The sequence below is a fragment of the Macaca thibetana genome, chromosome 19, assembly GCF_024542745.1.
Source record: "Macaca thibetana thibetana isolate TM-01 chromosome 19, ASM2454274v1, whole genome shotgun sequence".
Taxonomy (NCBI): Eukaryota; Metazoa; Chordata; class Mammalia; order Primates; family Cercopithecidae; genus Macaca; species Macaca thibetana.
In genome coordinates, this window is record NC_065596.1 from 49,482,198 (window position 1) to 49,768,825 (window position 286,628).

Genomic DNA, 286,628 nt, shown 5'->3' on the forward strand with positions numbered 1-286,628 from the left:
CTGCAGGGAGGATGTGGGGGCCTGCACTGCCTCAGGCCTGCTCGTGGCTCCAAGTGGTGAAGCCCCATCACTGGTAAAGAGGAGTGGGACGGGCTCAACCGCTCTCACCTGATCAGCCAGAGGCAGGCCCGGGGCTTGGGGGAATTTCCTGGGCAGGGAGGAAACTGACAAACAGCTGAGTTACACACACACAGCAGTTCCTGTTTGAGCTGCCTGACTTGGGTTTTAAATATAGCCTATTAAAGCAATTAGAGAATTGGTTCCAAAGTTTACCTCCTCTGATTCCCAAAGATAAAAGAAGGCATAATTTATTTTATCTTTAGGTAAAAAGTGTAGATGATTTGGGACTATCTGGTTTTAAAAAAATAATCTGACCTAGACACAAATGAACAAAAACAGTTTTGGAGAGAAATTGGTCTGCCTCACCCTCCCCTTTTTGTGTGGCGTATCTAAGCTTCATGGCTAAAACAAAACCAAAAAAAAGGTGTTTAATAATTACCTTTATTGACCTCTGTACCTTCTGGACTTCCTTCACTCCTGGGCACAAGACATGGCCATTCCTAGGGTTGGACCGTGCAGGCACGGGCGGTCAGCTGGGCCGCAGCTTCTCCGGCTCTGCAGGGTCACGGAGGAAGGTAAGGTCCGTGGGTGATAGAAAGGCTCATGGCTCTCCTGGCCGGGGCCTGGACAGAGAATTTATTTAGAGAGAGGGTACAGTGGTGCATGGTTACCTCCTAATTCAGTCTGGAACTGGGTTTCCTCGGCAATGTTTTCATTCCTTTCATCACTTAATGAAAAAGTACCTGGCCAGGCGCGGTGGCTCACCCCTGAAATCCCAGCCCTTTGGGAAGCCAAGGTGGAAGGACTGCCTGGGCAAATAGCGAGACTCACGTCTTTACAAAAAAAAATTGTAAAAATTTAAAAAGTACAAAGAAAAAGTACCTGTATTGTATTGTGGCTCTGTGATGTAGGGGAGTGTCTTTAATCTTGGGAAGGAATTATAAGACACACACTCCTTACCTGGACTTGATTCTGATAAATACATTCCACAATATTTTCATTTTTAAATTTTTTATATTTTATTTTTTTGAAACGGAGTCTCGCTCTGTGGCCCAGGCTGGAGTGCAGTGGCACGATCTTGGCTCACTGCAACCCCCACCTCCCAGGTTCAAGTGATTCTCCTGCCTCAGCCTCCTGAGTAGCTGGGATTACAGGCACCCGCCACCATGCCCAGCTAATTTTTTTTTTTTTTTCATTTTGAGTGGAGACGGGGTTTCGCCATGTTGGCCAGGCTGGTCTCAAACTCTTGGGCTCAAGTGATCCGCCCACCTTGGCCTCCCAAAGTGCTGGGATTACAGGCCTGAGCCATTGTGCCCAGCCCAGGATGTTGTTAAATATTTCTTTTAACTTTTGAAAAAAAAAAATGAAGTTGGACCAGGGAGGTAGAATAACTTTCAAGGCACAGGCACGTGGGCCAGAAGGCTCCCGGGGCCTGTCTGGGAGAAAGCTAAGCAAGCAGCTGAGCTTTGGAGAACAGCGGGGAGCTGTGTTCCCCTGCCTGGACAGTGTTAATGACTGACTTTGACTCTGGGGCCCAGCGCATGAGCCCTGCAGGACTGGCAGCGGCCCCCGCCTGTCGCAGTAACCAACACTGTGCTTTTGGAGCCAGCTCCCCTAGTCCAGGCCGAGCTTGCACTTGCATCTTGTTTGCTGCTGCTGAACCAAGATTCAGCTGTGCGCCTTCCTTGCAGTCTCCTGGAACCAGCAGGAGGAAACATGGGGGATACTGGCCTGAGAAAGCGGAGAGAGGATGAGAAGTCGATCCAGAGCCAAGAGCCCAAGACCACCAATCTCCAAAAAGAGGTAAGGCGGTCTCTGGCGGGGCGGGCCCTTTGCAGGTTAGGCAAGGGCGTCTGAACGAGGGGCGCAGGCAGTGAAATCCGGGCCGATCCCTAGTGACACGGCAGAAGATGTGCTCTTTGATTTGTGAATTACATCTTTAAAGGGACAATCTCTGGACCTACTTCTTTCCCTCTTTCCCTCTCACCAGGGAACTCTGTATATTCTTTTTTTTTTTTTTTTTTTTTTTTAGATGGAGTGTTGCTCTGTCGCCCAGGCTGGAGTGCAGTGACGCCATCTCGGCTCACTGCAACCTCCACCTCCCCGGTTCAAGGGATTCTCCTGCCTCAGGCTCCTGAGTAGTGGGGATTATAGGCGCCCGCCACCATACCCGGCTAATTTTTGTATTTTTAGTAGAGATGGGGTTTCGCCATGTTGGCCAGGCTGGTCTCGAACTCCTGACCTCAGGTGATCCTCATACCTCGGCCTCCCAAAGTGCTGGGGTTACAGGTGTGTGCCACTGCACCCGGCTGCATTTTTTTTTTTTTTTTGAGACAGAGTGTTGCTATGTCGCCCAGGCTGGAGTGCAGTGGCTTGATCTCAGCTCACTGCAACCTCTGCTTCCTGGGTTCAAACAGTTCTCCTGCCTAAGTCTCCTGAGTAGCTGGGACTACAGGCATGTGCCACTATGCCTGGCTAATTTTTGTATTTTTAGTAGAGACAGGGTTTCACCATGTTGGCCAGGCTGGCCTCCAATTCCTGGCCTCAAGAGATCTGCCCACCTTGGCTTCCCAAGTGTTGGGATTACAGGCGTGAGCCAACTTGCCCGGCCCACATATTATTTTAAGTTCATACCTGGGTGCTTTTGTGTGTTGGGCAAATGTCTAGAGGGGCCAGTAGTTTTGTTCAAACTAATGACCTTTCCAGGAATGGTCAGAAAGGGCCTCTTTTCAAAAAATTAAAAAAAAAAAAAAAATTTAGAGACAAGGTCTTGCTCTGTCACCCAGGCTGGAGTGCAGTGGTACAATCATGGCTCACTGCAGCCTCGACCTCCTGGGCTCAAGTGATCCTCCTGCCTCAGCCTCCGGAGTAGCTGGGACTACAGGGGTGTACCACAATACCCTGCCAAATTTTTAACTTTTCAAAAAATTTTTTTCTGTAGAGGCAGGGTCTTGCTGTGTTGCCCAGGCTGGTCTGGAACTCCTGGGCTCAAGCCATCCTCCCACCTCGGGCTCCCAAAGTGCTGGGATTATAGGCGTGAGTCACTGTGCCCAGCCAGAGAGGGTGTTCTGATGGTTGAGTCCCCTCTAAATGCCTGTCCCTCTTATGTCTGAATGGCTGTAGTAAGGGGAAGTACTGCCCCCAGCATAGCCTGTTCTGTCTTAGAGGCGTCTACCAGGGACGGCCGCTCTGAGTTGGGGTGCAGTGAGCAGCTGGGGCTGGCCCTGGGCCTGGAGGGGAAGGGAGCTTGGGGCTGTGGGAAGGCAGAAAGGAGCTCCACACGGGTCACCGCGGCAGGCCCAGGCAGTTGGGAGCAGCAGGTGCTGAGCATGGAGGAGTGGGGAGGGCTTCAGGCTCCGAGGAGGAGGAAAGGCAGCCCTAGGCAAGCTCGGGATGGTTTCCGCTTCCAGGGCAGTGGTGTGGGTGGGGCCTCCGAGAGCTCCCATGCCTGGCAGCAGAGGGGATGGAGGAGGGACCGCACCAAGGCTTTAGGACTTGACCAGGGGGCTGGCAATGGCCTGAATGGCTTGGCCTGGGACTGGGGTCCCCAGGAGGTAGACGATGGGCTGCAGCCCTCTCCCTCTCGGCCAGTCTCAGGCCTGATCTCAGCAAGGGCCTCTTGGAACCCTGTTGGGCCCAGTGGCCACAGAGCACAGCTGAGAAATCCCCAGATGTGTCTTCTGAGCTGGGGACAGGTGTGGCGGCACACGCCTGTAACCTTAGCACTTTGGGAGGCTGAGGAGGGAGGATCGCTTGAGCCCAGGAAATCGAGGTTGCAGTGAGTCATGATCGTGCCATTGCACTCCAAGCCTGGGTGACAGAGCAAGACCCTGACTCTAAAAACTGAAAATCTGAGCTGGGTCTACCCCTCAGTCAGGCAGCTTCAGGGTGAATGCAGGCCTCACCCACATCAGAACCCAGGCAGTCCCTCAGCAGGAGGGAGGACTCTGGAGCCAAACAGGGCTGAGATGAGGAGGAGAGCTGAGCCCTGTCCTGGAAGTGCGTCCTGGCCCTGAAAGCTGACGCTGCTCCCCAGGGATCCCGCTGGTGTGCGGAGAGTCCCCAGGGTGGCAGCCTGCAGCTGGGAGCCCTTCATCCCCTGCGATCTGACTCCAAGCCCAGCCTCTTCCCAGACAGGTGAACACGGGCGCTGGAAACTTCAGGCTCTGGAGATCTGGCTGGGGGCTGCTTCTGAGGACAGGTGTTATGAGTAGAGCTTGAGTTGGACTTTTTTTTTCATCCTTCATTGGTGTGTAATTTACATACAGTGAAATGTGCAGGTTTTTTTTTTTTTTTTGGAGACAGAGTCTCACTGTCACCCAGGCTGGAGTGCAGTGGCTCACTGCAACCTCTGCCTCGCGGGGTTCAAGAGATTCTCCTGCCTCAGCCTCCTGAGTAGCTAGGAACAGGCGTGCACCAGAATGCCTGACTGATTTTTGTATTTTTTAGTAGAGACAGGGTTTCTCCGTGTTGGCCAGGCTGGTCTCGAACTTGCGACCTCAGGTGATCCGCCTGCCTTGGCCTCCCAAAGTGCTGGTATTACAGGCATGAACCACCGCACCTGGCTGAAATGTACAGATCTTTAGTGCTGAGTTTGGTGAGTTTTGACAGATGTACCACCCCAGAAAGCTCCCTCCTGCCCCTTTCTGGACAGGGTCCCAGCCTTGCATTCCTGTCGCCGTGGATTCGTTTCACTTGTTCTTTTTTTTTTTTTTTTTTTTTTTTTTTTTTTTTTTTTTTGAGACGGAGTCTCGCTCTGTCGCCCAGGCTGGAGTGCAGTGGCCGGATCTCAGCTCACTGCAAGCTCCGCCTCCCGGGTTCACGCCATTCTCCGGCCTCAGCCTCCCGAGTAGCTGGGACTACAGGCGCCCGCCACCTCGCCCGGCTAGTTTTTTTTTTTGTATTTCTTAATAGAGACGGGATTTCACCGTGTTAGCCAGGATGGTTTCGATCTCCTGACCTCGTGATCCGCCCGTCTCGGCCTCCCAAAGTGCTGGGATTACAGGCTTGAGCCACCGCGCCCGGCCTCGTTTCACTTGTTCTTGAGCTTCACAGGCATGGAACCATCCGGTGTCTCTTTGAGCTGGGTTCTGTTCTGAGAAAGCTCACATCCTAGCAAATGGCACTGGGCCAGGCATGGTGGCTTACGCCTGCAATCCCAGCACTTTGGGAGGTTGAGTTGGGAGGATTGTTTGAGGCCAGCAGTTTGAGGCTGCAGTGAGCTATTATCTCACTGCTGTGCTCCAGCCTGGGTGACAGATCTGACTCTAAATAAATAAGTAAATAAAAATAAGATAAAAGAAAATGGCACCCAGAAAGTTCACAGTCCCTGAATGTTTCTGTTTCTGGGAGGCCTCCGTTGCTCACCCTGCATGGAGCCTCTGGCCAGGACTCTAGGCCCTGACTTCCCTCTGCTTTGGTGGTGCACTCCTTTCTCCTCTGCCCAGCTCAGAGGCGTATCCCGAGGGCCCTTCTCATTGGCAAGCTGTCGCCAAGTCAGTCTTTTCATTGAGGGCACAGGATCATGGTTAGGCGCACGGAACCTGGGCCAGCGTCCTCCTCTGTACCTTGGCGGTGGTACAGTGTGGCCAGCTCACGGGGCTGTCACGAGAATTAATCACGTTAACATAAGCGAAACTCCGGGAGCCGTGCCCCGGTGTTGCCAGGGCAGCCACTCGGGGTGGAAGCGCTTGGAGCATGGGCTTTGGCTGGGGCTGCCCTGGCCGTACCAAGGCAGGGTGGCACCTGGTCTTCTGGGCTGGGTCCAGGCGTGGCACTAACACGCTCTTCCTTCTTCCACACCTAGCTGGGCCTCATCAGTGGCATCTGCATCATCGTGGGCACCATCATCGGCTCTGGGATCTTCATTTCCCCCAAGTCTGTGCTCAGCAACACGGAAGCTGTGGGGCCCTGCCTCATCATATGGGCGGTTTGCGGGGTCCTCGCAATGCTGGGTAAAGAGACTTGGCTCCCTGATGCAGCCCCCAAAGCATGCAGGGACACGCTAGGCAGGCGCTACCTATTCAGCCCTCACCCTGCCAGTGTCCCTCTTGGCACATGTGTGGCAAACAGGTGTAAATCAGGCTGGACTGAATGTCCAACAGCTGGAGCTCAGGGCCGCCCAGTGAGGGCAGACCACGGTGGGCCCCTCCATACGCGCGCAGCCCCCCGCGGGAGGAAAGCTCCCTGGGGCCAGAGCAGTGCCTCACAAGGGGCCTATGGGCCCTTCCTCTCTGCATTCCAGGCGCCCTGTGCTTTGCAGAACTTGGCACGATGATCACCAAGTCGGGGGGGGAGTATCCCTACCTGATGGAGGCCTACGGGCCCATCCCCGCCTACCTCTTCTCCTGGGTCAGCCTGATGGTCATGAAGCCCTCGTCCTTCGCCATCATCTGCCTCAGCTTCTCCGAGTACGTGTGCACGCCCTTCTACGTGGGCTGCAAACCTCCTGTAATTGTTGTGAAATGCCTGGCCGCTGCCGCCATCTGTGAGTACCCGAGCCCAGGGTGGGGTCAGAAAAGACCAGGCACAGAGGGTGTCCGGGGACCCCGCCCTCCGCTCCTTCCCAGTGAACTAGAGTCTCTGGCGAGGGGCCAGGCAGGGCCTGGTGTCAGCCTTTGCGGTACCTGTGGGTGCCGCACGCTGGGGATCCCCAGGCCCGTGGGGGCTGCAGGGAGGGGTACCGCTGGCTGTCCTGCAGGGCAGGGCCGTCGCTCGGGGCCCAGCCTCTTCTCCCGGCATGGTGGCACGTACCTGTAATCCCAGCTACTCCGGACGCTGCTTACCATGCCCTGATAATTTTTCGCCATCTGAGGCAGCCCGGCTAAATTTCAAAGGTCATCTCCAGGTTCATTTAAAAGGTCCTTAAACTCCCAGGTTGGGATCTGCCCTCTTGGAATTTGGGAGATAATGTGGTGGCTGATGGGGGAGCTGGGGTGGGCAGCAGGCATGCTGCCCGTTTCTACTAAAATACAAAAATTAGCATGCTTGGAATCTCACCACTTTGGGAGGCTGAGGTGGGAGGATCGCTTGAGGCCAAGAGTTTGAGATTAGCCCTGTCAACACAGTGAGACCCTTGCCTCTACAAAAAATAAAAACATTAGCTGCGTGTGGTGGCATGCACCTGGAGTCCCAGCTACTTGGGAGGCTGAGGAGGGGGGCTCACTTGAGCCTTGGCCCTGTCTCAAAAAATAAAATAAAAGAGGCTGGGTGTGGTGGCCCACGCCTGTAATCCTAGCACTTTGGGAGGCCAAGGCGGGTGCATTACTTGAGGTCACGAGTTTGAGACCAGCCTGGCCAACGTGGCAAAATCCCATTTCTACTAAAATACAAAAATCAGCAGGGTGGGGTGGGGGGGCTGGGGGGCTGGTGGGGTAGCATGTGCCTATAATCCCAGCTACTGGGGAGGCTGAGGCAGGAGAATTGCTTGAACCCGGGAGGTGGAGGTTGCAGTGAGCCGAGACTGTGCCTTTGCACTCCGGCCTAGAGGACAGAGTGAGACTCCACCTCAAATAAATACATAAATAAAAATAAAATTAGAAAAACTGGATGTGAGGGCAATCTGGCAGGGACATTTGTCGCCCCTCTGATCGCCAGGGTTGATTCAGGTGATCTGGCTGGCTAGGCTGGTGTCCCCTTCCTCCCTCACTGCTCCACGTGCATCCCTCCTGAAGCTGTGTGCTTGGTCAAAGAGGATGACCATCCCCAATAGAGGAGGACTGGTCTTCGGTCAAGGGTATATGAGTAGCCGCGCTCCCCCTCTAGAACCTCCAGACAAGCTCTCTACTAAAAATACAAAAATTAGCCAGTCATGGTGGTATGCACCTGTCGTCCTAGCTACTCAAGCGTCTGAGGCAGGAGAATTGCTTGAACCGGGGAGGCAGAGATTGCTGAGATCATGAGCTGAGATCATGCCACTGCTCTCCAGCCTGGGTGACACAGTGAGACTCCATCTCAAAAAAAGAAAATAAAAAATAAAAAATTAAAAAATATATAAAAGAAAGGAGACTCTCTCCAGGGCTTTGTTGAAAACCATAAATGCAGAAACTGCCCCCACCCTTCCAGTGTTCATCACGACGGTGAACTCACTGAGCGTGCGGCTTGGAAGCTACGTCCAGAACATCTTCACCGCGGCCAAGCTGGTGATCGTAGCCATCATCATCATCAGCGGGCTCGTGCTCCTGGCCCAAGGTGACCCACGCGAGGGCGGGCCCTGCACGGGCACACACCAAACCCCCTTCCACTGGGAGTGGAGCAGCCTTGCCCCACGAGCCCATCGCCAAGGAAGCGTGGCGGGAACTCAGTGGGAGGGATCCTTAGTTGCAGGGCGTGTTTAATAAGCTGGGGTCACAATCATGCCCGTCTTTCCCGTGGAGATGCACTCAAGATCTGGCCGGCTGACACCTGCCGTTCACTGTCTGGCTTCATTACAGGAAACACAAAGAATTTTGATAATTCTTTCGAGGGCGCCCAGCTGTCTGTGGGAGCCATCAGCCTGGCGTTTTACAATGGACTCTGGGCCTACGATGGATGGTGAGGCGTCCTGAGATGTCCCGAGCCTGGGGGTGGGTGGGGTTCTCCAGGCGACTTTAACTCCACCTGTCATGGAAAGCAATGAGTTCCCCTCTCTGGGGTTTGGTGTGACCTTGACATTCACCCTCCCATTTCCTTTTTGGGAAGCATGCGACAACCTCTACCCTTTATTCCCGGAGACTCGGGCTCAGTCAGCCAGAGCGCTCTGTGCAGAACCCACCGGGCCAACAGAGGCTCAGGCCAATTAGACGCAGCCAGGCCCCAAGCTCGGGTTTTCTCTTTTGTTTCGGTTTCTTTTTTTTTTTTTTTTTTTAGAGACAGGATCTCACTTGGTCACCCAGGCTGGAGTGCAATGGCAGAATCATAGCTCACTGTAGCCTCAAACTCCTGGGCTCCAGCCAGCTTCCCGCCTCAGCCTCCTGAGCAGCTGGGACTACAGATAAGAGCTACCATGCCCGGGTAATTTTTTATTTTTATCCTTTGTAGAGACAGAGTCTCTCTATGTTGCCCAAGCTGGTCTCAAACTCCTGCACTCAGGCAGTTCTCTCTCCTCAGCCTCCCAAAGTGCTGGGATTACAGGCGTGAGCCACCGTGTCCCGCCTCAAGCTCTTGATTAAACAAAGAATACTCAATAGCTCTTCTATTTAACCTTGAAAATCATTAGGATTGGGAGCCTCTTTGAACCTATTATGGTTTGGAGGCTGCCCTACAAAAATAAATAATATCATATACATTTTATGTATTTATCAGGTTTAGTGGATGAGACTTTGTTTTTGTCATTTTTTTTTTTTTTTTTTTTGAGATGGAGTCTCCTTCTATCACCCAGGCTGGAGTGCAGTGGCGCAATCTCGGCTCACTGCAATTGCTTGAACCCCTCAGGTTCAAGCAATTCTCCTGCCCCAGCCTTCCGACTAGCTGGGATTACAGGCACCTGCCACCACGTACGCCTAATTTTTGTATTTTTAGTAGAGATGAGGTTTTACCATGTTGACCAGGCTGGTCTTGGACTTCTGACTTCAAGTGATCCGCCCACCTCAGCCTCCCAAACTGCTGGGATTACAGACGTGAGCCACTATGCCTGGCCCGTTTTTGTCCTTTAAGGAAGAAGCGTGACCATCTATAACGCTGGTTCTTCTCTCCTGCAAAGCATTTATAGATTTCATTCCCTTTTCAGACAAAGGAATATTCCATTTTTTCAAAGCCCCCTGGGGACTCACTACTCCTGATTATTCTTCAAAATCCACGTGATTCCCAAGGAGGGCAAAGACTCAACCAGCTGACAGATGTGTAGGTCTGGGTAGGAGCCCAGGCCCCACCACTAGCAGGGCCATTAACCTGGAAAGAAATTCACCTGGAATTTCTGCAGAATTTTTTTCTCTGGTAGAGAATCTTAAATGAAGCCAAAATTTATTATTGTGGGTTTCATATTGGAAAAAGAAAGTCAAGGTGTGATGCTTGTTACTTTCCTTTTTCCAGGAATCAACTCAATTATATCACAGAAGAACTTAGAAACCCTTACAGGTAACAGCTCAATCAGTGTAGGGGACAGTAGCCGGGCAGGCTGATTTCTCTTCTCCTGGTGAAGACTGGAGCTGTTTCCCTGGTTATTCCATGATGCCATGATGCCCTTCCCGACAGTGATTTTTTTTTTTTTTTTTTTTGAGACGGAGTCTTGCTCTGTCGCCTAGACTGGAGATCTCAGCTCCCTAAATTTTGTATTTTTTTAGTAGAGATGGGATTTTTTAGTAGAGATGGGATTTTGCCATATTGGCCAGGCTGGTCTTGAACTCCTGACCTCAAGAGATTCGCCCACCTCGGCCTCCCAAAGTGCTGGGATTACAGGTGTGAGCCACCGCGCCCGGCCAGTGAATGGTTTCTTATGAGCTCACTATGCACGTTTAGAGCTTGGTTTGGTTTGGGGCAGAGCAGTGGCTACTAAGGGAGGGAGGAGCTTGGTCTTCCTTTACCTCTGGCTTATTCTGCTTTATAAACAGTTCCATGTGAACTGCTCTGGAGTCTGAGAGGCGGCATTCCCATTTGAAAATGTCTCATGTTCCTGCTGGGGCTCTGCTACCTGCGAATCTTCGCCCTGGAAGGGCCTCAGGGAGGGCGTCCATCTCCCACAGGAGGCTGTGGTCTGAACGTGGGTCTCCGTGTCATTGCCCCTCCCAGAAACCTGCCTTTGGCCATTATCATCGGGATCCCCCTGGTGACGGTGTGCTACATCCTCATAAATGTGTCCTACTTCACCGTGATGACTGCCACCGAACTCCTGCAGTCCCAGGCCGTGGCCGTGGTGAGTGCTCGGGCATCGCTGCTGGCGGGCTGTGGCTTGTGGGAAGGGGGTAAGGCAGGTGTCAGCACTGAAGGTGAGCTTCCTCCCAGGGAAGGAGGGCGATATTCACGGACGGGGGCACGGACTGGGCATGCACGGCATGGAGTCGGAGGCAGGGCTGGGCTAGCCAGGGTGAGGGTTTGACAGGCAAGCATGAAGCAGAGGCAGAAAGTGCCAGGGAGTCGGGGGAGGTCATTATATTAGGCTGGTGCAAAAGTAATTGCCATTCCTTTCAATGGCAAAATTGGCAATTACTTTTGCACCACCCTAAATAATAATGAATCATAGAAGCTGAGAGGTGAGAGGCATTGGGGCCAGTGAAGAGGTGGCTGGGGGCCTCCTGCAGTTGCAAACAGACAACCAAGTGTTGGGGATTCAGAAGGTGGAGGAGACACAGTTTGGATAAGCATTGAGGTCACTGACCACGAGACTGGGGGCTGCTAAGGTGGGAGGGAGAATTCAGCCATTCCAGTTGGAGTGGGGGTTCGGGGAAGTGAGGGGTGAAGGTGTCAGGATATTGAAATGACCAAGAATTATGCAGCTGGGTGTGGTGGTGACTGCCTGTAGTCTCAGCTACTTGGAAGACTGAGGCCAAGGATCGCATGAACCCAGGAGGCTGAGGCTACAGTGAGACATGATCACGCCACTGCACTCCAGCCTGGGTAACAGAGCAAGATCCTGTCTCCAAAAAAATCAAATTAAAAAATAAAGATTTGGCCGGACATGTTGGCTCATGCCTGTAATCCCAGCACTTTGGAAGGCCGAGGTGGGCGGATCACAAGGTCAGGAGTTCAAGACCAGCCTGGCCAACATGGTGAAATCCCGTCTCTACTAAAAATATAAAAATTAGGTCGGTGTGGTGGCATGTGCCTGTAATCCCAGCTACTTGGGAGGCGGAGGCATGAGAATTGCTTGACCCCAGGAGACAGAGGTTGCAGTGAGCTGAGTCCGCACCATTGCACTCCAGCCTGAGCAACAGGAGCGAAACTCTGTCTGATTGATTGACTGATAGATAGATAGATAGATTGATTTATGCCAGGGAGTAGTGCATAAGAGATTTCTCTTGCCATCACAATATCTGGAGGTAGGTGAGTGGCGTTCTCCTCTCTCCTCTGCAGTGGAGAAGTCAGAGGCTGTGCCCTGAGGCGAGGTGGGTCCCTGGGTCCCCTGGGAGGCCAGAATAGCTTTTGGGGGCCGGCCGCTCTAGGAGGCCGAGAAGACCCTCAGGACTCATCTTGCTTCTCTCACAGACGTTTGGTGACCGTGTTCTCTATCCAGCGTCTTGGGTCGTTCCACTTTTTGTGGCATTTTCAACCATCGGTGCTGCTAACGGGAGCTGCTTCACAGCGGGCAGGTAGGGGACCCCCGGCCGTCACTCCCAGGGTGGGCAGGGGCGGCGAAACCAATGTCACCCCTGAGGAAGACACACAGCTCAAATCCTCAGGGCTCTGCCAGGCGAAACCCATGGCAGCACAAGTAGGAGACCCAAATCCAGGGGAGGGATGTGGCTTGAACCCACGCCGCAAACTGGCCAGGAAGGCATGGATGGGCCTGCACACGGGAACTGATCAAGGCTGCCTGGAATCTCAGCCTTTCCACTCCAGGGCCCTAGTTCCAAACATGGCGGGGAAGCTGTCCACGCTGAGGTGAAGGGAAGTATCACAGTTGTCCAGTGTTCCGGATGGATATATTTCCAAGTGAAATTGACAAAGTCTACATATGTTAAAAAATGAAGTACCATAAAATAATTCTTCTAAAGCCAAACCAAAACACACACCTCCAACTTCGTTCTTTGTCAAAAGCATTTTGGCTACATCCTTTGTATTTCTTTATAAATGTTTAAATTTTAATTTTAATTAACTAATTAATTTTGAGGCAGGCCTCTCGCTCTGTTGTCCAGACTGGAGCACAGTGGCATGATCTTGGCTCACTGTAGCTGCCACCTCCTCGGCTCAAGCAATCCTCCCTCCTCAGCCTCTGGAGTAGCTGGGACCACCGGCACATGCCACCACACCTAGCTAACTTTTGTATTTTTAGTTGAGACGGGGTTTCACCATGTTGCCCAGGCTGGTTTCGAACTCCTGGCTCAAGTGATCCTCCTGCCTCAGCCTCCCAAAGTCCTGGAATTATAGGCACGAACTATCGTGCCCAGCCTTATTTTATTTTTAATTGACAAATAATAATTGTTTATATGGGCTGAGGCAGGAGGATCCCTTGAGGCCAGGAGTTCGAGACTAGTCTGGGCCACATGGTGAGACTCCGTCTCTACAAAAAGAAATTTAAAAATTAGCTGGGTGTGGTGGCCCATGCTTGTAGTCCCAGCTACTTGGGAGGCTGAGGTGGGAGGATTATGTAAGCCCAGGAGTTCCAGGCTGCATTGAGCCATGATCACACCACTGCACTCCAGCCCGAGTAACAGAACAAGACCCTGTCTCTAAAAAATAATAACAATAATTGCGTATATGTATGTGGTAGAGTGTGATGTTTCAATACATGTAAACATTGTGGAATGAGCAAATCAGGCTAATTAACATGTATCACCTCACATACTTATTTCTTTGCAATGAGAACATTTAAAATCCGCTAGCCATTTTGAAATATACACTGTTATTAACAACAGTCACCTTGCTGTGCATTAAATCACCAGAGCTTATTCCTCCCATCATACTGAAACTCTGTAGCCTTTGACCAACATTGCTGCTTTTGCCATCCCAGGCCCCTCTTCCTTCAGCCTCTGGTAACCAGCATTCTACTCTCTATTGCTATGTTTCAATTTTTAGATTTCTCGTATGTCGCCGGTCATTACAACTATCTGGGCTGGTGGCACAGGGATAAGAATTTACCAAGACAGCTGTAGGTCAGGGAAGGCCAATTTATTAGAGTAAGCAGGAAAATACATTGTAAGGGTGCAATGGGCAGGTCAGCGAGAGAGGAGCTGACTGCAAAGAGACAAAGGCTTGCTGAGGATTTTGTAGGATGGTGCTTGTGCTGTGTGCTGGACAGGGGTATGTGCAGTACCGATAATGCCAAGGTTGCAGTGAGCTAACTTGCATTTTTCTATTAGCTGAGGGTCTGGCGATCACTGGGCACAGGAAGATTGTGTTATTTGTGCAGGGGGCTATGTGTCCTGGGCCATGAAGAAAGGCAGGCTTGTAGCTTACCTGCTTTATCTCTTTTGGCTTTCCCTTGGTCCCACCAGCCTGACTCATTTTCCCTAATTAGGACTCCATAATATATAAGGGAGGTCATGGGATATTTGTCTTTCTATGTCTGGCTTATTTCACGTAGCATAATGTTCTCTAGAGTCATCTTTGTTGTCAAAAACTGGCAGAATTCCATTCTCTTTAGAGTCTGAATAGTATTCCATTGTGTATCTATAACATTATTTTTATTCATTGATCTGTTGATGGACACTTAGGTTGTGTCCGTGTCTTGGCTGTGGTGAATAACGTTGTAATGAACATGGGAGTGCAGACACCTGACATGTGGATTTCAATTCATTCAAATATATACCCAGAGGTACATGGGAGTGTAGGTATCTGACATACGATTTCAATTCATTCAAATATATACCCAAGGCCAGGTGCAGTGGCTCACGCCTATAATCCCAGAACTTTGGGAGGCCGAGGTGGGTGGATCACTTGAGGTCAGGAGTTCGAGACCAATCTGGCCAACACGGTGAAACCCTATCTCTACTAAAAATACAAAAATTAGCGGGGCATGGTGGCAGATGCCTGTAATCCCAGCTATTCAGGAGGCTGAGGTAGGAGAATCGCTTGAACTCGGCAGGCGGAAGGTGCAGTGAGCTGAGATTGTACCAGTGCACTCCAGCCTGGGCAACAGAGTGAGATTCCATCTCAAAAGAAAAAAAAACCTCATTGTCCAGACCAATGTCACAGAGCTGCCCCGTTTACTCCTAGGAATTCTACAGTTTCAAGTCTTACATCCATTTTGAGTAGATTTCTTGTCTAAGGGGTGAGATAAGGGTCCAATTTCATTCCGCCAGCTTTCCCACTTGCATATGAATATAAAATCCGCTTGCCAGTTTCTACAGTAAAGCTTTGGGATTTTGATCAGGACTGTGTTGAATCTATAGATCAACCGGGGGAAGACTCTGCTGTCTTAAAAGTACTAAGTCTTCCAGCATGGGTACAGTGGCTCAACCTGAAATCAAAGCACTTTGGGAGGCCGAGGGGCAGTACTGCTTGAGCCCAAGAGTTAGAGACCAGTCTAGGCAACATAGTGAGACCCCATCTCTACAAAAAATACAATAAACTTTGCCAGGCATAGTGGTACATGCCTGTGGTCCCAGCTACTCAGGAGACTGAGGTGGGAGGATCACGTGAGCCCAGGAGGGCGAGGCTGCAGTGAGCTGAGATTGCACCACTGCACTCCAGCCTGGGAGACAGAGTGAGACCTTGTCTCCAAAAAAAAAAAAAAAAAAAAAAAAAAAATGCCGAGTCTTCCAATCTATGGGTGGACTGTTTATTTAGGTCTTTAATATTTTTTTAAACAACTTTTTGTTTGTGTGGTGGTGTTTTTTTGTTGTTGTTTGTTTTTAGATGGAGTCTCGCTCTTCGCTCTGTCATCCAGGGTGGAACGCAGTGGCACAATCTCAGCTCACTGCAAGGTCCATCCCCCGGGTTCACGCCATTCTCCTGCCTCAGCCTCCCGAGTAGCTGGGACTACAGGCGCCCGCCACCATGCAGGCTGATTTTTTGTATTTTTAGTAGAGATGGGGTTTCACTGCATTAGCCAGGATGGTCTCGATCTCCTGACCTCGTGATCTGCCCGCCTCAGCCTCCCAAAGTGCTGGGATTACAGGCTTGAGCCACCGCGCCCGGCCTTTTTTTTTTTTTAGACAGGATCTTGCTTTGTCACCCAGGCTGGAGTGCAGTGACACGATCCCGGCTCACTGCAACTTCTGCCTCCCAGTTTCAAGCGATCCTCATGCCTCAGCCTTCCAAGTAGCTGGAAGTACAGGCATACACCATCACACCTGGCTAATTTTTGTATTTTTGGTAGAGATGGGGTTTCACCATGTTGCCCAGGCTGGTCTCGAACTCAAACTCCTGGCCTCAAGTGATCCACCTGCCTTGGTCTCCCAGTGTTGGGATTACAGGTGTGAGCCACTGTGCCTGGCTTAATTTTTTGTAAAAAAGTGTTTTTTGAGTAGTTTTTGGTATATAGTTCTTGCACATCTTTTGTCAAATTTATTCCAAAGAATTTTATTTTTCATACTATTCTAAATGGTATTGTTAAAAAAAAAAGTTGCTTAATTTTCAGTTTCTGATGGCTTATTGCTAGTATACACAAACACAATTTTAACAGTTCCAATTAAGGCACAAATATCATAAAACTCACCCTTTGTAATTGTACAACTCAATTATTTTCATAAATTTATAAGGCCGTGCAAAACATCACAATCCAATTCTAGATCATTTCCATCACCCCAAAAAGGTTGCTCACTGCCTAATTAATCCCTGCTTTCACCCACAGCCCCAGGCAACCACTAAGCTGCTTCTGTCTCTATAATCTTGCTTTTTCTTGACATTTCATCTAAATAGAATGACACAGGTCAGGCATGGTGGCTCACATCTGTAATCCCAGCACTTTGGATGGCCAAAGTGGGTGGATCACTTGAAGTCAGGAATTCAAGAATTTATGAAACTGTCTTATAAAGTACAAAAATTAGCCGGATGTGGTGGGGGGCGCCTATAATCCCAGCTACTTGGGAGACTGAGGCAGGAGAATCACTTGAACCCCGTGGGGCAGAGGTTGCAGTGAGCCAAGATTGCACCATTGCACTCCAGCCTGGGCAACAGAGTGAGACCCCGTCTCTCAAAAAAAAAAAAAAAAAAAAAAAAAAAAAAAAGGGTTTATAGCTTTGGTCATGTAAAATCTGGCAGGACTAGCGCTCCCATGTCAGACTTCTCCTTGCCGGTTTAGCATTCCCTATGCACTTACAATGATTTTGTCCAAAAGTTCCAAAAGTCCTGCTTGCGTTCTGATTGCATGGAATTTGTATATTAATTTCTGGAGGACTGACAAAAATCTTTGACAGTATTCACCCTGAGTCTAAATCCCCCTTTTATCAACTCCCATCCTCCCGGTTTCACTTGTTTTGGGAATTAATATCAAGTTCATATCAATTCAAAGTTAAGCTATGTAGTTGTAAATAGATGGGTCTTTGTGGCATTTGTGTTGACTTCCGATTTTTTTGCGCTGTAGTTAAGAGTATGTGACCTTTATGATATCAAGTCTTGGTTTAGGGTTTTTGTTGGTTGTTGTCGTTTGGAGACAGGGTCTCACTGTCGCCCAGGCTGGAGTGTGGTGGCGCAATTATGGCCCACTGCAGCCTCAGACTCCTGTGCTTAAGTGATCCTCCCACCTAAACCTCTCAAGTAGCTGGGACCACAGGCACGTGCCACCATGCGTGGCTAATATTAAGTTTTTCGTAGATGTACTTACTATGCTGGCCAAGCTGGTCTCAAACTCCCGGCCTCAAGCAATCCTCCCACTTCAACCTCCCAAAGTGCTGGGATTATAGGTGTAAGCCACAGTGGCTGGCCTGATATCAATTCTTTTTATTTATTTATCTTTTTGAGAGAGTCTCGCTCTGTTGTCCAGGCTAGAGTGCAGTGGCATGATCTCGGCTCACTGCAACCTTCACTTCCTGGGTTCAAGCGATTCTCCTGCCTCAGCCTCCCAAGTAGCTGGGATTACAGGCGCCTGCCACCACACCCAATTTTTGTATTTTTAGTAGAGACAGGGTTTCACCATGTTGGCCAGGCTGGTCTTGAACTCCTGACCTCAAGTGATCCACCCGCCTTGGCCTCCCGAAGTCTTGGGATTACAGGCGTGAGCCACTGTGCCTGGCCTCAATTCTTTAGAAGTTTGAAAATGCCCTTCGTGGCTCGCTGCTATTTTTGTGTTTCCTATGGTCTTGAAGACAATGTGTATTCCACAATTATATCTAGATTTTTATGTGATCATCAAGATTGTAACTTGTAATGTTCAAATCTTTTGCTCAAATTGGATTTGCCAATTTTTGTCTGCTATGTTTCAAGGGCTCCTGGGGTTTTTGTTTTGTTTTGTTTGTTTGAGACAGAGTCTCATTCTGTTGCCCAGGCTGGAGTCTGGAGTGCAATGGTGCGATCTCGGCTCACTGCAACCTCTGCTTCCCAGGTTCAAGTGATTCTCCTGCCTCAGCCTATGGAGTAGCTGGGGTTACAGGTGCCCGCCACCACACCCAGCTAATTTTTGTATTTTTAGTAAGGACGGGGTTTCACCATGATGGCCAGGTTGGTCTCGAACTTCTAACCTCGTGATTTGCCTGCCTCAGCCTCCCAAAGTGCTGGGATTAAGGCGTGAGTCATTACACCTGGCCTTTTTTTTTTTTTTTTTTTTTGAGATGGAGTCTCACTTTGTCGTCCAGGCTGGAGTCTGGAGTGCAGTGGTGCAATCTTAGCTGCAATGGTGCGATCTCAGCTTACCACAACCTCTGCCTCCCAGGTTCCAGCGATTCTACTGCCTCAGCCTCCTGAGTAGCTGGGACTACAGGTGTGCACCACCATGCCCAGCTAATTTTTTGTATTTTTAGTAGAGACAAGGTTTCACCAGGCCAGGCTGGTCTTGAACTCCTGACCTCAGGTGATTCCCCCCCCCCCCCCCCCCCCCGCCACAGTCTCCCAAAGTGCTGGGATTACAGAAGTGAGCCACCGTGCCTGGCCCAAATTTTTAATTATGGTAACTTTTTCAAGAAATTCTGGTTAGCCAGAGGATACCAGAGGCTAAAAAAGGTAGGGGGAAGGGGAGATAGGGAGAGCCTTGCTGAAGGATACAAAATTACAGCTAGACAGGAGGAATAGATTCTAGTGTTCTACACGCTGCAGGGTGGCCAGAGCTCACATTAATATTAATATGTAGCTTCGGATAGCTAGGGGAGGATTTTGAATGTTCCCAACACAAAGAAACGGTAAATTGAAAAACTTTTTAAAGTTATTTGTAGAGATGGGATCTCACTATGTTGCCAGGCTGGTCTCCAACTCCTGGGCTCAAGTGAGCCTCCCGCCTTGGCCTCCCAAGATGTTGGGATTAGAGGCATGAGCCACTACACCTAGTCTCTCAGTGTGTTTAACCTCCTCACTCACTCTGCCAAAACCCACTCCTCTCCCAAAGACAGACCCTCATCTGAAGCCCAGGTCCCTGCTCAGCTCCCTTCATGAACCTTCCGAGGGCTCCTTAGTGGACCCCGGAACACACGTCCTCGGTGGCCCTGGACAGATTGTCTGCACTCTGGTCAGTGGATTCCCATGTCGTTATTTTCCAGACTCATTTATGTGGCGGGCCGGGAGGGCCACATGCTCAAAGTGCTTTCTTACATCAGCGTCAAGCGCCTCACTCCAGCCCCCGCCATCATCTTCCATGTGAGTACGAATCCCGCTAACAGCCTATCTTCAAGGCGGGGACACTCCATCCACAGGGTGCTAAGCCCGGTGGCTTCCAAATGACCCAGATGCCCTTATTCCTTGCCATGAAATAGATATAGAAAGAATCCCAAGATATGTCAAACAATGTACCCAATGTCTGCTCCTTTGTCTGAATTTATCCGCGAAAGACAGTGTGTGCCCTCAATGCTTCTGTGTGCATTCTGCTGTGCTGGGTTGCTGGTAACAAACTATATAAAAGCCTACTAGCTTACAGGGAAGGAGGGTAAGACATTTTCCCAGGTGGTTACTGACAGCAGCCTCTCATTATGCTCTAATGATTGAGAAGTCACTGGATCCTTATGCAGTAAATGCCCTTTGACTGTTTTTTTTTGTTGTTGTTGTTGTTGTTGTTTTTTTTGAGACAGAGTCTTGCTCTGTCACTTAGGCTGGAGTGCAGTGGCATGATCTTGGCTCACTGCAGCCTCCGTCTCCCAGGTGCAAACAATTCTCCTGCCTCAGCCTCCCAAGTAGCTGGGATTAAAGGGGCCTGCCATCATGCCCGGCTTGTTTTTGTATTTTTGGTAGAGATGGGGTTTCACCATGCTGGCCAGGCTGGTTTCGAACTCCTGGCCTCAAGTGATCGGCCCACCTCAGCCTCCCAAACTGCTGGGATTATAGGCATGAGCCACCATGCCTGACCACCCCTTTGACATCTTCTGATGGGAGCTTCTCTGTGGTGCATGGTCCTTGTTTTGTGCAACTGTTCTGAGCACTGATAAACCATCCACATTTCTACCCCAGGGCTGGTCTACACCTGTTCCCCCAGAGGAGAGGCACTGCTCTCTATCATTCTGAAAACACACCCAGGAAATACTAGTCCAGGGCCACGCAACTAACACAGGCCAAGACTAGACCTGAGCTTCTAATTCAGGGCCCCGGCTCGCATTAGAAAACTCTCTTTGAGGAAAATTTGTAATTATGAAGCTGGTATAACATTCACACATATTAGGTTGGTGCAAAAGTAATTGCAGTTTTTGCCATTAAAAACTGCAATTACTGGCCAGGCATGGTGGCTCACGCCTATAATCCCAGTACTTTGGGAGGCCGAGGCAGGTGGATCACCTGAGGTCAGGAGTTCGAGAACAGCCTGGTCAACATGGCGAAACCCCATCTCACTAAAACTACAAAAATTGGCCGGGTGTGGTGGTGCCTGCCTATAATCCCAGCTACTCAGGAGGCTGAGGCAGGAGAATCTCTTGAACCCGGGAGGTGGAAGGTGCAGTGAGCCGAGATTGCGCCACTGCACTCAAGCCTGGGTGACAGAGTGAGACTCCGTCTCAAAAGACAAAACAAAAAAACCGTAATTACTTTTGCACCAACCTAATGCTTTATTTCTCCCTTGCTTAAAATCGCAACTTCAAAGATTCAGAAATTTCCCAGGTCTTTTCTGCAGGCTTCGTGGAGAAGAGCTATCATAGCCAAAGTCAGGTTTAACCCGAACTATCACGGAATGCCTGGGAAGTTCCTTTCATGCTAAAGTGTTTTTTCCACAAGAAAAACTGTTTCTTCGGTCTTCTGTGACGGGAGAACAGTGTTTTGTTGTAGTAATGACGTATGAATCCATTCTTCTTTCTATTAGGGTATCATAGCAACGATTTATATCATCCCTGGTGACATAAACTCGTTAGTTAATTATTTCAGCTTTGCCGCATGGCTCTTTTATGGCCTGACGATTCTAGGACTCATCGTGATGAGATTTACAAGGAAAGAGCTGGAAAGGCCTATCAAGGTAAGCTTGCAGCCCCAGAGTCACAAGTGGCTTTGGATTTTTTAATGAATTAGAGGTAACTCTTTCAAATGCTAGGGGCATGGGTTCTAGTTCTAATCTGACTTGACTCTTTTAAAATATCATATTTTAGAGTGGAGTTTACTCTTCATAGCATAGTTTATGATCCAGTTAGCCACCTTATTATTCATTTTATTAAGTCATCATGAATACCTGTGGCCTGTCTCTGTAACCAAAGAGGTCCACCTCTCTGGTTTTTTTTTTTTTTTTTTTTTTTTTTTTTTTTTTTTTGAGACAGTCTCACTCTGTCGCCTGGGGTGGAGCGCAGTGGCACATTCTTGGCTAACTGCAGCCTCCACCTCCCAGGTTCAAGCGACTCTCCTGCTTCAGCTTCCCAAGTTGCTGGGATTACAGGCATCTGCCACCACGCCCGGCTAATTTTTGTATTTTTAGTAGAGACAGGGTTTTTACCATGTTGGCCAGGCTGGTCTCTAACTCCTGACCTCAAGTGATCTGCCTCCCCTAGCCTCCCAAAGTGCTGGGATTACAGGTGTCAGCTATTGCACCCAGCCCAGTTCTGATATCTCTTACACATATATTTTCATAGATTTTTCTTGTTTTATTATTTTCTTTAGAGACAGGGTCTCACTGTGTTGCCTAGGCTGGTTGCAAACTCCTGGGCTCAAGCGATCCTCCCACATCGGCTTCCCAAACTCCTGGGGTTACAGGTGTGAGCCACCACGCCTGGCCTCCTTTCATAGACTGATGGGAACTTCTGAACTCTAGCCCCAGACCCCTTGCTGTGCAAGCAACCACTCAGAGTCTATTTCTACCATCTGTTTTGGGCTCCCCCCTACTCCCTACATGGCTGGCATGGATCTATATACCAATAAGGATGAAGTCGAATTTTACTGTTGTTACGTTAAGGGGCTTTAAAAAAAAAAAAAAACAACTGCTATTTAATTCTTATGATAACAGACATAAGAAAAAGGTAAGCTGAGGGCTTAAGTAGCTAGGACGAGAACAAGGACAATGTCTTTAGCTTTAGGACTTTGTTTTCAGAGATACGTCCAGTGGTCTTTCTGGCCCTGTGTCTTGACTATGGACAAGTGTCTGCCATCAGCTGAGCCACGGCACAGCCTGCCTGGAGCCTGGCAGATCCACCTTGGTTAAGTCATTGCAGGCAAAATCATGACGGTAGCATAGACTTGTAATCTGCACAAAATCCCTCATAGAAACAGACAGAGCCTCTAGGATACCAAAGGAAAAACCCTTCAGCCAACATTGTCAACACAAATCAAGGAAATGAGGTCTCATCACCAACTCCAGACTCTTAATGCCCCACTCGCCTCCAGCTACTCTTCCCAGGAGAGAGGGCACACCTGGAGAGAGGTTCTCAGTGGGAAGATCAGAGGACCCCTAGGGGAGGTGGCGGAGCAGGGCTGCAGTGGCTGAAGCCCTTGAGGATCCCAGAAACTCCCCACAAAAACTCCTTTCCAGAAGGGTAAGGATCACTGAAGACAACAGCAAGAGAAACAACTGCTGGGAGAGAAAGGACACGGAACGTGGCAAGCATATCAGGGTCAGGGAGCTGGAGCCTGTGGATACAAATCTCTCAACTGGGAAGGGGCTCCACAGAGAGGCCATGTCCCATTAGCACTTCAAAACATCATTTTAAGGGGAAAAAATCATTTCCGAAATAAAGACTGGGCAAGAAGGAAAAGAAAGAACACAGAGGCTGAGTGTGGTGGCTCACACCTGTAATCCCAGTACTTTGGGAGGCCAAGGGAGGAAGATCACTAGAGCCCAGGAGTTCAAGACCAGCTTGGGCAACAGCAAGACCCTGTCTCTACAAAAAATAGCTGGGTGTGGTGGTGCATGCCTATAGTCCCAGCTATTTGGGAGGCTGAGATGGGAGGACTGCTTGAGCCCAGGAGGTCAAGGCTTCAGTGAGCCAAGATCGAGCCACTGCACTCCAGCCTGGGCAATAGAGAGGGACCCTGTCTCAAAGAAAAAAAGAAAAATAAGAGCAAACAAACATGCTAGGAAACTGAGGGCCAAAAGGAAGAAAACAAATATCAGACAGAAATAGAAAAGGTTTGAGAGAAAACAAGGGGACAGTAAAAAACTAGGGGTGGGGCAGGTGGGGAATGTAACACATGCATAATTGGAGTCTCTGAAGAAGAAAATGCCAAGTAACAGATTCCCAAAATCTATAATTCAAGAAATGTTTCCTGGGGTGGGAGGAAGACTGGAGGGTGGATCTTGAACCAACATATTGAAAGGCATACAATGTAACTGGAAAATTTGAGCTAAAATTGGCAGCAAAAATATATGCTGATAAAATTACAGAGCTTTAAAAAAATGCTTTGGGCATCCACTCCCCTTTTCCTGTTCCCACCTGCATCTGCAATTCACTTATAAAGGAAAGCAAATAATTCTGGCCTCAAACTTTTCATCACCAACACTTCATGCCACAAGAGAGTGGAGCAACATATTTAAACTACTCAAAGGAGGAAAATGTAAGCCAAAATTTTTTTTTTTTTTTTGAGATGGAGTCTCGCTCTGTTGCCCAGGCTGGAGTGCAGTGGCGCAATCTCAGCTCACTGCAAGCTCCGCCTCCCAGGTTTACGCCATTCTCCTGCCTCAGCCTCCTGAGTAGCTGGGACTACAGGCGCCCGCCACCTCACCTGGCTAGTTTTTTGTATATTTTAGTAGAGACGGGGTTTCACCATGTTAGCCAGGATGGTCTTGATCTCCTGACCTCGTGATCTGCCCGTCTCGGCCTCCCAAAGTGCTGGGATTACAGGCTTGAGCCACCGCGCCTGGCCAAGCCAAATTTTTATACCCAGCCAAACTGATCTTGCAGAATAAAGTCTACAGTCACCAGTATGAAAGAACTCAAGGCAAATATCCTTACACAAGACTTTTTTTTTTTTTGAGATGGAGTCTTGCTCTGTCGCCCGGGCTGGAGTGCAGTGGCCGCCAGTGGCCGGATCTCAGCTCACTGCAAGCTCCGCCTCCTGGGTTTACGCCATTCTCCTGCCTCAGCCTCCCGAGTAGCTGGGACTACAGGCGCCCGCCACCTCGCCCAGCTAGTTTTTTGTATTTTTTAGTAGAGACGGGGTTTCACCGTGTTAGCCAGGATGGTCTCAATCTCCTGACCTCGTGATCCGCCCGTCTCGGCCTCCCAAAGTGCTGGGATGACAGGCTTGAGCCACCGCGCCAGGCCTTTTTTTTTTTTAAAAAGACAGAGTCTCACTCTGTCATCCAGGCTGGAGTGCAGTGGCGCAAACTTGGCTCACTGTAACCTCTGCCTCCTGGGTTCAAGCGATTCTCCTGCGTCAGCCTCCTAAGTAGCTGAGATTATAGGCATGTGCCACCACGCCTGGCTAATTTTTATATTTTTAGTAGAGATGGGGTTTCACCATGTTGGTCAGGCTTGTCTCAAACTCCTGACTTTGTGATCCACCCACCTAAGCCTTCCAAAGTGCTGGGATTACAGGCGTGAGCCACCGCACCCGGCCAATTACATGAGACCTTGAGGAATCACCCAGAGAATGAGCTTCAGAAACCAAAATGTCACTGGCAAAGGTGAATATATCAAATTGTAGAACAAAGATTAATGATGAGAGATAAAGGAGACAGAAGTGTATGCCACTATTATGCACTGGCAATATCGTACAAAAACATGGATGAGAGAAAGCACATGGAAAAGTATATGCCAACTGAGGAAAGTATGCCAGACAAGCTGCCAGTAAGGAAGCCACTTTAAATTAGATGCTGGGAGGAAGAGAACGCCTAGCTAACTTCATTACTGCTTATTATACATAATGTCTAAAAAAGAAACTAAGGGTATTATAGGCTCAGTTAATATAATTCATATCTTTAAAAGGGGACTAAGGGTATTATATATAATATATACATATATGTGTACTATATATGTGTATAATGTAAAATATAGGTAATATGTGTATATGTATATATTATGTGTATATGTATGTGCATATATGTATATGTGTATAATTACATGTCTGTTATACATATAAATTATATATATATATATATATATATTTTTTTTTTTTTTTTTTTTTTTTTTGAGACGGAGTCTTGCTCTGTCGCCCAGGCTGGGGTGCAGTGGCCGGATCTCAGCTCACTGCAAGCTCCGCCTCCCGGGTTTACGCCATTCTCCTGCCTCAGCCTCCCGAGTAGCTGGGACTACAGGCGCCCGCCACCTCGCCCGGCTAGTTTTTTGTATTTTTTAGTAGAGATGGGGTTTCACCGTGTTAGCCAGGATGGTCTCGATCTCCTGACCTCGTGATCCACCCGTCTCGGCCTCCCAAAGTGCTGGGATTACAGGCTTGAGCCACCGCGCCCGGCCATAAATTATATATATAAGTACATATATACATACAATATCTTTAAAAGTGGACTAAGGGTATTATATAAGGATATATTATATATTATATATGTATATGTTATATATGTATATCTTATAGGCATAAATACATATATGTATTTGTACACATATATGTATATATACATAATATATAACATATACAACACATAATACATAGCATTAAATATATGTATATATTATGCCTGTTATATATGTATAGATTGTGCCTATTATATATATTCTTATATAATATACACATATATTATACAGAATATATCCTTATATAATACCCTTAGTCCCCTTTAAAATATATTATTAGTTATGATATGTTTGCTATAATAGTTATAGTAACTCTCAGAACAAAAACATATCTTTCATACCTACCAAAAGACACATTAGAAAAGAGGAGGTGTGCTTAGAATACATGAAATAATTAAAATTTAACATTTAACATTTAAACAAAGGAGGGGGAACAAAGCAGACCATACTGTAAAAGACCCTATCTATAAAGCCTTGTACAGGAGGACCCCTCAGAGTATCTTCCTGGTTGATGTTTTCTTGTAGACTGCTTATTAGGATTTTTTGTCATTGCTAGTTTTTGCTTATTAGCTTTTGACACCCTAAACTATAGAATCTATGAATCTCTAAATGCTGTCATTTCCAGCTGATATTTATATGGAAAAATTAGTATTTGAATCCCCAAAATGTAGTATAAACTTTTAATAAAATGTATGATAAAAGTTTCAAGTTACATTCCAAATTCAACACACGTCAAAATCATGTGTAGGCGTACTGACAGTCACGTGCAGGCGCACTGACAGTGTGAGGTGTGAGTGTCTCACGTCTTGTGAGACCATGTTATTGCATTAAAGGCAGTCATTGGTCAACAGCCATGTTAACTGTTTGGTCACCAAAAATTATTTTAAATGCAGTTTACCATCTAATGTAATCTGTGTTGGGTAACATGTTATTTATATGTGCATTTACTGTGTTTTGGTTGGGAATTTGAGGTTTCTTTTGTTTCTGTATTTTTTTTTTTTTTTTGAGGTGGAGTCTCGTCTGTCGCCTAGGCTGGAGTGCAGTGGTGTGATTACAACTCACTGCAACCGTGCCTCCCAGGCTCAAGCGATCCTCCCACCTCAGCCTCCCAAATAGCTGGGACCACAGGTGCATGCCACCACACCTGACTAATTTTTGTATTTTTTGTGGAGATGGGGTTTCGCCACGTGGGCCAGGCTGCTCTTGAATTCCTGGGCTTAAGTTATCCGCCTGCCTTGGCCTCCCAAAGTACTGGGATTACAAATGTGAGCCACCGCACCTGGCAGGAAATTTGAGGTTTCCTATGGTGAATTTAAAAGAAGGGACACAGGCCTGGGGAGTTTTCCCACAGAACATCACTCTTCAAGGACACAAGACTGACAGTGAGTAGAGGATGCTTGTATACAGAAAGATAAAACAACACAAGAGAATGGAGACCAGACTTATCATTATATGAATAAACGGGCTTACTCAGTTTAAACTGGACTTACATCAGCCATTGAGAGTAAAAGATTTTTCAGGTGGCTCTTCAAAGCTGTGAAAAATTAAAAGGATAGGCAGAGAAGTATCAAGCAAATGAATACACAGAAAAACAGGGGCTGTGATCTTATCAGACAAGTGCTCAGGCCCAAAGTATTACTTAAGACAAAGACAGGCCATGCTAAATGCTAAAATCCCACAATGAAGAGAGAAGTTTTGAAAACCTATTCACCAAACCATATAGCAACCATCTTTATGAAGCAGAAACTGCAGGAAATCCAGGGAGGGAGAAACACGTTAATGACAGGTGACTGGAAAACACTTCCTTCAAGCCAAGACAGATCTGGACACAGCACTGGTAAAAGTGACTGGAGGTCTAAAATATAGCAAGATAGATCTTAGAGGATTTTATCAAGCCCTGAACCCCAACAACAGCGAGTATCTTTTTCAGGTGCAAATGGGACCTGTCTGAAAACTGACAGCTTTTACTGCCATGAAGAAAACCTTGCTATTTCAAAAAGAAAACCCCAGAAATCAAAACAAACAAAAAGCAAATAACATTCTCTGTCTATAATGAAACAAAACAGGAAATTGATAAAAGAAAAAAGTTAAACTTTTGGGTTCAAGAGGAAATATTAATAGAACATAAAGGTACATAAATTCTGGCCGGGCACGGTGGCTCACGCCTGTAATCCCAGTACTTTGGGAGGCTGAGGCAGGCGGGATCAGGAGTTGAGGTCAGGAGTTTGAGATCAGCCTAGCCAACATGGTGAAACCCCATCCCTACTAAAATTATCAATTACAAAATTTACAAAATTACCTCCCTACAAAATTTACAAAAATTACAAACCCCATCCCTACTAAAATTACGAAAATTACAAAAATTAGGCCGGGCGCGGGTGGCTCACGCCTGTCATCCCAGCACTCTGGGAGGCCGAGGCGGGCGGATCACGAGGTCAGGAGATTGAGACCATCCTGGTTAACACGGTGAAACCCCATCTCTACTAAAATACAAAAAATCAGCCAGGCGTTGTGGCGGGTACCTGTAGTTCCATCTACTTGGGAGGCTGAGGCTGGAGAATCACTTGAACCTGGGAGGCAGAGGCTGCAGTGAGCCGAGATCATGCCACTGAACTCCAGCCTGGGTGACAAAGTGAGACGCACAAAAGTACATAAATTCCTAGAAATAGCAGTAATGATGACAGGACATATAATCTATGAACACAGCTTAAATAGTGCTTTGAGGAAGTTCCATTACATTAAATATATCAATAAAAATGAAAACAAATTAAATAGACAACTTCAAAAGCAAGATAAAGAACAACAGAAAACCAAAAGAGAATAGAAGGAACTAATAAGCAGAAAAAAACTTAAGGTGTTAGAAAAAGCAGAAATGAATGAATGAGTGAATAATAATCAGACTTTTTGAAAGTTTTTCTCCTTTTTCAATGCACTGGAATGAATTAAGCAATACTGGAATTGTCCGATTTTTAGAATTTCCCCGTGATTCTAATGCAAGTAAGATCAGTTTTAGGAAATTACATTTTCCTAGAAAATTGTCCATTTCTTCTAGGTATTCAAATTTATCTGCATATAGTTGTACAAAATAGTCTTATAATTTAATCTTTAGAACATAACTTATGTTGTAAAGATTAATTGTCCATTTTTATTTTTTATTTGTGTTTGTGCTTTCTCCTTTTTAAGGTTAGCTATTGATTTTATTGATTTTTCAAATTATTTTTAGACTATAACATTGACACCAAACCTTACAAAGGTAACATACAAAAAAAGGGAAATACACTGACCAATCTCACTTAGGAATAACGATATAAAAAATCTAAAATAAAATATTAACAAACAGAACCCAGTTACGCTAAAAAGATCATATATCATGACTAGGTCCAGCCTATGCAAAGGTAGCTGAAGACTAGAAAATCCATTAATTAAAAGTTTAATTCAGGGGCTGGGTGTGGTTGGCTCATGCCTGTAATCCCAGAGCTTTGGGAGGCCAAGGCAGGCAGATCATTTGAGGTCTGGAGTTCAAGACCAGCCTGGCCAACGTGGTGAAACCGTGTCTCTACTAAAAATACAAAAATTAGCTGGGCTTGTTGGCACACGCCTGTAATCCCAGCTAATTGGGGGCTGAGGCAGAAGAATTGTTTGAACCCAAGAGGCAGAGGTTGCAGTGAGCCAAGATCACGCCACCGCACTCCAGCCTGGGGTACAGAGTGAGACTCTGTCTTGGGGAAAAAAAAACAGAACAAAACAAACAAAAAAACACAGTCAAAGGAAAAATGCAATGACACTTAAAAATGAAAACAAAACAGTCCCAGCAAACTGAACTTTGCTCCTAATAAGAGAATACCAGAATTAACCTCTGTCCTTGTAAACGGGTAATGAGTACTCCAGTCACCCACATTATGGTATTTATTCATTCATTCATTCATTCATTCATTATTTTTAGAGTCTCACACTCTGTCGCCTGGGCTGGAGTGCAGTGGCACACTACAGCCTCCGCCTCCCGGGTTCAAGCGACTTTCCTGCTTCAGCTTCCCAAGTTGCTGGGATTACAGGCATCTGCCACCATGCCCAGCTAATTTTTGTATTTTTAGTAGAGACGAGGGTTTCACCATGTTGGCCAGGCTGGTCTCGAACTCCTAGACTCAAGTGATCTGCCTGCCTCGGCCTCCCAAAGTGCTGGGATTACAGGAGTGAGCCACTGCACCCAGCCTCTAGGTTATAGTCTTTAAATGCCATTTCCTGCTAAAAGGAACAAAGCTGTCTGGAGAAATGGATGAAAACCCAGGTCTGCCTCTGGAGAGATGAATGAAAACCCAGGTCTGGCACTTCTTGTCACCTAGAAAACAAAGAGGCTTTTTTTTTTTTTTTTGAGACGGAGTCTCGCTCTGTCGCCCAGGCTGGAGTGCAGTGGCCGGATCTCAGCTCACTGCAAGCTCCGCCTCCTGGGTTTACGCCATTCTCTTGCCTCAGCCTCCCAAGTAGCTGGGACTACAGGTGCCCGCCACCTCGCCCGGCTAGTTTTTTGTGTTTTTTATAGTAGAGATGGGGTTTCACCGTGTTAGCCAGGATGGTCTTGACCTCCAGACCTCGTGATCCGCCCGTCTTGGCCTCCCAAAGTGCTGGGATTACAGGCTTCAGCCACCGCGCCCGGCCACAGAGAGGCTTTTGAAGAACACTGGCATCCCAGGCCCAGGGCAGTGTGAAGGGCTCCTGCTGCCCCGCACAGGACCTTCTGAACAACATGAACAATGACTACAGTGGATTGATATTCACCACGTATAGAGAGTTGCCTTCGGAGGTCTCAGGGGCCCAACTTGTCATTCTGAAAACATATAGAACAGAGCACTGATTCTGCCGTTCCTGTATGAACTGCAATTCAGAATAACCAGAAAGTTGAAGTATTTCATATAGCATTTCAGATAACTGAGGAAGAAATGACAAATTAGAAAAATCACCATTTTGCAAACCCTGATGAAATAACGAAGGCAACGATCATCAGTGGATGCTAAAACATTAAACAGTTTATCTTTTTCTTTTTTGAGATGGAGTTTTCCTCCTGTGGCCCAGGCTAGAGTGCAATGGCGCGATCTCGGCTCACTGCAGCCTCCACCTCCTGGGGTCAAGCGTTTCTCTTGCCTCAGCATCCTGAGTAGCTGGGATTACAGGCACCTGCCACCATGCCCGGCTAATTTTTGTGTTTTTGGTAAAGACGGGGTTTCATCATGTTAGCAAGGCTGGTCTTGAACTCCTGACCTCAAGGGACCCACCAGCCTCGGCCTCCCAAAGCGCTGGGATTACAGGTGTGAGCAACTACGCCCAGCCAAAAAATTTTTTAAAAAGTGAAATTTTTTAAAAGGTATGGATGAAATAAGATTGGCAAAATTACATTAAAATTACTGAAATTGGAGGAGGGGGTACATAGAGTTCACACTCTTTTTATAAAAATTGGTTTTTTTAATAATGAAAATTTTCAAAAAGAAATTGAGTACCCATGGCCACACTGTGACCCATTTTTCACCTCCAGGTGCCCATAGTCATCCCTGTCTTGGTGACATTCATCTCCGTGTTTTTGATTCTGGCTCCAATCATCAGCAAGCCTGCATGGGAGTACCTCTACTGTGTGCTGTTTATATTAAGCGGCCTTATATTTTACTTCCTGTTTGTCCACTACAAGTTTGGATGGGCTCAGAAAATATCAAGTAAGTACCAACAGAAGGGCCGCCTGGCTTCTGTGAGGTGCAGGCAGGCACAGCGTCCTCACCTATCCTGACTCCAAGACCTCTGTCACAGTGTCTTACCCTGTTGGCAGATCTCCCTCGTCCCAGGAGGACACATGCCCACGCCCTCACTGGACACCTCTGGGTCCACCCTTGGTTATTTTCTTCCCGTCAATTACTATAATAAGTAGGAAGGGAAAGCACCATTTTCTTTTCTTTTTGGAGACACAGTCTTGCTCTGTTGCCCAGGCTAAAGTGCAGTGGCGTGGTCATAGCTCTCTGTAGCCTTGAACTCCCAGGCTCAAGTCATCTTCCCACCTGGGCCTCCCAAGTAGCCTGGACCACAGGCACACACTACACCTGGCTACTGTTTTTATTTTTTGTACATAAGGGGTCTTGCTAGGTGGCCCAGACTGGTCTTGAACTCCTCGGCTCAAACGATCCTCCCACCTTGGCTTTCCAAAGTGCTGGGACTACCGGCCTAAGCCACTGTACCTGGCCGTTTTTCTTTTTTTGAGACAGTCTCATTCTGTTGCCCAGGCTGGAATGCAGTGGTGCAGTCTCGGCTCACTGCAGTCTCCACCTCCTGGGTTCAAGTGATTCTCGTGCCTCAGCCTCCTGAGTAGCCACGCACGGCTAATTTTTGTATTTTTAGTAGAGATGAGGTTTCGTCGTGTTGGCCAGGCTGGTCTCGAACTCCTGACCTCAGGTGATCCACTCGCCTCGGCCTCCCAAAGTGCTGGGATTACAGATGTGAGCCACTGCGCCCACCCATTTTCTTTGAGACAGAGTTTCGCTCTTGTCCAGGCTGGAGTGCACTGGCACGATCTTGGCTCACTGCAACCTCTGCCTCCCAGGTTCAAGAGATTCTCCTGCCTCAGCTTCCTGAGTAGCTGGGATTACAGGCACCTGCCACCATGCCTGGCTAATTTTGTTGTTGTTTTGTGTTTTTAGTAGAGTCAGGGTTTCATCATGTTGGTCAGGCTGGTCTTGGACTCCTGACCTCAGGTGATCCACCCACTTCAGCCTCCCAAAGTGCAGGGATTACAGGCATGAGCCACTGCACCCGGCCCCATTTTCTTTTTAATTGCAAAAGACACACAAACGTTACTATCTCAGCCACTTCTCAGTGCAAGGTTCAGTAGTGTTAGGCATATTCCCACCATCGTGCGCCTCATCCCGAAACACCATTCTCCTTTGCCTGACATGCAGACATCATCTAAGAGGTCTAGCAGCATCACAAAGACACCCAAAAAGTCATGGCCTTGGCCTGGGGAACTGGGCGGGGGCCCAAGCCTTCTACTGCCAAGGGCACAGGGCTCCCTCTTTCAGCGGTCCTGACCCTTATCAATTTCAGGACAGTTGTTGTTTAAAAGTTTAGCTACATTAGCCACTTTCGCTTCTGAAAAGAAAGCACTTGTGTCAAAATACATCAAAAGAGACTGAATTACACCTTTAAAAAAGTTCATATAGGGCCAGGCGCAGTGGCTCACACCTGTAATAAGATGGAAACCATCCTGGCTAACATGGTGAAACCCCGTCTCCACTAAAAATACAAAAAAATTAGCTGGGTGTGGTGGCGGTCGCCTGTAGTCCCAGCTACTCGGGAGGCTGAGGCAGGAGAATGGCGTGAACCCAGGAGGCGGAGCTTGCAGTGAGCCGAGATTGCGCCACTGCACTCCAGCCTGGCCGACAGAGGGAGACTCCGTCTCAAAACAAAAACAAAAACAAAAAGTCTGTATTATATTCACAATGTTTTATCCTACACAACAGATTCAACTGCAGGAAACTCCATTTCTAAAAGCCTTTAAGACTTTCTGGGCATCCTCATGGGGCGGTGAGGCGATCCGTTTCCTGGTCTTCCTGTCCCTGCCCCTCTGCCTCTCCCAGGAGCTCCGTGACGAGAGGAATTGGGCTGTGTGCAGTTTAACTCTGGCTGCAGCAGCCTGTAACAGCCAGTTAAGATTTATTAAGTGAATGTGATTAAAAGCCTGCCTGTTTCTCCTGTTCAGCTTGTCTCAACTGGACAGTGCAGTCGCCCCTCCAGACAGTCCTAGGAGGTTTTTCTTTCTATTCCTGCAATTTTGGGAGAAGACACAAACCAGGAAAGTGTGAAAATCCAACCAGAAGGCAGGAAAGCTGGCCAAACCCCGAGCACAGGCTCTAGGTGACACATCACCAAAGACTGAGAACAACGTCACCCTCACCCACAACTCCAGTGGAGCTTCTGAATTTCAGTCTAACTGCACTCATTTTTGACTCTTATTTCAGAGCCGATTACCATGCACCTTCAGATGCTAATGGAAGTGGTCCCACCGGAGGAAGACCCTGAGTAACAAGCTCCATCTCTTGTAGCCAAGTCAAAGCTGAATTTATTTTCTTAAGCAATATTTGTGGTTATTTCTTCCTGATATTTTTCTTATGAATAAAATATACTCAGATGTTTAAAATATTGTTATTTTTAGATATTCTTAGTTCTCTGGGTGGGGGTTCCAGAAAGGAGAAGTGGCAAGTGTTTGCTAAAGTTGCTGTCAGGTGAGATGTCACCTAACAGAAGGCAGATGCTTAGGGAAGGGCTGAATAAAAGCCACTATCACAGTGGCAACTATTTAACAAAGGGCATATCACACTTAAATGAAAGGCATTCTTTAAACTCAATGTCAATAAGGGCTCTTTTGTATAAAATGGATGACATTTTTGCTTTGATTTAGATTTAAACAACAGTAAATTACTGGCCAGGTGCGGTGGCTCACGCCTATAGTCTCAGCACTTTGGGAGGCCAAGGTGGATAGATCACTTGAGTCCAGGAGTTCAAGACCAGCCTGGGCAACATGGCAAAATCATGTCTCTACAAAAAACATTAAAAAATTAGCCAGGCATGGTGGTGTACTCCTGTAGTTTCAGCTACTCAAGAGAATGAGGTGGGAGGATGACCTGAGCCTGGGAGTTGAGGGTGTAGTGAGCCATCATCATGCCACTGCACTCCAGCCTGGATGACAGAGACCCCAACTCTAAATAAATATGTAAAAATATTAAAGTATAAATGTTTATCACCCACTCTCCCCTACCCTAAAAGTACTGGCACCCCTGTGCTGAACCCGTGATGTGCGTGGCATGTATCTACCAGGATAAATGGCAAGAGCTGAGCCTCCGTCCAGAACTCTCCACAGCTGATGTGCTCATCACGAGGGTCGCCTGTGTTGCCGCTGGGTCAGCATTGCTGGCTCCCCAGCAGCCTTCACAGGCGTTTTAGTCAAACCAGAAAGTGTGGTGAGTAAAGTTTTATTTTGTGTTTGGCATTCAGGGAAAGTACTGTTTAACGTATGTAAAAAGCAACATTTCTGTGAAAACACTGAAATTTTATTGATGATATGCTGCAAAAGGCAGCCATACCACAACTAAGTATGAGCGATTTTAGAAGCATAGAGACAAAGGCACTTTCACCTTGCATTTTAGGTATTTGCCCAAAACTTGAAATCAGACATATTCATAGCAGTACAGAAAACCAATTACGAATTGTTCACATAATCAGCATCCGATATCCTATAAAATGTTAAGAGATTCAGGTATTAGAACGTTTGAATGTCTGAAAAAAAAAAACAGATCTAAGTACGCAGTTGTCCTCCCTGCATTTTCACACGTGCACAGGAAACACAATGTCACTAGCTATTATCATTTGCTATGTTGTACTAAAGAGACTCGGCGCACCCGGGTGTAAACAGCAGGCAGCTGGTGCGCACGGGAGCCACCGGACGGTGGCCTGGTCTCTGCCCCCAGACCTCCACCAACAGGGCAGCAGCCACATGCAGAGAAATGGACACTGACATGGGTGTTAGAAGAGCTCCACAGTCAAAACCTTTGCCAGCAAAACCACCAGAACTATTTCCCAAGAGCCTGCCCAATTTAGCTACAAAAAAGGAAAATCACCATCTTACTTTATGGGCCGATTTGATACCTGCCAGTCACCCTGCGAAGTTCACAGCAGTGACCTGGGCACACTTCCAGCAGCTGTCCTGGCTGCACAGCGTGTCCTCCCAGGGGAGGCCAGGGCTCTGAGCCCCCATCACGGAGCCACTAGGCAGAAAGACTGCCCCACCCGGCAGCACTTGGCGGGCGCTCCCTGAGACAAGGCCAGGCCACACAATGAGGGGCTGTCTCATTTTACAGATGAGAAAACTGAGCCAGAGTGTGATCCAGACCTGCTCACAGGACAGCTTGATGACAAAGTCCGCCTCTAGTTCAAGCAGTGGCTTCTGCTGGGACATATGTAAGCCTGGGCAACGGCGCTTTCTGAAGCAAAAAAAACCAATAATGATCTTGGGGCCGCCACACAACACTCATGTTCTATCCGAATTCTCTTCCATTCCGAGGCGAAGTTGAGAAACAGACACTGAGTGCGCGGGACTTTTAACTTCCCAACAGCTCACATTTCTCACGTTTCACTCAACAAACCCAAAGCACAAAAGCCAGCCAGCCTCTGGGTGTGGCGATGACTAAATACACTCCTCCCCTAAACCTGGTGACCCTGGGTGCTGCAGCCACACACAGATGGGGTGGCGAATGTCTGCAGGGCTCACAACATGTAGGTGTTCAGAGGTCACCTCCAGGCACCCCATAGACCCTTGTGAGTTTCCACTAAAAAGCAACTTTTGTGCCATTTGCTCAGGACCCTGCAGGTCCAAGGGATTGTTTAGAAACAGCAGCTTCACCCCGGAAAGCCCCGGGTCTTACTGAGCAATCCGATTTCTATCCTTGGACTCTCTCTTCATCAGAAGTCAACTCATTCTGAGGAGCTGTCACACTATCCAAGAACGCCAACACTATCAATTCACACAGATGGTTATGTTAAATCCCAGTATCTCATGGTTGAAAGGGCTGGTTCAATGTTGCTGAGTGTAAGTGTGAAACCTCAATTTATATTAGAAACCTCAATTTATATGTATAAGATCAGGTTTGTAGCAATGCATCAAACAGAGGTCTAGGTGAAAAAAAAATGAATGGACTGACTCCAGACAGTGCATTTCACCACCCAGATGCACGTCTGCTCTGCCAGGGTGAGTGGCGAGAGGCGCGGACAGGACAGACAAGCCAGCAGGATCAGACTACATGTGCCGTTTCTCTGTGTCCACCCTCCTTTGATGGTCTTGTCATCAGTCTATTTTTAAGTCAATGAAGAATTTCTCACCATTACCAAGTCCAGCACCACAAGATGACAGTAATCATTTATCCTTGAGGTAAAGAAAGATTTGGTGGGCCGGGTGTGATGGCTCATGCCTGTAATCCCAGCACTTTAGGAGGCTGAGGTGGGAGGATTACCTGAGATCAGGAGTTCAAGAACAGCCTGTCCAACATGGTGAAACCCTGTCTCTACTAAAAATACAAAAATTAGCCAGGCACGGTGTCACATGCCTGTAATCCCAGCTACTCGGGAGGCTGAGGCAGGAGAATTGCTTGAGCCTGTGAGGCGGAGGTTGCAGTGAGCCAGGATCGTGCCACTGCACTCCAGCCTGGCCGTCAGAACAAGACTGTCTCAAAAAAAAAAAAAAGAAAGAAAGAAAGATTTGGTTATGACTGACTGTTTTCTTCACTTTGAAGTCACATGGCAATATCCGTTTTTGTTCGACACCTTCCAGCCGCTCTTGAGGACATCATTCACTCTCACTGTCGTCATCCTCTGAGGTGCTGCGGCTACTGTCTCCAACCACCTCTGCCACTGTGCGCGGCAGGCTTTTAGAATTCACTACTGAAGGAATAAGATATTATAACACATAAGTTAAGTGTAGACTAAACAGCAAATCTTTATTTCCCCCCATTATTTGGGTCAATGCAGAAAAAAATGCCTTGGATTCCAGCTCTATGTATCTTATTTTATATTTTCATTATTTTAGGTAAGAAATGAGCAGGTCAAATTGGTCTGCTTACAAATAATTTATTCTTCTGGGAAGAATATCTGTAGTGTGTTATTAAAAGGTGTGTTTATCACCAAGGGTTGAAAAGTACTCAAACCAGAACATTTAGCACCAAGATCAACAAAGAGAAAACTAATTTCTCAGGGCTTCATGTGAACGGCCCACTTCCACCAAGGCTGAATTCCTAAGTGGGTGATGGTGTCCCTCACTACCCTCAGGACCTACAACCCCTCCGAGAGTGGGCGCTCCACGCCTTACCCTTGGGGAACTGGCTGTCCTCTTCACAGTCTTCCCAGTGATCAAAATCAAAAGCCACGTTGGGGTTCTGCTCAAGAGAACAGCTGACAGTGAGTGGGTGAGTATGACACACTCAGGGTAAAGACCACCCTCTGAGCGCATTCCAACTCACCCTCTGTCTGAGTAGGTGACACCATGCCTCCCTTCTCTCTTTGGCCAGAGTGATCACAGGCTCCTCGTTTCTAATTACACATTTGCACTCATCTTTCCTTATGTTGCCCCGCAGCTCCAGATCAGCCAGGTAAAATCTGTCTCCCACCCAAGCACTGGGTTTATAAAAAGAAAGTCAGCCTTTTAAAATGCTAGAAATTATTTCTATTTTACTTTATATGACTATACATAAACCTACCTGAAAACGACTCTATCCCTGAAATACTGACACTTGCAGTCCTTTACATTCCTTATTCTTATCTTTAAGATGACGACATCTTCTTTTTGGAACCATTTTATTTGTGGGTGGAAGCTAGAAGAAGAGAGAAAGACCTACACATTCATTGATCTTATTTACTGGGTAAGGGATGCCGACTCCTCCATGCCGAGTGGACATACCTTTTCAGAGGCGGCTGTGCAGTTCTGCTAATGGAGGCACCTTCAGTGTTTCCAGATGAAGTTTCTGCACAAAATCAATGTCAGATTTTCCTACAGGTTATTTATATGTAACTCCATCATGTACACACATATATATACTTTTTTGTACCTTATGCAACTTCTAGATGAGAATCACGTAAGAGTGTAAATTAAGTAACCCTAGTATCTAGCTGCAAAGAACAGTTAGAAAAAATTAAAACCGTCACATAGGTAAACAAAATTTAAAATTTTTTATTTTATTTTTGAGACAGAGTTTTGTTCTTGGTGCCCAGGCAGAAGTGCAATGGTGCAATCTTGACTCACTGCAACCTCCGCCTTTGGGTTCAAGTGATTCTCCTGCCTCAGCCTACCAAGTAGCTGGGATTATAAGCATGCACCACCACACTCGGCTAATATTGTATTTTTAGTAGAGACGGGGTTTCACCATGTTGGTCAGGCTGGTCTCGAACTCCTGACCTCAGGTGATCCACCCACCTTGGCCTCCCAAAGTGTTGGGATTACAGGCTTAAGCCACTGTGCCTGGCGTAAAATTTTATTTTAAAATAAAAACAGCCTTTGACAAGTATTAAAATTAAATGACCAGGAAGTAAAGTCACTCATTTGAAAAAGAACCTCATTGCAGTGGCTGGCCTTGCATACAAACATGCAGACTTCTCTGGGGCTGTCTTGACCTGCCAGGATGCCCTAAGGACAACTTCGAGGATAGAGGCCAGCACATACAAGGAGCCAGTGCTGGACATGACATATCCTCAAACAACGCAGTGTGAACTTCTCAATCTCCAGCAGACAAGGCTTCCATCCAAACACCAGAGCAAGAATGTTCACAGCTGCTGGAATCACGGTAGCCTGAGATGGAAAGCAGATCCACCCTCTGTGGTTTACTCGTGGTATACAATACAACGGCAAAGAAACAGACAGACTCCCGCTGGGAAAGCGCCATGCTCCGTGTCACGTGCAGCCTGCCATGGAGTGGCCTCCGGAAATGAGTGCACTGACCCAGTGACCTCAAGAACCTTGGAGAGCACAATCCCCAAGCCCTTCTGGGAGAGACGAGCAGAGGAAACCCAGGGTGGCCTGGCCTGATCACAGAAGCTGAGACTAATCCTAAACACAGAGCTGTGAAGCTGGGGTGCGAAGGAGGCGGTCCTGCCACCAAACAAGGACAAGACACCGCTTCTGGGAGCAAGCGGCCAGGTTCCTCCTTGGAGCCATAAACCAAAGAGGGACTTAGGGAGTCTCCGCTGACTCGAGGTTGATTTATCCAAGGTTGAGGATGCGCCCCGGGAAACACAAATCACAGGAGTGCCATGGCCTCTGCTTTTCCAAAGGGGCTTCCTAAACGTCGGTGTCTAAAGGGGAAAGCAAGCTGGAGGGAGAAAGGGCGATGGGGGGCGGGGCAGGACAAAGACGATAGCTCAGGAAAGCGACGTTTTACACAACATAAAGTAACATGTGACAGCAGACATATAGGACACGGGGCTACGACCCAGGGCTGTGAAGTGACAGCTGTCTGCTTGGGAGCAAAAGGCAGGCAGCCTTAGACCCAGGTCCAGTGTGTAACTTCCTCTTTGGCAGAGGGAGTTTAGGGTCCCAAGATTGTGTTTTGCTGGCACAGAGCACAGCTACAGCTGGGAGGAAAAGAGCACGCAGCAGCCCCTGAGCCGGGCTACATGCAACACAAACAACCCCACACCCACGTCCTACAGAAGCCCTGCCTGGCACAGTGGCGTGTGGGTGGCGCGTCTGCAGAGGAGGGCACGGGGTCCACCTGAGACCGACCACCTGCCGCAGGGCTGGCAGACACTGCGGAGGAATGCCGCCCTAACTGTGATGAGCCTCTGAAGCTCAGGCCTTGCCCCTCACCAGCGTGTGGCGGCACAATGGATGCATCATACTTTTCTAGCCACAGGGAGACACTGAGTATCCAAAACCAGAAACCCTGCAGGAAGCCAAGGCAAGAAGAACCATGAAGAAAGTGCATGACATTTTCCTTCACCTGCCTGAACCTGAGCAGGAGCCCAGAGACGAAGTCTCTTCCAGCTGAGACAGTCGGGGTGGGGGGTTCCCCTTTACGGTGGCTCTTCCAGGAAGGCGGCCAAGTGCCTGGTGGCTGCAGTGGACATCTAACAGCCAGAGCTTCCCAGTAGAGCTCAGTAAACAACTGCATGTCCTCCAAGAGCTATGGTTTGGGGGACGCACCTGGCTGCCCTGACGTCCCCCTTGGGCCCCACAGCAGGCTCTATGCAAAGGGCAAATCAGCCAGTAGCAGGGCCTGCGCCAGTGCAGACCCACTTCAGCCCCACCTCTGCAGTCTACTGGATCCCGGTCTGCTACTGTGGAATAAACACTGCTCTGGGAAAATCCTCTTAATGACAACTGTTGTCTCAATGACCCTGTTCCTCTGACCAGCTGGCTTTGCAAATTCTCTCTTTCCCAGAACTCTTCAGAACCCTTTTCCAGTGGATCCCACACAATGAAACCAGCTGCCCCGCACTGTAGTCGAATCCAGGGGCAAACTTTATGAAGAGAAGGTGTATGTGCATTTTAACAGCTACATCCAGTCCCCCACATACCACTCGGCTCCGGAAGACCCTTTCTCCTCACCTGCACCTCTCACCTCACCAGCCACAGTCACTGCCAGCAAGAGCAGCACATGGGACTGTGATGAAGAACCTGGGTTTGGACCGCAGCAACAGTGAAATGCATCTAAACTCATCCTTCCAGAGGACCCCCATCCTTCACAACAATCACCCCCAACCGACCCCCCCCCACCCCGCCAAAAAAAACGCTGTGTGGAGAAATGGCTGGAAGAACTTCCTTAGGAAACAACTTCCAAAACATATCCAGAGATGCATGGGAATCACACAGGCAGTGGGCAAGACCGCCTTCGTCACAGGAGCCACCTCTGCGGCTCCTCCTCCCGCACTCTCCATCCTCAGTGAGGAATGAACCTGTCAGGGAGCAAACCATCTTCTGGGGCTCTCAGCACCTCAGCTGTGTTATCTGTGGGTTTCACTGTCTCGGGATGCATATCAAAGGAAGCAGAGCCGTGCAGGGTCCACCCTCCCAGGATCTTAGCCCGCCCTCCTGGGAAGCGGAATGAGGGACCACAGCAGGGGCGCAGAACATCGGTGGTGTGGAAAGCTGGAGCTCCCAGCACTGGAGTGTTGGAGACTTTGTCTAGTCATGGGATGAGTTTTTCAATATATGTTGTCTAGTCATGGGATGAGTTTATCTGGAGACTTTGTCTAGTCATGGGATGAGTTTATCAATATATGTTGTCTAGGCAATTTCTACGATTTGTCAAGACAAGGAGCAATGACCTAACCCCATTTCATAAAGACAATGAATATCAAAATTAAAAGGCCACACGAAGGTAAATTCCAGTGACGGCAAATGGTCTCCTCACCTCTCCTTTCCTTCTCCCTCACTGACTTCCCCTTCCACAAGGGGCTTGGCTTTTGTCCCATTTATCTTTTCTTTTCTTTTTTTTTTTTGAGATGGAGTCTTGCTCCGTCCCCAGGCTGGAGTGCAGTGGCGCCATCTCGGCTCACTGCAAGCTCTGCCTCCCGGGTTCACACCATTCTCCTGCCTCAGCCTCCCGAGTAGTTGGGACTACAGGTGCCTGCTACCACGCCCAGCTAATTTTTTGTATTTTTAGTAGAGACAGGGTTTCACCGTGTTAGCCAGGATTGTCTCGACCTCCTGACCTCATGATCCGCCCACCTCGGCCTCCCAAAGTGCTGGGATTACAGGCTTGAGCTACTGCGCCTGCCCGCATTCATCTTTTCTTTCTTTTTCTTTTTTTTTTTTTTTTTGAGATGGAGTCTCATTCTGTTGCCCAGGCAAGAGTGCAGTGGTGTGATCTTGGCTCACTGCAACCTCCGCCTCCCGGGTTCAAGAGGTTCTATTGCCTCAGCCTCCCGAGTAGCTGGGACTACAGGCATGTGCCACCACAGCTGACTAATTTTTTTGTGTTTTTAGTAGAGACGGGGTTCCAACATGTTGACCAGGCTGGTCTCAAACTCCTGAGCTCAAGTGATTCACCCGCCTCGGGCCCCACGAAGTGCTGGGATTACTGGCCTGAGCCACCGCGCCCAACTAGTTTTTTTTGTTTGTTTTGTTTTTTGATAGTCTCGCTCCGTCGTCCAGGCTGGAGTGCACTGGTGCGATCTTGGCTCACTGCAACCTCTGCCACCCGGGTTCAACTGATCCTCCTACCTTAGCCTCTTGAGTAGCTGGAATTACAGGTGCCCACCACCACACCCAGCTGATTATCTTTTTTCTTTATGGCACCTAACTCAGTGCCAAATTCATACACATCAGAAATGTCTGCTAAGTCTGTGCAATTAGCCTGGCCAAGGTCAGCCAACTCTGTTCAAATGCCAGCTCCTCCTCTTTGCTGAGGTGCGGTGCAATAAAAGTGAGCCTAGATGTAAAGTCTGGAGAGAGCCATGCAATATGCAAATACTTTCCAAGATTAAGAAAAAATGCCACCACTTGCAATAATACAGATTAATTTCACAGACAATGTTGATTGAAGGAAGTCACAAGAACATATACTATAGGCTGGGCAAAGTGGCTCATGCCTATAATCCTAACACTTTTAGAGGCCAAGGAAGAAGGATCACTTGAGGCCAGGAGTTCAAAATCAGCCTGGGGAACACAGTGAGACTCCATCTCTATTTAAAATAAAAGAATGTATTCTATATGCTTCCAAGTCAGCAAAACTAACGGCATCAGAAATCAGAATGGTCAGTGGGGAGGGTTCCGGCCAGGAGACTGCTGGGGTCCTGGAAATGTTCAACAGTTCAGTCTGGGTGCTGACACACACACACACACACACACACACACTGCTGAGCTGTTCACTTAACATCTGTGCACATCACTGGATGGATGGTAGACCTCAAACTACAAAAACAAAACAATGGGGGCTGACCTGCCAAAAATAAGAACAGTTAGGTGATATCAGTTTATGTCATCTTCTCTACATTTCATCTCAAAGTGGAAAGTCTACATATTAGCAATTTTCCAGACATTAGCGATTTGAACTTAACCATCTTTTGAAGAGCAAGTACTCACCAGGCTTCTGGTTTTCTGAGCTCATCTTGGACTCAGCCCCTCCTTCTGCACCTGTGTCCTCAGGCTGGGGGCTCTGCAGGCGAGTGGCATCTTCTGCTGTAGGAGGCATCCTAGACGGGAGAGGCGGGGCTAACACCTGGCTCTCTAAAGGAACTGCCCAAGTGGCAGAGGAAGGCAGGCAATAAATGACTGTGAAGTGCCTGTGGCCCTGGAGTCAGACCCACACAGAGCTTATGACTCATTTAAGATGCCCCAGGCAGCCCGTCAACTTGGTTCCTTCCGATGAGGATGATGGGCAAGCACACAGGACCAGGGAGGCCTTCACTCTTTACCAAGGTGGTTTCCCTTCCATACTCACTGCTGCACACTTCAAACAGGACCAAAGGACAGAAAGTGACAAGCCAGTTTCCTGCCTCCCCTGACCCAGGCTCTGCGGCCATCTTCCCAGAGACCACCCCTGATACCAGTTTGGGCCTACTTCTAGAAATATTCTTCACATAAAAAAGAAATTATTGCCTTCTATACCTCTCTATCTAAAACACACGGACAGACACATGCATTTAAACATACGGGAACCTACTAAATTCAACGTGCTGCCCCATATTTTATCCTGCTTAGTAACTAACTAGATTACTTATTTTAAAATTTTAAATTGTGTTATTCTTTTGGTTCTTTGAACAGGTAACCACATTCATGTGGTTCAGTATTTTAAAAGAAGTCAAATTTGGCTGTACACTGAAAAGCTCCTCTCATCCCTACTCCGCAGCCAGCCAGCTCCCTTCCTCGTGGGTGACAGTGTGACTCGGATTTTATACATCCTTGAAGAGACAATTCAGGCCTAAATGAGCAAACCTACACACACACACGCACGCGCGCGCACACACACACATATGCACATACATGCACACACATAAGGAGGAGTGTGCTGTCTTCTGACAGCCACACACACACACCTGTGAGAAGGAGGGGTGTGCCTGTCTTCTGATGGGCCCAGAAGAAGCCTCTGGTGCAGCACTTTCCAGATTCAGGCAGCAAGCGTCCCCAGCCACTGCCCCTCCCCAGGCTCTGTGCAGTCGCCCACCCTCTTCTCCTTCTCTAGATCCTCCCCTGCTAGGTTGGTTCCTTCCTCCTCATACTCACTGAGCTTTGACTCTCCTCAAACAGCAGCAAACCAAGAGCCTTCCCCAGCTGCTTTCCTGAGCCCTAGGTTTAGACTTTCAATAACCTTAAAAACTGGCACCTCCATAGCCCACCTCAGCCTCTCCTCCTCTGCCATGGGCTGTGCCTGGGAACCACGTGTCACTGTCCACCACACCAGCATCCCCCAGGCACCAGGGCTCAGACACACAGACCCACACTCCCTAACAACTGCCAACCGCTAAGTCCTGTGGCTTTCAGATCTGCTGGTCACAGTATGAAATATTCTCGCCATTCCTCTCTACCTGTCAGGATCCCCCATTCTCCAGGAGCTGTCTGAGATGGGGTCTCTCCTAGCAGGCTCCCTATGAAACCTCACAGTGCTCATACTGCTGCATGCTCTGTGTTCATGACGACGGGTATGTTAAGCTCTCTTAACTACAAAGCTACAGTGCGAAAGGGGCTGTGGGAGCCTTTACACAGATCTGGGGCTCAAAGTCGGTGCTTCCCATATGCCACCAAACCTCATTTTGGTTACATCTACTAAACTTTAATGACATCTTCATTTCTAAAACAGTATCTCAGAAGTATGGGAAAATTTTTCTTTTTTCTTGAAAGTGGATGGAAACTACCCTGTATCCTAATCCTATATGTATCCATTTTTATTAAGGTAAAAAACTAAAAAACTTTAGACCATACTATGTTCATCTTTGTCTTTTTTTTTTTTTTTTTTTGAGATAAGGTCTTGCTGTCACCCAGGCTGGAGTGCAGTGGCACAATCACGGCTCGCTGCAGCCTAAACCTCCCGGACTCAACCAATCTTCCCACCTCAGTCTCCAAGTAGCTAGAACTACAGGTGTGTACCATCATATCCAGCTAGTTTTTGTATTTTTAGTAGAGACTGGGTCTTGCTATGTTGCCCAGGCTGGTCTCAAACTCCTGAGCTCAAGCAATTCTCCTGCCTCGGCCTCCCAAAGTGCTGGGATTACAGGCATGAGCCAGCACACCCGGTCCACATTATTTTAAATCCTCCTACTTTCAGCTGCAACTCAGGAATCTTTCAAGGTCACCAACCACCAAGAGCCCAGCAGGCCACTAGCCTAGCAAGTCACTAGCCCAGCAGGCCACTAGCCCAGCAGGCCACTAACCCAGCAAGTCACTAGCCCAGCAGGCCACTAGCCCAGCAAGTCACCAGCCCAGCAGGCCACTAGCCCAGCAGGCCACTAACCCAGCAAGTCACCAGCCCAGCAGGCCACTAGCCCAGCAGGCCACTAACCCAGCAAGTCACCAGCCCAGTAGGCCACTAGCCCGGCAGGCCACTAAACCAGGAAGTCACTAACTCAACAGGTCTCTAGCCCGGCAGGCCACTAGCCCAGCAGGCAGGCCACTAGCCCAGCTGTACATCTTGGTCCTCACTCACTGGGTCTGCAGCTGCACCTGAGCTAGCTCATCACTCCTGTCCGGGACATGCATCCCTCACCCACCTGCCTCTCCAGGCTTCCCTCCACCTGCTGGCTACAACGTCCCCACCCTTCTCCACGCTCCCCAGCGGAGACACCAGGGCTCACCCCCAGACCCCTCCTCTCACACCTCTGGGGCTCCCAGGCCCTGCCACAAGGGCTGTGCTCTTGCCACAGATGCAGACTGGCTGGAGCCCCGTCAGCTCCAGCAGAACACACTGAGAAACCAGCGGCTTCTCAGCCTCCACAAAGCCACCTGGTCCAAGCCTCCATCCTCCTGTCCGAAGCTCCTGGCACAGTCTTTGTCCCCTACCCTCCCTTGAGTCTGTTCTCAACACAGCAGCCACGAACCATCTTCTGTTCAAGTCACCCCTCTGCTCAAAATCCGCTCATGGCTCCAGCCTCTGTGGAGAAAGAGCCCATTCCCTGCAGTGGCCACAGGCCCCGCAAGACCTAGCCCGGCACCTCTGGGTCCCTGTATGCTGCTCTGCTCCGGGCACCTTCATCCCTGCTCCTGGAACTCACCACCAAGTCCTTCCCTCAGCTCGTGGGGATCCTCCCAGGCATCCGTGTGGACCGTCCCTCACTGGCTCCCCTTCACACATGGCCCCCTGTCTGGCGTTCTGGGAGGAAGCTCTGTGGTGTTCTTACTCACCCCTGCCCCTCCTGCTCCTTGGATGGACGATCCTGGTCTTGAGCAGGCCTGGTCCCTGTCACCCTCGGCCTGGAGGAAGCAGAGCAGACTTCATTTGCAAATAATCATGTGCGTCTGTGGAGCCTGTCTGGGGACAGTGCAGGGGTAAAAGCACTTTTTACTTATTTATTTATTTATTTATTGAGATAGAGGCCTGCTTCTAAAGCTACCAGGCCCTACAGACCCCAGATGCCTGGGTAGGCCGGGCCGGAGGAGACGTGGAGAGCGAGAGACTGGGGAATTAGGATGTTTAAAAGCATTCGTGTTTATGGGCCATTTAGAATAGCACAAGCGCACAGAGGCATGCCTGGAAGAGCCCCGAAGAGACCTGGAGTTTGCACCTCGGGCAGGGTCAAGGAGAGGACATGGAGAACTGCAGGCCTCGGATGTGGCTGGTGGAACAGGCAATGGCTGGTGGAACAGGCAATGGGGCAGAAGCTGCAGGAACTGGATGGAGGGTCCCCAAAAATCATGCACAGGATACCCACAGGGCCCAGCAGCTCCACTTCTGAGTAGCAACCCCAGAGAAGTGAAGGCAGGGGCTCAAACAGGTATGTGTACACCTGTGTACACAGGAGCACATCCACCACAGTCAAGAGGGGCAGCAGCCCAGGTGTGCACAGGCAGATGAATGGAGAAGCGAAACGTGGTGATCCATGCCATGGAGGACGAGTTTCAAAGGGAAGGAAATCTGACCCGGGCTGCAACACGGGTGGACCTTGAGGACATTCCACTGAGATGAGCCAGACACAAAAGGGCAAACAGTGGACGGTTCCACTGAAAGTGCCCAGGATTGGCAGATTCTTAGAGACAAAGGAGAGTAGGGGGCCTGCGGGGGCAGACTCTGGAATTATTATTTAAGGAGTATGGAGTTTCTGTCCAGAAGATGAGCAAGTTCTGGAGATGGAGAGTGATGATGGTTACACAGCACTGAGAATGTCCTAAATGCCACTGAACTGTACACTTAAAAAGAATTTAAATGGCAGCTGTTGTCATGTGTATTTTGCCACAATAAAACACATGCAATTGAAGGAATCGCTGGGAGTCTTTTTAGCTGTGCTAACAGTGCTCTCGTTAAGTTTTGGGAAAACCTGCCGCTCTCATCCCTGCCCACACGTGGTGCATGTTTTCCTTCCTTCTCTCGTTCCCCTCTCTGGTGGGCTAGGCATGCTGTGGTGTTACTCCCTGGGCTTTTAGGAGTTCCAGCACCTTCTCATATGGTAATTAGGCATCCTGAAGTTGCTGCTCATGTCTTTTGCCAACTTTCTTAACAGATGCCTGCTGTTTTCCTCCTAACTGGAAGGAAGTCTTGATACAGATCCTTCCCCCTCTGGAGCTGCCAGGATCCCTCCTCAGAGTGACTGTCACAGTCTCCCTGATACCCTCCATGGGAGGAGACGCTGGTGCAGCCAGTTTGGAACACTATTGGGTAGTAACTCTAACTACGACTCAGTAATCCCATTCCATCAGAAATTTATTTCTAAGTGTATATATTTGTAAAAGACACGTATGGTAATGTTTAAAGCACCATTACTTGAAGTACCCCAAACTGGAAATCTCCCCAGTCAACAGTAGAATGGGTAAACAAATAATGGTATATTCATACAAAGGAACATTATGTAACTGAGAATTTAGAGAATTTATGCCTCCTTTGAGCCTAGCTTCTGTAACTCACCATGGTGAGGGGGCATACTGTCTAATTCCATTCAAAGTACAAAACTGGGGAAAACCATCCCTGCTTTTCCACATCAGGAGAATGGCTCCTGTTGGGGAGGGGGAGTAGCTAGAGGGAGGGGAGGCTCTGAGCCAGGCTCTGTTTCTTGATCTGGGCTGGTTACACAGGTATACTCAGGAAACACATCACGTCTGATGTGCGCACTTTTCTGTATGTGTGCTATTTGTCAATAAAAAGTTAACGATCCTTTCTGTAAGAGATGCAGGTGAAATACTATATTTGAGATCGCTTTATAATACGCCAACAAAAGCAAGTGTGGGCTGTGGTAGAGATAAAACTAGATTTTCAAAATCTTGGTCATTATTACAACTGAGTGATGGGTACATGGAGACTCGTTAAAAACTCTTCTACTTTTTTTTTTTTTTTTTTTTTTTGAGATGTAGTCTCACTCTGTCACCAGACTGGACTGTAGTGGCGTGATCTCGGCTCACTGCAACCTCTGCCTCCCGGGTTCAAGCGATTCTCCTGCCTCAGCCTCCTGAGTAGCTGGGATTACAGGCTTGCACCACCACACCCAGCTAATTTTTGTGTTTTTAGTACAGACGGGGTTTCACCATGTTGGCCAGGATGGTCTTGATTTCCTGACCTCGTGATCCGCCCACCTCAGCCTCCCAAAGTGCTGGGATTACAGGCATGAGCCACCACTCCCAGCCAACTCTTCTACTTTCATAAAACATGTCCTTAACACTTGTGAGTTGTATTTCCAAAAAACAGCTCTTCCAAAAGGGAGACAGAAATTCACTTACGGGGTCTGGCTTAGGCTTTCTTCAAAAGCTGGTATCTTTGCGTCTTCACGTAATTTTTTCAGTTGTTCTATATGTTCTGGATTATCAATGCCCATTCCCATGGACAAAATTTCAGCTCGAACATTATAATCAATGACAGAGGTTTTTAAATTGGAAAGGTTTGTAATGTGCACCTTGAATCAATGAAAAAAATTGAACATTAGCAGGAGTCACTCTGAATTTTAACTGAAGCACAGACACTCTCACAGGGCCTCTCTGGTTCATCCTGCCACGTCGGCTGCACTTCGGCGCTTGCCACGATATGCAGGGCTTCCCATGGCAGCATCTGGGTTGCTTCATACCTGAGGCTCCATCTGAATTGTCCAGGCCTTGCCCCATGCCACAGAAATATGGGCAGGTGGTGGGGGGGGTGGCAAGAGCAAATCTGGGATAAACCCCTAGTCATGACCAACTTGCAAATCTGGGATAAACCCCTAGTCAGATGCATAATTCTTACATCTTTCTCATTCTTTCTCAACTCTTTTTACCTCCTGAGGCTCAGCATCTGCCTGGGAAGGGCCTAAGCCAAGAACCTGAATCCTGTTCTGGCCCATTTCTTCTGTTCGTCTTTTCTGCAACCAAAACATCCTCATCCATTTCCATTTATACAAAATTAAGTAAAACACAAAAATCTCTAACAACCTGGCCCTGTTGGTGGTGGTGTGGGTATAGGAGGGGCCGTCCCTTCCATGGTGAGGGTGGAGGGTGCTCCAGGCCTGCCTTGCCTGGGGCCTCTTCCCAGGAATGTGTGCCCACCGGGGAATGTGTGGAGGAGCCTCTCTCTGCTCAAACTGGGTGGGAGCAGGAGCAGGTGGAGACGGTGAGGGCAGGTCTGTTTCCCTCTGGCTGCCGTGAGCACTGCCACACGCACTGCAGTGTGGACACATCCACCTGGTGGTTTTTTTTCTTTACTTCAATCTCTTTTAAATCTCCACTTAATAAAATTTCTGCTTTTCTCCCCCCAGCAAAAAACAAACACAATAATATCACAGCATCAACTAAGACGCCCAAATCTCCTCATTTACCTGCATTTGTAATCCATATTTTCTCTTCTGAAAACCATTTTCTGCTTAGTCTTAAACCTTACATCCAAATTCCCCTTTTAACATGTTAAAACTTTTCCAACCTCATAAAAATAACTTTCAGCAAAAGTTTTTATAAACTCTGTTAAATCTTGTAAGTATTCATAATAAGATTTAAGTCTAACACAGCAGAACTGTGAGTGGAGGAGTGGAGCTCTTGGGGAACAAGCAGGGAGGGTGGTGTCAGCAGCCGTGGAGAGACACAGAGGCCGGTTGAGGGGCTGCTCTGCAGGATGGGGGCTTCGTGTGCTTTGCTCCCAGAGGGAACCCAGTGCCCAGCACTGCTCCTGGCACGTGGCAGGTGCTCAGTAAGTGCGTGGGGAATGGGCAAGTTAGAAACTGTCAGCATCAGAGAATGTCACATGGAGTCCTCACAAAGCTTTGTTGAGCTGCATGTGTGTGTGTCCATGTGCCTCACATACGCAATGCACATGTGTGCTGGGGTTACAATGTAAAATGTTCCCCTGAACAAAAACTAAACCCACAACCCAATTCATGACCCAAATAACATGAAAAACACCTCTCCCTAACAGAGCCCCAAATAAGTCACCGTTTCTGTGCAGCAGTCATTCAAGTGACAGCTTAGAATAATCTGGATAATTTTAGTGGCCCATTCAAACAGATTTATTTTTAAGAAAAATGCATACTTACCATTGGATCAATCCAAACTGTATTTCCCAAAGCCAGGATCACTTTTGCAACATGCAATTTTCCAACAATTTTATGATGGATGTACCTAGTAACCTGAAAAAAGCACTTAACATTATTTTAGGTGAGGCTTCAACAAAATACCTTATTTTGTATACACCATACAGTTTGCAAAATATTCCATGTATTTCATTTGAGCCTCACAGTAACGCTATGAGGTCACAGAGGTCACCACCCCCTTTCGTCCACAAGGCTAATAGCAGAGTTTAGTGAGGCAGATGTGGAAAGGAACTCGCCCATGGTCTCTTACTAGTGAGTTCCCAGAGCTCAAGGCAGGGTCTGTGCCTTTGGGACCCAACACTGTACATTTCCCTCTGTGGTCATGCGTGCCCCATCTCCTCCATCACCTGCCAGTCTGTCTTTAAAGCACAGATGCCTGTTTCTTTGAAAGCTCAATGAAAGTGAAGTGAAAGTTGTTCCTCCTGCTCTGAGGCTGTCACTGCAATGGAGCGGCCTTGCAGCCAGTGACACTGGAGCTGAGGGCCTGGTCTTTTGTGTACCCCTCCCTGAGTAAATGGCTGTTGTTTTCTTTCCTTCTTTTCTTTGACACAGGATCTCTCTCCACCACCCAGGCTGGAGTGCAGTGGCATAATCATAGCTCGCTGCAGCCTTGAGGGCCCCAGCAATCCTCCTTCTTCAGCCTCCCCAGTAGCTGAGACCACAGACACGCACCACCACACTTGGTTAATTTTTAATTTTTTTTTTTTTTAGAGATGGGGTCTCACAACGTTGTCCAGGCTGGTCTTGAACTCCTAGGCTCGAGCAATCCTCCCATCTTGGGCTCCCAAGGATTACAGGTGTGAGTCACCACGCCTGGCCATGGCCGTTTCCTCTCAAGGAGGAACACAACAGGCAGGACCTGTCTAAGCAACCTCTCATGCACATTTTCACATGAACAAAGCAGGGCGAAAGGGACCTGCCCATTTCCGCCCCCCTTGCACTTGGTGAATTAATTCGGAAGAACGGACACAGGAGAAGCTTTCTCCATTCCCACAGAAGGCTGCTCCTTCGAGGGAGACTTTCGGTCAGTCATCTTCACAGGTCAGGTGTTTCTTGGGGAAAGGACTGTGACTTTCTTGCTGATGACTACATCCCCAGAACCCAGGAGGGCACCTGGTACACAGGAGACGGTCATTACAAAGAAGGAACACCACTGCCTTGTGATAAAGGCTCCTTTAACTAAACTTAGAAGAGTAAGGTTGTGTGTTTATCCTGCATCATGGGATACAATAAAAGTGAATGCAATAAACATGCATTCACTTGTTTATTTCCTGGATAACGTTTAACTTTGTTTATAACCCAAACTGTTTTTATTTTGCCAATTGCAATGACTTATTTCATGTCCCATTTGTCGAATTATGCAAAATGTAACCTTTCCTTGGAGAATCGGAGCACTTAGCAACACAACTCATGCTCCAGTGATGGGCAGGACTGGCTGCAGGTCTCTCCCTGGCCACAAGGGCTGGGCCTTCCCACTCCACTTGGACGGCCACGTGAGCCCAGACGGGGTCCCCTTCTGTGCCTGTGCCTCAGCACGAGTGGTTCTCTTTGCTTTCAACGCCCATCTGTTCTACTTGGTGACATCCTAGTTATCCCACGAAGCCCAGAGGAAACAACCCTTCCTTTGGCAGCTTTTCTGGCCTCCATCTCTCCTTCCTGGCCCATCGTCCCTGCCCCAGTGGAATCACCTGGCCTCTCCTGAGACCACCCACTGTGCCCCCTCTTTGGCTGGAGGGTCCACTTTTTCACTTTTTTTCTGTTTTTTGATTTGTTTTCTTTAAGAGACAGGGTCTCGCTCTGTCACCTAGGCTGGAATGTAGTGACACGATCATAGATCATTACAGCCTCAACTTCCTGGGCTCAAGGGATCCTCATCCCTTGGTTTCCCAAACTCTTGAGATTATAGGCCACAGGGCCCAGCCTGGAATTTTGTAGGTGCTTCCCCTGCTTAGGCTGATGGGCAATTTATTTTACCGACATCCCTACTTTATACCGATTCTGTGAGCGTAAGCACAAGGTTAGTGGCAGTGGCAGTGTTGCGGCTGCCCAGCACCTCTCTGAGGGCTCAGCTGGGATGTTCACACACTGTGGGGATCTGAGCAGACCGCGCTTTCCCTGCCCAAATGTGACACTCTAAATCCAGACAGGCCTCAATTCTGTGTATATTCTGGGTTAAATACATTCTAAAAGTCAACACTAGATAAAAAGCCAAAATAACCCACCTTCGGATTCCATTCCATTTCATTGTCTGCAGGTTTCACCCTACAGACAATAAACTCCACAGCCTGCGGGGGAAGCACGTGGAAATGTTCTGGGAGATATAGCAGCTGGTCTCTTGTGACAAGTCCTGTCCTGCCTTCGTCAATGAACTCTACGAGGATGTCATCCAGGGCCCAGGCATCTTCTTTTTGGCTCACTTCCAACACCTGAACCCTGGAGAGCAACATGGCATTGGTTCAACACAGAGATTCCAGAAAGGACTGTCTTTGCCTCAAATCACCATGAAATGGAAAACATATGAAAAGACTCCGAAACGCCATGATTTTACTCTATACTAGAAATAAAAACTAAGGCCTTCAGTAATTCAAGTGGTGGATTTGTTAAAGTATACATAGGTATAAAAACATGTACTTTTGAATAAGAGTAAATCCTTTTATCTAACAACATAATAAAAATTAACATAGCAAATTAAAGTCACAAAGTTTTTTTCTTTTTGTCTTTTTTGTTTGTTTGTTTTTTGTAGAGACAAGGTCTTGCTCTGTGGCCCAGACTGGAGTGCAGTGGCATGATCATAGCTCAGTGCAGCCTCGACCTCCTGGGCTTAAGCAAACCATTCACCTCAGCCTCCCACAGTGCTGGGATTACAGGCATGAGCGACGTCACCTGTCAAGTTTCAAAGTTTCTGAATTCAAGGTTATCACCAGGTGGCGCCAGGTGTCGATTTAAGGGAAGTGGGTGCAAACAAGCATGTGATTCAGACTGACCAGGTTGGAACGAACTATGCCAGGTATTGAGTTGACCTGACACCACGTTCGTAACATTGCCAAGGCTGTTTTCTTATCTGTAGAAAGGGAATGATGCACACTTGATAGGAACTTGGCAAGAATTAAGTGAGTTAAAGATGTATGTGTATGTTGCACACAGTGATGGCTCAACGGGTCACGGTGTCACCACGCTCAGGAGCCTGGGGAAGAGTTTCCCACGAAGAACTGGAGCAGATCTGGGGGTAAAACCCCGCTGTCACCAGGCTCACATACACACTCAAATGGACAGAGGTGAAAATAGGAACTCAATACCATTTAGTTATCGCATGCTTCAAAACTTTACAGGTGAAATAAACAGACATGTTACCTGTGAAAAAGCGTTTTTTCTGCTAATCCATACAATCCAAACTTCTCCACCTTTTCCACAGTTGTTTTATTAGAATCCTTAAAATACTCATTCATTTCAGCATTGAGAGTTGCATAAAGATCCATGTGTTTATCAATTATACGGCCAAAGAAATTTGTTGCATTCAAAATGTAAAAAGGTATTATCTGAAACATATATAGTAAACATGACCAGGAAACAAACTTAGTCTAAACTGGAGGTGTACACACTCCCTGTATCTGCAGAAATCAGTACCCAACCTAAGAAACCAAAGCTTAGCAACGTGGATTTAGAAATAAACTAGGAAGCTAGCCAAAAAGGCAAGGCAAAACCAATACCTCACATAGTCACAAAGAATTAGAGTTTCACTTTAAATCTAATGGAAGATTTTTTTATTTTGCAAATTTCATTATTTTAAATCTTCATTATTAGGTATAAGTGTTCCTTTGTTTACCTTCTAACTGCACTTTTATAGAAATTCTTCTTAAAATAGCATTGCTGTCTCTTGAGACCTTCCAATCTTTTTTCAGGTAACAAGACACATCTTATTACGAGCATACTGTTTACCAGCTTCCAGGGTTGCAGGGATGAAACTGTGTCCTACAGGGACCCTCGGCAATCCAGAAGTGGACAGAGAGGCCACAGCTTGCGTGTGCTGGAGAAGACAGCCCTTCACAGGTTCGAGTAGGCACGGGGACCAGCGTGTGAGAAAGAAGTTAGTGTGCAGAGGGCAGAGACACTCTGCATGAAGGCAGGGAGCCCTAGCTGCCCAGAGCAGATGCCAGGAGTGAGAAGTAGGCACTCGGCAGGATGGGGGAGAGGGCCGGGCTGGCGACACCCACAGGCACCAGTGTCTGTGCCTGTGCGGGAGGAAACAGAGGGAAGCAACAGACCTGAGAACAGAGAGCTCTAGAAGAGGCAAGAGGCCCTCCCTGGAAACAGGCTCAGCCAGTGTGATAAGCGAGCCTGGAAGGCTTCACCTGCCTCCACAGTGGGTGAAGGCTGGAGCCCCTGCAAAATCTCTACACTGTCCCTCCAGGGACAAGAGGGATGAAAGAAGAGAAAACCAGGTAAGAGTTCAGGAGGGGAACAGGGCCAGGGAATCTCAGAAATCTTAGACACTACATCACCATATTCATTTTATACAGTACATAAACAACAGAAATGGGAACTCTGTGAAATCAGAAAAGTTACCCTGACCCACACCTCCTCCAAAATGTCAAGAAAACAAATTCTATCCAAAAACGAGCAGCAGCAAAGTAACAAGGTTAAAGCAGATATGAAGTCATCATAAAATAACAAAATGTATAATAATATATAAAAATAAAATAATTAAAAAGAGAATAAAGAGCAGAAGAACCATCCCTACAGACAATGAAACCTGTTAGAAAGATACATCCAGCCGGGCACGGTGGCTCAAGCCTGCAATCCTAGCACTTTGGGAGGCCGAGACGGGCGGATCACGAGGTCAGGAGATCAAGACCATCCTGGCTAACACGGTGAAACCCCGTCTCTACTAAAAAAAAAAAAAATACAAAAAACTAGCCGGGCGAGGTGGTGGGCGCCTGTAGTCCCAGCTAATGTAGTCCCAGCTACTCGGGAGGCTGAGGCAGGAGAATGGCGTAAACCCAGGAGGCGGAGCTTGCAGTGAGCACTCCAGCCTGGGCAACAGAGCAAGACTCCGTCTCAAAAAAAAAAAAAAAAAAAAAAAAAAAAGAAAGATACATCCACAAACAGATTAAAACTATAACCTTCAAGAAACACTGCATTTAGTTTGTTAACTAAGAAAACAATACATGTATAAAAGAGTAACAGATCAGAATTACAACAACTTAGAAATGAGGTGACAGAACGCAGGAAAGAGTTAGAAATTTTTTTTTAAAAATTCAATAATGAAAACTGTAGTGGGTTGGATGGTGACTCTCCCAAAAGAGGTATGTCCATGTCCTAACCCCCAAGGTCACTGTGACTTTGGACCTGACTTGAAAACAGGGTCTTTGCACAGGTAGTGAAATCTGCAGACCAGGAAATGGCTCTGGGTTATCCAGGTGGGCCCTCCCTCCAATGAAACATGCTTTATAAGGGGCACAGAGAAAAGGAGGTCATGTGAAGATGCAGGTAGAGAGAGAGCTACAGTGGCTGCCAGCTGAGACACAAGGACGCTGGGCGAGCCACAGGCCAGGTCACCTTCTGGAGGCTGTAGAGGGGCACAGCCCTGCTGACACCCTGATGTTGGACTCTGGCATCCAGGAACATGACAGAAGAAATGTGTGTGGCTTTAAGTCACTAACTCGGTGGTAATCTTTTACAGCAGCCTAGGAAATTAACACAAAAGATACTGCCCTAAGGGAAACAGGTGAAAGGGAGAGAAACTGCATGCTCAAAAAGAAATGAAGAAATTAATAAAAAGGGATTTGAAAGAAAATAAAAAAAATCCTTAACTTGGCAATTCTCTGCATCTTATTACAGAATTTTCCTCAAAGAAATTATCACGAATGTCTTGAAAAGATTCATGTAATCACTGTATTATTATTATTATTATTTTTAAAATTTGTTTGTAGAGACAAGGTCTCGCTATGTTGCCCAGGCTGGTCTTGAACTCCTGGCCTCAAGTGATCTGCCTGCCTCAGTCTCCCAAAATGATGAGATTACAGGTGGGAGCCACTGTGTCCAGTCACTGCATTATTTTTAATGGCCCCCAAATAGAAACATTTTCTGAAAATATAATTGAAAAAAAAATCCTTAAACTGTCATCCATTACTGAATTTGATCTTGGCTTATAAATAAGCTGGGGCCCTGAAATAAGGCGTCTTGTAAGGACGCATGCCTCTGGTTGGATTAATGGTGGTATGTTAATACTGATCACTGGAAGACATCATTACATCTACTAAGATCCTGCTTAACAAATAAAACACGTTTATTAACATGACCATTCGTCAGAGGACACAAGGATCTTTAACTGAACCTACTTTAATGTATCCAAATGAAGGTAGGGCTTGGCTGGACAGTTTCCTGGGCATGTCCGTTTCTGGATTAATACGGTGTCGGTCAGGACAGATCCTCTTGTCTCTGAAAATGAAATGACTAGATTTACCATAAATAAGTAATAATTGTTAATGTGAATTTTAATGCTTTCTTCAGAAAATTAATCTGCAACCTAAATCAGAGAACTTTTATTCCAAACACCCTAAAAATTGAATAACCACATTAAATATTTCAGATGACATTAATAATATATAAATAAGTACAAATGGATTTTACATTTTAATTAACACTGAATAAACTCAGTAAGTTACTTCATTATTTCTCCAGCAAACTTTTTTTATTTTTTTTTAAGAGTTTGGTCTCACTCTGCTGCCCAGGCTGGAGTGCAGTGGCAAGATCATGTCTCACCACAGCGTCTTAACTCCTGGGCTCAAGAGATCTCCTCCCACCCTATTTCTCTAGACATTCTAAAATGCATTATGTAAATGGACAAAATATATTTTCAAAATAAAGACTGAATTACAAATACATTGCCATAATACACAACAAAGGCCAATCGACCTCTAACCCAGAAGCCATTCCTTAACTACAATGCTGCTTCCACACTGAGAAAAAGTTGAAATTGTCGTTTTAAAAGTCAATATTTGAGGCTGAGCACTGTGGTTTGTGCCTGTAATCCCAGCACTTTGGGAGGCCAAGACAGGCAAATCACCTGAGGTCAGGAGCTCGAGACCAGCCTGGTCAACATGGTGAAACCCTAACTCTACTAAAAATACAAAAATTAGCTGGGCATCATGGCGGGCGCCTACTTACAGTCCCAGCTACTCAGGAGGTTGATGCAGGAGAATCGCTTGAACCCAGGAGGCAGAGGTTGCAGTGAGCCAAGATGGTGCCACTGTACCCCAGCCTGGGTGACAGAGCAAGACTCCATCTCTAAATAAATAAATAAACAAATAAAGTCAATATTTGGCTGGGGATGGTGGATCATGCCTGTAATCCCAACACTTTGGGAGGCTGAGGTGGGCGGATCACTTGAGGTGAGGGATTTGAGACCAGCTTGGCCAATATGGCAAACCCCATCTCTACTAAAAATACAAAAATTAGCCAGGTGTGGTGGTGCACACCTGTGATCCCAGCTACTCAGGAGGCTGAGGCACAAGAACTGCTTGAACCCGGAAGGCGGTTTCAGCGAGCTGAGATCATGTCATTGCACTCCAGCCTGACTGACAGAGCCAGAGGCTGTCTTAGAGGGAAAAAAAAAAAAAAAGTCGGTCTTCTTTAAGCATAAATAGAAGTGCTGCTAGTAACACATTTAATGTACCATAATTCAAAAACGTTAATGTCAACAGTTATCTTTAAATTTAATCCAGCAGCTACGTATCAGACACCCATGTCCCAGCCTCAGCTGTCTGTGTATCAAGCAGTGGTGGTGTGTCTGGATCAGGCAGAGAAGCCCCATGACTGTCAAGGTACCCATGCTCTCCAAGCTGATCAACACAATCAATGCAGTCCCTAGCAAAATTCCACAAGGTTTCTGAAGAAACTAATAGGCTCATTCTAAAATATACACGGAGGCCAGGTGGGGTGGCTCAAACCTGTAATCCCAGCACTTTGGGAGGCTGAGGCAGGTGGATCAGCTGAGGTCAGGAGTTTGAGATTAGCCTGGCCAACATGGTGAAACCCTGTCTCTACTGAAAATACAAAAATTAACTGGGCATGGTGGCACATGCCTGTAGTCCCAGCTACTCAGGAAGCTGAGGCAGGAGAACTGTTTGAACCCAGAAGGCGGAGGCTGCAGTGAGCCGAGATTGCGCCACTGCACTCCAGCCTGGGTGACAGAGCGATACTCCATCTCAAAAAGAAAAAAAAAGATACAAAAAATAAAATGTATGTGGAGGTGCAATGGATTTAAAATAGTCAAACAACCTTGGTGAGGACCAAAGCTGGAGGACTCGTACACCAGCTCCTAAGACTTGCTATGAGAAAGTGTAGTACTGGTATAAAGTTAGACCAATAGGCCAATGTAACAGAAGAGAGTCCAAAAATGGACCACATATACCATCACCTGGCTTATGGCAAATGCATTAACACAGTGAGAACCAAATGATATTTTAAATAAACGATGCTGGAGCAAACCATTATTTATATGGAAAAAATCAAACCTTGCCCCAGATTTCACATTACACATATAATTTTTTTTCTTTTTTCTTTTTTTTGGACATAGGGTCTCATTCTATCGCCCAGGCTGAAGTGCAGTGGCACAATCACAGCTCACTGAATCCTTGACTTCCCAGGCTCAAGTGATCCTCCTACCCCAGGCTCCTGAGTAGCTGGGACTACAGGCATGTGCCACCACAGCTGGCGTGTATGTGTGTGTGTGTATAAATATATATACACACATATATGTACACACATAAATATACACACATACATATACACATATATACACACACACACATATACGTGTGTATATATACACACACACACATACATATATATATATATATTATTATTATTATTATTTTTTAAAGATACCAGGTCTCTGTGTGTTGCCCAGGCTGGTCTTGGAACTCCTGAGCTCAAGTGATCCTCCCACTTCAGCCTCCCAAAGCACTGGGACTATAGGTGCGAGCCACCATACGTGGTCATACATACAAACTAATTTAATATGAATTATAAGTGTAGCTGTGAAAGCTAAAACTACAAAGCTTCTAGAAATACAGGAGAGTGCCTTCATGACCTTGAAATAGACAATTTTTTTTTTTTTTGAGATGGAATCTCACTCGTGGTCCAGGCTAGAATGCAGCGGCACAATCTCTCACTCTGTCACCCAGTCTGGAGTGCAGTGGTGTGAACTTGGCTCACTGCAACCTCCGCTTCCCAGGTTCAAGTGATTCTCCTGCCTCAGCCTCCGATGTAGCTGATTACAGGTGTGTGCCACCACACCCAGCTATTTTTTTTTTTTTTTTTTGAGACAGAATTTTGCTCTGTCTCCAGGCTGGAGTGCAATGGCGTGATCTTGGCTCACTGCAACCTCTGCCTCCAGGGTTCAAGTGATTCTCCTGCCTCAGCCTCCTGAGTAGCTGGGACTAGAGGTACACACCACCACACCCAGCTAATTTTTGTACTTTTTTAGTAGAGAAGGGGTTTCACCATGTTGACCAGGATGGTCTCCATCTCTTGACCTCATGATCTGCCTGTCTCAGCCTCCCAAAGTGCTGGGATTACAGGCATGAGCCACTGCACCTGGCCGAGATAGGTAAATATTTCCTATAAGCACACAAAAAAGTAACCTGAAAATACTTCATCAGGCTGGGCACGGTGGCTCACGCCTATAATCCCAGCACTTTGGGAGGTCAAGGCAGGCAGATCACGAGGTCAGGAGATCAAAACCATCCTGGCTAACATGGTGAAACCCCGTTTCTATTAAAAATACAAAAAAATTAGCCAACTTGGGAGGTTGAAGCAGGAGGATGGCGTGAACCTGGGAGGCAGAGCTTGCAGTAAGCCAAGATGGCGCCACTGCACTCCAGCCTGGGCGACAGAGTGAAATGCCATCTCAAAAAACAAAAAACAAAAACCAAAAAACTTCAACAAAATTTAAAATGCCTGTTCATCATCAGCAGAGTATTAAAAGAGTGAAAATGCAAGCCACAACTTGGAGGAGACATTCTCAGTGCACATATCACACAAAGTACTTACGTTGGGTATATATAAGCTACTCCCCCCACAAACCAAGAGAAAAAAGATAAACACTCCCTGTAAAAACCGGTCAAAAGACCTCAACAGGCACTTCACAAAAAGAGGATGGCCAACTGTCCCACAAGCCTATGAAAAGATATTCAACTTCATTAATCATTAGGGAAATGCAAATTAACATCACAATGGTTTACCACTCCACCTCTACCAACATTAAGTGCTGGTGAGGGTAGGGGACAACTCAGGCTCTCTCAGACAGTACTGACCAGACCAGAAAATGGCCAGATGCTTTGGAAGAGTTAAACGCATGCCTACCCCATGACCTGCCACTTGTACTCCAGAGCACCCAAGAGAAATGGGTGCACATTTCTACAAAAGACATGGCCAAGAGTGCTCCTAACAGCTTCAAACATCTTAGCCTGATAGTGGAAACCACCCACAGGCCCATGAACAGGAGAATGGATACACACACTGTGATACAGTCATACAACAGAACACTGAGCTACAAAACAAACCACAGATACACACAACAACACAGACGAAAGTCACAGACACGAGGCTGAGAGAAAGAAGCCAGACACGAAACAGAACATACCACGATGCCATTTCTATGGAGTTCAAAACCAAGCAAAATTAATCAACACTGACAATCCTGCAGAGGGGAGGGCACGTGGGGAAGAGTGCGAGGGAACCCCCGGGCTGCTCCCTCAGAGTGGGTGGTGGCTTCTACAGATACATGACAATTCACCACATTGCACCAGTTGTGCACTTTACTGCAGGTTATACATCAGTTTAGTTAGAAACAAATCACTGGCTTACTTGCAAAAACCAAAAGCCTTCAGATACGGACAAAGAAGTCTTCCGGCTTTCTTATCCTCTTTGGCTTCCAGAACTCCTGCGGTGAACTCGTACAGCTCTGCGGGGACCTTGGCGTCCGCTCGCTCCAAGTAGCGCAGGATGCCCACTGCGTGGCTCGCATCTTTCTCCGTCAGCAGCAAGACAGATTTGGCTTTCTTATCTCCCTGTTCTGCAGGAGAACCCTGAAAATTGGGGGTGAATAAACCCTGAAAATTGGGGGTGGATCATCTATATCCCAGTCTGACTGAGGAAACCTTGTGGACTCTGAGCTTATCATGACACAGAAGATGCCAGTAGAATATGGAAGAGAATAAAAATTCACCAAACCTGTTCTGCGTGAAAATGATCAGACATGCAATACAGGCGTCCACCAAACACTTTCGGTGAGGCAGGGAAGCTGAAGTGAATTACACACGTGGCATCGGTGATGGCCAAGAGTGGGACGCAGTCGTCCGTGAGGGCTGCAGAGAGAGAGTCTGACAATGTCACATGCGCTGGAGTTACCACACATACTTTAACCAGCAGTTCCCGCAGCCACACTGCGGTAGATTTCCGTATCACATTTTACTTTTTTGGATGCAAAGAAACTTCTTCCCCATTTTTTCCCCAAAATGCCACAGCCCAGTGCTTAAATTCCAGAGAAAAGTAGTCTCCTTTTTAGCCTGAAAAATGTCTCTTATCACAAATCCAAGTGGCCCATATATTTTTCACTTATTCTATACATGTTGACTTTTATATTTTTAATATTAAATTTAGCAATCATGCATGACTCTCTCTCTCTCTCTCTATATATATATATATATATAGCTTGAGGCTCACTATCATAATATATATGATCATATATATTATACAATGGTGGCTGCCCACTGACGTGAGAAATTTACCTCAACATCAAAATCTTAGTGGAGGTTAATTTTTCATTTTGAAATTAACATCCTGGCTAACACGGTGAAACCCAGTTAACACTGCTAATAAACTCTTAGTAAACCTGGGGAATAATGAGAAATCTGGAGACGAGATACATAAATGAATGAAAGATAGGATTCCTAGCTCAGCCTTCACAAAATAGAAATAGAAATTAAAACACTTACCTAATATAATTTGAGAGCCAGAACTTAACTTCTTCTTCCACTGTTCTAAAACATTTTGTAAGTTAAAAATCATCTCTTTATGCATCTTCAAGCAAAATATTGAATTGCTTTCTACTACCTAAAGATGAAACGAAAGAGGCCAGGCCACAGTCAGGATATAGGCTGGAAGCCAACTGTTCCATCAATAATTGTCAATGTAAAGCACTTTAAATGATTTCTGAGGGCACTACCTCACTGATCCCACAATTCTTAAGAATGAGATGACTATAAACTGAAATATATTTCCAAAATTCAGTTGTTTTTGTCTAAACTCTTGCTCAAGTGAAACAAGGAATCTTTTGCTAAAACTATTTTGCTTCCTTTTAAAATAACACAGCTATACTTGTATACACACACACATACACACAGACACAACAGATAGAAAGTCCTTGTTGACCACAGTATCATGTAACTATACTTCTAGCTCACTGTTGCAGAAAGGTAGATGTACTATTAACTATTTGGTAGTTGGCTTCATTTCTACGTTTTACCACTAATATGTACAAAATAAAACTGAGTAAATCTTTAGCCAATTTATTTGTTTTTTGGCTATACGATATCTTTTACTGTTATCTTCTCAATCTTCTTCTTTTTTTTTTTTTGAGACAGGGTCTCACTATGTTGCCCAGGCTGGTCTTGAACTCCTGGCTTCAAGCCATCTTCCTACCTCGGCCTCTCAAAGGGCTAGGATTCAGGCATGAGCCACCTCAATCTTCATAAACAGAGGGTACAGAAGATGTTGTCATGTCTGTAAATTGACACTTTTAATACTCCACCAAGACAAAACTGCCCTGCCCTGAGGAATGCTGCTGCAGGGGAAAGGCCCTGCCCACCCACCTGGTTCCTCCCCAGCACCAGGCCTCAGCCTCCATGTTCTGTGAGCAGACCCCACCTCCTCTTCTGATTGTTGTTAAACTTGTAAAACTGTACTTCCCTGCCACACAGTCGACTACCCCAGTAATTTTGTGATGACTTGAGATTCAACCAGTTGAAACAAACGGAACATTTTTTATATGGAGATGCGCTCACCTTACACACTACTTCCGTTTCAGCTACAGAGCAGGTGAAGATCAAGGTCTTTTGTGCCTGACTTGGAATGAAATCAAGAGCTTGGAGTAAAGTAGAAGTCTTTTCACATTCTAGGCAAAGATGTACTACCTGGTAATGAAGCACAGAAACAATGTGACTTTTTAATATGCTAGATGCTCCAGATCCACTTTCCATAGGTGTTGGGATTTTAATAGAAAAGAATGTATAGGAGATCAATATATATTTAAATATTCAACTACAATTGTATTTCACTCATAATTTATATATGAAATCAAAGTTGTAACTGTTTAATAGTAAGCCATGAAGTAAAAGTTACTTGCTTATGTTCATCAGCCCCCCACCAACACACACACACACACATACACACACACACACACACACACACAGAATTACCTGTTGGACATTGCCATAGAGAGCAGCCTCTTCCATGGCTGTGATCACAATGTAGGGATCATTCATGAACTCTTTGATGAGATGTTCTATATGTTTGTTCCAATGAACTCCAACTGCAACAATCTGATGTGGTGCAGATTCCCTTTCTTCAACTTCAATATTTTTTTTAAAGTTATCTAATATAGCAAAGATCTGAAAAATTAGTATAATTAATTTCATTTTTATTTCAAAAGAGTAGGAACTAGTGTGACAGAACATAAAACGTTAGGGATCGTATATTTTCTGTTCTCAGAGTGGGGAAAGTCTTTCAAAAATAAAAGGAAAAGGCTGGGTGTGGTGGCTCACACCTGTAATCCCAGCACTTTGGGAGGCTGAGGCAGGTGGATCATGAGGTCAGGAGTTCGAGACCAGCTTGGCCAACACGGTAAAACCTCGTCTCTACTAAAGATACAAAAAATTAGCTGGGCATGGTGGTAGGCACCTGTAATCCCAGCTACTTGGAAGGCTGAGGCACAAGAATTGCCTGAACCCGGGAGGAGGAGGTTGCAGTGAACCGAGATTGCACCATTGCACTCCAGTGGGTGGGACTCAGTCTTAGAAAAAAAAAAGGCAAAAACTAGGAGAAAATGTCAAGTTTAAAGTCAACAAATATCCTACAATCTCCATTATAAACAAAACTGAAGCACAAGCAACATCTTGGTAAACATGCATAACAAACTAATAAGAGATTAATGTTCTTGCATAAAAACTTCTAAAAACTGATTAGCAAAAGATGATCCTACCAACAGAAAATAAGAAAAGGAAATGAACAAGCAACTCAGAGTGAATACAAATGATCAATACAAATTAATGTTCAACCTAAAAAGTAATCAAGGAAATATAAATTAGGCTGACAAGATCCCACTGTTGGCCAGTTAGACTGGAAGAGAAAGCTGGGCCAAGCCTGCTCTGGCAGTGGTGTGGATAGCCTGGCACATGGCTGACAGGAGTGCACATCAGGTCATGCTTTCAGAAAGGACGCTGCACAGAGCAGTATGCCTAGATACCTGTTTTACAAAAATCAGAACCTGAGACTTCAGAGGAGTTCGGGAACCCTGCACAGCCCCATCATCAGTAACAAAGCCTGAACTGGAAACTGAGGCCATCATTACTTCCAAGTGCATGCCCTTGATGATCATGTGACACTGCTTCCAAGAAAAGCCTTACAAGAGCTCAAAGCCTATGACCCATGAAACCCCTCTTAGGAATTCATCCTAAAGGAAACAGGTGCAAAAAACATGCATGTTCTGTAGCCACACACATATACAAATTATGTTGAATGTCCAAAATTAAGACAGTTTTAAAACAAATTCTGTGATGTCCAAAGAACTGCATACTGTATGGCCAGTAACCACCAGGCTGTGGAACAGGAGGCAGTGTCCCTTACGCTGCCATGCCCTGCACAATGCAGGCTACAAAATGGCCTGTAAAACAAGCCCCTGATGTTATTAACTATATGTATCAACAAACACAAGAATTCAAAGAAAAAGCAGCAAATACTCCAAAATAGTAAGAGGGATTCCTTCTGAGACTATGGCTCTGGGGGCTGCGTTTTTCAAGTGCTCTTCTCCATGTCTTAAATTTTCTAAAATAAAAATCATTACTTCCGTAATCAGAAAAATTTTAACTATCTTAGGAAATCTCTGGGAAAGAATGTTTGCACTTCAGAAGGAACTCTAACATTGGGAAGGAAATTTCAGAAAACAATTCTTTCTTCTTAATTATAGAAGTTAAAGCATAAAATTTGTTTAGATTAACCAATGTATTCCCCAACCAGACACTTTTCCTCCTTCCTGCTGTCAGTTAGCATGTTAATCACACCTCTCTTCTGAGTGGTGAAGACCTTAAGCCACGCTCACCTGTTCATTAGCTTCCAAGAAGAGCACCTCCACCTCATCCAGGATCAGGTGGCAGAGCCTGAGGAACAGCAGGCTCTGACAGGCGAGAAGCCTCAGCAGGCTGTATGGGGTCGTAACAATCACATCACCTGCATTTAAAGGAAAAAGTGAACATTTTCAATTTTCCACAGGTTTTTCTAAGATTTCCTCTGCTAAGAGTCCACATACTTTTTAGAAATGCCTTCTAATGAAGTGAAACACTGCTTCTGTCCTAGTCAATCCCATATGCCCAGCATCTAACAGTTTAAGTGTTGAGTGAAAAAGTGATAAATGAATGAAATGACATAGTTTTCTCAGTGAAGCAGATGTAAGTCAAGATCAAGCCTTTGTAATCCATACCATTGGGAGCTGCGAAGTAGGTCTGGACTAGTGACTGTGAGTGTGTTGTCACACAAGCCGTGTCACTGCGGACCCAGGCCCGCCTGGCCAGGCTCTACTGTCTTCTGTAGGGAAGACAGTGAAAAGGATACTTTCACTTTTATAGCTGTTTGAAAAGGATACTTACAGCCCCTTGGAAGCTTCGTATTTTTGGCTTCCTCTTTATGGAGCCCGATTGTTAATAGCACAGGATGAAGAGGCCTGGAGGACATACTATATTCTCCCAATAATTCAAAAATAAATTGGGCCTTCTTCCACCCAGGGCACACAATGACTGCAAGAGGCTGCGAAGACAGACAAATTCAAATGACTCCAGACAGTAGTTAGGAATTCAGCATCCACATGTGAAACATCAAGAACATATCCTTGCACAGAAGCAGCACCCTGTAAGTTTCTGCTATAATCATCACACAGGTCGGAAAAGTGATGATATAATTCATTAAAACAGATTTAGACACATTGAATCATATTTTCTGAGAGTCTCAACGAAGCACTTCACAAGTATTCATTCATTTGGCTCTTAAGATGCTCTTATGCGGCAGAGGCTATCACTGCTTCATTTCATAGGTGAGGAATTTGAGGCACAGAGAGGTGAAGTCAGTCACCCAAGGCTGCATGGCTAATACATGGTAGCAATAGGATTTGAACCCAGGCAGTCTGGCTCCAGATCCCCTGCACGGATCCTAAGCACTAGAATGAACTAAATACCTCTTGAAAGGGGCCTTAAAAAAGACGAACCCTGGCTGGGTGTAGTGGCTCACGCCTGTAATCCCAGCAGTTTGGGAGACTGAGGTGGGTGGATCACCTGAGGTCAGGAGTTCGAGACCAGCCCGACCAATATGGTGAAATCCCATCTCTACTAAAAATACAAAAATTAGCCGGGCTTGGTAGTGTGTGCCTGTAGTCCCAGCTACTCAGGAGGCTGAGACAGGAGAATTGCTGGAACTGAGGAGGCAGAGGTTGCAGTGAGCTGAGATGGCGCCACTACACTCCAGCCTGGGTGACAGAGTAAGACTCTATCTCAAAAAAAAAAAAAGACGACTAACCCCTCTTCCTTAGGAGACTATCTTCTGAAACCTGCCCTCTGCAAGCCCACAGGTAACTCCTGAAGCTGCACTGCCTGCCAGACACCTTCCTGGACACACACCCTCCAGTAACCGAAGACAAGCTGAGGATCCTCTTTCATTCACACAGATCCAGGTGGGCCCAGCTTCCAGGCACAGGCCTGAAAGCAGGCTGACCACGGAGGTGTGGAGAAAGCTGGGGGCCACAGGGACGAGACCTGGACATCCCTTTCTGCCCTGAGCCAGGGTTCGGCCTCAACATAAGCGACTTCTTCATCAGTTGCTTTTCATTAGTCTACTGCTAAGTAAATTGGGAGACAGAAACATATCCATTAATTTGATTAAATCAATTCAAAATAACAGATAAAACATTTTTTTTTTTTTTTTTTTTTTGAGATGGAGTTTCGCTCTTCTTGCCCAGGCTGGAGTGCAATGGCGCGATCTTGGCTCACTGCAACCTCCACCTCCTGGGTTCAAGCGACTCTCCTGCCTCAGCCTCTCAAGTAGCTGTAACTACAGGCATGCGCCACCACATCCAGCTAATTTTTGTATTTTTAGTAGAGACGGGGTTTCATCATGTTGGCCAGGATAGTCTCAATCTCAACCTTTGTGATCCACCTGCCTCGGCCTCCCAAAGATTACAGGCGTGAGCCACCGCGCCCGGCCAACAGATGCAACTTTCTAAAGGGAAATCATAAAACTGCATGGCATGGTTAGAAAAATGAGCTAGTATCTTTTCTAACTGCAACCCTATGTCTCCTTACTGCTGTTTTTCACTGGTGGAGCCCTATCTGGAGCATCCTCAGTGCCAGGCCCCGAGATGCAGGTTCCACACCCATCAGGCTCCTAACAGCCGCGACCCAGCAGCACAGGGCCATGCCCCACATCGTTTACCTTTACGCCGCTCCTCTCTTTCCCATCACCTCTTTCTCGGTGATACGGTTTAGCTCTGCATCCCCACCCAAATCTCATGTTAAATGTAATCCCCAGTATTGGAGGTGGGGGCTGGTGGGGAGTGATTGGATCATGGGGGCAGTGTCTCACGAATGGGTTAGCACTGTCCTCTTGTTGCTGTTCTTCTGAGATCTAGTGTTTAAAGGTATGTGGCACCTCCATCTCTCCTGCTCCTGCTCCAGCCATGTGTCACACCTGCTCCCCCTTAGACTTCTGCCACGATTGTGAGTTTCCTGAAGCTTCCGCAGAAGCCGAGCAGATGCCAGCATCATGCTTCCACTCCAGCCTGCAGAACCATGAGCCAGTTAAGCCTCTCTTCTTTATAAATTACTCAGCCTCAGATATTTATAGCAATGCTAGAACATACTTAATAGTCATTCTGAGGTTTTCCCACATGGGAAAAGTTAAGGAGGATTATGAAGCAGGGTGGGGAGCTAGGAAATGACTGACAGAGCACGGGACAAGGCAGCGGAAGCTCAGACTTCAACCCCACTCCTAGCCCTGTTAGGGGGAAATTTACCGCAGTAACTCTTCCTGAGCCTCATTTTCTCCTCCGTGAAATGGTGAGAACAATGCATGGCCTGCCCATCTCATGCTGCTGCTGTGATGGTTAGATAGACTCAGGTCCGTGACAGCGTTTTAGACACTTGATATCCATTTCTTTTTTTTTTTTTTTTTTTTTTTCTGAGAGAGTTTCGCTCTTGTTGTCCAGACTGGAGTACAATGGTACAATCTCAGCTCACTGCAACTTCCACCTCCCAGGTTCAAGTGATTCTCCTGCCTCAGCCTCCAAAGTAGCTGGGATTACAGACACGCCACCATACCCACCTAATTTTTATGTTTTTAGTAGAGATGGGTTTCACCACGTCAGCCAGGCTGGTCTCGAACTCCTGACCTTAGGCGATCCACCCACCTTAGCCTCTCAAAGTACTGCGATTACAGGCGTGAGCCACCGTGCCTGGCCTCAACATCCATTTCTAAGAGCTTCAGCCAATGGCCCACAACTAGAGGCTCCAGGTGAGAATCAGTGTGAGAGCATCAGTAACTGGAATGGGGAAAGGACACTCTCCCATAGGACAGTTTCTGGCCTGGAAGTTTGAAAACCAAACTGAGTAACGGATGACCTTCCCCAAAGGTGAGGTGTATAATTTTAAAATAAATATTTAACCCATTTGGTTGTGAGGCAAAACTGTCTTTGACTTACTCCATTTCTACTTGGTAATGACTTGTAGCAGGCCCCTGTTTGCAAAATTGTCAATACTGGTAGGAGGTAGAGCAAAGGGTTGCTTTCACAGTGAGAAATGACAACCACATCACAGCCACGTGCTATGGGAGGCCAAGAGTAAGACTCAGTGTGGCTGGGGCCCGGAAACTTATTTCTTTGAAGAGCCTACAAAACAGAAACAATCAAAAACCAAAATAAGGTAGAGAAAACTAACAAAAACTCCATTGCATGGCTCATTTCACTCCAAAAAGCACTATACATTGCCAAACCCAGTATTTTCCAAGCCCTAACTTGTTAAGTTTCCCCAAATCTTTTCTCAGTACCAACCTCCTGTTAAAAGACTCTTGCTTTTTCTCCTATTAAGACTTCCATTAAAAGATTCTTGCTAGGCCTGGCGTGGTGGCTCATGCCTGTTATCCCAGCACTTTGGGAGGCTGAGGCAGGTGAATCATCTGTAGTCAGGAGTTCTGAGACCAGCCTGGCCAACATGGTGAAACCCCATTTCTACCAAAAATATAAAAATTAGCTGCGTGTGGTGGTGCACGCCTATTATCCCAGCTACTCCAGAGGCTGAGACAGGAGAATCACTTGAACACAGGAGGGAGAGGACGCCATGAGCAGAGATTGCGCCACTGCACTCCAGCCTGGGTGACAGAGCGAGACTCCATCTCAAAAAAAAAAAAGAAAAAAAAAAAAAGGCTGGGCACGGTGGCTCACGTTGTAATCCCTGCACTTTAGGAGACCAAGGCGAGCGGATCACCTGAGGTTGGGGGTTCAAGACCAGCCCGACCAACATGGAGAAACCCTGTCTCTACTAAAAATAGAAAATTAGCTGGGTGTGGTGGCAGGCACCTGTAATCCTAGCTACACAGGAGGCTGAGGCAGGAGAATGACTTGAACTCAGGAGGAAGAGGCTGCGGTGAGCTGAGCCACGCCATTGCACTCCAGCCTGGGGAACAAGAGTGAAACTCCATCTCAAAAAAAAAAAAAAAAAAAAAAATATTCTTGCTTTAATTTTCTAAATTAAAAGTATCCAACAGACGGCCCATTGACAAGAACTTAAAGTTCACTGGATCAAAGATGCGGCTTTTCCTCCTCATTATCCTAATAAGCTGCCAGTCCATCAGCTTCACTTATAAAGCTTTTTTAAAAGATAGACTTTTATTTGCTTATTTTTCTATGTAACTGTCACTGAAACCCAAATGTTCCAACAGAGTTCTCCACCCACATGGAAAGGATCTTCCAAATGGCGGAGCTCATCGGCACCATGAGCTCTGTGAGGTCCTCTCGAGTCCTGAGCCCTAGCTGCAGTCAGGACCGACCATGCTCTACACCTGGTATTCAGCAACTATCCTGGGATCATCCTTCACCATCACCCTTTGTCTGCAAACTCATGTGGTCATCTTTCTCGGGTTACTTCTTTGTTTTGGTAGAGAACATATTTTAATATCTTCTTGACAAAGGGTAGAAGGGAAGTACATTTTTTTAAGACTGTGTGTGTCTGCAAATGTCTTCATTCTACCCTCATACTCCATCCACAGTTTGAGTATGGACCTCTGGTTCCAAAGAGCTTTCCATCAGAATAATAATAATAATAATTGTTGTTATTATTATTATTATTTTTGGAGAGAGAGTCTCATTCTGTGCCCAGGCTTGTGTGCAGTGGCACGATCTTGGCTCACTGCAACCTCTGCGTCCCAGGTTCAAGAGATTCTCATGTCTCAGCCTCCCAAGCAACTGGGACTACAGGCACGCACCACCACACCCAGCTAATTTTTTGTATTTTAGTAGAGACAGGATTTCACCATGTTGCCCAGGCTGGTCTCGAACTCCTGAGCTCAGGCAATCAGCGCCTCTGCCTCCCAAAGTGATAGGATTAAAGGCATGAGCCACCGCGCCCGACCTCATCAGAATTTTGACATCAGTGCTCATCTGGTGCATTCTGGAGACATCTGAAGCCATTCTGATTCCTGGTCCAGTGTGTAGGACCGGTTTCATCTCTCTTGAAGCCTTCATAATCTTTAGATTCCCTTAACTTATATGCTTCAGAAGAACATTTCTAATCTCTTTCTTCAGCAGGTGTTCTGGGCCTATGATGGGTAGGACCTCCTAATCTGGAAATTCTTGTCCATTAGTTCCAGAAAATGTTCCTATGTTAATCTTCAGAAAATTTCCTACCATCTTCCTTCATTCTTCCTAGAAATCCCATTTTCAGATACTGGACCTCAAACTGACCCTCAAAAATTTTTCCTCCTATTTCCATTTGTTTGCCTTTTTTCTCTACTTTCTGATAGTTAGCTTCTCCTTTATATGTCAAACATACTAGTGATTTTTACATTTTTCTATATTTTGAATTTCCAAGAACCTTTTTCTCTGCCTGTTCCTTTTTAAAATATCCTATTTTAAATATCCCCAGAGAGAAGACATTGCACCCCTTTAACAGTAAGCTGTTATGGATGCAACATCTTCTCTCTGGGTATATTTATTCTCTCTGGGGATATTTATTCTCTAACATTTTCTGTTACTCAACTGCACTGTTTGTTTCCTTGAGGGTTTGTTTTGTTTTGTTTTGTTTTTTTGAGACAGAGTCTCGCTCTGTTGCCCAGGCTGGAGTTTAGTGGTACAATCTTGGCGCATTGCAACCTCTGCCTCCTGGGTTCAGGCGATTCTCCTGCCTCAGCCTCCCAAGTAGCTGGGACTACAGGCATGTACTACCACACCTGGCTAATTTTTGTATTTTTAGTAGAGACGGGGTTTCACCATGTTGGCCAGGCTGGTCTCAAACTCCTGACCTTAGATGATATGCCTGCCTTGGCCTCCCAAAGTGCTGGGATTACAGGTGTGAGCCAGTGCACCCAGCCTGGTCTTTTTTTTTTTTTTTCAAGGTGAAGGTTTTTTTTTTAAGGTGAAATTTCCATGATCCCTGATGTCTGTTCATGGTGGAGAGCAAGACACTAATGCCCAACTGGAGGCTCTGGGGACTCTTGTCATCACAAGTGTCACCTCACTGCAGGAAGACACAGCAGCAAGCAGGTCCTGTTCGTGGGAGAATTACAAATAGCATCATCTGAAGGTCATTTCTCTAGGGCCATTTAAGTTTCTCCAAAAAGAGCCTCCAACCTTGCTGCTGAGAACAATACAAGCTGGCTGTGGGTGCTCAGGAGACAGAGCTGGCGGTTCATGCTCCCCTTGCAAAGTGCTCCTTCCCTGCAGAGGCAGCCACACTCAGTCTCCTGCTTTCATCTTCTAAGACTGTGGAATCTGCCCACTTCTCTCTCACACCATTTGTCCCGGTCGTTTTATCTTCCTATCTTAAAAAAAGTTTTTTTAAACTTTTTTAAATCAGGAAAAAGGTAGATAAACATGTATGATCAATTTTCTAAATGAAACCAGAGGTGTGTGAGACAATTTTGAGAAGAACGGTTGGGGAGTGCATTACAACTGCCCTGGTGGCCTGCTGCTCCTCCCACAGCCCTGTCCACGGGCATCCTGAAAACCTGACTGCAGAAGGGGCTCACGGTTACACAGCAGCTGCCTCACAAAACACTCACTCACTCACTTCTAAGAAGCTAACCTGGATTTAAGAATAAATGAGAGATTAGGCCAGGTGTGGTGGCTCATGCCTGTAATCTCAAATGAAAAGATAATTTCAAAAGCAAAGAAATTACACAATGCAACCTTAGAACCATTTGTTTCAAAATCCTTCTCTATTAGAAAAAAGCTGGCATTCTTGATAAATTCAGTTTTAGAGTACTTTTACCTTCTTCAGGTCTGCTGACAGCGGCGACGAGTCAATGGTTAAGCAGGGCTCAATCTTGTTTCGGAGCACTGCCACAGGAGGCCGCAGGCCCTTCAGCTTCTGCAACTGAGAGAACGTGTGCATCAGACAACCAGGCTCTGCCCTGAGGCATGAGCAACTTCATGGAAATGAAGAAAATACAGATTTCAATGTAAACACCTGGGTATATATGCTTACTTAAACAAACAAACAAAAAAACCAAAAACCACCACTACTAAAAGGGAGACTGTTTATTATCCAAAAAACAAGGAACAATTTCTCAGAAGCAACAATCCATTCGATTGTTTCTAAAAGGATGTCTTCAGGTAAAGTCCCCCATCTAAGGAGTTTCTCTTCTAATCTCAGTTCTGGAGGGAGGAAGGAGAAGGATTTAAAGAATAAACAGTTTTTTCTCTCTTTTTATTTTACTTTTTTAAGGGCCTGTAATACCTGCTGGAGATCAGAGATTCCGTCAGCTCTCAGAGGATCAGGATTTAAAAACTGCAGTAATCTGTAAGATAGTTAAAAGAAGAATGTGAAGAAAAAGGTATTTCTGTTTCCTCAGTTGAGCTATTCTTTTAGTTCTTCCTTGATAAGAGAGAGCAGGGACTGCACAGCCCAAGCTCAGCTGTACAACCGCTGCCTGTTCTGTTCTGCTTGGTTTATGAGGCATGAGGGCTTTGGTACCTGTGCTGCCACAACCTTGCCACCCAGGTCCCCGTGAGAGTATCTGAGGGGCCCCAGCCGAGCTCAGGAGCCACTAGTGTACTTTACTATCTTTATTTTATGGATGAGAAAACAAGACCAGATAGGACTTGTCCACAATCACCTCTGTTGAGAGGAGAAGAAATCTGAAACTGCTTTCCTCTAGATCCAGCCCAACCCCAATGTGGGTAAGGTCAGTGGCAGTCACAGAGAAGTCACAAGCCACAGATGTCCGGGGACTCCAGGATAAAGATGGTGGGTTACACACATGGCAAACTGCACTCCTTCCTAAAGCCCCATTCCTGTAAATGTATTTTTCTTTTCTTTTCTTTTCTTTTTTTTTTTTTTTGAGATGGAGTTTCGCTCTTGTTACTCAGGCTGGAGTACAGTGGCACAATCTCAGCTCACTGCAACCTCCACCTCCCAGGTTCAAGAGATTCTCCTGCCTCAGCCTCCTGAGTAGCTGGGATTACAGGCATCCACCACCACACCCAGCTAATTTCTGTATTTTTAGTAGAGACAGGGTTTCACCATGTTGGCCAGGCTAGTCTTGAACTCCTGACCTCAGGTGACCCATCCGCCTTGGCTTCCCAAAGTGTTGGGATTACAGGTGTGAGCCACTGCGCCTGGCCATGTAAATGGATTTTTAAATGCAAAAGCCACAAGACTCAACTGTCATCAGCTGATGAATGGGTACATGAAATGTACTCCATGCACGCGATGGAATATAAATCGGCCATGAAAAGGCATGCTGTGCTCATTTATGATATGGCAGAGGTGAGCCTTGGAAACACTGTGTGCAGTGAAACCAGCATCACCAAGGCCCACACACCATATGATCCCATCCATATGAAATGTCCTGAACAGGCAAACCCAGAGAGACTGAAAGCAGACTGCTGGCTGCCAAAGGATGTGGAGGGAGGAAAATGGAGAGTGAACGCTAATGGATATGGACTTGTGTGGTTGCAAACTCTGTGAATACACTAAAAATCACTGAATTGTACGCTTGAAAAAAGGGTACATGAATCATATCTCAAAAAAGCTATGTTTTAGAGACAATATTCCAGAACAGAATGTTAGAAGCTAAAAAACAGATGGACAAACTGGTAACAGCCCCAAGATAGTTGAATCTGAGCCAGCCACGGGAGGCCTGACCCTATCTGCAGAGAACAACCTTCAGAAAGCTGAGGAATTAGGGGCAGGCTCCCTGGCTGCAGCAGTGTGGCAGAGGGGGGAGCCTCTGCATCACCTTACACTGCTCCACACCAGACTGCCACTCACCCCAAACCCTAGGAAGCCCAGGGGCTGATTCTCTGGAGAGGATGAAGCAGAGCTTTCAGGACTGGGGGCTGTAGGCCTAGCTGCAAACCAAGGTACTGAACTGAAAAGAGGGAGGCTAAGCACACACAGGACAGTAAGACCCAGCCTGTGCCTTCCACTGAGCTCCCAGGACACAGGCAGGTCTTCAGCCCCGGGGGCCAGAGACAGGAGAAGCCTTCCCTTGGGCATCTGGACGGAATTCAGAGGTCCCTGCACTCACAGCAGCTCGCTCCCCTGTGAGACCCACAGCTCACAGGCTTGGTACACTCAGAGACCCTCACCAGCTCAACGGGCCTCTACGTTGAAATATGGGCAGACAATCGAGGACCGCATGACGTCTAAGGAAAGCCTCCAACCTTAAAAACCGAGTAATGCACCCTGCAAGAAAAAGAAACAGTGTAGGGAGAAGAAAACTCCCCCACCAAAATCATTAGTCTCCTTAGAGAAATTATCATATATGTGAAACAAAGACAGGACATGATCAGAAAGAGGAAAGAGAACAAAAGGTAAACCCTTGCAAATTAAAAATGTGCTATTAGAAATAAAAAACTCAACAAAATGAGTAGAGGACAAAATTGTAAAAACATTCCAAAAAGCAAAGCAGGCTGGATGCAGTGGCTCACACCTATAATCCCAGCCTTTTGGGAGGCTGAGGGAGGCAGATCACTTGAGGTCAGGAGTTTGAGACCAGCCTAGCCAATATAATGAAACCCTGTCTCTACTAAAAACATAAAAATTAGTCGGGTGTGGTGGTGGGCACCTGTAATCCCCAACTGAGGCAGGAGAATCACTTGAACCCAAGAGACAGAAGTTGCAGTGAGCTGACATCGCACCACTGCACGCCAGCCTGGGCGACAGTGCGAGACTCCGTTTCAGAGAAAAAAAAACAGAAAAAAAAGTAAAAGAGATTTAAAAAAGAACAGGCACTTCCAAGATGGCCAAATAGGAACAGCTCCAGGCTACAGCTCTCAGCGAGATCGATGCAGAAGACGGGTGATTTCTGCATTTCCAACTGAGGTACCTGGTTCATCTCACTGGGACTGGTTGGACAGTGGGTGCAGCCCATGAAGGGTGAGCCAAAGCAGGGTGGGGTGTCACCCCACCCGGGAAGCACAAGGGGTTGGGGGATTTCCCTTTCCTAGCCAAGGGAAGCCATGAGTGACTGTACCTGGAGGAGCAGTACACTCCTGCCCAAATACTGTGCTTTTCCCACAATCTTCACAGCCAGCAGACAAGGAGATTCCCTCCTGTGCCTGCAGCGCCCATGGAGCCTTGCTCGCTGCTAGCACAGCAGTCTGTGATCGACCTGGGACAAGGGAGCTTGGTCCGGGGAGGGGCATCCATCATTGCTAAGGCTGAGTAGGCAGTTCTGTGCTCACAATGTCAACAAAGCAGCAGGGAAGCTCGAACTGGGCGGAGCCCACCGCAGCTCAGCAAGGCCTACTGCCTCTCTAGATTCCACCTGTGGGGGCAGGGCATATCTGACCCAAAGGCAGCAGACAGCTTCTCCAGACTTAAACGTCCCGGCCTGACAGCTCCAAAGAGAGCAGTGGTTCTCCCAGCACAGCACTTGAGCTCTGATAATGGACAGACTGCCTCCTCAAGTGGGTCCCTGACCTATGTGTAGCCTGACTGGGAGACATCTCCCAGTAGGGACCAACAGACACTTCATACACGTGGGTGTCTCTCTGGGATGAAGCTTCCAGAGGAAGGATCGGGCAGCAATATTTGCTGTTCTGCAGCCTCCGCTGGTGATACCCAGGCAAACAGGGTATGGGGTGGACCTCCAGCAAACTCCAACAGACCTGCAGCTGAGGGGCCTGTCTGTTAGAAGGAAAACTAACAAACAGAAAGGAATAGCATCAGCATCAATAAAAAGGACATCTACGCCAAAACCTTATCCATAGCTCACCAACATCAAAGACCAAAGGAGGATAAAACCACAAAGATGGGGAGAAACAAGAGCAGAAAGGCTGAAAATTCCAAAAACCAGAACGCCTCTTCTCCTCCAAAGGAACACAACTCCTCGCAGGCAAGGGAACAAAACTGGACAGAGAATGAGTTTGATGAGTTGACAGAAGCAAGCTTCAGAAGGTCGTTAATAATAAACTTCTCCAAGTTAAATGAGCATGTTCTAACCTATCGTAAGGAAGCTAAAAACCTTGAAAAAAGCTTAGACGAATGGCTAACTAGAATAACCAATGTAGAGAAGAGCTTAAATGACCTGATGGAGCTGAAAACCACAATACGAGAACTTCGTGATGCATGCACAAGCTTCAACAGCCAATTTGATCAAGTGGAAGAAAGTAAAAATTAATGAAATAAAGTGAGAAGACAAGATTAGAGAAAAAAAGAGTAAAAAGAAACAAACAAAGCCTCCAAGAAATATGGGACTATGGGAAAAGACCAAATCTACGTTTGACTGGTGTACCTGAAAGTGACGGGGAGAATGGTACCAAGGTGGAAAACACTTTTCAGGATATTATCCAGGAGAACTTCCCCAACCTAGCAAGGCAGGCCAACATTCAAATTCAGGAAATACAGAGAACATCACAAAGACACTCTTTGAGAAGAGCAACCCCAAGACACATAATTGTCAGATTCACCAAGGTTGAAATGAAGGAAAAAATGTTAAGGGCAGCCAGAGAGAAAGGCTGGGTTACCCACAAAGGGAAGCCCATCAGACTACCAGTGCATCTCTCTGCAGAAATAGCCAGAAGAGAGTGGGGACCAATATTCGACATTCTTAAAGAAAAGAATTTTCAACCCAGAATTTCATATCCAGCCAAATTAAGCTTCAAAGATTAAATTTCATATCCAGAAATTAAGCTTCATAAGTGAAGGAGAAATAAAATCCTTTACAGACAAGCAAATGCTGAGAGATTCTGTCACCACCAGGCCTGCCTTCCAAGAGCTCCTGAAGGAAGCACTAAACATGGAAAGGAACAACTGGTACCAGCCACTGCAAAAACAGGCCAAATTGTAAAGACTGACACTATGAAGAAACTGCATCAATTAATGGGCAAAATAACCAGCTAGCATCAAATTCATACATAACGATATTAACCTTAAATGTAAATGGGCTAAATGCCCCAATTAAAAGACACAGACTGGCAAATTGGATAGACAGTCAAGGACCCATCAGTGTGCTGTATTCAGGAGACCCATCTCACGTGCAGAGACACACATAGGCCCAAAATAAAGGCGGGGGAAAGATCTACCAAGCAAATGGAAAGCAAAAAAAAAAAAAAAAAAAAAAAAAAAGCAGGAGTTGCAATCCTGGCCTCTGATAAAACAGACTTTAAACCAACAAAGATCAAAAGAGACAAAGAAGACCATTACATAATAGTAAAGGGATCAATTCAACAAGAAGAGCTGACTATCCTAAATATATATGCACCCAATACAGGAGCACCCACATTCATAAAGCAAGTTCTTAAGAGCCCTACAAAGAGATTTAGACTCCTACACAATAATAAATGGGAGACTTTAACACCCCTCCATCAGTATTAGATCAACGAGACAGAAAATTAACAAGGATATCCAGGACCTGAACTCATCTCTGCACCAAGCGGACCTAATAGACATCTACAGAACTCTCTGCCCCAAATCAACAGAATATATATTCTTCTCAGCACCACATCACACTTATTCTAAAATTGACCACATAATTGGAAGTAAAACACTCCTCAGCAAATGTAAAAGAACAGAAACAAACTGTCTCTCAGACCACAGTGCAATCAAATTAGAACTCAGGATTAAGAATCCCACTCAAAACCACACAACTACATGGAAACTGAACAACCTGCTCCTGAATGACTACTGGGTAAATAACAAAATGAAGGCAGAAATAAAGATGTTCTTTGAAACCAATGAGAACACAGACACAATGCATCAGAATCTCTGGGACACATTTAAAGCAGTGTATAGAGGGAAATTTATAGCACTAAATGCCCACAAGATAAAGCAGGAGAGACCTAAAATTGACACCCTAACATCACAGTTAAAAGAACTAGAGAAGCAAGAGCAAACAAATTCAAAAGCTGGTAGAAGGCAAGAAATCACTAAGATCAGAGCAGAACTGAAGGAGATAAAGACACAGAAAACCCTTCAAAAAAATCAATGAATCCAGGAGCTGGTTTTTTGAAAAGATCAACAAAATAGATAAACCACTAGCAAGACTAATAAAGAAGAAAAGAGAGAAGAATCAAATAGACACAATAAAAAATGATAAAGGGGATATCACCACTGATCCCACAGAAATACAAACTACCATCAGAGAATACTATAAACACCCCTGCACAAATAAACTAGAAAATCTAGAAGAAATGGATAAATTCCTGGACTCATACACCCTCCCAAGACTAAACCAGGAAGAAGTTGAATCCCTGAATAGACCAGTAACAGGTTCTGAAATTGAGGCAATAAGTAATAGCCTACCAACAAAAAAAAGAGTCCAGGACCAGACCGATTCACAGCCAAATTCTACCAGAGGTAGAAAGAGGAGCTGGTACCATTCCTTCTGAAAATATTCCAATTAACAGAAAAAGATGGAATCCTCCCTAACTCATTGTATGAGGCCAACATCATCCTGATACCAAAGCCTGCCACAACAACAAAAAGCTGGAGTCGCAACAAAAAAAGAGAATTTTAGGCCAATATCCCTGATGAACATCGATGCAAAATTCCTCAATAAAATACTGGCAAACAGAATCCAGCAGCATATCAAAAAGCTTATCCACCATAATCGAGTTGGCTTCATCCCTGGGATGCAAGGCTGGTTCAACATACGCAAATCAATAAATGTAATCCAGCATATAAACAGAACCAACAACAAAAACCACATGATTATCTCAATAGATGCAGAAAAGGCCTTCGATAAAATTCACCACCCCTTCCTGCTAAAAACTCTCAATAAACTAGGTATCGACGGAATGTATCTCAACATAGTAAGAGCTATTTATGACAAACCCACAGCCAATATCACACTGAATGGGTAAAAACTGGAAGCATTCCCTTTGAAAACCGGCACGAGACAAGGATGCCCTCTCCCACCACTCCTATTCAACATAGTATTAGAAAGGCAAGGCAATTAGGCAAGAGAAAGGGCAGTATCTGGCCAGGGCAATCAGGCAAGAGAAAGCAAGAAAGGTATTAAAATAGGAAGACAGGAAGTCAAATTGTCTCTGTTTGCAGATGACATGATTATATATTTAGAAAACCCCATCATCTCAGCCCAAAATCTCCTTAAGCTGATGAGCAACTTCAGCAGTCTTAGGATACAAAATGAATGTGCAAAAATCAGAAGTATTCCTATACACCAATAACAGACAAACAGAGAGCTCAATCATGAGTGAACTCCCATTCACAATTCCTACTAAGAGAATAAAATACCCAGGAATCCAACTTACAAGGGATGTGAAGGACCTCTTCAAAGAGAACTACAAACCACTGCTCAAGAAAATAAGAGAGGACACAAACAAATGGAAAAACATTTCATGCTCATGGATAGGAAGAATCAATATCGTGAAAATGGTCTTACTGCCCAAAGTTATTTATATATTCATTGCTATCCCCATCAAGCTACCACTGATTTTCTTCACAGAATTGGAAAAAACTAAACTTCATATGGAACCAAAACTGAGCCCACATAGCCAAGACAATCCCGGGGAAGAAGAACAAAGCTGGAGGCATCACACTACCTGACTTCAAACTTTACTACAAGGCTACAGTAACCAAAACAGCATGGTACTAGTACCAAAATAGATACATAGACCAATGCAACAGAACACGGGCCTCAGAAATAACACCACACATCCACCGCCATCTGATCTTTGACAAACCTGACACACACAAGCAATGGGGAAAAGATTCCCTATTTAATAAATGGTGTTGGGAAAACTGACCAGCCATACGCAGAAAACTGAAATTGGACCCCTTCCTTACACCTTATACAAAAATAAACTCAAGATGGATCAAAGACTTAAACATAAGACCTAGGACCATAAAAATCATAGAAGAAAACCTGGGCAATACCATTCAGGACACAGGCATGGCCAAAGACTTGATGTCTAAAACACCAAAAGCAATGGCAACAGAAGTCAAAATTGACAAACGGGATCTAATTAAACTAAAGAGCTTCTGCACAGCAAAAGAAACTATCATCAGAGTGAACAGGCAACCTACAGAATGGGGGAAAATTTTTGCAATCTATTCATCTGACAAAGGCTAACATCCAGAACCTACAAAGAACTTAAACAAATTTACAGGACAAAAGCTAACAACCCCATTAAAAGGTGGGCAAGGACATGAACAGACACTTCTCAGAAGAAGACATTTATACAGCCAACAGACATATGAAAAAATGCTCATCATCACTGGTCATTAGAGAAATGAAAATCAAAACCACAATGAGACACCATCTCATGCCAGTTAGAATGGCGATCATTAAAAAGTCAGGAAATAACAGATGCTGGAGAGGTTGTGGAAAAATAGGAACACTTTTACACTGTTGGTGGGACTGTAAACTAGTTCAACCATCATGGAAGACAGGGTGGTGATTCCTCAAGGATCTAGAACCAGAAATATCATTTGACCCAGCAATCTCATTACTGGGCATATACCCAAAGGATTATAAATCATTCTACAATAAAGATACATGCACATGTATGTTTATTGTGCACTAATCACAATAGCAAAGACTTGGAACCAACCCAAATCCCCATCAATGACAGACTGGATTACGAAAATGTGGCACATATACACCATGGAATACTATGCAGTCATAAAAAAGGATGAGTTCATGTCCTTTGCAGGGACAGGGATGAAGCTGGGAACCATCATTCTCAGCAAACTATCACAAAATCAGAAAACCAAACACTGCATGTTATCACTCATAAGTGGGAGATGAACAATGAGAACACATGGACACAGGGAGGGGAACATCACACACCAGGACCTGTGGGGGGTCAGGGGCTAGGGGAGGTATAACCTTAGGAGAAATACCTAATGTAGGTGACAGGTTGATGGGTGCAGCAAACCACCATGGCACATGTACACCTATGTAACAAAACTGCACGTTCTGCACATGTAACCCAGAACTTAAAGTATAATAAAAAAAAAAAAAAAGAAGAAAAATATATTTTATAAAATTACGCAACCAATTCAGGAGGTTCAACATACGAGTCACAGAGGTTCTTAAAAGAAGACAGAGAACATGGAGCACAAGAGAACAACGAAAAAGTCAAGAGAATTTCCCAGGGGTAAGGGACACGAAGCTACACATTGGAAGGGTCCACTGAATGACAAGCATAATAATAGAACCATGCCAAGGCACAACATCAGGAAACTTCCAAACACTGGCAACAAAGGAAGATCCTATAAGCTTCCAGAGAGACAAAGAGAGAAAAGGAAAGGAGTCATATATAAAGAATAAGAAATCAGAATAGAGTGGACGTCTCCACACTAGAAACTAGAAGTAGAAATGTCTTCAAAATTTATAGACAAACTATTGATCAAGTGTGAAGATAGTCTAAAAGCATTTATGCAAAGTCTCTAAAAAATTTATGTTTTGTGCCTTCCTTCCTAGAGAGCTACTAAAGGATGCTCTCCACCAAAACAAGGGAGTAAACCAAGTAAGAATAAGATGGATGATCTGGAAAAGAGGAGATTCAATTCAAGAAAGATGCAGAGAATCTCAGGATGTTGGTGACAATGAATGTGGGACGCATCAGGCACAGACCAAAGCAGGCAGAAAGCATCTGGAGAGATCTCCAAAGAGACACAAGTGAGAACCTGAGTTTAGACAACAGACAAGAATTCTGGAGATGAATCTTTAAGATAGATGAAAAACTTAGGAAAGTGAGCCAGGCATAGTGGCACACAGTAGTCCCAGCTACTCGGGAGGTTAAAGCAGGAGGTCTGGCTTGATGCCAGAAGTTTGAGACCAGCATAGGCAACACTGTGAGACCCCATTTAAAAAAAAAAAAAAAACCCAAGGAAAGAAAAAAACAGATAATTATTAACTTCAGGTAAACCAAAAGGCTATGTGAGAAGAGAAAAGCAGCCGTGCTCTGTGACTGCAGAGCTCCACAGCACTCACCTGCTCACAGCCCAGGGACAATAGATACTCATCTCACTGGAACCATGATGCAGGGAGAGTGGGGTCATGGGAAGAACAGAAGTGTGGGTGTGATTTCAAGAGGGAGAAGGAAGGGTTATACAACAGAGCCGCGTCCTCAACGCTCACTGTGTTCTTTGGCAGAGGGCTTGGGTCTGGCAGGCCAGTGTCCGACCCTGGACTCAGCAGCCTGTATGAAGGGCATTTCAGTCCAGGCTTCGACATGCACTGCTGTTCAGACTGACACTGAAACAGTATCACAAAGAATGTGCATATTTGGGTCAGGCGCAGTGGCTCACACCTGTAATCCCAGCACTTTGGGAAGCTAATGGCAGGCAGATCACCTGAGGTCAGGAGTTCGAGACCAGCCTGGCTATCACGGCGAAACCCTATCTCTACTAAAAATACAAAAAAGTTAGCTGGGCATGGTGGCGTGCGCCTGTAAACCCAGTTGCTCGGGAGGCTGAGGCAGGAGAATCACTTGAATCCGAGAGGCGGAGGTTGCAGTGAGCTGAGATTATACCACTGCACTCCAGCCTGGGCTACAGAGCGAGACTTTATCTCAAAAAAAAAAAAAAAAAAAAAAAAAAAAAAGGAAGAAAGAAAGAAAGAAAAAAAGAATGGGTGTTATTCGGAGAATTTTCCTTCTTCAATCAGTGGGCAGTACAAAGTAGGCTGATGTTAAAATGTTCAAAGGAAGACAACAGAAGAACAAAGAATGAATATCACAGTAGGCTTGAGGGACATAGAAGATGGAAAGACAAAGAACTGCAGAGAGAGCTCCAGGGTACACTAAATATCAGATTTGATGTGAGTGGCAAGCAGGCACCACTTCACCCTCCTATGCCCAGGACGTCTTAACCAGTCATGAAAGTACTCCCCGCAGCACATATGGCTGCACTGTCAAAGTCCAAAATCCTCCTGAAAATAATTCTGCGAGAGTCACCACACAGAGTTGAGACTCACCCACCACCCAGCATATTTCCACGGGCTGGGCAGAAGCTGGCACCAGCTTGGAAACACGGTATGAGCCCAATCCACGCTGCCTCGCCACCCCAAGAAGCCCTTAGCAGAACACAGCAGTTTCTCTTGGACACCTAAAGATTAAGAGAGAATTTCGCTAGGGGAGCCCTTAAACCTGGGTGTGGGCCCCACCACTCCCTCTGCTACCCAAGTATCCAGGATTCCCAAGGGTATGGTGGTATGTGATCCTGGAATGGGGCAGACTGACTCTGGGGTGACCTCTTCCAGAATGTACTGTAACTGGGGGGTTTCCAAATGAGTTATATGAAGGAACAGGCCCAAGGAGAAAGAAACGCAACTGCTTGCTGGTACTTACAGGCTTGAGCAATTCCATCAGCGAGACAAAAAGACAGGAAAAGAAAACCACAGGTGTCACACAGAGGAGGCTAGTGGGACACCTGGCCTCTGGCAATGAGCCAAGGTCCCTGTGCCCCTCTGTCCACATCATGACAGTTGTTATCATGGTTTGGGGATGCGGCAATGCGGGTCCCTGACTGGCCATCCTTAAGGAAAGGGTCTCTTTCCTCCAGGCTGCCTTCGCTATCTAGCCAGAAATGACAGCACGGGGTTCCCCGGGCTTTGGACGCAGTGCAGCCAATGCAGGACCTCTGCTCAGTCAAGGGGGCGGGTCCCAGGATCACCAGGTCATCCCCATGTCCCTAAGGAACTCAAAGCCTTCTTTGCTGTTTAATCTTGAACTACCTCAAAATTCCCTGAAATCCACAGGAGACTGACAGGATAACTGATGTTTAATCAGTGGGTTATAAGTAAAGGGCATTTTAGCAGAACAGGAGACAACAGAGAACTTTTTAATATGAAAATAAAAGGGAACAGAATATTTCAGGGTCATCTAGGTGCAGTGGTTCATGCCTGTAATCCTAGCACTTTGAGAGGCCAAGGCAGGCAGATCACCTGAGGTCATGAGTTCGAGACCAGCCTGGCCAACATGGCAAAACCCCATCTCTACTAAAAATAAAAAAATTAGCTGGACATGGTGGCAGATGCCTGTAATTCCAGCTACTTAGGAGGCTGAGGCAACAAAATCACTTGAACCCAGGAGGTGGAGGTTGCAGTGAGCCAAGATTGCATCATTGCACTCTCACCTAGGTGACAAAGCAAGATTCCGTCTCCAATTAAAAAAATAAAATAAATAAATAAATAATGAAAAAAAGAATATTCCAGGGTTAATTTGCCTGGTTATAATTTAAAATAATAAAAGAAAGAAATAAGCTGCATGGATAATGCAAGGTCTTCTGTTCCAAGGAAAATAACCACTGTGACAGCAAAACCTTTGGGTATTAGGGCTGAGGTTGCCCTGGGAGGGGGGTGTCAGTCAGGTGCATCAACAGCCATCCCCAACTCTGTGGGCTCATGGAAGCTTTCAAAGCCTCACCCTTGAAATACTGGGTGGTGTCCTGCGGGGTAAGAAGCCCTGGCAGGCCATCAGCATGGCCTCTGGGAAGCTGGGAAGCCCACATGGCAGCAGAGTCCACACCCTGGCTCCAACCCCCAGGCCAACCAGCGGAAACAGCAGGACCTCCCCACCTCTGACCTGTCTCACACTCTGTCACTCTGGGAGTTCCAGGGCAGCTACAGTTACTTGGAATGTAAAATTAGGCCAATATGGTAAAAAGTATAAAAATGGCATGAGGCTGGGAGCTGTGGTCACGCCTGCAATCCCAGCACTTTGAAAGGCGGAGGCGGGAGAATTATTTGAGACCAGGAGTTTGAGACCAGCCTGGGTAACATAGCGAGAACCCTGTCCTACCAAAAATATATATATGCCAGGTACGGTAGTGCATGCCTGTGGTCGCAGCTACTTGGGAGGCTGAGGTTGGAGGATCACTTGAGCCCAGGAGGTCGAAGCTGCAGTGAGCTGTGACTGCACCACTGCACTCCAGCCTGAATAACAGAGGAAGACCTTGTCTCAAAACAAAAATTGGTATGTAAATATTTTGTAGATTACACAAGTATAAAATCAAGGCAAACTGCTCAGTTTCTCTGGTAGTGTTGCCTCAGAGAACTGGGAAGAAAGCAAAGACCAACCCACAGAATATCAACAGACCCAAAAGATCAACTGTATCTAATTCCATTTGTGACTCTGTTCACTTTACCAAGAGAATCCAGAAGGCGAGGTAGAAAATGACTACTTACACTGGAACAAAGCTTTAAACAGAAAAATGTGCCCAAGTGGATGGAAAAGAAAAAAACTAACTTCAGACCCTACAGGAGATGTACTGTACATTTATTTTTTGATGGGAATGCAGGTTTGAAATTAGTAATAAAATGTGTAGATTTCTCGTTTATAATTTTATTATAATTATTTCAATACACAATTCAGGCCAAGGAAAAAATTCTTACTTCACACAGCTATTCTTCTCATCATATTCTTTCTTCTCAGCCAATCTAAGAGGTTTCTCATTTGGCTTCTGACTTAAAGCACTAGAAATGAAAAAAAAAAAATTCATTAAAATTTGTGAACAGCAGCCTGGGCAACATAGTGAGTCCCCATTTCTACAAAAATAAAAAAATAAAAAACGCCGGGAACGGTGGTATGCGCCTACGGCACCAACAACTCGAGAGGCCAAGGTGGGAGGATTGCTTAAGTTTAAGAGTTGAACGCTGCAGTGCGCTGTGATTGTGCCACTGCACTCCAGCCTGCGCAACAAGAGCAAGACCCTGTCTCCTAAAAAAATGAAAAATTGGCCAGGCGCAGTGGCTCACGCCTGTAATCCCAGCACTTTGGGAGGCCGAGGCAGGAGGATTGTGAGGTCAGAAGATCGAGACCATCCTGGCTAACATGGTGAAACCCCTTCTCTACTAAAAATACAAAAAATTAGCCGGTATGGTGGCGGGCACCTGTAGTCCCAGCTACTCGGGAGGCTGACACAGGAGAATGGTGTGAACCCAGAAGGCGGAGGGTGCAGTGAGCCAAGATCACTCCACTGCACTCCAGCCTGGGTGACGGAGTGAGACTCCGTCTCAAAAAAAAAAAAAAAAAAAAGAAAAAAGAAAAAAGAAAAATTGTGAACTCCTTTACCCCAATCCTGAAAATATCTTTATTTTCTGGATTACAAATTTAAGAAGCACCACTTAGGAATTGGTTTATCTACATAAGCACATTTCTGTGAGAACCAGAGCTTAGTTCTTTAAGTATAAAAGTCACTTCTGACACTTCTGGTGCTGGTGCTGGACAAGATGGAGTAGGCCTGCCACAACCTTTCTCTCCTGCTGATCACAACTAGAGATTCTCGATGAGGCCCCAACAGCAGGGGAGAGAAGTCAAACACCTGAAAAACACAGTCACCAGGACTTTCTTCGTTTTTCTTCTCTCTGTGTCTCTCTGTGTTGACCTCAGGATGACTATGTGGCAGATGCAGACACAAGAACCTCCAGGAGAGACCCGCCTCTTTCAAGCCAGGGAAGTGGGAAGAGGCGCCCTTTAAACCAGAAAGTGTGGGGAATCCCCATTGTTTTTCTTTTCTTTCCTCGCCGGGTCCCAAGGCCAGCTCTGATCTTGGAGCTGCACTCAGCAACAGCAACAGCAGTGTGGTGACCTTGAGCCCTGAGAGAAAACCCGCACCTGAAGCCAGAAGAACTGGGAGATGGGAGCTGTGGTCCAAAGACTGTGTGAGGAAAATTTCCATCTTTTTTCTCCCTTATTTGTTTTATTCTCAAGGTATCCCAATCCCACATTACTGCACACCAATGTCTCCAAGAGAAACTATCTGGCTAGAGGAACACGGGGAAGGAGCCCCTAGAAACTGGTTAACTGTGAGGGAAATTCTGAAAAGAAAGAGAGCTGGTTCATGACCCAACACAAGCCCCTGACTCGCCCCAAGCTATGCAGATGCAGAACAGTCCCCAAGCAGCATCGAGGGCCCAGAGCCAGAGATCACATGGCCACCACCATCCACAGATAACAAGGCAGAACATGAGGGCCTGACCTCATGGAAGTACCGACCTCCTGTGAAGACAAATGACACCAACCAACGCTCTCTAAAGAATGTGAACAGAAACCAGAGTCTCACAACATAACACTCAAAATATCCAGAGTAAGTCCAAAGTTACTCAGCACACACGGGCCCAGGAAAACGGATCGACTGCCAAGGGAAACGACAATCAGCAGGCGCCAACCCACGGTGGCTCGGGGTGGCAATCATCAGACACTCACTCCACAAGAAGAAAAGGTCAGCACTTCCGAGTGGAAACACACAAGTTCTCAGCAAAGAAATATAAACTTTTGAAAAAAAAAACAAGGAACATTTTAGAAATAAGAAATATAGGCCAGGTACAGTGGCTCACACCTGTAATCCTAATATTTTGGTAGGCCAAGGCGGGAGCATCACTTGGTCTCAGGAGTTGGAGACCAGCCAGGGCAGCATAGCGAGACCGCCACCTCTACAAAAAATTAAAATGTTAGCCAGCTGTGGTTATGTATGCCTGTAGTCCCAGCTACTTGGGAGGCTGGGGCAGGAGGATCGCTTAAACCCAGGAGTTTAAGGCTATAGTGAGCTATGATTGCTCCACTGCACTTGAAAGCCTAGGTGACAGAGCAAGACCCTGTCTCAAAAAAATATAGATATAATAAACAGAATACTCATAGGACGGGCTCAAGAGCAGAATGTGGATGGCAGAAGAGAATGAATGTACAGACAGATCAGGAGAATCATTAATCTGCAGAGTAGCAAGATTGAAAGGCTGAAAAAATGAACAGAGCCTCAGGGACTTTCTGGACAATATCAAAGTATCTGACATTTATTTCATCAGTCTCTAAAACGAGAGGAAAAAGAGAAGGGTACAGAAAAAGTATTTGTAGACATAATGACTATTTGATGTAAGAAAGGTACAAAAGAAGAACATTAACAAACCCCAAACATAAGAAATATGGTAGCAACGACGGCAAGGTATATCACAATTTTTTTTTTTTTTTTTTTTTTTTGAGACGAGTCTTGCTCTGTCATTCAGGCTGGAGTGCAGTGGTGTGATCTCAGCACACTACAAACCCCACCTCCTGGGTTCAAGCGATCATCACGCCTCTGCCTCCTGAGTAGCTGGGATTACAGGCACCCACCACCAACCCCAGCTAACTTGTTTGTATTTTTAGTAGAGACGGGGTTTCACCATGTTGGTCAGGCTGGTCTTGAACTCCTGACCTCAGGTGATCTGCCCACCTTGGCCTCCCAAAGTGCTAGGAATACAGGCGTGAGCCACCATGCCTGGCCGGTGTATCATAAGTAAATTGCTAAAACCAGTAATCAAGAGAAAATCTGAAAAGCAGTCAGAGGAAACGGCAGAGGAACAAAGGTACCAGTGACAGCAGAGGCGGTGCTGGGAACAACGCAAGAGAGAAGACAGTGGGGCAACATCTTTACATAAAGTGCTGTCGACCTAGAATTCTACACCTAGCAAAGGTATCCTTTTCAAAATGAACCTAAAATGAATACTTAAAAAAAAAAAGCTGAAAGAGTTCATCAACAGCAGACCCGCAATGCAAGAAATATTAAAGGAAGCCCTTTAGGTAGAAGGAAAATAATACCAGATGGAAATATGGATCTACACCACAGTAAAAAATACCAATGCAACCACGTAGGTAAAGAGAGAACATATTTTTGTTAGTTAACTCTCTCTAGAATATAATTGACTATTTAAATAAAAGTGAGATAGAGTCTAGCATTTATGATATATGTAAAAGTATAACATATGACAACCACAGCATAAAGTCCATGAGGGGAAGTGTGAAAGTCTACTATTTTGAGTTCTTAGACCATTCATGAGGTGGTACAATATTATATCCTTTCTGCAATTTCATTAATGTCACTGACATGTATCTTGAAGAGGACAAACTAAAGACCCAGCCTCTGATACTCATGAAACCGTCTTTCTCTTTCCGCCCCGGGTAACCACCCACCCTGTGCTGCCATCTGGCCACGTGAGGCCATCCCTCCCATCAGGACCACTCAGTGCCAATCTTCAGACCTGCCTTACCGAGACAACTCTGTCCAACAAGGCAAAGAAGAGACACACTCTAGGGCCACTACCAGTTTTCAGTCAACTTTGCTGTCAACCAGGTGTCACATTTTTCCTTTAAATTAATATGTTTAACCAAAATTTCCTGGGCCACTCTTTGAAAATGAACTATTTTCCCATCGGATTTTGTAGAACACTGTATAAGACAATATCACCCTAAGTCTCTTGTCAATTACACCGATTATTATTATTTTAGAGATACAGTTTCACTGTCACCCAGGCTGGAGTGCAGTAGTACAATCACAGCTCACTGAAGCCTGAACCTCCTGGGCTTAAGCGATTCCCCCAGCTCAGCCTCCTCAACAGCTGGGACTATAGGCAAGCACCATCACACCCAGTTTGAATTTTCAAATCATACCTTCCTTCTGGTACATCTGGATCAGCATATATGGTTATGCCTCTTTTTGTTGGCCAGTATGCTGAAGATTCAACACACTGTAAAAGAAAAACTTCTTTCAGAAAGAATGTATATGCTAGCAACATAATATACATTCTTTTAGAACCAAAATTCCATGGGAGTTATTCTCATGAACAATCATCCCAGACAGCTTTCATGCACACACAGACATGGAGAGACAAAAAACTGGAAAGTTGGGTGATTATGCCATTGCTATACTACATTAAACATCCAAATGGCAGGGCATTCCAGATCATCAGTATTTAAAATGCCCTGCAATCACTTTCACCTGTCTTGTCAAAGGGACGGAGAGCAGATTAGACTTGCACTTCACTATGACAGTGCCCTGGAATCCCAGATTTTCACACCTTCGTTAAAAGGAGGATGATTATCCAATTTTGTAGAAAAGAAACTAGGCTGAGAACAAGAGCTTGACATGAATAAGTTGGAGCTACTTTCTCCTTTCAAAATAAGCAAACTATAGGAAACTATCATGGCCAACGATTTTTTAATAGAAAATATATTTTTGGTTTCAGATAGATTTCGAAAGAGAAAATTTGAAAATTAACGCTATATGAACTCTGTATTGAAAGAACATTTTTAAAATACAACCTTATTTGTATCTTTTAAAGAGATGCAATGGTGTTTCTTTTCAGATTTGTTTTTAGGTGAATCTCTCAATGAATCCATATTACATTTTACAGCTTTGTCTGCAAAATAAAAATGGTAATAAGAAAGCTACACCAAAAAGTGATATTAATAGAAGACAGGATAAAAAGGAATATAATAAAAGCAAATACCATTATAAAATCTTAATATGTGAAATTTTTATGGAATATGAATTTGTAGTAAACCTTATTTGAGGGGATTAAATTTTAAAATCTTGTCTCAACCTTTATGTAAAAACAATTAAAATGTTCTAAAATTCCCATACCAGCTGACTAATAATGGAACACAACAGTATTTTCCCAATTTTTCAGATGACATTTCCCTCAGAAGACCATGGCAACATCTCCCAACACACAGGCTCTTCTCACAACGTGACTCTGCCTCCTGCCAAGAGGTGGGCTCTGTGTTCCTTTCCTGTGAACCTTGGTGAGCTCATAACCAACATGGAAGTGGTGCTGTGTGACTTCTAAAGCGATGTTACCAAAAGGCCGCATACTTGGGATCTGCTGTCTTGGACACTCACCTTTGAGGCCCAGCCATGACGCTCTGGGAAAGCGGCCACATAGAAAGGCTGCCGGCGTATTTCGGATGACAGCCCCAGCTGAGGACCCAGCCAAAAGCCAGCATCAACTGCCAGAACTTGCCTGAGTCCTCGGATCACTGCCCCTGCTTAGTTACCGCCAGCCCTCACGTCTCCCTGTCTGAGGCCCTGGACAGTGTGGAACAAAGGCAAACCCTCCTGCCATGCCCGTTCTGAATTCCTGACCACAGAACCCATGAGCATTATAAAATGGCTGTTGTTTTACCCAGCAATCATGTATTAGGGAAATACAGAGGCATTCTAGAAAAGTGTCCTACTATTAATAAAAGAAACACAAATTGAAATGACAAGAGACACCTTTCACCTATTAGTCACTGAAATAAGCAGCAGCACTAGAAATGTGAAATGATATTATAAACTGCCCTCACCCTTCCTTAAAGTAATTTGGAACCCAAGTCTGCATGTCATGTGGTCTTCCGGTTTGGAATTACATTATCAGGGTACAATCTTTTAGCCAAAAAGATAAACTCTGGAACCAGGAATGGAGGCGGTAGTTAAAATTCACCAAGAGAGAAACGTTCATACAAGACAAGCTCTCAAACAAAAATCACTAAGTCCACAAAGTAGTTCAACGCTATCATAAAGAGTTTAAAAAAAAAAAAAGGAGATTGGGAAAGAAATATTCACATCTGACGATATGAAGATAAAACATCTGTCTGAAAAGGACTTTTCAAATCAACTTAATTAAAATATCCAAGAAATAAAAGAAGTATTCATGAAACCAAAGAGGCCAAGTGCAGTGGCATGCCTATAATCCCAGCACTTTGGGAGGCCGAGGTAGGTGATCACTTGAGCTCAGGAGTTCAAGACTAGCCTGTTGAACATGGTGAAACGCTGTCTCTGCTAAAAATATGAAAGTTATCCAGGCGTGGTGACGCACACCTGTAGTCCCAGCAACTTGGGAGACTGAGGCAGGAGAATCACTTGAACCTGGGAAGCAGAGGCTGCAGTGAACTCAGACTGCACCACTGCACTCCAACCTGGGTGACAGAGTGAGACTCCATCTCAAAAAATATAAATAAATAAATAAATAAATAAATAGCCTAGCACTCCTTCCCCTTTCTCTCTTCCTCTCTTGCAGGTGACATGCAGCTCCTGTTCCCCTTCTGCCATGATTGGAAGCTTCCTGAGGCCTCACCATGAGCAGATGCCAGCTCTATGCTTCTTACACAGCTTGCACAACTGTGAGCCAAATAAACCTCTTTTCTTGCTAAATTATTCAGTCTCAGGTATTCCTTTACAGCAACGTGAACAAAGACACTCCCCTACTAGAAGAACTACAAAGTATATACTTGGGGAAGGAGAAAAATAAATCAGTAGTACAATAATATTAATTATATAATCAACATCTACTTAGTATTTATATCGAGAACTAATCTAAATGCTTTATATGAATTGATTCAATTCTATGTGATAGGTACCATGTACTTTATTGAATTCCATGTGATTTCTCGATGGGCACAATTATTTCCCCCTTTTCAGATTAGGAAAAGCAAGCACAGAAACGTGAAATAACGTGCCCATGTTTATTCAGCTAGTAAATAACAGATCTGGGATTCGAACCCAAGCAATTCCACTCCAAAGAACTTAAAGAAAAACTGACTGCAAAATGTATTTACAAAAGAACAAGTTAAATTAAAATTCTAGAAATTAGAACAGAAATGAAAAGAGGAGTTTAGAAAAGAAAAGGTGACGTTATTGATGTGAGGACAGACAATGATTACCTTGAAACTCCATTAGAAAGTATAAGTACAGGCCGGGCGCGGTGGCTCAAGCCTGTAATCCCAGCACTTTGGGAGGCCGAGACGGGCGGATCACGAGGTCAGGAGATCAAGACCATCCTGGCTAACACGGTGAAACCCCGTCTCCACTAAAAAATACAAAAAACTAGCCGGGCGAGGTGGCGGGTGCCTGTAGTCCCAGCTACTCGGGAGGCTGAGGCAGGAGAATGGTGTAAACTCGGGCGGCGGAGCTTGCAGTGAGCTGAGATCCGGCCACTGCACTCCAGCTTGGGCGACAGAGCGAGACTCTGTCTCAAAAAAAAAAAAAAAAAAAAAAAAAAAAAGTATAAGTACATATAAAATTTAAGACTAAGAGAAATGAAATGCAATATCTCTAAGAGTAAAAAGGAAGAGGGGGGAAAATGGTCAATTCAAGAGGAGGCAGAAAATAACAAAGAAAATAGAAAGAAAAATTATGGTCAACAGAAAACACAAAATGAGGCCAGGTGTGGTGGCTCACGCTTGTAATTCCTACACTTTGGGAGCCCAAGGCAGGTAGATCACTTGAGGTCAGGAGTTCAAGACTAGCCTGGCCAACATGGTGAAACCCTGTCTCTACTAAAAATACAAAAATTAGCTAGGCAAGGTGTGCGTGCCTTTAATCCCAGCTACTTGGGAGATTGAGGTGGGAGAATCGCTTGAAGCTGGGAGGCAGAGGCTGCAGTCAGCCATGATCTCACTGCCCGCAGTGAGCCACTGCACTCCAGCCTGGGTGACAGAGTGAGACTCTGTCTAAAAAAACAAAACAAAACAAAACAAAAAAACAAAAAAAAAAAAAACAAAAAAAAAAACCCAAAAAAAAACCCACAAAATGAGACAATGAAAAGACGTCCAAATATACATTAAATCACAATAAGGCTGGGCACAGTGGCTCACGCCTGTAATCTCAGCACTTTGGGAGGCTGAGGCAGGTGGATCACTTGAGGTCGGGAGTTCGAGACCAGCCTGACCGGCAACATGCAGAAACCCCGTCTCTACTAAAAATACAAAATTATCCAGGCATGGTGGCACACGCCTGTAATGCCAGCTACTTGGGAGGCTGAGGCAGAAGAATCACTTGGATCCGGGAGGCGGAGGTTGCTGTATGCCAAGATCAGGCCACAGCATTCTAGCCTGGGCAAAGAAAGCAAAACTCTGTCTGAAAAAAAAAAAAAAATCACAATAAATGTATGTGACTTGTCAAAGAATCATAAGTGGCTCTCATAATAAGGGAAATGCAAATGGAAACTCATCTAAGATACTATTTCTCACTGCAAACTGAAAAAGATCCAAAAACTTGAAACTCTCTGCTGGTGAGGTGTGGGCAAACAGGCAGTCTCCTAGATTCCCATGAGACTCCCAGATGATACAGTACCCACAGCATCTGGCAACAGAGATAAAACCATTCTTTGGCCAGAAACCCCTCTGCCAGGAATCTACCTTGAAGATGTAGCTCCACAAATACAAAATAATACATACTGGAAAAACTGGATGCCCACATGGAAAAAACAAAACCAAATCCTGACCCTTACCTCACATCGCTAACCTGAAATGGATCCTAGAATTAAATGTAAAAGCCAAAAGTAGAAAACATAGAGAAAGCAAAGTTTTCTTAAATAGGACATAAAATCCTAAAACAAAAAGAAGTGATTAGCTAGACTTCATCAAAAATCAAAAACTTCTCCTCTGAAAAATACCATTAAGAAAATGAAAAGCCACAGACTAGCAGGAAATTTATTTATAATACAAACGACATCTCCAGAATATATTTTAAAAACTCAGCCAGGCACAGTGGCTTGCACCTATAATCCCAGCACTTTGGGAGGCCGAGGCAGGAGGACTGCTTGAGGCCAGGAGTTTGAGACCAGCCTGGCCAGCATAGGGAAACTCTGTCTCAATAAAAAATAAAATAAAGAACAATAACTCTCAAAATTTATTATAAGAAAACCTAAGTTTTAAAACATGTAAACAGGAATTTCACAAAGAGCAGACAAATTGCCAACAGGAACATGAAAACATGTGCAGTGTCATAAGTAATGAGGAAAGTGATCTGCAATCCAGAAGGCCACCCCTGCCATTCCAATGAGAGTAACAGGTCTCAAGAGCTGAGAAACAGCACCCACATACCCTGCCCTTAGGGTATGGATGTGCTCCATCCAAGCAAAGTAAGCCAAAGAAAGGCCTCAATGCGCAGTGGCTCACGCCTGTAATCCCAGCACTTTGGAAGGCTGAGGCAGGCCGATTACCTGAGGTCAGGAGTTTGAGACCAGCTTGACCAACATGATGAAAACCTGTCTCTAAATAAATTTTGAAAATTAGCCAGGCATGGTGGTGTGTGCCTAGTCCCTACAACTGGGGAGGCTGAGGTGTTTGAGGATGCAGTGAGCCATGATCACACCACTGCACTCCAGCTTGGGCAACAGTGCAACATCCTGTCTCTGAAAAAAAAAAAAAAAAAAAGAATAAAGACCACCAAAAATGATAAATATGAAGGTAAATATAAAAATATATATTCTTATCTTAAAAATCTCTTTAAAATAGAATTAAAATTTAAAGGGACACACAAAATCTGTGGTCTCTGTGCTGGGGAGTGTGGCAGGGTCTGTTAGTTATCCTGGAATATCATTCAGTCCTTGGCTCCAGATCAGGGTCAGCAAACTCCTTCTGCAAAGCGCCAGCTGGTAAATACTGTGGGCTTTGTGGGACAGGTGGCGTGGGGCGCGACCACTCAACTCAGCTGCAACAGCGCAAAGGCAGCTGTATAAAATATGTAAGCAAATGAGTCCGGCTATGTTCGGTAAAACTTTATTTATAACTACTGAGATTACAATTTCATATAATTTTAATGCATCACAAAATATTCTTTCTCTTTTGATTTTTTCAACTATTTAAAAATGGAAAAATCATTTTTAGCTTACAGGTTGTACAAAAATAGGCGGCAGGCCAGATATGGCCCATGCCTGCAGTTTTCTAATTCTGAGGTAACAGAACCCCTGATTTTTAGTGGGAGCCTGGCAATCCAAAAGGACACCCTCTCCCAGAGCTTCATCCCCCACTAAGCGTGGCTGCCCAAGAACATTCTGGCCAAAGAAATGAGAGAGGAAGCACCATGTGCAACCTCTGAGTTGTGCCCTTCACCTCTTCCCCCTGCCCCCCAGCTGGCTGGAAGGGAGACACAGTGATAACTCATTTTGGAATAGGAGGATAGAGGCAAAACCTTCAGGATGGCAAGGCCAACAAGACAGAAAGAGCACAGACTCTGATAACCTGCCTGCATGCTTATGACATGTTAGAGAATTCAACTTCTTTCTTCTTTCAAAAAAAGAGAGAAAGAATTGACTACTTAATAAAAAATGATGAGGTACTGTGGGGTTTCTAATAAATGTAGAATTAAAATGCATGACAACAGGCTGGGTGCAGTGGCTCATGCCTGTAATCCCAGCACTTTGGGAGGCTGAGGCAGGTGTATCATCTGAAGTCAGGAGTTCCAGACCAGCCTGATCAACGTGGTGAAACCCCATCTCTACTAAAAATACAAAAATTAGCCAGGCGTAGTGGTGTGCACCTGTAGTCCCAGCTACTCAGGAGGCTGGGGCAGGAGAATCGCTTGAACGCAGGAGGTGGAGGCTGCAGTGAGCTGAGATGGCGCCACTGCACTACAGCCTGGGTGACAGGAGCAAAACTCTGTCTCAAAAATACATAAATAAATAAATAAATAAATAAATAAATAAATAAATAAAATGCATGATAACTGCATAATGGCCAGGAGGGAGGAAATGGAAGGAGGCTACTGCTAAGTTCCTCATGCTATCCATGAAGTGCCTAATACTGCTTGAAGGTAGGCTATGAGAAGTAAAGATGTTTACTCTAAACCCTAAAGCAACCACTAAACATACAAAACAAAAAACTATAGCTGACCAGGCATGGTGGCTCGTTCCTGTAATCCCAGCACTTTGGGAAGCTGAGGCCAGTGGATCACTTAAGGTCAGGAGTTCGAGACCAGCCTGGTCAACATGGTGAAACCCCATCTCTACTAAAAACATAAAAACTAGCCAGGCATGGTGGCACATGCTTGTAGTCCCAGCTACTCAGGAGGCTAAGGCAGCAGAATCGCCAGAACCCAGTGAGCCAAGATTATGCCACTGCACTCCAGCCTGGACGACAGAGTGAGACTCCATCTCAAAAAAAAAAAAGTTATAGCTAATAAGCTAACAAAGGAGTTAAAATGGAACATAAAAGGCACTTAATCCAAAAGAAAGCAAAAAGTAGGGTAAAGGGAACAAAAACCAGATGAGACAAACAGAAAACTAACAGCAAGATGCTAGATTAAGAGCCAACAACATCATACATTATATCAAATTAGAAAGCATAAGACCGACTATTTGATAGCACAACAGGGTGATTATAAGTCTTAAATAACTTAAATATATAACTGGATTGTTTATAATGCAAAGGATAAAGCTTCAGAGAATGAATACCCCATTCTCCATGATGTGCTTATTTCACACTGCATACCTGTATCAAAATATTCCATGTACCCCATAAATATATATACCTACCAAGTGCCCACAATAATTTTAAATGATAAAAAATTTTAAATAAATTGCATTAAATAGAAATGACTTAAATATTCCAATTAAAAGACAGAGATTGACAGATTGGACACAACTATATGCTCCCTACAAGAACTCCCCCTTAAATATAAAGGCACCAATAGGTTAAAACTAAAAGGACATGAAAAGATATATGTTAATATTAATCAAAATGGATCTAGAGCAGCTATATTAATATTAAGGTAGATTTCAGAGCAAAGAATACTATCTGGGATAAAGAGAGCCATTTAACAATGACTGAGTAAGCAATTCATCATGGGGACATAAAAATTCTAAGTCTTCATGCACCTAAATAACAGACCTTCAAAATACATGGAGGAAAAACTGACAGAACTGGAAAGAGAAAACAAAACAATTATAGTTGGCTATTTCAAAACCTCTTTCTCAATAATTGCCAGAACAGTTCATGGAAAATCAATAAAGATAAAGAAGATTTGAACAATGCTATCAACCAGTATGACCTAATTAAGATTTCTGTAACATTCTACCCAACAACAGCAAAGCACATATACTTCTAAGGTGTACACAGAATATTTTCCAAGAGAGATCATAGCTGAATCATAACAGGAGTCTCTATAGATATTCAAATCATACAGATATAGGGTTCCATAAATGAGAATCTGGAACAACTTAAGGAGTCTATAAAGATGGACAATATAGCCGGGCATGGTGGCTCACGCCTGTAATCCCAGCACTTTAGGAGGCTGAGGTGGGCAGATCACAAAGTCAGGAGATCAGACCATCTGGCTAACACGGTGAAACTCCATCTCTAATAAAAATATTAAAAATTAGCCAGGCGTGGTGGTGGGCACCTGTAGTCCCAGCTACTCGGGAGGCTGAGGCAGGCGAATGGTATGAACCTGGGGGGAGGAGCTTGCAGTGAGTCCATTGCAGATGGACAATATAAAGTAAAAAAAGAAAAGCAATTAGAATCTCCAAGGCTTGTCAATCTTACACTTTAAAATTTAGTATAATTTCCACTTTCCAGTCAAGCATGTAAAAAGCTTGATGGTTATCACTCTATCCTAACAACAAGTAAAAAGCTGAACACACTGAAAAATCAGGAACTCTTCCTAGGTCCATTAAAGTGAGGTCACAGGGCAAACTGCCAACCCAGCACTGGAGAGAATGACAGGTGGACAGAAACTCAGAATGGACAGGGGCAGAAACCCAGAAGAAACTTCTATGGGACCAGGAGTGAGGTGGGAAACCTGAACTGTAACTGACAATTTGCTGGAGGGTCAGTGTGGACACCTCTGTTAGTTAAAACTCCAGGGTGGGGGGCTGCGTGCCACACTTCTGTGAGTTCTACCTCCTGGAGCTCCAGCAGGTTCTCACAGTGAATACCACAGGAAAATCACCTTGTGCTTCAACAGGAAGAGGGGAAAAGTAACTAGTTGGAAATATAAAGGGCGTGCTGTTCCTTCCTAAAGGACGTGACCTCAGGAGAAAGTATTGAACCAGAGCCGAAACTACTGGAGTTTATCAGAACCTATCTAACCTAGAGGAAGGGAAATACAGTTTGATTTAGCCTTCTGGTGGGGGAGGAAAATAACACAACTTAGCCCCTTCCAGCCATTCTGTCCCACATAAGGTGGGAGGTGAGGGACGCGGTGGGGCACCTGAGAAGCGTGCAGCCCAAGGGTACAGGCTCCCTAGAAGACTGAGTCTATTCACAGGGCTCTAGACATTTCCCTCTCTCTACCCCTCCTACCACATCATTAAAGGCCCATTTATATGGTATCAAAATAACCAATTAAAACCACAAGTGGTAGAAGAAGAGTAGAAGTCAAAAGATGAACAAAAAAACAAGGGCAATAAATCAAAGACGGTAATAGGCTTGGCAGACAGTAATCCAACTCCAGTCACGTGCCACATGCCAACCTTCCATCAGCGATAGACCACGTATACGATGGTGGTCTCAAAAGATTTTAATGAAGATGAAAAACTCCTATTGCCTAGCAACATCATACCATAATCACTACCTTTTCTATGTTTAAATTGATTTAGATAACACAAATAGTTACCATTGTGTTACAGCTGCCTACGGCATTCAATACAGTAACATGCTGTACAGGTTTGTGGCCTAGGAGCCATAGGCTATACCATATCACCTATATGTGTAGTAGGCCGCACCACGTAGGTTGCTGTAAGTACACCCTATTATGTTTGCACACCGCTATCACCTAATGATGTATTTCTCAGAACACATTCCATCAGTAAGCAACACACGACTGTATATAAACAATCACTTTAAACCCAACAGTCCTGTGAAGGTTAATCATACAAACTAGGTCATTCTTTCATCTCCAACTAAATCAGAGTCGAGAGGCCAGAGGAAAAGTACTCGAGGCACAGAGCACCTTCTTGGCCCCTCTGTTGAGGTGCACTGCCAGAATCCCAACACCAGTTTTACCTGGTAGCTGCTGAAATAACCTGCCACGACTTTAAGATTAGTTTTACCTACTGCCATCACCTACCAATCAGAGCTTGCCAGCTCCCAAAAGCTTCTCTAGTGTCAATGAGCTTCCTTTCAAAACAGTATGTAAGATTTCTCTAATAAAACACAACCTTCTCTTTTCAACAAATGGTGCTGGAACCATCCACATGCAGAAAAATGACTCTGGACACAGACCTTATACCCTTCACAAAAATCAACTCAAATGGATCTAAATGAAAAATGCAAAATACAAAACTCCTAGAAAATAACACAGGAGAAAACCTAGATGACCCTGAGTATGGCGACGGCTTTTTTTTTTTTTTTGAGATGGAGTCTCGCTCTGTCGCCCAGGCTGGAGTGCAGTGGCCGGATCTCAGCTCACTGCAAGCTCCGCCTCCCGGGTTTATGCCATTCTCCTGCCTCAGCCTCCCAAGTAGCTGGGACTACAGGCCCCCGCCACCTCGCCCGGCTAGTTTCTTGTATTTTTTTTTTTTTTTTTTAGTAGAGACGGGGTTTCACCGTGTTCGCCAGGATGGTCTCGATCTCCTGACCTCGTGATCCGCCCGTCTCGGCCTCCCAAAGTGCTGGGATTACAGGCTTGAGCCACTGCGCCCAGCCGGCGATGGCTTTTTACAGACAACACCAAAGGCACAATCCATGAAAGAAGCAACTGATCAGCTGGACTTCATTAAAACTGAACATTTCTGCTCTGTGAAAGATATTGTCAAGAGAATGAGAGACAAGTCACACACTGGGAGGAAATGTTTGCAAAGGACACATGTAAAAAAAGGATTGTTATCCAAAATATGCAAAGGACTCCTAAAACTCAACAATAAGAGGACAAATAAGTCAATTTAAAATAGGCAAATTTTTGCCAGGCACGGTGCGTGGCTCATGCCTGTAATCCCAGCACTTTGGGAGGCCAAGGCAGGCGGATCATTTGAGGTAGGTGGATCACTTGAGCTCAGGAGTTCGAGACCAGCCTGGCCAACATGGTAAAACCCTGTCTCTACTGAAAATATACAAACTAGCCAGGCATGGTGGTGGGCACCTTAATCCCAGCTACTCGGGGGGCTGAGGCAGGAGGCTTGAACCTGGGAGGCAGAGGTTGCCATGAGCTGAGATCACACCACTGCACTCCAGCCTGGCTGACAGCGCATGACTCCATCTCTAAATTAATAAATGAATAAGGAAATCCTGAAGAGACATCTCATCTGAGAAGATACATCAACAGTAAATAAGCATATGAAAAGATGCTCACGTCATATGTCATTAGAGAAATGCAAATTGAAATAATGATATTCCACTACACCCCTATTAGAATGACCAAAATCCAGAACACATTCTGCAAAATAACATGTCTGTAATCTTCCAAAGAGCAAGGTCATGAAAATCAAGGAGACCCAGGAAATGTCCCAGAGGAAAGACTAAAGAAACGTGTTCTCTAAATGAAACAAGTGATGCTGAACGACGTCTCTTTGCTATAAAGGGAGTATTAGGATAATCAGCAAAATCTGAATGGTACCTGGGAGTTACATGATCACAATATTCAATGTTAATCTTCACACTCTGATCATTGTATTGTGGATATTTTTGAGAATGTCCTCCTTTCTAGGAAAAACTCAAGTATTGCGGAATCAGATTAGTAACTTATTCTCAAATGGTTTGGGGAAAAAGTAATTTGTAATACTCTCCAACTTTTCTGTAAGTTTGTAATTATTGTAAAATAAAAAATGTACTGAGAAGATGGATGTAAACTCTATGGAAGCAGAGACTTTGTTTCCCTCCTAAGAATCCCTAGAAAAGCACCTGACAGTGAGGGCTTCATAAATAACTGATGAATGAATGAATATGGGTTAGGGGCATGAGAGCGAACTTGCCCTAGAAATCAAGACAATGTCTAAAGTTAACAAGCCTAGTAACAGTAAAATATACATAATTATTTTAAAATCTGGAGATAACTACCAAAATAAATAACTTTAAAAAGTGAGTTTATCTCTAGGGGACATTCTGGGGTAAGAAGAGTTTGCAAATAAAAAAAATTATTTTTCACTGTAGCCCTTCTGTAATATGTGATTGTTTGATCAAGTATTAGCAAATCAAGTATTAGCAAAGTATTATACTTTGATTCTTAAAAATATTAGGCAACTTCAAAGAGAAACACCAAAAACTAACTGAAATATAACTGAAGTACCTTCTCACAATAATTAAAGGAAAGGGAAATCTATACTTAGAAAAGTAACATCTAATAATTCTGTTTTTTACATGCCAATTCAAGTCACACCTCACATTATCTTTTTTTTTTTTGTTTTTGTTCACCATAACCTTTTCCTTTTCAAAGATAAGCATAGTTCATTCTATTACTGACTGTAATAAGCAGGAAACAATTACTGCCCAGCAAGCTGGGACTCCTGAAAGTAATTTTGACGTATCACGCAATGGAAAGCCACGCGATAATTAAACACAATGATGTAGTGCCTGGTATTTTTATTCCTCCAATGGAAAAAGAACATAAACGGAAAGAATACACTCCCATCAACAACAGGTTCTACCTTCTGCTGTAATTCTCACCTGAGGATCCCCTACAAGAGGCATATGAGAATCTGGGGCAGAGGCCACATGTGCTGCTGCTGCCACAGGTCAGGCGCTGAGCCAAGCACACTGCACGATGGCCCAGTTCAGCAACTCCCAGGGGGATGGGAACGACACCTCTCCATGTCCCAGAGAAGGAAGCGGCCTGATACCCTGACAGTCTCACATCAGAGTCTATGTCCTTAAACACATTCTACCGGATATATTTGACCTACAAAGGGGTTCAGCCATATACTAAGTAAAATACACTACAAAGAGGTATGTATAGTAGGACCCCATTTCTGTGAAATAAAAATTATACAAATACCCTCTGGAAAACTTCGGAAAGAAAGGTATTTTATTTTATTTTATTTTATTTATTTTATTTTATTTTATTTTTTATTTTTGAGCCAGAGTCTCACTCTGTCGCCCAAGTTGGAGTGCAGTGGCACAATCTTGGTTCACTGCAACCTTTGCCTCCTGGGTTCAAGTGATTCTCCTGCTGCAGCCTCCTTTGAGGCCAGGAGGTTGAGGCTGCGGTGAGCTGTGATCACACTACTGCAATCAAGCCTGGGCAACAGAGCGAGACCCTGTCTCAAAAAAAAAAAAAAATTCCCAACGGAGACATGCTAGAACTCCAGGAGCCTTCTAGTCTTCCCCTACCTCCCACTCCATGTACAGATGGGCAGATGCAGGCTCTTGGAAGGTCAAGGCTCCCATCAAGCCAGTGGTGGACTCAGGATTAGAACACATATCTCCTGGCTTCTAGCCCCAAGCTTGTTCTCTCCACACTGTGTTGCCACCCTTACCTTCAATGCAAAAGAGTCTACAGGGTTCACTCCTCCTTTTTACATTCTAGTTTCTCATTTCATCATGTAGCAAATAAGGTCTTGAGTAGCTGGGACTACAGGCACACGCCACCATGACTGGCTAATTTTTGTATTTTTAGCAGAGACGGGGTTTCACCATGTTGGCCAGGCTGGTCTCAAACTGCTAACCTCAGGTGATCCACCTGTGTCGGTCTCCCAAAGTGCTGGGATTACAGGCATGAGTCACCGTGCCTGGCCTTTTATTTTATTTTATTTTATTTTATTTTATTTGTTTTCTGAGACAGAGTCTTACTCTGTCACCCAGGCTGGAGTGCAATGACACAATCTTGGCTCACTGCAACCTCCACCTCCCAGTTCAAGCCATTCTCCAGCCTCAGTCTCCGGAGTAGCTGGGACTACAGGCATGCACAACCACACCCGGCTAATTTTTGTAGTTTTAGTAGAGATGGGGTTTCACCATATTGGCCAGGCTGCTCTTGAAATGCCAGCCTCAAGTGATCTGCCAGCCTTGACCTCCCAAAGTGCTGGGATTACAGGTGTGAGCCACTGCACCTAGTCCCGACTCTACAATTTTAAAAAGTAGGCAGTGAGATGACAGGTTTTTACAATTTGGGCTATTGATAGCAGCAAAAGGCAGTCAAATGCCTAGGGAGATAGGGGTGGGTCCCTGATGAAACCCAATTTTCAAGCAGAAACCAGTTTAAAGCTCAGCTACAAGTCTCAGGTAATATACACACTGGATTGAGAAACTGTCTTCCTGTTTGGCATTTTTTCCTCTGATTGATCTCTGCCTCCTACTTATTTCATATACACCTACCCTCTCCTAGTTGGTTTTCTACACTGTCATACCCACCTTTCAGTGGTGTGTTTGGTTTAACCTTTTTTGCATATTCACTAACCAATCAGCATACACTCTCCATTCTGAGTCCATAAAAAGTTCCAGCCTGGCCACACTGAGACAGAAATCACCTGTCCAAGAAGAATGAGGTTACACTGAGAGCTGTTCCATCACTCCATAAAATTCTCCTCTGCCCATCCTCACTCTTCTAACTGGCAGCATAACCTTATTCTTCTTGGACACAGGACAAGAGCTTGGGAACCGCCAAATGCAGATACAATCTATAGCACAGGTGGGCCGAGTGGGTAGGGAGCCTCCAGCGGCCAGGCCCAGGGCTGAGCAAGGCCCAGGTCGGGGACAGGGTGGGCACTGCCAGCCATGAAGGACTCTCTGGTTGGCACAGTGGCTGAGAAAAATCCTTTGCATCCTTCCTTCTCTATGATGAGCAACATTAACAAAGTAATTGAAAATAATTTGAAGTACAGGGAATGTTTTAGTTGGCTAAAGCTTTAATGTAGTTGTGGTTTACTACAGATGCACATGAAATATTACACCCACAGGTATCAGTAAGTCCTTACTTGACTCATCAATAGGTTCTTGGAAACCATGGATTTAAGGGAAACAAAGTACAGTAGGCCCTCAAATTAAGTTGCTTTGCTTAAGGTTGCTTCGTTTCACTTTGTTTCACTGAAGTCAGTTTCCAAGAACCTATCCAAGACATGAAGTGAGGCCTTCCTAGACACACATCCAGCATAAGAGTGAAATGGTGGAGGAACCACCACAGAGGGTGAGCCAGGCATCAACGGGGCTGACACATTTCACCCTCACCCAGCAATTCCAATTCATAAAATATCTTGAAGACTGGAATTAAAAACTATGTATTTCTGCCCTCATAAGCATGTCTTCCCTATTTTTACGCATCCTGTTGCCTAAGTGAAAAATCAATCATAAATACATATGTACACTCTGAGGACAGATAATGATTACTGGTCAATGGCTAGGCTGGAAAAAAATCAGTCCTGCACATGAACAGGTGCCTGTTATGTTATTTACATGACAGTAAAATTTCTAAGTATGAAATGCAGGACACGTGATCTCTTTCAGTATCTACATCACAGATTGGTTACACTAAATTAAGAAAAGAGAGAGAATTACCATAGCCCTTCTAGACAACCTTTCTAATCTTTAAAAAGCTAAGAATACTTTTTTCATGCTGCCTATGAAATAAACCACATTAGCAGAACTCACCCGGTGCTGTGGCTGTTGGCCTGAGGTCACCGACAATACCCCTGCGCCATGTATGCTGCAGAGATTGTGCCAGAAAATTTAAACCATGTGAATCTGATAGAAAGAATAAATTTCAGAATTAAAGCATGAAATAAAAACCCAAATAAAAATGTGAACTTGTTAGTACACTACTTCTGCTCTTGCTTTTGCTCTGAGGTTACAGGACACCTGACTAAGGGACACAAGGCGAGGGGACTAAAAATCAGGTGTGGACAGAAATGTCAGAAATTGTTTCCACAGTCCGTGACTAGCTCTTATATTTTCATGCTAAGGGTTATTTGTGATAAATAGCTCTTTTTAAAAGTATCTAAAAGTCTAAATACTCAAAATCTTGTTTTGTTAGTATCTCTAAATTACAAACATTTGGACTTCTAACAACATAACTCAATGTTAATAAGAAATTGAGGGCAGTTTTTTTCCTGGTCTAATAAACACAAACTGTGGCACTTTAGGACCTCAAAATCTGTCACAGCCTCATCAGGATTAAACTTTAAATATTAAACAGAGTCCAAGTCTTTGTCTCCATGTGGGGAAAAGTCTGTACAACTTATATCTATACACTAAGATTACTAATAAAACAATGTAAGGGAAATTGATATGATGAGAATCTACTCACCTTCCATTCCTTGAACGTCTTTTCCTTGCAAAAACATTGGCCAGAGTGTAAGTGCTGGATTGAGTTTATTGAAGGAGGGTGCTGATTTTATATTCAATCTTGGTTTTTCTAAATATTGAAGGTTTTTATTCTTCGTAGGTGATATATAACAAGCATAGTTCTTTGCAACAAGATCATCATTAACACAAACCTGTAAAATTTTAAACATTTCGTGAATAAGACAAATACAGTCAAGCAATTTTAAAGGAAATATTCCAAACTTAACCCCAAAGTTCTATCTTCAGAGAAATTATTTTATAGAACATAATCTGATAGAAACAGATTTGACTCCTGCTCTGGTAAACCAATTACTTCCCACCAATCCTGAGGAAGAAAAACAGAAGCACCTGTGAGAAACACAAGAGGCGTTTTCTCGGACATAAGCACTGTAGTGCTAAAACTACCTGGCCAGGCAAAAACCTGGTGGGAGGACAGAGACAAAACACGAACCATAAAAGGAAAACCTGTTATACTGGATTTGCTCAGAATTTTAAATTTCTGCTCTTCAAGAGAATAAAGAGATGAGGCAAAATTATTTTAAAATCAAGTATCCAGATGACATGTATCCAGAATATATAAGGAACTCAAAAAACTCAATAAAACGAAAACACCACAATTAAAATATGTGCAAACAATCTGAATGTCTGCTTCATCAAATTCTGAAGATTGCAAATAAGCATATAAAACCATCATTAGTCATTAGGGAAATGCAAATTTAAACCACAATGAGGTGCTACTGCACACTTGGCAGAATGTTTACACAAGTGACATGGAGGAACTGGAACTCTCATTGCTGAGGCGAAGGTAAAATAGTCTACCACTTTGGAAAACAATATGGCAGTTTCTTAACACCTACAATATGATCCAAAAGTTTGACTCCTAGGTAATGTTCGAGAGAAATGAAAGCACAGGTCCACAGGAAGACTTGTACATGGATATCTATAAGGGCCCTATGGCCACAACCCAAATATCCATCAACGAGTTAATGGGTAAATACACTATAGTATATCCACACAATGGAAGAGGACTTGGCAACAAAAGGAACAAATATGGATGCATCTTAAAATAATTTTGCCAAATGAAAGAAGCCAGACCAAAAAACAAAACACCCTGGGACATACCCTGGTGCCACCTTTGGGAGCTGGTAAAGGATTGCTGGCCTACACGCTTTTCCTCTGGCAGTTATGATCTCATGCATCCACTATAAGCTCTCTCGGCTAAGCACGAACCTCCCTGCCTGCTGCACTTTAAAGTAAGACCAACATGGAGAAACCCCATCTCTACTAAAAATACAAAATTATCCGGGCGTGGTGGCACATGCCTGTAATCCCGGCTACTTGGGAAGGCTGAGGCTGGAGAACTGCTTGAACCCAGGAGGCAGAGGTTACGGTGAGCTGAGATCACGCCATTGCACTCCAGCCTGGGCCACCAGAGCAAAATTCCGTCTCCAAAAAAAAAAAAAAAAAAAAAAAAAAAAAAAGATAGAGTCATTATCAGCATACAACCTACATGGTTAGAAAGAGACCTACTTTTGAAAAGCAAGAAGAAAGCAAGTTTATACAGAATTTATTTTAAAAAAGATGTCTTATAAGACTGGTCCTTACAGGATAGGTCTCTTAAGTATGAAATTTTTTTAAAAAAATGATTGGTTCTGTAGCCAATATTTTGGTGGGGTTTTTTTTGTTTGTTTTTGAGACAGGGTCTTACTCTGTCACACAGACTGGAATGCAGTGCTGTCATCTTGGCTCACTGCATTCTCCGCCTCCCAGGCGCAAGCAATCCTCCCACTTCAGCCTTCCAAGTAGCTAGGACTACAGGTGCAAGCCATCACACCTAGCTAATTTTTGTATTTTTTGTAGAGACAAGGTTTCACCATGTTGCCCAGGATGGTCTCAAACTCCAGAGCTCAAGCAAGCCACCCACATCAGCCTCCCAAAGTGCTGGGATTAAACAGGTGTAAGCCAAACCTTTGGGCGATTTTGGTATTTTTACTAAGTTACAAAATAAGTAATGAAAACTCATAGGTAAAATGAACCAGGATGTGGGGAATCCAAAATGCAATATAAGCAGTAACAAATGAACCCCATTACAAAAGAATAACATAATCACACTGAAGAAGATGCGAAAGAGAAAAAACAACCTAAGTAACTTTGGCAGACAGTATTTTGGCTGCATAATGTGAAGGCTGAATACAAATTTTGTTTTCACAGGAGTGTGGGTTAGCAATCCTGAAATTACTTAATGTAAATACATGGATGAGTCAAATACGTAGACTGTAGCCAAATAGAGTAGGTTTCTCACTGTTGGAGAAGGGGGTTAAGAATAAGGGGTCAGGCATGGTGGTGTGTGCTTATAGTCCCACCTACTTGAGAGGGTGTGGCTGGAGGATCACTTGAGCCCAGGAATTCCAGGCCAGCCTGAACAACATAGCAAGACCCTGTCTCAAAAAAATAAATGAATAAATAAGGAAAGGAGAGAGTTAGAATGAACCCTATGGTACTGGATTCAAATCAGAAGTATCAAAGCTCTTAATATGTGTACAGATGGATATAGAAATATAGATTTGTGTGTGCATGGGAATAAGTACATACATACATTTCATAATATTTTCTGCTGAGAGGACCTATGATCATGACACTCCAGTTGGAACAAGCACACCAAGGCGGGCGGATCACAAGGTCAGGAGATTGAGACCATCCTGGCTAACACAGTGAAACCCTATCTCTACTAAATATACAAAAAATTAGCCAGGCGTGGTGGCAGGCGCCTGTAGTCCTAGCTACTCAGGAGGCTGAGGCAGGAGAATGGCATGAACCCAGTAGGCGGAGCTTGCAGTGAGCAGAGATCACGCCAGTACACTCCAGCCTGAGTGATTCCATCTCAAAAAAAAAAAAAAAAAAAAAAAAAAAAAAAAAGAAGTGGCTGATTCTAGGGCTAGGGCTGGCAAATAACAAAATGATAAACATTGTGGCACAGAGAGTAAAGAGGGTTCAAGTAATGATGGGGCACACTGAAAGTATACAAAAGCCCCTTTGAAGGAGCATCTAATGGCCAGAATCCAATGCAATGTGAGCAAGGCAATAATGATAGTCATAGATTAGAACTCCCCAAATAAAATACATTTCCAAAAGTCCATATTAATGCAAATTATCGAATAATTAATATACGGGGGAGGAGGGAGGGTTCTTTGGTATAAAATTCCAATTAAAAATGCAGAAGGGGGCCAGGCATGGTGGCTCACACCTGTAATCCCAGCACTTTGGGAGGCCGAGGCGGGTGCATCACCTAAGGTCAAGAGTTCGAGACCAGCCTGGCCAACATAGTAAAACCCCATCTCTACTAAAAATACAAAAAATTAGCCGGGTGTGGTGGTGGGCACCTGTTATCCCAGCTACTCTGGAGGTTGAGGTAGGAGAATTGCTTGAACCTGGGAGGCGGAGGCGGCAGAGAGCCAAGATTGCACCATTGCACTCCAGCCTGGGCAACAAGAACGAAACTCTGTTTAAAAAAAAAAAATGCAGAAGGGGGCCAGGCGTGATGGCTAACGCCTGTAATCCCAGCACTTTGAGAGGCTGAGGCGGGCAGATCACTTGAGGTCAGGAGTCTGAGACCAGCCTGGCCAACTTGGTAAAACCCCGTCTCTACTTAAAACATAAAAATTAGCTGTGCGTGGTGGCGTGTGCCTGTAATCCCAGCTACTCAGGAGACTGAGGCAGGAGAATCACTTGAACCCGGGAAGTAGAGGTTGCAGTGAGCTGAGATTGCACCACTGCACTCCAGCCTGGGCGACAGAGCAAGACTCCATCTCAAAAACAATAAATAAATAAATAATAAAAATTAAAAATGCAGAAGGGGCTGGGCGTGGTGGCTCACACCTGTGATCCCAGCACTTTGGGAGGATAAGGCGAGAAGACTGCCTGTTGAGACCAGCCTGAGCAACATAATGAAATCCCGTCTCCACAAAAAATTACATGGGCGTGGTGGTGCACACCTGTAGTCTCAACTACTTGTGAAGTTGAGGAAGGAGGATCCCTTGGGCCCAGGAGGTTGAGGCTGCAGCAAGCTACAATTGTGCTACTGTACTCCAACCTAGGAGACAGAGAGAGACAGACAGGAGGGGAGGGGAGAGGAGAAAAATGTAGAGGGAAAGATGAAACACGTATACACCACAGTGATATCTTTCACAGCCAAGAATCATTGATGGAATGGTTATCTGCAGCCTCAAAGTAGGCCCCCACAAGATACTTACTAATTTCAAAAGGACAAAATAACACCTCTATACAGGAAAAACCTGGCAAACACCACAGTAACCAGGTGATCAACATCCACATCACAAAATGTGGTACATATACACCACGGAATACTATGCAGCCATAAAAGGGAACAAGATTGTGCCCTTTGCAAGGACATGGATGGAGCTAGAAGCCATTATCCTCAGTAAACTAATGCAGGAACAGAAAAACAAACACTGCATGTTCTCACTTATAAGTGGGAGCTGAATGATGAGAACACATAGACACTGGGGGGAACAACACCCACTGGGGCCTGTCAGGGGGTGGGGAGGGGGGAGGGAGAGCATCAGGGAAGAATAGCTAATGGATGTTGGGCTTAATACCTAGGTCACGGGATGATCTGTGCAGCAAACCACCATGGAACACATTTACCTATGTAACAAACTTGCACGTCCTGCACATGTACCCCGAACTTAAAAGTTGAAGGGAAAAAACCATTCACATCACTAGTAATTAGACATACTGACGTCATAAACCCCTGCTGGGATGCACTGAGAAGGGCACAGTACCACTTCTGTGGTCTTCTTGCCAAAAATGCACAGCCTTAATACAATGATGAAAAATATCAGGCAAACCAAATTGAGGAACATTCTACAAAACCACTGGCCACTGCTCTTCCAAAGCAGTCAATGCCATGAGAGGCATGGAAGTACTGAGGAGCTGTCACAGGCCAGAAGAGGGGAAGGAGACATGACAAACAGGTGCGGTGGCGGGGGGGCGCGCAGTGCTGGAGCAGATCCTAGATCAGAGAAAGGAAATCAGCGGGGAAACTGGCAACATTCATCTGTCTGCAGGTTTTCAGTGGTATTTTATCAATGTTACTTTTCTGGTTTTAAAAACTGTACTGTGGTTTTGTGCTATGTTAACATCAGGACAACCTGGGCAAAGCATTTCCCAAAATGTCTGCACTATTTCTGCATCTCTTCTGTAAGTCTAAAACTATTTCAAAATACAATTTTTAAAAAATCCATGGTTAAGGTACCCTCCAGGGGCTCTGAGCAGTCCTGGATGTGCCCCTTCTATCCACTTCTGCCCAGTGCTGAGCTATGCCCTGAGCCATCCTTCAGAGAGGGCAGAGGCCAAAATGCTAGCAGCTGGCACCTGGCAGAGGTAGGGGCTGCTCACATGTGATGTCCACTTTCTTTCTGCTTGTGATCTTAATTCTTTACAGTAAGCACATGTTACATACAGTGAGAATGTCTAGGGGGAAAGGCAGTGAACTAATGCTACAGCAAATTAGCATATTTATAAAAATCATGTTCCCTCAGAAGAATACAACATTTCATGCTCATCACTATAGGAACAATTTCTTGGCCATTTTAAAATAAAATGCCAAAGTCATTTTTTAAAGTAATCAAAAGAAGAAAATACAGACCTAGCTAACTTCAGGTCTAAGGTAGACCTTAAGAGATTAAGACAATTTCTATGCTGTATGAACTATAGTGTTTTTCTTGGCATTTATTCTGTTTTATTAAAGTAAAATTTACAATCATGATGAAATATTTTAAAAATACAATTCTTTCACTTACCTTTTCATCTTTTATAGTTACATAAAGGTAAACCTCAAATGTATCTTCTTCCACAGCACATAATCTGGCTTCCACCTGGGTAGTTGCTAAACAGCATAAATGAAAACACAAATTAGCTGATGTTAAAAGTATATTTGAAACAATCATGACTATTTCTCACCTAGTAACCTCTGCTAACCACTTAAGAGTGCCCAAATGGCTTCCTCGGGCAGGACCAGGGGGAGCATGTTAGGAAAAAGCACTCCTGATTGCGGAGTGGATCAGGAGTCCTGTCCCTGTCAACAGGTTCCTGTGCCACCCTGTGAATACCTCCTCAAGCATAGCTCCTGGTATTCTCTTCTCCTCCACTCCTCCCAAACCCAGATTTCCAGTGCCAGGCCTTCATCTGAGGTCCGTTCTACCCTGCAAAGCCCCACGGAGTGCAGCACCCAGCTACTCCCTTAGAGACTCAAAACCCCACAGCAGCAGCATCGCTGCCACCTACCGGGCGCTGTGCTAAGTCCTTTAGAAACCTTCTTTCGCTGAGTTCTTACCACTACCTTCAAGGTAAGTACAGTGGTCACATCACAGGTGAGGAGACCAGGCTCAGAGGCTAAGTCACTTGCCTGAGCCACTGAGGACTAGATGGCCGGCCTCCTCCAGACTCGCATTCTCATCTCCCAGCAGCCCCCGTGGCTCACAGGGCCAAAACTCCAGTCCCAGTGACCTCCCAGCCTCCCCCTGCTCCCAGGTCAAAGGATCTGGCTCCTCCTCTACCCAGACAACGGCACAGCACAGGAGAGGGGCCAGGACCCAACGAGGTACCAGGCAGCACCCCAGGCATTTCCCACCCACCAACCCTCTCACTGAAACCAGGTATCTGACTGCCAGGGGTCACGACAGATCCCACAAAATACACTGTTTATAGTCACTGATATAAAATAAAAAGAACAGCTGAAGACATTTTATTCATCTTAAATTAGCAGTAATGAATATTACACAATAAATATCCATTTACTATCTCTTGCTCACTAAAAATGCTAGATTTTTCATCAATTACTGGTCCAATAAAATCCATATGAATTTATTTTGCAGCGCCGCAGCTTTTATGCAAACAAAGAGGCAAGCCTTATTACTGTGTAAGGGTTCCCTTGTACAAACAGCCCCCTGCTGATCTTAGCTGTCAATTACTGACATCCACAACCACTAGGGGTGCAGAGTTACTGTGGCACTTGAGCTGGAAGAAGCCCCAGGTAGCTTAGGGAACTCCTCTGAGGAGGGCTGTTTGGCCAACAGGGGCATCTCCAACCCCCTCCAGCAGCAGAACCTGGGCCTCTGTGGGTGTCACTTCCAGGCAGGCTGCAGTGATCAGGCACTGGCTTACCTTTGAGAAGGTTCTGAAAGTACTGAATAGCTGCACTGTCCCACTTCTTGGCAGGTCTGGAACAGCGAACAGATGCAACTTCATTACATAAAAATCTGAGGCTAGCACACCAACAGCATTCTGTAAACCATACACTGGACGTTCCTCACACTACATATGGAACATGTGATGCAGATGATGGGGCGCCTGGCGCTGGCCCTGCTCTGAGGGTGAGGATCCCACCGTATCCTGCAACACGCTCTTCTCAACACTGTCAGCTGCACTGGTGCAGACTCAAAGCACAGAGGTGCCACTGAGAATGACCTGTGCTCACCACCGCACTGTCTGTCACGACACCACCATCCCTAGACAAATCAGTCTCCCCAGCCAGAACACAAGCTCCTGGGACAGGGATCCTAAGTGTGCAGCGTCTAGCACAGTCTGGCACAGAGAGGGCACAACACATGCTGGTACACCAACACCCTCACAGGCAGTCGTGGGACAGCCAGATACTATCTTTGTTTCATTTTCATTTTTTTGAGACAGGGTCTCTCTCTGTTACCCAGGTTGGAGTGCAGTGGCATGAACACAGCTCACTGCAGCCTTGAACTCCTGGGTTCAAGGGATCCTCTCATCTCAGCCTCCCGAGTAGCGAGGACTACAGGTGTGCCACACCACACCCAGCGATTAAAAAAAAAAATTTTTATAGAGAGAGGGTCTAGCTATGTTGCCCAGGCTGGTCTCAAACTCCTGGGCTCAAGCGATCCTCCTGCCTTGGCCTCCCAAAGTGCTGGGATTACAGGCATGAGCTAATGCAGTGGGTCTCAGCTACTATAAAACTACTGTTCCTCACTCTGCTGACCCTAGCGCCCTCTCACTGGCTCCCATCTTACCCTATCATCTTGTCCTTTCTACATCTTTCTTAGGCTTTGCAAAGAAAATTGTAGGAAAAGCTGTAGAAAGTGGGGAAAGAGGAGAAACTTGGAAGCAAGGAAAAAAATAAAATGTAAAGTCAGAATGACGTTTTATGTTTCTTCTGATTTTATGTACCAGAGATGCCACCACCATCCTCCAAGAACTGTTTTAAAGATCAAATGAGATAATGTACATAGAACACTTAGCCCAGTGCCTGGATATAATCATTACTCAAAAATGTTGGTTATCTTTATTCTTATAAGAAAGATATTAAGCAATTCAAGGAATTACAAAGGATTTATAAAAGGCAGTAAAGGCAGTGGTCCTAAAACCTTGTTACACACAAAGAATTACCTAATAATTAGCTTTTTTAAAAAAGCAAAATGTAGTAGATTAGTAATAATGACAAGGCAAACAACCCAAGAGAAAACCCAATCTAACACATGAACAGGCAAATCAGCCAGTCTCTCCCTCTCACACACACACAGAATAACCACATCAGCCAGTCTCTCCCCCTCTCTCACACACACACACACACACACACACACACACACACACACACACAGAATAACCCCATCAGCCAGTCTCTCCCACACACACACACACACACACACACACACACACACACACACACACACAATAACCCCCCATCAGCCAGTCTCTCCCTCACACACACACACACACACACACACACACACACACACACAGAATAACCCCATCAGCCAGTCTCTCCCTCTCACACACACACACACAGAATAACCCCATCAGCCAGTCTCTCTCCCTCTCACACACACACACACACACACACACACACACACACAGAATAACCCCATCAGCTAGTCTCTCCCTCTCCCTCTCTCACACACACACAATAATCACATGAAGACATAACCAGCTTTGCAAGTCAGAAAAATACAAATTAAATCAAAATACCATTTTCACTGAGCAAACAAGCAGAAATTAGAAAGCCTAATGATATTCAATATTGTGTGGGAGTAACAGTGCTTTCGTACCCCAATGATGACAGTATAAATTGCTAGTCTTTTTGAAGGGGAATTTGACAAAATCTGTAAAACTGCAATACACATGTTAAAAGGGTGTTCTGGATAAAGCACAAACACAAAGGTATCAGATGTCAAAGAAGGTCACCAAACCCAGTAGGCCCTTCCCTGAGGGCATCCTAGGGTGGGTGGGGAAGGGCCCAGAAGCCCACATTTGTTCCCAGAAGGGCCCATGCAGAGCGGCAAGAAAGAGAGGACCGACTGCCTCTGAGGGGAGCTGGGCTGCACACACAGGGGCCCAATCATGCCTGGAGGGTGGGCAGTGGGCCGCTCTGAAAGACAGCAGTACAGGGGGCAGGGGCTGCTGAGTGCAGGAAATCCCACTCCCAGAGCCTTTTGTGAGCAGTGGGGTGGACTGGCTGGAGGGCGGCGTGGTAGGGCGCACTGGCCTCAGCAGGGACTTATCCTCACATCAGTGTAGACGCCACACCAGCCACAAGAGTGATGCACTCACCACCACCAGGAAACTGTGGGTGCTGGGGGCTGGGGTGAGTGGAGAATGGGAAGGTCACCAAACAGCCCATGAAGGCAGTTTCTGAGTTCAGAGTACACAGTGCAACGTGGCATGCCAGTGGAGTCGGAACTGGGCTGTTCCCTGTGGCTTTTCCTGTCATAATGCCGTCGTCCCGGAAGCGGATGAGAAGAGGAGCACCGGGTGGAAGGATGGGGCTGACGTCTCTACAGACCACAGGAGGCAGGAGTCAGGCTACTCGGTAGTGCTCATTCAAGACAGCAGACATGGTGCCTGCACCTGAGAGGGAAGTGCCCAGGGCAGGGATCTGTCCTGTACAAACACTAGCAATGCAGTCAAACTCTAGAAAAAGGGAGCAAAGATGGGGTGCGAGGCACACGTATATATACGTCTCTCGGTCTGTGTATTTTATACGGATTTATCTGTATTCTTTTTTCTTTGAGACCGAGTCTCACTCTGTCACCCAGGCTGGAGTACAGTGGTGCGATCTTGAATCACTGCAACCTCTGCCTCCTGGGTTCAAGCGATTCTCCTGCCTCGGTCTCCCGAGCAGCTGGGATTACAGGCGCGCACCACTGCGCCTGGCTAATTTTTGTATTTTTAGTAGAGATGGGTTTCACCATGTTGGCCAGGCTGGTCTCGAACTCCTGACCTCAAGTGATCCGCCCGCCTCAGCCTCCCCAAAGTGCTGGGATTACAGGCATGAGCCACCAGTCCCAGCCAGATTCATCCATATTCTTATGGGACTGTACTGTGCAAATGGTTTGGAAACAACCTAGTGGCTATCCAGATGGGAATCATTAAATACAGAAAGTATGTCAACCACATCCACCCAGGAAAAAGACTAAAAGTAGAAAGAAGAGATATGTGTGTTGATAAAGAGTTTCAACATACTTTTTTTTTTTGAGATGGAGTTTCACTCCTGTTGCCTAGGCTGGAGTGCAGTGGTGTGATTTTGGCTCACTGCAACCTTCACCTCCTGGGTTCAAGCAATTCTCCTGCCTCAGCCTCCTGAGAAGCTGGGATTACAGATGCCCACCACCACGCCAGGCTAATTTTGTATTTTTAGTAGAGACGGGGTTTTGCCATGTTGGTCAGGCTGGTCTTGAACTCCTGACCTCAGGTGATTCCCATGCCTTGGCCTCCCAAAGTGCTGGAATTACAGGTGTAAGCCACCGCAACTGGCCTCAACATACATTCTTAATTCTGCAAATAAGACAGTATGTTCTAATTTTTGTTAAAAGCTCCACACAGGGTAAGTGTGTGTAAAAGCACTGACAAAGGCCCACAAGTTCAGAGCTGGAAAAGATCACAGAGGCCTCCCAGGAGGAAGGATGTGGGCCTGGAGAAAACTGCAATGGACTCTTTTATAACGCTCCATGGGCCCAGCACAGTGGTTCGTGCCTGGAATCCCAGCACTTTGGGAGGCCAAGGTGGGAGGATCACTTAAGCCCAGAAGTTTGAAACCAGCCTGGGCAAGATAGTGAGACCCTATCTCAAAAAAAGAAAGCAAGAAGGGAGGGAGGTAGAAGAGGGGAGGGGAGGGGGAAAGAGGAGAGGGGAGTTAGCTGGGTATGGTGGTGTGTGCCTGTAGTCCCAGCTATTTGGGAGGCTGAGGTGGGAGGATTGCTGGAACCCAGGAGGGTGAAGCTGCAATGAGCCATGATCATGCAACTGCACTACAGCCCAGGCAACAGGTTGAGACCCTGTCTCAAAAAGTGTGTGTATGTGTGTGTGTGTGTGTGTGTGTGTGTATGTGTGTGTATACACATATGTATAATGCTCCATGATCCTATGTTTTATGAATATTTTTCTTGACAGTTAATTTATTACTTTTTATAAGTTTGAAACAAAGGCAAGAAGCACAGAGCTCAGGCCCTGCTCCAAACCCTCTCAACCACAGCCAGGTCAGACAAACACTGACTCAGAAGCCCCTCCTAAAGAACAGAGACCTCCTGCTCAGCACTTCTACAGAGGAACTGGCTTCATAGAAACATCGTGCACTTGATAGAAGGCTTTTACTAATGATTCGAAGGACTTAAGAAGCTGTACTTACACAATGTCAGTACTGTCTCGGCAGAGGTCAATGTGTAATGTGACAGGCTTTGTGCAGTACAGGCTGAATTTTTTTGCTCTATAGGGAAGCTGCATAAACGATTCTACTACAACTCGGATGCTAAAAAGTGAAACAGAAACAGCTCCATTACATAGAAAATTACATAAAACATATTCCATTACAGTGCACCTATTTTATTAATATACTTAATGTAAAACAAAACACATAAACAACAATTCTTTCTGTTTCTAATATAGCCACCAACAGTGCTTGGAGACATTTGGTCGAGAGGGAAAAACTGTTTCTTGGGAGATTGAAAAAAAATCATACTCTTTTGATACATAAAGCATGGATATGGTACATAGATAGTGTATCAGTGAAACTGACATTTCATGATCTAGGAGTAAGAGTTTAGGAAAAAAATGTCTTAAGAAAGCTCCTGGCCAGGCACGGTGGCTCATGCCTGTAATCCCAGCCCTTTGGCAGGCTGAGTTGGGCAGATCACCTAAGGTCAGGAGTTCAAGATCAGCCTGGCCAACATGGTGAAACCCCGTCTCTACCAAAACTACAAAAAATTAGGCGGGCATGGTGGTGTGCTCCTATAATCCCAGCTACTCAAGAGGCTGGGGCAGGAGAACCACTTGAACCTGGGAGGCAGAGTTTGCAGTGAGCTGAGATCGTGCCATTGCACTCCAGCTTGGGCAACAAAAGTGAAACTCTGTCTCAAACAAACAAGGTCTAATAAGGCTCCTTAGGTGGACAAATACTAGATACTAATGAACATACCTGTAAAGCAAATTCTATTCAAGATTTTCTAAATATCAATCTCAATATATGACCAAAATTACCTTAAAAGTTTCTGTAAATGAACAGATGTTTTAATAATTAGTATTTGCCAACTTTGCACTAAAGAGCTGCAGGACTGAGATTTTTAAATAGTAAGTTCGGCAATTTAATTTCCATTTTTCTTCAGCAAACGACAGAGCATTTTATTTTTACATTTTTTTTCTTTGTAGAGTCCGGGTCTCACTATGCTGCCAAGGCTGGTCTTGAACTCTTGGCCTCAAGTGATCCTCCTGCCTTGGCCTTCCAAAGTGCTGGGATTACAGGTATGAGCCACCACTCCTGGCCAAAAAACCACTTCAACATACTATTTCCACATGAACTGGCCTTCTTTCCAGGGTTCCTATTATGTCTTGTCTGGGCAGCCTGGCCATCTTGTGTCTCAGACAGGTTAGGGAAAGGTAGCTGCATCCATGGCCCCCTGAAGTCTCCTCAAGCTCTATTCAACCATACGATTTTCTCACCCAGAACAAACTAAATGTAAAACACCAAATGCAAAAAGAAAAGCTCCCCAAACAGTTAAACACAATAATTGTTTTTGCAGTGATTATGGTCGTATGAGATGCAGGATCATAAGCTCGAATGGTACCTACTCTTACATTAAGTACTGTAAATTCCCAATGTCTGACAAGCATGTCTGCCATGAAATTCTTCTATTCAATAGACACCTCCTGGCTGGGCGCAGTGGCTTACGCCTGTAATCCCAGCATTTTGGGAGGATGAGGCAGGTGGATAACCTGAGGTTAGGAGTTCAAGACCAGCCTGGCCAACATGGCAAAACCCCGTCTCTACTAAAAATACAAAAATTAGCTGGACGTGGTGGCACGCGTCTGTAGTCCCAGCTACTTGGGAGACTGAGGCAGGAGAATCACTTGAACTGGGAGGCAGATTGCAGTGAGCCGAGATCACACCAATGCACTCCAGCCTGGGGGACAGAGTGAAACTCTGTCTCAAAAAAACAGAACAAAAAAAAACAGACACCTCTTATCGCAATCAAGTCTATTTGGTATTGTTCTTTCTCAGTGAAATCAGAATTCTCATATTTATTAAACTGACATCCTCTTACTCTGGGATGGGAAACTATGGAAAAATCATCAGAAAACACCAAGACTGACTTGTTGCTGGTGTTTTCTAATGAACTATGAAGTGTGGTCCCAGAAGCAGTGAAGGCTGCACAGCGCCATCTAGGCACCAGCTCATTCTGAGCCATTTCCCAACCTCACTGATGGTCACACCCTCCCTCTCTTAAGCAGGACAACCAGGAACACCTACGTGAGTACAAGCTCTGCTCTCTGCAACCCTGAGACTATGCCAGCAACACCTCTTCTGTGGAGAGAGGCATTTCTCTCTACCTCCCGGAAATGTCTTTCTTGCAGCCAAGCCTCCCTAAAGGGCATAAGGAAACTGAATACAGGCAGGAAAGCAGCCAGCAAGCAGCACCCAGGAAATGCAGAGAGCAGCCAAGACATGCAGAGAGCACCCAGGAGATGCAGACAGTATCCCAGGGGGTGCAGAGAGAACCCAGGAGGTGCAGAGAGAACCCCAGGAGGTGCAGAGAGCACCCAGGAGACGCAGAGAGCACCCAGGAGACGCAGAGAGCACCCAGGAGATGCAGAGAGCAGCCAGGAGACGCAGAGAGCACCCAGGAGACGCAGAGAGCACCCAGGAGATGCAGAGAGAAGCCAGGAGATGCAGAGAGCAGCCAGGAGATGCAGAGGGTACCCAGGAGATGCAGAGAGAACCCCAGGAAATGCAGAGAGCAGCCAGGAGATGCAGAAAGAACCCCCAGGAGATGCAGGGAGAACCCCAGGAAATGCAGAGAGCACCCAGGAGATGCAGAGAGCAGCCAGGAGATGCGGAGAGCAGCCAGGAGATGCAGAGAGCAGCCAGGAGATGCAGAGGGCAGCAAGGAGATGCAGAGAGCAGCCAGGAGATGCAGAGAACATCACCTGAACCTGCCTGCCCTGCCAGGACAGACAGTGGCAGAGGGCCAGAGCCACCTGAGCCTTCATCCTGCCCACCTGCTTTGCCAGTGAGTGGGTGCAGACCTGAAACCCACAAAGCTCCCCTTCTTGAAGTTAAAGAACTCCAGTTTTGTCTTTTCTCAATGGTAGTGACCTCTAGCCCCATACTTTAAAATGGACATTCTCCTTTGAAACTGATATTTGTCTCTGAAAAGAGTGTAAGGTATACATACTTTTTGGATTTCACTGGAATGTTCTTGGCAAAGTCCACAAGGAAACATTCTGCCAGGTACTGGTCTGCAGAAGACATAATTGATTTGACAATGGCCCTGCACCAGCACTTTAGTTCCTCACAATAGACCACACACACCTGCAAAATAAACAGTTATTTTTATTTATTTATTTTTTTGAGACAGAGTATCACTCTGTCACCCAGGCTGGAGTGCAGTGGCACAATCTCAGCTCACTGCCACCTCCACCTCCCAGGTTCAAGCAATTCTCTTGCCTCAGCCTCCCAAGTAGCTGGGATTACAGGCGCCCACCACCATGCCTGGCTAATTTTTGTATTTTAGTAGAGACAGGGTTTCACCATGTTGGATAGGCTGGTCTCAAACTCCTGACCTCGTGATCCGCCCGCCTCAGCCTCCCAAAGTGCTGGGATTACAGGCGTGAGCCACCGCGCCCAGCCAACAGAAAGGTTTTTTCAGATCAGTGTTAACATCTCGTCAAAGAACAAGAGCGCTAAAAGGTACTCTTAAAACCATCCCAGTCAACATTCTCCCTTACAGCAGAGGAAAGAGATGCCAGGAGGCCAGGCCTATCCAAGCTGAGTTCCTCTGCCCATAAGAAAACCTCAGGAACACAGGCCGCCTGGGTACTAGGTCACTGTTTTTCTTACTACAATCGTTTTCACTCCTTAACTGAGGACAATTTTTAGAAAGTAAAATAAGAAAAATGCATTCCTTTACCTTCTTAAATCAGGAAATAATGCTTAGGAATGATTGTCAATAATGTGTCTGCCCAATAGGAAGCTGCCACCAGACTCATCCTTCCACTCCCTTACCCATGACTCTTTTTTTTTTTTTTTTGAGATGTTGTTTTGCTCTTGTTGCCCAGGCTGGAGTGCAATGGTGCAATCTTGGCTCACTGCAACCTCCGCCTCCCAGGTTCAAGCGATTCTCCTGTCTCAGCCTCCCAAGTAGCTGGCATTACAGGTGCGTGTCACCAGGCCCAGAAAATTTTTGTATTTTTTTTTTTAGTAGAGATGGGGTTTCATCATATTGGTCAGGATGATCTCGAACTCCTGACCTTAGGTGATCCACCCGCCTCGGCCTTCCAGAGTGCTGGGATGACAGGTGTGAGCCACCGCACCTGGCTTACTTCTCCTATTCAGCTCTGGAAGTCTGAGAAGACATCTTCTCCAATAGAAGGCTGTCTTGTATACATTGAAAACCTGTTATTTAGTGTGTCCACTTTCATCAATGATCTTAGCTACATCTGGAGAAACTGCTGCAGCCTCTCCATCAGCCCTTGCGCTTCACCTTGCACTTTAGGTTGCGGAGATGGCCTCTTTCCTTAAACCTCACGAACCAACCTCTGCTAGCTTCATATTTTTTCCCTGCAGCTTCCTAACCTCACTCAGCCTTTATAAAATTGAAGAGTTAGGGCCTTGCTCTGGATCAGGCTTTGGCTGAAGGGAATGTAGTAACTGGTTTGAGCTTCTATCCTGACCAATAAAACATTCTCCATATTACCAATAAGGCTGTTTCTTTTTTTTTTTTTTCATTTGTGTGTTCTCCAGAGTGGCACTTTTAATTTCCTTCAAGAACTTTTCCTTTGCATTCACAACTTTGCTAACTGTTTGGTGCAAGAGACCTAGCTTTCAGCCTATCTCAGCTTTCAAAATGTCTTCCTTTAAGTTCAATCATTTCTGGCTTTTAATTTAATGTAATTCATCCTTTCACCTGAACACTTAGGGGCCATTGTAGGGTTATTAATTGGCCTAATTTCAATTGTGTGTCAGTGAACAGGAAGGCCTGGGCAGAGGGGGAGAGATGGTGGAGCAGTCAGAATACACATTTATTGACAAAATTCACCATCTTACATGGATGCAATTGGTGGCACCCCAAAACAATTAAAATACTAACCTCAAAGATCACTGGCCACAGATCACCATAACAGATAGAATAATGAAAAAGTTCGAAACGTTGGGAGAATTACCAAGATGTGACACAGAGACATGAAGCGAGGACCGGCTGTGGGAAAAATGGTGCCTATAGTCTTGCTCCATGAAGTGATCTTCTTGCCTTAGCCTCCAGAGTAGCTGGGGCCACAGGCGCGTGCCACCATGCCCGCTAATCTTTTTATGTTTTGTAGAGATAGGGTCTTACTATGTTGCCCAGGCTGTTCACAAAACTCCTAGGCTCAAGCAATCTTCTTGCCTTGGCCTCCCAAGGTGCTGGGACTGCAGGAGTAAGCCACCACGTCCAGCCCAAAATGTGGAATATTTTTAAAAACAATAGACCTAGTTTAACTTCTTCAATTAGTCAATGGCATGGAAACAAATAATTATGTTATTACACTTGCTTCAGCAGCACATATACTAAAATAAATTATGTTATTAATGATGATTGGGGGAAGGGGATTCAAATTATTTCTGCTTTTTCTCTCAAAGAGGTTATAAATCTTTTCCTATTATACCATTACAAAAAAATCACTCTCTTCTGAAAAGTAGCTGAGCTGCGGAGACCATGACAAGGGGCAGTGGGAGCTGAGGCTGCAAGAAGGCAAGGAGGGGCCACGGCGTGGAGTGAGGAAAATGAAGACATATGAGTTGGCCAAAGTCATGAGCAACCAAAAGGGAGGCGTTGGCCCTACACTGAAGACCCACTCCCTCTTTGCTGAGGTCCCTATACCTCTGTGGGATCTCAAATAATCCCCTGGTTCCCAGCCCCAGAGGGATGGCCCTCATGCCTGGGTGTAGATGACATTCTGTCTCCTCCTGCCCCACATGGACCTTATGTGGCGGCCACCCCCTTCCATGACTAGCCTGAATCTTGTGCAACCTAAGGAACCTTACACTGGCCGGGCGCAGTGGCTCACGCCTGTAATCCCAGCACTTCGGGAGGCCTGAGGTCAGGAGTTCCAGACCATCCTGGCCAACATGGTGAAACCCCGTCTCTACTAAAACTACCAGAATTAGCTGGGTGTGGTGGCCCATGCCTGTAATTCCATCTACTCAGGAGGCTGAGGCAGGAGAACTGCTTGAATCCGAGACACGGAGGTTGCGGTGAGCCCAGATGGTGCCATTATACTTCAGCCTGCATGACAGAGCGAGACTCCATCTCAAAACCTAACACAAGCCACTGAGTGTAAGAAATTAAAATACTCTAAAAGCTTGAATCATTGTCATTGCCAAAACAGTTTATATTGTGAGTGGTGTTTCAAGACACAGTGATTAAATAACATTTAGATACATACCTGTCCTTCTTCCAATGTTAATGGTTTTATTTTTATATCTTGACACATGCTGTTGTAGAAGTCATTCATGGCACTATTTAATTTTTGATAGTCGACATCATGATCTAAAAAGGGACTACACCCTTTTATAATAACCCAGAAGCAACCTGGATCTTCAATCTGTAAAATTTTTAAAGGACAAACAGAATGATATATGATTTAAAAGTAGTACCACAAAATAGTAAACTTTAGAGCCATGATTACTGTTTCTAATTTAAGTGACCTAACAAATTCTTGACAAATGCCTTTGCTTAAATGGTTAGACCAAAGATAAAATTCTAAAACACGTAACCAATAGGATGTAATTCTGAATTATGTGTTGTGACTCAAAAAACAAGCAGATGTCCTCAATCTCCTATATTCTGAAAAATCCATAATAATACACAAACACACGGTTCAGAGCAATGTTTCTAGTACTTTTGTTTGTTAAAAAAAAAAAACCCAGAGATGGTGCCTCACTATTTTGCCCAGGCTAGTCTCAAACTCCAGGGCTCAAACAATTTTCCCACCTGGGCCTCCCTAAGTGCTGGGATTACAGGCAGGAGCAACTGTTCCTGATCTGTATTATTCTTTTGTAAGAAAGAGAAAGCACTGTGAATATAAGTACATTCTGCTCATAATAAAAAAAGAAATAATGCAGATAAACCGAAATAAATGCAAATCATTACCTAAGGGGAGGGGAGAAATGGAGAAGGGACACGGAAGGAAGTCAGACTTCCTGGAATGTATTTTGTTGTGTACTATTGTTATTAGAAGCCAAGATTTTCATTGTTAAAGACATAAATATAAAGGGAAAAGCTAAATTTGAATTGAAAATACCAAAAGGTTTTGCTGTGTCACCCAGGTTGGAGTGCAGTGGCGCAATCTCAGCTCACTGCAACCTCTATCTCCTGGGTTCAAGCAATTCTCCTGCCTAAGTCTCCTCAGTAGCTGGGATTAAAGGCATGTGCCACCATGCTCAGTTAATTTTGTATTTTTAGTAGAGACAGGATTTCATCATGTTGGCCAGGCTGATCTCGAACTCCTGACCTCAGGTGATTCACCCATCTCAGCCTCCCAAAGTGCTGGGATTACAGGCGTGAGCCACTGTGCCCAGCCAAGAACTCATGATTTTTCAGAAGTATTATCTAACTCTGCCTAGAAAAATGACATCTTGAGATTTGGGATCCTACATCTAGGGTGGCAAGAATACAGGTATTCACATTAGTATTATGTCTACTTTTCTGAAGGTTTGAACATTTTCATAACAAATAACCAGAAAAAAGAACAGCAGTTATTCTGGTTCCAGTAACAACAGAATAGTTTCTATATCACCTATGAGTAACAATAATAAATCCTGGAAAAAATACAAAATAATGATTTGAAGGCAGTGACAAGCTACCAAAAGCAAGCAGAACCTGGAGGAGAGTCAACCCTTGAAAGAAGGAAACTTCCCTGGGTGAGATCCACTTTTACATGGCTTTTCCCCTCAGCCCATTCCCCAGTCCACGTGGTGTTAAGCAGCTGCAATTCAAGGAGAAAGTCATAATGTTTGTGGCTTGAGGAAATCAGAGAACAGAGTTTGGGGCTGCCATAGCAGCTTGAGAATTAAAGGGTAAAATTCCTAAATGGAGAGGCAAAGAAGGGGAGCCCTAAAGTCTGCATAAGAACACCCGTCACATTCTTGGCAGAGATGAGACCCCAAGGAGTCCAGAGAAGACCAATGGTGAGAAGGCTGAAAGAAATAGCTTTAGCCAGGCGCTGTGGCTCACACCTGTAATCCCAGCACTTTGGGAGGCTGAGGCGGGTGGATCACAAGGTCAGGCGATCGAGACCATCGTGGCTAAAACGGTGAAACTCCGTCTCTACTAAAAATACAAAACATTAGCCGGGCGTGATGGCGGGCACCTGTAGTCCCAGCTACTCAGGAGGCTGAGGCAGAAGAATGGTGTGAACCCGGGAGGCGGAGCTTGCAGTGAGCTGAGATTGTGCCACTGCACTCCAGGCTGGGCAACAGAGCAAGACTCTGTCTCAAAAAAAAAAAAAAAAAAAAGGAAAAGAAAAATTTCACAAGCGGTATACTTGCTAACATTGTACTAAAGGTCCCAGTTAGTACAATAAGACAGGAAAAAGACTGTCAGGAAGATTAGAAAGGAATAAATAAAATTGTCTTTATTCGGCCGGGCGCAGTGGCTCAAGCCTGTAATCCCAGCACTTTGGGAGGCCAAGATGGGCGGATCACAAGGTCAGGAGATCGAGACCATCCCGGCTAACACGGTGAAACCCCATCTCTACTAAAAAATACAAAAAACTAGCCAGGCGAGGTGGCGGGCACCTGTAGTCCCAGCTACTTGGGAGGCTGAGGCAGGAGAATGGCATAAACCCGGGAGGTGGAGCCTGCAGTGAGCTGAGATCCGGCCACTGCACTCCAGCCTGGGTGACAGAGTGAGACTCCGTCTCAAAAAAAAAAAAAAATTGTCTTTATTCATAAAGAACATGATTGTCTATACAGAGAACCTTAAGGAGTCTATTAAAAAATTATAACTACAATGAAAACTATAAAACACTGCTGAAAGAAATTAAAGAAGACATAAATAAATGGAAAGACATCCCACATTCATTGACTGGAAGACTTAATATCATTAAGATGTCAATCCTGCTCAAAGCAATCTACACATTCAATTCAATCCCTACCAAAATCCACAATGATATTTTTTTCAGAAATAGAAAAGCACATTCTAAAATTCATGTGAAATCCCAAGGGACCCCAAACAGCCAAAACAATATCAAAAAAGAACAAAACTAGAGGACTCACACTTGATCTCAAAACTTTACCAAAACTTCACTACAAAGCTACAGTAATCAAAACAGTGTGGTACTGAACTAAAGACATATAGACCAACAGAGTAGAATAGAGAGTCCAGAATAAACCCTTGTGTATCTATTCAAATGATTTTTGACAAGGGTACCAAAACCATTCAGGCAAAGGTTTTGTAATAAGTGAGTGTTGGGAAAGCTGGATATTCACATGCAAAAGAATGAACTTAAGAGGCCAGGCAAAGTGGCTCACACCTGTAATCCCGGTACTTTGAAAGGCCAAGGCAGGCAGATCACCAAAGGTCATGAGTTCCAGACAAGCCTGGCCAACATGGTGAAACCCCATCTCTACTAAAAATACAAAATTAGCTGGGTGTGATGGTACATGCCTGTAATCCCAGCTACTCAGGAGGCTACACGAAGAGAATCACTTGAACCTGAGAGGTGGAGGTTGCAGTGAGCTGAAATTGCACCACTGCACTCCGGCCTGGGTAACACAGTGAGACTCTGTCTCAAAAAGAAAAAAAAAATAACAATGAATTTGGACCTTTATGTGACACTATACTCAAAATGGATCCAAAACCTAAATGGAAGGCCTAAAACTACAAAAGAAAACACAGAACAAATGCTTTATGACGTTGGATTTGACAATTTCTTGGATATGACACCAAAGGCATAGGCAACAAAAGAAAAAATAGACAAACTGGGCTTCATTGAAATTTAAAAATTGTGTGCATCAAAAGTCACTATCACCACAGTAGAAAGCCAACTTATGGAATGGGGGAAAATATTTGCAAGGCTTATATCTCATAAGGGATTAATATCCAGAATAAACAGAGAACTCCTAAAACAATACAAAAACCCAAACAACCAATTAAAAAATGGGCAAAGGATTTGAATAGACATTTCTCCAAAGAAGATATACAAATGGCCAATAAGTACATGAAAAGGCACTCAACATCACTAATCATTAGAGAAACATAAATCATAACCATAGTGAGATACTACCTGACACTCATGAGGATAACTACCGTCAAAAAAACCCTGAAAATTCAGTGTGCAGCAAGGTGTGTTAAAACAGAAAATAATGTATTGGCAAGGCTGTGGAGACACTGCAATCATTGTGCACTGTTGGTAGGAATGTAAAATGACATAGCTGCTGTGGAAAATGGTAGCGTGGCTCCTCAAAAAATTAAAACTATAATTACCATACAATGCAGCAATTCCACTATTGGGTGTAGATCCACGAGAATTGAAAGATCTTGAAGAGATACTTACACACCTGTGTTCATAGCAGCACCCTGTTCACAATAGCTAAAATGTAGAAGCAACCCAATGTCCCTCAACAGATAAATGGATAAGCAAAATGTGGTGTAGAATGGACTATTATTCAGTCTGAAAAAGGAAGGAAATTCTTTTTTTAAAAAAGACATTTAATTATTTATTTATTTTTAAGAGACAGGGTCTTGCTATATTGCCCACCTCACCTCAAGCAATCCTCACCTCAAGGAATCCTCCCGCCTCAGCCTCCCAAGTAGTTGGGTCCTCACGTTCACATCACTGCATTGGGCTTCAAAAGAAAGGAAATTCTGACACATGGTACAACATAATGAACCCTGAGGACATTATGCTGAGTGAAATAAGCCAGTCACAAAAGGATAAACTATATGATTTCACTTATATGAGGCACTCAGAGTAGTCAAATTCACAGAGAAAGCAGAGTTTCAGTTTTACAAGACGAAAAAGACTTCTGGAGATGGACATTGGTGATGGTTGTACAACATTAGGTATGTATTTAATACCATGAACTGTACACTTAAAAATGATTAAGATGGCAAATTTTATGTTACATGTATTTTACTACAATAAAAAATATATATGCCAGAACTAATAATTGACTTTACAAGGCTATAAGGCACAAGATTATTAAAATAATTCAATTGTCGCTACAAAGAGAATACCTAAGAATACAACTAACAAAGGAAATAAAAGAGGACACAAACAAATGGAAAAACATTCCATGCTCATGGATAGGAAGAATATCGTGAAAATGGCCACACTGTCCAAAGTAATTTATAGATTCAATGCTATTCCCATTAAACTACCATTGACATTCTTCACAGAAACAGAAAAAACTACTTTAAAATTGATAGGGAACCAAAAAAGAGCCCCTATAGCCAAAACAATCCTAAGCAAAAATAATAAAGTTGGAGGCATCATGCTACCCAACTTCCAACTATACTACAAGGCTACAGTAACCAAAACAGCGTGGTACTGGTACAAAAACAGACACACAGACCAATGGAACGGAATAGAGATCTCAGAAATAAGACCACACATCTACAACCATCTGATTTTTGACAAACCTGACAAAAACAGGCAATGGAGAAAGGATGCCCTATTTAATAAATGGTGCTGGGAAAACTGGCTAGCCATATGCAGAAAATTGAAACTGGACCCCTTCCTTATACCTTATACAAAAATTAACTTAATTTTTGTAAGACAGAGTAAAGAATTGAATGTAAAACCTAAAACTATAAAAAACCCTAGAAGAAAATCTAGGCAATACCAGCCGGGCGCGGTGGCTTACACCTGTAATCCCAGCACTTTGGGAGGCCGAGGCAGGCAGATCACGAGGTCAGGAGATAGAGACCATACCGGCTAACACAGTGAAACCCTGTTTCTGCTAAAAATACAAAAAAATTAGCCGGGCGTGGTGGTGAGTGCCTGCAGTCCCAGCTACTTGGGAGGCTGGGGCAGGAGAATGGTGTGAATCCAGGAGGCGGAACTTGCAGTGAGCCGAGATTGTGCCACTGCACTCCAGCCTGGGCAACAGAGCGAGACTTCATCAGAAAAAAAAAAAGAAAAAGAAAAAGAAAATCTAGGCAATATCATTCAATACATAGTCAGTGGCAAAGATTTCATGACAAAAACATCAAAAGCAATTGCAACAAAAGCAAAAATTGACAAATGGGATTGAATTAAACTAAAGAGCTTCTGCACAGCAAAAGAAACTATCATCAGAGTTAACAGAAAACCTACAGAATGGGAGAAAATGTTTGCAGTCTTTCCATCTGACAAAGGTCTAATATCCAGAATCTATAAAGAACTGAAACAAATTTACAAGAAAAAAACAACCCCATGAAAAAGTGGGCAAAGCATGTGAACAGACACTTCTCAAAAGAAGATATTTATGCGGCCAACAAACATATTTTAAAAAGCTCAACATCACTGATCATTAGAGAAATGCAAATCAAAACCACAATGAGATACCATCTCACGCCAGTCAGAATGGCATATTATTAAAAAGTTAAGAAACAACAGATGGCTGGCGAGGCTGTGGAGAAACGGGAATGCTTTTACACTGTTGGTGAGAGTGTAAATTAATTCAACCATTGTGGAAGGCAGTGTGGCGATTCCTCAAAGATCTAGAACTAGAGAAACCATTTGACCCAGCAATTCCATTACTGGGTATATACCCAAAGGAATATCAATCATTCTGTTATAAAGACATGCATGCGTATGTTCATTGTAGCACTAGTCACAATAGCAAAGACTTGGAATCAACCCGAATGCCCATCAGTGATAGACTGGATAAAGAAAATGTGGTACAAATACATCATGGAATACTATGTAACCATTAAAAGGAACAAGATAATGTCCTTTGCAGGGACATGGATGAAGCTGGAAGGCATTATCCTCAGCAAACTAACACTGGAACAGAAAACCAAACACCATATGTTCTCACTTATAAACAGGAGCTGAACAATGAGAACACACAGACACAGGGAGGGTCATCACACACTGGGGCCTGTAGGGCAGAGGGGAGGGAGAGTATCAGGATAAATAACTAATACACATGGGGCTTAATAACTAGATGATGGGTTGATAGTTGCAGCAAACCACCATGGCACACGTCTATCTATGTAACAAACCTGGACGTCCTGCACTTGTATCCTGGAACTTAAAATTAAATTAAAAAACAATAATTTAATCGTATTCCAGAAATGGAAATTGGAAATTGAAAATTACAAAAAGGCTGGGAGTGGTGACTCACTCCTGTAATCCCAGTACTTTGGGAGGCTGAGGTGGGAGGATTGTTTGAGCCCAGGAGTTTGAGAGACCAGCCTGGGCAACACAGTGAGACCCTGTCTCTAAAAGAAAAATTTTTTTAATTAGCTAGGAGTGGGGGCAAATGTTTTTAGTCCCAGCTACTCAGGAGGCTGGGGCAGGAGGATCCCTTGAGCCCAGAAGTTTGAGGTTGCAGTAAGTTGTGATTACAGAACTGCGCTCCAGCCTGGCCAACAGAGCAAGACCCTGTGTCTTTTACTGAAAAACAAAACTCAGTAATTACTTAAAGGTTTAAATCTTAAAAATATGTGCAAAATTCCTATGCTGAAAGTTATAAAACACTGATGGAAAGAAATGAAAGAAGACCTAAATAGGTATAGATATACTGTGTTCATGGATTAATGTATTTTCTCTGAACCCATCTATAAACACAACTCCATTCCAGCAGGGTTTTTTTTTTTTTTTTTTTTTTGGTAGACTCAACAAGCAATTACAAAATGCATATTAGAAAAGCCAAGCAACTAGAACAATTCTGAAAAAGAATATAATTGGAAGACTCATATCACCTGACTTCAAGAGTTACCTATAAAGCTACAGTAATAAGACAGTGTGGTATTGTACATAAATCAATATAGCAGGAATATAATCACACATATAGTCAATTGATTTCTGACAAGACACAAAGGAGGAAGGATAGTCATTTCAATAAATGATGCTGGAACAGTTAGATAATCAAGTGCAAAGAAATGAAACTTCATTCCTCGCACCATATACAAAAATTAACTCAGATCATATCTCTAAAGGTAAAATATAAAATTATAAAACTTCTAAAAGGATACATGGGGGGCCAGGTGCAGCAGTTCATGCCTGTAATCCCAGCAGTGGGAGGCCGAGGAAGGCAGATCACTTGAGGTCAGGAGTTGGATACCAGCCTGGCCAAGATGGTGAAACCCCCGTCTCTACCAAAAATATAAAAAATTAGCTGGCTGCGGTGGCACGCACCTGTAATCCCAGTTACTCAGGAGGCTGAAGCAGGAGAATCGCTTGAACTTGGGAGGCAGAGGTTGCAGTGAGCCAAGATTGCTCCACTGCACTCCAGCCTGGGCAACAGAGCGAGACTCCATCTCAAAAAAAAAAAAAATTAAAAAAAAATAATAAAAGGATAGGTGGGGGAAAAAATCCTTGTGACTGAGTCAGGCAAAGATTTCTCAGATATTTAAGGCTAAATAATATTCCATTGTATATGTACAAACCACCTTCCGTTTACCCAATCATCTGTTGATAGATACATGGCGGGAAAAACATTTCATCCTTGTAAAAGCTAACTTCATCTGCAGGACAGGTGGTACCTGCACCGCACTTGGGGAGACACTCCTATTCAGGACAGAATTTGCTCAGGGGGTGAGCTGGGTGAGGGCCATAAGTGGGGGCAGATCAGAGTTGAGCAGGTAAATAAAAGGGTTCCTGGGCCCAACTGAGAGGAAAGGGGTTCCCTAACAGAAAGCAGGAAGTCCAGCTCCTGCCGTCAAAATTCTGCCTGGATGGTTGTGCACGTGTCAGGATGTGCAGCCCTGGAAGAGCCCTGTCTCTTCTAAAGGAGAAATCGGACTAGCATCCTTAGGACTGATAGACAACATCTGACCGGGGGAGAGGAGCTTGCCAAGTGGATCTGAACCCCTTAAAGTCTCGGGGCAAATTCTCTGTAAGAGTCAGTTTCCTCAAACGTTTGTGAATCTTTGTTCAGAGAGATTACACAAGACATCAAGTAAGAGAAGGAGAGTGCTGGTTTTAAAAATCGCACCGGCCGGGCGCAGTAGCTCACGCCTGTAATCCCAGCACTTTCGGAGGCCAAAGTGGATGGATCATGAGGTCAGGAGATCGAGACCATGCTGGCTAACAAGGTGAAACCCCGTCTCTACTAAAAATACAAAAAATAAATAGCCGGGCGTGGTGGGCGCCTGTAGTCTCAGCTACTTGGGAGGCTGAGGCAGGAGAATGGTGTGAATCCGGGAGGTGGAGCTTGCAGTGAGCCCAGATCATGCCACTGCACTCCAGCTTGGGCGACTAAACAAGACTCCGTCTCAAAAAAAAAAAAAAAAAAAAAAACCAAAAAACAAAAAAACCGCACCACTGGGCCAGGGGGTAATCCCAGGGCTTTGGGAGGCTGAGGTGGGATGATTGCTTGAGGCCAGGCGTTCCAGACCAGCCTAGGCAACAAACCTTGTCTCTATAAAAAATAAAATAGGCCAGGCGCGGTGGCTCATGCCTGTAATCCCAGCACTTTGGGAGGCTGAGACAGGTGGATCACCTGAGGTCAGGAGTTCGAGAACAGCCTGGCCAACGTGGTGAAACCCTGTCTCTACTAAAAATACAAAAATTAGCCAGCTGCGGTGGCGGGCGCCTGTAATCCCAGCTACTTGGGAGGCTGAGGTAGGGAACCCGGGAAGCGGAGACTGCAGTGAGCTGAGGTCACACCATTGCACTCCAGCCTGGGCAACAAGAGCGAAACTGTCTCAAAAAATAAATAATATAATATAATATAATATAATAATCTCACAATTTGCTACCTACCGCTCCTGGGCCCACTGAAGTGTGATTTTCAAAGTGATTGAGATTTCCTTTCTCCAATAACCCACACCTACTCCTCTGCTCTGGCCTGTCAGCTCCTTCCTCCAGCAACGCCTTCCCCTTTACCAGTGAGCCCTCACTGGACTCCAAGGCGGAAAAGCAAGGGTCCAGGCGGGCGTCCCTTCCCCGGGGACTAGTACATCGCCCACACAGAGCCCGCGCGGAGAGTGGAGAGGGCGACAGAGACCCGGGGCACGAGGGAAGGCGGGACCCATGGCGTGGGGCTGCCCGGGCCAACCGACCCTATCCAAGCGCCGAGCCTGAAGGCCCCGTGGAGTACGGTGAGCGGGTCCCTGGGGACGCCAGTGTCGCGTGGCCCCTGTGACTAAGCATTCGAAGGGGCAGCCAATCCCACGCTCCTTCAAGTGCATCCCGGGCCACGCCATCTTCTACCCCAGCTCCCAGCCCGGGGTGCCCCCTAGTGGGGGCGCGGGGAGGGCTCGGGTGGGGGAAGGCGGGGTGTGATGTGGGTGGGGGAGTGGGGGTAGGGTGGGCTGCAGCTGGGGTGCAGGTGGGAGTGGAGATAGGGGTGGTGGTGGGGTGTGTGGGGGGGATGAAATGTCGGGGTGGAGGTTTAAGTGGGGGGGGGGGGAATGAGGACGAGGTGGGGACAGGGGTGAGGGTGTGACTGTGGGGCGGGCAGGGATAAGGAAACGGGTGGGAGCTGGGGCTAGGGTAGGAGTTGGGGGTGTGTGGGGGTGGGAGTGGGATGGGGTGGGAAGGCAGTGGGGGCACGGCATGGCCAGATGGAATATAGGGGGTTGGGGGTGTGTGGGAGTGGGATGAAGTGTGTGTGGAGTGGGATGGGTGGGGACATAAGTGTGAGTGTGGGGGTGGAGCTGGGTGGGAGTGGGTGTGGGAGGATATGTGGGCGGGGCGGGGAGTGGGCATGGGGGATGTGTGGGCGGGGCGGGGAGTGGGCATGGGAGGATGTGTGGGCTGGGGGAGTGGGCGTGGGGGGATGTGGAGGATGTGTAGGGCTGGGGTGGGAAGGGGACATGTGTAGCGCTGGGATGGGGGGAGTGGGTGTGGGGGGCTGTGTGGGACTCGGGTTGGGGGCTGGGGTGGGGGCTGTGCGGGGCTGGGGTGGGTGTGGGGGGCTGGGTGGCGATGGGAGGCTGTGCCGGGGTCGGGGGTGCGAGGCTCTGCAGGGTGTGGGAGACTGTGTGGAGTTGGCTTCGCAGCGCTCACCTTCAGCACCAGGAGCTGGAGCATCCTCCTGGCGCCGGAGGGCAGATGGGCCCCCTCGCCCTGGAAGTCCCCTGCCGTCACGGGCGAGGCTGGCCGCGTCCGCCCCCGCCAGGCCCCCGCCGCGAGTGCTTTCCTTCCCTCCACGTTTAGCGCCTCGGCCCCCCGTGGCAGGTGCCCCACACTCCTCGTCCCCAGGAGCCCTCGCGGACCCCGGGGTCGGCCCGAGGCGACGCGCTCCGTCCTGGCAGTGACACAGCCCCTCGCTCGGGGCTCCCTGCCCGCCTGGCCTCGGGCCTCCAGCACCGACCGGATGCCCGCGCACGCCCAGCAGGCCTTAAGGCGTCGTAGACCACGTGGTCCACCCAACCGCCCAACAACGCCCTGCACAGCGCCACGCGGTGGCCGGGAGGACTGATGGGCCGAGGCCCCGGGAGGCCCGGCTTGGGGTAGCGTGATTCCCTCATTTGCCGCTGGCAGGAACCCCCAGGCCCCAAGGACACTCGCCTGTTCCTGGGAGGGATAGAGGGGCCGCGTGCGGCTGAGTCCGTTGGAAACCACCTTTGCAAAATTGTAACTGAGGAAACTGTGATGGTGAAAGAAATCAGACCTAACCAACTCCATCTTGCTTCTAATTTAAGCTGTCCTTGTTTATGCCTGGGCGGAAGCCCGACTAACTTTGGGAAGGAATTCAGTCCATGGTTTGACTCTGAAACAAAATTGATAAAAGCCTGTGAACCCTGAAAATGTGAGACAGGTGTCAGTTCATTCAGAGAGTTTATTTTGCCGGCAGGGCGAGGTGGCTCAGGCCTGTAATCCCAGCACTTTGGGAGGCCGAGGCGTGCGGATCACCTGATAAGGTTAGAAGCTGGAGACTAGCATCGTCAACATGGTGAAACCCCGCCTCTACTAAAAATAGAAAAATTAGCCAGGCATGGTGGCCCATACCTGGAATCCCAGTTACTTGGGAGGCCGAGGCAGGAGAATCGCTTGAACCTGGGAGGCGGAGGTTTCAGTGAGTTGAGATCGGGCCACGGCACCCCAGCCTGGGGGACAGAGCAAGGCTCTGTCCCAAAAAATAAAAATAAAAAAATTCACCAAGGTTGAGGACATGCGCCCCTGACACAGGAAGTCCTAATGACATTTGCCAGAGGTGGTCGGGGCACAGCTTGTGTTAAAGTTGGAGGGTGTCCAGGTTCTTGGTGTCTTGAAGAAAGAATTTGACAAAACGCACACACAAAGCAAGGAAGGAATGAAGGGTTTTATTGAAAAAGTACACTCCACAGCACGGGAGCGGACCTGAGCATAGGGGCTCAAAGTCCCCGTTACAGAATTTTCGTGAATTTAAATACTTTCTGCTTGGAGTATGCCCGATGTAAATGAAGACGGTGAAGTAAAGTTATGAAGTCATTTCTGGGTGTATGCCCTATGGAGACGATATTTCCCGTTATAGCTGAAGTGTGAATCGGCCTTATGTTCCCTACCTCCAGACTCTATTTTCCTGCCTCACTTGGTTTTATACATTTTAGGGAAGCATGAGACAACAATCCTTGCATCAGCTCAGTGGATCAGCTGACACCACCCACACCGATAATCTGCTTCAACCTGTTCTGCCGTCCCAACCAGGAACAGACAACAGCAAGAAAAACTCGGACAACCTCTGATTCCATCTTCAACCTGGCCAATCAGCACTCCCCACTTCCCAAGCTCCTGCCCGCCCAATTGTCTTTAAAAACTCTGTTCCTTGAATGCTCAGAGAGATTGATTTGAGTAATAATAAAACTCCAGTCTCCCGCACAGCCGGCTCTGCATGAATTACTTTCTCCATTGCAATTACCTGTCTTGATAAATTGGCTCTGTCTAGGCAGTGGGCAAGGTGAACCCATTAGGTGGTTACAAGTTCATCATTTTATTTTCAAAGAGACAGGGTATGGCTCTGTTGCACACACTGAAGTGCAGTGGCACAATCATGGCTTACTGCAGCCTTGAATTCCTGGGCTCAGTTGATCCTCCAGCTTCAGCCTCTCAAGTAGCTGGGACTACAGGCACGCACCACCACGCCTGGAAAATTTTTTAATTTTTTTGTAGATATGGGGTCTCACTGTGTTGCCCAGGCTGGTCTCGAACTCCTGGGCTCATGCCATCCTTCCACCTCAGCCTCCTGAGCAGCTAGGATTACAGGCATGAACCACCATGCCGGGCCCTCAGTTGGTCCTTGTTGCCTGCCAGGGGGCCCCTGTCTTCCTGCTTTCTCTAGGCCAGCCCACACCCCTTAAATGCTGTGAGCTGGAAGCCCTGGTGGTGAGGAAGAGTCCTGGTCAGCCACGAATCCCTGGGTCTTCGTGGCCTCCTGGCAACATTTCCACTTGGTCTGCACCTTCTGGAAGGTCCCTGGTCCTGGGTTTCTTCCCAGCTGCCCTTCAACTGGCAGGGCTCTCCGAGTCGAAATGAGTTAATTTGCTAGTAAGGGAACCAGCAAGATGTCAAAAGACTGCAACAGTTGGAGAGAGCATGGAAATTGTGGAGTTACATATTTGGGGAACAGAATGCTCACGTAAGCATGCAGTTCTATAAGAAAACTGGATTGCACGAGGTCCCACAGATAACGTGCACTTAAACTCTCAGGCAGGATGGTTGGAGAGGAAAGGTGTGTAGCTGCCAGTCGGGAGACAAACACAGCTGCAAAGTGCATGATGTTCACCTGTTCCTGAAATTAGGTTGACAAGGCCTCACCTCCAGTCAAGGCACCTGGTATGGCCAACTCACCTGAAAGCTCAAGACCTCGCCAAAAAGAGATGGAAAACGACAGGACCCGATTTAAACAGGAGGTCCTGGCTGGGCGAGGTGGCTCAGGCCTGTAATCCCAGCACTTCGGGAGGCCGAGGTGGGTGGACCACTTGAGGTCAGGAGTTCGAGACCAGCCTGGCTACTATGGTGAAGCCCTGTCTCTACTAAAAATATAAAAATGAGCCAGGCATGGTGACCGGCACCTGTAATTCCAGCTACACAGGAGGCTGAGGCAGGAGAATCGCTTGAAGCAAGGAGGCAGAGGTCGCAGTGAGCTGAGATCATGCCACTGCACTCCAGCCTCGGCAACACAGTGAGACTCCACCTCAAAAAATATATATAATAAAATAAAATAAACAGGGGGTCTTGTAGCCAGGTGCAGTGACATGTGCCTGTAGTCTCAGCTACTTGGGAGGGTGAGATGGGAGGATCCCTTGCCAGGAGTTGGAGCCCAGCCTTGGCAACAAAGCAAGACCCCATCTTTTTTTTTTTTTTTTTTGAGACGGAGTCTCGCTCTGTCGCCCAGGCTGGAGTGCAGTGGCCGGATCTCAGCTCACTGCAAGCTCCGCCTCCCGGGTTTACGCCATTCTCCTGCCTCAGCCTCCCGAGTAGCTGGGACTACAGGCGCCCGCCACCTCGCCCGGCTAGTGTTTTGTATTTTTTAGTAGAGACAGGGTTTCACCGGGTTAGCCAGGATGGTCTCGATCTTCTGACCTCGTGATCCGCCCATCTCGGCCTCCCAAAGTGCTGGGATTACAGGCGTGAGCCACCGCGCCCAGCCGCAAGACCCCATCTTAAACAGAAAGTCCCAAAACAGTTCCCAATCCACAAAGATGGATAATATAGACTTCTCCCAGTTCTTGGTTTGGAGAGACCCTTTTTTCTTTGACTAGATCCTGTGCTACAGTACGGTATTTCCCAATCTTTTTACAACATGGCTCACAGAAAATGGAAATATTTGTATATTACACTCCCACAGTCAAAACACTCACTGCCCTGGGGCTCCAGTCACCCAGTCTCCCCAAGGTTGAAAGGGGTCCGCATTTATACTGTAACCTGCCCTCCTCCAACCCTGGCGCTAGCAGAAAACACTTTTTTAAAGATGCGCAAGGCTTCCTTTTTCTTCGCCCTGTCTCATGGTGCTGATTTTTTTTTTTTTTTTTTTTGAGACAGGGTCTTGCTCTGTTGCCCAGGCTGGAGTGGAGTGGCACAATCTTATCACTACTCACTGCAGCCTCTATCTCCTGGGTTCAAGTGATTTTTCCACCTCAGTCTCCTGAGGACATGAAACTCTAGGGGTGCACCACTATACCCAGCTGTTTTTTTTTGGGTTTTTTTTGGGTTTTTTTTTGAGACAGTCTCGCTCTGTCGCTCAGGTTGGAGTGCAGTGGTGCGATCTCGGCTCACTGCAATCTCCACCTCCTGGGTTCAAGCGATTCTTCGCCTCAGCCTCCCAAGTAGCTGGGACTACAGCCATGTGCCACCACACCCAGCTAATTTTTGTATTTTTAGTAGAGACTGGGTTTACTATATTGACCAAGCTGGTCTCAAACTCCTGACCTTGTGATCCGCCCACCTCAGCCTCCCAAAGTGCTGAGATTACAGGTGTAAGCCACCATGCCCAGCCCACCCCGCTAATTTTGAATGTTTTTTATAGAGACGTGGTCTCCCTATGTTGCCTAGGCAGGTCTTGAACACCTGGGCTCAAATGATTCTTCCACCTTGGCCTCCCAAAGTGTTGGGATGACAGGTGTGAGCCGCCATGCCCTGCTGAATTTTGTTTTTAACTTTAAAAATATTTCTGGCTCAGCACAGTGGCTCACATCTGTAATCCCAGCACTTTGGGAGGCTGAGGCAGGCAGATCACTTGAGGTCAGGAGTTCGAAACCAGCCTGGTCAAATGGCGAAACCTGTCTGTACTAAAAGTACAAAAATTAGCCGGGTGTGGTGGTTCACGCCTGTAATCCCAGCTACCTGGGAGGCTGAGGCAGGAGAATCACTTGAACCCAGGAGGCAGAGGTTGCAGTGAGTCAAGATCGTATCACTACACTCTAGCCTGGGCAACGAAGTGAGAATGTGTCTCAAAAAAAAAAAAAAAAAAAGGAAAAGAAAAGAAAAGAAAAACTGTGTGTCATAAATGCCATCAACATCAGCAATCTGAGTTCTAAAACAGTATTAATTTTTCAGCTCATATTATTTGGGGTTACGGGGTATGGGCAAGGTACTGCTATAGGTAGGAAGTCATGTGACAAGTTTCCCAAAAGGAATTCTTGGAAGGAGACAAGGTTCATTCAGATTAAAAACAACAACATACAGGCCAGGCGCAGTGGCTCACACCTGTAATCCCAGCACTCTGGGAGGCTGAGGTAGGTGGACCACTTGAGGTCAGAAGTTCAAGACCAGCCTGGCCAACACGGTGAAGCCCCGTCTCTGCTAAAAATACAACCATTAGCCAGGCGCAATGGCACGTGCCTGTAATCCCAGCTACTCAGAAGACTGAGGCAGGAGAATCGCTTGAACCCAAGAGGCAGAGGTTGCAGTGAGCCGAAAGCACGCCACTGCACTCCAGCCTGGACAACAATGTGAGACTCCATCTCAAAAAAAAAACAAACCAAACAAAAAACAAAACAAAACAAAGCATACATGAGGGAAACGTGGTGTGAAAACAATCTTTTCTATGAAGAAAAACTAGTCATATTACTTTATGATGACATCTTCTAATATCACCCACTGAGCCATGTCAACTCCAGTGAAGAGGGAGTTGGCCGTGGCACTAACCAGCTGCGTTTCTGTTTTCTCACTGGCAAAATCATGGTGTTCACTGAGGTCCCTTCTAGCAGCAACATTCTAGTAAACTTTGAGAGTCAAAAGACAAAGCAAGGCTGGGCATGGTGGCTCATGCCTACGATCCTGGGCACCTTGGGAGGCTGAGGCGGGCGGATCACCTGAGGTCAGGAGTTCAAGACCAACCTGGCCAACATAGTGAAACTCCATCTCTACTAAAAATACAAAAATTATCTGGGTGTGGTTGCAGGTGCCTATAGTCACAGCTACTTGGGAGGCTGAGGCATGAGAATTGCTTGAACTCAGGAGATGGAGGTTGCAGTGAACTGAGATTGCACCACTGCACTCCAGCCTGGGCAGCAGAGTGAGACTCTATCTCAAAAAACAAATCAAAAGACAACAATAATTTTTGTAGACTTTGTTTTTGTCTTTTTGAGACAGAGTTTTCCTCTTGTCACCCAGACTGGAGTGCAATCTGGGCTCACTGCAACCTCCGCCTCCTGGGTTCAAGTGATTCTCCTGCCTCAGCCTCCCAAGTAGCTGGAATTACAGGCGTGTGCCACCATGCCTGCCTAGTTTTTTGTATTGTTAGGAGATGGGGTTTCACCATGTTGACCAGGCTGGTCTTGAACTCCTGACCTCAGGTGATCCGCCCACCTCAGCCTCCCAAAATGCTGGGATTATAGGCATGAGCCACTGCATGCAGCCAACTTTGTTTTTTTTTTTTTTTCAATTGAACATAATTTCCCATTTTTGTAGATCCAAAAGGCAGACAGAATAATAGTATTTGTGGTTCTCAAAATTTACATATTGGAACCATTTATTGAAAAAAAAAAAAAGATTTTACTTTAGATTGGGTATCTCACCCTTGGTCAGGTAATTCTTTGTTGCGGGTGGTGAGACTGCGCATTGCAGGTTATTCAATTGCATTCCTGGCCTCTCCCCACTAGATGGTAGTAGCATATTCCCCCACCCCACCCACTCTGCCCACAGTTTCAACAACCAAAAATGTTTCCAGACAGAGCCAAATGTTCCCTAGGGCAAAAGGGCCCAGGTTGAGGACCGCAGAGCTAGATATGGTTCTCTCATCTGGATTAAATCATACATATAAACTTTATTCATCATTGTCTTTATGTTATAGTAGGAAAACTAAGGCATTTCATAAAATATGAAATCAGTTGTACAATGCATGATACAGTCAAAGATCTGGCCATGGAATTGGTGTCTTAACTATCATTTCTCACCTTTAATCAATAAACATTCTTCCTCTTTAAAGATGATGAAAAATTACTCATATTAAATACAGTAAAAATAAACATCATTAATCAAATACTACATTTCTAACCTCTTTACATTCATGAACACTGTGGAAACAAACAATGATGGTTTTTGTTATGGCTTTATGTTTCTTTAAAATACTAACTAGGCCAAGTGTGGCGGCTCATGCCTGTAATCTCAGCACTTTGTGAGGCCGAGGTGGGCGGATCACCTGAGGTCAGGAGTTCGAGACCAGCCTGGCCAACATGGTGAAACCCTGTTTCTACTAAAAATACAAAATTTAGTGGGACATGGTGGCGCACGCCTGTAGTCCCAGCTACTCAGGAGGCTAAGGCATGAGAATCGCTGGAACCTGGGAGGCAGAGGCTGCAGTGAGCCAAGATTGGGCCACTGTACTCCAGCCTGGGTTCTGGGCAAGAGTAAGACTCTGTCTCAAAAAAAAAAAAAAAAAAAGTCCGGGTGTGGTAGCTCACGCCTGTAATCCCAGCACTTTGAGAGGCCAAGGTGGGCAGATCACGAGGTCAGGAGATCAAGACCATCCTGGCTAACACGGTGAAATCCCATCTCTACTAAAAATACAAAAAAATTAGCCAGGCATGGTGGTGGGCATCTGTAGTCCCAGCTACTCGGGAGGCTAAGGCAGGAGAATGGCATGAATCCGTGAGGCAGAGCTTGCAGTGAGCCGAGATTATGCCACTGCACTCCAGCCTAGGTGACAGAGCAAGACTCTGTCTCAGAAAAAAAAAAAAAATAGAAAAGAAAAAAGAAATACTGAATTGCAGTAACTTTTATAGGCACAAACTTCCTTAAGTTTCAAGCAAATGAAATTCAACCCTCATTATTCATGAGGACTTCAAGTAGGCCATTTTACCAACAGGCTTGAGCACCCTACAAATGGCTCTTACTTACTACAGAGTTCTTAGGATAAACGTGCTTATGCTTTGACTGAACAGTCACATGGATATCATAAAGGTGGCGATTGTGTATCACTATCCGGTGAAATTGCTTGCCTTCTTTCATGATTTCCTCAGTCTTTTTTTCAGTAGACATAAGATTTTCCAAAAAGTCTGAATCTTCTAAATATAGCTCATCACCTGAAAAAGGATAAAATTTGATTTTATTTTTAAATACAATATTATTTTTCACCATGGCAGAAGGGATAAAAATTTAATTCCATCGAGTATTATTTTATAAATCACTCTGATATATTAGGGACATACAAATCAGTATTTATTTTCATCTATTTAATATGTCTGGAACTGAGATAGTTGTTAAATCATTATTTATTTTGATCTGTTTAATATGTTTGAACTGAGATAATTGTTAACTAATCTAATTCTATGAGCTTACCTCAATTTCTTTATTGTGTTTTTTTGGTCTTTTTTTGTTTTTTTTTTTTTGAGATGGAGTCTCACTCTGTTGCCCAGGCTAGCGTGCAGTGGCGCGATCTCGGCTCCACCTCCTGGGCTCAAGCTATTCTCATGCCTCGGCCTCCCAAGTAGCTGGGATTCCAGGTGCCTGCCACCATGCCTGGCTAATCCTTTGTATTGTTAGTAGAGACAGGTTTCGCCGTATTTACCAGGCTGGTCTCAAATTCCTGATCTCAAATTATTCACCCACCTCAGCCTCCCAACGTGCTGGGATTACAGGCCTGAACTACTGCACCTGTCCTCTTTCTTGTGTTTTTAATATCCCCTCACAACGCCCCAGTCAAGAGTTTTCTTTGGGCTCATAAACATCTATGACTGGTATGTTTCCACTGTGAACTGTAATTGTTTTACTAGTTTATGACTCTCTTTATTCTATTCAATACTAAGATTGGCCTTGATATCCATATACGTTTGGTGTTTCAAAGTGGGCTGTTCTTAACATCTTTGGGTTAATTTAGAAAAATTACATCAAAACTGCTAAACTGGTCAGATGCGGTGGCTCACGCCTGTAATCCTAGCGCTTTGGGAGGCCGAGGCAGGTGGATCATGAGGTCAGGAGATCAAGACCATCCTGGCTAACACAGTGAAACCCTGTCTCTACTAAAAAATACAAAAAATTAGCTGGGCGTGGCGGCGGGCACCTGTAGTCCCATTTACTCGGGAGGCGGGGGCAGGAGAATGGTGTGAACCTGGCAGGCGGAGCTTGCAGTGAGCCGAGATCACGCCACTGCACTCCAGCCTGGGCGACTGCACTCCAGTCTGGGCAACAGAGTGAGACTCTGTCTCAAACAAACAAACAAACAAAAAAACTGCTAAATTTCCCCCCTGTAGGTTGAGTAACAAATCTTTTTTTTTGAGACACAGTTTCGCTCTTGTTGCCCAGGCTGGAGTGCAATGGCGCAATCTCACCTCACTGCCACCTCCGCCTCCCGGGTTCAAGCGATTCTCCTGCCTCAGCCTCCCAAGTAGCTGGGATTACAGGCATGTGCCACCACGTCCAGCTAATTTTGTATTATTAGTAGAAACGGGGTTTCTCTGTGTTGGTCAGGCTGGTCTCGAACTCCCGACCTCAGGTGATCCACCTGCTTTGGCCTCCTAAAGTGCTGAGATTACAGGCATGAGCCACCACGCCTAGCCATTTTTTTTTTCTTTTTTGACAGAGAGTCTTGCTCTGTTGCCCAGGTTGGAGTGCAGTGGCACAATCTTGGCTCACTGCAACCTCCATCTCATGGGTTTAAGCAATTCTCCTGCCTCAGCCTCCTGAGGAGCTGGGATTACAGGCGTGTGCAACCACACCTGGCTGATTTGGTTTTTTTTGTATATTTTCAGTTGAGATAGAGTTAACATTTTTATTTTATTCATAATTTCATAATTCAAAGTTTCAATTGAAATTACATTCAATTGAAAAAAAACAAACTTGGCTGGGTGCAGTGCTCAAGCCTATAATCCCAGAATTTAGGAAGGTTGAAGCAGGTGGATCACCTGAGGTAAGGAGTTCAAGACCAGCCTGGCCAACATGGTGAAACCCTGTCTCTATTAATAATACAAAAAAATTGGCCAGGCGTGGTGGCACACGCCTGTAATTCCAGCTACTCAGGAGGCTGAGGCAGGAGTATTGCTTGAAACCAGGAAGCAAAGGTTGCAGTGAGCCCAGATTGCACTCCAGCCTGGGTGACAAGAGCAAAACTGTCTCGAAAAAAACAAAAAACAACAAAAAAAAAGCTCCCTAATTCAAATTAGATGACAACTTAAGAGTTCTTGTAATTCAAACTTAAAATGCAAAAACCTGAGAAATCGGCCAGGCGCGGTGGCTCATGACTATAATCCCAGCACTTTGGGAGGCCAAGGTGGGTGGATCACAAGGTCAGGAGTTCAAGACCAGCCTGGCCAAGATGGTGAAACCCCATCTCTACTAAAAAAAAAAATACAAAAATTAGCTGGGCTTGGTGGCGGGCACCTGTAATCCCAGCTACTCGGGAGGCTGAGGCAGAGAATCGCTTGAACCTGGGAGGCAGAGGTTGCAGTGAGTCAAGATCGTGCCACTGCACTCCAGTCTGGGTGACAGAGGGAGACTCTGTTTCAAAAAAAAGAAAAAGTGAGAAATGACATGAGAAAGACCTTTGTCAATGTCTAGGAAATATATTAATATAAATGTATGTGTATGTATATGATATTACGCAGAATTTCTGGTTATAATAATATGGATATTTTATAGGCTTTGATCTTACTTAGCTAATACCTGTAGACTACAAAACACAGACTGTAATTCCTGTCTCTATGTTGGGCAATACTGCCATGCAGCCCAGGGCACTGAATGTGAATACTAACCAAAGCACTGATGCTTCACTGGCTTACCTGGTAAAAGATGGACCATCCCATCAGCAGTTAACAAGATGATAGGCAGCCACCTTTCCAGTCCTTCTAATGCACGACCCAAACAAAATTTGTGCAAGTCAGAGAAAGAGGCAAAGTTTGCAAGTCTTCTCACTTCGTAGAACTGTGGGGGTGCCAACCAAATTTCTTTTGATAAGAAACTTTCAGTTGTCTCCGATGGAGATGACCACTGTGAAAGACAAAAGCAGGGTTTCCTAAGGTTTACGCCCTAGATAATGTGAGACTTGAGATAGTCACATCTGTACCTAAGGTAGAATTGAATGTGTAAAATGAATTCATTAATGCACGCTGTGAGATCCCTCCAAGACAACATGAAAAGATTCAGTGAAGAAAGCTGGGTTGATCCTCTTAAGAGGTTGCTTACTGGGACACTGATCCTCAGAACTAGTAAATAAACCAGGGCAGACCGCCGAGGCTTGACCTGGGAGAGCTGTTCAGCCTAAGAGGTGGGAGATGCAGAGAGGGTAAGGTGGTTCTGGTCCCTGCTGAAAGAAGAAAGACTCCAAAGGGTAAACTCATCACAGTAGATTGAGAATTTGGTGCCTGTTCATTCCTCCAGGAAATGGGTACTTGGCTAGATCCTGAGGATATAATGATGAACACCACAAAGCTCTCCTAGGCCGTATGGGGACTTGAGCAACCAAAATGCTTTGTGATGTGGTGATGTGTGCCACATGGTACAACAGTGGTGAAGCTTCAGGAGCAACAGCAGCTTTCAGGAAGTCACCCGGCATGACTCAGCCTACAGTCGAGAGAGTAGTAACTTGGTAGGGTTTCAGCCAGGCAGTGTTTGCCCAGTAAACTTCAGTGGCTTCATTCTACAACCTGCTGTCCTTCCTGAGCCTTCTTTCCATAGACATTGAGATAAAAGGAGCTGATTCAATGGATACGGAATAACCTCAAAGGTTTTTTTTTTTTTTTGAGACGGAGTCTCACTCTGTCACCGAGGCTACAGTGCAGTGGTGCGATGATCTCAGCTCACTGCAACCTCCACCTCCTCGGTTCATGCCATTCTCCTGCCTCAGCCTCCCGAGTAGCTGGGACTACAGGCACCCGCCACCACGCCCGACTAATTTTTTGTATTTTCAGTAGAGACAGGGTTTCACCGTGTTAGCCAGGATGGTCTTGATCTCCTGACCTCATGATCCACCCACCTCGGCCTCCCAAAGTGCTAGGATTACAGGTCTGATGTTTTTTTTTTGACCGAGTCTCGCTCTGTCGCCCAGGCTGGAGTGCAGTAGCGCAATCTCGGCTCACTGCAACCTCTACTTCCCGGGTTCAAGCAATTCTCTGCCTGAGCCTCCCGAGTAGCTGAGACTACAGGCACCCGCCACCATCCTGGCTCATGTTTGTATCTTTAGTAGAGATGGCATTTCACCATCTTGTCCAGGCTGGTCTTGAAATCCTGACTTTGTGATCCACTCACCTCAGCCTCCCAAAGTGCTGGGATTACAGGTGCGAGCCACCGTGCCCGGCCATACGGTTGTTCTTTAGTTGGTTTACTAAATATCCACTTATACACCTAGGATAAACTGATTCTTACCCCCAAAGGATTTGGAATTGCTTTCTGCTTCAGATGGCTGTAGGTCAAAGGTTTGCAAGCTCGTACATGCTTAAACGTTGACGGCGAAGCCTGTGAAGCCTTCACATTCCCAGGGCCCTGCTATGGCGTCCAGCAATTCTATGAGTTCAGTGAGTCCGCTAATCATTCTGCAGTTGGCCAAAACGGCATTTAAAAAACAGAGCTCTGGGCCTCAAAGGACCACCCAATCTCTCTATGTGATTTCCAAGGCAACCGTATGAGTTCAGTGATAACGATGAAGACAAAGGGTTAAATGGCAGGCATCCACCCACTTGATCCAACCTGTTCAGGTGAGTCCAGACCACAGGTTACAATACCTTATCACGTAACTGATTACTTCTTACTAGTAAAGCAGTGTACAAAATGCAATGCTTTCCTGCTGAGTGCAGTGGCTCACGCCTGTAATCCCAGCCACCTGGGAGGCTACAACGGGAGGTGAGTCCTACCATGGCCAGGGTTACTGTTTAAAGGGAATTCCCGGGCTGTGACCCAGGGAACAAGAGACTAATCAGAGCCTGGGATTTTCACTGACTTGAGACACAGCTTGGATTTTGGGAAGTCCACACAGCAGAATTTGGGAAGCAGCATACAGTAGTCTCCGCTTATGCAAGAGGGATACTTTCCCAGATCCCTAGGGGATGCATGAAATTAAGGAAGTGCTAAGCCTTATACAAACTATGCTCTTCCTACACATACACACCTATGATAAAGTTTAATTGATGAATTAGGCCCAGTAAGACATTAACAATAACTTATTATTATTATTTTGAGATGGAGTCTCGCTTTTGTTACCCAGGCTGGAGCGCAATGGCACGATCTCTGCTCACGGCAAACTCCGCCTCCCGGGTTCAAGCGATTCTCCTGTCTCAGCCTCCCGAGTAGCTGGGATGACAGGCATGTGCTACCACGCTCAGCTAATTTTGTATTTTTAGTAGAGATGGGGTTTCTTCCTGTTGGTCAGGCTGGTCTCGAACTCCCGACCTCAGGTGATCTGCCCGTCTTGGTCCCCCAAGGGGTTGGGAATACAGGTATGATCCACCGTGCTCAGCCAACAATAACTTATAATAAACTAGAACAATGATAGCAATTCCTGTAATAAAAGTTAGTGAATGTGGTCTTTCTCTGTCTCCAAATATCTTAATATTTTCAGACCTTGGTTGATTGAGGGTAACTCAAACCATGGAAAGAGAAACCAAGGGTAAAGCTGTACCTGAGAGGAAAGACCTCCAGAGTAGAGCTCTAGAAATCTGTGTAGGGTGCACTTGAATCTTCACTCAACACTTATCCATGTATGCATAAGGTGAAACCACGTGAGACCAGGAAAGAATGATGCCTCTTTTTTTTTTTCCTATGATTAGTATTTTACTTTACTGACCACTGTATACACAAGGAGAGAATGATTTCTGAAGAAAGAACAATTACCTGAGAGCTTTAAGATTAAACTCCCAGAGCTCACCTGGGGCCAAGGATTATTGGAATTCCTTCCAATCACAGTGGAGCGATCATGTTGAACATAAGCAGCACTCAAGTAGACCTTATAAGGGTCACACATTTAGAAGTGCAGCTAATGGCCAGGTGCAGTGACTCACGCCTGTAATCCCAGCACTTTGGGAGGCAGAGGTGGGCGGATCACCTGAGGTCCGGAGTTCAAGACCAGCCTGGCCAACATGGTGAAACCCCGACTCTACTAAAAATATAAAAATTAGCCAGGCATGGTGGCACGTGCCTGCAATCCCAATTACTTGGGAGGTTGAGGCACAAGAATCACTTGAACCAGGGAGGTGGAGGTTGCAGTGAGCCAAGATCACGCCACTGCACTCCAGCCTGGGTGGCAGAGTGAGAATATGTCTCAAAAAAAAAAAAAAAAAACAGTGCAGCTAAATCAGCTCTAGAATAAAAGCTACTATAGTCCCATGCTAACATCATTTAAAATCAGTTAAAATTAAACCTCAAGACAATTAAGGTAATTTGCAATCACTTAACTGCTTGCTAAGAAATGTCCAATACTCGAGGCCGGGCGCGGTGGCTCAAGCCTGTAATCCCAGCACTTTGGGAGGCCGAGACAGGCGGATCACGAGGTCAGGAGATCGAGACCATCCTGGCTGACACGGTGAAACCCCATCTCTACTAAAAAATACAAAAAAAAAACTAGCCGGGCGAGGTGGCGGGCGCCTGTAATCCCAGCTACTCGGGAGGCTGAGGCAGGAGAATGGCGTGAACCCGGGAGGCGGAGCTTGCAGTGAGCTGAGATCCGGCCACTGCACTCCAGCCTGGGCGGCAGAGCGAGACTCCGTCTCAAAAAAAAAAAAAAAAAAAAAAAAAAAAAGAAATGTCCAATACTCTCTCTCTTTTTTTTTTTTCCTAGACCAGCCAAGGTCCAATATATATATATTTTTTTTGACGAAGTCTTGCTCTTGTCCCCCAGGCTGGAGTGCAATGGCACGATCTCAGCTCACTTCAACCTCTGCCTCCCAGGTTCAAGCAATTCTTCTGCCTTGGCCCCCCAAGTAGCTGGGATTACAGGCACCTGCCACCACACCCAGCTAATTTTTGTATTTTTACTTGAGACGGGGTTTCACTATGTTGGCCAGGCTGGTCTAGAACTCCTGACCTCAGGTGATCCACCCGCCTCGGCCTCCCAAAGTGCTGGGATTACAGGCGTGAACCACCATGCCTGGCCCAAAGTCCAGTGCTCTTTAAAGGAATACGACAAGATCCAGCACTCAACAACATAAAGTCACAATATCCAACATTCAATAAAAACTGCAAGACATGATGAAGTGAGAAAACATTATCCAAAACTAGAAAAAAAATAAGTCAACAAAAACAGATCCAGAAATTATAGCAATGATTAAGTTAGCAGAAAAGGGCATTAAAAACAATGCTGTAAGTATGTTCCACTGGTTTAAAGATACAAAGGAAAACATCAACATGATGAAAGAAATAAAAAATATTACCTGCAAGAGACTAGGCATGGTGGCTCACGCCTGTAATTCCAGTATTTTGGGAGGCTGAGGCAGGCGGATCATGAGATCAGGAGTTCGAGACCAGCCTGATCAACATTGTGAAACCCCATCTCTACTAAAAATACAAAAATTAGCTGGGCGTGGTGGCACATGCCTGTAATCCCAGCTATTCAGGAGGCTGAGGCAGAAGAATTGCTTGAATCTGGGAGGCGGAGGTTGCAGTGAGCCAAGATCGCACCATTGCACTCCATCCTGGGCGGCAGAGCAAAACTGTCTCAAAAAAAAAAACAATTACCTGCAAGAGTGGTAACAGGCCTCTCATAAGAAATTTATGCAAACTAGCAAACAAGGGAGCAATATTTTTAGGTACATAAAGAAAAAAACCTATCAACCTAGAATTTTATACCTAGCCAAAGTATCTTTCAAAAACAAAGGCAAAATAGTTATTTTCAAGCAAGCAAAAGTTAGAGGACTCATTGTCATAGGATCTATGCTACAAGAAATATTAGAGAAACTTCTTTAGGCAGAAGGATACCAGAGATAGATTTAGAGCTACACAAAGGAATAAAGAGTGCTAAAAATAGTAAATACGTGGCTGGGCATGGTGGCTCACGCCTGTGATCTCAGCACTTTGGGAGGCCCAGCTGGGTGGATCACCTGAGGTCAGGAGTTCGAGACCAGCCTGGCCAACATGGTGAATCCTCGTCTCTACTAAAAATGCAAAAAGTAGCTGGGTGTGGTGGTGGGTGCATGTAATCCCAGCTACTCAGGGGGCTGAGGCAGGAGAATCGCTTGAACCAGAGAGGCGGAGGTTGTGGTGAGCCAAGATCGTGCCACTGCACTCCAGCCTGGGTGACACAGTAAGACTCTGTCTCAAAAAAAAAAAAAAATAGGCTGGGCACAGTGGCCCACGCCTGCGATCCCAGCATTTTGGGAGGCTGAGGCAGGTGGATCACCTGAGGTCAGGAGTTCAAGACCAGCCTGACCAACATGGAGAAATCCCGTCTCTACTAAAAACACAAATTAGCCAGTCATGGTGGGCGCATGCTTGTAATCCCAGATACTTGGGAGGCTGAGGCAGGAGAATCACTTGAACCCAGGAGGCAGAGGTTGTGGTGAGCCGAGATGGCACCATTGCACTGCTGCCTGGGGAACAAGAACGAAACTCTGTCTCAAAAAACAAAGGTAAATATGCAGGTAAACATAAGACATTTTTTCTCATTAAGACTATGGTCTAGGCTAGGCAGGGTGGCTGATGCCTGTAATCTCAGTACTTTGAGAGGCCGAGGTGGGCGGATGACCTGAGGTCAGGAGTTCGAGACCAGCCTGACCAACATGGAGAAACCCCGTTTCTACTAAAAATACAAAATTAGCTGGGCGTGGTGGCATATGCCTGTAATCCCAGCTACAAGGGAGGCTGAAGCAGGAGAATAGCTTGAACCCGGGAGGTGAAGGGTGCAATGAGCCAAGATCATGCCATTGCATTCCAGCCTGGGTGAAAAGAGTGAACCCTGTCTTAAAAAAAAAAAAAAAAAAAAAAAAAAAAAAAAAAAAAAGATTGATGGTCTAAAGCAAAAATAATCAGAGTGTATTGTAGAGTTTATAATAAAAGTCAAATGTATGACAACAATAGCATAAAGGATAGGAGAGAAAAAACAAGTATACTATTGCAAGGTTCTAACTCTATAAATGAAATGAAAAATGTATATTGCAAATTTTAGAGCAACTACAAAGAGACATAGTAAGTTAATAATGGAAATAAAATGGTCATAAGAAAAACAGTACAAATAGATGGGGAAAAAATGAGTAGTAAGATGGTAGATTTGAATCTAACCTTGTTGACAATAACAAATATAAATAAACACTCCAACTAAAAAGCAGAAGTTTTTATATCAGATAAAAAACAAGACTACATGCTGCCTACAAGAAACATACTTTTTTCTCTTTTTTTAGAGATGGAGTCTCACTCTGTCACCCAGGCTGGAGTGCAGTGGCATGATCTTGGCCCACGGCTACCTCTGCCTCCTGAGTTCAAGCAATTCTCCTGTCTCTACCTGTATGAGGGTTCAGTCAGGCTGGTGGGAAAAAATTTAGTTATACTAGCCAGAAACCCTCCTGGAAGGCCTGAGAGTTTGCATAACTTCAGTAACAGATCTGGCTGAAGGCAGCCTAGTCCATTTACCGTTAGTTAAATAAATTAAAGTAGGCCAGGTGTGGTGGCTCACGCCTGTAATTCCAACACTTTGGGAAGCCAAGGCGGGTGGATCACAAGGTCAGGAGATCGAGAGCATCCTGGCTAACATGGTGAAACCCCATCTCTACTAAAAATACACACACACACACACACACAAATTAGCCAGGCGTGGTGGCAGGCGCCTGTAGTCCCAGCTACTCCGGAGGCTGAGGCAGAAGAATGGTGTGAACCTGGGAGACGGAGCTTACAGTGAGCCAAGATTGTGCCACTGCACTCCAGCCTGGGCAGCAGAGCGAAACTCTGTCTCAAAAAAATTAATTAATTAAGTAGATACAAAGGAATGTGGGGAGTTTATCTAACTAGCTTGTTTACTCATGTGGTCCTAAGACTAACCTTTGATCTACCACAGATGCTTAATTGCTTCCTATTTGGGGTGGCCACAAGGTCAATTACCCTCTAGTGGTGTTGGTGTTGACTCAAGCCTTTGTCAATTAATCTTTACTGAATAAATGGCTGGTCAAGGTTGAGGTCGCAACTGTTTACAGCACTCTCCTGGGAGTCTGTAAGTAGGCCTAATGCTCAGCCAGAATGGTAAAGCAGAATATCTGTATCAGTGCACGTTATTCATCCATCGTTGGGTCAGGGTCTGTGGGACAGACCCCTGCACACCCGGATAATTTTTGTATTTTTAGTATAGACAGGGTTTCGCTATGTTGCTGGGCTGGTCTCAAACTCCTGAACTCAGGTGATCAGCCGTCCTTGGCCTCCCAAAGTGTTGGGATTATAGGTGTAAGCCACTGCATCCAGTCAGAAACACACTTTAAATAATAAAGACATAGATAGCTTAAAAGGATGGAAAATATACTAACATGAATCAAAAGAAAGTCAGAGTGGCTATATTAATATCAAACAGAGTAAATTTCAGATTTCAGAATAAAGATTATAACCAGGAATAAAGAAGGATATTTCATAATCATTAAAGAGTTAAACCATGAACTTTTAGAAGTCTTAAATGTGGATACAGTCAGTATCTTCCATGGGAGCTTCAAAATACATGAAGCCAAATCTGATAGAACTAAAAGGTGAAAAAGACAACTCCACGATTATTAGTTGAAGATTTCTGCATTCCTCTCTCAGCACCTGATGAAACAAGGAAATGATATAGAAGACCTGCAAGACTGGCCAGGCACAGTGGCTCACGCCTGTAATACTAGCACTTCGGGAGGCCCAGGCAGGTGGATCACCTGAGGTCAGGAGTTCGCGACCAGCCTGACCAACCCAGTGAAACCCCTGTCTCTACTAAAAATACAAAAATTAGCTAGGCATGGTGGTAGGCACCTGTAATCCCAGCTGCTCAGGAGACTGAGGCAGGAGAATCACTTGAACCCGGGAGGCGGAGGTTTCAGTGAGCCGAGATCAGGCCACTGCACTCCAGCCTGGGTGACAGAGCAAGACTCCGTTTCAAAAAAAAAAAAAAAAAAAAAAAACCTGCAAGATGCTATGAATAACTCAACCTAATTTGACATTTTTACAAAAATACCAACAAACAGCAGAATACGTATTTTCTCAAGTGCAAAGGGAACATTCACCAAAACAGACCATATTCATGGCCTTATAACAAATCTCAATAATTTTTTTTTTTGAGACAGGGTCTCTGTTGTCCAGGCTGAAGTGCAGTGGTGTGATCATGGCTTACTACAGCCTCAACCTCCCAGGCTCAAGTGATCCTCCCACCCACCTCAGCTCCCTCAGTAATGGGAACCACAGGCATGTACCACCATGCCCAGCTAATTTTTAATTTTTTTGGTAGATATGAGGTCTTAGTATGTTACAGTCCAGGCAGGTCTTGAGTTCTTGAGCTCAATCAATCCTCTGGCCTTGTTCTCCCAAAATGCTGAGATTACAGGTGTCAGTCACTGTATTGGTCAATAAATTTTAAAAGATTGAAACTGGCCAGGCACAGTAGCTTATGCCAATAATCCCCAAGAATTTGGGAGGCTGAAGCCAGATGGTCGTTTGAGGCCAGGAGTTCAAGACCTGCCTAAGCAACATAGCAAGAGCTAGTCTCTACAAATAATAAAACAATTAGCCAAGCATGGTTGCACGTGCCTATGGGCCCAGCTACCTGGGAAGCTGAGACTGGAGAATCACTTGAGCCCAGAAATGAAGCCAGCTGGACTTCCTGGGTTGAGTGGAGACTTGGAGAACTTTTCTGTTTAGCTAAAGGTTTGTAAATGCACCAATTGGCACTCTGTAAAAATGCACCAATCAGTGCTCTGTGTCTAGCTAAAGGTTTGTAAAAGCACCAATCAGCACTCTGTAAAAACGCACCAATCAGTGCTCTGTGTCTAGCTAATGGTTTGTAAGCGCACCAGTCAGCGCTGTGTCTAGCTAAAGGTTTGCAAATGCACCAATCAGCACTCTGTAAAAATGCACCAATCAGTGCTCTGTGTCTAGCTAAAGGTTTGTAAATGCACCAATCTGTACTCTGTAAAAATGCACCAATCAGCGCTCTGTGTCTAGCTAAAGGTTTGTAAACACACCAATCAGCACTCTACAAAAATGGACCAATCAGCACTCTGTAAAATGGACCAATCAGCGCTCTGTAAAATGGACCAATCAGTGCTCTGTAAAATGGACCAATCAGCAGGATAAGGGCGGGGCCAAATAGGAGGAAAAAGGGTGACCACCCCTGCCAGCAAAGGGCAACCTGTTCTGCTCCCCTTCCATGCCCTGGAAGGTTTGTTTTTTTTTGCTCTTTGCAATAAATCTTGCTGCTGCTCACTCTTTGGGTCTGCACTACCTTTATGAGCTGTAACACTGCCCGCAAAGGTCTGCAGCTTCTCTCCTGAAGTCAGCGAGACCACGAACCCACTGGAAGGAAGAAACTCCGGACGTATCTGAACATCTGAATGAACAAACTCCGGACACACCGTCTTTAAGAGCTGTAACACTCACCGCAAAGGTTCGCGGCTTCATTCTTGAAGTCAGCGAGACTAAGAACCCACTGGAAGGAACCAATTCTGGACACATTTTGGCAACCACAAAGGGACTATCACCTATGGCCAAGCGGTGAGTACCATTGGATCCCGTTCACTTGCTATTCTGTCCTATTTTTCCTTAGAATTCGGGGGCTAAATACCGGGCACCTGTTGGCCAGTTAAAAGTGACTAGTGCGGCCACTGGACTAAAGACACAGGTGTCAGGCTTTCTGGGAAAGCGTTCTCTAACAACCCCCAACTCGGAGTTGGGAGGGTTGGTTTGCCTGGAACTAACTTCTACTTTTCCTGTACTTCTGCGCTGAGCCGAGGGTCGACAGAGAGGAAAGCCATTCAGCTCCGGGGTCCCGACAACAAGTTGGTTGACCCTGCAGTCATGAGTGGAACTCTCAAAGTCATGTCGCCTAAGCGAGACTCGCCCATCTCTCCTATCTATCCTGACCCTTGCCTCCTGGGTCTCAACGCCTGTCAGACAAACTTCCTCCTGCCTCTCTTCTCTGAGGCTAGTCCCTCTTCTAAAACCACTCCCTGTCTCTGGTGATTTTCTAGTTTCTCCTTTAAGAATGATTTTTAGTATAAACTTCAGGACTCTGTTGCCTTCTTTAGACACCCGGGCTCACCAATCAGAAAGACATAATTTTTGCCCAAAGCCCCGTCGTAGGGGGTGACTATCTGGAATTTTAGGATCCCTCCTCAGACAAAAAGGCCTAACAAAAGCTATTCCTGAAGCTAGAATATAGGGAGCCTCAGAAATTGTATCCTTCCTATTCTAAGTGGGGACAAAAGGCGTCACTCTTCCAACTCTGGAGATCCCTTCCCTCCCTCAGGGTATGGCCCTCCACTTCGTTTTTGGAGCATAATATCTTTATAGGACAGGGGTAAAGTCCCAATACTAACAGGAGAATGCTTAGGACTCTAACAGGTTTTTGATAATGCGTTGGTAAGGGCCACTAAATCCGATTTTTCTCGCTTTGTGGTCTAGGAGGACAGGCAAGGGTGCAGGTTTTCGAGAATGCGTCGGTAAGGGCCACTAAATCCGACCTCCCTCGGTCCTCCTTGTGGTCTAGGAGGAGAACTAGTGTTTCTGCTGCTGCGTCGGTGAGCGCAACTAGTCCAATCAGCAGGGTCCAGGGACCGTTGTGGGTTCTTGGGCAGGGGAGAAACAAACAAACCAAAATCTTGGGTGGTTTTGCCTTTCAGATGGGAAACACTCAGGCACCAACAGGCTCACCCTTGAAATGCATCCTAAGCCATTGGTACCAATTTGACCCACAAACCCTGAAAAAGAGGTGCCTCATTTTTTTCTGCACTATGGCCTGGCCCCAGTATTCTCTCTCTGCTGGGGAAAAATGGCCACCTGAGGGAAGTATAACAATACTATCCTGCAGCTTGACCTTTTCTGTAAGAGGGAAGGCAAATGGAGTGAAATACCCTATGTCCAGGCTTTCTTTTCACTGAAGAATACACCACTATGCAAAGCTTGCAATTTACATCCCACAGGAGGATCTCTCAGCTTACGCCCATATCCTATCCTCCCTATAGCTACCCTTCCTATTAATGATAAGCCTCCTCTAATACCCTCTGCCCAGAAGGAAACAAGCAAAGAAATCTCCCAAGGACCACAAAAACCCCCAGGCCATCGGTTATGTGCCCTTCAAGCTGTAGGGGAAGGGGAACTTGGTCCAAACTCGGGTACATGTCCCCTTCTCCCTCTCTGATTTAAAGCAGATCAAGGCAGACCTTGGGAAGCTTTTGGATGATCCTGATAGGTACATAGATGTCCTACAGGGTCCAGGGCAAACCTTTGATCTCACTTGGAGAGACATCATGCTATTGTTAGATCAAACCCTGGCCTTTAATGAAAAGAATGTGGCTTTAGCTGCAGCCCAAGAGTTTGGAGATACCTGGTATCTTAGTCAAATAAACGATAGAATGACAGCCAAAGAAAGGGATAAATTCCCTACCAGTCAGCAAGCCGACCCCAGTATGGATCCCCACTGGGACCTCGACTCAGATCATGGGGACTGGAGTCATAAACATCTGTTGACCTGTGTTCTAGAAGGACTAAGGAGAATTAGGAAAAAGCCCATGAATTATTCAATGATGTCCACCATAACACAGGGAAAGGAAGAAAATCCTTCTGCCTTCCTCGAGCGGCTAGGGGAGGCATTAAGAAAATATACTCCTCTGTCACTCAACTCATTTGACGGTCATTTGATCCTAAAAGATAAGTTTATTACCCAATCAGCCACAGATATCAGGAGAAAGCTCCAAAAGCGAGCCCTGGGCCCTGAACAAAATCTGGAGGCATTAGTAAACCTGGCGACCTCAGTGTTCTATAATAGGGACCAAGAGGAACAGGCCCAAAAGGAAAAGCGAGATCAGAGAAAGACCACAGCCTTAGTCATGGCCCTCAGAAAAACAAACCTTGGTGGTTCAGAGAGGACAGAAAATGGAGCAGGCCAATCACCCGGTAGGGCCTGTTATCAGTGTGGTTTACAAGGACACTTTTTAAAAAAATATTGTCCTATGAGAAACAAGCTGCCCCCTCACCCATGTCCACTATGCCGAGGCAATCACTGGAAGGCACACTGTCCCAGAGGACAAAGGTTCTCTGGGACAGAAGCCACCAACCAGATGATGCAACAACAGGACTGAGGGTGCCTGGGGCAAGCACCAGCTGATGTCATCACTCTCACTGAGCCCTGGCTATGTATAACCATTGAGGGCCAGGAAATTGACTTCCTCCTGGACACTGGCAGGGCCTTCTCAGTGTTAATCTCCTGTCCTGGATGACTGTCCTCAAGGTCTGTTACCATCCGAAGAATCCTGGGACAGCCTGTAACCAGGTATTTCTCCCACCTCCTCAGTTGTAACTGGGAGACTTTGCTCTTTTCACATGCCTTTCTTATTATGCCTGAAAGTCCCACACCCTTATTAGGGAGGGATATATTAGCCGAAGCTGCAGCTATTATCTACATGAATATGGGGAACAAGTTAACCACTTGTCCCCTGCCTGAGCAGGGAATCAACCCTGAAATCTGGGCATTGGAAGGAACAAACTCAAGCTCCAGCCTTAAGCCTTCCCACAGGACGAAACTTTTCTTTAAACGTCACAGAGAGAGCAGGAATAGCTCTTGGGGTCCTTACTCAGACTCGTGGGACAACCCCACAGCCAGTGGCATACCTAAGTAAGGAAACTGATATAGTAGCAAAAGGCTAGCGTCACTGTTTACAGGTAGCTGTGGCAGTGGATGTCTTAGTGTCAGAGACTATCACAATAATACAAGGAAAGGATCTCGCTGTCTGGACTACTCATGATGTAAATGGCACACTAGGTGCCAAAGGAAGTTTATGGGTATCAGACAACCGCCTGCTTAGATACCAGGCACTACTCCTTGAGGGACTGGTGCTTCAAGTGCATATGTGTGAGGCCCTCAGCCCTGCCGCTTTGCTCCCAGAGGATGGGGAGCTGGTCGAGCATGGCTGCCAACAGGCTGTAGTCCAGACTTATGCCGCCCAAGAGGATCTCTTAGAAGTCCCCTTAGCTAATCCAGACCTTAGCCTATATACCGATGGAAGTTCCTCTGTGGAAAATGGGATACAAAGGGCAGGTTATGCCACAGTTAGTGATGTAACCGTACTTGAAAGTAAGCCTGCACTTTGGGAGGCCGAGGCGGGCGGATCACAAGGTCAGGAGATCGAGACCACAGTGAAACCCCGTCTCTACTAAAAATACAAAAAATTAGCCGGGCGCGGTGGCGGGCGCCTGTAGTCCTAGCTACTCAGGAGGCTGAGACAGGAGAATGGCGTGAACCCAGGAGGCGGAGCTTGCAGTGAGCCGAGATCGCGCCACTGCACTCCAGCCTGGGCAACAGCGTGAGACTCCGTCTCAAAAAAAAAAAAAAAAAAAAAAAAAAAAAGTAAGCCTCTTCCCCCCAGGGACCAGCGCCCAGTTAGCAGAACTAGTGGCACTTAACTGAGCCTTAGAACTGGGAAAGGGAAAAAGGATAAATGTGTATACAGATAGCAAGTATGCTTATCTAATCCTACATGGCCATGCTGCAATATGGAAAGAAAGGGAGTTCCTAACCTCTGGGGGAACCTCCATTAAATACCACGAGGAAATCATGGAGTTATTGCACTCAGTGCAAAAACCCAAGGAGGTGGCAGTCTTACACTGCCGAAGCCATCCAAAAGGGGAAGGAGAGGGGAGAACAGCAGCATAAGCAGCTGGCAGAGGCAGGAAGAGAGCAGCAGAGAGAAAGAGAGAGACAAAGTCAAAGACAGAAGGAAAGAGAGGAAGAGACAAAGGAGTCAGAGAGAAAGAGAAGTAGTAAAGAAATAACAGTGTACCCTATTCCTTTAAAAGCCAGGGTAAATTTAAAACCTATAATTCACACCTGTAATGCCAGCATTTTGGGAGGCCAAGGCTGATGGATCACGAGGTCAGGAGTTCGAGATCAACTTGGCCAACATGGTGAAACCCCATCTCTACTAAAAATACAAAAATTAGCTGGGGGTGGTGGTGTGCGCCTGTAATTCCAGCTACTTGGGAGGCTGAGGCAGGAGAATTGCTTGAACCCAGGAGGCAGAAGTTGCAGTGAGCCTAGACTGTGCCACTGCACTCCAGCCTGGGTGACTGGCAAGACTTTGTCTCCAAAAAAAAAAAGGTAAAAATATAAAACCTATTATTGATAATTGAAGGTCTTCTCTGTAACCCTATAACACTCCAATATCACCTTGTTGTCAGTGTAAACAAGGGCATAGCCTGAAAGCACTGAGGCCACTGACAACCTGTAGCCTTCCTATCAAAAATCCTTAACCCAGCAGGTTTCCTAACAGGGGATCTAAATCTGAAGGTCTGACCAGACGTAGGAGGAACTCCCTTCAGGACAGGATGATAGATGTTTCCTCCCAGGCGATTAAGGAAAAAGACACAATGGGTATTCAGTAAGTGATCAGGAAACTCTTACAGAAGCAGAGTTAGGAAAATTGCCTAACAATTGGTCTGCTCAAACATGCCAGCTGTCTGCACTTAGCCAAACCTTAAAGTACTTACAGAATCAGAAAGGAGCCATCTATACCAATTTTAAGTTAATATGGACTGAACGAGGTCTTATTAAGAGCAAATAATACTTGAAATCCCAAACTTAACAAGGTTTTCAACAAAAGTAAAGTTTGCTAAAAGTTAACAGTGTAACATATATTATCCTAACTTCTAATCTTATGGAAATCAGACCCTATCAGTGCCCCTCAAAGCTCAAGTCCTTCAGCGCAGGGCCATACAACTAATACCCCATGTATATAGGGTTAGAAATGGCCACTGCTACAGGAACCAGAATAGCCAGTTTATCTACTTCATTATCCTACTACCACACACGCTCAAAGGATTTCTCAGACAATTTGCAAGAAATAACAAAATCTGTCCAGTAAGGATAGTAACTGCAATCCCACATAGACTCTGGCAGCAGTGACTCTCCAAAACCCCCCAAGGCCTAGACCTCCTCACTGCTGAGAAAGGAGGACTTGGCGCCTTTTTAGGGGAAGAGTGTTGCTTTTACACTAACAAGTCAGGGATAGTGCGAGGTGCCGCCCAGCATTTACAGGAAAAGGCTTCTGAAATCAGACAATGCCTTTCAAACTCTTATACCAACCTCTGGAGTTGGGCAACATGGCTTCTCCCCTTTCTAGGTCCTGTGACAGCCATCTTACTATTACTCGCCTTCAGGACCTGTATTTTTAACCTCCTTGTCAAATTTGTTTCCTCTAGAATAGAGGCCATCAAGCTACAGATGGTCTTATAAACAGAACCCCAAATGAGCTCAACTAACAACTTCTACCAAGGACCCCTGGACCGACCTGCTGGCCCTTTCACTGGCCTAGAGAGTTCCCCTCTGGAGGACACTACAACTGCAGGGCACTTTCTTTGCCCCTATCCAGCAGGAAGTAGCTAGAGCAGTCATCGCCCAATTCCCAACAGCAGCTGGGGTGTCCTGTTTAGAGGGGGATTGAGAGGTAAAGCCAGCTGAACTTCCTGGGTTGAGTGGGGACTTGGAGAACTTTTCTGTCTAGCTAGAGGTTTGCAAATGCACCAATCAGCACTCTGTAAAAACGGACCAATTAGTGCTCTATGTCTAGCTAAAGGTTTGTAAATGCACCAATCAGCACTATGTAAAAACACACCAATCAGCGCCCTGTCTAGCTAAAGGTTTGTAAATGCACCAATCAGCACTCTGTAAAAGCGGACCAATCAGTGCTCTATAAAATGGATCAATCAGCAGGACGTGGGCGGGGTCAAATAAGGGAATAAAAGCTGGCGCCCCTGCCCCACCCCCCCATCCCAGCCAGCAGCAGTCAACCACTGGGGTCCCCTTCAATGCTGTGGGAGCTTTGTTCTTTTGCTTTTTCCAATAAATCTTGCTGCTGCTCACTCCTTGGGTCCGCACTAACTTTATGAGCTGTAACACTGACCGCAAAGGTCTGCAGCTTCACTCCTAAAGTCAGCAAGACCACGAACCCACCAGGAGGAACAAACAACTCCAGGTACACCACCTTTAAGAGCTGTAACACTCACTTCGAAGGTCTGTGGCTTCACTCCTGAAGTCAGCAAGACCATGAACCCCCTAGAAGGAAGAAACTCCAGACACATCTGAACCTCTGAAGGACCAAACTCTAGACACACCATCTTTAAGAACTGTAACACTCACTGTGAGGGTCCGCGGCTTTATTCTTAGAGTCAGCGAGACCAAGAACCCACAGGAAGCAACCAATTCTGGACACACCAGGAGCTGGAGACCAGCCTGGGTGTGCAACACAGAGAGACAAGACCCCCATCTGTACCAAAAATAAATAAAAATAGGAAGACTGAAATCATACTAAGTTTGTTCTCGAAGAAAACCAAATTAAAGGGCTGTGGAGATAAACTACTTCTACACATGTACAAGTGCTTAGGACAGGGGTTCTCCGCTGGAGGAACCACGTGGAGAGACAGGCTGGAGGCTTTGAGACCCCAAAGCCTAGGAAAGCGGAGCTTCACCAAGAGCATGGCTTTAGTCTGCAGGTGTGAGGGTTTCCTGCCCTCCAAGCGTTCCTGGCTACTCTCTCTGGGCTCCGCCTATGCAAGTGTCCCTGGGAGGCCTGGGCCACCAGGAGGGGTCCTCCCTCTCACATCCCTGCGGTCCCCAGCAAGGCCATGAGCAGGCCCTACCTGGTAGCCCACCACCTCCGCCAAGTCGGGGTAGACAGGCGGTGGCTCGCGCAAGCAGCACAGGAAGAAGGCCGTGTCGAAGCGGCGAGTGGCGCTGCGCGAGAAAGGGGTGAGCCATGCACTCCAGTTGTGCAGCGCCCAGATGTCGGGCGTGCAGTCGAGGTGGGCGCACAGCCGCAGGAAGTGGCGCGGGTCCCGGCGCACGCGGGCGCGCCAGGCTGCCAGGCCCGGGGGCGGCTCTAGGGCGAGGCCGGGCCCTGGTGCTGGGCCAGGCGGGGAACTCCTGGGCCGCAGCAGCAGCACACCCGCCTCCTCGAAGGCCTCGCGCACGGCGCAGATGCGGAAGGCTACGTCCTCAGGCAGCGCCCCAGTGTTGTCGGCGTTGCTGTCACCGGTGTGGGGTAGCGACGGGAAAGCGGCCCGGCTGAATGGCGCTGGGCCCAGGCCAAAGCCTGGCGGCCCATGGTGCGGCGCGAAGAGGCCCAGCCAGTCCGCCGAGCGGTCGGCTGCGTCCAGCACTCCGCCCGGGAAGACGTGCGCGCCCGGCATGAAGCCTTGGTGCGGGGAGCGCTGCAGCAGCAGCAGCCGGAAGCCCTCGGCGGGCGGCGGGCGCGACGGCGGGGTGGCAGTCTCCGGGCGCGTCCAGGCTGCCGCCAGCACGATGCTGGCCGCCCGCCGCCAGCGGCTGGGGCCCGGCCGCAGGGAGCTGTTCATGGCGCGCGGTTACCCGGATACGATTCTGGCGCGGCTGGGGCTCCTCGGCAGGTGGCCCTGCCCTGCAGGGACCCCAGCACCCCCGGCGGCCTCGCGGGGCTTGAGGGCGAGCGTCCGGCGCTGGGTGAACCTGGGCGTTTGGTTGGCACCTACACCGGCGCCTGCCTGTGGGAGGGGCAACTGAGCAGGCACCGCCTTGAGTGCAGTGGGGTCCAGCTAGGGCACTCTCGCGGGACAATGGGTGTGACGGCAGCCAGCGAGCGTTTTGTCATTCACAGCTGTCTGAAAGGAGGACCGCAGTATTCCCACGCAGGAAGCTTGGACCAAGAGCAGGAATGCTTAAGGCCGCATATGACTTCCCATGGTGAAAAAAACAGGATGCAAACCCAGGCCTGATGACATCCACCCCGCTAAAAGCTCAGGACTAGGACTTTCTCCTTTAAACAAGGATCCACATGTGGGTGTTCCCTGTGGGAGAGGAAGAGAGGACATTCGAAGGGCAGAAGGTTGACCTTTACAAGCACACATGAACCACACCAATGAGAAATGAATGGATGAACCAGATGCCAAATTATAAATTTCCTACTGCACAGCTTCAATGTGAAAGGTACTCTCAGAGTCATTTCTCTCGTGTTCTGGTTACCTTTTATTGTCAGGGAGCCTGGGGACGGCCTTAGGTGTCTTAGGATATTTGACGAGTTCCACTTTGATGGGAGATGTTTAATCTGGGCCTCCACATGGAGATTTCTCTCCACCTTTTTAGTGTCTAGAAGACTCCCACCTTCAATAGCAGGGTTATGATCTTTTGAAAAGCCTGTGTAAATTTGACTCTTTTATAATTCCTTGTCAGTCACCAACAGCTTCTGCCATAATTGCTATTATAATTGGATTATACATTTGTTATATTTTTGGATGAAATACACTATACTCCTGCCGACCCTCACAAGCCATCATTTTAATGTGGGTTATTTCCTGGGTAGAATCCACAGATGACATTGTCAATATTTAGGGTTTTGTTTGTTTGTTTGTTTTAAGAGACCTGGTCTCTGGCCAGGCGCTGTGGCTCACACCTGTAATCCCAGCACTTTGGGAGGCCGAGGCGGGCGGATCACCTGAGGCCAGGACTTCGACACTAGCGTGGCCAAAATGGCAAAACCCCGTCTCTACTAAAAATATAAAAATTAGTTGGGTGTGGTGGCCCGCACCTATAGTTGCAGCCACTCGGGAGGCTGAGGCAGGAGAATCACTTGAATCTGGGCGGAGGTTGCAGTGAGCCAAGATCGTGCCACTGCATTCCGGCATGGGTGACAGAGCAAGACTCTGTCTCAAAAAAACAAATAAAAATACGGAGCAAGGGAGAGAAAGAAATTAAGGTACTCAGGTGATTAAAGTAACATGTCTTCAATACTAGGAGTAATAATAATCCTAGGGGATAATAATATTAGTAGTTACTAAGTACACTGTGTCTGAGGCACTAGGAACTTTATAGTGTTAGTTGTGTAATTCTTACAAAACCCCATGAAGTGGAAAGACTTATCACCATTTTACAGACGACTAACCATTTATGGAGGGATTAAGAGTCTTAAGAACATAGTACTCCCTTCACAGTAAAATAACACCATGGTTTTGTGGGTGAATGTGTATGTTTCAACATCAGCTGCTTTTCACAGAAGCTGATTACTCATGAGTGAGATGACCAAGTCCTGGGTGCATAGCAAAATAAGAGAAACTGAACCTTTTTTTTTTTTTTTTTTTTGAGGGGGAGTCTGGCTCTCTCACCAGGCTGGAGTGCAGTGGTGTGATCTCAGCTTACTGCAATATCTGCCTCTTGGGTTCAAGCAATTCTCCTGCCTCAGCCTCTGGAGTAGCTGGGATTGCAGGTGCGTGCTACCACGCCTCACTAATTTTTGTATTTTTAGTAGAGACAAGGTTTCATCATGTTGGCCGGGCTGGTCTCAAACTCCAGACCTCAAGTGATCCACCTACCTCAGCCTCCCAAAGTGCTGGGATTACAGGTGTGAGCCACCACACCTGGCAGAAACTGGACCTTTACCAACACAGAACGGTGTCCAAAATGTGCACACTGCCATGACTGTCATACGTGGGGCTCTGAGATGACACAATTAACAGTTTACGGATCCAGAGATCACATCGTATAAACTCAGTTATCTGAACTGTAGCCAAGAAACAGTACAGAACCAAAGAACTATCCATGAGCATTCAAAGAGATACAGATATCATATTCAAATCTAAAGTGCTCTGCTCACAGGACAAATTAATTTGTGGATATATTATTTACTTAATGCTGTTAACAAATTACTCAAAAACTTGGTAACTTAAATCAGTAAACACTTACTGTCCAGGCATAGTGGGTAATGCCTGTAACCCTAACGCTCTGGGAGGCCAAGGCGGGAGGATAACTTGAGGCCAGGAATTCAAGACCAGCCTGGGAAATACAGCGAGATCCCATCTCTTAAAAAAAGAAAATTAGCGGCCAGGCGAGGTGGCGCACGCCTGTAATCCCAGCACTTTGGGAGGCCAAGGTGGGTGGATCACAGGTCGGGAGATCGAGACCATCCTGGCTAACATGGTGAAACCCTGTCTCTACTAAAAATACAAAAAAGCTGGGCGTGGTGGCGGGCGACTATAGTCTCAGCTACTCGGAAGGCTGAGGCAGGAGAATGGCAAGAACCCAGGAGGCAGAGCTTGCAGTGAGCCGAGATTGTGCCACTGCACTCCAGCCTGGGCGACAGAGTGAGACTCTGTCTCAAAAAAAAAAAAAAAAAAAAAAATTAGCTGGGTGTGGTATCACATGCCTATAGTCCCAGCTACTCAAGAGGCTGAGATGGGAGGATCACTTGAGCCCAGGAGTTGGAGGCTGCAGTGAGCCATGATCATGCCACTGTACTCTGACCTGGGCAACAGAGCAAGACTCTGCCTCGAAATAGAAAAAAAGAGGCAGGGTGCAGTGACTCACACCTGTAATCCCAGCACTTTGGGAGGCCAAAGCAGGTGGATCACCTGAGGTCAGGAGTTTGAGACCAGCCTGGCTAACATGGTGAAACCCCATCTCTACTAAAAATACAAACAAAAATGTACCTGCGTGTGGTGGCAGGCACCTGTAATCCCAGCTACTCAGGAGGCTGAGGCAGGAGAACCGCTTGAACCCAGGAGGCGGAGGTTACAGTGAGCTGAGATAGTACTACTGCACTCCAGCCTGGGTGACAGAGCAAGACTCCGTCTCAAAAACAAAAACAGAACAAAAAACAAGAAAAACAAAAAACAATGGACATTGATTATCCCACCGTTTCTGTTGATCAGGGATTAGGGACCACCTCCATGTGGTGATCCTAACTCAGTATCTCCCATGAGGTTGTGATCAGCATGTCAGCCAGGGCTTGTCCAGCACTGGGAGATCCAGTTCCTCAATGGCTCACTCACATGACTGTTGGCAGGAGGCCTAGTTCCTTACTGCATGGATCTTTCCATAGGGTTGATTCAATGTCTTCAGGACTTGGTGGGTAAACTTCTCCCACAAAGAGTGATCCATGAGAGAGGAAGAAACCATGATGTCTTTTAGGACTTAGCCTCAAAAGTTACACTTCAGGCCGGGCACAGTGGCTCACAACTGTAATCCCAACACTTTGGGAGACTGAGGCAGGTGGATGACCTGAGGTCAGAAGTTTGAGACCAGCCTGGCCAACATAGTGAAACCCTGTCTCTACTGAAAATATAAACCAATTAGCCAGGTGTGATGGTGCGTACTTGTAATCCCAGCTACTTGGGAGGCTGAGGCAGGAGAATTGCTTGAACCCGGGAGGTGGAGGTAGCAGTGAGCTGAGATCACGCCACTGCCCTCTAGCCTGGACAAGAGTGAAAACTCTGTCTTAAAAATAAAAAAAAAAGAAAAGAAAAGAAAAAGAAAAAAAGAAGTTACACTCCATTATTTCCACAGTATCCTAGCGTTACACTGGTTAGCTCTATGCAATGTGAGAGGGAGGAAATACCAGGAGATGGGGAAGTCACCTTGGAGGCTGGCTCTAAAGGAACATCCAAGACGGGGTAATTTATATAGAAAAGAGATTGTTTGGCTCACAGTTCTGCAGGCTGTACAAGAACCATAGTGCCAGCATCTTCTCCTGGTGAGGCTTCAAGAAGCTTCCAGTCATGACAGAAGGCAAGAGGGGGCGGCATGTCATTGGCGAGAGGGAGCAAGAGAGATGCTAGGCTGTTTTAAACAACCAGCTCTTGCATGAACTAATAGAGCAAGAACTCCCTCATTACTGTGGGGAAGGCACCAAGCCCTTCATGAGGGATCCGCCCCCGTGACCCAGACATCTCCTGCTAGGCCTAAGTCCAGCATTGGGGATCACACTTCAACATGAGATTTGGAGGGTGCAAGTATCCAAACCATATCACTAACACAGTGGATTAAAAAAAATGAAGCCATCTAAGCATTAGAAGAAAACAGATAAATTCTGTATAACCTTTGATTTGAAATCTAGAGGCAATAAAGGATTGTATCAACTTGCCGACTCTCTGTCCGTATACGGTAAACCCCGTTTATTAAAAAATGACAAAAAAACTAGCCGGGTGAGTTGGCACCCAGCAGCAAGGAGTATACCCGGGAGATAAAGATGATCAACTGGCAAAGCGAGACTCCGTCTCATGTGCAATTGCACTCTCTCACTTTATTATGACAAGAAACACCATCAGCAAAGTATAAGATAAATGATCAACTGGAAAATTATCTGTAACGTCCGTCACAAAGGATAAGAGTTGAGGAAAAATGGAGAAGAAAAACCAGTTGTAGAACTGTGTAGAAAAAAGGGCAAGAGACATGAAAAGACAATTCATAGTAGTGATTTAGTGAAAGTCGCACAGCTAGCAAATATAGGAATCTGTCTCCAAACTGGCCAGCATGTTCTCAGAGTGCCCTGCCCTCTTCTGCCTGTGGCACGGTGCCAGCTGCTCAGGCCTGGCTGTGGGTGTGCACACAGCCACCCCTGACAAGCACAGCAATTATGCTGTGCCGCTGGGTCACAAGAGATCAGGTAGCTTTGTTTATGACAACAGTTGCTCACTTTCTAGCTAAAGACACTTAACTCTTTATTCTGAGATGGAGCCGGGATCCCTCTCAGGGGCCTGTGCCCCCCACCCCACCAAAACATTTCCATAAAGGAAAATCCTGAGTTCCTTTAAGGGAAATTCCAGGCACATAGCGAGCCCTGAAAGATAAATGAGCACTGTGATAAGCAAGAAGGTAACAGTCACTTAAAATAATAGCCAAGGAGTTAGAATCCTGAGATGTGTGGTTCCCTGTAGAAACTAAAGATAACATCTTGGCTAGTGCAGTGGCTCACACCTGTAATCCCAGCACTTTGGGAGGCCGAGGTGGACGGATCACCTGATACTGGGAGTTGGAGACCAGCCTGGCCAATATAGTGAAACTCCATCTCTACTAAAAATACAAAAATTAGCTGGGTGTGGTGCACGTATAATCCCAGCTACTCGAGAGGCTGAGGCATGAGAATCGCTCAAACCTGGGAGGTGGAGGTTGCAGTGAGCTGAGCTCATGCCATTGCACTCCAGCCTGGGTGACAGAGCAAGACTGTCTCAAAATAAATATTTAAATAAATAAATAAACATAAAACGATAACCAAGGGAGTTAGAATCCTGAGATGTTTGGTTCCCTATAGAAACTAAAGATAGGCCGGGCGCGGTGGCTCAAGCCTGTAATCCCAGCACTTTGGGAGGCCAAGACGGGCGGATCACGAGGTCAGGAGATCAAGACCATCCTGGCTAACACGGTGAAACCCCATGTCTAGTAAAAAATACAAAAAACTAGCCGGGCGAGGTGGCGGGCGTCTGTAGTCCCAGCTACTTGGGAGGCTGAGGCAGGAGAATGGCGTAAACCCGGGAGGCGGAGCTTGCAGTGAGCCGAGATCCGGCCACTGCACTCCAGCCTGGGCGACGGAGCGAGACTCCGTCTCAAAAAAAAAAAAAAGAAACTAAAGATAGCATCTTAACATATATCCCTGAATTGTTTTTCAGAAACCCAGTCCCCTACAATGGATCCTCTGGCACAGAGATCTGAGAAGATGGGGGACTGATCTCTGACCACTGTTCTCTGTTCTAAATTTCTCCCTGAAATGCTTGGAAGGAGTCGCACCCATAGGCCAGAGACAACATTCATTTCTGCTGATCCCAAATTTTTAGACAACACTTCACCTTCTTCAATCACAAATCAGAATTTTTTTTTTTTTTAAGGGACGGGGTCTCACTCTGTCCCCCAGGCTGGAGTGCAGTGGCACAATCATGGCTCACTGCAGTCTCAAACTCCTAAGCTTAAGGGATCCTCCAGCTTGGCCTCCTGAGTAGCTAGGACTACAGGTGTGTGCCACCACGTCCTGCTAATTTTTTCTTTTCTTTCTTCTTTTTTATTTTTTTGTAGAAACAGTGTCTTCCTGTGTTGACCAGGCTGATCTCGAAATGCTGGCCTCAGGTGATCCACCTGCCTTGGCCTCCCACAGTGCTGGGATTACAGTCGTGAGCCACCTTACCCAGCCCACAAATCAGAAAATCTTCAAATCCACCTATGATCTCTGCGCTTCCCCTGACTCACCCCTCCCTTCAAAATGAGGTTGAGCCTTAAGCATAAGCCGCCAGATTCTCCTTGTTTGGTGCCCTGCAAATAAGCCCCTTTTCTACCACTGCAAACGTTGGTGTGGGTGTCTGGCTTTACTGAACTGGGTGAGCACACCCCAGTTTGGTGGGATAGCAATTCTTCTGTTCTAGCGATTCTCTCTAGCTATCTGTACTATAAGAGATTTCTTTTTTTTTTTTTTAAGATGGAGTCTCACTCTGTTGCCCAGTTTGGAGTACAGTGGCGTGATCTTGGCTCACCGCAGCCTCAGCCTCCCAGGCTCAAGTGATCCTCCCACCTCAGCCTCCCAAGTAGCTGGGACTATAGGCGCCCATCACCACGCCTGGCTAATTTTTGTATATTTAGTAGAGACGAGGTTTCACCATGTTAGCCAGGCTGGTCTCGAACTCCTGACCTCAGGTGATCCGCCTGCCTTGGCCTCCCAAAGTGCTGAGATTACAGGCCTGAGCTGCTATGCCCAGCCAAGAGATTTCTTTGTTTGACTTACTAGAACATGTGTAATCCTGAAAGTAAAAAAAAAAAAAAAAAAAAAACTTTATAAACATGTCATGTTGCTGTTTACCCAGCTTCTAGTAGGCTTTATTTCAATCTCTGGTCAACAAGCACAAACTGACTTCTGTTATTTATTACCACGTTTCTCAGTTAAAAATAAAAAAGGGGCCAGGCACAGTGGCTCACGCCTGTAATCCCAGCACTTTGGGAGGCCGAGGCAGGTGGATCATGAGGTCAGGAGATCAAGACCATCCTGGCTAACACGGTGAAACCCCGTCTCTACTGAAAATACAAAAATTAACCAGGCATGGTTGCAGGCCCCTGTAGTCCCAGCTACTCGGGAGGCTGAGGCAGGAGAATGGTGTGAGCCTGGGAGGTGGAGCTTGCAGTGAGCCGAGATCGTGCCACTGCTCTCCAGCGTGGGCGACAGAGCGAGACTCCGTCTTAAAAATAAATGAATAAATAAATAAATAAATAAAAATAAAAAAGGAATAGAGTGTGATCTACAGGGCTAGCTATAAAGAGTTTACTTAAGCTTGGAGATGCGTCAGTCTCACAGGTGAGTTGGGTTAACCTGCCAAAAAAACCCAAGGCATGTCATGGAGGATACAAAAGATTCACCTATGAATGAATGACCAGTAACATCTTGTACTCCAAGAATCACAGTGTAGGCTTGGCACTGTGGTTCATGCCTGTAACCCCAGCATTCTGGGAGGCCAACGTGGGCTGATCACCTGAGGTCAGGAGTTTGAGACCAGCCTGGTCAACAGGGTGAAACCCCGTCTCTACTAAAAATACAAAAATTAGCTGGGTATGGTGGCCCGGAAGAATTGCTTGAACCCAGGTGGCAGAGGTTGCAGTGAGCCAAGATTGTGCCACTGCACTCCATCCTGGGCGACAGACTTAGACTCCATCTCAAAAAAAAAAAAAAAAGAGAAAAGAATAAAACCTTCTTTTTTTTTTTTTTTTTTTGAGATGGAGTCTCGCTCTGTCACCCAGGCTGGAGTGCAGTGGCCGGATCTCAGCTCACTGCAAGCTCTGCCTCCCGGGTTCACGCCATTCTCCTGCCTCAGCCTCCCAAGTAGCTGGGACTACAGGCGCCTGCCACCTCGCCCGGCTAGTTTTTTGTATTTTTTAGTAGACACGGGGTTTCACCGTGTTAGCCAGGATGGTCTCGATCTCCTGACCTCGTGATCCACCCGTCTCGGCCTCCCAAAGTGCTGGGATTACAGGCTTGAGCCACCGCGCCCAGACTAAAACCTTCTTTAAAATCATTCTGAGAAATTATTTTTAGGTGGTTATTCATTTTTTTTTTTTTTTTCTGAGACAAGGTCTCACTCTGTGGCCCAGGTGCAGTGATGCTGTCATAGCTTACCACAGCCTGGACACCCCCAGGCTCAAGTGGTCCTCCCACCTCGGCCTCCTGAGTAGCTGGGACTACAGCACTACAACTGGCTAATTTTTGTATGTTTTGTAGAGATAAGGTTTTGCTTTGTTGCCCAAGCTGGTGTTGAACTCTTGTGCTCAACTGATCACTTGCCTTGGCCTTGCAAAGTGCTGGAATTACAGACATGAGCCAACGCAGCAACACCAGCCTTTATTTTTATTTTATTTTTTTGAGGAGTCTTGCTCCTGTTGCCCAGGCTAGAGTGCAGTGGCATGATCTCGGCTCACTGCAACCTCCACCTCCTGGGTTCAAGTGATTCTCCTGCCTCAGCCTCCCAAGTAGCTGGGATTACAGGCGCCAGCCACCACATCCGGCTAATTTTTGTATTTTTAGTAGAGACAGGGTTTCACCATCTTGGCCAGGCTGGTCTTGAACTCCTGACCTCATGTGATCCACCCGCCTTGGCCTCCCAAAGTGCTGGGATTATAGGCCTGAGCCACCGCGCCCAGCATTTTTTTTTTTTTTTTTTTTTTGAGACAGGGTCTCACTCACTCTGTCACCCCAGGCTGGAATGCAGTGGCATGATTTTGGGGAAGGCTGGTCACACCACCCTAATCTTATCGTGCACATGGTTTCCAGTTGATCCGTGTCATCTTGTCTGCTTCTTACAGTACACGTGGCCGACAAAGAGAAGGGAAGATGGAGCCGCCATCTTCAAGAGGAGTGGCACACCTGTCGATCTGTGTCTGCAGCTGGATTTTACAGGATGCTCTTTGTTAGAAAGGAAAATTTTACGGAGGATTTCCGTGCCCTCGCTATCTGCCTAAGTAAATTCTTCTTAACTTCTGTACCAGTCTCAGCCTTATTTTGCCCAGCCCCTATACAAGATGGAGTTGCTCTGGTTCAAATGCCTCTGACACAACCTTGCTCCAAAATAAACATGGGGGATGTATGTTACCTATATGTTTACCCATTGCACATGTGGTCAACCCCCCCCAAATATGTATAGCTTTACCCCAAAACCTGCTGAATGTGACTTTCTTGTGTAATACAGACCCTGGGAGGCATAAAACCCAACCTGCCCTTTCCCTCTTCGAAGAGAGAGACCTTTACAAACTGATACCTCACGGTAGTTTGGATGAGAACTACGAAGTGACATGGGGGAGCTTTTTAGGGGTGATAGAAACGTTCTATATCTTCTTGGCTGTAGTAGTGTTTACATTCTTGGTACATTATTGCACACCTTTAGAGTGAATTTAACTGTATTTACTTTTTTTTTTTAAAGACAGACTCTCACTCTGTTGCTCAGGCTGGAGTGCAGTGGTGCAATCTCAGCTCACTGCAACCTCCGCCTCCCTGGTTCAAGTGATTCTTGTGCCTCAGCCTCCCTAGTAGCTGGGACTACAGGCATGCACCACCACACTGGGCTAATTTTTGTATTTTTAGTAGAGACGGGGTTTCCCCATGTTGGCCAGGCTAATCTCGAACTCCTGACCTCAGGTGATCCACCTGCCTCAGCCTCCCAAAGTGCTGGGACTATAGGTGTGAGCCACCACAATTGGCCTGTATTTACTTTTGTTTTGTTTGTTTTCGAGACGGAGTTTTGCTCTGTGGCCCAGGCTGGAGTGCAGTGGCATGATCTCAACTCACTGCAAGCTCTGCCTCCCAGGTTCAAGTGATTCTCCTGCCTCAGCCTCCCAAGTAGCTGGGATTCCAATTTAAACAACAGAATAATATTTTCTAGATGACAAAATTATTCAAAATTTTATTGTGAAAACAATATAATCTCGTTCAGGAAAAATCTTGAAAAACACCATTCATAATCCTACCACTGTTAAATATTAATATATATTAATATCTTTATTTCTATATTTCCTTGTAGATCTTTCCATATACCTAATACATATGTACAAGCAGGGGACACTCAACTTTGCTTTCTGGTACCAGCATATTAAAAGTACTCTTTAAATACATACATTTTTGAAACACAGTCTCACTCTGTTGCCCAGGCTAGAGCGCAGTGGTGTGAGCTCAGCTTACTGTAATCTCTGTCTCCGGGGTTCAAGTGATTCTCGTGCCTCAGCCTCCCAAGTAGCTGGGATTATAGATGCATGCCACCACACCTGGCTAATTTTTGTATTTTTAGTAGAGATGGCGCTTCACCATGTTGGCCAGGCTGGTCTCGAACTGCTGACCTCAAGTAATCTGCTCGCCTCAGCCTCCCAAAGTGCTGGGAATTACAGGCATGAGCCACTGCACCTGGCCAGAAGTACTCTTTAAATCCTTTTGACAACTGGAGCTCTTATTTGGCTTATTTACATTGGTCTTATAAGCCTTAAAATTTTAAAATTCTCAGGCCAGTGCGGTGCTTCACATCTGTAATCCCAGCACTTTGGAGGGCCAAAGCAGGCAGATCACTTGAGATCAGGAGTTTGAGACCAGCCTGGCCAACACGGTGAAACCCCATCTCTAGCAAATACAAAATTTATCCGGGCGTGGTGGCATGCACCTGTAATCCCAGCTACTCCAGAGGCTGAGGCACAGGAATTGCTTGAACCCGGGAGGTGGAGGCTGCAGTGAGCTGAGATCACACCACTGCACTCCAGCCTGGGTGACAGAGCAAGGCTCTGTCTGAAAAAAACAAAACAAAACAAAATTCTCAACTTAAACACCAGAGAACAAGTATGCCCAAGATCTCATGGTACTGCAATAAAAACACCCAGAATCTTCTATGGAATGAGATGAAAAATAAGTAAATGAGAGAAACATCTTTCCAGATATTATTCATCTTGTCCTCATGGAGAGAAGACTGCAACGTGACCTTTGGTCAGTTCCTAACAGCCAGAAAAGACAATATTGGAAATATGACTTTGATCTGTGTTGACCATAGCCAAAGATCTTTCATATGGAGACCTATCTTCTTGGATTGCATCCTGCATTAAAATCTGAGTATAATCATATTGTGGGCTGGGCAGGGTGGCTCACACCTGTCATCCCAGCACTTTGGGAGGCTGAAGCAGGCAGATTGCTTGAGCCTAGGAGTTTGAGAACAGCCTGGGCAACATAGTGAGACCCTGTCTCTACTAGAAATACAAAAATTAGCCGGGCATGGTGGCACACATGTGTAGTCCCAGCTACTCAGGAGGTTGAAGTAGGAGGATCACCTAAGCCCAGGAAATAGAGGCTGTAGTAAGGAGTGATTGCGCCACTGCGCTTCAGTGTGGGCAACAGGAGTGAGACTGTCTCAGAAGAAAAAATCACATTGTGGAAAAGCACTTGGAGATTTATAATCCTGAACATCTTCTTATGTAATGAAATCTGTGAAGGGTAAATACATTGATCGGGATGTTCACTCCCACTCAAATATCAAAAATTAAGAATATATATTTTTTTAAAAAGGCCAGGTACAGTGGCTCACACCTGTAATCTCAACACTCTGGGAGGCCGAGGCAGGTGGATCACCTGAGGTCAGGAGCTTGAGACCAGCCTGGCCAACATGGTGAAATTCCGTCTCTCCTAAAAACACAAAAAATTAGCTGGGCGTGGTGGCAGGTGCCTGTAATCCCAGCTACTTGGGGAAGTTGAGGCAGGAGAATCGCTTGAACTCGGGAAGCAGAGATTGCAGTGAGCCGAGATCACGCCATTGCACTCCAGCCTGGGAAACAAGAATGAAACTCCATCTCAAAGAGGCCAGGCGCGGTGGCTCATGCTTGAACCCGGGAGGTGGAGGCTGCAGTGAGCCAAGATTCCGCCACTGCACTCTAGCCTGGGTGATAGTGTGAGACTCCGTCTAAAAAAAAAAAATCACCAGTTGAGGCTGGGCACAGTGGCTTATACCTGTAATCCCAGCACTTTCAGAGGTCATGGTGGAGGATCACTACATAGCAAGGCCCTGTTTCTATTTTGTTGTTGTTGTTGTTGTATTTTTTTTTAATTTTATTTTTTTCCTATTTTTTTGTTTTTTTAAATCACAAGTTGATGTCTGAATCATTGGAGGGTGCCTTTTCCCACTAAGTTATTACTTTTAATTATGGCATACTATCCTTAATTTTTTAAATTAATAGAACTTCTAGTTTGAAACATCATTCAAAAAGTAGACAAAGTCGGGGATGGTAGTGCATGCGCCTATCATCTCAGCTACTAAGGAGGCTGAGGCAGGAGGATGGCTTGCGCCTGGGAGTTCAACACTGCAGTGACCTATGACCACACCACTGTACTCCATCCTGGGCAACAGAGCCAGACCATGTCTCTGAAGATGAATGAATGAATGAATGAATAAAACAAAACAAAACATTTCTAAAAATAAAACAAAATCAAAGAGAAGACAGGAAGTCCTGAATTCCACCTTAGATCTGATGCCACATACAAAATCAAGCTAGGCTGTACTCGTGTTTCCCAGCAATAAAGCAGCTCATGCAGTTCTGAGGCTATAAAGTTACTTATGGGATAGGATTCTCCCAGGCTCCAACACAAATGACAGAGCTTCCTATCTACTGTTTCCCAGAATCCAATGTTCAGGTGGCCTGGATTGCTGGGTAAAACAGACTGTTTTAATAATCAGTGGGCTTTCTTAGACTCAGACTTAGAGCCTGAATTTAAATTCTTAATCTAATTTAAATACTACCAATAAGTAGCATTTACACACATTTGCTTTTAAGCCCATCCACTAATTCTGATGTGCACTGAAATCATGATACACTTACTTAATTCTGATTTTGAAAATTAATTTGAAGTTTTAAAATATTTTTTATTAGTTTTTGAAACTAATATTAGACAATAACCAGCAAATGATATGATTCCATTCCATTATACACAAAAACCAACCAACTACACCAAAAAAGACAAAACAAAACCAACAAACATAGCCCATTCTTGTTTAACTGCATTCTGTTCAATGTTTTAAGCTCTAGAAGGGGAATCTTTGAGTTAATCAGGTAGGACCCTCATTTTGCAAATGAGAGACGTGAGGCACAAGTAGGTCAATGACTTATTGAGGTACGTGGAGAGAGAGGCAGTGTCCTCTGCCCATCACAGCTGGCCAGACCTTGCAGGAGGAGACACACCCACAAGAAATGTAGAGGCCAGTTCTATCGCATTCATTTCATGCCCTGGGGCTCCCACCCTTAAAAAGCATTCATTGCAGAACAGAGAAATACATTGTGAAAAAGGAGTATAGTAGTTAAACATGTACCAATGTGTGTATTAAAAAGTAAAATAAAATGCAGCATTGTCAGAGTCCTCATGGAAACTAGAACTCTCTTTAACCAAAACTACTTTTTAGTCATTCAATATCACATATCTTTTATGTTGCTTACGATAAACGTTAGGTCAATCATGATATTTATGCTCTAATTTTATTTACCAAAAATATTTTTTTTTCCTTGTGGGATTTAAAAGCACACATTCTTAGCTTGGGCACAGTGGCTCATGCGTGTAATCCCAGCACTTTGGGAGACAGAGCTGGGAGGATCACTTGAACCCAGGAGTTCAAGATAGCCTGGGCAACATAGGGAAACCCCATATCTACACAAAATTTTTAAAATAAGGTGGGTGTGGTGGCAAGCACCTGTAGTGCCAGCTACTCGAGAGACTCAAGTGGAAGAGTCTCAAGTGACTCTACTCAGAGAGACTCAAGAGACTCAGCTACTCAGAGACTCAAGTGGAAGAGTCTCAAGTGACTCTACTCAAGAGACTCAAGTGGAAGATCTCTGAGCCCAGGAATTCAAAGCTGCACCGAGTCACAATCTTACCACTGTACTCCAGCCTCTGTGACAGAGAGAGACCCTGTCTTAAAAACAAACAACAGGCCGGGCGCGGTGGCTCAAGCCTGTAATCCCAGCACTTTGGGAGGCCGAGACGGGTGGATCACGAGGTCAGGAGATCGAGACCATCCTGGCGAACACCGTGAAACCCCGTCTCTACTAAAAAATACAAAAACTAGCCGGGCGAGGTGGCGGGCGCCTGTAGTCCCAGCTACTCGGGAGGCTGAGGCAGGAGAATGGCGTAAACCTGGGAGGCGGAGCTTGCAGTGAGCTGAGATCCGGCCACTGCACTCCAGCCCGGGCTACAGAGCGAGACTCCGCCTCAAAAAAAAAAAAAAAAAAAAAAAAAAAAAAAAACAAACAACAACAACAACAACAAAAAAACAGCAGCTGGGAGTGGTGGCTCATGCTGGTTATCCCAGCACTTTAGGAAGCCGAGGCAAGTGGATTGCTTGAGCTCAGGCGTTCAAGACAAGCCTGGGCAACATGGTGAAACCCCGTCTCTACAAAAAAAAAAAAAAAAAAAAAAAAAAATTAGCTGGGCACCTGTAATTCCAGCTACTTGGGAGGCTGAGGCAGGAGGATCGCTTAAGCTCAAGGGGTGGAGGTTGCCAAGGTGATCCAAGGTTGTGCCACTGCACTCCAGCCTGCGTGATAGAGCCAGACTTCGTCTCAAAAAAACAAAACAAAACAAAACAAAAAACGGTGGCTCAAGCCTGTAATCCCAGCACTTTGGGAGGCCAAGACGGGCAGATCATGAGGTCAGGAGATCGAGACCATCCTGGCTAACACGGTGAAACCCCGTCTCTACTAAAAATACAAGAAAATTAGCCGGGCGAGGTGGTGGGCGCCTGTAGTTCCAGCTACTCGGGAGGCTGAGGCAGGAGAATGGCGTAAACCCTGGAGGCGGAGCTTGCAGTGAGCTGAGATCCGGCCACTGCACTCCAGCCTGGGCGACAGAGTGAGACTCCGCCTCAAAAAAAAAAAAAAAAAAAAAAGAAAGAAAAGAAAAGAAAAAAAAATCGTGTTCTTAGAACACATAAAAATAATTTGCCAGGCATTTTTTTCTCCTACAAATATTATTTTTACTAATAACAAAAGCCCAGATCACATTCTTCTGAAATCAAAGTTTCCATGATAAAAGCCTTGACATTCCAAGTTTTTGTCTTTTCAGTGTCAGCTAACACAGTTTGAATTTTTTTGTTTTTTTTTCCTACACTTGTATTATGGTTTAGATCATACTAAATGTTCATAGAAAATTAATGACTTATGCCTCAAACATCTCTATTTAATCAGGCTTCTATTAGAAAGCAATCTCTTGCGTTATATATAAAAATGAGAACAGAGATGCTAGAGAGCAGCCTATTAAACAAGGCAGAAAGTGACTTTGCTTGTCGTATAGCAGAAGTTCTATTAGGCAATGTCATAACTCCAAGTAATACCAAATACCCCTAATACTTAAAATTTTCAGACTCAAAGAGCTGTTTACATTAATAGATCCACAGGGTGAGTATATTTATTGTAATTCAGGTTTTTCTTTTGCAAGATCTTATCACTACTTTCAGAGAGCAGAAGACCTTCAGAATCAAGTACATATCTGATCCACATATAACTAAATACCCAAAGATAAGCCAAGTGGGTGGAAAGAGGGACAACAACAAAAACTTGTTCATCCTGCCAGGCATGGTGGTGGAAGCTTGTAGTCCCAGCAATTCAGGAGGCTGAGAAAGGAGGATCGCTTAGGCCCAGGAGTTCGAAGTTGCAATGAGCTACATTTGCACCACTGCACTCCAGCATGGGTGACAGATTGAGACCCTGTCTCAAAAAAAAAAAAAAAAAAAAAAGAATAACCTTGTTTGTCCCACTGCCCTCAGTGAAACACATATCTGATGGGTTATTTCAACAATAGCTTCTGCTAAACCATTTTTTAAAAAATTCATAAACCAAAACACAGAGGTTCCCTATCTTAGAAACAGTAGAATACCTTTAGGACTTTATTTTTAGATACACTTTCTTTCTTTCTTTTTTTGAGATGGAGTCTTGCTCTGTTGCCCAGGCTGGAGTGCAGTGGCACGATCTTGTTCATTGCAACCTCCACCTCCAGCATTCAAGCGACTCTCTTGCCTTAACCTCCTGAGTAGTTGGGACTAGAGACGTGTGCCACCATGCCCAGCTAATTTTTGTAGTTTTTAGTAGAGATTGGGTTTCGCTATGTTGGCCAGGCTGGTCTCAAACTCCTGGCCTCAGGTGATCCATCTGCCTCAGCTTCCCAAAGTGCTGGGATTACAGGCTTGAGTCACTGTGCAGGCCTAGGTATATTTTTCAACACAGGGTTATGAAATGTCCTAGCCTTCTCTTGCCAGAGAGAGATGAGACTCTGGGGAAGGTAACAAGAGACTCCATATGCGGGAGGAAGGGCTTAAAAACGTTCTATGTCATCTCCAAAGACACTCTGGGCAACCAGGCGCAAAAGAATTTGAAGTGACCCCTATTCAGATTCACCCACACTGGGTGAAGCAGGAGGTACTTGTTATTAGTAATTGTCAGCTAAGCATGGTGTTTCACACCTATAAATCTCAGGGTTTTGGGAGGCTGAAATGGGAGGACTGCTTGAGCCCAGGAGTTTGAGACCAGCCTGGGCAATATAATGAAGGCTCCATTTCTACAAGAACTAAAAAATAAAAATATTTTTAAAATTTGCAGGGTGTGATGGTGCATGCCTGTAGTCCCAGACAGGAGGATAAGACAGGAGAATCTCTCAAGTCCAAGAGTTTGAGGCTTCAGTGAGCTATGATTGTGCCACTGTACTCTAGCCTGGGCAACAGAGAGAGACCCAGTCTCTAAAAAAAGAAAAGAAAAGAAAAAAAAGTAATTGCAAAACGTTTAATCAGCTTAAGACCTTGTGAGTCTTTTAAAAGCATGATCACGGACACAAACACAGATCCCACATTTGCCCTGAGCTTCTGGAATCTCTTAGTCCCCCTGAGGAGTAGTGGGGGGTTGTGGGGAGAGTGACTCTTAAATCTGGGTGTCCTGACAGCACCCCTTCTGCTATCTACCTCTGCCCCTTGGTCCTCCAAGCTGCCCGTGTGAAAAATGGCTAATTCCTTTCCCCTGGTCACCCCCCTTCTCACTTCTGGGGTAAAAAAGAATAAAAAAAATCCTTGTCGGGTTTCAGCCGATGTCTCTGGAATTTATTGTAAATTACCTTTAGAAAGTTAATTGTGGCCTGGCGAGGTGACTCACGCCTGTAATCCCAGCACTTTGGGAGGCCGAGGTGGGCAGATCACCTGAGTTTAGAAGTTCAAGACCAGCCTGGCCAATGTGGTGAAACCCCATCTCTACTAAAAATACAAAAATTAGCCAGGCATGGTGGCAGTCACCTGTAATACCAGCTACTCGGGAGGCTGAGGCAGGAGATTTGCTTGAACCCAGGACGCAGAGGTTGCAGTGAGCCCAGATCACGCCATTGCACTCCAGCCTGGGCAACAAGAGTGAAATTCTGTCTCAAAAAAGAAAATAAAAGAAAGTTAAATGCATCTGTTTTTAGAGCCTAACTTACCCAAGAACGGGACAGAGCTCTCTCTGGACCACAGGCAGGATTTGGCAGCACTGCTCAGGCAGATGTCATCCTGAGATCAAGGACCAAGCATTTTCTTACTTGTTGATGGAAAGAATTAGAAGCCATTTAACGTTCTGTCATTTGCACCTGTGTGGCTACTCAAGCATATAGATTTTATTTTGCAGTGAAATTATAGAAAAAAAATAAAGAATACTGATTTTAGACTGAGCATGGTAGCTTATGCCTGTAGTCCCAGTACTTTGGGAGGCCTAGGTGGGAGGACTGCTTGAGGCCAGGAGTTTGAGACTAGCCTGGGCAACATAGCCTGACTCTGTCTCTACAAAAAATTAGTTGAGTGTAGGGGTGCACACCTTTAGTCCCAGCTACTTGGGAGGGTAAGATGGGAGGAGAGCTTGAGCCCAGGATTTCAAGGCTGTGATTTGCTGACTGCACCACTGCACTCCAGCCTGGGCGACACAGCAAGATCCTGTCTCTAAAGAAAAATAAAAATAAATAAATTAATTAACTGCCTTAAAAAACATTAGCCAGGTGCGGTGGCACACACCTGTAGTTCCAGCTACTCATGAGGCTGAGGTAGGAGGATAGCTTGAGCCCAAGATTTGGAGACTGCAGTGAGCCACAATCACACCATTGCACTCCAGCCTGGGTGACAGAGGGAGACCCTGTCTCAAAAAAAAAAAGGCGGGGGGGGGGGGCAGGGAAAGACTATTAACTTCAGAAGTAGATGCAATGTATATTTAAAAGTAATCTAAGTATCTGTGTAAAGATGCTATGTTTGACTCATTGGCAGGTATTAATTCATTGCCCAGCGTTCTTTATTAAAAAAACAGCTTTTATAGTACACGCTGTGGTTACGTCATTTTTCTTTCAGAGGATTATTACTTTTTAAAAGCTTCTTAAAAACCTTCTTAAATTCCCAGTTAAAGCTGTTACATTCTAACCCAGTCTCAGAGCTGATTGGCTCAAAACCTCTGTGGGCCAGTAATGCCACATTACCCCGGAGGGGCTGGCAGCGCGGGGGTCAGGGAGCTGCCAAAGCCAGCCCTCCTACTGGCCAGCACGCACATTCCAGGGGATAAATAGGATTAAGGGCTCTAAAGAGGATTCCCAGCCCTCCTGCAAAGGAGGATCAAACACTCTGGTCTAGCTCTGGAACAAAAATAAGCCCCAGAGAAGGAGAAAGTGCCTGTTTAAACACCAGGTGGCCCCACCCCAAGCCTCCGCTCTTCCTCTCTCCCCCACCTCTGGATGGCTGGGGAGAGCCCCTTTCCGCAGGCAAGTGTGCGCACTGGATCCAAGTCCGTGAGAGTGGGTTCAACCCACCCTTTTTGGTTTCCTAAATAGGGTCAGCCCCTGAGCAGCAGTGGGAGGTCATGACCTCAAATCTCTTCTAGCTGCTTTTGGGGACGAGTGGATAAACTGTTAGGAAGCGCTGTAGCGCGTCTTAGAGAAAGCCCTTTGTATGAACTGCTCTCAGGACACTCTCCTAAATTTAGGTCCTGAAAGATTAAGGTAATAAAAACTGCTGACATTTGATTGCAATTTTTCTTGTCCAGGAAACAGACCAACCACATAGAACCAAAAAGCGCCCCTCTCCAAACTTCACCCCACCCCACCCACCTTTTCAAACTGTCCCGCGAGGAGAGGGGATGACACTGGCAGGGGTGGGCACCAAACTCGGACTCCCTATAAAGATGCCCCAACAGCACACGTGTTAATTCATTAACTCGGAGGGATCTGGGGTCACTGTGACGGTTTTCTACTAATAGGGAATAAAGCTCCTGCGGACGTTAGCGGTAATGCCCTGACGGCCTGCGCAAAGTTAACTCCTCCCGGGCCAGCAAGTGGAAACCGTATCCTGCCCAGGCAGATGTGCACTGGAAACGCGCATGTCCCCATGCACACACGGGGTTTTAGGACCACTCCCCTTGCACAGGCCAGACCCCACACCCATCTCTAGTCTTTTCTCCGGGTAGGGTGCGGTGGCAGCAGGCGGCCGTCGGATGTCCATCAGCTCAGCTTCGCCACGCACACGGCTAAGGCCACAGCCGCCAGCAGCACGGCGCCGAAAAGGATGGCGGCCAGGGCCTTCCTGGGGTCGCAACCCCCTCCGCGCTCCTCCACGGACACGACCGAGGAGGGGCCGGCGCTGACTGTGGACAGGAGCTCGGCGCCCGCCGCCTGCCGGGCTTGCACGGTCCAGCGGGGCACGTTGACCTTCATCTCCATGTTGTCGATCATCTCGCCCACCTGAAGGACCTCGCGCTCCAGCTCCCGCAGATCCGCGACGTCGAAGTCGCCCTCCGCCTCGAGCCGCAGGCTGCGGGTGCTCAGCGCGCGCGCCGCCACACCGGAGGAGGCGCCGGCTACACCTGTGCGCACCAGCGGCCGCCGAGGCGCGTGCAGCGGGAACGCGGCACCCAGCTCCAACGCGCGTCGCATATCCGCTTCCAGCAGGTCCAGGCAGCCCGAGAAGGCCACCCACAGACGCTCGAACTCCGCGCGCTCGTCGGCGGCCAGGCCCCGGTCGCGCAGCACGGCAGTCAGCCGGGCGCAGGTGGACACCGCCAGCTCCTGCGCCTTTTGGCGCGTCTTTTGCAGCTCCTGCCGCAGGTTCTGCGAGTCCGCCGAGCCGCCGACGGTCAGCACCAGGTGGTGGTAGCACGCAGTCGTCTTGTTGAGCCCATCTAGCAACGCCTTGCACTCCTCCCTCGCCATTGCGGTGCGCTCCGGCTGGGCCCTGCCGCCTCAGCGCGGCAGGACGCGGCTAGCCCCCGTTCCGGCCTCGGTCCGCGCGGCACGAACGCTCCTCATGGTCCGTGACTCGCTCGGCGCTGCCGCCAACGTCCACGGAGCCCGCCCGGGACCCTCGACGTGCGCCTCTGCGGACGGGGCGCGGAGAGGGAGCCCCGTTAGCGGTCCCCCGCTCCCTCGTCCATCCTCCCAGGCGCACTCCGAGTCACACGCCGTATCTCTTCGCCGCCCTGGCCTCCACGGTGGCTCCCTGGGAAGCTGAGGGTTAGGTCCCCATCCTCCGTGGGTGCCAACCCCCGGGCAAGCAGGATGCAGAGCCGCGCGCTCCGCCTTAGGCGATGCCAAGGGCGGCCGGGTAGGGTTGCCTAGGACCCGCCCACCCCGCCTGTCCGGGCCGAAGCTGCCACCCCCTGGATCAGGGGTAGGCGGGGCTCCGCGCGGGGAGGTCACGTGTGGGTCGCCCATTCCTCCCTCCCCTACACCCCATCCGAGTTCTGGAATGTTAGCGCTCGAGAGATAAAACACGTCCTATTTTACGGATGGGGAAACTGAGGCCCAGGTAAAAAGCGGAGCAGGCTCCCGCGGAGTTTTTACCAGTGAGGGAACTAGAACCCGACTATACTGACTCCCGGACCGTTTCGGCGACAGGACGTGGGGTGCCTCGCAAGACTGGGCACCTCCGTGCCCCAAAGCGAGCAGTGACTGGCAATCCGAGGGACTGGGCGCTGCCGGGGTCGGGTGTCCCAGGCGCATCGCGCTCTGCTAGTCAGTGCTTCCGAGCGTGTACCCCACCTCTAGTGTCAGCCCCGGCTCCCAGCCCTGCCCCTCACGTTCTGGGCACGCGCAGTTGCTGGCGCGGGGCGGGGCCAGCTGGAGTAGGAAGCGTAGGGAGCCGCCTGAGCCCCGCCCCCGGCTGGGCTGGACTCAATGATTGCTCTGTGCACACGTCACTCTGGGAAACGACGGTTTCTCACTGGGTCAGCTGTGGCGCGGCTCCGCCCCACGGCGGAGTAAGGGGTGGGCTATAGGGCCCGATCGCCGCGCTAGGGTGGTGGGCAGCGAGGTCCCAGCAGTGGACGAGGGAGGTGCCACCGCCGCCCAGGATGGGCTGGGAATGAAGCCATGTAGCCTTTTAAGTAAGTGTCCTCGCGCTGGCCTCCTCCCGCGCCTCCCCTTCCGCGGGACGGCTGCGCCTTGGAGCGCGGCGGCCGGGCGGGGCCCGGAGAGTGAGGGGGGAGGGGCTCCCTGCTCTCCGCAGTCCGCTCCCGGGTCCGCCAGGTGGCCCCGCGCCGCCCTAGACCCCGCGTCCCCAGGTGGGTGCCCGGTCCGCAGCCGGCGCGCCCAGCCCACTCCGCCCCTTGGGTCTGGAGGAGAGGGAGCGGTCGGTGCGGAGAATGCGTTCTCCAAGCCCCGCTGCGTAGACACCGGCGGGTGGGGCCGGGGTCCCGGGTCTGGGGGTTCGGACCTGGCGGGGCGCGGGCGGTCGCCGCGCGGTTTTCCGGCGGCCTAGGGGCTGCTGGAGGGGAGGCGGCGGGTGGGGGTTCTAGCCGCGCGCCCGGCGGTTGTGATTTCCGGGGGTGGGGGGGTGAAGAGGGCGCGGAGTGGGGAATCCCTGGCTGCCGGCCTCTCGCGGGGCGGGGGTCTCTGCGTCCCCACAGGTAAAGATTGTTAAAGGAAAACTCTTACGCCCCGAGAGACGTTCTGGATTCTGGGTCTGTTCCGTCTTTTGGTTGAAAATGGACTGCCCAGGAGCGCACGAGGCACTCGGTGCCCCCTTGGCTGCCCCTCGAGGTGCAGGGGACGTAGGCAATCGCGGCCCGTGCTGGGCGAGGGAGCAAGGGACAGGTCTTCGTTGAGGATTTAGAGCATGCAGGGAACGAGGGCTGCTGGCAGTGCTGGAGGGACTGTGAGGCTGCAGAGAGCTCGGATTTTACAAGTTGATGGGTTTCATGAAGAGAGGCTCCTGTTTTACTTTAATAATGCACTCTTCCCACTGGCCGAAGAGTAGAGCAGTGGATTTTTTTTTTCTTTTCTTTCTTTTCTTTTTTTTTCTTTTTGAGACAGGGTCTGGCTCTGTTGGCCAGTCTGGAGTGCAGTGATGCCATCATAGTTCATTTCAGCTTCAAACTCTTGACTCAAGCAATCCTTTCACCTCAGCCTCTGTAAAGCTAGGACTACAGGTACATGCCACTATGCACGGCTAATTTTTAATTTTTGCTTTTTTTTTTTTTTTTTTTTGGTAGAGATGGGATCTAGCTCGGTTGCCCAGGCTGGTCTTGAACTCCTGGACTCAAGCCATGGTCTTGTCTTGGCCTCCCAAGGTGTTGGGATTACAGGCACTAGCCACCACGTTTTGCTGAGCAGTAGCTATTATCGTTTCGAGATTAGCCTGGCATGAGGTCTGGTGTTGAGGTGGCCTGAGGGTCCGGTGCACTGAGCCCCGGGGCCTGCTGTCACTCAGGGGTCTGTCCTTTAACTGGGTGAGCAGTAGGCTGGGTGTTTGCTGCCAGGGCTTGGGTACTCCAGGCCTTGACCATTGTGTGGAAGGGGGGTTCTCAGCCACCCACATGCTACATGGGTTTGTTTCCAGGGGAATAGTAGTATTCAGGACAAAATGGGTGGAAAGAGGGAAAACTCTCTTTCCCTTCAGGGGGGAGCTTTGGAGACAGCAGAGGGTGAGGAAGCTGCAAAGGTGGCCAGAGGCCAGACATGCCAGGTCCTGAGCACCTAGCAGAGAAGTTGAGGGCTCACCTGGTGGGGAGTAGGGGGAAGCCTTTGAGGAATCCTGCAGAGCTGGGTGTTGGAAAGATGAGTTTGTTTTGTTGCTGGTGGACAGGTGTGAGTGACATCCAGGGGACAGATCCAGGAGGCACAGCCCGTAGGCCTTGGAAGAAGGGGGTGCAGGATGAGAGCAGGAGCAGAGATTTTTCCTGACCAGCCATAGGGACAGGAATGCACCTGGGGCTCTGACGTTGGATAGACTTGTGTTCCCAACTTACACCCAGCCTTGCCTGGTGACCTGAAATAATCTTGGCCGGCAGCTTCCCTGGGAGGGCAGGCAGAGGTGTCTGCAGATGGCCTGGGGTCAGGGTCTCCATTGTGCCTCTTTGTGGCTGTTAAACTGTGTCTCCTTCACCAAAGCAGCTGCTAGGTCTTTGTTAGTGATGTTTCTGTGTCCCGGTTAGGGTTTCTGTGGCATCTGTCCTGCTGGGGATCTTCCGGTCTGTCATTTGCCAGCACTAGGCTGGTGTCCAATGACTCCATCCTCTCATAGAGGAGCGGAGGAACGTGACCATGTCATGATAGGTACCAGTCCTAGAAAGGATTCAGCCCAGAAGGATCCAGACTCGATTTGTCCTGGGGTTGATTCTCCGTCTGAGGAACACTGAGAAGTGGCTCTAGAGCTCCTGCCCATCTGCCCAAGGTACTGGTGGAGGGTGCATGGTGGTTCTCCCTGCGGTCCGGGAACAGGGCGATGCAGTGGCATTCAGAGGGGCTGTTGTGCTCCTCCAGACTTTTCTGCTCCCTGCATGGTCCTGCCCTGGTTCCGGTCCTGGCTTCTCTCTAACCCTGCACATTCCAGCTATCACGGTGTTGGGCTGGCACTGAGCATCCTGATTGTTTTGGGCTTTTTGCCTTTGTGCCTGCTTGGCTGTGACCTGGGGCTAGCCCCTCACCTACCCTGGATATGGACAGTGGAGTTCCAGCTCTTGTGAGGAATGACCTCTCCCTGGGAGCTCCGGCTTCTTCTTAATGTGCCACTATCGTTTTGTTCAAGTGGGTGAGCAGTTACTCCATGTCTGCAGGGAGCCAGGCGCAGGGCTGGGTGCTTTAATGAGAAGCTTGGAGAAGAATATGGACAGGATCTCTAAATGTTATAGGTCAGAAGGACACAAGTGACTGTAACAGCATTTATTACATCACCACATTGTTTCCATTGGTATGAAAAGTAGATGAATAGAAAGTTTGCGTTTTTCGCCTTTTCGTTCTGAATCATAAATTGGACCAAATGGAGAATACCGCTCATCTGTTGGGAAGCGTTCCTGGTCAGAGTGTTTGGTTAGAGCCCTGGAAGGGCAGGAACAGCCATCGCAGGGAGATTTCAGCAGGGAGTGCATCTCTGAGGAGGCTGAATTCCCCGTGCTGAATTCTGCTGAGCTGGGCTGCACGCTGTCACCAGACGGTTCCTGACCAACCAGACTTATCTGAGCTCGCAGGACGGTTGAAGACCACAAAACCACGAGTGTGCGCACTGCCGCCTGAAATACTAGTTTGAGGCCTCACATGGCTCTGCTGTTCGTAGAATAACTGCAGATAACTCACATTTAGGGGTATTTGGTATCTCCAGCTAACTCAACTGGATTTTCTGTACATTTTCCCATCATTTGAGCCCAAGCAGGGATGGAATTTTTTTTAAAGAAGTTTTGTAAGAAGATTCACTTATCTTTCCAGTTTTACAAGAAAAAGTCCGTTTTCTTTGCATGTTATTTTAAATAGCAAAGTAATTCTTTTTTTTTTTTTTTTTTTTTTTTTTTTTTTGAGACAGGGTCTCACTCTGCTGCCCAGGTTGGAGTGCAGTGGCCCAATCTCAGCTCACTGCAACCTCCACCTTCTGGGTTCAAGAGATTCTCGTGCCTCAGCTTCCCAAGTAGCTGGGATTATAGGCGTGGGCCACCACACCCAACTGATGGTATTTTTAGTAGAGACAGGGTTTCACCATGTTAACCAGGCTGGTCTCAAACTCCTGACCTCAAGTGATCCACCCGCCTTGGCCTCCCAAAGAGCTGGGATTACACGTGTGAGCCACTGTGCCCAGCCAGCAAATGAATTGTTGCAGGTAAACTTGACAGGGTATAAAACTGTTCTTTTAAGCATTTTACCCTATATAATAATTCAACTCTGGCATTAAGCACCAGATTGTATGAGGTTATTACCTTTTTTTTTTTTTTTTTTTTTTTTTTGAGACAGGGTCTTGCCCTGTCGCCTAGGCTAGAGTGCAGTGGTGCAATCATAACTCATTGCAGCCTTGACCTCTTGGGCTCAAGTGATCCTCCTGCCTCAGCCTCCCCTGGCTGGGTGTGTGCCACCATACCCAGCTAATTTTTTGATTTTCCTGTAGAGACGGGGTCTCACTTTGTTATGCAGGCTGGTTTTGAACTCCTGGGCTCAATCATCTGTCAGCCTCAGCCTCCCAAAGTGCTGGGATTACAGGTGTGAGCCACTGCACCTGGCATATTACAGTTTTTTGGTTTTTTTTTTGAAATGGAATCTCACTCTGGAGTGCAATGGCATGATCTTGGCTCACTGCAACCTCCGCCTCCCAGCCTCAAGTGATTCTTCTGCCTCAGCCTCCCTAGTAGCTGGGATTATAGGCGCCCATGCCTGGCTAATTTTTGTATTTTTAGTAGAGACGGGGTTTCACCATGTTGGCCAGGCTGATCTTGAACTCCGTCTCAGGTGATCAGCCTACCTCAGCCTTCCAAGGTGCTGGGATTACAGATGATAGCCACTGTGCCCGGCCCTTTTTTTAAATTTAAATTTAATTTTTTTATTTTTTATTGAGACAGAGTCTCCCTCTGTTGCCCAGGCTGGAGTGCAGTGTCATGATCTCGGCTCTCTGCAAGCGCCACCTCCTGGGTTGAAGTGATTCTTATGCTTCAGCTTCCTGAGTAGCTGGGATTACAGGGGTTTGCCACCATGCCCGGCTAATTTTTGTATTTTTAGTAGAGCCAGGGTTTTGCCATGTTGGCCAGGCTGGTCTCAAACTCCTGACCTCAGGTGATCCGCCTGCCTCGGCGTCCCAAAGTGCTGGGATTATAGGCATGAGCTACTGCACCCTGCATGTTACATATTTTTAACACTAGGACAGAAAGGTTGAGAACAGTGTTGGACAGAGGTCCTTTTTTTCATCTTTTTTCATGTGACAGCACGGATGAAAGGACAGAGCTCTTTGAATCCCTACTCCTGGACAGAGGGTTCAGTCTTTAGTGACCAAGAGGTCTGAAGTCCAAGATAAAGCAGATGACTTGGGGCCAGATAACAGCAGGCTCTGTCCGCGCAGCAGTGCTTGTTAAAGGACATGGTGTTTTGATGTGGCATTCAGTGACCTTCCCTTCCCTTGCTGTTCTGCTCCTTTCTGACCTCTGCTTGGAGTCTTATTACTTTCCCATCCTCCACCTCATCCCCCTTCCCTGCTGTTTTCTTTCATTTTCTTTTTCTTCCTTCCTTTCCTTTCCTTTCCTTTCCTTTCCTTTCCTTTCTTTCCTTCCTTCCATCCTTCCTTCCTTCTTTCTTTCTTTCTTTTTCTCTTTTTTTTTTGTGAAGGAGTCTTGGCCTGTCACGTAGGCTGGAGTGCAGTGGTGCCATCTCGGCTACTGCAACCTCCACTTCTTGGGTTCAAGCAATTCTTCTGCCTCAGCCTCCAAGTAGCTGGGACTATGGGCGCCCATGACCACGCCCAGCTAATTTTTGTATTTTTTTTAATAGAGACGGGGGGGTTTCACCATGTTGGCCAGGGTGGTCTTGAACTCCTGACCTCAGGTAATCCACCTGCCTTGGCCTCCCAAAGTGTTTGGATTATAGGTGTGAGCCACCGTGCCCAACCACTGCTGTTTTCTTCTCTGGTCCTTACCTCCCAGCTCTGTTTTTAGTTCGTCCATGGAAGCCCGTCCTTGTTGCCTCATCTTGGGGGTGGAAGTATTGGTGTTCCTCCAGCATCTTTTCTGAAGCAGAAAGAGCATCTTTTCCCAGCTTGAGTCTGACCATATCGCCTCTAGTTTCTCACATGGCTTTCATCCAGAGCATCTTTTACTTTTGCAGTATGCCACGTAGAACCAACTATGTCAGGAACTAGAAAGAGTTTTGTTTTCTTGTGACTCTGTCCCAGCAAAATTGCATTATCTCACTGTGGTGGAGACTCATAAAGGGATTATCTGGGCTCCAGTAACAAGTGAATTTAACAATTCAAATAGCTGAGTTGTTGCAGAGGCACCCCTGGGGCCCAGGCAGGGATTACATACAACCATTTTTATGCTAGTCTCTTCTCCCTAGGAGGACTGACTGGGAGCTCACAGGCCTTTTTCAGGCAGAACCCAGGGCACCCGCAGCCAAGACAGTTCTGGCTGGACCTGGGGGATTAGGTGAGGGGCCTGTATGGCTGGCTGTTTTGTGGACTTTTCTATCTGGGGAAATAAAGTATGACTCTTAGGCTGGGCATGGTTGCTCATGCCTGTAATCCCAGTGCTGTGAGAGGCTGAGGCGGGAGGATTACTTGAGGCCAGGAGTTTGAGACCAGCCTGGGCCACATAGCGAGATGCCATCTCTACTAAATGAATGAATGAATGGCTCTTGTTTAGCCTTGAGTCGGCCAGCTGAATCTCAGTTTCTTCATCTGTGACACGGGCTAGTGATACCTACTTGCCTAGAGTTATTGTGAGCATTAAAATAGGATGAGGGCTGGGTGCGGTGGTTCACACTCATAATCCCAGCACTTTGGGCGAGCTGAGGCAGGAGTATCATTTGGGCAACATAGCAAGACCCCATCTGCACTGAAAATAAAAAAAATAGCTGGGCACAGTGGCTCATGCCTGTAATCTCAGCACCTTGGAGTCCGAGACAGAAGGATTGCTTAAGTAACATAGTGAGACCCCATCTCTACTAAGAATAAAAAAAAATTAGCTGAGCATGGTAGTTCATGCCTGTAGTCCCAGCTACTTGGAAGGCTGAGGCAGGAGGATCACTTCAGCCCGGGAGGTCAAGACTGTAGTGAGCTGTGATTGTACCAGTGTACTCCAGCGTGAGTGATAGAGCAAGACCCTGTCTCAAAAAAAAAAAAAAAAAAAGACGAGGACTGGGCACAGTGACTCATGCCTTGTAATCCAAGCACATTGGGAGGCCAGGGCAGGAGGATCACTTGAGGTCAGAAGTTTGAGACCAGCCTGGGCAACATAGCAAGACCCTGTTTCTACCAAAAACAAAACAAAACAAAAAATTTAGCTAGGCCAGGTGGCTCAGGCCTGTAACTGTGGCACTTTAGGAGGCTAAGGTGGGAGGATTGCTTGAGGCCAGGAGTTGGAGGATGCAGTGAGCTATGATTGTGTCACTGCACTCCAGCCTGGTCAGTAGAGTGAGACTCCCAACTGGTAAATAAATAAAGGTGAGCGAGTAAAGATGAGGATGTATAGAAGTTATCACACAGTGCCTGGTACAAGGACTCTCTCAAATGGTGGCTATTTTTACCATTATTCCCAAGGAATAGAATTCATCATGGAGTTACGTATGCATAGTGTTTTCCCAAGGAGGCATTCTGGATCCCTGTTACATAGTGAGAGAGTAGCTCCTGTTTCATATTTCATTCATCTAATTGTATCAAGGATAAATTTACTTTACACTTTTTTAATAGCTGCTGATTTTCTCATGTTAATGAAGAGAGAAGTCCCCAGGCTCAAGCTCAAGCTTAGCATCTAATGAGGTTTTTTTTTTTTTTTTTTTTTGTCTTTTGAGATGGAGTTTCACTCTTGTTGCCCAGGCTGGAGTGCAATGGCATGATCTCGGCTAACTGCAACCTCCACCTCCTGGATTCAAGTGATTTTCCTACTTCAGCCTCCCGAGTAGCTGAGATTACAAGTGTGCACCACCATGCCCGGCTAATTTTTGTATTTTTAATAGAGATGGGGTTTCACCATGTTGGCCAGGCTGGATCCGCTCACCTCGACTTCCCGAAGTGCTGGGATTATCAGGTTTTAAATAGCATTAATTACCTTTATAATTTTTAACTTTAAGATGATGTTCTCTTCATTGGAAGTGATACCGTTTTCTATTTAAAGTAGTAATAAGATTTTTTAAAAAATAAATTTTAGGGCCGGGCGTGGTGGCTCACGCCTGTAATCCCAGCACTTTGGGAGGCCGAGGTGGGCGGATCACAAGGTGAGGAGATCGAGACCATGGTGAAACCCCGTCTCTACTAAAAATAGAAAAAATTAGCCGGGCGCAGGGGCGGGCGCCTGTAGTCCCAGCTACTCGGGAGGCTGAGGCAGGAGAATGGCGTGAACCCGGGAGGCGGAGCTTGCAGTGAGCCGAGATTGCGCCACTGCACTCCAGCCTGGGCGACAGAGCAAGACTCCGTCTCAAAAAAAAAAAAAAAAATAAATAAATTTTAGGCCAAGGATGGTGGCATGTGCCTGTTGAGCCAGGAGTTCAAGACCACCCTGGGCAACACAGCAAGACTCCAGCTCTACAAAAGTAAACAAAAATAAAATAAAACAAAAAATAAAGTACCTTTTTATAAAGACAATAAGTTGTTGAGGGAAAATGTCAAACATTAGCAAGAGAGCCATTATATGTAATTGTTGGGCAAAATTGTGCTCACATTGTGGGCAGGTTGTTCACTGCCCAGCAGCAGGGGCTGTGCAGCATGTGGCCTAGGACCTGCTCACTAGCCAGCACCCTTGTACAGGGCTGCGTCCCCTGGGAAGTCGGGTGCTTGTTTCTAATTCTCACAAAAGTCCCATGTGAGCTTCCAGTAACTGTTGCTACATTGATATGCAGTACTGCGTGTCACAGATAGTGAAGGTGGCTTGTAAATAATCCTCATAAGAATCCTGCAGAGGCCAGGCGCAGTGGCTCAAGCCTGTAATCCCAGCACTTTGGGAGGCCGAGACGGGCGGATCACGTCAGGAGATCGAGACCATCCTGGCGAACACGGTGAAACCCCGTCTCTGCTAAAAAATACAAAAAACTAGCCGGGTGAGGTGGCAGGTGCCTGTAGTCCCAGCTACTCGGGAGGCTGAGGCAGGAGAATGGTGTAAACCTGGGAGGCGGAGCTTGCAGTGAGCTGAGATCCGGCCACTGCACTCCAGCCTGGGCGACAGAGCGAGACTCAAAAAAAAAAAAAAAAAAAAAAAAAAAAAAAAAGAATCCTGCAGACAGGTGTTAGCATTCTCTATGGTGCAGGCCCAGATGGAGGCTCAGAGAGGTGCGATGATGTGGTTAGAAATTTGATCTCCTGGCCAGGTGTGGTGGCTCACGCCTGTAATCCCAGCACTTTGGGAGGCCGAGGCAGGTGGATCACTTGAGGTCAGGAGTTTGAGACCAGCCTGGTCATCATGGTAAAACCCCATCTCTACTAAAAATACAAAAATTAGCCAGGAGTAGTAGCACACAACTGTAATCCCAGCTACGAGGGAGGTTGAGGCAGGAGAATTGCTTGATCCCAGGGGCGGAGGTGGCAGTGAGCCGAGATTGTGCTACTGCACTCCAGCCTGGGCAACTGAGACTCTGTCTCAAAAAAAAAAAAAAAAAGAAATCTGATCTCCTTTTCTGTGCCCATTTTGTAGGCATCCTCTCTGAGAGCTCATTGGTTCAGAGGAGCAGACCAGGGACGATGAGGAACAGCTGTAGAATGTTTCATGAAACATGCAAAGCAGTGGTTCACATTAGTTAGCCGCATGGAGCAGTCTACAGACAGCAACATCCTTCAAACGGCTTATTTCCTAAAGTGAGTTGAACACTGACCTGTAATCTTCTTTTGGCGCTTCACAGACCTTTCGGTCATGAATCATGGAAGGGTCTACTCTGGCTTCAGAAGTCCTAGTTCTGATGGTAGTGGTAGGTGTGTTCCATACTGATTCTTATTTTATCTGTACAGCGTGACTCTGATGTAAGTCCATTTGGCTTTTGCTTTTAGAACCTTACCTATAATAAGCAATCTAATTTTAGCAACCCCTTTCACAACAGCAGCTATAAAAAAGTCTATACAGAATATATAAATAGTCTAATAAAAGTCATATATGATCCTTATGGAAAAGTTGGAGGACATCGAAGAAGACATTGATAGAAAGATATACCATATATGTGGATGATAAAATTCATAATTATAGGGCTGAGTGTGGTGGCTCACGCCTGTAATCCCAACACTTTGGGAGGCCGAGGTAGGAAGATCACTTGAAGCCAGGAGTTCAAGACCAGCCTGGCCAATGTGGTGAAACCCCGTCTCTACCAAAAAACACACACAAAAAGTTAGCTGGTGTTGTAGCATGCATCTGTAGTCTGAGCTAATTGGGAGGCCAAGGCATGAGAATTTCTTGAACCTGGGAAGCAGAGGTTGCAGTGAGCCAAGATCGTGCCACTGCACTCCAACCTGGGTAACAGAGCAAGACTCTGTCTCAAAAAAAAAAAAAAAAAAAAAAAAAGCAGGCTGGGCACAGTGGCTCATGTCTGTAATCTCAGCACTTTTCGAGGCTGAGGCGGGTGGATCACCTAAGGTCAGTAGTTCAAGACCAGCCTGGCCAACATAGTGAAACTGCGTCTCTGCTAAAAATACAAAAATTAGGCTGGGCGTGGTGGCTCACGCCTGTGATCCAAGCACTTTGGGAGGCTGAGGCAGGCGGATCACGAGGTCAGGAGATTGAGACCATTCTGGCTAACATGGTGAAACTCTGTCTCTACTAAAAAGACAAAAAATTAGCCAGGCATGTTGGCGGGCGCCTGTAGTCCCAGCTACTTGGGAGGCTGAGGCAGGAGAATGGCGTGAACCCGGGGGGTGGAGCTTGTAGTGAGCCGAGATCATGCCACTGCACTCCAGCCTGGGCAACAGAGCAAGACTCCCTCTCAAAACAACAACAACAACAACAAAAAATTAGCCAGATGTAGTGGTGGGCGCCTGTAATCCCAGCTACTTGGGAGGCTGAGTTAGGGGAATTGCTTGAACCCGGGAGGCAAAGGTTGCAGTGAACTGAAATCATGCCACTGCACTTTAGTGTGGGTGAGAGAGTGAGACTATGTATCAGAAAGAAAACAAAAATTCGTAATTATAAAGATATTCACTCTCCAGTCCATGAATTTAGTGCGGGTCCAGTAAAAATCCTCATAGGATTTTTCATGTAATTGACAAGCTGATTCTGATTCATTTGATATTGTAAAGGACAAGGAATAACCTTTGGAGAACAAGCGGGAGGGAAGCCTTTCTCTGAGATAGTAAGGCTTATTATGAAGCTGTAGTCATGTAAAATAAATGTTTATATGTGGTCTCTCGCTGCCCTGTCCAGTATAATAGCTGCTAGTGGCTATTGAGCACATGAAATGTGGCTAGTATGAATTGAGAAGTGCTGTCAATGTAAAATGCACACGAGATTTTAAAGACTTGGGAATAAAAAAGAATGTAAAATATATCATTAATAATCGTTTTTTTCTTTTTTTCTTTTTTTTTTTTTTGAGACAGAGTCTCACTCTGTCGCCCAGGCTGGTGTGCAGTGGTGCGATCTCAGCTCACTGGAGTCTCTGCCTCCTGGGCTCAAGCGATTCTCCTGTCTCAGCCTCCCAGGTAGCCTGGCTAATTTTTGTATTTTGTAAAGATAGGGTTTCACCACGTTGCCCAGGCTCATCTCGAACGTGGACTCAAGCAGTCCACCTGCTTTGACCTTCCAAAGTGCTGGGATTACAGGCATGAACCACTGTGCCCAGCCATCATTAAGAACTTTTTATTATTATTATTATTTGGGGATAGAGTCTTGCTCTGTTGCCCAGGCTGGAGTGCAATGGCACAGTCTCGGCTTACTGCAACCGCTGCCTCCTGGGTTCAAGCAATTCTCCTGCCTCAACCTCCCAAGTAGCTGGGATTACAGGCAGTCGCCATCATACCCAGCTAATTTTTGTATATTTCTAGATACGGGGTTTCACGATGTTGGCCAGGCTGGTCTTGAACTCCTGACCTCAGGTGATCCACCCACCTCAGCCTCCCAGAGTACTGGGATTACAGGCATGAACCACTGTGCCCAGCCAATAACTTTTAAATAATGATCAAGTCAAGTGCAGTGACATATACCTGTGGTCCCAGCTACTTGGGAGGCTGAAATGGGAGGATTGCTTGAGGCTGGGAGTTCAGGGCTGCGGTGAGCTGAGATCATGCCTGTGATCTCGGCCTGTGAATTGCCACTGCACTCTAGTCAGGGCAAAATAGCAAGACCCTGTCTCTAAAAAACAAAATAAATAATGGTCACATGTTGAAAATACCGTTATTTTGGATATATTAAGATAAAATAGGGCCGGGCGTGGTGGCTCAAGCCTGTAATCCCAGCACTTTGGGAGGCCGAGACGGGCGGATCACGAGGTCAGGAGATCGAGACTATCCTGGCTAACACGGTGAAACCCCGTCTCTACTAAAAAATACAAAAAAAAACTAGCCGGGCGAGGTGGCGGGCGCCTGTAGTCCCAGCTACTCGGGAGGCTGAGGCAGGAGAATGGCGTGAACCCGGGAGGCGGAGCTTGCAGTGAGCTGAGATCCGGCCACTGCACTCCAGCCTGGGCGACAGAGCGAGACTCCGTCTCAAAAAAAAAAAAAAAAAAAAAAAGATAAAATATATTGCTAAAATTAATTGCATCCTGTTTCTTTTTTAATGTGCTAATAGAAAATTTAAAATGACATTGTGTATTTCTGTGTAATATATACATAATTGTATTTCTCACATGTGACAGACCCTTGAAACAGAAAAGAGCCTGGAAACAGGCTAAACATACGTGGGATCTTGGAATGTGACAACAGTAGCATTATCAACCAGTGCAAAATAGATAGAATATTCAAAAAATGATGATGGGACCATTGCCTTTCTGTATGGAGAAATACAATTGGACACTTGATTTATAGCACATACAAAAATCCAGATAGACTGAAGACCTAAAAATAGAAAACTTTAATATTTTTAGAAATCATAAGGACTACCTTTATGTCTTTGAAATTGGAAAGGACGTGGTTTCGGGTAGCCTTTGCTATGTAACAAACCAACCCAAAATGTAGTGGCTTCAAACTGCCACAGTTTATTACTTCCTACGTTGTGTGAGTTGGGGGGTGGTTCCTCTGCTGGTGTCAGCTGGGCTCCCTCAAGGGGCTGTATTCTGCTGGCAGGTTGGCTGTGCTCACTGGGCCACCTTGGCCTTGCTCTTCCCCCATGGCCTTTCATCACATGGGCTTCTTCACAGCTTTGGGATCTTGGGGTACCAAGAGAATGAGAATGAGAATCTGCAAGGCCTTATATAAGTGTATGTGTATGTATATACATTTATTTTTCTTATATCTTAAATATACTAAGAGTTTTTTTGTTTTGTTTTGAGACAGAGTCTCACTCTGTCACCCAGGCTGGAGTGAAGTGGTGCGATCTTGGCTCACTGCAACCTTTGCCTCCTGGGTTCAAGTGATTCTCCTGCCTCAGCCTCCCGAGTAGCTGGGATTACAGGCACATACCATCATGCCCGGCTAATTTTTGTATTTTAGTAGGGGGTTTCACCATGTTGTCCAGGCTGGTCTCAAACTCCTGACCTCAAGTGATCCACCTGCCTAGGCCTCCCAAAGTGTTGAGATTAGAGGCATGAGCCACCGTACCTGGGCTTTTTTATTGTTTTTTAAAGAGATGGGGTCTCACTCTGTTGCCTAGGCTGGAGTGCAGTGTTTCAATCATAGTTCATTGCAGCCTCAAACTCTGGGCTCAAGCGATCCTCCCTTCTCAGCCTCCCAAGTAGTTGGGACTACAGGCACGTGCCAGCACGCCTGGAAAATTTTTTTTTTTTTTTTTTTGAGATGGAATCTCGCTCTGTCACCCAGGCTGGAGTGTGGTGGCACTATCTCAGCTCACTGCAAACTCCGCCTCCCAGGTTCACGCCATTCTTCTTCCTCAGCCTCTCGAGTAGCTGGGACTACAGGTGCCTGCCACCGCACCCGGCTAGTTTTTTTTGTATTTTTAGTAGAGACGGGGTTTCACCATGGTCTCAATCTCCTGACCTCGTGATCCGCCCACCTCGGCCTCCCGAAGTACTGGGATTATAGGCGCGAGCCTCCGCGCCCGGCCCATAATTTTTGTATTTTATTATTTGTAGAGACAGGGTCTTGCTGTTTTGCCCAGGCTGGTCTCTAACTCCTGGTCTGAAGTGATCCACCTGCCTTGGCCTCCCAAAGTGCTGGGATTACAGGAGTGAGCCATTGTGCCTGGCCCCTGTAAGACCTCTTGACGCTGACACTCATAAATTGTACAGCATCGATTCTCCCTGTTGGTTGAAGCAAGTCACAGGGCTGGCTCTGATTCAGGGCCTGCGGAAATGAGTCTGCTTCCTTTTTTTTTCTCTTTTTTGAGACTGAGTCTCTGTCTTTTGCCCAAGGTGGAGTGCAGTGGCAGGATCTCGGGTCACTGCAACCTTTGCCTCCTGAGTTCAAGCGATTCTTCTGCCTCAGTCTCCCAGGTAGCTGGGATAACAGGCACATGCCACCACTCCCCGCTAATTTTTGTATTTTTGTAGAGATGTGGTTTCGCCATGTTGGTTGAACTGATCTCGAACTCCTGACCTCAAGTGATTCGCCTGCCTCGGCCTTCCAAAGTGCTGGGATTATAGGTGTGAGCCACCGTGCCTGGCCTATTCTATCTTCTGATGGGGGAATAGTGAAGTCACTTTGCAAAAAGACCTGCCAGAGGATAGACATGCCAGTTACAGACTTCCTAAGGCTCTAAAAGCACTGACCTTAAAGTCAAAGAGTGGCAAATCCAACTATTGTTGACCCTTGAACAATACGGGTTTGAACTGTGTGGGCCCACTTACATGGGTTTTTTTCAACCAAACTCAGGTTGAAAATGCCGTATTCACAGGTTGCAAATTTTTCTATATGGAGGGCTGACACAGACATGTGAGTTCCACAGGGCCGACCATGGGATTTGAGTATGCATGGACTTGGGTATACAAGGGGGTCCTGGAACCAATCCCCCAAGTATATTGAGGGATGACTTCCCATTCACATCAAAATTTCTGGCCAGACACAGTGACTCACACCTGTAATCCCAGCGTTTTGGGAGGCTGAGGTGGGAGGATTGCGTGAGGCCAAGAGTTCAAGTTCAGCTTGGGCAACACAGCAAAAATCTGATCTCTACAAAAAATGAAAAATAAAAAAAAAGCTGGGTGTGATGGTGCGTGCCTGTAGTCCCAGCTGCTCTGGAGGCTGAGGTGGGAGGTGGGAGATCACTTGAGCCCAGGAGTTCAAGGTTATGGTGAGCTGCGATCATGCCACTGGACTCCATCTCTAGCCTGGGCGACAGTGTGAAACCCTGTCTCAAAATAACTAAATAACATCCAAACTTCTATTTCTGAACACATCCATTTGACAAAATGAAAAAGCAAGTTATAGACTGGGAGATGGTGTGAGTGTATGTGCGTGTGTGTGTATATATATATATGTATTTTTTTAGACAGCGTCTTGCTCCATCACGCAGGGTGGAGTGCAATGGCGTAATCATGGCTCCTAGTGGCCTTAACCTCCTGGGCTGAAGTGATTCTCCTGCCCCAGGCTCCTGAGTAGCTGGGACTATAGGCACACACCACCACACATGGCTAATTTTTAAAACTTTTTTTTGTGGAGATGGGGTCTCGCTATGTTGCCCAGGCTGGTCTTGAACTCTTGACCTCAAGTGATCCTCCTACCTCATCCTTCCCAAGTGCTGTGATTATAGCCAACCTGGAAGATGGTATTTAAAACTTACTCTAGTATACAGATGTGTAAAGAACTATAAATCCTAAGAAAAAGGCCAACAACCCAGTGGGAAAGTGAGCAAAAGACATAAGGCAGTTTACAAAACATAAAGAAATTTAGTTCATTTAATTAATGAACCAGTGAAAATTAAAAATAGTGGGATATGACTTTATACTCACTATCTCAGCCAATGCAGGCTGCTGTAACAAAACACTGTAGACTGGATGACTTGAAAATGACAGAAATGTGTTTCTCACAGTTCTGGAGGCTGGAAGTACAAGGTGAAGATCCTGCAGGTTGGGTGTCTGGGGAGGGCCTGCTTCATAGACAGCTGTCTGTTCTCTGTAACCTCACGTGGCCGGAGGAGCAAAGGAGCTCTCCCAGGCCTCTTTCGTTTTTTTTTTTTTGAGACGGAGTCTCGCTCTGTCGCCCAGGCTGGAGTGCGGTGGCATGATCTCGGCTCACTGCAACCTCTGCGTCCTGGGTTCAAGCGATTCTCCTGCCTCAGCCTCCCGAGTGGCTGGGACTAACAGGCACCCACCACACCTAGATAATTGTTTATTTTTGTAGAGATGAGCGTTTTGCTGTATTGCCCAGACTGGTCTTAAACTCCTGGGCTCACGGGATCCTCTTGCCTCAGGCTCCCAAAGTGGTAGAATGACAGGCATGAACCATCATACCTGCCTTCTACTTGATTTTCTTAAAAGAAAATCTGAGGCAAACATGGCAAAATGTCACGATTCCTTAATTCTGGTGCTAGGTTTGCATTATTACTCAGTACTTTTCCGTGTGCTAAAATATTTCATTAAAAATACATGAGTATCTTGAGAGTGTCATAATTTTGGTCATGTAGGATGTTCTAAAAATAGCCATTTATACTTTAGCCAAGACTTGGAGTTTAACAAGATTTTCTGAACGTAATTTACACATCAGCCAACAAATAGGTCATCTTGGAATTGGTGGGTTATATTTGAGATTTCCAGGTGGAGTCAGTCATGAATTCTTTTTTTGGAGGATGCTCTTTAGAAATTGCCAGATGCAGGTCGGGTGTGATGGCTCATGCCTGTAATCCCAGCACTTTGGGAGGCCAAGTGGGCAGATCACCTGAGGTCAGGAGTTCAAGACCAGCCTGGCCAACATGGCGAAACCCTGTCTTAACTAAAAATACAAAAATTAGCGAGCGTGATGGCGGGCGCCTGTAGTCCCTGCTGCTCCCGAGGCTGAGCCAGGAGAATTGCTTGAGCCCAGGAAACAGAGGTTGCAGTGAGCTGAGATTGCACCGCTGCACTCCATACTGGGCGACAGAGTGAGACTCCATCTCAGAAAAAAAAGAGAAAATGCCACATGCAGATTTTCATGTGTTACATAAATTCGAAAATGGCCATTCACTGCTTTTCCCTCCCTTGTTGCAGGAGATTTGCTCTGACCCATCTGAAGTCCATATGGCTCTGTATGATGAAGACCTCCTAAAAAATCCTTTCTATCTGGCTCTGCAAAAGTGGCGCCCCGACTTGTGCAGCAAAGTGGCCCAAATCCACGGCATCGTAAGTGCGCTGAGCCTCAGGGTTGCCCTGAGGCATGAATGGTTCCAGACACGTGGTAGACTAAGACTCAGTTTGGAGGGAGTTCATTATAAACCCAGCTTAACAAGCTCCCAGCAGTGCGCTTGGTCTCTGAGTGAGCAGCGAGGGGCCCCCATGAGCCGCTCCCTCCAGGAAGCCTCCTGGGATTGCAGTCCAGGCTGTAATACTTTCTCTGAACTTCCGGCCCCCGCCTGTGGCTAACTGTGCCCTTTCGTGGAGCACAACCAGTGACACTTGGTCTCATGCTGTGGTGGTCTCTTGTTTCTCTCTTGCCTATGGGGGCTTCTCCAGGGCTAAAAAGAATTGCTCCCTGGGGCCTCACGAGTCCTGGTCTGTCTGGGAGGTGAGTGCTCGCCCTCATAGAATAAGGGACCGAGTAAATGCATTCATAGACTGCTTCGAAAGGCTTTTCCAAAGGGAAAGCACCATGATGAAAGAACTTCTGTGGTAGAGGCCACAACCTCAGAAGCCTTCAGGGGCAGCCCGGTAACAGGAGTGAGAAGCAGGCAGGAGACGCTGTCACCTGTCACGGTGGGGGCATCTGCCTGGACAGAGGGCAGGCCCCGTGTTGTGGATCTTTCCAGTTCTCAGGTCAGTGAACTTGGTGGGCATTCTACTTAGACAGCACTGGGGGACACAGTGTCCCGGGTGCATTTGTGTCATCTGTGGCCTCTGCTTGAGGAGTCTTGTGTCATCTTTTTGTCTGTTGTCTCCTACTCTCTCAAATGGGCATATCCACTTCTCTTATCCCATGGGGCGACTCTACTCAGGTATGTGAGGTGTCTGAGGGTTTGAACTGAAGGAGAAGTCAGGTTAGCTGAGTGTGGCTTCAGGTTCTCAGCGGCCTCTCAGGGACACTGGAATTGACTTTCATTTATTTTTATTTTTATTTATTAATTTTTTTGAGACAGAGTCTTGCTCTGTCACCCAGGCTGGAGTTTGGTGGCATGATCTTGGCTCACAGCAACCTCCACCTCCCAGGTTCAAGTGATTCTCCTGCCTCGGCCTCCCAAGTAGCTGGGATTGCAGGTGTGTGCAACCACGCCTGGCTAATTTTTGTGTTTTTAGTAGAGATGGGGTTTCACCCATGTTGGCCAGGCTGGTCTCGAACTCCTGACCTCAGGTGATCCTCCCACCTCGGCTTCCCAAAGTGCTGGGATTACAGGCATGAGCCACCATGCCTGGGCCGGAATTGACATTCATTTTGCCCAGGCCAAGCTCTGCCATCAGAAACCGGGTTTCTTTTTTTTTTTTTTTTTTGAGCCTGTTGCTCAGGCTAGAGTGCAGTGGCACGATCTCGACTCTGACTCTCTGCAATCTCTGCCTCCCGGGTTCAAGCGATTTGTCTCAGCCTCCTGAGTAGCTGGGATTACAGGCACAAGCCACCATGCCCGGCTAATTTTTTTTTTGAAACAGAGTCTTGCTCTGTCACCTAGGCTACATTGCAGTGGCGCAATCTCGGATCACTCCAATGTCCGCCTCCCGGGTTCAAGCAATTTTCCTGCCTTAGCCTCCTGAGTAGCTGGGACTACAGGCGTGCGCCACCACGCCCAACTAATTTTTGTATTTTTAGTGGAGACGGGGTTTCACCATATTGGCCAAGGTGGTCTCGATCTCTTGACCTCATGATCCACCTGCCTTGGCCTCCCAACATACTGGGATTACAGGCGTGAGCCACCACAGCCGGCCTCAGTTTTGTATTTTTAGTAGGGATTTGGTTTCACTATGTTGTCCTGGCTGGTCTCGAACTCCTGGCCTCAAGTGATCCACCCGCCTCCGTCTCCCAAAGAGAAGCTAGGTTTCTTGACATCTTTTCCAGTTTTTATGATTAGTTTTGTGATTCATATTTCTTCACCACAATCTTCTTACTTTAGATTTTAGAAGCCAAAAAGTTCATTATTTAAAAAATTAGAGAATATCGCTCTTTCCAAATAAAAATCTCATAAAATTCACCAAAGGCATTCATTGTCATCATTCATTGTCATCAGTTCATTCCACAGCAATTTTTAAAAGCTACTGTATGCAAGACACTTGGCTTGATGGTGGGGATTCACCAAGAAGCAGAAACACACATCACTACCTTTTTTTTTTGAGATAAGGTCTTGCTCTGTCCCCCAGGCTGGGCTAGAGTACAGTGATGTGAACATGGCTCACTGCAGCCTCAGACCTCTAGAATCAAGCAGTCCTTCTGCCTCAGCCTCCCAAGTAGCTGGGACTACAAGCTTGTGCCACCATGCCTGGCTGGTTTTTATTTTTTGTAGAGATGGGGTCTCACTATGTTGCCCAGGCTATTCTTGAACTCCTGGCCTCAAGTGATCCTCCTGCCTCGGCCTCCCAAAGTGCTGGGATTACAGGCGTGAGCTGCCATGCCTGGCCATAGATCATCATCTTTACCCTCATGGAGCTTAAATTCTAGTGTGAGAGATGATCATTTACTGAGCAAGTGCATACTAATTACGATGGTGGTGAGTGCTGCAGAGGAAATGTACAGGATGCAGGGCAGGCATGGATCAGGGAGGGCCTGACTATACTGCAGGACTATTTCCTCCCTTCCTATCTTCGTTGTATGATATTTAAACTACTGTCTAGACAAGTGCATATATTCATATATATCTTTAGCTTTTTAGAAGTGTCACGCTGTGGCATAGTTATTTCTGTGGAAGCTCTTTAGGGAAGCTCTATCTTGCTCAGCATGGTGTTACTGAGCCCGGTGGCTGCCACTCCAAGCTTTTCTTTTTCTTTCTTTTCTTTTTTTTGAGACAGGGTCTCACTCTGATGCCCAGGCTGGAGTGCAGTGGCACAGTCAGGGCTTACTGCAGCCTCAACCTCCCAGGCTCAGGCAATCCTCCCACCTCAGCCTCTTGAGTAGCTGGGACAACAGTCACACTCCACCATGCCTGGCTAATTTTTGCATTTTTTTTTTTTTTTTTTGGAGACAGAGTCTCACTGTGTTGCCCAGGCTGGAGTGTAGTGGCTCTATCTCGGCTTGCTGCAACCTCCGCCTCCTGGGTTCAAGCGATTCTTCTACCTCAGCCTACCAAGTAGTTGGGATTACAGGCACCCACCACCATGCCTGGCTGATGTTTGTATTTTTAGCAGAGATGGGGTTTCACTATGTTGACCAGGCTTGTCTTGACCACAGCCACTGTGCCCGGCACAGCACAGGACTTTTGACTTGCTCCATTTCCAGCCTGGCAGTGTTCACCCCTCCTTGGGCAACATCGTGGTCCCCCACTCCTGGGAGGTCACCATACTGATGCCAAACTTAGTATGGAGATGCAATCAGCATAGCTCACGACATCCCAGGGCTCCTGGGCTCCAGCGATCCTCCTGCCTCAGCCTCCTGAGTAGCTGGGACTATAGGCCTGTGCCAACATGACGGGCAACCTCACTGATACAAATACACCAAACAAGGCTGAGGAAGACCAGAGGCTCACTGCTGCCCCCTGTAGACCCCAGCAGTTCCTGTGGATGCCCTGGATCTCAGGAGGAGCTGGAGTGAGGGTCTGGGGTTCTGTGGGGGAACCCTGGATGGTACAGCCTAAGAAGAATCTCCATTCTCCGGTGTCCCCGAAAGGAAGGCGACAAGGTAGAAAAGTTCATTCAAAATCCCTCGTTTGTTAAAGTGAGCTTGAGTGGAATCCCATGACTTGTAGCTGAAAAGCACTTAGTTGGCCAGGCATGGTGGCTCACACCTATAATCCCAGCACTTTGGGAGGCCAAGGCAGGAGGATTGCCTGAGGTCAGGAGTTCAAGGCCAGCCTGGGCAAGAAATTGAGACCCCTGTCTCTACAAAAATTACAAAAGTTAGGCCAATGCAGTGGCTCATGCCTGTAATCCCAGCACTTTGAGAGGCCGAGGCAGGCGGATCATTTGAGGTCAGGAGTTCAAGACCAGCCTGGCCAACATGGTGAAAACCCATATCTACTAAAAATACAAAAATTAGCTAGGTGTGGTGGTGCGCACTGTTAATCCCAGCTGCTTGGATGGCTGAGGCATGAGAATCCATTGAACCCTGGAGGCAGAGGTTGCAGTGAGCCGAGATTGCACCACTGCACTCCAGCCCAGGCGACAGAGCAAGACTCTATCTCCAAAAAGAAAAAAAACAAAAAAAAACCTCCCGTGCTGATCAGTAGTGGGATTGCACCTCTCAATAGCCACTGCACTCCAGCCTGAGCAACATAGATGCCATCCTTTTTGTCACTTCTAAGGGATCTCTGTGGCCTCAGCAGTTGAATGCCAAGTATCTTTCCATGAAGTTTGGGCATCGTACCAACTTTATTTCATTTTTAATATTTTGGTAGAGATAGGGTCTCACTATGTTGCCCAGGCTGGTCGTGACCTTGTACCAAGTTTGACTGCCCTTGAGTCTGCCTTGGAGATCAGAGTCTTTTATCAGACTGCAAAAAATGTGAAATCACCGCTTAAAAACATGTGTCTTGACCGGGCACGGTAGCTCACGCCTGTAATCCCAGCACTTTGGGAGGCTGAGGCGGGCGGATCATGAGGTCTGGAGTTCCAGACCAGTCTGGCCAACACAGTGAAACCTGGTCTCTGCTAAAAATACAAAAAATTAGCCAGGCATGGTGGTGGGCGCTTGTAATCCCAGCTACTCGGGAGGCTGAGGCAGGAGGATCGCATGAACCTGGGAGGCAGAGGTTGCAGTGAGCTAAGATCACGCCACTGCACTCCAGGCTGGGCAACAGAAGGAGACTCTGCCTCGAAAAACAAAAACAAACAAAAACAAAACAAAACAAAAGAAAAACATGTCTCCTGCAGAGTGAACTGCGCCATGCTTCTCCCTGCGTCCACGCTGCTGGGCCGCCTCTTCTCCGTGTGGCCCTGCAGCAGTGTGTGTGGGGCAGCTGAGCGCGCAGCTTGACTACTCCTTCCCTCCCCACCCCCACCCAGCCACACCTCGAGCCACCTTCCTTCCCAGGTGCTCCTTTTGTGGGGACGCCCCCGCATCCAGGCAGGTGTCTCCTTCCTGCCCTCCTCTGCTATCTGATTGGACAGTGGAAGTGCCTTCTCCTGTGCTCACCCAGATTTCAAATTTCAATCTCAGAGGCCCGTGACACCCCCACTGCTTCTAAAAGTCACCGCTGTGCTTACAGCTATCCGGCTAATTACACACCTGCGGCGTCGTCAGAGCACGCTGGGCAGGTCTGTGTCCTTGGGGCTGCAGCGCAGGGTTGGAAGTCCTCCAGGTTTCCCAGGTGCACCAGGGGACCGTCCCCTTTGCCTATAAGTAAAACAAAAATTTCAAAGGAGATTAAACTTGGTCCTTTTATTGAGGTGTCTGATTTAACGGGGTAAGCAGGCTCCGGGGGCCTAGTCTGGGAACCCAGCGGCATGTCTTCTAAGCCCCAGGAACTGACTTTCATCCAAGCTAAGGGCGCTGAGACCCCTGCTCCAGTTCTCAGGATTTATTTAGTATAGATGCTGCCAACAAGCTGTGGCCATCCACTCCATGCCAGGCACCGTGCCAGGTTTCAGGGTTACACGATCGGTAGGGAACTTGGCATGCCTTCAGGGAATTCCAGAAACCGGCCATTTGCAGGCCAGAGGAATGAGTGTCAGGACGAAAGGCAGTGTGGGCAGTTGTGGAGTGCTTAATCCAGCCTGAGGAGGAAGCAGGAGGGCGCCCTGGAGTAGGTGCCACTCAGGCAGATTCTTGCTTTTTATTTGACTTTTCTTTCCTTCTTTCTTTCTTTTGAAATGGGGTCTTGCTCTGTCACCCATGCTGGAGTGTAGTGGCGTGATCTTGGCTCACTGCAACCTCCACCTCCTGGGCTCAAGTGATCCTCCTGTCTTAGCCTCCTTAGCTGGGACTACAGGCATGCACCACCATGCCTGGGTAATTTTTGTATTTTTTGTGGAGACGGGGTTTTGCCCTGTCGCCCAGGCTGGTCTCGAACTCCTGGACTCAAGTGATCCACCCGCCTCGGCCTCCCAAAGTGCTGTGATGACAGGCGTGCACCACGGCGCCTGTCTCCTTTGGGTTTTCCCCATAAAATGCAGCTCTTGCAGGACTTTCTTTCTCTGCCCACGCTGCCCCCGGGATGGAGTTTCGCTCTTGTATCCCAGGCTGCAGTGCAATGGTGCGATCTTGGCTCACTGCAACCTCCGCCTCCCGGGTTCAAGCGATTCTCCTACTTCAGCCTCCTGAGTAACTGGGATTACAAGCGGCCGCCACCTCGCCTGGCTAATTTTTGTCGCCACCACGCCTGGCTAATTTCTGTATTTTTGGTTGTAGAGATGGGGTTTCGCCATGTTGGCCAGACTGGTCTCAAACTCCTGACCTCAGGTGATCCACCTGCCTCCGCCTCCCTAAGTGTTGGGATTACAGGCGTGAGCCACCGCACCTGGCCTTTCTTTAATTACTGTTATTTTAAAAATTCTTTATAAAGGGGCTAGAATAAACCATTTTTTGGTTAAGCCTTGACATTTCTAGGTCCCTACCTTCTGGTCTTCACGGTAACTCTGAACTTTGTCTATGCCGGTGACTCTGAAAAGTCTTTGCCGGCTGTAAAAACTCCACAGCTACTCCAGAAGTAGTCTGAAGCTCCCTAAGGGATAGCCTGGAGGCCGCTGGCCTAGCTGCCCACCCCGTCCTCCGGGCCTGACTCCTTCCCAGTCTCAGCAGGATTGCTGTGGGGGTGGGTGGAGCCTGAGAGCCCAGCGTTGGCTTCTGCTTGCTATGAAATGCTCTGGGCAGCAGGAGCCTCTCTCTTTCTTGGCATAGGAGGAACTAGAGCTCTGTTTTGTGTCTGCCAGAAAACTGGATGGGGGAAGGGTTGGTCCTGAGGGCCCCCGATTTACCCAGCAAACATGCACTGGGCACCTGCCTCGTGTCCTGTAGTGTGCTTGGCAGTGGGGATGCCGTGAATGGGGCCAGGCGTGCGTTATGCAAGTAGGGGAGGCGGAGAAGGTGATGCGAACAAGCGGGCAGCATGTGGGCACAGTGGGACAGAGTTCTGTGAGGCCCCTTTGAAGTTCCTGCTTCCCGGAGACCAGATGAAGGCCCTCTAGCCACAGCACTTCCTTAAATGGGATGGTGTGAGTCCTTCATGTGCAGCTGGAGGGGGCCATCTTCGACTTCAAGCATTGAACACCCGAGGACTGGTTCTTTAGATCCCATTGCCTGTGGCCCACTTTGGCCTCTAGGATCTTCTTTCTTTTCTGCCAACTGCAGTGGTGAGGCCACATGGAAGCCTTGAGGTCGTTTCTTCTAGCCTAATATCTAAGGGCCTCGCTTTATTTTAATTTTTTATTAAAATTTCAGATTATTATGTTTAATTTCAAACAGATAAAGGTAGAAAGAATAATACAATGGACCAGGCACAGTGTCTCCTGACTGTCATCCCAGCACTTTGGGAGGCCAAGGTGGGCTCCCCATGGATGATGGTTTCCTTCTACTCTTTTCTTTTTTTTTTTTTTTTTTTTTTTTTTTTTTTGAGACGGAGTCTCGCTTTGTGGTCCAGGCTGGAGTGCAGTGGCCGGATCTCGGCTCACTGCAAGCTCCGCCTCCCGGGTTTACGCCATTCTCCTGCCTCAGCCTCCCGAGTAGCTGGGACTACAGGCACCCGCCACCTCGCCCGGCTAGTTTTTTGTATTTTTTAGTAGAGACGGGGTTTCACCGTGTTAGCCAGGATGGTCTCGATCTCCTGACCTCGTGATCCGCCCGTCTCGGCCTCCCAAAGTGCTGGGATTACAGGCTTGAGCCACCGCGCCCGGCCCTACTCTTTTCTTTATGCCTTTTTTTTTGGAGACAGCTCTCTCACCCAGGCTGGAGTGAAGTGGCGTAATCTCAGCTCACTGCAACCTCTGCCTCCCAGGCCTAGGTGATCCTCCCACCTGAACCTCCCAAGTAGCTGGGACTATAGGCGTGCACCACCATGCCCAGCTAATTTTTTTGTTCCGTTTTTGTGTTTGTTTTTTGTTTCTTTAGTAGAGACAGGGTTTTATCATGTGGCCCAGGCTGGTCTCAAACTCCTAACCTCAAGTGATCTGCCTGCCTTAGCCGCCCAAAGTGCTGGCATTACAGGCGTGTGCCACCGCGCCTTGCTAATTCTTGTATTTTTAGTAGAGCCAGGGGTTTTGCCATGTTGGCCAGACCAGTCTCAAACTCCTGACCTCAAGTGATCGACCTGCCTTGGCCTCTCAAAGTGCTACGATTACAGGCATGAGCCACCGCGCCTGGCCGTGTTTCTTTTTTGAATGGTGGGAGAAGGTGTGATCTTTTAGCTTCCCTTTTCTGTACTTTGCAAGTGCTCCTGTCTTCATCTGGACTTGTCCCTGAGCCCCTGGGTCCTTGCAACTGCACTGTTGAGAATAGACAGGGAGCCTGGGGCCACTAGCTTGGGGGAGGACCCAGCAAGTGTGGGAAGGAGCCGTCAGCCTCCGTATCTGAAGGTGGAGAAGGATTTGTACTGTTCTGCTCCTCTGCCTGATTCCATCACAACAGCAGCAACAACAACAACAGCAGCAGCAGATCAACTCAGCTGGCAGCCACTGTGGCCGTGTTGGCAGGGGACCTCGGGCGTTCTGTCCGCCAGCAGGTCCCACTGTGTGTCCAGCTGGAGCGCCTTTGGGCACACCCTGTTCTGCTGAGGTGGTAAATGGCACGTCTGTCTAATGTTCCCCCAAATTGTTTTTTCTAGGTCTTAGTACCCTGCAAAGGAAGCCTGTCGAGCAGCATCCAGTCTACTTGTCAGTTTGAGTCCTACATTTTGATACCTGTGGAAGAACATTTTCAGACCTTAAATGGAAAGGTATTCATTTCTTGGTGGGTGGGCCAGGGTCACCTACTCTGTGTTTGGGACCAGAGGGGAGGGAAGAGAGTCCTGTTCTCAGCCTTTCACAGCTACTGGCAATGGTGGCATTTGACACACGCTGCAGCCCCGTGGGGGGCTAGAGGGACCCTGCCTTTGTGGTGGAGGAAAGGGAGGTGGTGACAGTGAGCAGGACCCCAGCTGCTGCCTTGGAGGCCGGGAGGTGCCGAGCGTCTCTCCCTGAGCCCGTGATGGGGTGTCTGCCATGTGTTACTGGAACACCTCCTCCTTGCTGATGTCCGAGCCAGAGGAGGTTGCTTTATCCCAGTACCATGAAAAGCTTGTCAGTTTCTTGGCCCCAAATAGGACATCAGGGATGACTATTGTAGTTTTTAAAAGCGTTTTGTTTCGGCTGGGCATGGTGGCTCATGCCTGTAATCCTATCACTTTGGGAGGCCGAGGCAGGAGAATCACTTGAGGCCAGGAGTTTGAGACCAGCCTGGATAACACAGCGAGACCTCATCTCTGCCAAAAATAAAAATAAAAAAATCAGCCAGATGTGATGGTGCGTGCTTATAGTCCCAGCTACTTGGGAGGCAGAGGTGGGAGAATTGCTTAAGCCCAGGAGTTTGAGCTTGCAGTAAGCCATGATTGTGCTACCCCCCTGTAGCCTGGGCAACAGAGCTAGACCCTGTCTGGGGGGAAAAAAAAAAAAAAAACACCCAAAAAACAATCTTTTGTTATGAAATAATTTCAAATGTTTTAGTAAAGTCAAAAAAACTCTTAAACATGCTTCCCCCCAAGCTGTTAACGTTCTTGCCACATTGGTTGTTTTTTTTTTTTTTTTTTGAGACGCAGTTTTGCTCTGTCGCCCAGGCTGGAGTGCAGTGGTGCCATCTCGGCTCACTGCAAGCTCCGCCTCCCGAGTTCACGCCATTCTCCTGCCTCAGCCTCCCGAGTAGCTGGGACTACAGGCACCCGCCACCTCACCCGGCTAGTTTTTTTGTATTTTTAGTAGAGACAGGGTTTCACCGTGTTAGCCAGGATGGTCTCGATCTCCTGACTTCGTGATCCGCCCGTCTCGGCCTCCCAAAGTGCTGGGATTACAGGCTTGAGCCACCGCGCCTGGCCACCACACATTGGTTGTTTTATCTCTCTCGACACATTATTATTTTGAATCTTTTTTTTTTTTTAAACAGAATCTCGCTCTGTCACCAGGCTGGAGTGCAGTGGTGTGATCTCGACTCAGTGCACCCAACCTCTACCTCCCGGGTTCAAACGATTCTCCTGCCTCAGTCTCCTGAGTAGCTGGGACTACAGGCATGCGCCACCATGCCCAGCTAATTTTTGTGTTTTTAGTAGAGACGGGGTTTCACCGTGTTGGCCAGGATGGTCTTGATGTCTCGATCTCATGATCTGCCTGCCTCAGCCTCCCAAAGTGCTGGGATTACAGGCGTGTGCCACTGCTCCCAGCCTGAATCTTTTGAGACTAAGTTGCAGACACTGTGCCCTTAAGCCCAAGACAGTTCAGTGTATTTCCCAAGAACAGGCATTCTCTTATGTAACCACAATGCAGTGATCGAACTCAGATAATATAGCTTTTTTTTTCTTCTTAGCTCTGGAATCACACAGTGCATTTTTTTTTTTTTTTTTTTTGGAGACAGAGTCTCACTCTGTCACCCAGGCTGGAGTGCAGTAGCTCAGTCTCAGCTCCTGACCTCAAATGATCCACCCACCTTGGTCTCCCAAAGTGCTTGGATTACAGGCATGAGCCACTGCACCCGGCCTGGATCCTTTTTAAATGTTGCAACAGAAAAAACATTGAGCTATTTCTCGAGTAGAAGAAATCCTGTGTTCTTTGTGAAAAGAAAAAGAAAGAAAGCTCTCCCTATCTAAGAGATGGAAGTAATCTGGTGCTGCAGTGTGGCCAGGGCTGAATCCCACCTGCTACTCCCTGCACGGCTCACTGTGGTCATGGCTGGGTGCTGGGGACAGACCAGCCGCGCAAAGCTCGACTCCTGTCCTCTTTGTAGATCTGGGTGTCCAAAAGAGAACAAATCAACTAAGCTGACTGACAGCTGGGATGAGGAGATCTGTGGCAGGAAAATAGCAAGCAGTGTGTCTTGTGAGCCACAGGGCAGAGAGCAGGTGCACTGACAACCCCGCGCTTCCTCTCCCCGTCACAGCGCCACGAGCCTCAGCTGCCGTGTCTGAACGCAGCTCCCGCCCCAGTGAGGACAGTGTGGCTGGGTTTCCCTGACCACGGGGATGCCGGGAAAAACAGGGCCATTCCTGAATGGGAATAAAGTCTCCCTCTCTCAGAATCTACCTGCTTCTGCTTTAAAAGCAAAAAAAAAAAAAAAAAAAAAAAAAAAAACACAACACATGCCCCATGGTTAACATCAACAGTGAAAAAAGCTATCAGGTGCCTTCCAACAGCTGACATCATGTGCGTTACAACAGGATACACAGAGGGAGGTAAAACACCCCTTTCAGGGCATTCCTATCAGAAACATGTGACTGTAAAACTCTCTAATTGTCAGGAATCTAATTGTCAAGAAACATCAGACAAATCCTCCCAAACACATGGAGGGACAGTCTGCAATACACAACAAAGATGTCAATGTCATGAAAGGTGAAGAAAGACCCGAGGCACTGTTCCAAATGAAGGAAACTAAAAAGATGAACAAATGCACCGTGTGGGCCCGGCGCAGTGGCTCACTCCTGTAATCCCAGCACTGCGGGAGGCCAAGGTGGGCAGATCACCTGAGGCCGGGAGTTTGAGACCAGCCTGGCCAACATGGCAAAACCACGTCTCTACTAAAAATATAAAAATTAGCTGGGTGTGGTGGTCGGTGCCTGTGGTGCCAGGTACTCAGGAGGCTGAGGCAGGAGAATTGCTTGACCCTGGGAGGCGGAGGTTACAGTGAGCCGAGATTGCACCGCTACACTCCAGCCTGGGTGACGGAGTGAGACTCTGTCTCAAAAGTAAAAAAATAAAAATAATTCGGGTATCTTGCAGCCACAGTTACTAGGTCAACAAAGAGGAAACATTTTAGTATCAAAACAAAACAGGAGAGCATTTGTGCCGCAGCAAACCCACACTGGGGTGAAGGCCATAGGGTCTGGTTACGTGCTGCGTCGGGGGCCAGGCTGAGAGTGGGACATGGTTGCCCCGGCTGCTGGTGCAGTGATGGCTTTCTTGTTTGCAGGATGTCTTTATACAAGGGAACAGGATTAAATTAGGAGCTGGTTTTGCCTGTCTTCTCTCAGTGCCCGTTCTCTTTGAAGAAACTTTCTACAATGAAAAAGAAGAGAGTTTCAGCATCCTGTGTATAGCCCATCCTTTGGAAAAGAGAGAGAGTTCAGGTATTCTGGGAGAAAAAACCCTTTTCTCCTGTTTTAGAGAAATGTGTTTGTTGAACTTGTTCCTGACTTAACTGTCGAAAGGTTAAACAAGGCCGGGTATGGTGGCTCGTGCCTGTAATCCCTGCACTTTGGGAGGCCAAGGCGCGAGGATCACTTGAGGCCAAGAGTTCAAAACTAGCCTAGACAACATGGCGAGACCCCGTCTCTATAAAAAATTTAAAAAATCAAGCCAGCCACGGTGGCTCATGCCTGTAATCCCAGCACTTTGGGAGGCTGAGGCAGGCAGATTACTTGAGACCAGGAGTTCAAGATCAGCCTGGTCAACAGGGCGAAACCCCATCTCTACTAAAAATACAAAAATTAGCTAGGTATGGTGGCGTGCCCCTGTAATCCCAGCTACTCGGGAGGCTGAGGCAGGAGAATTGCTTGAACCCAGAAGGCGGAGATTACAGTGAGCTGAGATCATGCCGCTGCACTCTATCCTGGGTGACAGAGTGAGACTGTCTCAAAAATAAAAAATAGGCTGGGCGCAGTGGCTCACGCCTGTAATCCCAGCACTTTGGGAGGCTGAGGTGGGCGGATTACCTGAGGTCAAGAGTTCAAGACCAGCCTGGCCAACATGGTGAAACCCCATCTCTACTAAAATACAAAACAATTAGGTGCAGTGGTACACTCCTGTAATCCCAGCTACTCGGAAGGCTGAGGCAGGAGAATCACTTGAACCCGGGACAGGGAGGTTGCTGTGAGCCAAGATCACACAACTGCACTCCAGCCTGGGCTACAGAGTGAGAATTCGCCTCAAAAAAAAAATAAAATAAAAATTAGCTGAGCATGGTGGTGCATGCCTGTAGTCTCAGTTATTCAAGAGGCTGAGGTGGGAGGGTCACTCGAGCCTAGGAATTCAAGGCTGCACTGAGCCATGATCACACCACTGCACTCTAGTGTGGGCTACAGAGCAGGACCCTATCTCCAAAAACAATAAAATTATTATTATTATTTAATTATTTTTGAGACGGAGTCTTGCTCTGTTGCCAGGCTGGAGTGCAGTGACATAATCTCGGCTCACTGCAACCTCCAGCTCCTGGGTTCAAGTGGTTCTCCTGCCTCAGCCTCCTGAGTAGCTGGGATTACAGGCGTCCACCACCACACCCAGCTAATTTTTGTATTTTTAGTAGAGACAGGGTTTCACCATGTTGGCCAGGATGGTCTCGATCTCTTGACCTCGTGATCTGCCCGCCTCAGCCTCCCAAAGTGCTGGGATTACAGGCGGGAGCCACCGCGCCCGGCCAATAAATTATTTTTTTAAAAAGGTTAAACATCCTGGAAAATATTCAAGAGCCGCATGGAGACCTATATCATCATTTCCAGTGGTTCCTCCTAGAACTTAGTCACTGGGCTGAGGAGGTGTGGATCGGGGCTACTGTTGCACAGGTCGGGCATTGCACAATTCCAGGAGCCAGCATTCACGTAGACCTCAGCCTGCCTGTGATCAACCCGGGATGTGACTGTTGCCCCCATGAGTTGTGCAAAGTGGTAGCCCCAGCTTTGTCTCTGGGTCTCAGCTTCAGGGCTGGCTCTTATAGCGCCCAGCTCCAGCATTGTACCTCTTTGAGATTTTGTTATTTTTAATAAATAATAATTCTTCATTTGCCCCAGGAAATTGAGATAACAGTGTGCAGGATGCCCACTGAGGCTCTTCCTGTCAGGAATCGGGGTCTTGCCGATGGTCCCACATAGTTTGGTTTTGTCCCAGGAAGAGGCCTTGAGAGGACCAGGCTCTCTGGACTCCAGGGTGTCCTGTAACTGGGCTGTTCTTGTGCAGTGTCTTGGAATAAGGACATTTGCCCTCCTCCGCAGAGGGCCTAGACCCTCTAGGGTAGGATAGGACAGAGTCAGGAACCAGTAGAGGCTTCAGCAGGCCCGACCTGTTTCTTTTTCAGAAGAGCCTTTGGCACCGTCAGATCCCTTTTCCCTGAAAACCATTGAAGATGTGAGAGAGTTCTTGGGAAGACACTCCGAGCGATTTGACAGGAACATTGCCTCTTTCCACCGAACATTCCGAGAATGCGAGAGGAAGAGCCTCCGTCACCACATAGTCAGTAGCCGTGCTGCCCTTTGCCTGGCGTGCCCTGTCTCGGTTCAGTGCAGGGCACCCGGAACCCTCAGTTTTCTCTGGAACTGCCTGGTGCTGCCTTACTGTTTGAAGTCTTTTAAAAATGTTTCTCTCTAACTATAAAAGTAGTGTAGCCGGGCATGGTGGTGCAAGCCTGTCTTCCCAGCACTTTGGGAGGCCAAGATGGGAGGATCTCCTGAGGCTGGGAGTTTAAGACCAGCCTGGGCAACATAGAAAGACCCCATCGCTACAGAAAATACAAAAATTAGCCAGGTGTGGTGGCATACACGTGTATTCCCAGCTACTTGGGAGGCGGAGGTGGGAGGATCACTTTAGCTCAGGCATTTGAGACTGCAGCGTGCTGTAGTCATACCACTGCACTCTACTTGGGGCAACAAAGTGAGACCCTTTCTCTTAAAAAAACAAAAACAAAAACCAAGTGGTATAAGCCATGAGGAAGTATAAAAATGAGTATTACTATCCTCTTGTTAACCCCAAGGGGAAATTTCTCCTGCTTTTAATGCATACACACCTAAAAAAAAAAAGTTGAGAAAAATCATGTAATTGACTTGATAAAGCTTGTGTTAATCCTTGAAACTCTGGGCGCTTTACCTGCTCTGGCTCCCGCATCATGGCCTCGCTGGTAAGGTCCCTCTGCTCTGTGTGGTTTAGGACTCAGCGAATGCTCTCTACACCAAATGCCTCCAGCAGCTTCTGAGGGACTCTCACCTGGTAAGCAGCAAGACTTCCAAGAGGGAGGATTGCGGTGCACCCCCATGCAAATCCAAGCCCTTTCACTGTGCTTCTCTTGCCCTCTAGAAAATGCTCGCCAAGCAGGAGGCCCAGATGAGCCTGATGAAGCAGGCAGTGGAGGTGAGGTTGGGGCGGAATGGCTGGGAGGCACACCCTGTTGCCTGCTCACACCCTGAATGGGATCTGTTGATTCCACAGATGTACGTCCATCATGAAATTTACGACCTGATCTTTAAATACGTGGGGACCATGGAGGCAAGCGAGGTAGGTTCTCAGTTGTTATCACCCAAGATGGAAGCCTGCTGTGCTTTTTGAGAAATTTGAAGGTTCGTTAAAATCTGTTGTTAGGATGCTGCCTTTAACAAAATCACAAGAAGCCTTCAAGATCTTCAGCAGAAAGATATTGGTGTGAAACCGGAGTTCAGGTAAGGGTTCACGCCACAGCGCTTGGTGTTCTCGGAGGCAGGGCGCTGTCTTCTCCTGGAAGTAGGCCCTCTCAGTGGCAGAGGCGACACGCGGATTTGACATGGTTGGTTCTGAGGAACAGTGCGGTTACTTGCAACCAAAGATGAAGGGCTACCCTTTACAGGTGACTGTGTGTAGCCATCCCCCTCCCACACTGTGCACCAGCACGCCGACTGGATGGAAGCCACTAGGCACGGGGTTTTGTGCAGCTAGTCCCCATGCCCCAAGTGGGCATGTAATTTGCCCACGTGGTTTCTGCATGCAGGGGACATCCCACCTGCCCACCCAAGGGAACCTTGCCATAGAGGCACCTACTTAGGAGTTAATATAAGTTTCTTTTTTTATTTTTATTTTTATTTTTTTTTGAGACGGAGTCTTGCTCTGTGCCCCAGGCTGGAGTGCAGTGGCGCGATCTCGGCTCACTGCAAGCTCCGCCCCCCCGGGTTCACACCATTCTCCTGCCTCAGCCTCCCGAGTAGCTGGGACTACAGGCGCCCACCACCTCGCCCGGCTAATTTTCTTGTATTTTTAGTAGAGACGGGGTTTCACCGTGTTAGCCAGGATGGTCTCGATCTCCTGACCTCGTGATCCGCCCGTCTCGGCCTCCCAAAGTGCTGGGATTACAGGCTTGAGCCACCGCGCCCGGCCAAGTTTCATTTTTTTTAATTTTAATTTTTTTTTTTTGTTTTTGAGACTAAGTCTCACTCTATTGCCCAGGCTGGAGTGCAGTGGCGTGATCTCGGCTCACTGCAACGTCCGCCTTCCGAGTTCAAGTGATTCTCCTGCCTCAGCCTCCCGAGTAGCTGGGATTACAGGTGCATACCACCACACCCTGCTAATTTTTGTATTTTTAGTAGAGACGGGGTTTCACCTTGTTGGCCAGGCTGGGCTTGAACTCCTGACCTCAAATGATCTGCCCACCTTGGCTTACAAGTGCTGGGATTATGGGTGTGAGCCACTGCACCTGGCCTAATTTAAGTTTCATTGGGACACAAAAATGTTTCACCTCCCACAAACCTCTTTGGGTTCTTTCCCTCTAGGAATAGGATTTTTTTTTTTCAACTTTCTTGTACAGCTGTATCACCCGGCAGCCTGAATGGGATTGAAGGCTGCTCTGTTTTGCCGCTGACTTGAGTCAGATGACTTGTCAGTATCTGTTTTTGTGTTTCCTTCCTTCTGGTTTGTTGTGAGAAGTGTAGACCCTGAGATGTATTCTTAGATCCAGGCCGAAGAGTTCTCTTACTGTGCTCTGAAGTTGTCACTTTCCAAATTATTTTACAGCTTTAACATACCTCGTGCCAAAAGAGAGCTGGCTCAGCTGAACAAATGCACCTCCCCACAGCAGAAGCTTGTCTGCTTGCGAAAGGTGGTGCAGCTCATCACACAGTCTCCAAGCCAGAGAGGTTTGTGCTTGGGAAGGGGCCTGGCCAAGGGGGAGATGCTACATCCAGATGAAAAAGCAAAGAGTGATGCTATCGTAAGGGATTTTTATGGGGCTGGGCACGGTGGCTCACCTCTGTAACCCCAGTGCTTTGGGAGGCCAAGGTGGGAGGATCACTTGAGGCCAGGAATTGGAGGCTGCAGTGAGCTGTGATCACACCAGTGTACTCCAGTCTGGTGACAGAGCGAGACCCCTTCTCAAAAAAAAAAAAAAAACAAGGAAAAGTCAATAAGGAAGAGACATGAGATATAGCTATATGTGTAGATAAGGGATGATCCTGAGTATATCGAATGAAATAAAGAGGAATGCATATGGTAGACTTCCAGCCAACAGCATCAAAGAAAGGGGGACAGCTGTGTAGCCATGATGTGATGGTGAGCTCATAGCTGTCCTGGACAGATGTGCAGGAAGCAGCAGCAGGAGCCTCTGGGAAAAGAGACTGGCTGGCGGGGATGGGAGGAACATTCACAGTTTACTCTTGTATTGTTTGAATTTTTAAACGTGAATGAATTACTTAAAATTTCAAAATGAAAAAAAAGTGAAACTCCACATGGGCAGTGGACTCCATGTCTATAAAGTGGAAGTGACCTTAGGAAGGACCTTAGTGACTTTAGGAAGAAAGAGGCTTTTGGTGATGGCTCTGGACTCATCTTCATTTTGTATCACTGTAGCCACCTCCCTGGGCTCTTTCACTGTCCAGGAGGGTGGCAAGTCATGGTCTGCTTGGAGTTAACATCTCCTTTTTTTTTTTTTTTTGGTTTTAAGAGACAGGGTCTCACTCTGTCACCCAGGCTGGGTGCATTTGTAGGTCACTGTACTACATCCTTGAACTCCTGAGCTCAAGTGATCCTCTTGCCTCAGCCTCCCAAGTACCTCAGATTGCAGGCATGCACCACCACACTTGGCTAATTTTCATATTTTTTGTAGAGGTGGGGGTCTTGCTATATTGCCCAGGCTGGTCTCAGACTCCTGGCCTCAAGCAATTCTCGCATCTTGGCCTCCCAAAGCTCTGGGATTATAGGCGCATGCCGCCGTATCTGGCCTGAGTTATTAATATCTTGTTTTGGTCATGTTCTGAAAATGCTGGGCATTCTTTTCCCTCTGGACCTGACATCTGATCAGGACACTGTAAAGGAGCTTGTGCAATGACATTTCTTCCCCGATGTATGATCTCCTTGATATGTGGTTTCTCAAGGTGTGCGGTGGTAGGGAGTTGATACGCTTGTCAGTCCATTTGAATCTCATGATGGCATTGAATGTGTGTTTCCCCTTTGCAGTGAACCTGGAGACCATGTGTGCTGATGATCTGCTATCAGTCCTGTTATACTTGCTTGTGAAAACGGAGATCCCTAATTGGTAACATTTTCTGTTAAGATGCTCTTTTAAAAATGGCAGCGCTTGACCGGGCACGGTGGCTCACGCCTGTAATCCCAGCACTTTGGGAGGCTGAGGCAGGTGGATCACGAGGTCAGGAGATCGAGACCATCCTGGCTAACATGGTGAAACCCCGTCTCTACTAAAAAATACAAAAAAAATTAGCCAGGCATGGTGGCGGGCACCTGTAGTCCCAGCTACTCGGAAGGCTGTGGCAGGAGAATGGCGTAAACCCGGGAGGTGGAGCTTTCAGTGAGCCAAGATGGCACCACTGCACTCCAGCCTGGGCGACAGAGCAAGACTCCATCTCAAAAAAAAAAAAAAAAAAAAAAAAAAAAGGCAGCACTGCACTGTGGTAGTTCTAATATAACTCTAGGAGAAGCCCACCTTCAGTTGGACACCTGTTATGAGCTAGGTGTGGAGCCTCCCCCGCTTCATCTATCCACTTACAGATGGGGAAACCAAGGCCCAGAGAGCTTATGTTTCTTGTTCTGGAACGAGTGTCTAGGCAGTGGTTGAGCAGAAAGCTGATTGCCATTGTTTCTGGCCCCAAACCCATCATCTTCCCCCTGGAACCCACAGCTCAGTTTACAGTAATCAGCTTGCTAAAGACTATTTCAGGGAACTAGCTAGTGATTTTACTTGTGTTCCTAATCGCACATGCTCTGCAGAGAGACCCAGGGGAGCGTGGTGGTAGCTCCCTGAGCGAACCGACACTTTAGGTATTTGGTCAGTCGCCCGAGCCAGTAATACTGTTTTTGCAGAAGTGTGACTTGAATAGACAACAACGTAACTTTTTTCTTCCTTTCATTAGGATGGCAAATTTGAGTTACATCAAAAACTTCAGGTTCAGCAGCTCGGCAAAGGATGAACTGGGATACTGCCTGACCTCATTCGAAGCTGCCATCGAATACATTCGGCAAGGAAGCCTCTCCGCTAAACCCCCTGTAAGATCTCACCCCTGCCCTGGCCTGCCTTTGTGGGCATCATGGTTCCCTTGATAGGTTGCTGGGGTTGGTATGTGGGCAGAGATTTTCTTAAATTGCCTCCCAGGAATGGGGCCTCAGCTGTTTGAGGGCTGTGAGTCTTGAAAATCACTCAGTGAAAACACCAAGCCCCCAGTTGGTGGTAAAAGTTGGTGGGTTATCATTGGGATTTTCATTGTTAATATCCTACTTCATTAGTCCCCATCCTCTCCAAAGACATGTGGGTACAAAGGGAAGCCAGAAGCAGGGAATTTTGATTTCTTGACCTTGATATTCAAGAAGTGATGTCACGGAATCCCTGGGCTGTCGCCTTTCCAGCCGGAAATCTCTGTGGCTGGTAAGCTCCTTTGCCTGAGTTTTGTTCAGGCCTGCTGGGCCTGTTTCACCCTTCTGGCCTGGTGGGCTGCACTTGGCTTGCGCTGCTGGCCCAGATCGCATGCCTGCCGAGGGCAAGCCAGGTGTGGAGTGGCAAGGGGTATGTGAGCAAGTGCAGGGTCCGGCCACTGCACGCAACCGGGCATGGTGTGCTGACTGAGGTGGTGTGGGTAACTCCAAGTTGCTCGTGCAGGGTCCTGCTCCATGCAAGGATGCAGCTAGAGCAGGCATACTGTAGGCCGCTTCCACGGTGGGCACTGGGGAACACAGTGGCGCCTGGAAGCTTGGAGAGACCAGGAACTGCAGAGCCCCAAGGAGAGTGTCATAGCCCTGGCTCAGGGAACTAGGTTGGGCTCCCTGAAGGACCAGAGCTCTTCTCTCCTTTTTGTCACCTGCAGAGTAGTGAGTTGGGAGCGTGTTTTAGCTCTGTTTATGTTACAGCTCTTTCAGTCCTGCCATTTGGTGGGTCCTGAGTTCTTGTCCCATGTCCAGGAAGAATGAGTTACGTAGACTAGTGGAGGGTGAGCAAGGCAGAGAGGAGCTTCACTGAATGGCAGAACAGCTCTTAGAAGACGCACAGTGGGCAGTTCCTTACCACAGGCAGGTCATCCTGACGAGTCAAAGAGGCCCGACGTAGGTAGCTCCTTTCCGCAGTTAGTAGTCCCGATTGTCTGAGTCTGGCTGAGTCTAGGGTTTTTATGGCTCAGAAGGGAGGGAGTATGTGCTGATTGGTCCATGGGTGGGCCTGGAAAAAGCACCATGAGTTCTCTCTCTGGGCCATGGACTCCACTTGGAACTGACAGCCCGGCCCCCAGGCTTCAGGCGGTCCTTGTTCTGAAGGTGGGGCTTCACTCGGGACCTGCCCTTCTGCCCGGGAGCCTGTCTGCCTTCTGCCACCGTCAGCATGCTGGCCAGTGCGCCCAGGCTGTTTGTGCCAAGGGGCACCTGCAGGCCTGCGCCAAGCTGCTCTCAGCCCCTGTCTTGGCCTCTCTCCCATGCTCATCAGCTCCCAAAATCTTGGAGGGGTCTGAGGCATCAGGAGGCTGGCGTGTCAGCGTCACCCAAAGCATGCGCACACTTGGCTGGGTTGCAGCGGTACCTGACTTGGCCTCACCTTTGCTCCGAAATTGGAGTGGGTGCCAGGAGTGGGGAGGAGTGGGTGCCAGGAGTGAGGGGAGCAGGAGCAGGCACTTATAAGTCTGCCGGGGCAGGGGCACTTCCTGGGCCCCCGAGAGCTCAGAGGTGCCTGGATCCGGAGCTGCGGCTGGGTGGCTGCAGCTGTTCCTGGGAGTTCAGGGCTCCCGCCCTGCCAACTCAGTGGGTGATGGGGCTCCCGCCTGTTCCTGGCTCCTGTTGCCCCTGCAGAGTGCACAACTCTGGCCGCGCCTCCTCCACTGCAGCTTACGTCTGCAGCAGCCACTCCCGATGGGCCACCGCTGCCATCAGTGAGACTATTAATGTGTGCAATTTGAGGACTCAGTGGTCTTGCCATTGTTTCCTTGGTTGTTGGTGAGTGTTGGCTGGAGTGGGGGTGTGTGATTATATTTCTGCGTGAATCGCCAGAATCTTGAACCACAAGTGTCCTGCTGGCCTGTTTCACTACGTAACAATGAGTAAAACGTGATCATACTCACAGAAATCACAAAGTTGAAATCAATAAAATGAAAAGATCTCTGTATTACAAGGTGAGAGTACCGAGGATTGAACATTCATCTTTGTCAGAGCTTGATGTAGAATCTCTCAAAATAATGATGAGGTAAAGCGTCTGGGAGACAGCATCAGCCTGTCCAGGCGCCCTCAGGTACAGGCAGTTCCATCGCATTCATTCATTATTAACACGTTCATGCATTTTCAGTCTTTTTCCTACCCATGTATATTTTACGTAAGTGAAATTATATTGTGTGCTGGGCCGGGCATGGTGGTTCACGCCTGTAATCCCAACACTTTGGGAGGCCGAGGCGGGTGGATCATCTGAGGTCAGGAGTTTGAGACCAGCCTGGTCAACATGGTGAAACCCTGTCTCTACTGAAAATAAGAGAATTAGCCGGGCATGGTGGCAGGTGCCTGTAATCCCAGCTCCTTGGGAGGCTGAGGCAAGAGAATTGCTTTAATGCGGGTGGCAGAGGTTGCAGTGAGCCGAGATTACGCCACTGCACTCTAGCCTGAGTGACACAGTGAGACTCTGTCTCAAATATGGATGTATATTTATATATATATATATAGAGAGAGAGAGAGAGTACTGTTTTTTCCCCAAAAGAATAGCTTAATTATGGCCGGGTGCGGTGGCTCAAGCCTGTAATCCCAGCACTTTGGGAGGCCGAGACGGGCGGATCACGAGGTCAGGAGATTGAGACCATGCTGGTTAACACGGTGAAACCCCGTCTCTACTAAAAAATACAAAAAATTAGCCGGGTGAGGTGGCGGGCGCCTGTAGTCCCAGCTACTCGGGAGGCTGAGGCAGGAGAATGGCGTGAACCCGGGAGGCGGAGCTTGCAGTGAGCTGAGATCCGGCCACTGCACTCCAGCCTGGGTGACAGCGCGAGACTCCGTCTCAAAGAAAAAAAAAAAAAAAAAAAGAATAGCTTAATTTTTTTCTAATTAGAAGACTAATGTTTGCTTACAAATAATATTTGCAGACTATAAAATGGCAGTGAAGACAACAAAAACTTCCCGTAAACTTACTAGCCAGGGGTGACATTTATTAATATTTTAGCATTTGTCTTTTTTTTCTGTGCATACACAATTGTATCTTTTTTTTTTTTTTTGAGGAATGTGAGCCAGCATTTTATTCGTTCATTTCTTGCATGTGAAGCGCTCCTCGATGACATCCTTGGGCCGAGATTCTTTGTCATAGTCCTTAACTGCTACACAGCTGCAGCCAGCCCCTTCATAGGGTCTCCTCTCTCTTGTCAGTTTTACAGAGGCCTTACCCATTCCCCTCATTTCTCATTGTCATCAACCTTAATTAGTTTGACCTGGTGTTCAGCACCCAGGGTCTCCCCAACGTGGCACACGCAGGCGCATCACAGTTGGATGCAAGCACACCAAGATGGGCTCAGCACTCGTCTGAGGCTTTGGCAGCTTTGCAAAGTCCATGTGCTAGGCCACTGTGGATGAGGGTGTCCTTCAGCACCCCTCATAAAGCGGTGTTAACGTCCATTACACCGCCAGCAGCAATGTCTTCCTTGGCCATGGCAGTGGGTCATGGGTACAGCAGTGCAAGGCCTTTCTCAGCCATGGCAGTGGGTCACAGGCACAGCAGTGCAATGCCTTCCTTGGCTATGGTGGTGGGTCATGGGTGCAGCTGAATCTTCAACACACCCGAGCCTCCGCCTCCACATGACTTGGCGGTGACAAGAAATGAACACAATTACCTTTTTAACCAACATTTTAGGTCATGATCTCGCTGTACTCATTGACAGTATTCAGGTAGTTGATGAAGAATTAATCTCTCTTCTTTGAAGTCTGATTTGATTCCCCCACTCACTGCCAATGAAATTGGGGGTCATCCATCGCATCTCAGATGTGGCTGGCTGTGGCTCTTTTGAAAAGTTACTTCCTTCTGCCTTGTTTCCATATTTAGGGGGAAATCAGCAACCTTCTAGAGGGTGTGTGTGGGTTGGGTGCAGTGGCTCATGCCTATAATCTCAGCATTCTGGGAGGCTGAGCGGGTGGATCACCCAAGGCCAGGAGTTGGAGACCAGTGTGGGCAACATAGTGAGACCTTGTCTCTACAGCAAAAATAAATAAATAAATAATAAATAAATAAAAAAGAATGTGTGTGTGTGTGCTCTTGTGTCTCTACCTGTGTGTGTGTGCAGCCTCAGAATTTCTTTTCATTTCCATGGCTGGGGAGTAAGAGTTGTGAGTTTGACTTGTTTTCTTTGAGGCTCTAGGAACCTGTGTTTCTCTTACTCTGCCTGCTGTGGTGTCTGCCCTGCCCTCTGGGTCTTGCACTCTGATTGGCCTGAGAGTTCACTCCCTGGCCGGCTTTCCTGCCCTGCAGAGGAATCACTCTGCTGTGTCTTGCTGGGCCTGGGTTGTCTCTGGTCACCTGGAAGGAAGTGTCCACCTCTCGAAGATGCTCCCGTCCCCTAGCCGCCCCCATAGCGTGGCTGTCTTCTCTTTTCTCACTTTCTGTGGAGGCCTTCACCAGATTGTAAGGAGGTGGCTGACCAAATAGTATCCGTTGGCTTCTCACACCTCCTTTTATTTCAGAAAATATTGCAGGCAGATTGGGAGTAGTATTTGAGAGGTTGCTTCTCTCGTGCTGGTGTTGGTTTGAGGGTTTGAGTCCAGTCCTTAGGTTTTTTTTTTTTTTTTTTTTTTTGAGACTGAGTCTTGCTCTGTCACCCAGACTGGAGTGCAGTGGTGCAATCTCGGCTCAATGCAACCTCCGCCTGTCCCGGGTTGAAGCGATTCTCCTGCCTCATCCTCCCAAGTAGCTGGGACTACAGGCACGCAAAACTATGCCCGGCTAATTTTTGTATTTTTATGGAGATGGGATTTCGCTGTGTTGGCTGGGCTCATCTCGAACCCGTGACCTCGAGTGATCTGCCTGCCTTGGCCTCCCAAAGTGCTGGGATTACAGGTGCCAGCCACTGTGCCCAGCCTGAGTCCACTCCTTCTGCAGGCTCAGACATCTTGGGCACGTCTGTTTGTCTCTGCATCTGAGGTGTAAAGATGCCCTTAAGAATAGTGTTTGGTGGCCGGGCGCGGTGGCTCAAGCCTGTAATCCCAGCACTTTGGGAGGCCGAGACGGGCGGATCACGAGGTCAGGAGATCGAGACCATCCTGGCGAACACAGTGAAACCCCGTCTCTACTAAAAAATACAAAAAACTAGCCGGGCGAGGTGGCGGGCGCCTGTAGTCCCAGCTACTCAGGAGGCTGAGGCAGGAGAATGGCGTAAATCCGGGAGGCGGAGCTTGCAGTGAGCCGGGATCCGGCCACTGCACTCCAGCCTGGGCGACAGAGCGAGACTCCGCCTCAAAAAAAAAAAAAAAAAAAAAAAAAAATAGTGTTTGGTTTGGATGGGCAAGGGAGGGTCACAGTCCAAGGCACCCCTCTTGTCAGGGTGTTGGACCCTGGTCCTGCCCTCCTGGATGGAGTATGGTTGGTTCTGGTGAAACCTTGAGAACAAGTATGCATCATCCTCAGGCTGGCTGTGAAGCCCACCCTACAGGTATTGAGAGATGCTCATCTATTTGCTGTGGTCTGTAATTGACAGAGCAGGCGTGGTGGCTTCCTTGTTGTTATGATTCTGTCTGTATTATGGCCTAGCTGCTCACGGGTTTAAGTAATGACGTTCCCTTTAGGAATGTGGAGAGTCATTGCTATGTATCGATGGTGTTTCCTTGGGAAAAAGCCCAAGTGTATCTTCTCACAGCAGAAGAGGTTTCTGAAAAGTATTAAGGATTAAATATGAGGACATCGAGTTAGATTTTACTATTGACTTTATAGAATGCAGTCTCATGGAAATTTTCTCTGCGAGATATACTTGAGATGACCATAGCATTTTATTTTTCCTAGAGCCAGGATCTCGCTCTGTCACCCAGGGTGGACTGCAGTGGTGTGATCCTAGCTCGCAGCCTCCATCTCCTGTGCTGAAAGGGATCCTCCCTCCCTCTCCTGGGTAGCTGGGACTACAGATGTGCGCCACCACACCTGGCTAATTTTTTAATTCTTAAATTTTTTGTAGAGACGAGGTCTCGCTATTTTGCCCAGGCTGGGATTGAACTCCTGGGCTCGTGATCCTCCCACCTCGGCTTCCCAAAGTGCTGGGATTACAGGCATGAGGCACCACACCCACTCAGCATTCTTTAAACATGTTCATAAATGAAGACTTCAGCTTTCTGAAAATAAATTGCTGGGATGACTCTAGTGTTACCTTTGTGAATGAAAAAAGAGAACTGTGAAAGAATCTGGGTTGGGCCTGGTCACTCACGCCTGTAATCCCAGCACTTTGGGAGGCTAAGGCAGGAGGATCACCTAAGGCCAGGAGTTAGAGACCAGCCTGGGCAATGTAGCAAGACCCCCATCTCTACAAAAAATTAGCAGTGCATGGTGGCACACCTTTAGTCCCAGCTACTTGGGAAGCTAAGGTGGGAGGATCACTTGAGCCTGGTAGTTCAAGGCTGCAGTGAGCTATGATTGTACCACTGCAGTCCAGCTTGAGAGACAGAGTAAGACCATGTCTCAAAAAAAAAAAAAAAAAAAGATAAAAGAAAAAAAAAGACAAGAAAGAACCTGTACCATTCTTGGCTGCAGCTTTGCATGCTTTTGGCCTTCCTTACATTAGTGGGTTTCTCATAAAAAGGATGTACCCCTTTCTCTAGTAAGTCCTTGCTGATGTCCCCCCCACCTCTTCCAATAGCTCATTCTTCCCTGAAGATTCAGTCTTGGGAGACCTACCTCTCTTCATCACTGCTGTCTAAATCGTTAACCAGAGTTGCAGAAAGAGTGCTGGATTTACCCGGATAACAATGTGTGATGTTTCTCTGACCCTAAGCTGCTCAGCTGTGAACCGCGGTGTAAAGCGGATTGTTAGAGCTTTATATAGCACACAGCAGCTGGGGCAAAAGCGCCTCTCTCAGGTGCTGGTATTCATTTGCTAAGTTAACCCTCCTGGGGGAACTGCTGGGAGGACCCTGCTTGGCAGAGGCCCCCAGGAATGGCCTATCCCCAGAGGTGCTGTCGGCTGTATCTTTCGGTGGACCTCCAAGTCAAAACTTAGAGGGCTGTAAGGAGACATCCTTATTCCACAAATTTGTCAGAGTTTGGGGGCCTTCTGCCAGCTGCTGGCTGGAAGAAATTCCCTTTACTTCCCACCAAGACCCTTTTTCAGGAAGCGAATTTGTCATTACACGGTTTGGTTGCAGGTGCTCAAGGGAGCATCGAACTGTCTTGCTAGAAATGATTTCATAAAGTGTTACGAAAAATACCTAGAGTTCTGCCCTTTTTTTTTTTTTTGAGATGGAGTCTTGCTCTGTCGCCCAGGCTGGAGTGTAGTGGCGCAATCTTGGCTCACTGTAACCTCTACCTGCCGGGTTCAAGTGATTCTCCTGCCTCAGCCTCCAGAGTAGTTGGGATTACAGGCATGCGCCACCACACCTGGCTAATTTTTGTATTTTTAGTAGAGACGGGGTTTCGCCATGTTGACCAGGCTGGTCTCAAACTCCTGACCTCAAGTGATCCACCCGCCTTGGCCCCCCAAAGTGCTGGGATTATAGGTGTGAGCCACTGTGCCCGGCCCTTGCCTTTTTTTTTTTTTTTTTTTTTTTTTTTTTTGAACAGGGTGTTGCTCTGTCACTGAAGCTGTAGTACAGTGGCATGATCATGGCTCATGGCAGCCTCCAACTCCTGGGCTCAGGTGATCCTCCTACCTCAGCCTCCCATGTAGCTGGGACTACAGGCATGCACCACCACACTAGCCTAATTTTTTATTTTTTTGCAGAGGTGGGGTCTTGTGTGTTGCCCAGCTGGTCTCAAACTCCTGGGCTCAAGTGATCCTCCCGCCTCAGCCTCCCAAAGTGCTGGGATTACAGGAGTGAGCCACTGCACCCAATCCTAGATTTTTGTATCTGGGTGAACATTACCAATATGAAGATCTAAACTTATTAATTGGGGTGGATCCTTGAAACACCCAAAGAGATGGAGGAGTAGTTAATCTCTGTCTGTGTCATGAGTTCCCCATATATCTTCCTGGATTTGGCCTCGTGGCCATTTTATTGATTGATCGAGTGATGATTGAGACAGAGTCTTGCTGTGTCCCCAGGCTGGAGTGCATTGGCGCAATCTTGGCTCACTGCAACCTCTGCTTCCTGAGTTCAAGCAATTCTCATGTCTCAGCTTCCGGAGTAGCTGGGGCTACAGGCATGCACCACCATGCCTGGCTAATTTTTGTATTTTTGTAGAGATGGGGTTTTGCCTTGTTGGCCAGGCTGGTCTTGAACCCCCGGCCTCAGGCGATCTGCCCATCTCAGCCTCCCAAAGTGCTGGGATTACAGGCATGAGCCCCTGCGCCTTGCCTATTTATTTATTTTTGAGATGGAGTCTCACTTTGTCACCCAGGCTAGAGTGCAGTGGTGTGATACCAGCTCACTGCAACCTCTGTCTTCCGGGTTTAAGTGATTCTTCTGCCTCATCCTCCCAAGTAGCTGGGACTACAGGCGTGTACCACCACGCCCTGCTAATTTTTTGTATTTTTAGTAGAGACGAGTTTCACCATGTTGGCCAGGCTCTTATCGAACTCCTGACCTCAGGTGATCCATTCACCTCAGCCTCCCAAAGTGCTGGGATTATGGGTGTGAGCCACTGCGCCTGGCCATGTGGCCATATTATTTAATAGGCACGTCCGAAAAGCAACACCCCTCTCTCTCCAGCTGGTTGACACTGGGAAACTGAGACCAGCTTGTAAAATGGCTTTCCTGCCCAAAGGCCCCAGAGAAGACAGCAGGGAATTGGGCTGTGCAGGCATTTGGTCAGAGGCGTGAGGAGGGAGGGAGGGAGGCCAGGGCATTGTGAGTTTCCATCTGGAGGACCATGGTGTGTGCTGCATTCCACGCTGGAGATGGCACATTCCACATATACATGCAGTCAGGGTGCCGCCGCCACCCCCTTCCCCTGCTGGGAGCAACTGTCAAAGCCTCCACTTCCAGAAAGCCCTTCTCCCTGCCTGTCCTCCCTGCCTGTCCTCCGTCTCAGCGAGCGGGTCCTGTGTGAGGCGGGTGAGAGGCACAGCCGATACTGCTCTGGAAGCTGATACTGCTCAGCCGGGGTTGTTGCTGGGGCACTGTGTGTTGAAGGATCTGCACCGACGTCTCGTGGTGCGTTCGGTTTTTTTCCTGCAGGAGTCTGAGGGATTTGGTGACAGGCTGTTCCTTAAGCAGAGAATGAGCTTACTCTCTCAGATGACTTCATCTCCCACCGACTGCCTGTTTAAGGTGAGACACCAGGACGTCTCTGTGGGTAAAGGTGGGTGAGGAACGCTGCATCGCTTGGCAGCATCAGGGTTGGCCAGGCATGGTGGCTCATGCCTGTAATCCCAGCGCTTTGGGAGGCCGAGGTGGGTGGATCACCTGAGGTCAGGAGTTCAAGACCAGTGTGGCCAACATGGTGAAACCCCCGCCTCTACTAAATATACAAAAATTAGCTGGGTGTGGTGGCGCATGCCTGTAGTCTCACTACTCGGGAGGCTGAGGCAGGAGAATGGCTTGAACCGAGAAGGTGGAGGTTGCAGTGAGCCAAGATTGTGCCATTGTACTCTCGTCTGGGCAACAGAGAGACTCTGTCTCAAAAAAAAAAAAAAAAAAAAAAAAAAAAATTCCATCAGGGTGGTGGTCTACATAAACCCTGAAGTTCCATTCTGTGCTCAGTCAGAATGGGTGGTAGGAATGCTGAGGTTTTAAATCTGGGATCAAGGCTGGATGGGGTGGCTTACTTCTGTAATCCCAGCACTTTGGGAGGCTGAAATGGGAGGATCACTTGAGGCCAGAAGCCTGAGACCAGCCTGGGTAACATCATGAGTACCCATCTCTATAAAACAATACAAAAATTAGCCAGGTGTGGTGGCGGGCACCAGTAGTCCTAGCTGCTCAGGAGGCTGAGGTGGAAGGATCACTTGAGCCCAGGAGTTGGAGGCTGCCGTGAGCTATGATTGTGCCATTGCACTCCAGCCTGGGTGGCAGAGTGAGACCAGCACATTTCCCCATCTCCCTCCGCACGCTGTGCTGTAGCTATGTTGGGCAGCACACACTGGGCGCAGGCCAGGCCTCTTGCTTTCTCAGTTCCTCAAAATACTACTCATTTTTCCAGGCCAGCTCAGTGGCATCTCTGCTGGCAGCCCTGGCAGAGCTGATGCCTCCGCTGGGCTCAAGGAGCCCCTTGTCAGATGTTTGTGGGTGTGTGCACTGGGTTGAGAACACGGTGCCTGACTTCCTGATGGTCTGGTCACCTGGCACATGGGGGCAGCTCTCTGCTCAGACACTGGCCACAGGCAGGCCGCTAAGGTGCCCACAGGGCAGTCCGTGAGGGCTGGCCAAGGGCAGAGCCCTCTGAGGGAGGCTGCTGGGCTTCCAGGCAACCTGGAGCCAGAGTGGGTCCCGGGGAAGAAGCACGTCCAGGAAGCACAGGGTGAGCTCCGCAGGTTTGTGTGTTGATGGAGTTTCCTGCTCATTGCAGCTATTCTCTTTCCATTGCAGGCTGAGGCTCTATTAGAATAAAAGAGGATCCCCTAGTCCATAGCAAGTATAAAAATAAAGATAATAATGATAAATAAACAGAATACAAGATGAAGCTGGACTTGGTGGTGTGCACCTGTAGTTCCAGCTATATGGGAGACTGAGGTGGGAGGGATCACTTGAGCCTGGGAGGTTGAGGCTGCAGTGAGCTCTGATTGTGCCACTGCACTCCAGCCTGGGCAACATAGCAAGACCTTGTTTCTAAAAAAAATAAATAAATTCTGTTATTTATCACCCTGTAGGGATTCACTGAAACAAACAAACAAAAAAGAATGCAAGAGGAACAGGACTGAGGCTTTTTCTAGTGAGGTGGCAAAATCCACACTGATGTTCAGAGATGTGTTGTCTGCCCGCCATTCCTATTGCTTTATGAATTTTGTCACTTTTTGTTTTGTTTTGTTTTTGTTTTTATTTTTTGAGACAGAGTCTCGCTCTGTCACCCAGGCTGGAGTGCAATGGTGTGATCTTGGCTCACTGCAAACTCTGCCTCCTGGGTTCAAGTGATTCTCCTGCCTCAGCGTCCCAAGTTGCTTGGATTACAGGCGTCCGCCACCACGTCTAGCTAAGTTTTGTATTTTTAGTAGAGATAAGGTTTTACCATGTTGGCCAGGCTGGTCTCAAACTCCTGACCTCAAATGATCCGCCTGCCTTGGCCTTCAAAGTGCTGGGATTATAGGCGTGAGCCACCGCTCCAGGCATATTGTTGTTTTTTTAATTATGGAAAACTTTTAACATTTCCAGAAATAAAGAGAGTAGTAGAATGAGCAGAGGCCACCTTTGTGCAGTTGTTTCATCTCTCCCCGCCTGCTTTCCCCACCGCCAGTATGATTACGAAGGAAATGCCAGAGAGCAAATCATTTCATCCATAAACACATAGATGAACGTTTCTACAAGGACTCTCGGCCAGGCTCAGTGGCTCACGCCTGTAATCCCAGCACTTCGGGAGGCCAAGATGGGTGGATTACTTGTGGTCAGGAGTTTGAGACCAGCCTGGACAACATGGCAAAACCCCATCTCTACTAAAAATACAAAAATTAGCTGGGCGTGGTGGTGGATGCCTGTAATCACAGCTACTCGGGAGGCTGAGGCAGGAGAATGGCTTGAACCCGGGAGGCAGAGGTTGCAGTGAGCCGAGACTGTGCCACTACACTTCAGCCTGGGCAACAGAACGAGACTCCATCCAAAAAAAAAAAAAAAGGGCTCTCAAAATATTTACTTCTAATAATTAATTCCTGCATGTGGATAGCATTTTGGATGTCACTTTTCAGCACATTGCATCAGGTAACCAGAAAGAAGTAGAGAGACTTCTGAGCCAAGAGGACCACGATAAAGATGCCGTCCAAAAGATGTGTCACCCTCTCTGCTTCTGCGATGACTGCGAGAAACTCGTCTCTGGGTAAGAAGGTGCTGGTGGAGGCTCGGTGTGCCAGGAAGCAGGAGACAGGAGGCCTCCTGGACCTTCTCCACTGTGCACTGTGTGACTGCAGATAAGGACTGTCCTCCTTGCCCCCCAGCTGCCTCTGCTCTACAGTGGAGATGATAGCAGCTGCCCCTTTGGAGAATCGGATAGGTTGCAGGTTGTCAAAGCACTGCTCACTGGCAGACTGGCCGCCCGGGTAGGCTGGTTATAGGGCCTGCCCCAGCCTCAGAAAGGAGGTTTTAGGATGGGAGGAATGTCCGTTGTTCCCAGTAAGATTTTTGGTTTCTCATTATCCTTGTCAGGCTATTTTGCTGGGTGTAGAGGCCTAAAGGGTTGGTGGGGGAGAGACTCTAGGGCCAGGTACCTCTGTTCCTCACGCCGGGTGAGCCCTGGGACAGTCCCGGAGACACACATCTTGCGGGGCATCCTGTGGACCGCCTGCTCTCCGTGGCACCTGCCTATCTACCTGGTCAGGGAGAGGCTTTGCTGTGCCATTCGCCTGTGTAGTTTTCTGTCTCTTTCTGTATTCTAGGAGGTTGAATGATCCCTCAGTTGTCACTCCATTCTCCAGAGATGACAGGGGGCACACCCCTCTCCATGTGGCTGCTCTCTGTGGTATGTGGTCCTGGGCTGGCCCCTAGGGGCTGTCACAGCAAAGGGATGGTGCCCAAGGCGACCCAGCAGAGAGGCCTGGCTGATGGGCTGGGGGTTGGCAGTTGGGGCTGCGTCATGGGTCCGCCCTCCAAGGGCCGGAAGGAGAAGAGGAGCAAATGTTCCACAGGCCTCGACGGCCAGCCTGCTGCCTCCTGTGCTGGGTGAAACCCCCTGCGTGGTTCCCACAGCGTGGAAACACTGCCTAATGCTGCCCCGGGCTGGGGGCCCGGCGAGGGAAGGCTTGAATCTGAACTATGGGAACGGTCTCAAAATCGTCAGCTTGCAGTTCTTGTGGCCCTGCCTTTAAAAAATATTATTGTCTTTGAAAGTATACATTTGGCTGGGCGTAGTGGCTCATGCCTGTAATCCCAGCACTTTGGGAGGCCGAGGTGGGCAGATCACTTGAGGTCAGACATTCGAGACCAGCCTGGCCAACACGGAGAAACCCCGTCCATCTATACAAAATATACAAAAAATAGCCTGTCATGGTGGCGCACGCCTATAATCCCAGCTTCTGCGGAGGCTGAGTCAGAAGAATTGCTTGAACCTGGAAGGTGGAGGTTGCAATGAGCTGAGATAGATCCAGCCTGGGCGACTGAGTGAGACTCTGTCTCAAAAATAAATAAATAAATAAATAAAAAAAATAAAGTGCACATTCAAGATAGAAAACATAAGGTCCTCCAGAGTCCCCGGCCATCCCTGTCTCCCAGAGATCGTTGTGATTGATGAGTGTCTGGGGTGTCTGCGTGCTTGTGTGGGTGCATAAAATATGTGGTGCTCTAGGGCTCATAATATTCTGCTGTGTGCAGTTTTTCTCTTAGCACTATGCAAGAATATGTTTACTTGTATTTTTTAATGGCTGCATAATATTCCATCTTAGGAACTGATGAGTCATGGAACCTCTGGAAGTGTAAGGCTCTTTCCCATTATTTTTTATTGCTGAGAGGTGGACTTTGGCTGGATCCCCTCCAAGGTCTACCCCAGCGTGTCCGGAGTCTGCAGAGCCTTACTTGATATTACCTGTAGGTCCTCTCTAGCAGCAAAAGTATCTACTGTGTGTTTCATGCCCAGGACTAGCAGGGTACAATAGTGTTGTGGTTTTACAGTTAAGGTGTGGAAGTCCTCTGTGCCTTCCTTCTCCATTGTGCCTTCTGCTCCGCAGGGCAGGCATCCCTCATCGACCTCCTGGTTTCCAAGGGCGCCGTGGTAAATGCCACAGACTACCACGGGGCCACTCCACTCCACCTGGCCTGTCAGAAGGGCTACCAGAGCGTGACGGTGAGCAGTGGTGCCTTTGTGGTGGGCTGTCGCTTTGCACCTGTGAGCTTGGTGTTCTGCGCGGGTGACCGTACGGTCATGCTGGCTACCCTGCACCCCCATCTCCTGGTGCTGTGTCCTCCTCGTTCCACGGCAGCTCTGCTGCAGCAGTAGTCAGGAAGTCCAAGGACTCCCGGGGTGTCCTGGGAGGACTTTCTGGGTCTCCTGGACAAGATCCTTAGGTTTAGATTTGAAACTTCCTGGCCGGACGTGGTGGCTCACGCTTGTAATCCCAGTGCTTTGGGAGCCCAAAGCAGGAGGACTGCTTGAGCCCAGGAGTTCAAGACCAGCCTGGGCAACCTAGGGAGACCCTGTCTCTACCAAAAAAAATTTTTTTTATTTATCTGGGCATGGTGGTGTACGCCTATAGTCCCAGCAACTTGAGAGGCTGAAGCGGGAGGTTTGCTAGAGCCCAGCAGGTCGAGGCTGTCGTGAGCAATGATCGTGCCACTGCACTTCGGCCTGGGAGACAGAATGAGACCCTCTCTCTAAAAAGAAAAACTTCCTGATCATCTAGGGGAAGAAAAGGTGGGGCTTTAGACTTTTTTCTTCAGTCTCTAAACTGTCAGGAAGGATGGGTGTTGGTATAGTTTGAGTAGTAGCAGAAATGAGATTGAAGATGGTAACAAACGACCTCCCCCTGCTAAGACTGGAGGCCGGGCCTCCCAGGGAGCCAGCTGTGCCCTGCTCATCGCTTTCCTTTATCTCCGCAGCTGCTGCTGCTGCACTACAAGGCCAGCGCGGAAGTGCAGGACAACAACGGGAACACCCCGCTCCACCTGGCCTGCACCTACGGCCACGAGGACGTGAGTGGCCCTTGATGTTCCCGGGGCGGTGCGCTGTGTTCACCTTTTCCCACTCGTAGAGAAGTCGGGACATCTCATTAGTCTAATGTATTTTGTGTCAATAATTACTGAAACACTGGGTGTATAAATTTTTTGAATATGAAAGAATGTTAGGCCAGGCACGGTGGCTCACGCCTGTAATCCCAGCACTTTGGGAGGCTGAGGTGGGCAGTTCACCTGAGGTTAGGAGTTCGAGACCAGCCTGACCAACATGGTGAAACCCCGTCTCAACTAAAAATACAAAAATTAGCTGGGCATGGTGGCGGGCACCTGTAATCTCAGCTACTCGGGAGTCTGAGGCGTGAGAATCAGTTGAACGTGGCAGTCAGACATTGCAGTGAGCCAAGGTCGTACCATTATACTCCATCCTGGGTGACAGAGCGAGACTCCATCTCAAAAAAAAAAAAAAAAAGGAATATTTAATATATTACAGATGCCATATTGAAGTAACAAAAATTTAAAAAGAAGTTGCTCATTTTCTTATCCTGAAGTCAAATCATTTTCATTTATCCTTGCTACCGTCTGGTTCTTACTTGTGTACATATTCAATTTTTACATTTTCTGTTTTTATTATTTGCTTATTATTTATTTATTTTTGAGACAGGGCCTCACTCTGTCACCCAGGCTGGAGTGCAGTGATGGGATCTTGGCTCACTGCAACCTCTGCCTTCCGGGTTCAAGCGATTCTCCAACCTCAGCCTCCTGAGTAGCTGGGATTATAGGTGTGTGCCACCACACCCAGCGAATTTTGGTATTTTTAGTAGAGACGGGGTTTCACCATGTTGACCAGGCTGGTCCTGAACTCCTGATTTCAAGTGATCCGCCTGCCTCGGCCTCCCAGAATGCTGAGATTACAGGTGTGAGCCACTGTGCCCGGCCATCTAGCACATTCTTTAATAGCTGCAGTGATCTATCGTGTGTTGTGTCGGTGGTCTCCAAGACCACCCCTGGGCTCAGCGATTTGCTGGGAGGACTCACAGAACTCAGCAGACAGTCGCACTCGCAGCTGTGGTTTGTTACAGCAGGCCACAGAACAACATCAGCAAAGGAAACAGGCACATGGTGGAGTCCAGAGGAGAGCAGGGGTGAGCTTCAAACAGTCTCTCTCGGCCGGGAACAGTGGCTGGCACCTGTAATCCCAGCACTTTGGGAGACCAAGGCCGGCAGATTGCCTGAGGTCAGGAGTTCAAGACAAGCCTGGCCAACATGGTGAAACCCCATCTTTACCAAAAAAATACAAAAATTAGCTGTGCGTGGTGGTACACACCTATAATCCCAGCTACTCAGAAGGTCGAGGTGGGAGAATCACTTGAACTCAGTAGGCAGAGGTTGCAATGAGCTGAGATTGCGCCGCTGTACTCCAGCCTGGGCGACAGAGCGAGACTGTGTCTCAAAAAAAAAAAGATCTCTTTTCATGGAGCCACACAGGGTGGGCTCAGTTCTTCCAGCAGTGAGTTGGAACCCCACACAGGAAGTGTGGTCCACTCGGGAGGAACTCAGTCCCCAAGAGTTACTGAAGGCTAGTCCCATAAGCACCTTCTGGACAGCATGTTCCAAAATGCCATACTCCCAGAAGAAACTCAGCGCTCAGCATAAACCGCATTGTATAAAACAATTGAGGCCCAGTATGAGCCACCTAATGAATTAGGGAACTTTGGGAACACTCCCCACATCCAGGCACCCATAGAATGTTTCAGGCCAACAGGCAGTCTTGCAAGCAGGCTTCTCAGTGGTTAGCAGTCTTGCAAGCAGGCTTCTCAGTGGTTAGCAGTCTCAGGCCTGCTGTAGTAACTCTGTTCTATACATGGAGATATCACAGTTTTTGCAGCCACTTCTTACTGATTGGCAGTTTCATCCTTTTGCAAGCATGAGGTGTCCTGGCTGAGCGCGGTGGCTCACGTCTATAATTCCAGCACTACGGGAGGCCGAGATGGGAGGATTGCTTGAGCCCACGAGTTTGAGGCCTGCCTGGGCAACAGAGCGAGACCCTGTCTCTACAAAATAAGCAATAAAAAATCCAGGCATGCTGGTGCATGCTTGTAGTCCCAGCTGCTCAGGAGGCTGAGGCGGGAGGATCGCTTAAGCCCAGGAGTTCAGGGCCGCAGTGAGCTATTACTGCACCACTGCACTGCAGCCTGGATGACAGAGAGAGATCCTGTCTCAAAAAAAAAAAGAATGAGGTGTCCTGATCAGATACTGTGACACCTCTGAGTTCTGTCTATTACCGCGCATTTGCTTGGTGAGGAGGCCGAGGAGAGCACAGACCTTGTCGAGGCTTGGTACGTCCATGAGCGATGCTCTTTCCCCATCTCTTTGCAGTGTGTGAAGGCTCTGGTCTACTACGACGTGGAGTCGTGCAGGCTTGACATTGGCAACGAGAAAGGAGACACCCCTCTACACATTGCTGCCCGCTGGGGCTACCAAGGCGTCATAGAGACATTGCTGCAGAACGGAGCATCCACCGAGATCCAGAACAGACTAAAGGAGACGCCCCTCAAGTGTGCGTTAAACTCAAAGGTAGCTCTTCCCGTCTCTGAGCGGCGAGATGACTTTGAAAGAAGATCGACGTCCGTCGCTTAGGTCTTGGCCTCGTAGACAAATGATGCATTAGTGCCTGAGGGCAGAACTTGGCTTGCACCCTTTCTGCTGCGTGTGGGACTTGATCGTTAATGGGTTTTACTGATGGATACTATTTTTGGTTTGAGTGGGCACTTTTCTCACGGTTGTTCCAGGAGCTGCTGCAGGCAGAGCTTGTTCTAGTGCTGAGTGCTATTGATTTATTGGCAAATGGAGTGGGTCGAAAGGAGGGTCCCCAGAGGCAGGAACTGGGGAGGGAGCAAGATGTGTTGGAACTCTGTTTTCCTGGTGCTTCACCTTCAAAGCCTGGAATCTTTATTCTGACCCGGCTAGTTCTGGACATCATTGAGTATGGTTTCTTTCCTACATAATTTGTTAATGAACTCACTTTTTTCTGGTAGTAATTTCTGGAGACATAGTTCGGGGAGCGTGTTGTGAAGCGCTCACCTCTCGCGCATCAGCGGGGACCGGGGGTGGCTCACCGTGGCTCACAGAGGCCAGTTGTCTGCACTCTCGTCTCTCGGCAGCAGAGCTGGTGAATGGCGTTGTAAGGCAGGCATGTGGCAGACTGACCGGGGGAAGCACAGGTCCCTGTGAAATGGAGACCCCAGCTTGGGGGTCCCCTGAGGGATTCTGTTCCAATCCAGGTCTCTAGGGGAGCCCCCTTTGTACAGGCCTGACTTTCTACCTTTTTACAAAAACACTTAATTTTTTGTTGTTTTGAGATGGAGTCTCGCTCTGTCGCCCAGGCTGGAGCGCAGTGGCTCCCTGCAACCTCGGCTCACTGCAACCTCCACCTCCCAGGTTCTAGCGATTCTCCCGCCTCAGCCTCCCAAGTAGCTGGGATGACAGGTGCCTGCCACCATGCCTGGTTAATTCTTTGTATTTTTAGTAGAGACAAGGTTTCACCGTGTTGGCTAGGCTGGTCTCGAACTCCTGACCTCAGGTGATCCACCCACCTCGGCCTCCCAAAGTGCTGGGATTACAGGCGTGAGCCATTGCACTCAGCCCCAAAATATACGATTTTATAAAAGTAATAGAGATGAGATCTTAGTGTGTTGCCCAGGCTTGCCCAGGCTTGTCTTGAATTCCTGGCCTCAAGTGATCCTCTCGACTCCACCTCCCAAGGTGCTGGCATTACAGGCATGAGCCACTGCGCCTGGCCAGCTTTTGTCTTTTGATGTTTTACTGGCTCCCTTTTATAATTTCCAGCTCTTCTGGGTCGTTCTTTCAGTTTGTTCACATCTTATTCTGGGAGTAGCACAGTTTGAATTTGTTTTTATTTTTGTTTTCTCGAAACCTCTTTATTGAGGCATGATTGGCATACAAAAAGCTGTATATAGTCAGTGTGTACAACTTGATAAGTTTAGAGATAAGTGGACATCCGTGACACTGTCACCACCATCTATGCCATAAACATATCCATCACCTCCAAAAGTTTACTTCTGTTCTCTTTTTTTTTTTTTTTGAGACAAGGTTTGGCTGTATTGCCCAAAATGGAGTACAGTGGTACGATCTCAGCTTACTGCAACCTCTACCTCCTGGGCTTAAGCCATCCTCCCACCTCAACTCTCAAGTAGCTGGGACTACAGGCATGCGCCACCACACCTGGCTAATTTTTGGATTTTTTATACAGATGGAGTTTCACCGTGTTGGCAAGGCTGGTCTCAAACTCCTGTCTTCAAGTGATCTGCCCGCCTTGGCCTCCTAAAGTGCTGGGATTACAGTTGTGAGCCACCGCCCCTGGGCCTTCATCTTTCTTTTTTATTTTTATTTTATTTTATTTTTTTGAGACAGAGTCTCACTCTGTCACTCAGGCTGGAGTGCAGTGGCATGATCTTGGGTCACTGCAACCTCCGCCTCCCGGGTTCAAGCGATTCTCCTGCCTCAGCCGCCCTTGTAACCGGAAGGTACAGGTGTGCGTCACCATGCCCAGCTACTTTTTTTTTTTAGTATTTTTAGTAGAGACGGGGTTTCATCATGTTGGCCAGGCTGGTCTTGAACGGCTGACCTCAAGTGATCTGCCCGCCCCGGCCTCCCAAAGTGCTGGGATGACAGATGTGGACCATCTCGCCATCTCGCCCAGCTTCCCTCTTTTTTTTTTTTTTTTTTTTTTAAATTATGTTTTTGGTGTGTGGTAGGGACACAGTGTAAGATCTACAGTAAAGCACCGTTTGTGAAGGGTTAGATCCCTGCTTCTGGCTTCAGGGGCCTCGTCTGTACCCCTGAATACCTTTCTGCAAAGGTCGCAGCTTTCTGACAGGCAGAACTGAGTGGGCTGAGCAGTGCCACCACGGCCTGGGCTACTGCGACGCCTTGGGAGGAGGGTTCTACTGCTGTGGTATTTGTTTACCAGAGGCCCTTCCAGAGGGAGATCTGCAGAGGAAAGGAGAGGCCGCCTTCTCGGCTTGGCTCTGAGCTGCTCCTGCTTGAGACCTGTGGGTGCTGGAGGAAAGGCCACACCTCCTGCCTGTGGACAGACAGGCCTGGGGGCTGGATGCAGTCACCTGTCAGGCTCCGTGCGGGTCTGGCTTCTCTTACCCTTCAGTCCATGCATGGGAAGCCCTGAGTCCTCCCACGGGGCAGGAGGAGCCGTGATGGGAGGAAGCGCCGACTTTGGTGTGATCCTATGTAAATTGCCGCCTGCTCTGGGTCTCGGTTTCTCTGGCCATCCAAGGATGTGGCTGGGCCACATGACCTAAGGCTCGCTGCACTGACATTCTGAGGAGCTAGGCCAGCAGTGGGGCATGTGGGTGATGGGGCTCTGCTGAGACGACCTCCATCTCATTGGGTACTGTTGGCATCCCCGTTGTCCCCCTAGATTCTATCTATAATGGAAGCCCATCACCTGTCCTTCGAGAGGAGGCAGAAGGCATCCGAGGTAAGTCAGCTGGGCGGAGCGAGTTGGTTACCTCGGAGACCAAGGGCTCCTTCTCTGGTCCTCACATGACCCTGTGCCCTGTCTTCTCTCTCGTCGGGCTCCCTGGCTACAGGCCCCCGTGCAGTCCCCGCAGCGCTCCGTGGACTCCATCAGCCAAGAGTCCTCCACTTCCAGCTTCTCCTCCATGTCAGCCGGCTCAAGGCAGGAGGAGACCAAGAAGGACTACAGAGAGGTGAGGCTTCCAGAGGGAGGACGGGGACGGGGAGGCCTTGGCGGCCCCAGGCAGTGGCGTTCAGCTGAAGAGCCATGGCCTGATGAGGGCTCCCCCCTCAGCCTGCTCGCCTGTGCTGGGGCCGCTGCTGCTCTGTGGTGGCTGAGGTTGGTGCCTTCGAGCTAGGCCCAGCGGCATCTCGCAGTGCTGTGCACTTAGGCGTGCGCTTCCGTGGGCTGGTCCCTGAGCAGCAATTAGTGTGGTAGAGAGTGTTTGTGTATTAGAGAGAGGATAGGCTAAGAAAAATACAAGTCAGGTCATGTAGAGGTCCACTGATTTCAGATCATTTTATTTTATTTTATTTTATTATTTTTTTTTTTTTATTTTTTTGAGATGGAGTCTTGCTCTGTCACCCAGGCTGGAGTGCAGTGGCCGGATCTCAGCTCACTGCAAGCTCCGCCTCCCGAGTTTACGCCATTCTCCTGCCTCAGCCTCCGGAGTAGCTGGGACTACAGGCGCCCGCCACCTCGCCCGGCTAGTTTTTTGTATTTTTTAGTAGAGACGGGGTTTCACTGGGTTAGCCAGGATGGTCTCGATCTCCTGACCTCGTGATCCGCCCGTCTCGGCCTCCCAAAGTGCTGGGATTACAGGCTTGAGCCACCGCGCCCGGCCAAGATCATTTTATTTTTATTTTTATTTTTTTGAGATAGAGTCTCGCTCTGTCTCCCAGGCTGGAGTGCAGTGGTGCGATCTCGGCTCACTGCCACCTCTACTTCCAAGGTTCAAGCAATTCTCCTGCCTCAGCCTCCCAAGTAGCTGGGATTACAGGGGTGTGCCACCATACCCAGCTAATTTTTTTGTAGTTTTAGTAGAGATGGGGTTTCACCATGTTGGCCAGGCTGATCTTAAACTCCTGACCTCAGGTCTCCCAAAGTGTTGGGTTTACAGGTGTGAGCTGCTGCGCCTGGCCTGTTTTTATTTTTCATTTTTATTTTTACTTTTTTGAGATAGAGTCTTGCTCTGTCGCCCAGGCTGGAGTGTAGTGGCACGATCTTGGCTCACTGCGACCTCCACTTACTGGGTTCAAGCAATTCTCCTGCCGCAGCTTCCCAAGTAGCTGGGATTACAGGTGCCTGCCACCATGTCCAGCTAATTTTTTTGTATTTTTAGTAGAGAGAGGGTTTCACCACGTTGGCCAGGCTGATTTTGGACTCCTGACCTCAAGTGATCTGCCCACCTGGGCCTCCCAAAGTGCAGGGATTATAGGCATGAGCCACCGTGCCCAGTCTGATTTCAGATCATTTTGGAAAGTGTCTGCATAGCATTCTCTGCCTTCCATCCCCGCTCTACAGGCACCTCTGTTGAGAACCTAATGTCGTTGTTCCTGAGTTCTTGCAAAGTTCACGTAGGCATTCACACACATGTCCACCTTGCAGTTTGCAGAAGTTCATTGATGGCCTTTGTTTTTCTTTTTCTTTTTTCCACTTAAGTTACTTTAGAGTTTGTTCAGTGTCAGCACAATAGATTTGCCTCATTCTTTTCTTTTTTTGCGACCTAATCTTGCTCTATCACCCAGGCTAGAGTGCGGTGGTGTGATTTTGGCTCACTGCACCCTCCACCTCCCGGGTTCAAGCAATTCTCGGGTCTCAGTCTCCTGAGTAGCAGGGATTACAGGCACCCGCCACCATGCCTGGCTAATTTTTGTTTTTTGTTTTTTTTTTTTTTTTTTTTAGTAGAGATGGGATTTCACCATGCTGGCCAAGTTGGTCACGAACTCCTGACCTCAGGTGATCCGCCCACCTCAGCCTCCCAAAGTGCTGGGATTACAGGCGTGAGCCACCGCACCTGGCTAGTTCTGCCTCATTCTTTAGCTGAGAAGTGGACTGTTGAATGGATGTACCACCTTTGATGGCCCCCGCCATGGGTGCTGAACCCTCATGGACCCTACCATAGTGTCCCACTACCCGCAAGCCGTGACATGCTCTTGGAGGACCGAGTAAGCTTAGCTCCATGCAGAACCACAGCAGAGAAAGCCACGAGACATGGTCCAAAGTCTAACGGAGACCTGAAGTTGTCCCTGGGAGGGGTGTCCACCCTCATGGTGCCCAGCTAGCAGATATTGAGAGCTGAGTTCAGTATTTCTTTCTTCTTTTTTTTTGAGACAGGGTCTCACTGTGTCACCCAGGCTGGAGTGCAGTGGTACAGTCATAGCTCCCTGCAACCTCAGACTCCTAGGGATAGCCTCCAAAGTGCTGGGATTACAGGCTGAGCCACTGCACTTAGCTAAGTGTATTTTTCTGAATCATAGAGGTGGCTGGCGTCTTAGGAAGGACTTGTTCTCCAAGGTGACCATGGCCTCACCTTTCCACGTGGATAAAGTTACAGTTTATATTCCCTAAATGGCAGTGGGTTCTGTGCACACCAGCAACTTCCTAGGATACCCTCTCTGAGCAGTTTTAGGGACACGTTTACAAGATACTAAATCAGCTGGGCATGGTGGCTCATGCCTGTAATCCCAGCACTTTGGGAGGCCGAGATGGGCGGATCACCTGAGGTTGGGAGTTCGAGACCAGCCTGGCCAACATGGAGAAACCCTGTCTCTACTAAAAATACAAAAAAAAATTAGCTGGGCATGGTGGCGAGCACCTGTAATCCCAGCTACTAGGGAGGCTGAGGCGGGAGAATCGCTTGAACCTGGGAGGCAGAGGTTGTGGTGAACCAAGATGGCACCGTTGCACTCCAGCCTGAGCAGTAAGAGCGAAACTCCATCTTAAAAAAAAAAAAAAAAAAAAAAGATACTAAGTCAGACATTAAAACTCTACAAATCAAGCCAATAGGTTTTCAGAATGTTTATATTATTTTTATTATTATTTTATTACTGAAATCATTTTTCTAACATTCTTGTTCCTTTTATTAAGGTAGAAAAACTTTTAAGAGCAGTTGCTGATGGAGATCTAGAAATGGTGAGTTTTTAGAAGTGCCTTTTCTTTTATTTTTATTTTTTAGAGACAGGGTCTTCTTCTGTCACCCAGGCTGGAATGCAGTGGCGTGATCATGGCTCACTGCAGCCTTGAACTCCTGGACTCAAGCGATCCTTTTGCCCCAGCCTCTTGAATAGCTGGATACACAGTTGTGCGTGGCCATGCCTGGCTAATCATAAACAAATTTTTTGTAGAGATAGGGTCTCGCTATATTGCCCAGCCTGATCTTGAACTCTGGGCCTCAAGGGATTCTCCTGCCTTAGCCTCCCAAAGTGCTTGGATTACACGTGTGAGCCACCATGCCCAGCTTTAGAAGTGCTTTTTATTATAAAAAGCTTGTTCTAGCTTAAAACAGCCACCCATCTGTGTTTCTTGTCTCCAGTTCAGTTTTGGGCCACGTGGACCCTCTGATTTTGTGCAGAGGGCGGTATGTTTAATGCATATTTGGTAATGGCAATGTTATATTTTCCCGACAAGTAATGAGGCGGATGAACATACAGGCACATAGCAAACGTGGGCCCTGCCTTTCAGACGTCCGTATTCCAGGAGTGTGGTGAGACGTTGCCAAGACCTGAGACCATGTCCGGGGCACAGAGTGTGGGCTCAGAGCCCAGGCCCACTAGCCAGTGTGCAAGGGGGGCAGCTCGGTTTTAAGAGAGGGCAGTGTTTTGGGGAGAGGAGGAAATAGAGAGGCGAGGGCAGAGCCCAGTGGTGTTTGTGAGGCTCTGCAGAAGCTGTGGTCGGCTGGGACTCCTGGGCCGCGGGAGGGGGCCTGAGGCTTGGGGCTCCGAGGAGTCATAAGCAGGTGTCTGGATAAGCTGGGGCTGCCGGCCCTGGGCTGGCACCTGGAGAGAATGTTGTGGCTTGAAGGGAAGGCGTCTGTCCTATCATTAGGCACATCTGACAGTGAAATGAGTGGACAGTGGAGATAGCCTTCCTTAGATTCTGAGGGACAGGTTTCCCTCACTTGCCTTTGGCCCCTTGAAAGGACTGTGTCTTCCACTTTTTTGTTGTTGTTTTTTTGAGACAGAGTCTTGCTCTGTCATCCAGGAGTGCAGTGGCATGATCTCAGCTCACTGCAACCTCCACCTCCTGGGTTCAAGCAATTCTCCTGCTTCAGCCTCCTGAAAAGGTGGGACTACAGGCATGCACCACCACACCCGGCTAATTTTTGTATTTTTAGCAGAGACGGGGTTTCACCGTGTTGGCCAGGCTGGGCTTGAACTCCTGACCTCAGGTGATCTGCCCGCTTAGGCCTCTCAAAGTGCTGTGATTACAGGCATGAGCCACCATGCCTGGCTGTATCTTCCACTTTTAATGGAGGAGGGAGTGAGGTGCTTACTAAATGCCCTAGGACCAGGGTGGGTTTATTTTTTTTGAGACTGTCTTGCTCTGTTGCCCAGGCTGGAGTGCTGTGGTGTAATCATGGCTCACTGTAGCCTTGAACTCCTGGGCTCAGGCGATTCTCCGGCCACTGCTTCCCAGAATGCTGGGATTACATGTATAAGCCACTGCGCCCAGCCCTAGGATAGAGTTTTAAACCCATCACCCTGAGGCAGCACCGGTCTGCCTGCCCGTTTTTATGATAGAAGAAAAGAATCTCTGACATAAGTTGTGAAGTGGAAGGACTGAGGAAGGCTTCACGAGGGAGCAGAAGCCGGTTATAAATGGCTGTGGGGTTGGGGAAGGAAGTGTGAGCCCTGATTGGGAACGGTTGACGGTGTGTGTTTAAGATACTGTGCAGCGACGACGCTGAGGATGTGTTCCTGTTTCCCTTACTCTCCATCACCAGGTGCGTTACCTGTTGGAGTGGACAGAGGAGGACCTGGAGGATGCGGAGGACACTGTCAGTGCAGCAGACCTCGAATTCTGCCACCCCTTGTGCCAGTGCCCCAAGTGTGCCCCAGCTCAGAAGGTTCGGCTTTGTTTCTATTGGTGGAGGTCAGGGAATGTAGGCAATTTTTTTTTTTTTTTTTTTTTTTTTTGAGACAGGGTCTTGTTCTGTCACCCAGGCTGGAGTGCAGTGGTACAGTCATGGCCCACTGCAACCTCAATCGCCTGGGCTCAAGTGATCCTCCCACCTCAGTCTCCTGACAAGCTTGGACCACAGGCCTGCACCACTACACTTGGCTAATTCGTTTCTTTTTGTAGAGACCCGGCCTTTCTGTGTTGCCCAGGCTGGTCTCGACCTCCCAGGCTCAAGCGATCCTCCTGCCTCAGCCTCCCAAGGTGCTGGGATTACAGATGTGAGCCACTGCTCCTGGCCAGCAAATTCTTCCTTTTTCCCTCAGGAAAGTTCTCTGTTTCTCAGCCAGATAAGTACTGTACTGCGTGGCTGTGAATAAGTATTCCCCAAGATATGGTGGGACTCATTAGCCCAGGGCGGCTGCCCGCTTCCTGCGCAGCAGGTGAGTGAGCAGGGATGTGTCCCCGTGATGAGCATTTTGGCTGCTATCTGGGCCCCTGAGTCCCGTGGCAGGAGCTTATGAACAGATGCTCGAGGGTCTCCTTTCAGGTACGTAAAGCCCTCCAGGGAAGCTGCACGCATGTTCTGCTGCTGCTTTTACTCGGGTGAGTTCAGTCTTCGTGGGGACTCTCTCCCAAGTGCAGAGGAATCCCCAAACCCTCTCCCAGCTTCCCCCAGGGGTAACATCCTTGCAAAACTATGGTGCAGAATCACAGCCAGGATATCGACATTGATGCAATCTGTGGACCTTAGTTCAGATTTCCTCAGTTCTACTTGTTCTCTGTGTGTGTGTGTGTGTGTGTGTGTGTGTGTGTGTGTGTGTATTAAGTTCTGTACAGTTGTGCTACTCAGTGTGTGTGTGTGTGTGTGTGTATTTAGTTCTGTACAGTTGTGCTACATGTGTAGGTTTATGTATCCACCATCACATTCAAGATATTTTCTGTGACAGAAGATACTTTTTTATACTCATTGTTCTTTTTTTTTTTTTCCCCAAGATGGAGTCTTGCTCTGTTGCTCTGTTGCCCAGGCTGGAGTGCAATGGGGCAATCTCGGCTCATTGCAACCTCTGCCTCCCAGGTTCAAGCCATTCTCCTGCCTCAGCCTCCCGAGTTGCTGGGCCTACAGCACCCACCACCACACCCGCCTAATTTTTGTATTTTTAGTAGAGACGGGGTATCGCCATCTTGGCCAGGCTGGTGTCAAACTCCTGACCTCAAGTGATCCACCCACCTCAGCCTCCCAAAGTACTGGGATTACAGGTGTGAGCCACCGCACCCGGCCTCCTTGTTCTTTTACAGCCTCTTATTCTTGTTTTGTAATGTCCCCAAAAGACACAACACTAAACTGCTTTATATCTGTGATTAAATTAAAACCCACCCCGCCATTCTTTTCTAGCCAGTGTTTTAGAATTGGTTTTTAAATCCTTTATTGAAGTATAATTCACAGACAGTAAAGTCTATGTATTTATACAATTTGGTGAACTTTTACAGATGTAAAACCTGTGAAGCCATCACCCCCATCAAGACACAACACGTCTCCGTCACCTGCAAGCACATTTCTCTCACCACAAGACCAATCACTCAAGCTGCCCTCTGACAGCCACACCCACCTCTCTACCTGCCACACCCACCCCACCATCCCCAACCCCTGGCAACCACTCACCTGTTCTCCGTTTCTCTGATCCTGTCACTTCAAAAACGTTACATGAATGTAATCACACAGTATACGTATGACCTTTTGGGATTGACTTTGTTCGCTCCGTTTGATTCCACGTTGTTGCATAGAATCAGGTCTGTTTCTCCGTCGCGGGATGGCATTCCATTTGTTTAATGGTGGCATATACTCACTGTGGAATGTCCAAGGACACGTATTTTGTTCCTGGTTTGGGGAATGTTATCAATAAAACTGCCATGAACAAACATTCGAGTAGACGTTTCGGTAAGAACACAAGTTTTCATTTTTCTAGGATAAATGCCTGAGAGTGCAATTGCGGAGTCACGTGGTAATTGCATGGTAATTCCATGGTTCGTTTTTATAAGGAACTGACAGTCTTTTCCCAAGCAGGCTGTATGGTTTTACATGCCCACCAGTGATGTGGTTTCTCTTCATCCTCCCCAGCCTTGGGCGTGGTCATTGTTCTCTGTTTCAGCCATTCAGATAGGTGTGTAGTACTATCTCAATGTGGCTTTAATTTGCATTTCTCTAATGGCTGATGCTGTTGAACAGCTTTTCATGTGCTTATTTGCCATCTGTATATGTTCTTCAGTGAAATGTCTGTTAATGTGTTTTGCCCGTTTTCTCATTGGTTTGTTTTTGGCTTTATTGTTGAATTTTGAGAGTTCTTTATATATTCTAGATATGTGGATATTTGTCAGATACGTGGTTTGCAGACATTTCCTTTCAGTGTGTGGCTTGTCTATAATCTCACATGGGCTTTCACAGAGAAAAAGGTTTTTCTACATCTAGTTTGTCAGTATTTCCTTTTATAGATTATACTTTTGGTATCAAGTCTGATAATTCTTTGCCTTGCTCTAGATTTCCAACTTTTTCCTGTTTTTTTTTTTTTTTTAAGTTATACTTTTATATTTTATAGTTAAGTCCGTGATCCAATTTGTGTTAATTTTTACTCAAATTGTGAGATTTAGGTTGAGGTTCTTCTTTTTTTTTCTTGCCTACAAATGTCCACTTGCTCCAGCACCATTTGTTGAAAAGCCCCTCCTTCCTCCCGTGACTTGCCCGTGCACCTCGGTTGGCTATAGATTGTGTGGATCGATTTCTGGGTTCTCTGTTCTGCTACATTGATCTATGGGCCCATCCTACCAGTACCGTGCTGTCTTGATGACTGTAGCTATGTAGTAAGCCTCAGTGCTGGATTAAATGATTCTTCCTAATTTATTCTTCTTTGCCAGGAATGTTTCGGCTATTCTGTGGCTTATGCCTTTCCATGTAAATTTTATTTATTTATTTATTTACCTACTTACTTACTCACTCTTACAATACCCAGACTGGTCTGAGCCATATCAATTTTAGAATTAGCTTTTGTATGTCTACAAAATACCTTGCTCAGATTTTGACAGGAATTACATTAAACCTACAGATGAACTGGGGAGAAATAACATCATCTGACTCAACGTATGTTGAGTCTTCATGAACGTGGTATATCTCTCCAAGTATTTACGCCTTCTTTGACTTATTTCATCAACATTTTGTGATTTTTTTTTTCAGCATACAGATCCTGCCTGTGTCATGTTAAGTGTAAACCTCAGTATTTAATATTCTTTCAAGCAGTTGGAAATGGTGTTGCATACATAGCATGCATTCATGTGTTAGCTATCTAATTATAGATGTGTATGTCCCATACTAAGAGAATTAGGCTGGGCTCAGTGTCATACTCCTGTAACCCCAACACTTTGGGAGGCCACCCTGGAGGATCACTTGAGGCCTGGAGTTTGAGACCAGCCTGGCCAACAGAGTAAGACCCTGTCTCTAAAAAACTAAAAATATAAAATATAAAATAAAAAAGAAAATGAATTTGGCCGGGCACAGTGGCTCACACCTGTAATATTAGCACTTTGGGAGGCCGAGGCCAAGGCGGGTAGATCACCTGAGGTCAGGAGTTTGAGACCAGCCTGACCAACATGGAGAAACCCCATCTCTATTAAAAATACAAAATTAGCTGGCTCTGGTGGCACATGCCTGTCATCCCAGCTACTCGGGAGGCTGGGGCAGGAGAATCATTTGAACCCAGGAGGTGGAGGTTGCGGTGAGCCGAGATCATGCCATTGCACTCCAACCTGGGCAACAAGAGTGAAACTCCATCTCAAAAAAAAAAAAAAAGGGATTTGACTTTACAAAATAGATAGAGCGGTGTTAGCCTTTATATTGTAGGATAATTTTACCATTTCTAAAAAGAACTTCAGCATGGGCGACTCTTGAGGATATTGAAAATGACTGAAGTTTTCCCTCACACGTTTTTCAGCTGTGAGGTAACATGTACATTGGGGGTGTGCGCCTTTTGACCTGGCCCCCTGCCTCTGGATGCACATGATCCAGAACACAGTTTCCCCAACGTGGGCGGCTATGAAAATGCAGGATAAGAAAGGCAGATGGGGCCGGGCGCGGTGGCTCAAGCCTGTGATCCCTGCACTTTGGGAGGGCCCCGCATCACGAGGTTTGGGGCGAACACGGTGAAACCCCGTCTCGGCCGGGGCGATGGCCGAGGCGGGGGATCACAAGGTCAGGAGATCGAGACCACAGTGAAACCCCGTCTCTACGCCGGCGGATCACGAGGTCAGGAGATCGAGACCATCCTGGCGAACACGGTGAAACCCCGTCTCTACTAAAAAATACAAAAAACTAGCTGGGCGAGGTGGTGGGCGCCTGTAGTCCCAGCTACTCAGGAGGCTGAGGCAGGAGAATGGCGTAAACCCGGGAGGCGGAGCTTGCAGTGAGCTGAGATCCAGCCACTGCACCCCCACCTGGGCAACAGAGCAAGACTCTGTCTCAAAAAAAAAAAAAGGCAGATGGTGTTCCCTGACATCTGGTGGGAAGTGACAAAGCCCCCGGACTCTCAGTGCCTGTGTGTGGCGAGGGGAGCTTGCTGCGTCTCTGCCGCTGCTGTTTTTGCTATTTTGCCCATCCCTGTTTTCCCACTTTAATTACACAGTAAAGTACTGTAAACTTGAAGTCTTAGGCTCCCTGCACTTCTAAAACCTCTTATCCTCCTTTTGTAATTTCTCAAAAAGACACAACACTGTACTGCTTCATGTCTGTGATTAAATGAAAATCTTCTAGCCCAGTGGTGTTCTTTTTTTTTTTTTTTTAATTTTAATTTTTAGAGATGGGATTTCACTCTGTCACCCAGGCTGGAGTGCAGTGGCACAATCATAGCTCACTAACAGCCTGGGACACCTGGGCTCAAGTGATCCTCCTGCCCCAGTCTCCTGGAGTGCTGGGATTACAGGCATGAGCCTCTGCACCAGGCCTGCAGTAAAAAATTACATTTTTTTTTTTTAAGACGGAGTCTCCCTCTGTCGCCCAGGCTGGAGTGCAGTGGCGCGATCTCAGCTCACTGCAACCTCTGCCTCTTGGGTTCAAGCAATTCTCCTGCCTCAGCCTCCCGAGTAGCTGGGATTACAGGCGCCCGCCACCACACTTGGCTAATTTTTGTATTTTTAGTAGAGACAGGGTTTTGCCATGTTGGCCAGGCTGGTCTCAAACTTCTGACCTCAAGTGATCCACCTGCCTTGGCCTCCCAAAGTGCTGGGATTATAGGCATGAGCCACTGCTCCTGGCCTAAACTTTTTTTTTTTTTTTTTTTTTTTTTTTGAGAGACAGTCTTGATCTGTCACCAAGGCTGGAGTGCAGTGGTACAATCATAGCTCACTGAAGCCTCAAACTCCTGGGCCCAAGGGATCCTTTTGCCTCAGCCTCCTGAATGGTTGGGACTACAGGCACGCACCACCATGCTGGGCTATTTTATTTATTTTTGAGACGGAGACTGGAGTGCAGTGGTGCGATCTTGGCTCACTGCAACATCTGCCTCCTGGATTCAAGCAATTCTCCTGCCTCAGCTTCCTGAGTAGCTGGGACTACAGGCGCATGCTACTATGCCCAGCTAATTTTTGTAGTTTTAGTAGAGACGGGTTTCACCATGTTGGCCGGGATGGTCTCGATTTCTTGACCTCATGATCCGCCCGCCTTGGCCTCCCAAAAGTACTGGGATTACAGGCGTAAGCTACCTCGCCGGCCTGATTTTTTATTTTTGTAGAGACGGGGTCTTGGCTGTGTTGTCCAGGCTGGTTTCAAACTCCTGGGCCCAAGCCATCCTCCTGCCTCACCCTCCCAAAGTGCTGGGATTATAGACGTGAGCCACCACACCCGGCCTCCAGTGGTGTTTTAGAATTTGTTTTTAAATCTTTTATTGAAATATAATTATATACATTATAAATTATATAATTTATATTTACATAAAGCACATGTATTTAAAATATACAATTTGGCAAGTTTTACAGATATATAAACCCGCGAAACCATCACCACCTCAAGATGCACAACGTTTCCCTCAGTTGCAAGAGTTTCCTGTGAGACTTTGCCGTCCTCCCCCCGAAACCCCCGTGCCCCCATCGCCTCTCCCAGGCAACCCCTGACCTGCTTTTCATCATCATGGATTAGTTAACACTTTCTAGAATCATGGATTAGTTAACACTTTCTAGAATCTTTTGTAAGTGGAATCGTAACGCATGTCCGTTTTGTGGCTGGCTTCTTTGACTCAGGATATTTCTGAGACCCATGATGGATCAGGAGTTCATTGCTGGGTAGTAGTTGATTGGGTGGACACACCAGAATTTCTTGTTTCATTCACCCGTTGATGGACATCTGAGTAGTTTTCCTGCTTCTGGGTTTGTAAATAACGCCATTATGAACATTTGTGTACGGGCCTTTGTGCTGGGTAAACACCCGGAGTATAATTGCTGGATTATATAGTAAGGATATGTTTAACCTCATAAGAAACTGCCAATTTTCTGGAGTGGCTGAAGTAGTTTCTGTTCCCTCCGGCAGGGTGTAAGTATTCCACTTGCTCCACATTCCTGCCAACATTTGGTATTTTGACTTTTTTTTTTTTCTCCCGGAGATGGAGTCTCGCTCTGTTACCCAGCCTGCAGTGCAGTGGTGCAATCTTGGCTCACTGCAACCTTCTCCTTCTGGGTTCAAGCGATTCTACAGCCTCAGTGCACACCTGTAATGTAGCTGGGATTACAGGCAGGGGCCACCACACCCGGCTAATTTTTGTATTTTTGATAGAGATGGGGTTTTACCATGTTGGCCAGGCTGGTCTAGAACTCCTGACCTCAGGTGATCCTCCCACCTCAGCCTCCCAAAGTGTTGGGATTACCGGCGTGAGCCACCGTGCCCAGCCTTGACTTTTTAACTTGAGCCATTCTGATAAATATGCAGGGTATTTCATTTTGCATGTGTGTGTGTGTGTGCACGTGTGTGTTTTCTAGCTTCTTTCTTTTTGATTTTTGAGATATAATTTACATATAGTAAAATTCAGCCTTTAATTTAGCATACGGTTTTTTTTTTTTTTTTTAAAGAGGTAACATTTTTAATCATCAAAAAGTAAAATTACTCTCACCTAAAGCCAAGAATCATTGTTTCTTGTAGCGGTGGTTTAAACAGAGTTATAAACAGCAAGTGAATCTCGTCGCCTTTGCGGGGCTGTGGCCATGCCCCTCAAAGTGAATTTAGAGGCTCTACAGCCCTAGTGAAAAAAAAAAGTGAAATTAGCCAGGCACAGTGGCATACACCTGTAGTCTCAGCACTTTGAGAGGCTGAGGTGGGAGGACCACTTGAGCCTGGGAGTTCAAGACCAGCCTGGACCACATCGCAAGACCCCGTCTCTAAAAAAAAAAAAAAAATGAACTCGGCACAATGGCTTGTGCCTGTGGACCTAGCTACTTGGGAGGCTGAGGCAGGAGGATCACTTAAGCCCAGGAGGTGGAGGCTGCAGTGAGCTGTGATGGTGCCACTGCATTCCAGCCTGGGCACCAGAGTGAGACCCTGTCTCAAAAAAAAAAAAAAAAAAAAAAAAAAAAAAAAAGGAAGTTGTTCTTTGGCATGCCTGCCACGTAGTTCCAAAGGAATTGGAATCCATCCTGGATCCCACCATGATCCCGCATTGTGCGTGGGAGCTGTGGGGGGCACATGGCGCCAATCACTCCGGCCGAGTTTCTTCAGTACTGATGATGTTTCTGTTTCCATCTTCTCTGCTTCCCAGAGGCTGGCGAAGGTTCCTGCCAGCGGGCTTGGTGTCAACGTGACCAGCCAGGACGGCTCCTCCCCGCTGCATGTCGCCGCCCTGCACGGCCGGGTGGACCTCATCCCCCTCCTGCTGAAGCACGGGGCCAACGCGGGTGCCAGGAATGCAGACCAAGCTGTTCCGCTCCACCTGGCCTGCCAGCAGGGCCACTTTCAGGTTCGGGCTCTGTGTCGCGGGCAGTGGAGCAGGGTGTCCGCTTTGGGCACCTTAGTGGGAATGCTGCAGGGGTTTGGTGGCTGCCCCAGAGGACGCTGCTCCCCCGAGCCCGGAGATTCTGAGGTACACAGGGTAGGGCCACTCAGCCTCAGGGCACAGAACCCTGGTGCTCCCTGGGGGTGGAGCCAGTCCCTGCCCCACTGCCACGCCCATGTGGGTGGTACCGAGGTTGTCATTCTGTTCTGCTCCCAGCAGGATCTGGCTCTTGAGCTTGTGTGGCGGCCACCGAGGGCTGTCCCCATGGTCATCTTACCACCTTTATACACTGACAGCGCTTGCTCTGGGCCCAACAGTTGAGCACTTCATAAAGAATAATCAAGGCCCCATAGAGGGGCTCAAGGGAGAATTTTGGAGTGATTAACTTTTTGAAAGTCCTGTTTTTCTTTGCTTTTTTTTTTTTTTTTTTTTTTGGAGACAGGGTCTTGCTGTCTCCCAGGCTGGAGTGCAGTGCTGCAGTCTTGGCTGACACTGCAGCCTCAACCTCCTGGGCTCAAACAATCCTCCCATCTCAGCCTCCCAAGTAGCTGGCATGCGCCCACGACACCCAGATGATTTTTTATTTTTTTGTGGAGATGGGGTTTCACCATGTTGTCCCGACTGGTGTTGAACTCCTGGACTCAAGCAATCCTCCTACGTTGGTGTCCCAAAGTGCTGGGATTACAGGTGTGAGCCACAGCACCGGGCCCTGCTTTTCTTTAAGGAAAACTGTCTATATTTTTTCATTTTCCTGTATCAGTTCTACTGTTAACTTTTTAAAGACAGAAGCCATAGTTCAGGTTTTGCATCTCTCTCACCAACACCTAGCATAGAGCTTCAGGCATCACTTTCCTAATCTGTAAAACTGGAGTGGCGATTGCAGCTCTCCCTGGGGTAGAAAGGATAGAGAGGTGTAGTGAGATCACCGTCGGCCAGCACATCGGGTGAAGTGAGACCACCGTCACCCCGCAGTTCACCCACACAGAGCAGCCCCACGGCAGACGGTAGCCCTCCCCTCTTCACCTGGTCCCTTTTCTCCTGGAGGGTCTAAAGTCTTCTCAATAATCTCAGAGATGGCTGGGTGTGGTGGCTCATGCCTGTAATCGCAGCACTTTGGGAGGCCGAGGCGGGTGGATCACTTGAGGTCAGGAGTTCGAGGCCAGCCCCTGCCAACATGGCGAAACCCCATCTCTACTGAAAATACAGAAAATTAGCCAGGTGTGGCGGCAGGTGCCTGTAGTCCCAGCTGCTCAGGAGGCTGAGGCACGGGAATCGGTTGAACCTGGGAGGTGGAGGCTGCAGTGAGCTGAGATCATGCCACTGCACTCCAGCCTGGGCGACAGAGCGAGACTCTGTCTAAAAAAATAAGAAAGAAAAACCAAAAACAACAAAAAATTTAATAAGCTCAGAGACAAATCAAAAGAAGATCAAATTTGAGGATTTCTCTCTAGAAATTTTGTTTTCTTATTTTCTTTTTTTCTTTTTCTTTTTATTTTTTTTCGTAATTTTTCTCCGGCAGGAAATGACAGAAATTTTGATTAAGTTTGCACGTTTTTCTTCTCTGGCCCAGGTGGTGAAGTGTCTGTTAGATTCGAATGCAAAACCCAATAAGAAGGACCTCAGTGGAAACACGCCCCTCATTTATGCCTGCTCCGGTGGCCATCACGAGGTTGCTGCTCTGCTTCTACAGGTGAGGACCCCTCCCTGCCCCCTGGTCGACACACCTGCACCAGTTAACAGGGTGCCTCCACCCAGCAACCCCTGCAGTGCACTGGGGATGGAGAGGCCGGGCCGTTCGTCAGCCCCAGGCCTCTGGGGAGAGGAGCGGGGCGAGTGCCTTGCCACGCGGGGTTCTCCAATGGGAACGGATGGTGCCTCAGCATCCGGGATGCAGTCTCATGGGCTCCAACGCTGCTTTTGCCAAAGGTTTGGGTCTCAACTCACTGGCTGGGAATGTGTCGTGCTGTTACCTGAGCACGGGCTGAGTGGCCGCCTCTGTCCCTGCTGCTCTTTTTCCGTCCTGATAAGGGTTATGCGAATGGATTAAAATTTCCTAAAGAAGTAGGGAAAAACCAATTTGTCCATGACTCTGCTACTCAAGGGAAACTCATTTTGGTGAACTTTTAAAAATTGTGTATAGCTTCAGTGTTGTTTTCTTTTCTTTTCTTTTCTTTTGTTTGAGACAAGTTCTTGCTCTGTGGCCCAGGCTGGAATGCAGTGGCACCCTCACGGCTCACTGTAAGCCTCAGTCTCCCAGGCCCAGGCGATCCTCCTGCCTCAACCTCCCAGGTAACTGGGACTACAGGTATGCACCACTGCACCTGGCTAATTTTTGCTGTTTGTTTTTAGTGGAGATGGGTCTCACTTTGTTGCCCAGGCTGGTCTCAAACTCCTGAGCTCAAATGATGCTCCTGCCTTGGCATCCTAAAGTGCTGGACTATGGGTGTAAGCCACGGTGCCTCGCCAAGTATTGTTTTCTTTTCTTTTTTGCCAAGGTGGAGTCTCACTCTGTCACCCAGGCTGGAGTGCAGTGGCGCAGTCTCGGCTCACTGCAACCTCTGCCTCCGAGGTTCAAGCAATTATTCTGTTTCAACCTCCCAAATAGCTGGGACTACAGGTGCCCACCACAATGCCCGGCTAATTTTTTTTTTTGTTTTTTTGGTTTCTTTTTTGTAGAGATGAGGTTTCACTATGTTGGTCAGGCTGGTCTTGAACTCCTGACCTCAGGTGATCCACCTGCCTCGGCCTCCCAAAGTGCTGGGATTACAGGCGTGAGCCGCCGTGCCTGGCCCCAAGTATTGTTTTCCGTTTTACTGTTATTTAATGTAGAAACTTGTTTATTCGAACTTTGATTTTTAATGGTTACATAACTATGGATATACCATGGTGATTTTTTTTTAAACTTGTTTCTGCTTTGTACATTTAAGTGGCTTCTGTTTTCTCTGCTATTAGAATAAATGCTACAGAACTCTTTGTCTATAAATCTTTTTTTCTCAGTACTACCTTTCCCCCGCAAATTTTAAGAAAACTTTCAGACATAAGAAAAGTTGAATGTGTTTTATAGCGAATACCTGTATGCCCACAGCCCTATTCCATGCTGACGTTTCGTAGCGTTCCTTTTGATCGTGTGGTTTCTCTTTCCAGCATGGGGCCTCCATTAACGCTTCTAACAATAAGGGCAACACAGCACTGCACGAGGCTGTGATTGAAAAGCACGTCTTCGTAGTAGAGCTGCTTCTGCTCCACGGAGCGTCAGCTCAGGTGCTGAACAAGCGGCAGCGCACGGCTGTAGACTGTGCCGAACAGGTAGGCCGAGAGCGTCGAAGAGCCGAGGGAATCCCGAGCTGCTCACAGCTCCCTCTGGATCCCTTGTGTTTAAGCTGGATCTGAAATAGCAACAGCTGGCCCTTGGCATCGCTGGGTTGGGCATAGTTGGTGTGCCAGAAGTCTGCAGCGTGGGTGGATGACTGGTCCTCGGTCCCCTGGTCAGAGGTGGCGCTCTGGGAACCAGGAATCATTCTTTCACAGGTGGTTTTCAAAGGCCTGAGTGGAGGGGCTCCCCCCAGCCAGCAGTAGGGCCGCGGTCCGGTAGTTATGTAGAGTTAGGCACTCCAGGGGAAGGAGCAAGTCGTGATGTTCTGGTCTCACCATCCTCGCAGTGTGAACACAGCTGTTGTCTTAGCAGCACGATGGAGGAGGTTTGTTTAGTTGGTGGATTTAAAACTCCATGAGGCCACGCACAATGGCTCATGCCTGTAATCCCAGCACTTTGGGAGGCCAAGGAAGGAGGATCACTTGAGCGCAGGAGCTCATGACCAGTCTGGGCAACATAGGGAGACCCCATCTCTACAAAAAAATCAAAAAATTAGCTGAGCATAGTGGTGTGCCTGTGGTCCCAGCTACTCAGGAGGCTCAGGTGGGAGGATCGCTTGAGCCCAGGAGGTCAAGGCTGTAGTGAGCGGAGATTGTGCCCCTGCACTCCGGCCTGGGTGACAGAGACCGTGTCTCAGAAAAATGAACGTAGAAGTCCTTCAGTCCTGTAGGAATCGTGATTATTGGTGTACTGCCTTCTCCAGTGCTGTGGGTGCTTGCGTGGAGAGCAATGGGGAAGGGTCCTTCTCCCCTGGCGGGCGGCAGCTCTTTCTATTCCTGTTTTCCTGCTGAGTCTTTCTTTTGTTTTCCACTCAAGAGAGACAGCGAGTTGGCTGTTAAGTGACACAACTGAGAAGCTAATATCACCATCAATCAATCCACTCCGTGGATAGGCTCCTTATAGTAATTTTTTGTTTCTTAAGACAGAGTCTTGCTCTGTTGTGGCATGATCTTGGCTCACTGCAACCTCTGCCTCCTGGGTTCAAGCAATTCTCTTGCCTCGGCCTCCTGAGTAGCTGGGATGACAGGCATGTGCCACCACGCCTGGCTACATTTTTTTTTGTGTTTTTTGTAGAGACGGGTTTCACCATGTTGCTCAGGCTGGTCTCGAACACCTGACCTCAACTGATCCACCTCCCCTGGCCTCCCGAAGTGCTGGGATTACAGATGTGAGCCGCTGTGCCTGGCCTCCTTATATTAATTTTCAGTGACAGAATTGAAATATTTTAAACTCTCAGTTTAGTACTTTCTTAAATGATTATGTTGATTTTTTTTGGTTTTTAAAAATTTTTAATTTTATTATTATTGTTTTTTGAGACAGGATCTCTGTTGCCCAGGCTGGAGTATAATGGTGCAATCTTGGCTTACCGCAGCCTCCCAAGTAGCTGCGACTATAGGCATGTGCCACCATGCCCAGCTAATTTTTTTTTAATAGAGACAGGGTTTTGCCATGTTGGCCAGGCTGGTCTCGACTGCCTGGGCTCAAGCAATCCACCCACCTCGGCCTCTCAGAGTGCTGAGATTACGGGTGTGAGCCATCGCGCATGGCCTATTACTATTCTTAAATAGAGACAGGGTCTTGCTGTGTTGCCCAGGCTAGTCTTGAACTCCTGGGCTCAAGTGATCCTCCCACCTTGGTCTCCCAAAGTAGTGGGATTGCACGCATGAGCCACCGTGCCGTTAATTAATGTGTTTCAATGAGTACTTACTGTATGGGGGGCCCTCAGCAGCCTCATGATAAGCATATGATAGTAGATCAACTTACTGTGTTTGAGCTGGTTGCATGGAGTGGTTGGATCCCCAGCATGGAGGCCACGGAGAGGGCAGAGCCGGGCTCTCCACGCAGGCCTCCTTTTACCACTGGGCTTTATGGCCTCCAAGCTCCGTTTGTAATTATTTCTGAGCTTTTTCTGCCCAGCCACACTAATACTGACATTTAGATCAAAAACAAATCATAGCCTATTAAAAAAGAATAAAAACATTACTGTTCCTTTTCCCTTTCAAATTGCAGAATTCAAAAATAATGGAATTGCTTCAGGTGGTACCAAGCTGTGTTGCCTCATTAGACGATGTGGCCGAAACTGACCGCAGGGAGTATGTTACTGTTAAGATCAGGAAAAAATGTAAGAGTTTACATTCTTTCTGTCATGCTCAACCTGGGTATATTTAGACATTCATGAGCAGTTGCTGGTGTTCATTTAATTGTGTATGTAAAATGTAATTATAATCGTGCCTGGAGGGGATACAGGCACCAAAGAAATGGTTACCTCCCAATTTGTCAGACTATGGGTAATCTTTTTTTGCTGTTAGTTTTCTGGTTGATGGTAATGATGTTTCTTGAGGAAATAAACTGTCAATGCTACCTTGAAGGTTCAGGCGTCCCCCTGTGGAGATGGGGAACAGTCTCCCAGGGAGTTTCTTTCATGCCTCATGTTCCAAAGTCAGGTGTTCTGGGAATTTCCTGGACATCCAGGGTGAATGTTACCTTTCAATATTTTTTTTTTTTTGAGACGGAATGTCGCTCTGTTGCCCAGGCTCGAGTGCAGTGGCGTGATCTCGGCTCACTGCAAGCTCCTCCTCCCGGGTTCACGCCATTCTCCTGCCTCAGCCTTCTGAGTAGCTGGGACTACAGGTGCCTGCCACCTCGCCCAGCTAATTTTGTTTTTGTATTTTTAGTAGAGACGGAGTTTCACCGTGTTAGCCAGTATGGTCTCGATCTCCTGATCTGGTGATCTGCCCACCTCGGCCTCCCAAAGTGCTGGGATTACAGGTGTGAGCCACAAAGATTTTTTATTTAGTTTTTTTGAGACAGAGTCTCACTCTGTCACCCAGGCTGGAGTGCAGTCGTGCAGTCTCGGCTCACTGCAACCTCTGCCTCCTGGGTTCAAGCGATTCCCCTGCCTCAGCCTCCCAAGTAGCTGGGATTACAGGCATGTGCCACCATTCCTGGCTAATCGTATTTTTAGTAGAGATGGGATTTCACCATGTTGGCCAGGCTGGTCTCGAACTCCTGACCTCAAGTGATCTGCCCGCCTCAGCCTCCCAAAGTGCTGAAGTTACAGGCATGAGCCACCACACCTGGCCTCAAGGTTTTTTTTTTTTTTAAGTTTGTACGTGTGCAGAAGTTGATTATAATTAGAACAGCAATTGCCAAACAGCAGTGGGACTGAAGTATTTTCTTCTTTTTAAAAAGTTTAGAAGGGGTCCTTGTTCTTTTTTTTTTAATTTACAGTATGAAATATTATCCAGTGAGGTATGCAATAATGCAATACAATAATATGGATAAACCCATTCACATATCTGGATAGCCCTGAGACTGTCTCACCATAATTGGCTGTGGCTGGGAGAGTTAAGGGAGTTAAGGATTTAGTTTTCTGTTTCATGGGGGTTCTCATAATACAGGCTGACTACCCCCCATCTCAAATGCTTGGGACCAGCAGCGTTTTGGGTTTTGGAATATTTGCATTATATTCATTGGTTGAGGATCCAAATCAGGAAATCAGATTCTTCTGAGCATCATGTCAAAGAGTTCAAAATGTTTCGGATTTTGTAGCTTTTTTTTTGAGATGGAGTCTTGCTGTGTTGCCCAGGCTGGAGTGTAGTGATGCAATCTCGGCTCACTGTAACCTCTGCCTCCTGGGTTCAAGTGATTCTCCTGCCTCAGCCTCCTCAGTAGCTGGGATTATAGGTGTGCGCCACCATGCCTAGCTAAGTTTTTGTATTTTTGGTAGAGATGGGGTTTCTCCATGTTGCCCAAGCTGGTCTTGAACTCCTGACCTCAAGTGATATGCCCACCTCGGCCTCCCAAACTCCTGGGATTACAGGCATGAGCCACTGCACCCGGCCTGTAGCGTTTTAGGCTTTAGATTTTTGAATTGGAGATACTCAGCCTGTTATAAATAGGTACTAGCCGTGTTTCTTTAAGCAAATTCAGTGTTTCATTTTCTAAATTTTGTAAACCTGAGAATAGAAAGATTGTGTCTATGCTGTAATTTTAAAATAATTTTACACTGTTTTCGAAGTTTTTAGATGTTTATCTTTTTATCTACAGGGAACTCAAAACTGTATGATCTACCAGATGAACCTTTTACAAGACAGTTTTACTTTGTCCACTCAGCCGGTCAGTTTAAGTAAGTATGAAAATCAAGTTCATTTCTGTGCTTTTGCCCCTAGTTTACTCCAAGCTGCACGTAAGGTGCTTCAGTTGTAATTGGTTATGGACAAATCTGCACCTAATAATGTCGAAAATGCTGCCACCTTGTGGCCAACCAGAGTGTTTCATGCCACTGTGCAAATATTTATTTTAGTTTATTTTGGGTTTTAGGGGAAAGACTTCAAGGGAGATTATGGCAAGAGATAGAAGTGTCCCTAATTTAACCGAAGGTTCTTTGCATCAGGTAAGTTATTAAACACTGGCTTTTAACCATATTTTCTAAAGCCTGGCTTTGTCAAAAGTAATCTGTGGTTAACATACGTCTCCTTGAACATCATCTTCATTATTCCCTGCGCTGTATGAGCTAGCAACAGTTAAAACTGGAATTATTTCATGGGACAGTGTAGAGTACAGGTTTCACTGATTGTTATATTTCAAAGTACATTTCTGAGCAGAGGAGTGGAAAGTGTTACATGTGTGGGGAACCACAGGTCTTGGTGCTTATAGGAGATGAACCATCCCAAATTTCACTATGGTTTTAATCACCAAAGAAAACGACAGTTTATATATAGATGGGTAAACAATGTCTCCAAGTATGGTGTACAGTTGCTCAGACAATTAGGTGACCATCTTCCCACTGCATTTTAATTTTATTTATTTGAGCGAGTCTTGCTCTGTGGCCCAGGCTGGAGTGCAGTGGCGCGATCTTGGCTCACTGCAGTCCTCATCTCCCCGGTTCAAGCATTCTCCCGCCTCAGCCTCCTGGGTAGCTGGGATTACAGAGGCATGTGCCACTACACCTGGCTTTTTTTCTGTTTTTAGTAGAGATGCAGGTTCACCATATTGGCTGGTCTTGAACTCCTGACCTGAAGTGATCTGCCCGCTTCGGCCTCCCCATGTGCTGGGATTACAAGCGTGAGCCACCGCGCCCGGCCCCTACTGCATTTTTAAATTACTCAGAAGCTTGATTGAAAACCTGTGATCTGGCCGGGCGCAGTGGCTCAAGCCTGTAATCCCAGCACTTTGGGAGGCCGAGACGGGCGGATCACGAGGTCAGGAGATCGAGACCATCCTGGATAACACAGTGAAACCCCGTCTCTACTAAAAAATACAAAAAACTAGCCGGGCGAGATGGCGGGCGCCTGTAGTCCCAGCTACTCGGGAGGCTGAGGCAGGAGAATGGCGTGAACCCGGGAGGCGGAGCTTGCAGTGAGCTGAGATCCAGCCACTGCACTCCAGCCTGGGCGACACAGTGAGACTCCGTCTCAGAAAAAAAAAAAGAAAACCTGTGATCTGAGACAGTGATTCTTCTCAGAACCACGACTTTCCTTCTTGCTGATGAGAATTTATAGCGTATGTAGCATAGGCTTGTTGGAACAAATACACAAAAGTTCTAAATTGTTGTTTTAGATAATTAAAATGATTTTAATTAACATGACTAATTTTGATATCATAGTCAGTCTTACATGGTGTTGCTAGTAGACCTGCTGCTTTGTGGGAAAGCCAGAAACGTTGAAATCTGCCTGAGTTCCATCAAGTGCTAGCTTTTCCTTTGCTAGCTGTGGGACTTTAGGCAGGTGGCTTAACTTTGCTGATCCTGTCTCCTCAGCTGTAAAACGGGGATAACAATAGTAGTACATGCCTCCTAGAGTCATAAAGATTGTGAAAACATGTGAAACATTTACTCTGTGTCTGACACATGTAGTATGCACATGCCATGTTAGCACCACAGGGATGTGAGAATTGAAATTATGCCTGTCAAGCACTGAGCACACTGTGTGACACTAAGCACTAAGGGGCAGCTGTCACTGTCATAGTTGTGGCTTCCAGTACAGTGAGGACGCGAACGGTTCAAAATGTACTCTTTCTTCAGCCAGGGCGGCAAAGTGTCACCCTGAGACAGAATAACCCGCCAGCTCAGAGTGGATCTCATGCTGCTGAGAAAGGCAACAGTGACTGGCCGGAGAGGCCTGGACTGACACAGACTGGCCCTGGACACAGGCGGATGCTGCGGAGACACACAGTGGAGGATGCAGTCGTGTCCCAGGGCCTGGAGGCTGCTGGTCCCCAAGAGGTTAGTGCTTCCCGGTCCTAAGAGGAATGACAAGTTGTTGAACCTGCTGCCAGGAAGCAAGGATGCAACAAGAGGATGCTGACTGAGGACTCAATGTGCTTCCATGAAACTGGCTTGAGAAGGCTTCAGCACCAAGTTCCTGAAAGCTTTTCTGTGGCTAAGAATGCAACAAAAAGGTTCACCACCACCCTCTCTCTCCTCTTCAAAGCTAATGAATACACTTGAAACAGAAATTCCAGTCGAGTCCAGATCCTTAAGCCAGAAGTGCATGCTGCTTTTTAAGTACGAGGGTTTGTCGGTCACAGGGGGAGAGGTTTCACCACCAGATTCTGACCTCCTCCTCCCAAAAGGTGCTAAACCTCTCTGACCTGTGTACATTCACAAACCACAACTAGAATTCCTCCACCTCGGATGAAGCGGGAGAGAAGCAATTTGGGTTTCATGGTTCTGTAGAGGCCAGGCTGAAACGTCCTATCTGAAGGAAGAAAGCAACAGCTGGACAATGTTTCTTTGCAAAGCAACACTTGAACCAAAAGATGCCTCAATCCCATTTTGATGTTCATTTTAGTGAAAGGATGCATCAGACCTCTTCCACATCATGCGTGTGGGAAAGGTTGCTTATCATTTTCCTTCTAACAAGCAGGTACAGATACTCGGTTACTACACGTGCGTCTGTAGCAGTGTTTCTAGAAACATCCCTTTTTGTTGAGAACCTCCTGTGAATGTCGCACTCACACCCGATGGATGGTTACTGGATTAGAGAGTAGATTTGGCACATCTTTTAGTCTTTTGATTCAGATTCAAAACTTAATAGCACAAACCAGGTCAAAGTTACTTTCAGTTAGAATTTATTGCCATTTATTCCTTTTTATAAATTTCTGTAGATTATACTGTTTTTTTTTTGTTATTGGCCTAGAGCTGCAAGTATATAGGTTTGTCCTGAGTCCATTTTCAAATGACCTTGTAATAGGGAAATGGTTTTGTCCATGTTCTTGGAAATACTTGTGTATGTACAGAAGGGAGGGGTTATTTTTCTACAAAGTAATTTATGATTTCTAATTTTCTAATGTGCCTTGGATATGTGCCAAATGATGGAAAAGAAACAGTAAACTTTATGATTCTTGAATGTGTCATGGTATGCTTTTTTAGTTGTTTGGCTGTGGATGTTTCTCGGCCTCTCTGCTGTAAACATTTGCTTTGTGTGTGGGAAAAGTGGTCCCCATTGAATGGATATGTATTTTTCAGTTACAGATGTGAGACTGAAACATGGGAACTTGATCATTTAGCTCATTATCCATCTACTGACCAAGGCCAACTTAACCCAGTAGGCACAGTGTCCAGGGCCCACAAAAATGTTTTTCTTTGGAAATCAGAAGAATAAAATGAATACAGCTTCCTACCCCAAACAGGAGATGAGTCCTGTTGCTTTGATTTTTCCTCCTTTTCTTTTTTGAGACGGAGTCTCACTCTGTCACCCCAGGCTGGAGTGCAGTGGCACAATCTCGGCTCACTGCAACCTCCGCCTCCTAGGTTCAAGCAATTCTCCTGCCGCAGCCTCCCGAGTAGCTGGGACTATAGGTGCCCACCACCGCGCCTGGCTAGTTTTTTGTTAGTTTTAGTAGAGATGGTGTTTCACCGTGTTAGCCAGGATGGTCTCAATCTCCTGACCTCATGATCCGCCCGCCTCGGCCTCCCAAGTGCTGGAATTACAGGCGTGAGCCACCACGCCCAGCCTTCCCTACTTCTTTTAAACAAAACCACCTTATAGACTGAAGCTGCTGTGGTTCCATACCATCCTAATTAAGAAAATACATCCTATACAGTTTATCAGCACAGGTATTCTTCAGGATACAAATATGCACATTTGACACCAGCTAATATTTTGGGGTAGTACAATATAATTTTGAAAACATTTTCTTTTTTGAGATGGAGTCTTGCTCTGTCACCCAGGCTAGAGTGCAGTGGCATGATCTTGGCTCACTGCAGCCTCCGCCTCTCAGGTTCAAGCAATTCTCCTGCCTTAGCCTCCCAAGTAGCTGGGATTATAGGCGCCTGCCACCACGCCTGGCTAATTTTTGTATTTTTGGTAGAGATAGGGTCTCACCATGTTGGCCAGGCTGGTCTCGAACTCCCGACCTCAAGTGATCTGCCCACATTGGCCTCCCAAAGTGCTGCGATTGCAGGCATGAGTCACCATGCCCAGCCGAAAACATTTTCACATATACCCTTTTAATTTCAACAATTGCTGTGGATGGTAGAATTGTCAAATGGGGAAAGATTCAGAAAAATAAGGGGGCTGCGAGGGATCTCACAGCCAGGATCAAGGTCTTGTTGGCAGTGGCAGCTGCAAGCTTGGTGTACCCTTCCTCTCGATAGGTAAATGCTGTTTCTTTTTGAGCTGTTCTGGTCATCAGTAATGTTTTCCATCGTTAAGTGACTCGATTATTTTTAAAAAACAGTTGTCATTCTGGCCAACATGGTGAAACCCCATCTGTACTAAAAATACAAAAATTAGTTGGGTGTGGTGGCGCACGCTTGTAATCCCAGCTACTTGGGAGGCTGAGGCAGAATTGCTTGAACCCGGGAGGAGGAGGCTGCAGTGATCCAAGATCATGCCACTGCACTCCAGCCTGGCAACAGAGCGATACTCCATCTCAAACAAAAACAACCAGTTTTTTCCAATTGCTTTCCCTACTCAAAACCTGATGTGACAGTTGAGAAATTAATGCCCTAAATTTACATTTTTGGGAAAAAAAAGGTTTGAATTCAAAGCAATGCGAGTTCACTCATTTAAATTAGAAAGTTTAGAATAACCTCTCTCCACTCCCTAAAATGTACTCCAGCCTCTTGTTGCCATCAGGAACCTCTCTCCTTGTACACAGAACCACTTTTCACTCTCAGGTAGGTGTCTGAAAGAATCTGACCATCTTTTTTTTTTTTTTTTTTTTTTGAGACGGAGTCTCGCTCTGTCACCTAGGCTGGAGTGCAGTGGCCGGATCTCAGCTCACTGCAAGCTCCGCCTCCCGGGTTCATGCCATTCTCCTGCCTCAGCCTCCCGAGTAGCTGGGACTACAGGCGCCTGCCACCTCGCCCGGCTTAGTTTTTGTATTTTTAGTAGAGACGGGGTTTCACTGTGTTAGCCAGGATGGTCTCGATCTCCTGACCTCGTGATCCGCCCGTCTCGGCCTCCCAAAGTGCTGGGATTACAGGCTTGAGCCACCGTGCCCGGCAGAATCTGACCATCTTTAAACACATTCACAGCAGTTGCCATTAGGACAGTGGTTATCCTGTGAGAGAAAGCACAGAACTTGTGAAGTGCCTCATATTCCCTTAGCATTTGTATGTAAAAGAGGCCTAAAGCAAAATTTATCTGTAACTGGGATGTTTTCAAAATCCCTGACCACATTTTTTTTAAATTACCAGTTTACCCTGACACAAAATCCCCAACCAGATTTCATCTTAATCATTCTGTTCTTTTAAAAATATGTTAATGTTCTTAACGGTTCTACTTATTTATAATGTTAGGTATTATTCTAACACTTTCTTCACTGACAATAGTTGCAAATTTCAAATATAGTAGAATCTCCAGTTTGAACATGTATCAGTAGTATGCTGGCTAACGCAGAGACTGGGGTTTGTAAACCACATTTGCCTTCACTTTTTTACTAATCTTATTCACCTTGTTAAAAGTTATGAATGTAATCCTGTGCTGGGTCTCACAGGACTAAGATATTTAAACGGTTACCCCCAAACAGCTGGTTGATGGTTAAGTTTATGATTTAAATATAGGAGCAGTGGCTTGCACCTAGTCTCAGCTACGGGGGAGGCTGAGGTGGGAAGATCACTTGAGCTTAGGAGTTTGAGGCCAGCCTCAGCAACATAGCAAGTCTCCATCTCTGAAAACCCTAACTTATGAGTGCAGGTTTTCATAACCTAATGGAAAGCAAGCACAACAGAAGAGAGAGCATTTGCTTTAAGTCACCTGCAACATTATGAGTGATATGTTACCAAAATGTTTCAACTCTGAACTGTCTCAACTGGATCTGAAATCATTAGAAGTAATTTCTCTTACAAACATGTTTATTGCTGTAGTAGTATTACTAACATGCCTAATTATTTTGGTCATTTTTTTCTGTCATCACTCTAGTTTTTTTGGAGGGAGTAGTATTTGTTAATCTCAGTACCTCTGGAAAAACAGATTATAAATGAGATCAAAGCTGGCAGGTTTTTTTTGGTTTTTTTTCAGATGGAATCACCCAGGTTGGAGTGCAGTGGCCTGATCTCAGCTCACTGCAACCTCTGCCTACCAGGTTCAAGCCTCCCAAGTAGCTGGGATTCCAGGTGTGTGCCACCATGCCCAGCTAATTTTTGTATTTTTAGTAGAGACAGGGTTTCACCATGTTGGCCAGGCTGGTCTCGGACTCCCGACCTCAACAGATCTGCCAGCCTCAGCCTCCCAAAGTGCTGGGATTACAGGTATGAACCACTGCACCTGGCAAAGCTAGGAGTTTTCTTAGATTAAGTGGAAGAACTATCGGCAGGAAGAGAAACAGCTTACCTGCTTTCAGAGTCTACGTCTTGGAATATTAGATGTGCTCAAATTTGAAGCTGATTCAGTCTGATGCACAGGTTTTAATTCCCCTCATGTTACTGGCGGCCGCGGCTGCTATGTTTTTCTTCCGGAAGAGTGCTGGAGCAGCTTCTGTTTCTGCCGCGGACACTTTCCCTATCTAATATTCACAGCAGTGTTGCAAAGGATAGATTCATGCTGGTACACGTGCTTAAAAGCTTTTGGTAGGAAGGGGAATAATTCAAAACACAGATCTGGTCACTTGGCTATGATACTAAAACAACTTACCCGAGGGGGCGGAGCAAGATGGCCGAATAGGAACAGCTCCAGTCTCCAGCTCCCAGGGCGAGCGACACAGAAGACAGGTGATTTCTGCATTATCAACTGAGGTACTGGGTTCATCTCACTGGGGAGTGCTGGACAATTGGTGCTGGTCAGCTGTTGCAGCCCGACCAGTGAGAGCTGAAGCAGGGCAAGGGATCGCCTCATCTGGGAAGTGCAAGGGGGAAGGGAATCCCTTTTCCTAGCCAGGGGAACTGAGACACACAACACCTGGAAAATCGGGTAACTCCCACCCCAATACTGCACTTTAAGCAAACGGGCACACCAGGAGATTATATCCCACACCTGGCTGGGAGGGTCCCACGCCCACGGAGCCTTCCTCATTGCCAGCACAGCAGTCTGCTATCTAACAGCAAGGCAGCAGCGAGGCTGGGGTAGGGGCGCCCGCCATTGCTGAGGCTTAAGTAGGTAAACAAAGCCCTGGGAAGATCGAACTGGGTGGAGCTCACAGCAGTTCAAGGAGGCCTGCCAGTCTCTGTAGACTCCACCTCTGGGGACAGGGCACAGCTAAACAACAAAGAAAAGCAGCAGAAACCTCTGAAGACACCTCTGCAGACTCTGACAGCTTTGAAGACAGCGGTGGATCTCCCAACACGGAGGTTGAGATCTGAGGACAGACTGCCTGCTCAAGTGGGTCCCTGATCCCTGAGTAGCCTAACTGGGAGACATCCTCCACTAAGGGCAGACCAACACCCCACACCTCATACGGTGGAGTACACCCCTGAGAGGAAGCTTCCAAAGCAAGAATCAGACAGGTACACTTGCTGTTCAGCAGTATTCTATCTTCTGCAGCCTCTGCTGCTGACACCCAGGCAAACAGGGTCTGGAGTGGACCTCAGGCAATCTCCAACAGACCTACAGCTGAGGGTCCTGACTGTTAGAAGGAAAACTAACAAACAGGAAGGACACCCACACCAAAACTCCATCAGTATGTCACCATCATCAAAGACCAGAGGCAGATAAAACCACAAAGATGGGGAAAAAGCAGGGCAGAAAAGCTGGAAATCCAAAAAATAAGAGCGCATCTCCCCCTCCAAAGGAACGCAGCTCATCGCCAGCAACGGATCAAAGCTGGATGGAGAATGACTTTGACGAGATGAGAGAAGGCTTCAGTCCATCAGACTTCTCAGAGCTAAAGGAGGAATTACATACCCAGCGCAAAGAAACTAAAAATCTTGAAAAAAGAGTGGAAGAACTGATAACCAGAATACTTAATGCCGAGAAGGCCATAAACAAACGGACAGAGATGAAAACCATGACACGAGAAATACGTGACAAATGCACAAGCTTCAGTAACCGACTCGATCAACTGGAAAAAGAGTATCAGCGATTGAGGATCAAATGAATGAAATGAAGTGAGAAGAGAAATCTAAAGAAAAAAGAAGAAAAAGAAATGAACAAAGCCTGCAAGAAGTATGGGATTATGTAAAAAGACCAAATCTACGTCTGATTGGGGTGCCTAAAAGTGAGGGGGAAAATGGAACCAAGTTGGAAAACACTCTTCAGGATATCATCCAGGAGAACTTCCCCAATCTAGAAGGGCAGGCCAACATTCAAATTCAGGAAATACAGAGAACGCCACAAAGATACTCCTCGAGAAGAGCAACTCCAAGACACATAATTGCCAGATTCACCAAAGTTGAAATGAAGGAAAAAATCTTAAGGGCAGCCAGAGAGAAAGATCGGGTTACCCACAAAGGGAAGCCCATCAGACTAACAGCAGATCTCTCAGCAGAAGCTCTACAAGCCAGAAGAGAGTGGGGGCCAATATTCAACATTCTTAAAGAATTTTAAACCCAGAATTTCATATCCAGCCAAACTAAGTTTCATAAGTGAAGGAGAAATAAAATCCTTTACAGATAAGCAAATGCTTAGAGATTTTGTCACCACCAGGCCTGCCTTACAAGAGACCCTGAAGGAAGCACTAAACATGGAAAGGAACAACAGGTACCAGCCATTGCAAAAACATGCCAAAATGTAAAGATCATTGAGGCTAGGAAGAAACTGCATCAACTAACGAGCAAAATAACCAGTTAATATCATAATGGCAGGATCAAGTTCGCACATAACAATATTAACCTTAAATGTAAATGGACTAAATGCTCCAATTAAAAGACACAGACTGGCAAACTGGATAAAGAGTCAAGACCCATCAGTCTGCTGTCTTCAGGAGACCCATCTTACATGCAGAGACATACATAGGCTCAAAATAAAGGGATGGAGGAAGAAGATCTACCAAGCAAATGGGGAACAAAAAAAAGCAGGGGTCGCAATACTAGTCTCTGATAAAACAGACTTTAAACCATCAAAGATAAAAAGAGACAAAGAAGGCCATTACATAATGGTAAAGGGATCAATTCAACAGGAAGAGCTAACTATCATAAATATATATGCACCCAATACAGGAGCACCCAGATTCATAAAGCAAGTCTTTAGAGACTTACAAAGAGACTTAGACTCCCATACAATAATAATGGGAGACTTCAACACCCCACTGTCAACATTAGACAGATCAACGAGACAGAAAGTAAACAAGGATATCCAGGAATTGAACTCATCTCTGCAGCAAGCAGACCTAATAGACATCTACAGAACTCTCCACCCCAAATCAACAGAATATACATTCTTCTCAGCAACACATCCCACTTATTCCAAAATTGACCACATAATTGGAAGTAAAGCACTCCTCAGCAAATGTACAAGAACAGAAATTACAACGAACTGTCTCTCAGACCACAGTGCAATCAAACTAGAACTAGGGACTAAGAAACTCCATCAAAACCGCTCAACTACATGGAAACTGAATAACCTGCTCCTGAATTACTGGGTACACAACGAAATGAAGGCAGAAATAAAGATGTTCTTTGAAACCAATGAGAACAAAGATACAACATACCAGAATCTCTGGGACACATTTAAAGCAGTGTGTAGAGGGAAATTTATAGCACTAAATGCCCACAAGAGAAAGCTGGAAAGATCTAAAGTTGACACTCTAACATCACAATTAAAAGAACTAGAGAAGCAAGAGCAAACACATTCCAAAGCTAGCAGAAGGCAAGAAATAACTAAGATCAGAGCAGAACTGAAGGAGATAGAGACACAAAAAACCCTCCAAAAAATCAATGAATCCAGGAGTTGGTTTTTTGAAAAGATCAACAAAATTGATAGACTGCTAGCAAGACTAATAAAGAAGAAAAGAGAGAAGAATCAAATAGACACAATAAAAAATGATAAAGGGGATATCACCAACGAACCCACAGAAATACAAACTACCATCAGAGAATACTATAAACACCTCTACGCAAATAAACTAGAAAATCTAGAAGAAATGGATAATTTCCTGGACACTTACACTCTCCCAAGACTAAACCAGGAAGAAGCTGAATCCCTGAATAGACCAATAGTAGGCTCTGAAATTGAGGCAATAATAGCCTACCAACCAAAAAAAGTCCAGGACCAGATGGATTCACAGCTGAATTCTACCAGAGGTACAAGGAGGAGCTGGTACCATTCCTTCTGAAACTATTCCAATCAATAGAAAAAGAGGAAATCCTCCCTAACTCATTTTATGAGGCCAACATCATCCTGATACCAAAGCCTGGCAGAGACACAACAAAAAAAGAGAATTTTAGACCAATATCCCTGATGAACATCAATGCAAAAATCCTCAATAAAATACTGGCAAACCGGATCCAGCACCACATCAAAAAGCTTACCCACCATGATCAAGTTGGCTTCATCCCTGGGATGCAAGGCTGGTTCAACATATGCAAATCAATAAACATAATCCAGCATATAAACAGAACCAAAGACAAAAACCACATGATTATCTCAATAGATGCAGAAAAGGCCTTTGACAAAATTCAACACCCCTTCATGCTAAAAACTCTCAATAAATTCGGTATTGATGGAACGTATCTCAAAATCATAAGAGCTATTTATGACAAACCCACAGCCAATATCATACTGAATGGGCAAAAACTGGAAAAATTCCCTTTGAAAACTGGCACAAGACAGGGATGCCCTCTCTCACCACTCCTATTCAACATAGTGTTGGAAGTTCTGGCTAGGGCAATCAGGCAAGAGAAAGAAATAAAGGGTATTCAGTTAGGAAAAGAAGAAGTCAAATTGTCCCTGTCTGCAGATGGCATGATTGTATATTTAGAAAACCCCATTGTCTCAGCCCAAAATCTCCTTAAGCTGATAAGAAACTTCAGCAAAGTCTCAGGATACAAAATTAATGTGCAAAAATCATAAGCATTCTTATACACCAGTAACAGACAAACAGAGAGCCAAATCATGAATGAACTTCCATTCACAATTGCTTCAAAGAGAATAAAATACCTAAGAATCCAACTTACAAGGGATGTAAAGGACCTTTTCAAGGAGAACTACAAACCACTGCTCAGTGAAATAAAAGAGGACATAAACAAATTGAAGAACATATCATGCTCATGGATAGGAAGAATCAATATCGTGAAAATGGCCACACTGCCCAAGGTAATTTATAGATTCAATGCCATCCCCATCAAGCTACCAATGAGTTTCTTCACAGAATTGGAAAAAACTGCTTTAAAGTTCATATGGAACCAAAAAAGAGCCCGCATCTCCAAGACAATCCTAAGTCAAAAGAACAAAGCTGGAGGCATCACGCTACCTGACTTCAAACTATACTACAAGGCTACAGTAACCAAAACAGCATGGTACTGGTACCAAAACAGAGATATAGACCAATGGAACAGAACAGAGTCCTCAGAAATAATACCACACCATCTACAGCCATCTGATCTTTGATAAACCTGAGAAAAACAAGAAATGGGGAAAGGATTCCCTATTTAATAAATGGTGCTGGGAAAATTGGCTAGCCATAAGTAGAAAGCTGAAACTGGATCTTTTCCTTACTCCTTATACGAAAATTAATTCAAGATGGATTAGAGACTTAAATGTTAGACCTAATACCATAAAAACCCTAGAAGAAAACCTAGGTAATATCATTCAGGACATAGGCATGGGCAAGGACTTCATGTCTAAAACACCAAAAGCAATGGCAATAAAAGCCAAAATTGACAAATGGGATCTCATTAAACTAAAGAGCTTCTGCACAGCAAAAGAAACTACCATCAGAGTGAACAGGCAACCTACAGAATGGGAGAAAATTTTTGCAATCTACTCATTAGACAAAGGGCTAATATCTAGAACCTACAAAGAACTCAAACAAATTTACAAGAAAAAAACAACCCCATCAAAAAGTGGGCAAAGGATATGAACAGACATTTCTCAAAAGAGGACATTCATACAGCCAACAGACACATGAAAAAATGCTCATCATCACTGGCCATCAGAGAAATGCAAATCAAAACCACAATGAGATACCATCTCACACCAGTTAGAATGGCAATCATTAAGAAGTCAGGAAACAACAGCTGCTGGAGAGGATGTGGAGAAATACCAACACTTTTACACTGTTGGTGGGACTGTAAACTAGTTCAACCATTATGGAAAACAGTATGGCGATTCCTCAAGGATCTAGAACTGGAAGTACCATATGACCCAGCCATCCCATTACTGGGTATATACCCAAAGGATTATAAATCATGCTGCTATAAAGACACATGCACATGTATGTTTATTGCGGCACTACTCACAATAGCAAAGACTTGGAATCAACCCCAATGTCCATCAGTGACAGACTGGATTAAGAAAATGTGGCACATATACACCATGGAATACTATGCAGCCATAAAAAAGGATGAGTTTGTGTCCTTTGTAGGGACATGGATGCAGCTGGAAACCATCATTCTCAGCAAACTATCTGAAGAACAGAAAACCAAACACCGCATGTTCTCACTCATAGGTGGGAACTGAACAATAAGATCACTTGGACTCGGAAAGGGTAACATCACACACCGGGGCCTATCACGGGGAGGGGGGAGGGGGGAGGGATTGCACTGGGAGTTATACCTGATGTAAATGATGAGCTGATGGGTGCAGCACAGCAACATGGCAAAAGTATACATATGTAACAAACATGCACGTTATGCACATGTACCCTAGAACTTAAATAAAAAAAAAACCAAATATTTTATTTGCATAACAAGTTTATTTCTTTTAAAAGGCATATAGACAATAAACAAAGTAAATATTTAATCAGATCTTAACTTCTGTACTAGAATTGTTCCGTTAAGTTCTAGTCTGTAAACACTTGTAGTTCAATAATCATCATCTTCATCAGAGTCCATTACTTTTCTCCTGTTGAACTGGGAGGAAAATTAAGTGAGTGTCAGAACCTTTCTAATAAAGAGTAACTCACATTTTCTGAGAAAAGAACATTTCTACCAATTTTAGCAAGACATTCGTGTCTTTAAAGCAACTTAGTGTGAACTGAAAGGGTGGGAATGGAGTCAAGAGCCTATAAAAATTGGAACCCTCCCCCAACAGATTCAGCCTTTCTCTCCCAACTTTCACGTGTTATAAAAGGAAAATGTCTCTGGGCTGAAAAATGTGTGGTAGATGTATATTCAACACTAATCTTTAAAGTATCCATCTTTTCATTTGCCACGAGCATCTGGGGACACTTACTTTCACTGTTGTCGTCTTTTCTGTTTGTTGGCTTACTTTTTTAAGGATTTCTATTAAACCTTGTTCTGATACCTAGGAGAACCAGAAAAGATAAAGAAAAACAGTACTTTTTTAAACAAAGAATTTACCTCTGCAGATGGAATCACTTTGTAGTCTTTTTGAGGTGTGGGGAAAGAGCTCAGGAGGGAAGGAGTGGTAAGGAAGGAGGTTGAAACTACTGGTTATAACTATTGGATTAGGCCGGGCACGGTGGCTCAAGCCTGTAATCCCAGCACTTTGGGAGGCCGAGGCAGGTGGATCACGAGGTCAGGAGATCGAGACTATCCTGGCTAACATGGTGAAACCCCGTCTCTACTAAAAATACAAAAAACTAGCCGGGCGTGGTGGCGGGCGCCTGTAGTCTCAGCTACTTGGGAGGCTGAGGCGGGAGAATGGCATGAACCCGGGAGGCGGAGCTTGCAGTGAGCCGAGATCACGCCACTGCACTCCAGCCTGGGAGACGCAGTGAGACTCCGTCTCAAAAACAAAACAAAACAAAACAAAAAAAAAAAAAAAAAAAACTATTGGATTAAGCTCCAAATAAAATTTGCTCTGCTATTCCTCATTTGAGGAGGGGGAAGTATCCATAAAATTGCTTCCTCAGGAAAACTGAAAGCTAACAGATATTTAGGAACACCTTTATCATCACCAGCTGAGTGTGACAACCACATATACCACTGTGTTTGGTGTCAGGAATACAGACACACCACTTCTGCCCGAGAAGCTTAAACATCCCCTTGAAGGAGGTAAGTCACACTCGGAAATGATCAGCCTAACCAGCTCCCCACACCCCCCTCCCACACACACATACACAAGCAGTTCTCAGTGTAAGGGGTTAAGGGGACAGGACTGATTCAGTTAGGCTGTGGTGGACGCAGAGGGCTTCTCAGGGCAGGTGGGGCTCATCTGGATCTCAAAGGTCAGGTTTGTCAGAACATACCCCTCATGGCATTACAGCAACACACAGAACATATCCAAGGGATCTTAGCACCTTCTCATCTGCAAAACACACCTTCTACTTACACTGGTAGTATTTTAATTGGTGTTACTGAGAAAGCTTGTTTCCAGTGCAGGGGCAATTGAAGCTAGCTGACCCTAACAGTCACAGACACCAACAAGGTTCCAGAGCAACGCCAGGAAAGCAGCAAAGCAGAGGAATTTAGGAAAGGCAATTAATTCTCAGGTAGGTATGACTATTCTCTCCAACAATTTCTTCTAAAAGTCAGCAAGAATTCTGTAATCCAATGAAGATGCAGCTGACCTTTTGAAGCCATGTTTTGATAAAGCAGGTCAAGTTCCTCAAGGCAGTCTAAGCTTACCTTCTCACTCAGTTGTCCATATCTTGCCATCTGTATGAGGTAATTCTCCACTGCTTTAGTTTTTTCAGGCTTTACAAGTGCTAAGTTACTTACTAAAAAGAAAAAATACATATGCAAAAACCATTAAAATCAAATGCACTTACGTTATACCTTAAAACTATGCATTGCCATTTCCAAAGCACTTCACAAGCTTGTTTCTCAACCAGTGTAGGGCAAGACAGTATTGTTACTCCTCTTAAAAATGAGAAAACTGAAGTTCAGCTATGCCAATCTCCACATGGGCATGTGGGGGGTAGTGGCCCAGCCAAGATGAAACTTGGGTTCTCAGATTCTAAGCACCATGCTTCCTGTTCCATTAAAATATATGACTGCCCTCTGGAAAGCGGTTTATCTATTACACATACATAATGGTGGTGATCCACCTGTGGCCACCTTTTCTACACTCAAACTGGGCTTCCAGTTAAAACACAGAAAATGCCAGTTTATTCTGATTGGCTCATTTTTTCTTTCTACAGGTTTTGGTTTATTATGATGAACAACTCTGAACATACACTAAAACTGACAACACATATAAAAAGTCCCTAAGTCCCCATCACCCATGTCAACTACCAGCAACATTTTGTGATTGGCCCTATGAGTTTCCTATAAATCTTACCTAATATGCACCTGGAGAAAATCTTGGTAAGAGAAGTGACCTCGTACTTTTAATAGGGCTTAAAGTACAGTTCTCTAGGTTTATAAACTTCGCATTTCTTACAATCTCAAGTGTTTTCAGCCTAAGCAAATATTTCATCTAGTGATAAGAATAATGGCATATAGGCCGGGCGTGGTGGCTCAAGCCTGTAATCCCAGCACTTTGGGAAGCTGAGACGGGTGGATCACGAGGTCAGGAGATCGAGACCATCCTGGCTAACACGGTGAAACCCCGTCTCTACTAAAAACTACAAAAAACTAGCCGGGCGAGGTGGCGGGCGCCTGTAGTCCCAGCTACTCGGGAGGCTGAGGCAGGAGAATGGCGTGAACCCGGGAGGCGGAGCTTGCAGTGAGCTGAGATCCGGTCACTGCACTCCAGCCTGGGTGACAGAGCGAGACTCCGTTTCAAAAAAAAAAAAAAAAAAAAAAAAGAATAATGGCATATAATCACCCCATTCAACTAACTCAAGCTAACTTTATGGAAATGAAATCAAAGATGCTTACACCTGGCCCGGGCCGACTGATCCAGAACTTGGGCTAAGATACTGTTTCTCATTTCTGCTTCCCTACAACAAAAACATAGGTCAAGCACAATTAAAACAAAGCTGTCGGCATTCCCCTGGAACATACAAAAAAGAACTCATCCAGTGTCTCCACATGGGGCCTGCAGTATACACAGTGTTATGGTACTTGCTCTACACAAGGCTGCAGCTACATTTAAGTAGAATCCCCTTTTGCCCTCAAAGAACCAGCTTTATATTACACAGGTGAGAACCTACCAGGCTGGAAGGTGAGCTTTTTTCATCAGAGTGGAGCCTCAATTCAAACACCATCACCAACATTCTTAAGTACCTATTGCACGACAGGTGCTAGAAATTTATAGTGGGATTTCAGGCAATTAGAAGGACCAAGTGACTAATCTGTATCTTTTTTTTTTTAAAGCTGAGATCCAGGAGGCTATGCTAAAGAGACACAGGTAACTGTGGCCAAGCTATAGCCAGATTCCATGTTTTTAGACTCTCAGTTCTATTTTTCTGGGTGGGGAAGGGGAATGAAATTATAACTTTACAACTATCCTCAATTCTTCCTACCTACCCAAAGAGAAAGTAGTTCATGTCCACAGGACAGTGGTCTCATGGACTTAAGTTTTTTTCTTTCAAATGAAATCCTTTAAGGAATCTAAAAACAAATGAGCACAGATACTTTGGCTCAACTGAGAGGGAGAGCTAGGGCTGGCTGTCTACTCACTATCTACTCCCAGTTCAGAGGCCCTTGGGTTCATGGAATGTGGCTTAAAGCTCATTTCCATAGGCCACTTCTTTACTGCAGCCCTGCCACAAACTTTAAGAGATGGGGTCTAGGCCGGGCATGGTGGCTCACGCCTATAATCTCAGCACTTTGGGAGGCCGAGGTGGGTGGATCACTTGAGGTCAGGAGTTTGAGACCAGCCTGGCCAACATAGTGAAACCCCGTCTCTACTAAAAATGCAAAAATTAGCCGGGCATGGTGGCAGGTGCCTGTAATCCCAGCTACTTGGGAGGTGGAGGCAGGAAAATCGCTTGAACCTCGGAGGCAGAGGTTACAGTGAGCCAAGACTGTGCCACTACACTCCAGCCTGTGTGACAGAGCAAGACTCCATCTCAAAAAAAAAAAAAAAAAAAAAAAAAAAAAGGGGGGGTGTCTCACTCTGTTCATGCTGGAGTACAGTGGTGCAATCACAGCTCACTGCAGCTACGATCAGCTCACCTGTCCTCAAGTGATTCTTCCACCTCGGCCTCCTGAGTAGCTGGGTCTACAGGTTTCAGTCACCGCACCTGGCCTGCCACAAACCATTATATCACAGAACCCTAAGATGCCATCAACTGTAAGATGCACCATGGTTTTACGTATCTCTAAAAATGAAAAAAAAAAAAAAAAAACCCCACCCTACAAATGAGAGGTCTAACAGAGACCTCCATTCAAACTGGGGTATCTTGGGAGGCCGAGGTGGGAGGATCACTCGAAGCCAGGAGTTTGAGACTAGCCTGGGTGATATAGCGAGGCTATAAAAAAAAAAAGTTTAAAAGAATTAGCCAGGCATGGTGGTGCACGCCTGTAGTCTCAGCTCCTCAGGAGGCTGAGGTGGGAGGATCACTTGAGCCCAGGAGGAGTTTGAGGCTGCAGTGAGTTCTGATCCCACCACTGGAGTATCAAAGAGCAACATTCTCAGTACAAGGTAAAGAAGAAATAAATCTGCCACGCAGTAAGAGGCAGTACAAAAGCTTGCATGCACCTGGCCCTGAGTGAAGAAGAAAAAAGTTCAGTCTTACAGGGTTGGTGTCTGAATTCACACTACTAGGGACGAGGCAAGGAAAAACCTCAAGCAGAGAACTTAACTTTCAGTGGTCTCAAAAATGGACTCAAGTGGTGGCAGTCTAAAGTAAATCCCCTCTGGAAGAATCTGGGGCAAGAGCAATCCGTTATAAAAGACATCCTGATTTCAGATATGTTTAAAGATGTACATGGTAGAATCAATGAAATTCGCATCGTTTTACTTCCTATCACTACTCCAGATGCTTCTTACCATCTGTCTTCTCCCGAACCCTCCCTGCCTTCCTATTTCTGTAGACCCAGCACAGTGCCTGACCCAGAGTAGGTGCTCTATCAATATTTGTTGGAGAGGAGTTAGAAGGTGGGGAAGGGGAAATGGAGAATTGTCCAGTAACCTCAGGGTTTCAGTTTTGCAAGATGAAAACATTCTAGAGTGTGAACACTACTGAAGCACACACTTAAAAATGGTTGAGATGGTGAAATTTTAACCACAATTTAAAAACAGTAGCATAAGGTAATCACATACTCATTCAATAAACCTGCCACAGAATCAATTACCTGCATCTGTCTCAGGTGTTCTGCCCTGTGTTGGGATAAAACAGTCAGAATAGTTTAACAGTTAACACTTATTGAGCACTTACTAAGTGAGGCACCGGACTCACGTCACCCCCACATCCGAGGAAACTGCCACAGCTGCCTATTATCAGGCTCATTTTAAGGTACTCACAGTTTGGCAGAGAAACATCAACCAGTAATTGCAATACAAGGTCTGAGGTGGAGCTGCACACGTGTTTATTTAACTAATAATAATGAAGATACCCTGCGGATGATTTTGGCCAAATCACCATTCCAGCAAAACAAAAAATCTGAGTCACACACCTGCTTAAAATAACTAAAGCAAAAGAAAAAAAAGTTCAGGTTTCCAGCCCATACCTGTGCTTTGCTTCCTGTTGGGCCGCATCGCCAGGATCCTGGAAAAAAAAAATTTAATTTAATACAGAAATTTCATGGCGGGGGAGGGGAAAAAGGAACGATTCCGTTGTTTCCTATACATCACAGTCTCTTGCAGTGGTAGAAACAACTCCCCAAATAATGAAGAAACTGGGCCTCACAGAAATCAATGAACTAGTTTCCACTTACAACGTTTTGATGAGCGTCTAAAATCACAACCTCACAGAACGCTTTGGAATACAGAGCACCCTGGGGAGGGGAATCCCTGTATTACGAAACCGTGTTTTACGTGTAGGGATAATTTCTGTAAAATAAAACGGGCCTCGGTATTAGGGACAACGGTAACTCAAAAGACTGCGCCCTCCGTCCCTAAGGTCCCCGTCCCTCTCTCTATCAGAAACGCCTCTCCGGGCGTCTGATCCATCCAAGCTTCCCGGGCGGCCCCTCCCTGTCATCCCGGCGGGGCGAGCGTTCCTCTGACCCCGCCGCGCGCTCAGCACCGGGAACACAGCGGACCCTCAATACCTGTCAGCTAAACTTGGGTCAGAACAACTGAATTCCGGAAAAACTGAATTCGGTCCGGCTGCTGCTGGTTCCAAAAGCTGAGATTGTGCTTGGATCCAGGCCCGCCAGGACGAGCCCGCTCCAGGCCAGGGGACCCCACACCCCAACGCCCGGGCACGTGGCGGCCCCCGCTGCCGCCTCCCGTGCCCCTCGCGACGGAGAAAGCGGGGAGGCCACCTCGGAGCCGGCCACGAGGCCGCCAGGGCAGCGCCGGGGACCGGGCCCCGGGGGAGGCGCGCCCTCCACTCCGGGCGAGGGCGGCGCCCCGCGGGGGCCGGGCATGGCAGGGGCTGGCGCGCTCACCCCATGCTTGGCCTGCAGCTCGGCCAGCCTCTGTCTCCTCAGCGCCTCAAGCTCCTCGTCCGCCATGGTGCGGCGTCAGCGGTGGAGCAGCCACGGACACTCCCACAGCCCCTCGGCGCCAGCTCGGCCTTGACCACTGCGCAGGCGCCCGCGGGGCCCAGGCGTCACCAATCCAGCCCGGAGCCACGCCCCGCGCCGCTGCCAGGGCGCCAGGAGAGGCCCGATTCCCCGATCGAGCTTGGGCGCACGGGGGGGCGGGGCCTGGGGCGGGGCCTCCGGGATCCACCTCCCACCCGTGATCGGCTCCTCTGCGTGCGGAGACACGGGCTGCGCTGGGGGCGGGTGCTGCGCTTGGGGAAGGTTAAAACCTAGAAATGTGGCATTGACAAGTATAATAATTATGGGTACAATGTGCCGGTGACCTAGAAAGCTAGGCGCATATTATCTATTTATAGATGGGGAACCAGGGGCGCAGGAAGGCTGAGTGGGATGATGGAAATGTCCTAAAGCTGGATCGTGGCGGTTGCTGCGCGGCTCCTCGGTGCACACAGAGGCCGGCCGGTGGCTCCCCGCCTGTGGTCCCGGCGCTTCGGGAGGCGGCAGGGTCATTTGAGATCAGGAGTTTGAGACCAACCTGGGCAATATGGCAAGAGCCTATCTCTACTAAAAATTTAAAAAACTAGTTCTCAGGAGGCTGTGTCAGGAGGATCGCTGGAGCCCGGTGGTTCGAGGCTGCAGTGAGCCGTGATCGCGCCACTGCACTCCAGCCTGGGAGACAGAGCCAGACCCTGTCTCTAAAAAAATAAAAATAAAAAATGTGGGCCGGGCGCGGTGGCTCAAGCCTGTAATCCCAGCACTTTGGGAGGCCGAGACGGGCAGATCACGTCAGGAGATCGAGACCATCCTGGCGAACAGGTGAAACCCCGTCTCTACTAAAAAAGACAAAAAACTGGCCGGGCGAGGTGGCGGGCGCCTGTAGTCCCAGCTACTCGGGAGGCTGAGGCAGGAGAATGGCGTAAACCCTGGAGGCGGAGCTTGCAGTGAGCTGAGATCCGGCCACTGGCCTGGGCGACAGAGCGAGACTCCGTCTCAAAAAAAAAAAAAAAAAAAATGTTCACAGACCCTCGCCGTCTGCCTCCTCCACGCACAAAAGGGCTTTTCCTGGGAGGCAGCTGTGGCTGGTGTAAACTCTTCGGTGGAACGAATCCCTTTTGCCTTTGACTTGGGGGAATCGGGGGCAGAGAGGATATTCAGCTACCTAAACGTGTGACTCATACAGGTTCTGTTTATTCGTTTGTGTGTGTGTTATTTTATTTTATTTTTTACATTAAAAAAAATACAAATGGGGTATCGCTATGTTGCCTAGGCTGGCCTTTAACTCCTGAGCTCGAGCAATCCTTTTGCCTCAGCCTCCCAAAGTGCTAACATTACAGGCGTGAGCCACCACACCTGGCCTGTGGCAAAATATACATAATACAAAATTTACCATTTTCACCATTTTTAGGTGTACTGTTCAGTGGTATGAAATACATTATTGTGCAGTTGTCACTGTCAATCTCGGCTCACTGCAACCTCCACCTCCCAGGTTCAAGCGATTCTCCTGCCTTAGTCTCCCCAGTAGCTGGGACCACAGGCGTGCACCACCATGCCTGGCTAATTTTGTATTTTTTAGTAGAGATGGGATTTCATCATGTTGGTCAAGCTGGTCTCGAACTTCTGATCCACCTGCCTCAGTCTCCCAAAGTGCTGGGATTATAGGCGTGAACCACCACGCCCACCATCAATCTCTACACCTTTTTTTTTTTTTAATCATCCTGAACTGGAACTCTACCCAGTAAAGATTTAGATTGGTGTGAGGGGCCTCTAATGGGAATGGGTGGAGGTGGGAGGAGTCTGAGAATAATAATCAGTCTCCACCCACTCCCATTCTAGTTTCTATGAATTTGCCTGTTCTAGGTATCTTGTATATGTGGAATCATACAATATTTGGCCTTTTGCGATTGGCTTATTTCACCTAACATATGTCTTCAAGGTTCATCCCTGTTGTAGCATGTGTCAGAATTTCTTTCCCTCTTTACGCTGAATATATTTCATTGTATGGATATACCTAGCACCTTTTGTTTATCCATTCATCAGACAATGGACACTTAGATTGCTTCCACCTTTTGGCTATTTTTTTTTTAATTTTTATTTTTTTTTCTGAGACGGAGTCTTGCTCTGACGCCCAGGCTGGAGTGCAGTGGTGCATCTCGGCTCACTGCAGGCGCCACCTCTCGGGTTCACACCATTCTCCTGCCTCAGCCTCCCGAGAAGCTGGGACTACAGGTGCCCGCCACTATGCCCGGCTAATATTTTGTATTTTTAGTAGAGACGAGGTTTCACCGTGTTAGCTAGGATGGTCTCGATCTCCTGACCTTGTGATCCACCCGCCTCGGCCTCCCAAAGTGCTGGGATTACAGGCGTGAGCCACCGCACCCGGCCGGTTGGCTATTATTAATAATGCAGCTGTGAACATGGGTGTACAAATACTTGTTCAGGTCCATGCTTTCACTTTTGGATACATACCCAGAAGAGAAATTGTTGGATCATGTGGTAATTCTATGTTGAGGAATGGCCATACCATTTTCCACAGCAACTGTGGAATTTTACATTCCCACCAACAGTGAATGAAGGTTCCAATTTCACCATCTCCTCACCAATATTTGTTGTGTTCTGTTTTTTGTTTGTTTTTTTGCTTGTTTTTGATATTAACCATCCTAATGGGTATGAGGTGAGGTACCTCATTGTGGTTTTGATATGCATTTCTCTAATGATTAGTGATGCTGAGCATCTTTTCACGTGCTTCTTGGCCATTTGTATATCTTCTCTAGAAAAATATCTACTCTAGGCTAGGTGCGATGGCTCACTCCTGTAATCCCAGCACTTTGGGAGGCTGAGGAGGGCGGATCACGAGGTCAAGAGATGGAGACTATCCTGGCCAACATGGCGAAATCCCATCTCTGCTAAAAATGCAAAAATTAGCTGGGCATGGTGGCATGTACCTGTAGTCCCAGCTACTCGGGAGGCTGAGGCAGGAGAATCACTTGAACCCGGGAGCCGGAGGTTGCCATGAGCCGAGATTGCGCCACTGCACTCCAGCCTGGTGACAGAGCGAGACTCCATCTCAAGAAAAAAAAAAGAAAAAAAGAAAAAAAAAGAAAAATGTCTATGCTAGCCTTTTGCCCATTTTAAAATTTGCTTTTCTTTTTTGTTGTTGAGTTGTAATAGTTCTTCACATATTTTACATAATCCCTTATCAAGATATATGATTTGCAACTATTTTCTCCCATTCCATGGGACTTACATTCTCTTGATTGTGTCCTTCAATGCACAAAATATTTTAATTTTCATAAAGTCCAACTTACCTATT

At 46.8% G+C, this 286,628-nt stretch overlaps 6 protein-coding genes and 1 non-coding gene across 16 annotated transcripts in view; 3 read left to right on the top strand and 4 right to left on the bottom strand.

Moving 5' to 3' along the window:
- The first annotated feature begins 1,770 nt into the window (after window positions 1–1,770).
- On the top strand, window positions 1,771–33,750 carry SLC7A9 (solute carrier family 7 member 9). The gene is made up of 12 exons (XM_050771989.1): window positions 1,771–1,863; window positions 5,867–6,014; window positions 6,305–6,547; window positions 8,125–8,250; window positions 8,493–8,592; window positions 10,069–10,113; window positions 10,765–10,888; window positions 12,178–12,281; window positions 19,260–19,356; window positions 20,999–21,148; window positions 31,108–31,282; window positions 33,572–33,750. Exons 1-12 carry the CDS (start codon window positions 1,777–1,779, stop codon window positions 33,634–33,636), a joined length of 1,464 nt encoding a protein of 487 aa, XP_050627946.1. The 5' UTR covers window positions 1,771–1,776; the 3' UTR covers window positions 33,637–33,750.
- Window positions 33,751–34,520: 770 nt separating this feature from the next.
- TDRD12 (tudor domain containing 12) lies at window positions 34,521–136,465 on the bottom strand. 2 transcript variants are annotated; one of them, XM_050771973.1, is made up of 33 exons: window positions 136,135–136,465; window positions 125,410–125,568; window positions 122,163–122,299; window positions 119,123–119,242; window positions 114,640–114,695; window positions 113,277–113,362; window positions 107,417–107,606; window positions 106,762–106,854; window positions 91,804–91,901; window positions 91,153–91,229; window positions 87,126–87,206; window positions 74,048–74,108; window positions 73,580–73,684; window positions 69,799–69,984; window positions 66,704–66,860; window positions 66,160–66,287; window positions 64,262–64,453; window positions 63,848–63,976; window positions 62,780–62,897; window positions 62,016–62,149; window positions 61,650–61,870; window positions 57,116–57,215; window positions 54,129–54,313; window positions 53,000–53,210; window positions 50,721–50,813; window positions 48,949–49,121; window positions 46,429–46,497; window positions 43,177–43,286; window positions 38,056–38,119; window positions 37,856–37,969; window positions 37,619–37,772; window positions 37,468–37,534; window positions 34,521–37,043 (listed from the first exon to the last, which is right to left on the bottom strand). In XM_050771973.1, the coding sequence occupies exons 1-33, from the start codon at window positions 136,156–136,158 to the stop codon at window positions 36,949–36,951; spliced, it is 3,987 nt and encodes a 1,328-aa protein (XP_050627930.1). In that variant the 5' UTR covers window positions 136,159–136,465; the 3' UTR covers window positions 34,521–36,948. The 2 variants fall into 2 exon arrangements, with proteins under 2 accessions (XP_050627930.1, XP_050627931.1); XM_050771974.1 differs by lacking the exon at window positions 136,135–136,465 and adding an exon at window positions 134,887–135,067.
- Window positions 136,466–143,420: 6,955 nt separating this feature from the next.
- NUDT19 (nudix hydrolase 19) lies at window positions 143,421–165,051 on the bottom strand. The gene is made up of 3 exons (XM_050771990.1): window positions 163,756–165,051; window positions 146,766–146,973; window positions 143,421–144,074 (listed from the first exon to the last, which is right to left on the bottom strand). The coding sequence occupies exons 1-3, from the start codon at window positions 164,467–164,469 to the stop codon at window positions 143,869–143,871; spliced, it is 1,128 nt and encodes a 375-aa protein (XP_050627947.1). The 5' UTR covers window positions 164,470–165,051; the 3' UTR covers window positions 143,421–143,868.
- An 18,100-nt stretch (window positions 165,052–183,151) lies between these two features.
- On the bottom strand, window positions 183,152–185,473 carry RGS9BP (regulator of G protein signaling 9 binding protein). Its single transcript, XM_050771993.1, has one exon. It carries the CDS (start codon window positions 185,076–185,078, stop codon window positions 184,371–184,373), a length of 708 nt encoding a protein of 235 aa, XP_050627950.1. The 5' UTR covers window positions 185,079–185,473; the 3' UTR covers window positions 183,152–184,370.
- Window positions 185,474–186,111: 638 nt separating this feature from the next.
- On the top strand, window positions 186,112–266,672 carry ANKRD27 (ankyrin repeat domain 27). Of its 3 annotated transcripts, XM_050771976.1 has the most exons (30): window positions 186,112–186,250; window positions 195,449–195,609; window positions 203,025–203,156; window positions 211,859–211,969; window positions 215,182–215,338; window positions 217,279–217,433; window positions 218,124–218,183; window positions 218,271–218,324; window positions 218,403–218,468; window positions 218,553–218,629; window positions 219,951–220,072; window positions 221,388–221,466; window positions 222,299–222,431; window positions 231,696–231,788; window positions 234,353–234,480; window positions 235,037–235,119; window positions 236,321–236,436; window positions 237,189–237,281; window positions 239,640–239,837; window positions 242,719–242,778; window positions 242,891–243,010; window positions 245,908–245,952; window positions 247,763–247,885; window positions 255,717–255,914; window positions 257,521–257,640; window positions 259,095–259,256; window positions 261,334–261,445; window positions 263,374–263,452; window positions 263,647–263,719; window positions 265,349–266,672. In XM_050771976.1, the coding sequence occupies exons 3-30, from the start codon at window positions 203,055–203,057 to the stop codon at window positions 265,568–265,570; spliced, it is 3,141 nt and encodes a 1,046-aa protein (XP_050627933.1). In that variant the 5' UTR covers window positions 186,112–186,250; window positions 195,449–195,609; window positions 203,025–203,054; the 3' UTR covers window positions 265,571–266,672. The 3 variants fall into 3 exon arrangements, with proteins under 3 accessions (XP_050627933.1, XP_050627932.1, XP_050627934.1); XM_050771975.1 differs by lacking the exon at window positions 195,449–195,609; XM_050771977.1 differs by lacking the exons at window positions 186,112–186,250; window positions 195,449–195,609; window positions 203,025–203,156; window positions 215,182–215,338 and having other exon boundaries at window positions 211,877–211,969.
- LOC126943663 (small nucleolar RNA SNORA68) lies at window positions 255,068–255,200 on the top strand. Its single transcript, XR_007721803.1, has one exon. It is a non-coding gene; the product is annotated as a small nucleolar RNA SNORA68 (small nucleolar RNA).
- Window positions 266,673–276,546: 9,874 nt separating the features above from the next.
- PDCD5 (programmed cell death 5) overlaps window positions 276,547–286,628 on the bottom strand; it is a 1,006,786-nt gene continuing 996,704 nt past the window's right edge. For 2 of the 7 annotated variants that reach the window (XM_050771999.1, XM_050772000.1), the window contains exons 2-5: window positions 283,220–283,355; window positions 282,335–282,372; window positions 279,596–279,657; window positions 277,605–278,490 (exon numbers count right to left, since the gene is read on the bottom strand). In XM_050771999.1, the coding sequence (XP_050627956.1) occupies window positions 278,273–278,490; window positions 279,596–279,657; window positions 282,335–282,372; window positions 283,220–283,285 (384 nt within the window). In that variant the 5' untranslated portion in view covers window positions 283,286–283,355 and the 3' untranslated portion in view covers window positions 277,605–278,272. Of the gene's footprint in view, window positions 276,719–277,040; window positions 277,113–277,604; window positions 278,491–279,595; window positions 279,658–282,334; window positions 282,373–283,219; window positions 283,436–286,628 lie in introns of those variants that run through there. The other 5 variants (XM_050771998.1, XM_050771997.1, XM_050772002.1 and 2 more) reach the window with 4 other exon arrangements.

Excerpts from the sequence above, each read along its gene's own strand:
- RGS9BP (XM_050771993.1), bottom strand. The coding sequence starts at position 185,078 with ATGGCGAGGGAGGAGTGCAAGGCGTTGCTAGATGGGCTCAACAAGACG.
- ANKRD27 (XM_050771976.1), top strand. The coding sequence starts at position 203,055 with ATGGCTCTGTATGATGAAGACCTCCTAAAAAATCCTTTCTATCTGGCT. Across the intron at positions 218,630-219,950 it reads GGTGTGAAACCGGAGTTCAG|CTTTAACATACCTCGTGCCA; the intron begins GTAAGGGTTCAC and ends ATTATTTTACAG. Across the intron at positions 257,641-259,094 it reads TTGCTGCTCTGCTTCTACAG|CATGGGGCCTCCATTAACGC; the intron begins GTGAGGACCCCT and ends TTCTCTTTCCAG.
- TDRD12 (XM_050771973.1), bottom strand. The coding sequence starts at position 136,158 with ATGCTCCAGCTCCTGGTGCTGAAG. Across the intron at positions 73,685-74,047 it reads GAATCTCTGATCTCCAGCAG|TTGCAGAAGCTGAAGGGCCT; the intron begins GTATTACAGGCC and ends ACGTTCTCTCAG. Across the intron at positions 38,120-43,176 it reads CTCAGAAAACCAGAAGCCTG|AAACTTCATCTGGAAACACT; the intron begins GTGAGTACTTGC and ends GATTTTGTGCAG.
- SLC7A9 (XM_050771989.1), top strand. The coding sequence starts at position 1,777 with ATGGGGGATACTGGCCTGAGAAAGCGGAGAGAGGATGAGAAGTCGATC. Across the intron at positions 8,593-10,068 it reads CTCTGGGCCTACGATGGATG|GAATCAACTCAATTATATCA; the intron begins GTGAGGCGTCCT and ends TCCTTTTTCCAG. Across the intron at positions 10,114-10,764 it reads GAACTTAGAAACCCTTACAG|AAACCTGCCTTTGGCCATTA; the intron begins GTAACAGCTCAA and ends TGCCCCTCCCAG.
- NUDT19 (XM_050771990.1), bottom strand. The coding sequence starts at position 164,469 with ATGAACAGCTCCCTGCGGCCGGGCCCCAGCCGCTGGCGGCGGGCGGCC. Across the intron at positions 146,974-163,755 it reads CGGAGGTGGTGGGCTACCAG|TGGTCATCTCCATCGGAGAC; the intron begins GTAGGGCCTGCT and ends TGTCTTTCACAG. Across the intron at positions 144,075-146,765 it reads GATGGTCCATCTTTTACCAG|GTGATGAGCTATATTTAGAA; the intron begins GTAAGCCAGTGA and ends ATCCTTTTTCAG.